We start from the raw sequence: 266,363 nt of genomic DNA on the forward strand, positions 1-266,363 counted from the left end.
AAAGTCTTCACGAAGGAGCCCCGCCGAGTCACCAGAGTGGAAGTAGGATTTGGAAAACGGACTACTGCCAACTTTGCCGAGTACAATACAAAGCGCCATGCTCACTGCTAGAGAAGATTAAAGTTCTCTAAAAACACTGCTAACGGGTATCTCAGGCTGAAGCATTCTGCAGCTCTACTCTTGGAGGCCAGCTCAGTCTCAGACTTGGCCATCGGGAAGCTCCCTGGAAGGGGGCAGGGGAGCACCTCTCCAATGTCGCTGCGGCGGGCGGGCGGTGAGGACACCGCTCCACAAGGGGAGGGGTGGCTGCCTCCCCTGGCGGGAGGTGGCCCGAGGTCCCTCCAGCCGGCGAGCCCTGAGAAGGAGGGTGGGGTGAGGGGAAAAGAACGTCTGCAGAGTGAACGGGAGCAAATAAAACGCGGTCCACTCCGGCTGGAAGGGCCAGAGCCGCGTCTAGGGGCGGAGGCCGCGAGGTGGTCCGCGGTGGCGTCTCTGCAAGGACGAGGCCTGGGGTGCCTGCAGAGGGGGTGACGTCCGCGGTGTGCTACCGGGAAGCCAGAAGAGGACGAGTGGCTGGGGGCAGAGAAGGGGCTTTCGGTTCGAGTCTCTCCCTGCTGAGCAGGGAGTCGGAGAGCCCGAGAAGGCAGGGAGGACAGTGGGCCTGGTCTTTTCCCGGCCGGCAGAGGGAGTCCCGAGATGAAAAGTCGAGCTCTCGTCTAACGAAAAGCGTTTGCTTGGCTGTTCGGCCGATTCTGTACCTCCCGGGGCTGAGGAAGAGCCGAGGTGACTAGAAGCGAGCGACAAGCGCTGGCCGCCTCGGGCGACAGGCGCCGGGCCCCGAGCCCGACCGGCCGAATTCTCGCGAGAGCGGCCGCCGCCATTTTTCCATTGATTGCAGCGGGCTGGGGGAGGGGCCGACGACGAAGGCGGCGGTGGCGGCGGCGGCGGAGTCGGCGGAGTCCCGGGTCCGTGTCTGCGCGCTGGTGTCTGAGGCTCAGGCTGAGGCCTCCACGGTTGCTGGAGCGCAGGCGGCGGACAGGATGACTGCCGCTTCGTTTCTTTCCTGAGCTAGCTAGCCGCTACCGCCCTCCACTCTCCCCCGGCAGGGCGGAGAGGAGGCGGCCGGAGCCTGAGCGATGGTGCCCGGCGAGGAGAACCAACTGGTCCCGAAAGAGGTGAGGGGCCCCGGAGGAGGTTAGGCCTGAGGCCTGCAGCCGCTCGAGGCAGCACAGGCCCGGGCCGGGGGGCCGCCTGAGGGCCCAGCCGGGGTGCGGGCTCGGCTCCGCGGGAAGGAGGAGGCGGGAAGCGGTGGGGGGTGGACGGTGGGTGCCGGGAGCAGTTGGGAGACCCGCTGGCTCTGGGGGCTGGAGAGCGGACCTCCCGCCTCGGGTCTGCGGGACTGGACGGCTAAGGGAGCGGACGGGAAGGAATCGGGTTCTGCTTTAGGGGAGAAGGTAGCCTTTTAAGTTCTTGTTTAACGTGTCGAGCCGAGAGAGAGAAATCGTTTCAAAGAAAACCTTCTGGAACAGTTGCCGATGGGCACGGCAGGGTGACGGTGCTGCTTCTGCGTTTGACAGTGGCAGCGTTTAGCTTTCAGCGCTTGTGAAATCTACACCCAAGTGAGATCTGTGGGAGGACAGACTTAACTGTTACGACTTTTTTTCAACTCCTGTTACTTGGTAGTACTATTGGCCTAAATGGGGCCTACCGAACGAAGATCGTGGAAAAGTAGTACTTGGGACATTCATGTAAAGGAAGGACATAGGCGAACATGACCATATGGAGAGCTGAACTCTTATTTTACTTTATTTATTTATTTATTTATTTTGAGATTGGGTTGTGTATGCCAATTTGAGTGACTTCTTAAATTCTTAAAAGCAAGTGATACGAGAAGCCTTGACTACTTGGCTTCTCCTGAATAGTAGTAGAAGAGTAAGGGTAGAATCCAGCACTGGCCAGCGAATTTCAACATATTAATAGTATCTCTTGGCTTTATAAATATCTTCGGCGTATTCAAACGTGTATTTTTAACTGGCTGATCATCAGGCTAAGGCTTTGGATTTTTATTTCTCATATACCTTAAATAGAGACAAGTGTTGGATTGAAATTGGCTATTTGGGATCTTGAAATTTATGAGTGATCATTAAAGAATCTTAAAATTTTTTTGTGTCTGTTTTACTTGTTTTGTAGCCATTCTTTGCTGCTTAAGCAAGCTCTGACACTATGCAACGGTGATACTATTGGAGTTATGTACCTGTATGATACAAGTATTTTCCCAGGTTTGTCAGATGGACAGTGATAGTTGTTTTGCAAGGACGATTTTGTAAAAGGCAGAGAGTTATATGTCAGTATTTGTTCATCAAGCGTCACCAACTCCGTGCAAAGCAGATAAACAGATGAATTAATGAGAATTCTTGCCTTGGGAACTTTATGAGCTACTAAGAAAGGGAACACTGGTGTTTGTTGTACTCCAGCTAGGGACTAGGTACTTTACCACATAAGTAACTCTTATACAAGGAAGGAAGTGATAGGTGCTATAAGAAAGGTATAAATATGTATTCCTTTTAGAGCTACATATTGCTGTTTTTTATAGAAAACAAAATTCTCAATTTTTTGACCATTAGAAAAATATATACGTAGAACTCTGCTTTAAGAAAACCCAGCATTAGATTTAGTTCCCTAATAACTTGATTTATAGAAGGCATGAGGTAGTAATAGATACAGAGCTTTGCAGAAATATCTGTTGTGTAAGAAGTGGTAACTGCAGTAGAAGTTTAAAGATTAAATATCTGTCCTATAAGATGAACTCCCTTCTTCGAGGCTTTAAATTCGTCACAACTGTTTTTTTTTCTTTCCACTTTTTATGGACCATATGCCTTTATTGTCTATTCCTTAGTCTCATCTTCAGTCGTCTTTTTCCCTGGTTCCTTTCATGATTCCTGGAAGCATGATTTGTGGTCCTTGCCTTTTGTAGCTAGCCAGCTAGCTTTTTCTTCTTTGATGGCCACACTCATTGTTTATTAAAGTGGTTGCCTCCACTTCTATATTTGCTTCTGGGTTACTGGAAACTGAAAGTCACCATTTATCTCTTAAATAACCAAATTCATTGGCTTTTTTCTTTTCTTGCCTCTTCTGCTTTGAATTCTCTGCAAGGTTTGATAATTTTTTAGAAAAACAATTTCTTGATTTAGTGATATACCACTTTTCTGGTCATTTTCCCACCTGTTTGTCCTATCTACCCACTCATTTAGTCAAGACCTTTCTCTTCTTTTTTTGTATTGTTAATTAGCACTTTTGTGTGATCCTTGAAGCTCCCAGACAGGTTCTTTTAAGTAGTAGCAGAATCATACAATGCTAGAGGTAAGAGAAAGCATAATCATCTAAGTTACCTCTCCACTTTATAGTTGAGGGAATTAGGCCCAGACGATTGAAAGTGATTCGTTCAGGTCAAATAATGAGTAAACAGCAGAGCTGGTGCTAGAACTAACATCCTCTGCTACTATTCCCTTGATTATACTCTATTTTACAGAGCTCTCAATGTAATTTAGAGGCTCTGTAAGAATAGTTTTTAACTCTCCAAGTACATATATCATGTGAAAATAAGTGGGAAAATTAAAAAAATCTTGCATTTATTTTAATGACTTGTTATCAGTAATCTAAAGTTTTTTTTTTTTTTTTTTTTTTTTTTTGAGGACCTTTATATAGGGAACTTCTGACCCCTACTAGATTTAGATCTTGGTAAGATGTGAGCATGTGTATGTGCATATGTTGGTGTGTGTAGTTGTTCAGTGAATCATGTATTATTCTGGTCCCTGAAATTCAAGGACAAATGTACCTCTAGAAGACTCTTGAAGAAGACAGCTAAGTGTAGTACAGGCATTAGCAAACCATGGCCTGTGGTCCCGATCAGTTCACAGCCTGTTTTTGTATGGCCCATGAGTTAAAAATGAGTTTTACATTTTCAAATTGTTGAAGAAAAAAATCAAAACAATGATAATAGTCTGTGACACATGAAAATAATATGCAATTCAAATTTTCGTCTCGGACCAGCTGTGCTATTTATTTAGTATTTTTTATGGCTACAGCAGCAGAGATGAATAGTTGTTGCAGAGGCTCTATGCAGGATAAATTTGAAATTACTTAGCTTGGTATTCAAGGCCCAGTACAATTGATTCTGGCCACAACCTGTTCTCCCAGCTTATCTCTTCTCCCATGAAACAGGTTTTTAATGTAGTCAAACAGGTTTCTCTCTAACTTGCATTTCACTTCTATTTGTGCTCTCCCCTTCTTCCTGTTCAAACATTCATACACATTTTTCCATAAGCACCTCATATCTCATTTATTCTAAATAGCCTTTTCTGACCATTTTAACATTAGAAATTACTCCCTCTTAGAAGACTTTTATGTATGAGTAGAACTTATTTGGCAATTAATAGATGGTGCTTGGTGACATCTATTATGATCTGAAACTGAAATCTACATTTTATATATTATTTGTGAATTCCTTGACAGCAGAGAGTTTGATTTTGTGTGTTTCTCTTTTTTTGCTTTTTGTTTTTGTAGGTTTTGTATTCTAGGTTTAGGACAGTGTCCTGGAACAGATATTCAGTAAAAATTCGTTTATATGGTCACAGGGTTGTAAGCAAACTTAGCATTCTAACTAATTATCTTGTCCTTGGAGACTTTCCACGGCATCATTGGCAAGCTAATTTCCAACTTTTGCTTTAATACATACTTTCATGGCTAATCTTTGATAACATCTTTGTCTTAGAAGAGATGTTATTTTGAAGTTTTTTAGTTGAGAGAAGTCTAGATCTCTAGTTACCATTTTTTGATAGCTGCCTCACAGAAATCTTAAAGCATTTCCGATAGAATAGCTTTTCTCATCACTGAAGATGAGAGAGGGAAGCAAGAGAACTAACCTTTTCTGTTCTGAGTCTGAGCATCCTCAGTTTTTTAACTGTTTCTTAGTTGCTCTCTTTTGGACATAATCAAGGGTTTTTAGTATTCCTCTTAAATTGTTGTACCCAGAAAGAGCAAAAAGAGTGGTATCTGTTCATTGTGGTGAAGAACAAAGCTTTTCACTTGTTTCATTCTGCTCTTTGTCTTTGAATTGTAGTATATTGATTTTGGTTTTGAGGTCTCTTTTAATATCCCAATTTTAATTATTGTTTGGTTGCTGTTTTGTTATTCTGTTTTCTTATAAGGATTTATGTCATTAACAGTCATTGAGCACTCACTTTTTATATTACTGTATTCTCTCAAGTATCTTACAGTATAATCAAGGATAAGGTATGTATTTACTGATGCGTTAGAAGTAGTATTTAAACTGCAGTACTTAAAGTAGTGCTCATGGACTCCAAATCCAGAGGAAATGGAAAAAATGAAAGAAAAAGAGTAGAAATGTAAATTCTTTGTCTCTGAGTTTTTTTTGGTTCTCTCTTTCATGCAATTATTGCTTCTTTCTGGAACCGCTTTTGGCATCTAATGATGATAATGATAGTAATAACCACTATTTTTTGAGCATCTACGTATATACCAGATACTGTTGGTTGTGCTTTGTATTAACTCATTTGAGCTCTACTACAACCTCATGGTACATATAGGACACACTGATAGCAAAAACAACTTGTTTTTTACTTCTGTTGTCTGACTTCTTATAAAATCCGTTCATCAGGATCTATTATAGAGCATATCAAATGCATGTTCTTTTAATTTTATTTCTCCTAATTAAATTACTTGAGGAAATGTGCTACCATTGTCATTCTTGATTTTAGTGATTCTTTTAAAATGAGCCTTTTTCTTAAATTTCAGATATTGACTCTCTCCTACCAGTAAGAGACAAGTTTGCCAACTTATACCATCAGTGTTTTAAACAAATTGGAGCGTCTAATAAAAGTATTTTAGATACTGGAAACACTCATTTAATGAAGTGAAAGCAAAGGTGAATGCAGAGTTGTATAGAATTCTAATTTTGTCAAGGAAAAAAATGAACAATTTAGGGTTATATGCATTGAAAGATGAGCAGAAATACATTAAAATATTAAGAGTTGTTTCTGAATGTCTGGATTATTGGGATATGTTTAGATTTCTTTCATATTTAAACAATGAGCATGTACATTATTTTTTTTTCTTGTTTTCATGATCAAATCAGTGGTATTGCAACATTATTATCAAAAACAGAAATTAAGATGATCTGATTGTAGTTTTGGAGGTATTTCCATAGTTTTGTTATTTTTTTGGGCTCACAGTTTTTATATTTCCCCTCTCTTCTTGCTCTGTATATTTGCCTTGAGTAATCTGTTCCACTGGTATAGGTTCAACCTTTAATTGTGATTTACACATTTATGGCTCCAACCCTGACCTCTTCTAGATTCATATTTCTACTTGCATGCTAGATATCTCTACTTGGTTGTAATATAGGACTCACAAATTAAAAATAGTAATATCAAGCTTATTTCTCCTTCCCTTCTTGCAACCCAGTTCTTGGTGTTCTCCTGTTTCAGTTAGTGTTATCACCATCTATTTATTTGCTTAAGTTAGAACAGTTTTTGACTCCTCTCTTTGAATTTTTCTCACATATAGTTCACCACTTAGAAAACGTCTCTGTATCCTTAGCTTTCTCTCCGTGGCTCTGCATTTGTCTAATTATTGTATTTTCTCCAGTGTGGACCTTCTAATTGGTCACTCAGCTTCCAAGGCCTTTCCTTACCTAACCATCCTTCCGACAACTGCCAGGGTTACTTTCCAAAACATAAGAGATTAAGATTTACTTGTTTTACAGTTTATAATTATTACCCCCGGATTGGAATTTGAATGATAGGTACTCTTTGTAAACAGTATGTGCCAGACATTATGCTAACCAGTTTACCTACATTATCTCATTTGACAGTTTGATAGTATTAGCTATTGTTCTTCATTATCCATTTTACACGTGAAGACACTAGACTTAAAGAAGTTAACTTGCTCAAAGTTACATATAGCTGTTTGATTCTAAATCAAGGTAGCTTTAACCAGTAGGAAAGTCCTTGATAATGGGGACTCAGTTGATTTTTTTTTTAATTTTTATCAAAGTTATATTTAATACATGCACATATTTATGAGTTAAATATTACGCTCTGCAGAACTACAGTCACATGTCACTTAAAGATGAGGATCTGTTCTGAGAAATGTATCATTAGACATCATTTGAACATGATACAGTGTACTTGCACAAACCTAGATGGTTTAAGCTTGCTACACACGTAGGCTATATTGCATAACCTGTTGCTCCTAGGCTAGAGACCTGTGTAGCATGTGTACTGAATACTGCAGGCAGTTGTAATACATCCTAAGTTTTTGTGTGTCCAAACATACAGAAAGTACAGTAAAAATATGGTATTATAATCTTATGGGACCACTGTCATATTTGTGTTTCGTTGTTGACCAAAATGTCTTTATGTGGCACATGACTGTATTTACAAAAATAGTAGGTCTCTGCAAATTTCCTCTCATTTCGGGCTGCCTAGAGACAAGTGCTTTCAACTCATTCTTTTGATACTTCTATAATTGAAACTAGCGTTTTTATAGTGTTCTTTCTTGATATTTCAGTTTAAGGTATTTTTCGTTTTACATAAAAATAAAGGTTTACCACTATCCCCAACCACACACAAACACACATTTTAACCCTGCCCGGTACTCCCAATATTTTCATACTGTAAGTTGTTTGGATACATCAGTATTTCAGAGTTTATAATGACTCCATGTATTTACTTTGATTATTTACCTTCCCTATACAACATCGTGTTTTCTCATAGTTAGTAATTTTTTGTTTTTTTGAGAGGCAGTTTGGCTCTTGTTGCCCAAGCTGGAGTGCAATGGCGTGATCTTGGCTCGTTGCAACCTTTGCCTTCCAGGTTCAAGTGATTTTCCTGCCTCAGCCTCTTGAGTAGCTGGGTTTACAGACACACGCCACCACGACCGGCTAATTTTTTGTATTTTTAATAAAAACATAGTTTCACCATGTTAGCTAGGCCAGAGTTAGTAATTTTTTTTTCTTTTGAGATGGACTCGCTTTGTTGTCCAGGCTGGAATGCAGTGGCGCCATTTTGGCTCACTGAAACCTCAGTCTTTCGGTTTCGATTCTCCTGCCTTAGCCTCCCGAGTGGCGGGCATTACACCCCGCTAGTAGACCTGCGCCACCACGCCCAGCTAATTTTTTGTATTTTTAGTAGAAACAGGGTTTCATTGTGTTAGCCGGGTCACAGTTAGTCATTTTTTTTTTTTTCTTTTCAGATGGAACCTTGCTCCGTCCGTCGCCCAGGCTGGCGTGCAGTGGCGCCACGTCAGCTCACTGCAACCTCCCTCTTCCGGGTGGATCAGCCTCCGGAGTAGTGGGGATTACAGACACGCGCTATCAGCGCCCAGCTAATTTTTTGTATTTTTAGTAGAAACGGGTTTCATCGTGTTAGCCAGGCCAGAGTTAGTAATTTGTTTTTTTCTTTTCAGACGGAGTCTCACTCTTTTGCCCAGGCTGGAGTGCAGGGTCGGGATCTCGGCTCACTGCAACCTCCGCCTCCCAGGTTCAAGCAGTTCTCCTGCCGCAGCCTCCGGATTAGCTAGGACTATAGGCGCCCACCGCCACGCTCGCCTAATTTTTTTTGTATTTTCGTAGAGACGGGATTTCACCATATTGCCCAGGCTGGTCACGAACTCCTGATCTCAGGAAATCTGCCCGCTGCAGCCATTCAAAGTATTCGAATTACAGGCAGAGTTAGTAATTTTTAACAATTTTGCTTTGCTTAGTTTTCTGTATACTTATTAAATTAGCCAAGTGGTTACTAGTTGGGGGCCATTTTCTCACCAGAGGACATTTTGCTATGTTGGGGGAGTGGAGGAGAGTGCGAGTGTGTGTTACTGACATCTAGTGGGTAGAAGCCAGGTGTGCTGCCAAATATTCTACACTGCCCAAGACCGCCTCCCAGAACAAAGAATTACAAAGCCCCAATGTCTATAGGGCTGTTGTTGAGAATCCCTGATTAAGTGTGTAAATGGCTTATCTTCAGACTTTGACTTCGTAAGAAGCTCTTTTTCAGGGCCCTCTGACCTGCTCCAGCTTAACCCTGTTAAACCTAGAACTTTTGTGCAGCTATTGTCTTGGACTTGCTGTACTGTCTGTCATCTTAATGATTCAGTTCTGTCTTATTTTGGAACCCCTCTTTTTGTGTGTGTCTGGTATCTTTGGCTGTCTTTGTTTACTTTCTCATTTCAAAGGGCCACTTTCAGTAGTTTTCTGGGTGGAATAGAACTTTTTCAGGACTATACATGACTGTAAATGTTTTTTCTCCCCTCTTTTTTTTATGGATAGTTTGGCTGGGCAGAGAACTATGAGTCAAATAATTTTTTCTTAGAATTTTGAAGGCATTGCTCTACTTATCTTCCATTTTTCTGTGTTGATGTTGAGATCAGATGCTTAGAAGATTCTTTTCAACTATTTTGAAAGTTTCTTTTTTTCTTTTTGCAAGCTAGAGGGAGAATCTTTGTCCCCAGGGTTCTGAAATTCTTGTATTATATAGTTAGATATGTCTTTTTTTTTTTTTTTTAATCGGTTCTGCTACTCCTGTTTAATCTGGAATTTATCTCATAAATTCTGGAAGTTTTCCTTAATTTCGTTGATTTCCTCTCTCTTTTTTTTTTCTCTCCTCAATGTTTTGAATTCGTATTGTTAGATGTTGGGCCCGCTGATGGATTTCTCTAATTCTCTTGTCCATTTTCATCTATTTTCCATTTCTTTCCGTTTTTTTTCTTTGCTTTCTGGGAGATTTTTCTCAACTTTGTCTTCCAGTTCTTCTCCTAATTCCTATTTCTGCTATAATATGTGCAGTTTCCACTCCTTTTTCTGAAAAATAATAGCCTGTATTTATTTTATGGATGCAGTCTTCTCTCAGGAAATATTGGTGGTTTTTAAAAATCTGCATATTCTTTCTTCCAAATTTCCTTTTTCTGTTTGTTTGCTTTGTTCTTTATCTTTCATATTTGTTGCTTTTCTTAGATGTCTCATGATCCTTGGAAGTCTGCGCTTGTTTAAGAGACAGGCCTTAAGCTGAATGGAAGCTCTCCTTTTTGGTGATTATGGTTTTCTGGGTAAATCTGGATAATTTCCTGCAGACTACCAGTCTTAGTCTGGGCTGCTATAACAAAATACCATAAACTGGGTGGCTTATAATCTACTTATTGTGAGAAATTTATTTCTCACAGTTACTGTGAGTGAGGCTGGGAAGTCCAGGGTAAAGGTGTTGGCAGGTTTGGCGTCTGGCGAAGGCCTGATTCCTGGTTCACAGTGCAGCACCATCTTACTGTGTTCTCACATGGTGGAAGGAGACAGACATGGCAGCTCTCTAGGGCCTCTTTTATAAGGGCGCTAATCTGAAATATTTATGAGGGCTCTGCCCTCTTGCTCCAGTCACCAGCCAAAGACCCTACTTCCTAATATCATCATATTGTAAGTAGGGTTGAACATGTGAATTTTGGGGTGGGGAAACATAGGCATTTAGACCAGGGCATCCAGTGACACATCTTTTTTCTTGTGCTGGATTGTTTTCCCAGAACAAATTTCTCATCTTTTGCCAGCAGAGAGCAAGCTTGAGAGCTGAGTAGGAAAAGGGGACATGGGTCTCATCTTTAAGCATACAGATTAACCTAATTCCCCAGTTTTCATTACGGCACCCTTCAAATTCCATTGAGCATGTTGCCCTCTAGTCTAGATACATGCTGTTATATGCTCTCCAGAGGTGGTTTACTCTTTTATCAGAAAGGGTTGAACGGTAGAAGAGGAAGTCTAGTTTGGGTTCCACTCTCACTCCCAGAGTGTCTGAGACTTCCAGTTCCTGAGCCCCTTAGTTTATTTTTTTGTTTATTTTAATGTATTTACACAAGAATTGCAGAAAGAGTATAAATTCCATATACCCTTCACCCAGCTTCTTTTTATCTTAACATCTTAGGTAACCGTAGAACAATGATCAAAAGAAATTAACCTTAGTACAGTATTATTAACTACACTACAGGATTTATTCAGATTTTACCAGTTTTCCCACTCAAGATTTTTATATCAAGATCCAAATTGAGGATACCACATTGCATTTAGTTGTATCTCCTTAGTTTCCTTTTATCTGTGATAATTTTTCAATCTTCTTTTTCATGATCTTGACACTTTTGAAGAGTACTGGTCAGTTATTTCATGGAATGGCTCTCCATTTAGGTTTGTGGATGCTCTCTCATGCATAGATTGAGGTTATGAATTAAAAAGAAGGATATCACTAGATGGGATGTGTTTCTCTCAGTGCATTATGTTGGGGGGGCCATGATGCTGATAATGTACTACTGGTGATAACCTTGATCACTTGGGTAAGGGGGTGTCTGCTAGGTTTCTCCACTGTGAATTTACTGTTTTTCCCTTTAATAATTGTTAAATACTTTGATTAAAAGTCACTCAACCAGGCAGGTAAAACTTTAAAGAAAATAACTTTTAAAAATCAAAGTCTTTTAGACCATGGAGGTATCCTGTTTCCCCTAAATTTCTGCCCACTAATTTTATCATCCATCTGTGGTCTTGTCTGCAGCAATTATTACTATGGCTTAATAGTAGTGATTTTCTATTTCTCTCATTATTTCTACATTTATTAATTGGAATTCTGTGAGAAGAATTTGTCTCTCCCTCCTGTTTATTTACTTATTTATATGAGTATGGATTTATGAACATTTATTCTTTGGATTATAATCCAATTCTATATTATTTATCCTGTTGATCATACTGTTCCAATTTTGGCCAGGGAGTGCTGGTTCTGGTTGGCTTCTGTGCTCATCCTTGCTTTTTGAGCACTCACTTCCTTACTTTCTGACACCACTAATGCTTCAGCCCATCTTATGTTTTCCTTGCCCCAACCCTGGAATCAACTACTTCTCCAGGGATTTTTGAGGTCTTTTGGTATACTAAATGTCAATGTAATATAAACTAGGTGTTTTTGGTTTTCCTCTTGGCTAACATGGAATTCAGCCTGCCCAGGTGTAATTGTCATTGCCACTTATTCTGTTTTCTAGCTTTTAAAATTGCGTTTCTGTTTCTTTGGGGTTAATAGTCTTTTAAAAATTTCTTTACTGGGAGACATTAGAGCTAAATCCTTATATTCAGTCTATCTTCTTTAACCAGAGATTCTTAATGTTTTTGTCTCATGCCTCAAGCCAGTTTTGTTCAAACCACATTCCACTACATTAGTTGCCATTCCCCAAGTGTGCTATTATATGTTCATGTGTCATTTCTGTGCCCTTGCCCTGAGTGAATACTATGAAGTATTTCTTTTTGTCCTACAGTTTTTAAGGAGTTTTAAATGGGTGGACTACGGTTTTACATGAAAATGACTGTTTGAGTAGTTAGGATTCCTGCAGCTCCTCTGTTTTCTCTTTTATGGATTAGCCATATAAATTTTTTGTCTTACTGCCCAGATACTGTAATTTTTTTTATTTTTTTCCCCAAATGGAAAAGAGGAGTTCCTGCATCTCCAGAATAGTAGGGTATGGTGGTAGCCCAAGTTAGAAAAGATTGTATCAAAAACAGGGGTTGTAAAAAACGTAGCCTTAAATATATATTTAAATATCTATTGTAAATTAAATTTCCAAAAGACATCCACTTTTAAAACAAATTCCTTGGTGCTAAGGACTTTCTTGAGTTTAGGCAGCATGTTTAGGTGGCATGATATGCAGAGGCATATTCTATTACGAGGGTTATGACACAGATTTTTAAGTGTTCTTTCCTGGTATTGCTGGCTTAAAATCACAGACAGACATCCTCCGTTGTAAAATGTCTTTGGCAAAATAATTGTGCTTGGCAGTGATGGCAGATGATTGACAAAAAATAATATGATCTTTCACATCAACATTCTTAAAGTATATGTTTTTTTTCCTGAACCTGGTTTTTCTGGTATAGTGTAAGAAGGAATGGATGTAGGTGTAGTGTGAGTAAATATGTGTGTCCTCTCTACCCTGCTGCATACTTCCATTTACTTTGTCCCTAGGTGTGGAAGTAATTGCCCTCTTTTTTCATTTAATGAAACTAAACTGAAACATGCATACATAAAGTATCCATGTATATGGATGTTTTAATTTATACAAAACTGTTATTAATATAACCTGCTGTTGAGAGATTGCAGTTTTTATAAAAATCGCTGACATAGATGTCTCAAGTTTTGATGTTCTTTAAAACATGCTCTTAAAATCCTATCCAACCAGCAAAATCCAGCCTGAAAAATCTCCTCTCTCAACCTGATTGTATATTCTTAACTGTAAAATCCTACAGCACCTTTGGCATTTGAAAAATTCTGCTTCTTTATTATAAGTTATTTGTTATTTCATTTAATACCTTCTATTAGATTGGAGGTTCCTCAGAGTCAGGACACCACAGCCGGAGTCCCTAGGTTCAAATACCAGCTGTCTGACATTGGGCAAATTCCTTAACCTGTCAGTACCTTAGTTAATTAAGGATAATTCTAACTACTTCCTAGCATTGTCGGGAAGATTAAATGAGTTAATATATGTAATGTGTCATGCATGTAATAAGCTATCAATAGATGTTAGCTATTACCACCTTCTGTTACTACCATGATTACTATTATTACCTTCATTTTTATATCCTCCCCAGGGTCTTATCACAACGTGCTGTGCATTTTTGTTGCTCAACAAATATTTGTGCATTAAATGAGAATGAAATTATATTTTAGTTATGCAAGTCATTTGAAGTTACAGTTCTGATTACAGCCTGTCAGCTACATACTTTAATGCATATAGTACTAATCCTAAATGGTTGTTGGATTTGATAGCTTCTCTTACATGATCAAGTAAGACCTATTGTTACAGCTTTGAAAATTGGAACACATAAGAAATTGAAAGTATTAAAGAAATTTTGAGTTAAGCTAATGAGGTCCTGAGAAAAATTAGTTTGGTTTATATAGGTGGTTTTCAAAATAATTCACTAGGTTAATACGTTTCTTGTTTATTAGGATTCAGTGTGAAATGTTATTTTAAAGCAGGATCCCTGTTAAGTCATGGTTTCCGAGAGATGTTGGTGTGTTTGATAATTCTGATTTTCTGTAGCTCTGGTGTAGAACTAGTTGATAATGGATGGAAGAGACTGTCACTGTTAGTGGTACTGTGATGATGCCTTAGATTTGACGCTGTGTAGTGAACTGCTTCTACACTAATAATTTTCAAATATTAGTGTAATATGCTTATATTAAATAAAGTGACTTTCTAATAGAGAAAAATTAAAGGCCAAGTGACATAATTCAGAAAAAATAAAGATGTTAATCTGATACCTTTGGCAAGATTATAGGTTTAACTTAAGGAAAATCATGAACCTCATTTACCACCTCAGTGAAATTTTTAGTTTAGTTTAGTTTAGTTTTGTTTTTAGTATAGATTTCCATGACTCCTGATTTTCTAGAATTCATTCAGTTAAACATTAAGTTAGTAGCTGTCAGGAACTACGAGGGATTCGAAGATGAATAAGGAATCTGGCCTAGTTCTAGATCCTAGTGTAGTTTCATGGAAGAGACAAACAGGTGACCAGAAAAATGTGTAATGTGGACATAAAGTGGGACCATAGAGTTGGAGCAGCCAGCTTTCTCTAGGGGATTTGGTGAGAATGTAATCACAAAGGCTGACTTGATTATGATGTAGAGAAGGAGGAGTGTTCAAAAGAAGAGTGTTTGCAGTGCATCTTAGAAAGTGGCAAAAAATTTAGTGTAGATGCATGGGGCGCCTGGTTCTGGCAGGTTGTGTCTAAAAATTTCAAAGACTTTGTGTGCCTAGAAAGAGTTTAGATTTTTACTGTGTAGACATTAGAGGGCAAGAAATATATATATATTTTTTTCTCAGAAAAAGTCAACAGATTTTTTTTTTTATAATTGTTATAAAGTTTAGTTGCTGAAAGTTGTTCATGGAAACATTTTTTTTACTTGCATGAATGTTTTTTGTCCCTAACGTCAATACTAAAAATTTACATGCAAATCAAAATGGGCAAAAAATTTGCTAATATCTTGTTGTCTCATCCATTTTTTTTCCCATTTGCAGTCATATAATTAGGTATTTTTTTGTTTTTTAAGAATAAAATGTTTCCTTTCATAATACATCTTAGTACGTTTTCTATTCATAGGGTCTTTTTGGCCGGATGTCCTTTGGCATAATTGTTACATGTTTGATACGAGTAACACAAAGGTTGGTAGTGTCTTCAAATAGGCTAGGCAGGTAGGCCTCACTTGTCTTTAGAAAAATGTCAGGGACTGCACTCTAGGAGTGTAGATTTGTTTTGAAGTTCTCTCAACTGATGCTGGAAGGGAAGTTGCCAAGTAAGAAGTTCAGTGTGCGTTTGATAACTTCTGATATTCACTGAGAGCCACAGTACAAGGCTTATAATGATGTGGTTTCTTAACTTTTCTAGTATACATCACATTCTTGTGAGTGGCTTTTGTAGCTAGTTGCTTCCTGCATGCTTTACCACTGGCTTTTCTGTGGGCATTTGGCTTGGTAGGAACTGCAGTGTGGAGAAGGTCCCTATTTACTTCCCATCTTGATTGAAGCTCTGCAAGCTAAAGGTGGCACTGTGGTAGGCAGTTATGACTGTGGGTGGCAGTCACAGTGCAATAACTGAGAACACCGTAAGGAATGTTTTTAATTTAAGAATTAATGGAATCTTCCTAAGGATATCCACAGTGCTCCAAATAATATTTATTTAATAAAAAAAATTTGATCAAGAGAAGATCTGGATTACAAACCTAGTTCCCGGTTGCATTAATAAGTAGAATTTTTGTATGACTCATCTCCTAAAAGATGCAACATGTTGCTTTAGTAAATATAAATAAGCTATGAATGAATTTATATACATTTTCTTCATTTTACAGTATCTGTCCTGTTATGTGATTAGGTATTTTACCGGTATTGCCTTTAAGTTTACACCAGTTTATGTATTCTATTATTTTATGTCTGTAGTACTTTGTGTTAACAAAAGAGAATTGGTGAAAAAATTACATATCTAACAACCACACCTTATTAGAAGATATCTGAAAAATATTGCTTTAATTTTGACATTTTAAATTCATATGACTTGAAATACTTATTTAACTTTATTTACATTAACACAAGCCAAATATAATTTTAAGAGTTCTAAGAAAAATAGACATGACACAAAAATGTTTCTACAATTGAGTAATATGATTTAAACACTGGAAGGGAGGTAGTAGTTATGAGGCAGGAGAATAGGGCCTGGAGTCAGGTAACCTAAGGCCATTTCACAAAGACTTCTTAGAACTAAACTGAAAGGAAAACCTTCACTTTCCATGCCTAAGTAGCTAAAGAGCCAGAGGCTACTACTTCCTTTGCAGACCCCTACCTTTTCTGCCTGGCAGATGGTAAGGTTAGTTGCGGAAAGCAACCAATCACACGTTTGCCTAGGAGTGTAACTTTGTAACTTCACTTCAGCCTCTGGTTGGCTGTGGGCAGACTGTGAGCCAAATCCTCCTCATAGAAGACAACTTTGTAACTTCACTTTAGCCTCTGATTGGTTGCCTTCCACAACCAATCAGATGTTTGCATAGTAGTGTGACCTTTGTAACTTCACTTCAGCCTCTGATTGGGCACCACTGCATTTACATGAGGTGAATACCAAGTGGCCAATGGGAAACCTTTAGGGGATGTTTGGACCCAAGAAGATTCTGTATCCAGGACCTTGAGCTGCTGCTGGTGTACCTCCCACCCTGTAGAGTGTACTTTTGTTTTCAAAAAATCTTTGCTCTTGTTGCTTCGTTCTTTCCTTGCTTTGTTTGTTCGTTTTGTCCAATTCTTTGTTCAAAACACCAAAAACCTGGACACCCTCCAGTGGTAACGGTTAAATACTAATGTTATAGCCCCTCCATTTTTTTAAGTGAGAAAAACTATTAAGGCCATAGAAACTCAGTAAATTACTTAGGGTTTCAGGTAATGAAAGGTCGTAAGTGAGACCTTTTTTTAAATTTTAAAATCAGTGTTACTGAGGTATTATTTACCTATAGAAAAATTCATCCTTTTAAGGTATACAGTTTTATAAGTTTTGACATACAGTTGTACAGCCACTACCGTAAGTTCTGATGTAGAATATATCTGTCATCTCAGAAAAGTTCTCAGTTGTCTCCTGTAATCAATTCCCTTCCCCTGACTCCAGGCTCTGGCAATCACTGATCTGTTTTCTGTCCTCATACTTTTCCTTTTTCCAGAATGTCATGTACATGGAATCATATAGTATGTTAGCTTTTTGGGTAGGAATTTTTTTCACCTAGCATAAAGCATTTGAGATTCATTTATGTTGTCGCTTCTATCAGTATTCTATTTCTTTTTGTTGCTGAATGCCGCAATTTGTTTATCCGTTTACCAGCTGATAGACATTTGGGTTATTTCCAGTTTTTGATGATTCTGAATAAAGCTACTATAAATATTTGTATACTAGTTTTTGGGTGGACATATGTCTTCATATGGTAAGTGTATGTTTAACTTTGTAAAAAACTGTCAAACTCTTTTCTGAAATGACTGTACCGTTGCGCATTCTAGACAACAATTCTGGTTGTTCTGCATCTTTGTTATTACTTAGCAATGTTAGGGGTTTTTGTTTTTTTTTTTAGTTTTGCTTTTTTAACCATTTTAATAAGTATGTACTGGTAGTATCTGTTTGTGCTTTTAATTTGCATTTTCCTAATGACTGATAATGTAGGGCATCTTTTCATGTGCTTAATACTGGATTTTATTAAGCTTAATTCAGTATCCTTTATGTATTATATATTTAAGGTTTTGCTAGGTATTAGTGGGAGGGAGATGAATAAAAAGAGTATTTATCCTCAAAGAATTTGTGATTTATATAGGGAAAACTGGTAATAACGTTAACATGATGCTAGTTATAATTTTGGTAGGCTCTTTGAGAAAGGGATTTGCATAGTAACTGGTCTGGTGGAAAGGATAGTAGTTTGGAAATCAGAAAACTCAGTTGTTTGACTTTACCGTAGTTGTTTAACCTTCCTGGTCTTTCTTTTTCTTCTTCTTTCTTTTGTTATATAAAGGAATAATACCACATAAAGTATCAGGTATGTCTCTAAATTGTGTATCTACGTTAACTTTTTCTTTCCATGCAGGTTTTTAAACCTTACGAGACACCTAGGCAGTCAGAAAACAAAAGATTTAGCAGATTTTCCTAATCTGATGAAATTCCTCTTACCTGTACCCCCAAAAGATAATCTTTTGAAAATTTAAATATTAAAATTTTTGTATATAAATTTCATTATATACAAGAATTGCATATTTCTTAAATAAATTTTAAGAATAGTAACTGATAGTTCTATGATAATACCTTACTTTTGTATCGTATGACTATATAGAGCATTTTCAAGAAGTTCTTCCCTGTGATAGAAAAACTACGTGGATGGCTGAGCATGGTGGCTCACGTCTGTAATACCAGCACTTTGGGAGGCCAAGGCAGGCAAATCATTTGAGGTCAGTAGTTCGACACCAGCCTGACCAACATGGCAAAATACCATCTCTACTAACAATACAAAAATTAGCTGGGAGTGGTGGCATGCGCCTGTAATTCCAGCTACTCGGGAGGCTGAGGCAGGAGAATTGCTCGAACACAGGAGGTGGAGGCTTCAGTGAGCCAAGATCATACCACTGCATTCCAGCCTGGGCAATAGAAAAACTGTGTGGAGGATATATTTTATATTTACTTTTAGGACCCAGAGAGTGAGAGATAAGTTAAGTGACTTGTGTAGGATTACACAGCTAGATGAAAAGCAGCCACTTTGACCTAAGGATTCTAGTCTAGATCTTTTGACTCTGCAGTCTGTTGTTCTTGCACTGTAGGCCACTCTAATAGGAAATAAACAATGTTTAAAAAATGTTAAGTAACCTTAACATTTTTTTCAGATGTATAATTTCATGTTCAGAGTATTAAAAGAATATATTCTTACTTAAGAATTATTATCCATGCTTTTAAATAAAATGCATGGTAACATAATATAAACAAGCTCCCTTGATTTATTAATAATGAGTAGAATATTCATAGCCTATAAACAAGTCAGTTGATTCATAAGCTGAGTCACTGCTTGTCAACAGCCTACTCACAAAGGAAATCTTAGCTGTAATCAAAAGTAAAGATAACAGAAATAATAAAGGACATACTATTTCGCCTCCTGAGTATAGTTTTGGTTTCTAAGTTTAGATACCTACAGTATATTATTAGTGGGTTACCCATTGCCAGTACTAGAACAGCTATTAAAAGAGCAAGGCAGAGTGGAAAGAGTATTAGGATAGAAGTGAGAGGAACAATAATACATTACAATTTTAATGCTACAAACATGTCAGCATTATACAGTCATCAGAAGGCCTCCGTTATTTAGAAGACCTGTGTTCAGATGTGACCTTGGGCAAGTCACTTAAGGTTTCTGAATTTCTTCATCTGTAAAATAAGCCTTACAAAGGTCCATCCAACTTTATTTTATTTATTTTATTATGTTTTTGAAATGGAGTCCCACTTTGTAGCCTAGGCTGGAGTGTAGTGACGGGATCTCAGCTCCCTACAGCCTCCACCTCCCAGATTCAAGCAATTCTCCTGCCTCAGCCTTCTGAGTAGCTGGGATCACAGGCATGCACCACCACACCCAGCTAATTTTTTTTTAATTTTTTTTTTTAGTAGAGATGAGGTTTCACCTTGGCCAGGCTGGTCTCGAACTCCTGACCTCACGTGATCTGCCTGTCTCCGCCTACCAAAGTGCTGGGATTACAGTCTTGAGCCACTGCACCTGGCCCCATCCAACTTTGAATGCAGTTCTGTGTTGAGTGCCATTACCCATCTGGTTGGTTGGTTATTTTAATTGTCAGAATAGATTGATTATTGTTAAATGGATTCTGAATTATTCTTTTAAAGTCCTGAAACGTTGCATTTTTAGTTTCCTGTTAATTGAATGAGTGCTTGATGTAATTTGTTGCAACAACAAAAATAAGTTATATAGGATCAAAAGAATTTAAATTTTCTAATTTTAATACTGTGGGGTTCTGGGAGCCTATTCCGTGACTGTTTTAGAATAAAATGCAATGTAGTTACCTGAGAGACACGCCCTAATACTAGAGCACACAGGTATGAAAATAAGTATTTTTATAAAATTTTAAAAGCATACTTTATGCAATTCAACCTAGTTATGTTTTATTACTTGAATGCTTTTATGGTATATAATTTAGAAACAAATGTCATATAGTGACATGTAATTTATAACATGTTCATTAATTTAAATTCAGAAAATTTCTACTATGATGATGTTGAACAGCATGTGCTAAAACAAATTATCACAGAATTTGTATTTAACTAGAGCGATAAAGTAAATCTACTTATAATTTATTTAATGCTTTAGGCTTTTAGAACAGGTACAAAGTTTTTTTTTAAAAAACACACACATAGGAAGGTTTGAATTTAGAAAACAAATGAAAACAGAATGTGATTATCGTCAAACTTCATTTAAACGCTAAAAGCCCTTATTGCACTAAAAAATTCACAATCTAAAATTAGATTACAAAATTTTCTGTTTCAAAATCAGTTTCTAGAAATTAAAAGTTTTTAAAGCATACTTTATGCTTCCAAAAGCATCAGCTGTAACACATTATGAAGTTATTTTTCTGAATGAATATATTTTGCTTAGAGAATTCTGTGTAGGACTTCTGTGGTTTGTTTTTAGTAGTAAAGATTGTAAAATAGCCATTTTCATTTCTTAGCTAAGCAGAATCATGCATAAGAATCTGCTTATCTTATATACATTGTGATTTTTATTTATATTCTTATATCTTGAAGTATTTGTGTATTTCTGACAAGTCTCCACATCCTTTGACGTGTTTATTTTCCTTGAGTATATAAGCAAGAGGAAATAAATTTGGATTTTTAGAAAAGCTGATATAAATCCTAGAAATTTGAGCCTACAACTGGCTTTCTGGATATAATTTGATGGTGGTACAAAAGCTAAGGGTAAGAAGACTTTTCTCTTTTTAATTTTTATAAACTGATGAGGTACAAATGTAATTTTTTTTGTTTTGTTTTTAAGAGATAGGGTCTCACGATATTGCCTAGGCTTGTCTCTAACTCCTGGGCTCAAGTGATCTGACTGCCTTGGCCTCCCAGATTACTCGGATTACAACTGTTAGCTGCCACACCCAGTTTACAAGTGTAATTTTCTTACATGCATAGATTATGTAGTAATGATACCAGGTCTTTCAGGGTATCCATTCCCCCATAACATATATTGAACCCTTGAAGTAATCTCTCCTCATCTGTCCTCTTCCTACCACCTTAGGGCTACAAATACTGAGCCATTTAGGGGACCTCGTAGAGGGATACTAGTGGGAATGGAGTTGAAGATAAAGTAGATACTAAGAAAGTCTTCAATTTTTATGTTAGTGTAGTTTACATTATTTTCTGATTATAATGATTTATAGAGAGGAAGGGAGGATCACTCGAGCTTAGGAGTTAGAAAGGCTTGACTATTTAGAAATGTTGTGATTTGATTTTTAAATTGACAAGTCATGGGAAATGTGGTATATTTTAATGATGTACTTTAACTTCAGTTTTCATTCACTTTAAGATGGAAGCATTCAAAACATGAAATCACAAAATAGAAAAGCAATTCGATGCACAAAAACTTAAAAAGTGAAAAATGGCTAAAAAATTATAATTTGATTAATGTCAAATTTGTTGATGTTTTTACTGTTAGTTTTATTTACATTTATTCCTAAATTGAAATACACTGAGTAAAAAGTTGTCTGATTTTTTAAAAGTATGATCAAACTTGTCATATTTAAGAACACAGGTTTCTGCCACTTCTATAACTAACATTTTAGATTTTAAGTAAACAAAGTGAATTTTAATACTGAAAATAAATTTTTTGAAGGGATCCTTGAGTATGAAGCCAATTATAACTGTTCTTTAATCTTTACTGTCCACTAACAGTATTTTAGTATTATTTAGGAAATAGGACATGTTTATTTAAATTTTCCTAGTACCTACAGATACATTCTTAGTTACTTATTTCCCATGGTATATAACTATCTTTTTAATGTTAACTTTTACATCGAATAAATCATTTATTTATTTTAATGTTTAAAAATTTCCAGATTTGGCCAGTGAGAGCCCTTTCACCTGATTTTTGATGTCCTGTTAACATATACACACCATTCTTTGAGCACTTATTTTCTGTCAATACAAGATGTCCCAAATTCTTCTAATTTCTCAGCCCTGATTCTAAGATTAGCCATTTCTACAAAGATCTCTAGGTCCTTTTTCCGGAGAATGATACTCAGAAGTTGAGATCTGGGCTCTAATTGTACTTACTGTTATAGTGATATCATTGCTTCTAGTCCTCTCTCTCTGGTAAGAGCTACAAAATATGCACACAAACACATATGTGAGTGACAGCTATATTTATTTCTATGTATGTATGTACATATATATCCACTCAAATTATATTAACTCCCTCAATAAACAGGCAGGTTTTAAAAAATGTTTTGGATTACAAGAAAAATGGAGGAATTTATTTTGTGCTTACATATTTATAATATGACTGTATAGTATGTTTTGTAATGTAGACATTTGTAATGTTAGAAACCTAGTGGCAGTTTTGCTTCTTTCACAAATTTATGGAGTTAAGCAATTTATTTTTATTTTTATTTTTTAATTGTAAAATATACATAATGTAAAATTTAGCATCGTAACCATCTTAAGTTTGTACAGTTTGGTGGTACTCAGTTGTACTACCATCACCATCATCCATCCACAGAACTCTTTTCATCTTACAAAACTGAAACCATGTATTTGTTAAACAACTGGCCATTCCTCCCTCCCCCTAATCTCTGGCAACCACCATTCTACTTTCTGTCTCTGAATTTGACTACTGTAGGTATCTCATATAGTATTTGTCCTTTTGTGACTAGCTTATTTCACTTAGCATAATGTCCTCAAGGTTTTTTTATGTTGTGGGATTGTATTAGGATTTCATTCCTTTTAAAAATTGAATAATTGAAGATGGCTGAATAGGAACAGCTCCAGAGTGCAGTTCCTAGCAAGAACAACACAGAGGGTGAGTGCTCACTGCATTTCCAAACAAGTTTTCACTACCCACAGACCAGGAGATTCCCAGGCCAAAAAGCACCATGAGTTTTCAGTGCAGCTGGTGCTGCAGGTTGGTGCACAGAAACACAAATCTGGGCGGCTGTTTCAACTGACACCTGGAATGCCTGAGAGACAGAGTTGCCCATTCAACTGAAAGGGAGGGGGCTGAGACAGGGAGCGAGGCAGTCTGGCTCGGTGGGTACCACCCCCACAAAACAAGCAATCTGAAACGCTTTGGATTGAGAGTTTTGCAGCAAGTGCAACAGGACCCGAGATGATCCAGCTCAGTGGGGGGAAGGGCGTCCGCAACTACCAAGGCAGCCTCCCAATTCACACAGCAGCTGGGCAGAGCCTGCAGCAGCTCAGCAACACCTCTGCTGGCAGACTGTGACTAGACTACTCTGTGCCGGGTAGGACATCTCTGAAAAAAGGCAGCAGTGCGTCAGGAACTTAAAAATAAAGCTGACTTTCCTAGGTCAGAGCACCTGGGAAAAGAGGCGGTTATGAGTTCCACTGCAGCAGACTTAAAGGTACCTGCCCAGCAGCTCTGTACAGAACAGTGGAGCCCCCAGAACAGCACTTGAGCTCCTGTAAGGGACAGACTGTCTCCTCAAGCAGTTCCCCAACCACCGTATACCCAAAGAGACACTTCATAAAGGAGAGCTCAAGCCAGCTTCTGGCGGGTACGCTTCTGGGACAAAGATAACAGAAGAAACTCAAAGCAACCCTTATTGTTCTGCAGCCCCACTGGTGATTTCCAGGCAAGCAGGTTCTGGAGCAGGCCTCCAACACTCCTGCATCACATGGGCCTGACTGTTAGAAGAAAAACTAAGAAACAGAAAGAAATAGCTTCATCATCGACAAAAAGGACATCCACTCAGAGACCCCATCTGAAAGTCACCAACTACAAAGATCACAGGTAGATAAAGCCACTAAGATGGGAAGAAGCTAGCGCAAAAAGGATGAAAACACCAAAAAGCAGAAGGCTTCGCCTCCAAGGGATCACACCTCCTCTCACCAGCTAAGGATCAAAGATTGATGGAGAATGAATCTGATAAATTGACAGAAACAGGCGTCAGAAGGTGGGTAATAACAAACTTCTCAGAGCTAAAAGAACATGTGCTAACCCAATGCAAAGAAACTAAGTACTTAGAAAAAAGGTTAGATGAGATGCTAACTAGAATAAACAGCTTAGAGAAGAATATAAATGACTCGATGGAGCTGAAAAACACAGCAGGAGAGCTTCATAAAGCATACATAAGTTTCAATAGCCGAATCGACCGAGCAGAAGAAAGGTATCAGAGATTGAAGATCAACTCGAGAAATAAAATGAGAAGGCAAGACTAGAGAAAAAAAGTGAAAAGAAATGAAAAAAACCCTTGAAGAAATAATGGGATTATGTGAAAAGACTTAATCTACGTTTGATAGGTGTGCCTGAATGTGACGGACAGAATGAATCCAAGCTGGAAAACACCCTTCAGGATATTATCCAGGAGAACTTCCCCAACCTAGGAAGGCAGGCAAATATTGAAGTCCAGGAAATACAGAGAACACCACAAAGATATTCCACAAGAAGAGCAACCTCAAGGCACGTAATCTTCAGATTCACCAGGGTTGAAATGAAGGACAAAATGCTAAGGGCAGCCAGAGAAGAAGGTCAGGTTACCCGCAAAGGGACGCCCATCCGACTCACAACCGATCTCTTGGCAGAAACCCTACAAGCCAGAAGAAAGTGGGGCCAATATTCGACATCTTTAAAGAAAAGAACTTTCAACCTAGAATTTCATATCCAGTCAAACTAAGCTTCATAAGCGAAGGGAAAACAAAATCATTAACGGATAAGCAATTGCTGAGAGATTTCATTACCACCAGGCCTGCCTTACAAGAGCTCCAGAAATAAGCGCTAACCAAGGAAAGGAACAACCAGTACCAGCCACTCCAAACACATACCAAATGGTAAAGAGCATCAACATAGTGAAAAAAATGCGTCAACTAACAGGCAAAACATCTAGCTAGCATCAAATGGCAGGATCAGATTCACACATAACAATATTAACCTTAAATGTAATTGGGCTAAATGCCCCAATCCAAAGACACAGACTGGCAAATGGGATAAAAAGTTAAGACCCATTGGTATGCTGTATTCAGGAAACCGATCTCACTTGCAAGGACACACATAGGCTAAAAATAAAGAGATGGAGGAAGATTTATCAAGCAAATGGAGAGCCAAAAAAAAGCAGGAGTTGCAATCCTCATCTCTGATAAAATGGACTTTAAACCAACAAAGATCAGAAGAGACAAGGGCATTACATAATGGTAAAAGTATCAATACATCAAGAAGAGTTAACAATTCTAAACATATATGCACCCAATATAGGAGCACCCAGATACATAAAGCAAGTTCGTAACAACGTGTAAAGAGGCTTAGACTCCCACACAATAATAGTGGGAGACTTTAACACTCCACTGTCAATATTAGACAGATGAACGAGACAGAAAATTAACAAGGATATCCAGGACTTGAACTCAGAACTGGACCTAGCGGACCTAATAGACATCTACAGAAATCTCCACCCCAAATTCACAGAATCTACATTCTTCTCAGCACTGCATTGCACCTGCTTTAAACTTGACCACATAATTGGAAGTAAATTACCCCTCAGGAAATACAAAAGAATGGAAATCATAACAGTCTCTCAGACCACAGGACAGTTAAATTAGAACTCAGAATTAAGAAACTATCTCAGAACTGCACAACTTCTTGGAAACTGAACAACTTGCTTCTGAAAGTTGACTGGATAAACACTGAAATGAATGCAGAAATAAAGATGTTCTTTGAAACAAATGAGAACGAAGACAAAATGTACCAGAATCTCTGGGACACATTTAAAGCAGTGTCTAGAGGAAAATTTAAAGCAATAAATGCCCACCAGAGAAGTGAGGAAAGATCTAAAATTGACACCCTATCATCAAAATTGAAAGAGCTAGAGGAGCAAGATCAAAAAAACTGAAAAGCTAGCAGAAGACAAGAAATAATTAAGATCAGAGCTGAACTGAAGGAGATACACAAAAAACCCTTCAAAAAAAAAATATCAATAAATCCAGGAGCTGTTTTTTTTTTTTTTTTTTTTTTTTTGGCAAAGATCAACAAAGTAGACATGTCGCTGGCCAGATTAATAAAAAAGAAAAGGGAGAAAAAACAAATAGATGCAATAAAAAACAATAAAGGAGATATCACCACCAATTCCACAGAATTACGACCATCAGAGATTACTACAAACAAGTCTATGCACATAAGCCAGTAAACCTGGAAGAAACGGATAAATTTCTGGACACTTGCACCTCCCAAGGCTAAACCAGGAAGAAGTTGAACCTTGAACAGACCAATAACAAGGGCTGAAGTTGAGGCAGCAATTAATAGCCTACCAACCAAAAAAAGCCCAGGTCCAGATGGATTCACAGCTGAATTTTACCAGACGTACAAAGAGGAGTTGGTACCATTCCTTCTGAAACTATTTGAAATAATCCAAAAAGAGGGACTCCTTACCAAATAATTTTATGAGACCAACATCATCCTGATACCAAAACCCGGCAGAGACTCAACAAAAAAAGAAAACTTCAGGCCAATATCCATGATGAACATCGATGCAAATATCTGCAATAAAATACTGGCAAACCGATTGCAACAGCACATCAAAAACCTTGTCCATCATGATCAAGTGGGCTTCATCCTGGGATGCAAGGCTCGTTCAACATTTGCAAGTTTATAAACGTAATGCACCACATAAACAGAACCAAAGACAAAAACCACATGACTATCTCAATAGATGCAGAGAAGGCCTTTGACAAAATTCAACAGCCCTTTATGATAAAAAAAAACTCTCAATAAACTGGGTATTGAAGGAACGTATCTCAAAATAATAAAAGCTATTTGCGATAAACCCACAGCCAATATCATACTGAATGGGCAAAAACTGGGAGCATTCTTTTTGAAATCTGGCACTAGACATGGTTGCCATCTCTCACCACTCCTATTGAATATAGTATTGGAAGTCCTAGCCAGAGCAATCAGGTAAGAAAAATAAATAAAGTGTATTTAATTAGGAAAATAGGAAGTCAAATTGTTTCTATTTGCAGACGACATGATTGTATATTTAGAAGACCCCATCGTCTCAGCCCCAAATCTCCTGAAACTGATAATCAACTTAGGCAAAGTCTCAGGATACAATGTCAGTATGCTAAAATCACATGTATTTCTATACACCAATAACAGACTTAAAAGAGAGCCAAACCAAGAATGAACTGTGATTCACCTTTACTGCAAAGAGAATAAAATACCTAGGAATACAACTAACAAAGGATGTAAAGGACCTCTTCAAGGAGAACTACAAACCACTTCTCAAGGAAATAAGAGAGGACACAAACAGATGGAGAAACATTTCATGCTCATGGTTAGGAAGAATCAGTATAAACTGGCCATACTGCCCAAAGTAATTTATAGATTCAACGCTATGCCCATCAAGCTACCAATGACCTTCATAGAACTGGAAAAAACCACCTTAAACTTCATATGGAACCATAAGAGAGCCCGCATAGCCAAGACAATCCTAAGCAAAAAAGAACAAGGCTAAAGGCATCATGCTACCTGATTTCAAATTATACTACAAGGCTACAGTAATCAAAATAGCGTCATGCTGGTACCAAAACAGAGATATAGGCTAATGGTACAGAACAGAGGCTTTGGAGGCAATGCCACACATCTAACTGTCTTATCTTTGACAACCCTGACAAAAACAAGCAATGGGGAAAGGATTCCCTGTTTAATAAATGGTGTTGGGAAAACTGGCTAGCAGTTTGCAGAAAGCAGAAACTGGACTCCTTCCTGAAACCTTACACTAAATTAACTCCAGGTGGATAAAAGATTTAAACATAAGACCTAACACCATAAATAACCTAGAAGAAAACTTAGGCAAAACCATTCAGGACATGGGCATAGGCAAGGACTTCATGACTAAAACACCAAAAGCATTTGGCAACAAAAGCCAAAATAGACAAATGGAACATAATTAAACTCCAGAGCTTCTGTACAGCCAAAGACACAACCATTATAGGGAATTGGCAACCAATAAAATGGGAAAAAAATTTTGCAATTTACCCATCTGACAAAGGGCTAATATCCAGTATCTACAAAGAACTAAAACAGCTTTACAAGAAAAAAATAAACCCATCCAAAAGTGGACCAAATTTACCCATCTGACAAAGGGCTAATATCCAGTATCTACAAAGAACTAAAACAGATTTACAAGAAAAAAATAAACCCATCCAAAAGTGGACCAAATTTACCCATCTGACAAAGGGCTAATATCCAGTATCTACAAAGAACTAAAACAGATTTACAAGAAAAAAATAAACCCATCCAAAAGTGGACCAAGGATATGAACACTTTTCAAAAGAAGATGTATACGAGGCCAAAAAACATATGAAAAAATGCTCATCATCACTGATTATTAGAGAAATGCAAATCAAACCATATTGAAATACCACCTCACGCCAGTTAGAGTGGCAATCATTAAAAAATCTGGAGACAACAGATGCTGGAGCGGATGTGGAGAAATAGGAACACTTTTACACTGTTGGTGGGAGTGTGAAGTAGTTCATCCATTGTGGAGGACACTGTGGCGCTTCCTCAAGGAAGTAGAAATAGAAATTCCATTTGACTCAGCAATCCCATTACTTGGTATATACTCAAAGGATTATAAATCGTTCTATTATAAAGATACCTGCACACGTATGTTCATAGTGGCACTGTTTATAATAGCAAAGACCTGGAACCAACCCAAATGCCCAGTGACGATAGACTGGACGAGGAAAATGTGGCACATATACACCATGGAATACAATGCAGCCATAAAAAATGATGAGTTTGTGTCCTTTGTAGGGACATGGATGAATCTGGAAACCATAATTCTCAGTAAACTGACACAAGAACAGAACATCAAACACCGCATGTTCTCACTCACAGGTGGGTGTTGAACAATGACAACACAGGGACACGGGGAGGGGAGCATCACACATGGGGGTCTGTTCTGGTATGGGGGGCACCAAGGGAGGGACAGTGGAGGTTGGGGAGGTCAGAGTGGGATAACATGGGGGAGAAATGCCAGATGTAGGGATGGAGGCAGCAAACCACATTGCCATGTGTATACCTATGCAACAGTCCTGCATGAGCTGCACATGTATCCCAGAACTTAAAGTACAATGAAAAAAAATTGAATAACATCCCATTCTGTGTGTGTATATCATATTTATACATTATCATAGAATATAATTTTATTTTTAATGTAAAGTAGATTTTTAGCATTCTTATTTCTATTTAGGAGAACTTACTTTAGCCATTTTCTTTTAGATTGGTCTGCTGGCATCAAATCTGTTTTTCTTTATCTGAGAACATCTTGATTACTCCATGATTCCTAAAGGATATTTTCACTGGATATGTAATTCTGGATTGACAGTTCTTCTTTCAACCCTTGGAAAGTGTTGTGCCACTTACTTCTGCCTCCGTGTGATGAAATCATAGAATTCTGCTGTCATTTGAATTGTTTTGCCCTTAAAGTTAAGATGGGTTTTCCCCTAAGTACTTGAAAAAATCCTTCTCTTTGTCTTTAGTTCTTAAGGGATTTGATTATCATGTGTCCTGAGATGGATTTCTTTAGGTTTACCTTATTTGCAGTTTGCTCAGCTTCTTGAGTATATAGGTTAATGTCTTTTGCCAAATTTGGGAAGTTTTCAGCTGTTACTTGAGTACTTTTTAAACTTGCTCTCTTTCTCCTTTTCTTCCAGGATTTGAATGACATGAATGTTAGATCTTTTGTTATAGTCCTGCAGATGCTTGCCACTGATCATTGTTTTAGGGTCTGTTTTTTCTTTATTATTTAGATTAGGTAATTTTCATTATTTTTATCTTCAGAATTACTGATTCTTTTGTCATTTTCATTCTGCTGTTGAGCCCTCCTAATTAGTTTTAATTTGAGTTTTGTCTGTTTTATATTTGCTGAGACTTTGTTTTTTCAGGCATTTTATGTAAGTAATTGCTTGTTGAACAATTTTTGTGATGACTGCTTTGAAATGTTTGTCACATAATTCAAAGATCATTTGTCATCTTTTTGTTGGGATCTGTTGGTTGTCTTTCTCATTCATGTTGAGATATTCCTGGTTCTTGGTATAAGTGAATTTTTTGTTACATCTTGGACATTTGCATATTATGAGACTGGATCTTATTTATGTCTTCTGTTTTTGACAGATCTCCTCTGATAACATGCCACCAGTGGAAAGGGGACACTCTCTCATTACTACAAGGTGGGGGTAGAAGTCCAGCTTCCTCATCTGGTTTTTTTTTTGTTTGTTTTTTTGTTTTTTGTAACCTGGAGTGGAAAGGGTGCCTTGTTACTGCTCAGTGTGGGTGAAGTTCAGGCTCCCCTTAAGCTTCTACAGACACCTGCTTTGCTGGGAGCCGTAGGGGCACTTTGTTGTTATTCTCCACATAGCTTTTATTCATGTAAAAGTGAAAGCTGTTATCACCTTTGGGCTGTGATGAAGTTTCCATCAGCTTACTCAGCCTTCTTCTATACCACCTTGATGGGGGCAGGGGGAAGGGAGTTTCTTGTATGGGAATCTTTCAGTTCCTTTGGGAATATACCCAAAAATGGAATTGCTGGATCTTATGGCAATTCTATGTTTAATTTTTTGAGTAACCACCAAACTTTTCCACAGTGGCTGTACCATTTTACATTCCTACCAGCAGTGCACAAGAGTTCCAGTTCTCTACATCCTTATCAACACTTGTTTGTTTTCCTTCCTTCTGTTTCTTTCATTTCAGTAGCTGTCCTTTAGTGGGCGTGAAGTGGTTACTTCTGGTTTTTGATTTGGATTTTTCCGATGATTGCTTATGTTGAGCATCTTTTTATGTACTTGTTGGCTATTTTTACATATTCTTTGGAGAAATGTTTAAGTTCTTTGTCCATTTTTTAATCAGCCTGTTTGGGTTTTCTTGTTTATATATTCAGGGTATTAATCTCTTACATATGATTTGCAAATATTTTCTCCCATTCTGTGGGTTGTCTTTTTACTGTGATAGTGCTCTTTGATGTACAAAAGTTTTTATTTTGATGAAATCCAAGTCACCTATTTTTATTTTGCTGCATGTATCTTGGTAACATGTCCAATAAATCATTGCCAAATTCAAACTTTTCCCCTTTGTTTTGTTCTAAGAGTTTTTATAGTTTACCTCATTACATATAGATCTATTTTGAGTTAATCTTTGTAGCTATCCATTTCTTTCCTATCTCCTTTGCTAAAAAGAAAACAAAAGCTTCGTGACCAAAGATCGAACACTGAGTAACAATTTTACTATTAAGGTGGAAACTAGATCCAATCCAAAGGGGTGCTTGTCAGGATAAGACTCAAGGCTCAGGAGAGGGAAAGTTGTAGGTTTTTTAGAGCTGAAACCCATGAACAATCTGTTTTATATCAGATAAAGTCTGTCTGTGCCTGATTAGATGGCGTATATAAGCTAACTGTTTAGGCATTGTGTTCCCCTGAATTGTTGGAGGTTTTTCTGGAAAGGTGTCTTGGTGGTGAACATGATTTGGTTAACAGGTGATGATGGCATTATGGTAGTTTTAATAAAAATGTTTTTAAACATACCTGTGATCGGGCTAGGTGGCTAGGTCAGGATTCGTTGCCTTCCTTTTGGGGTCACTTTCTTTTTTCCTATAGTACCTTTTTTTAAGGAGTTTCTTTAATGATAATCTGTTGCTGACAGAAATCTGTTTTTCCATCCTTATAGATATTTTTGCTGTTTATAGCGTTGTGGTGTTAACAGTTATTTTCTCTCACAACAATGAAAGTATCATACTCCAGTCTTCTGGCCTACAGTTTTTTCTATTGACAAATCAAGTATTAGTCTAGTTATTTCTTTTAAGGCAATCTGTTTCCCTCTGCTACATTTTTTTAATTTTTAATTTTATTTTTTGAGACAGAGTTTCAGTCTGTTGCTCAGGCTGGCATATAATGGCGCTGTCTTGGCTCACTGCAACCTCTGCCTCTTGGATTCAAGTGATTCTCCTGCCTCAGCCTCCCAAGTAGTTGGGATTACAGGTGTGCACCACCACACTCAGCTAATTTTGTGTTTTTGGTAGAGACGGGGTTTTGACATGTTGGTCATGCAGGTCTTGAACTCGTGACCCTAGGTGATCTGCCCACCTGGGCCTTTCAAAGTGCTGGGATTACAGGTGTGAGCCACTGTGCCTGGCTTGCTCTGACAACATTTAAATTCTTCTCTTTTTACTCTGCTTGAGTTTTTGGAGATTCTTGACTCCATAGATTAGTGTCTTTCATTGGGTCTTGAAGAGTTCTAAGCCATTATTTATTTAAATATTCCCTCTGCTTTCATTCTCCCTTCAGGATAGATATTAGGTCTTATTACTTATTTACTTTAGCCATTCTGAAAACTGTGTGGTAATATTTCATTATGGTATTAATTTGCATTTCTCTAATGGTTAGTATGTTGTACATCTTTTTATGTGCTTATTTGCATGTTTATGCTCTTCATTGAAATATCTTTTCATGATTTTTGTCTATGTTCTAATTGGATTGTTTGCTTTTTTATTATAGGTTTTCAGAGGTCTTTATATATTCTAAATACTAGTCCTTTACTGATTATGTGGTTTGATATATTTTCTCCCAACCTGTAACTTTTAATCCTTAACAGAATCTTTGCAGAGTAGACATTTTAAATTTTGATGAAGTCTAATTTATCAATTTTTCCTTTTATGGATCATGATTTTGGTGTCAAGGCTGAGGAATCTGCCTAGCCTGAGTTCTGAGAACATTTTCTTCTGTGTGTTTTCCTAAAGGTTCTATAGTTTTATGTTTTCCGTTTATGTTTATGATCAACATTTAAGTTAATTTTAATATAAGTTGGAGAGTTAGGTTGAGGTGGCGTTTTGTTTTGTTGTTGTTGTTTTTGCCTCTAGATGTCTAAAAGAAATGTTCCAGCATCATTTTTTGGAAAAACTATTTTTTCTTCCGTTGAGTTGTTTTTGTACCTAGTCAAAAATCAGTTGTGCATATTTGTATACGTTTCATTTGTGACACTGATCTATTTATCTGCCTACCAATACCATACAATCTTGATTACTGTTGCTATCTGTTAAATCTCAAAATCAACTAAACTGAGACCTCTCACTTTATTTTTTTCAAAATCCTTTTAGTTTTTCTAGTTCCTTTGCTTTTCCATATAAATTTCAGGATAATCCAAATTTTCAAAAATTCTTGCTGGGATTTTGATAGGATTTGCATCAAACTTTGCTCTCGTTTGATTGTCATCTTCAAAATTCATGTGGAAATTTAGTTTATACTATAGTAGTACTGAGAGATGTCAAAAACCTTTAAGAGGTATTTAGATCATAAGCGCTCTGCCCTCACGGATGGACTGTCATTATCACCGGAGTGGATTCATTATTATGGGAGTCAGTTCACCCACTTTCATCCTCTTTTTGCTCTTGTACCATGTGATGTCTTCCACCATGTTATGATGTAGCAGGAAAGCACTTGCTGGATGCCGGCATCTTGATATTGGATTTCCTAGTCTCCAGAACTGTGAGCCAAAAAAATTTCTGGTAATTTGTGTATTTAGATCATTTATATTTAATGTAATGATTAATGTGTTAGAGCTTAAGTGTGACATTTTATTTTATTTTTTGTTTTCTTTTTTTTTTCTCTGTTAACTTTTTTTGTTTTCTTGTGGGTTATGTGAACATTTGTCTAATTCTATTTTGATTAACTTATAGTATTTTTATTGTTCCCTTTGTATAGCTTTCTTGGTGGCTTGTGTAGGTATGACATAACATATACCAACTTACAACAGTCTAGTCTACTGGTGTTATTTTACAAGTTCAAGTGAAATATAGAAACCCTGTCTCTCTTGACGTATTTTTACCCTACTGTTTATAATTGTGTTAAATATTTTCTTGACTTGTAATCACATCAGACAGTGTTTTAATTTTTCTTCAACTGTCACGTCTTTAATTAAAACTCAAGAGGAGAAGGAAAATGTATTACATTTAGCCATATTTTTGCTTTCTGTATTCTTTTTTCCTGATGTTCTAAGGTTTCTTCTCTTTTGTTTAAAGAACTTTCTTTAGCTATTTCTTCCTGTAGGTACTTCCATTGGATGCAGATTCTTTGAGGTTTTCCTTCATTTGAGTATGTCTTGACTTCTCCTTGATTACTAAAGCAATTCCTGGGTCGTTCTTGAAGGGCATTTCTTCTGGTTATTGGATTCTGGTTTGATGGTTATTTTCTGTAAGCACCTGAAAAATACTGTGCCACTTCCTTCTGGCCTCCATGGTTTTTGGTAAGAGAATTATCTCACTTTTCTATTCTTTCTTTTTTAATTCTTTTTCCTCTCTTTGTTTTAATTTTAATAGCTTCTAGTGCTGTGTCTTAAGCATTCATTCGTTTATCTTGATCAGTGCTTAAATTTGTTAATCCCATCCATGTTATTTTTTATCTTAAATACTGATTTTTAAAAATCTTCATATGGGTTATAGTTTTCTGCTTCTTTGCATGTCTATTTATTTCCAGTGGGATGCCAAACATTGAGAATTTTGCCTTGATAGGTCCTGGATGTTTTTTCTTCCCGCAAATATTCTTGCGGGAATAAAAACAAACTGTTTATAAATAAATCATTTACATCTAAGAATATCTTTGTTCTTAGATGTAAATGGTTTAACCTAACATCTTTGTTCTTATATGTAAATGGTTTATTTAAATAAACAGTTTGATCCTTTTGAGTTTTGCTTTTAGGCTTTCTGAGGTTGGACCAGAGTAGTCTTTAGATTTAGGTCTAATTTGGTCCCATTAGTAACACAGTACCCTTCTGAGTATCCTTATCTGATGATGTGTATTATGAGATTTAAAAAATTGTGGTTGGTGGGCGGCTGGGTGCTGTGACGCACACCTGTACTCCCAGCACTTTGGGAGATTGAGGTCGGCAGATCACGAGGTCAGGAGATGGAGACCATCTCGCCAACATGGTGAAACCTCATTTCTACCAAAAATACAAAAATTAGGTGGACCTGGTTGTGCATGTCTGTAGTCCCAGCTACTCGGGAGGCTGAGGCAGGAGAATCACTTGAACTCAGGAGTCAGAGGTTGCAGTGAGCTGAGATCGCAACACTGCACTCCAGCCTGGCAACGGAGTAAAACCCTTGTCTCCAAAAAAAAGAAAGAAACTGGTTGGTGGGAACCTAAGTGAGCTCCAGGGATTCCTTCCCCAGGGTTCTCTCCCTTGCCTTAGGCACACTCTTTACATATATATGCTGATGAGAACTCCACGGAACACTCCAGGGGGTTGCATTGTAGGTCTTGGAGCTTGCTATTTGCACAGTGTGTAACTTTCTTCTGCCCTGTATCCTGCCCTGTGAACTGTAGCTCTTTTTACCCCTTGAACTCCTTCACCTTTTAACTGAGGGAGATTGCTGGACTCTACCTGGGTTCTCCCTCCTGTACTGCAGCCTAGAAGCTGGGTCACTGTTTTTGTTTCTGCTTTCACAGGAATAATTGTGCCTTGTGTTGCCAGTTGTTCAGTGTTTGAAAATAATTGTTTCATGCATTTCATATAGCTTTTTAGTTGTTTAACGTGGGGAGAGTAAATCCAATCCACTACTTTATTTGGCTCAGAGTTGAAGTTTTTTTAGAGACAGTCAATAAACAAGTAAAATATAAACAAATATTTCAGGTGGCTATAAGTACTATTAAGAAACGAAGAAGCGGCCAGGCGCGGTGGCTCAAGCCTGTAATCCCAGCACTTTGGGAAGCTGAGATGGGTGGATCACGAGGTCAAGAGATCGAGACCATTCTGGTCAACATGGTGAAACCTCGTCTCTACTAAAAATACAAAAAATTAGCTGGGCATGGTGGCGCGTGCCTGTAATCCCAGCTACTCAGGAGGCTGAGGCAGGAGAATTGCCTGAACCCAGGAGGCGGAGGTTGCGGTGAGCCGAGATCGCACCATTGCACTCCAGCCTGGGTAACAAGAGTGAAACTCAGTCTCAAAAAAAAAAAGAAACCTGAAGGAGCAAAGAAGGGAGATAGATAAGGAGTACCAACAGGATTGGAATGTTAGATAAGAGAGCTGGTGAGAGAAGGACTTGATTGAGAAATGAACTATTCTGATTATCTTTTACTATGTAATGATCTGCCCCCGATCTAGTGACTTTTCTCATAGATGTGCAGTTTGGGCAAGGTTAGGCTGAAACAGCTTGTTTCTGCTCTGCTAGGCATCAGCTGAGGGCAATAGAAAGGCTAGGGGCTGGAATCATCTGAAAGATTCCTCACTCAACATGTAGGTGGTTGATACTGATTGTCTACTGAGATCTCATTTGGGATGTGGCTGGAACCCATATATAGTCTTTCCATTGGCTGCTTGGCTTCCTTCCTCAGTACACGGAAGCTGGATTCTAAGAATAAGGATCTGAGAAAGGGCCAGGAGGAAGTTAATATGCCTTTTCTAACCCAGCCTTAAAAATCATGCTGTGCTTTACAGGGAGTCACTAAGGCTGGTCTGTATTAAAGGGGGCTGGAATTAGATTCTTCCTACTTTTGCCGGAGGCAAGTTAGACTGCTACTTTGTAGGGAGGCAAGTCAAAGAATTTGTGGACACGTTTTAAAGTTCAACGGCAGTGATATTTAAGCAAAAGAGGTGAGGACATCCAGGGAAAAGTGTTCCAGGTACATGGTGCAGATACATAAAGACCCTCAAAGATGCTGGATGCCTGATAGTTTAGATTTGCTTATAGTTTAGTTACCACTGCACAGCATCACCTCCTTGAAGGCAGGGAGAACAGTGTTGAAAGATAGTTGCAGTTAAGTAATTTTTTTGTAGAAGGCCCCATGTATTAAAAAATTTAAAAATGAGTGTATAAACTTTAATCTAGTAATTCTTTCTTTGGAAAATTATCTTAAGGAAAAAAATTAAGCAATGCTGTAGTGAATATTTGGAAGTGCTTAAATGCCCATTAATAGCACATTAATTAAATTATGCTTTGTATATTGGAACACTGCAGTTTTTAAACTAAATATTTGGCACAGAAAAATGAGTGAGTGTTGAGGGACAAGAAGTAGATTTCAAATACTGGTAAATAAAATTGTCCTATTTGGTTAAAAGCACTCTCTATATATAATAAATAAATATATGCATAGAATAGAGAAGGTTCTGGTGAGGTGGATATCAAATTATTAATAACTGCTATGATAGGCTGGGTGTGGTGGCTCATGCCTGTAATTCCAGCACTTTGGGAGGCTGAGGTGGGTGGATCACCTGAGGTCAGGAGTTCAAGATCATATTGGCAACATGGTGAAACCCCTTCTCTACTAAAAATACAAAAAAATTAGCCGGGCGTGGTGGTGGGCACCTGTAATCCCAGCTACCAGGGAGGCTGAGGCAGGAGAATCACTTGAACCCAGGAGGCTGAGGTTGCAGTGAGCTGAGATTGTGCCATTGCACTCCAGCCTGGGCCACAGAGTGAGACTTCATCTCCAAAGATGAGATGAGATAAGATAAGGTAAGATAAGATAAAGCAATGGTAGCTATTTTATAGTTGCTTTTCAGAAAACTGTTGCTGTTAGAACAAATATATTTCTATTGTAAAAGCAAAAGCACCCTTTAAAATAATACGTTGATACCTTTTTATTAACTAAAGAAGGGGGAGTAAGAGAAAATATATACACAAAAAGTGTAGAATGATGTAAAACCAAGATTTTTCAAGAGATTTTCTCTTGATTATACATTACTTTTATTTCCTTGTATATGTTTTTGTATTAATTGTAATTTAATTGTTAAAAAACTAATAAGCAGATACATATTAAAATAGTTGTAGGCGTTACTGTTAAGCAGTCTTGTTTTCTTGTTTTAAGAGTAGCTATCATGAACAATTCACTTGGAGACTAGCAAAATCAAGAGATCTCTTGGTTTTCATTAGTGTAAAAAACTGCAAAATTTCTTTACTGGATGCAAAATATGTGACTTAACGACTTTCGATTTATACACAATTCTTAAGCTATCATTCTTCATTAAAATGTGGCTGTTTTCCATATTTATCTTATTCTTTGTCACATCTTTATTTTCAGTAACCTTGCATATTTATGAATAAAATTCTAGTTGATGTACTAATACTTTAATTAATACATTTTATTGCAAAAATGTTTTTATGTTAATTGTTCTCATTTCACTGTCTTCTTCCTTTATTTTATATAAATAATTTGTAATTCATTTTGTTCTTATATACCATAGGATGTGTTTTGGAGATGCAGACAAAATATCTTTGATGAAATGAAGAAGAAATTTTTACAGGTAGACTGCTGATGTAATTGCTTTAGTGTGATAATCAGCAGAGCAAGTAACAGCATGTTAGTGTTTTTATTTAATATCAAGGCATGTCTTATGTTTTATGCTTGTTTGGCTATTTTATTTTACCCAATTTTAATAATAAAGTCACCTTAAATGAATTTATGTCTGACAGTACCTTGTTTTCAACTAGTGAGTGAGGGAGAAAAAATTGACAGAAAAACTAAAGAATTCTTTGCTATGATGTTGGTTATTGTAGTTGCCTATTTTTCCAGATATATTTATTTTCTGAAATATTAATAATGTAGGAAATTAAATCATTTAAAAATTTACAAAGTTGAAATCCAGAAATCCTATTAATGTTAACTTCCTGAGCGCCTCTGTGCACTACAGACTTAAACTTCCATGTGATGTAGCATTCCAGTCTAACCTTTACTTAATACTTGATTTTCCTTTAGTCCCTTTGCTCTGTTTTTTGTCCCCCAGAGTTCCTCCTTTAATCTCTTCTATCTTCCCAAGTGTGGCAAGAGACCACTTAGGAAAAGATCATGTAGATAGCATCAGAGTTGGCTGGGGTTTTGAGGTGGGGTAAAGAGAGGATCTTAAAAATAAAATCTGTTTTTTCGTGTAAGTTAGGACCTTCATTAATAGCCCTAGAATTGTTACTTGTTAAAATGAAAATGCAGAGTCTGAATAAAGCTGATACCTTTTTTTTTTTTTTTTTTTTTTTTGAGACAGAGTTTTGCTTGTTACCCAGGCTGGAGTGCAGTGGCACGATTTTGGCTAACTGCAACCTCCACCTCCTGGGTTCAAGCAATTCTCCTGCCTTGGCCTCCAGAGTAGCAGGATTACAGGCATGCACCACAACACCTGGCTAATTTTTTTTCTTTTTAGTAGCGATGAGGTTTTGCCATGTTGGCCAGGCTGGTCTTGAACTCCTGACCTCAGGTAATCCAACTGCCTTGGCCTCCCACAGTGCTAGGATTACAGGCATGAGCTACCTCACCCAGCGGCTGATACATTTTATAAATTTCAATCAGCAAAAATATTCATACCATCAATTCTCTTTTAAAATCTGTGGTTATACATTAATCTTGAACTGTGGATACCCTGATGGGTAATGCTGTAAGGCCTAATTACTTAGCTTATGGCAGCACCTGTACCAAAAGGGAGAGAAAATGGACATACTGTGTGTGTGTGTGTGTGTGTGTGTGTGTGTGTGTGTGTGTGTGTAAAAGCTTGTAACCATAATATTAGCCTTTGCAATAACATTGAGAGGAAGAAAGTCTTTAGAGAGCATGCATTGAATTTAGAGGTAAAGAAATACCTTCATAATTTTAAAATACTTAAATTTTTTTCTCTTAGAAATATTTAAATTTGATAATTTTGAATTTTGTTTTATATTAACTTATATTCTACTTGCTAATGCCATTCTGAACATATACTATCAATTTTAAACCTTAGTTTGTATTCTTTAATAAGAAACACATAGGAAGTATTTTTTTTTTTTGAAATAAAAATTATGAAGCCAGAAGAGAGTGGGGGCCAATATTCAACATCCTTAAAGAAAGGAACTTTCAATCCAGAATTCCATATCCAGCCAAACTAAGCTTCATAAGTGAAGGAAAAATACAATCTTTTGTGAAACAAGCAAATACTTAGAGATTTCATCACCACCAGGCCTGCTTTATAAGAGCTTCTGAAAGAACCACTACACATAGAAAGGAACAACCAGTATCAGCCATTCCAAAAATATACCAAAAGGTAAATAGCATCAACATAATGAAGAATCTACATCAACTAATGGGCAAAACAGCCAGCTAGCATTAAATGGCAGTATTAAACTCACATATATTAATAATAATCCTAAATTTAAATTGACTAAATGCTCCAATCAAAAGACACAGACAGGCAAATTGGGTAAAAAGCCAAAACCCATTGGTTTGCTGTATCCAGACCTATCTCACATGCAAGGATACACAAAGACTCAAAGGGATGGAGGAAGATTTACCAACCAAATGGAGAGCAAAAAAATAAATAAAAAGCAGGAGTTGCAGTTCTCACCTCTGATAAAATAGACTTTAAAGCAACAAAGATCAAAAGAGGCAAAGAAGGACATTACATAATGATAAAAGGATCAATGCAACAAAAAGAGCTAACGATCCTAAATATATACGCACCCAATACGGGAACACCCAGATACGCAAGACTTATGAAGAGACTTAGACTCCCACACAATAATAGTGGGAGGCTTTAACATCACTTTGTCAATAATAGACAGATCAATGAGACAGAAAATTAACAAGGATATCCAGGACTTGAACTCAGACCTGGAACAAGTAAACTTAATAAACATTTACAGAACTCTCCACCCCAAATCCACAAAACGTACATTCTTCTCAATACCACATCACACCTATTCTAAAAGTGACTACATACTTGGAAGTAAATCACTCCTCAGTAATTACATAGCATTTCACAGGTTTAAATGAAATATCGGTTGGCTACTTGTTTGTTATTTTCCTCCCTTATTTTTTTCCTGTCTCCATTGTTAAGCACAATTATTGACATTAAAGAGGTTTTTAATACCCATTTTTAGACTGCATTCTAGCCTGGGCAATAAAGCAAGACTCCCGTTCTCTCTCCCTCTTTCTCTTCCTCTTTCTTTCTCTCTTTCATTCTTCTCTCTCTCTTTTTATTTCTTTCTTTCTTAAAAAAAATTATGATATTGTTATCAGAGAACTCAGATTTGAACTTAAAACTATTGGAAATGTTAAGAAAAGGAGACAAGATGACTTAAGAGGCAAACATCTCTTCAATGAACTCTAAAATTTCTTGGAACTATACCAACCACTTCTAGATGTTTCTAGCAGCTAAGTCTATCTTTGAAAGAAGATTGTTTTTAGTGTTTTTTAATCTCATGTGTTTCACCTTTTGTAAACAAGAGTACGGTTTTATTCTTTTTACTCTTTTTTTTTTTTTTTGAGTCTTGCTGTCACCCAGGCTGGAGCGCAGTGGTGCGGTATCAGTTCAGTGGAGCCTCTACCTTCCGGGTTTCAAGTGATTCTCTTGCCTCAGCCTTCTGAGTAGCCGAGTTTACAGGCATGTGCCACCATGCCGGGCAAGTTTTGTATTATTAGTAGAGACAGGGTTTTGCTGGGTTGGCCATGTTGTTCTCAAACTCCTGACCTGAAGTGGTCCACCCACCTTGGCCTCCCAAAGTGCAGTGATTACAGACATGAGCCACCTTGCCCGGCCTTTTTTACTTTTTTTAAAAGGATTTTTTCCTTTAAACTTTGCTAGGAAATCTGGCTTTGTTTCTGCAGTGAATCTAGACACACAACACTCTTAGCATATACAGTAAATGAAACTGCTGTTGACTTTCTCTTAGTTTCACAAGTGTAGTATTGCTATGAGTTGTCTAAAATAAATAGTTTCAACTTTATGATTTGTACCTTTTTTTGTACTTGGCTAGATTTTCTGTGTAGAAAACTTTGTGCCCTTCCGATAGCACATCTATACTACATTAAATGTTTTTCTAAATGGAACCTGCTTTAGGCTTTTCTAAAACTTTGCACTTGTTTTCTGTTACCTCAGATTCATCAGAGAACCCTTTCGACTCAAAATTTTTGCCCCTTTCCCTAAATCATGACGTATCCTCAGATGCCTTTGCTTAATGTTGGGTGTAGTCTTAAATGAAAAGTAGTACCCTCCCATCCCTAACAACAACACCATCATCATATCTTTCTCTGCTTGAACTTGGATGTGCTTAAAGGTATTTAGGTATGTTTATTTTTTATCTATTACTATGTAACAGTGGACCCTAAAATGTAGGACTTAATAGGGTAATTAGTTTATTTGTTCTGAATTCTGTGGGATGGAATTGGGGCCAGGGCTCACCAACTATTCAGTTCTGCTCCACGTGGCATCATCTAGAATTACTTGGCTCCATCATCTAGAATTACTTGGCTTCATTAAGATGGTGGCAAGCATTGGGTGGAATGTCCAAAAAGCCTTTCTCATAGATCAGGCACCCTAGTGTCTCCACCAAGTGACCACTTCCTCTCTATGTGGATTGCTACTGCTTCCTCACAGCATGCTGATCCCAGGGTAACTGGATTTCTTACATGGTGGCTGCCTTAAAAGAGGGAAGGTTCCAAGAAATACAAAAGCAAAAACTGCTGGTTTCTTAAGGTCCTGCCTTAAGTTACATAGTATCACTTCTGTCACATTCTGTTGGTCTTAGATGGTCACATGGCCAGGTCAGATTCATTGGAAAAGGAAAAAGAAAAAAGAATGGCAAATAATTTTTTTACTATCTTTAATCCACCTCAAGATGTAATTGTTTTTACCTTTAGGCATAAGTAGGAACAGTCTGGGTTAGAGCCACAAAGAAATTAAGAAGATAGCTGCCGCAGTTTCCCGTTTCCAAGAAATACCTTTTTACATTTAAATATTTTGGAAATGTTTCCTCCATGTTTAGTTTATATTGTATAATTGTTTTTCCCTCTTGAAAAGCTGTTAAAAAAAAAAAAACAAAAACATTGCTAAATCTTATTGGTGGTGTCTTAAAATTGTAACAACAAAAGAATTGTTTTATTATCAGTTCCCAAATTGGAGAAGGGAAAGGAAGAGAGAAATTTTACTTTAGTGTGATTACTATTAGCAGTGGTGATTCTAAAATTCAGATGAAATCCACAATTAGACTAAAGTATAGGTGAAATAAGAATGGGCCCAGAAAGTTGAGTGTAAAATAGAATTTAACGAGTGGCTAGCTTAGAGCTTTAAAGAAGAACGGAACTTTTTATTTGTTTAAATCATCCTACAACAGAATTCAAGGTAAAATGTAATTTGCTGAGAAATTATATGTATAGGAATTTTAAGGAAACAAAATATATGAACTTTTATGTAGGTGTTCATCGCAGAATTATTTGTAAAAGTATAATAAAGTCTAGTCTAAGAGTCAGTAAAATAGAACTAAATTATTATTAATCCATGTACTAAAAATACTACTTTGCTATTAAAATGATGAGTTAGGAAAAGTTTTACAGGGAAAGATTGCATGATATAAGAAGGGAGTTCGAAAACAGCATGTATATCGTAATCCAGTGTTTGTGATATGAAGCATGTATGTATGCTTCTCTCTCTGTTTCTCTCTCTCTCTCTCTCTCTCTCTCTCTCGTGTGTGTGTGTGTGTGTTTGCAGATAAAATATTTGGGAGGATATATGTAAGAATGTAAATAATTACCTGTGGCTTGTAGAGTTACAGATTATTTCCATTTTTCCCTTTATATTCTTACAGTTTTTTAAAAAGCAAAATTATTTATATGTACAGAAAAGGAAAAGAAGGGCTGTTACTAAAAAGAATGTAAGCCACACATGAGATTGAATTTTGTTTTTTCTGTATAATACATGTAGTGTTCAGACAGGATTCCATTGAGGGATAATTTTCCCATATGGAAGGAGAAGCATTTGGAGTGCTTGTACCCTGCATTCACATATTTAGGGAAAGAACCAATAACTGCTAATGTCTGGCCATAGGATGTTGCCACATCTCCATTCTTACGTATGATTACTGTTACAGCACTTTTGATTTCTAAATGCTTAGAGTTGTCTTACTTTGACTATCAACTGCAGCCTGTTTGAAGCTTTAAAATCTGTCTACTACAGTATTTTATACCAGGAACACTGAATCATGCAGACCTGACCTATGCCTGAAGTAGACTATCGAATCCATGAAAGTGGACCTTTCGTAGTTGAGATATACTTTGAGTCATTTACTCTTTCGTCATAAAGCATTCTTAAAAAGATCTATTTTACGTTTTTTAGTTTAGGATTAAAGTATGTAAAATCTATTATATGTGTTAATATAACATCTTAAATGTGTAGCTGAAGGCTTTTTTCCTTTTTGAAACATATATTAATAATGTTCTTTGTTTTTTATTTTTATTTTTTAAATAAGTTATTGGTAATTAAATATTTTGATGTGTCTGAATTGTAGTACTATCCAATTTATTTCAAATATTATACTAATGGAAACTTTTTTCTAAACTAATTGGAATAACTTTAAATGATCACTTGGAAACTCAAAATTGTATGTCACAGAAACAAATGATAATTGTATTACTTCAAACAAGAAACTTTGTGGCTATCCCATCTTCAGTACTAGCCAATTATAATTATTCTTATTTAAAAATGGATAATATAGAAGCAACAAAAGGTTGCGATTGATAGTGTTATAAAAAAGAAGGAAGAATTCAATTTTTGTGCACACCCTCAGTTTGTAGAGATCATATTTCTGAATAGCCCATTATGGAGATAGTGAGACATCTAGATCCATTTTAATGCTGCACCTGACTTTCAGGGAAAGCAAGAGATTTACATCATTAGATTTGTATATCAGAAATACTATTCTGGGTTGAAGGAATATAAGATTGGAAGAAGTTAAACTTCTTAGGAAGCTGTTTCATAATTTTGTTGTAGGATATTCTTTTTGCTGCAGGCAGGAATAAAGTGAAGGAGGTAGTTCAAGAGATAATCAAAAGGTAGAATTGATAGGATTTGGAGACTATGTGAGGTAAAGAGGGAACCTGCTCGGCTCAGCTGTTTGATTTCAGCAGCAAGGCAGATGATGTGCCATTCATTGAGATGGCCATTATAGAAGGGGGGAAAGGAATTTCTTTCATTAAGTATCTTTGATGTAGTCTTTTACCCCTGTGGAAAGTGGAAAGGTGATGTCTTTTAACAGCTTGAGGGAGGACATAGCTTATTTGAGAAAGTTTCCTTTTAAAAACTCTTTTTTATCTTGGTAATTACTGGGTTATGTACTAGACGGAAAAGCAGGAAGAAGAATTGGTGACCCTAATTCCTTTCTGTATTGGTAATTGAAACTGTTTCCTTGTTTTTCCCTCTCCCTCCTCCTGGCTTATCTGTTTGGATAAGCTTGTCAGCTTCTGACACATTAATAAACGGAGCTTTTCGGACATCTGGGCTTATGGATACAGTAGCATAAAGGTCAAGAGGTCTGGTAGCCTGTATCTCTTAGTTACAGATTTTGTAATCTTTAGACAGTCCTTACTGCATTTTTGCACAATTCCCCCCCACACACACTTTTTTTTTTTAGGAGATCCAGAAATACTTGATTAGACTGTGCTAGCATGATGATACATTTTTAAGCATCAGATTTTATAATTTTTAACTTAAAATTGCTTAAATATTACTATCTTCATGGCTTATTGGCCATGGATTTATAATTTTAAAGGTGAATGTAAATATCACTGGAATGATTGTTGATTCTGAAGTATGCCCTGGTTTTCTCAAAACAAACATATATGGTACTTATATGTTTGACATATCCATTAGAATGTGTTTCAGATTACAGTAAAATGGAGGAAATAGCTCAGAGAAAATACTTAATATTTTGTGAGGTCTTTTACATTTAATCATAAAATTTTATGGCTAATTATACTTTTGTTTTGCTTTAAAGATAAATAATACATAAAGTCATATTTTTCTTAAAATTTCAGATAGAAAATGCTGCTGAAGAACCTAGAGTCTTATGTATAATACAAGATACTACTAACTCAAAGACAGTGAATGAACGGATCACTTTAAATTTACCAGCATCTACTCCAGTCAGAAAGCTCTTTGAAGATGTGGCCAACAAAGTAGGCTACATAAATGGAACCTTTGATTTGGTGTGGGGAAATGGAATCAATACTGCTGATATGGTAAAATCCTAGACTTAAGCTTCTAAAATGTTATTATAGCCATTGTTGTTGCTGTTACTAATGATAATGTTAAATCCTGGAACTCTTTTTAATAATCATAAACAGGAGTATAACAACTATAATAAGAGCCTATGTGCAGCTAAGTAATTGGATCCTTCTTCCTTTTGCCTCCATTCTGGATTTAACATTTGCTTGTCCTAAAGTTTACACAATGTCATTTCATCAGTTTTTTCATTTGTGAAAGGTGACTCTATAATATTGTATTTACTAAAGAAAAAATTCTGTAATTACTGAACAGAATGATGACCATCTTACATTTTTCAGTGAAAAAAGATTGTAAAATCATGGGTATTTTATTATCTGGTTTTTGGAAAAGAAGAAAAAATATTCATAGTAAGAGAAATGGAAGGATATACACCTCTTACATGTCAGTGTTAACCAAGATTATCTCTAGCTGACTTTTATTTCTTTTTATTTGTGTGTGTATATGTATTTCTGGGCAAGTTTTTAATATGTTTCTTTTTCTTTGTATGAACTTTGTATAGTTTCTATATATAGCTTTTGACTTAACTCTCAAGGTTAAAAACATTTTTAACTACTGTAACATTTTAACCTCAGATTTCTTTGAGGGTGTACTTTCTAATTTCAGTCTTGTATTAACTATTTCCTCAATTATTTATCCTTTATCTATTTAGTTTCTCTCTTTCATGGTGTAGCATTTCTTTAAATACTTAGTGATTCTTGTTTTCTGCTCATCTTTGTATTCCAGAACCTCTGTTCACTTCTCTGTGGATGCTAATTAAACTTACCCTACTCAGTTCTTAGTGGTGTGGGAAAAGAGTGGGACATGCGGCTAGGTGTCATGTGCTTATGATTTGCTCTGGGATTGGCTGGTTCCTGACTCTTTATGGTTAGGAGTTAATCAGTACCTAGATAGATAGTACGGCACTGCCTCTCTAGTCACGGTGCCCACTCTTTACCCTGACAGGAAGTAGACACTACTGTCTGCTGCTTAGTCCAAGTAGAAAAAGAGGAGATGCCAAACCCATCAGAATGCCTTTTCCCACTTGCTCACTTTTAACTGTTTCCTGGCTTCTATGTCTTGACCTTAGTCTGAAGTTCTTTACTACCTTTGTCTCTACGGTAGTCTTCTCTTATAGGATCTTTGGGCTATGGTTCCCCCTAGTTTTATTTTTCCATAGATCTGATCCTGCTGCTTTCTGTTTTTTAATTTCTCAGAATTTTTGGTTTGCCAAGCATGCTCTTTGTTTTCCTGCACTGTTGTAAGATTTTTCATTAAAAAACTATTTTTTGACATTTTATGGACTTTGAGGGAGGATTATTGGTAGACATGTACTTAGGTCATCATTTGACCTAATCCTGTATTAATGTTTACTACCAAAATAAACAATTGCAATTACGAAAAAATTTTCTAGAAATCCATGATAGATGTCTCTCCTTAGGCCATTTTTGTAAGAGCACTGATCCCATTCATGAGGGCTCCACCCTCAAAATGTAATCAACTCCTAAGGCCCCACCCCTTAATATCATTGCATTGGGGATTAGGTTTCAGCATATGCATTTTGGGGAAAAACGAACATTCAGAATGTAGCAGAGGCACTGATCACTTGCATGGGAGTGTGGTTAAGGAAGGAGACCGTTGAGTTGGATCTCATTTGCATTGTTAGAATAGTATATTCTAGAGAGTCTTTTTTGTTTCCATTCTCTCAGTCCAAATTCACCCTGCATAATAGAATTATTTTCAGTCATCTAAAATTGTAGCACTTACATGACCTTCTAGTTCAGTAACCTTCAATCACTGCTCATTGCCCACTGATGAAAAATCAGATTCCCTAAGATAGCATTTAAGATAAGCTACCATTGGTTCTTTAAGGCTTTATACTCTTAAATCCTAGATATTGGATTGATTTATTTTCTTAACATAAATTTCCATAGTTTTCTGTCTCCATGTTTTTGTTTATATTACCTCTTTTATCCTGTGCCTTACTGCTCTAATTTTTCCAGGAAAATACTTCTAACAGCCAGTGAAATGGAATGTGTAGCCCTATGATATTTGGAGTATATATTTTAAGTTGGTTCCACAGGAGAATCAAAGATGTTTGATATTGCCTGATTTGCCCTTAAAAATGACATTACGCTTTTTATTCCACAATATTTTTTAAATATATGGAACTAATGTTTTAAACTGAAATTAACCAGTAAAATTGGTAGTCAGACAAGACCTGAAAGATAAACAATATTTAATCTGAAACTTTGAATACTTTTTGGTATATCACCACATAATTTCTAGTGTTGTCTCTTTTTCAATTTAGAGAATAGTTCTGTACTGTCCTATGTGTTTTCCCAGGTTCTATTTATCTTTTACCCTTAAAAAGCCTTACTTGATGTTTCTTATGCTGCTTTAAAAGTAATGTTTTTCTCGTTGACTTCCCATGCCCTTTGGATGGGCCACTTATCGTAGTTCCTTTTTGTTATAAGTATTGCTAATCTGTGTCTTTCCATTTCTAGTGTAAGCATTTTTATGGCAAGAACCTCATGTAAATTTCATATCCTCCATAAACATTCCTTCTCAGCATTCAAAAAGCATTTGTTAAATTATCTTTCACAATAGCTTTAAATAGCTATATGTCAGAATTACCTGTTTCTCTCTCTCCAGCTATAACTGTAATCAAGAGCTCTATTTCTGTATTTTTATTTGCCTCCTGTACATTTCTACAAATATGATTACTTTCACCTGCTTAACTGCATAGTGCTGAATGGATAATCCTCAGAAAACCAAGCCCATTTAGCTGCCCATCACCTTGTATACAGACACTTACTGAGGTAAAACCCCTGTGTATTTCAGCTATATCACCTGATCATGTCCCATCAGTGATTTTTAAGGAACCCAGCAATCCCTTTTTTCCTTCCATGTGGCTTCTTTTAGCTTCAGGTTTTCTATGTCGTTTCTCTTATGGATTGATAGATGTGAGCCAAAGTTAAGAGGTAGATCATATATTTGCTTTTTTATTTACTTAACACATCTTTTGCACTTACTGTGTTCGTAGTGTACTAAGTTCTGTACAAATACAGTCTTATTTAATCCTTATATTAATAACTACTCTGTAAGGTAGGTGCTATTAGAGACTCATAGATGAGGAAACCAAGTCATGGGGAATTGAAATAACTTTCCAAAGTCACACAGATAGTAAGTAGCAAATCTCTTAGTTGTTTTTTTTTCCTCAGTACCTACACTTTTATACAGTGTTAATCAGTATTAATTTCTTAAGAAATAAAGGCATTTTCATAAAATGAGTCTTTAAGGAGACTCTGCCCATGTCTTTGAAACATTGAAAACGTTTCTTAATGCAACAAAAAAATTTTAAAGATGTTTATTTCTACTCCCTGATTTTTCTCAACAGTGGTCTAGAGTGAGTGATTAGGGCTTGGGGCATACAGAGTTTCCTCTCTTATCCACCAACTAGAGTATATTAGAATGACAGCTAGAGTTAAAAGTGCCGTACCGTATAATTTAGGTGAAGACTTGAATTTTAGATGTTTAATTTTCAAATGTCTGATCACAGTCACTTCCATACCCCCTGGGTCCTCTGAATCCTAGCAGTACATTTGAAATAGGTTATCATTTACCAGGACAGGTTTTTCCTTAAGGGGTCTTTCTGAAGGTTATATTATATACTACGTTAGTTATATTTTTGTTATATTGCATAATTACATTGCATAATTATTTTGGTTGGGTTTTTTAGTATGTTGCTTATCTGGTATTTTTCATCATATTTATATATAAAAACATTTTAGTTTTTAGTTATGTAAAATTACCTTTAGTCAATTTTCATGAAAATCCATTAAATATCATATTGCATATATTGTACAGAACATGGAAAGAGAAATGTTTATACATTCTTTATATGTGTATGCAGTGCTTAACATTACCTCTTAACTTTTACCTTTTCTCTTTTTGGTTTTTTAGATGTTGGGGAATGTGAGTCTCTGGTATACCTATCAGTGTGTGCACTGTTATTGGGCTTAGCTATCCCAGTTAGTGAATAAATGAGTTAATTCCAAGCCTACATGAACAGAATTTTACCGGATCATTACTTTAAAAATAGTCTTTAAATGTAGATATGTGTCTATTTACAGATTACTTATTTCATTTTATGTTTCTCATAATCTGAAATACTATGTTTTATGTCCTTAGCCTCCACTGGATCATACCAGTGACAAGTCTCTTCTCGATGCTAATTTTGAGCCAGGAAAGAAGAACTTTCTGCATTTGACAGATAAAGATGGAGAGCAACCTCAAATACTGCTGGTGAGCTACTTAGAAAGCCCTGTATTTATAATTTTTGTGCACTGTCACCTACCACTTGAGGATGCAATTTCCCAAAGAAAATAAGATATGTTTTGTAATTTATGTAATAAATTATTATTATTATTTTTTCATTCTATGTTGGCTTGTTATAAGAGTGTAGAATAACATAGTTAGAGTGGACATTTATAACACCATTATTTGTATATACAGTCTGTTGCCACCTTGGGTTTAACATGTACTGCTATCTTCAAGACCACTGCCACACCAGGGATGAGGGTGTGTCTAGGATAAGTTAAAGTGCCACAAGGATCTCCTGTGTTTCAGTAGTAACCCTTCCTTTGTTTAAGCATTTGCTTGGTTGCTGTAAATCTCTGGTGGTTTTTGTCAGGTTTTTCAGTAACTGCAAGAAGGTCATTTCCATTCTCATTGCTGCCCCCTTTTTTGGATTGACTGGTGTATACATTAAATGTTTCATTTATATTCTTTTAATGTTTACCTCAATTCACATTTCAGTAGACTTTTCTGTTCAGCCCAGTTGCCTTAGAGATTATCTAATACAGTAACTCCCAATTTGAAGACTATTCCACCAGAGATTTTTTTTTTCCTCTATTTAATACACTGTAGAGGGAGGACATGAGTTAGAGTAAGAGGGAGGGGCCAAGATGGCCGATTTGAAACAGCTGCGGTCTGCAGCACTCACAGAGAGGAATGAAGGTGGCGAGTGAATATAGCACATTCAACTAAAATATTCAGGTTCTCTCATTGAGACTGATTAGGTAAACAGCTCAACTCAAGCAGAAGGAAGAAAAGCAGGGTAAGGCAGTGGCCCACCCAGGAATGTCATAGAGCCAAGAGAAGCCCCACCCCCAGCCAGGGAAGCTGTGAGTTATTGTATGACTCTTCCCAGTAAACCACGCTATTCCTGTGGATCTTTGCAACCTGAAGATCAAGAGATCTCCTCAGGAGCCCACACCACCAGGGCATTGGGTCCAATACACAGAGCTATGTGGAATCTCGGTAGAGCAGCCACTCAGGCACACATAGAGACCCATGAGTTTTATATACTCCTACACCAGGATCCCCAGCAAGGTGGGAGGTCCATCCATCCATACGCCTAGGAAGGAGACTGAATCCAGGGAACCAAACAGCATTGTTCTGTGGGCCCCACTTCCACAGTACCTCACAAGGTTAGACCCGCTGGCATGGAACTCAAGCCAACCAATGGCAATAGGCTGGAGTCTGCCTGAGATGGGATAGAGTTCCCGGGGGGAAGGGGTAGCTGCCATCTCTGCAGTTTGATTGACTCAATCATTCCAGCTGCTGGCTTTGGAGAGTTCAAATGTTCCGGATAAGGAGAGATCCCCCAAGTGCAGCACAGCTGCTTTGCCAGATTGTGGCCAGACTGCTTCTTTAAGTGGGACCCCAATCCATTCCTCCTCACTTGTGGGGGCTTCAGCCACTCTAACCAGGGTTATACGGACAGAGCTCTGATCTCTCCCTGGGATGGAGCTCTGGGTAGGAGAGAGGGGAGGCCACTGTCTCTGTGGTTCAGTTGACTCAGCTGTTCCAGCCTGCCAGCTTTGGAGAGTTCAAACAGTTCAAATGAGGATGGATCCCCTGCAGTGTAGCACACCTACTTTATCAAAACACAGCCAGACTGCTTCTTTAAGCAATTCTCTGATCCTGTTTCTCCTGACTGGGTGAGACCTCCCAAAAGGGGTTTCCAGCAACTTCCTACAGGTGTGTTTGAGCCAGCAACAGGTCAGCACCCCCTGTGACAGAGTTTCCAGAAAAAGAGCAGGCTACCATTTTTGCTGTTTCACAGCCTTCACTGGTGATACCTCCAGATACAGGAAAAACTGAGGCAACTAGGGTCTGGAGAGGACCCCCAGGAAACTGCAGCAGCCCTACAGAAGAGTGGCCTGATGTTTAAAAAAAAAAAAAAAAAAAAAAAAAAAACAGGCAAAAAACAATAACAACAACAACATCAGCAGGAAAGACCCCACATAATCCCCATTTAAAGGTCAGCAACTTCAAAGATCAAAGGTAGGTAAGTCCAAAAAGACAAGAAAGAATCAACACAAAAATGTTGAAAACTCAGAAAGCCAGATTACCTCTTCTCTAAATGACTGCAGTGCCTCTCCACCAAGGGCACAGAACTGGGCTGAGGCTGAGATGGCTGCATTGACAGTAGGTTTTAGAAGATGGATAATAATGAACTTTGCTGAGCTAGAGGATTGTTGTAAACTAACGCAAAGAAACTAAGAATCATGATAATACAAAGCTGACAGCCAGAATAGCCAGTTTAGAGAGGAACATAACTGACCAGAAGGAGCTGAAAAATACACTACAAGAACTTCACAGTGCAATCACAAGTATCAATAGCAGAATAGACTAAGTGAAGGAAAGAATCTCAGAGCTTGAAGACTATCTTTCTGAAATAAGACAGGCAGGCAAGAATAGAGAAAAAAGAATGAAAAAGAATGAACAAAACCTCCCCAGAAATACGGGATTATGTAAAGAGACCAGATGTACAACTGATTGGGGTACCTGAAGGAGGTGGGAAGAATGGAACCCAGTTGGAAAATATACTTCAGGATATCATCCAGGAGAACTTCTCTAACCTAAAAAGACAAGTCAACATTCAAATTCAGGAAATGCAGAGAACCCCAGTAAGATACTTCACGAGATTAACACCAAGTTAATAATCATCAGACTCTCCAAGGTTGAAATGAAAGAAAATATGTTAAGGGAAACCAAAGAGAAAGGCCAGGTCACCTACAAACAAACAGTGAACCTCTCAGTGTGAATCCTGGAAGCCAGAAGAGATTAGGAATCAATATTCAACATTCTTAAAGAAAGGAATTGCCAACCTAGAATTTTATATCTGGCCAAACTAAGTTTCATGAGTGAAGGAGAAATAAGATCCTTTTCAGACAAGCAAATGCTTAGGGAATTCATCACTATCAGGCCTGCCTTGCAAGAGCTCCTGAGGGAAGCACTAAATATGGGAAGGAAAAACTGTTACCAGCCACTACAAGAACACACTCAAGTACACAGACCAGCGACACTGTCAAGCAACCACATAAACAAGTCTGAAAAATAACCAGTTAGCATCATGATGACAGGATCAAATTAGCACATAGCATTACTAACCTTAAATGTAAATGGGCTAAATGCCTTTAATTAAAAGGCACAGAATGGCAAGGTGAATAGAGTCAAGACCCATTGATACGCTATCTTCAAGAGACCTATCTCATGTGCAAAGACACACATAGTCTCAAAATAAAGGGATAGAAGAAAATTTACCAAGCAAACGGAAAACAGGAAAAAGCAGCAATTGCGATCTTAGTTTCTGACAAAACAGACTTTACACCAACAAAGCTGAAAAAAGACAAAGAAGGGCATCACATAATAGTAAAAGGTTCAATTCAACAAGAAGACCCAACAATCCTAAATATATATGCAGCCAATACAAGAGCACCCAGATTCATAAAGCGGGTTCTTAGAGACCAACAAAGAGACTTACACTCCCACACAATAACAGTGGGAGACTTTTAATACCCCACTGACAATATTAGACAGATGATTGAAACAGAACATGAACAAAGATATTCAGGACCTGACCTCATTTCTGGATCAGGTGGACCTAATAGATATCTACAGAACTCTCCACCCCAAAACAACAGAATATGCATTCTTCTCATCACCACATGGCACTTTAAAACTGATCACATAATCAGAAGTAAAACACTCCTTAGCAAATGCAAAAGAACTTAAATCACAACATACTATCTGTTAGACTACAGCACAGTCAAACTAGAACTCAGGATTAAGAAATTCACTCAAAAACCACACAACTACATGGAAATTGAGCAACCTGCTCCTGAATGACTCTTGAGTAAGTAATGAAATTAAGGCAGAAATCAAGAAGTTCTTTGAAACTAATGAGAACAAAGACACAACAGACCAGAACTTCTGGGATGCAGCTAAAGCAGTGTTAAGAAAGAAATTTATAGCACTAAATGCCCACATCAAAAAGCTAGGAAGATCTCAAGTTAACAACCTAAAATTACAACTAAAAGAACTAGAGAACCAAGAGCAAACAAAACCCCAAAGCTAGCAGAAGACAAGAAATAACCAAGATCAGTGCAGAAGTGAAGGAGACAGAGACACAAAAAATCTTTCAAAAATCAACAAGTCCACAAGTTGATTTTTGGAAAAAAATAATAAAATAGGTAAACTGCCAGCTAGAATAATAAAGAAGAAAAGAGAGAAGAAATAAACAAGCACGATCAGAAATGGTAAGGGGGATATCACCACTGACCCCACAGAAATACAGACAACCGTCAGAGAATAGTAGAAACATCTCTATGCACATAAACTAGAAAATGTGGATAAATTCCTGTACATATACACCTTCCAAGACTAGGAAGAAATTGAATCTCTTAAATAGACCAGTAACGAATTCGGAAATTGAGGCAGTAATAAATAGCATACCAACCAAAAAAAGCCCAGGACCAGACATATTTACAGCTGAATTCTACCAGACGTACAAAGAAGAGCTAGTACCATTTCTACTGAAATTTTCAAAAAATTGAAAAAGATGAACTCTTCCCTAACTCTTTGTATGAGGCCAGCATCATCCTAATACCCAAACCTGGCAGAGATGCACCAAAAAAGGAAACTTCAGGCCAGTATCCCTGATGAACATCAATGCAAAAGTCCTCAGTAAAGTACTGGCAAACCGAACCCAGCAGCACATCAAAAAGCTTATCCACATGATCAAGTTGGCTTCATTCCCAGGATGCAAGGTTGGTTTGACATATACAAATCAATAAATGTGATTCATCTCATAAGCAGAACTGAAAACAAAAACCATATGATTATTTTAATAGATGCAGAAAAGGCCTTCAATAAAATTCATCATCCCTTCATGTTAAAAACGCTCAATGAACTAGGAATAGAAGGAACATACCTCAAAATAACAAAAGTCATATATGACAAACTCACAGCCAGTATCACCCTGAATGGGCAAAAGCTGGAAGCATTCCCCTTGAAAACTGGCACAAAAGATGAGGATGCCCTCTTGTACTGCTTCTGTCTAACATCATATTGGAAGTTCTGACCTGGGCAATCAGGCAAGAAAATAAAGGATATTAACATAGGAAGAAAAGTAAAATTACCTTTGTTTGCAGATGACATAATTTTATATCTAGAAAACCCCATCATTGTAGCCCTAAAGCTTCCTAAGCTCATAAGCAACTTCAGTGAAGTCTCAGAATACAAATTCAGTGTGCAGAAATTGCTGGCATTCCTGTATACCAACAACAGGCAAGCAGAGAGCCAAATCACAAACGAACTCCATTCACAATTGCTGCAGAAAGAAAATACCTAGGAGTACAGCTAACGAGGAATGTGAAAGATACCTTCAAGGAGAACTTAAGCTTAAATAAATCAGAGAAGACACAAACAAATGGAAAAACATTCCATGTTTATGGATAGGAAAAATCAATATTGTGTTAATGCCATACTGCCCAAACTAATTTATTAGATTCAATGCTATTCCCATTAAACTTCCATTGACATTCTTCACAGAATTAGAAAAATCTATTTTAAAATTCATATGGAACCAAAAAAAGAGCTCAAATAGCCAAGACAATCCTGAATAAAAAGAACAGAGCTACCCAACTTTAAACTATACTGCAAGGCTACAGTAACCAAAACATCATACTACTGGTGTAAGAACAGACACATAGACTAGAGGAACAGAATAGGGCACTCAGAAATAAGATCATACACCTGCAACTATCTGAATTTCAACAAACCAGACAAAAGCAATGAGGAAACAATTCTATATTTAATAAATGGTGCTGGGAGAACTGACTAGCTATATGCAGAAAATTGAAACTGGACCCCTTCCTTACACCATAAACAAAAATTAACTTAAGACAGATTTAAGACTTAAATGTAAAACCCAAAACTATTTAAAAACCCTAGAAGAAAATCTAGGCAATATTATTTAGGAAACAGGTACGGGCACAGATTTCATGATGAAAACGCCAAAAGCAAATTGCAACAAAAGCAAAAATTGACAAATGGAATCTAATTAAAGCTAAAGGGCTTCTGCACAGCAAAAGCAACTATCTTCAGAATGACCAGACAACCTACAGAATGGGAGAAAATTTTTACAGTCTATCCATGTGACAAAGGTTTAATATTCAGAATCTGCAAGAAACTTAAATTTACAAGAAAAAAGCCAGCCTCATTAAAAAGTGGGCAAAGGACATGAACTGATACTTCTCAAAAGAAGACATACATGCAGCCAACAAACATGAAAAAAAGCTTAACATACTGATCATTAGAAAAATGCAAATCAAAACTACAGTGAGATACCATTTCACACCTGTCAGAATGGCAGTTATTAAAAAGTCAAAAAAGATGCTGGTGAGGTTGTGGAGAAAAGGAATGTTTTTACACCGTTGATGGGAGAGCAAATTAGTTCAGCCATTGTAGAAGACAGTGTGACCTCAAAGACTTAGAGGCAGAAATACCATTTGACCTAGCAATTCCATTACTGAGTATATAGGCAGACAAGTAGAAATCATTTCTGTTATAAAGATACATACATGCATATGTTCATTGCAGCATTCTTAACAGTAATAAAGACCTGGAATCAACCTAAATTCCCATCAGTGATAGACTGGATAAGTAAAATGTGGTACATATACACCATGAAATACTATGCAGCCATAACAAGTAATGAGATCATGTTATTTGCAGGGACATGGATGGAGCTAGAAGTCATTATGCTCAGGCCACTAACAGGATCAGAAAACCAAACACTACATATTTTCACTTATAAGTGGGAGCTGAATGATGTGAACACATGTACCCATGGGAGGGAACAGCACACACTGGGGCGTGCCGTGGGAGTTGGAGGGAGGGTATCAGAATATTTAAGGGATGCTGGCCTTAATACCTAGGTGATGGGATGAACTGTGCAGCAGACCACCATGGCACACATTGCCTGTGTAACAAACCTGTACATCCTGCACAGGTACACCTAAACTTTTTTTTTTTTGAGACGGAGTTTCGCTCTTGTTACCCAGGCTGGAGTGCAATGGCGCGATCTCGGCTCACCGCAACCTCCACCTCCTGGGTTCAGGCAATTCTCCTGCCTCAGCCTCCTGAGTAGCTGGGATTACAGGCACACGCCACCATGCCCAGCTAATTTTTTGTATTTTTAGTAGAGACGGGGTTTCACCATGTTGACCAGGATGGTCTCTATCTCTTGACCTCGTGATCCACCCGCCTCGGCCTCCCAAAGTGCTGGGATTACAGGCTTGAGCCACCGCGCCCGGCCAGGTACACCTAAACTTAAAAGTAGAAAAAATAGGCTGGACGCAGTGGCTCAAACCTGTATTTCCGGCACTTTGGGAGGCCTTGGTGGGCAGATCACTAGATCAGGAGATCGAGACCATCCTGGCCAACATGGTGAAACACTGTCTCTACATAAATACAAAGCATCAATCGGGCATGGTGGTATGTGCCTATAGAGCAAGACCCTGTCTCCAAAAAAAATAATAATTGAAATGCTTAAAAAAAAAGCTGAAGAAAACCTGGTCTGATTTACTTCATTCTTTTACAAGCTGAGAAATCTAAGGCTTTATGGACTTTTTCAGAATCTTTCTCTTTAATGACACTTTGCTCAGGAAAGATTGTTCTGTTTGATGCTTTTCATTTAAAAGTTTATTGTGAGTAACAATGCCTGTCTGGACAGTAGACAGAAATTTAACACAGTCCATCTGTACTCAGGTGGTAACAAAATATACTCTCTGATCTTCATTAATTGCGTTATTTATTTTTATGACAGCATGAGAAGATTTTGATTAGTCTGAGTGTCATTGAAATCTAAAATAACTATTAGTTTAGGGAACTCTTGATTTACAATTCAGGGATTCATGTTTTTAAATGTATAAGAACTTTGCAGTTCTGTCCTAATTGCTTGCGCTATTTTTATGTCCCTTAATTCTTTTCAGCATCTTTCTTATTAAAATGAAGTTTCTTGTTGGAGACAGTAGGAAGCTATCCATCTCATCCAACAATTATTGTGTGTCCCCAGTCTGCTAGGCCTACCTGGCAAGGATGATGTAAAAATGAATCATAGACTGTCATCAAGGAGTACAATGGTACTTTTGATTTAGTAGTACCAAAAAATGTTCTCTCATGTAATCAGAAAATTTGAAAGAAAATTTAGAAAGTAGCACCTTGGAAGGGGACATGAGCACCTTTCCAGAGTGTTTTGCATCAGCCATCATTCAAACTTTCCTACAGGAAATGGTGAGTGCTGTTGTTTCAGCAACATTTGTATTTATTAACTTTCTGAATATGTTGCTTTTTTAGGAGGATTCCAGTGCTGGGGAAGACAGTGTTCATGACAGGTTTATAGGTCCACTTCCAAGAGAAGGTTCTGTGGGTTCTACCAGTGATTATGTCAGCCAAAGCTACTCCTACTCATCTATTTTGAATAAATCAGAAACGGGTAAGATTTGTTGTATTTTTGTAAAATCATAGGGCATTAGATCCAAAGTAATCTTAGCTATTTCAAGCCTAATCCTTAATATTTTATGGATGAGAAAACTGAGACCTAGAGCAAAATTACTAGCTAGCAGCTGCAAAGTTAGAAAAAGTATATGGTTTACTTTTCCTTCAACCCATTGTTGTTTCTACTATATTGCTACTGCCACTATTTAATAATAAATAAAAATTATTGAATATTATGTTTTGAGAAGTCTTTTCTTTCTTTCTTTCTTTTTTTTTTTTTGGAGACAGAGTCTGGCTCTGTTGTCCAGGCTGGAACACAGAAGCGTGATAATGGCTCACTGCATTCTCGAACTCCTGGACTCAATCCTCCCACCTCAGTCTCCCAAGTAGCTGGATTACAGGTACACTGGGCATGGTGGCTAACACCTATAATCCCAGCACTTTGGGAGGCCAAGGCAGGAAGATTGCTTGAGCCTGGGAGTTGGAAACCTGCCTGGGCAACATAGCCAGATATCATCTCTACAAAAATTAAAAAAAAAAAAAAAATTAGCTGGGTGTGGTCACTGTTACTTTTAGTTCCAGCTACTCAGGAGGCTGAGGTGGAAGGATTGCTTGAGCCCGGGAGGTCTAGGTTGCAGTGAGCCATGATGGTACCATTGTACACAGCTTGGGTGAGGGTTTGACATCCTATCTCAAATTTAAAAAAAAAAAGAAAGAAAGAAAGAAAAGTTCAAGACTTTTCTTTTTAATAATTTTCTATTTTGACTATAGCGTTAAATTTTTAAAGTGGACTTTCTCTAGAAAGGAAAGTCTCTGTTGTCTGCTTTTATAGTACTTCCATTTTGAAGCACATGTGATGTGCCATGCTTATTTTATTGGGTCTATTGTGTTATCTTTTAGTTTAATCATGTGCTTGAAATGAATCATGTCATTTTGAAATTTCTCCATTTTTCTGAATAGATTAAGCCTACTTTTTAAATTTTTCACTTTACTGAGCAAGTAAAATGGCTTTTTTATGCAAAGGTTCATTTACATATAAGATTGTTTAATCACCTAAGGAATAAATCTAGATACATTTACATGTCATTTCACCTTAAAACAAATCTTTGCAATAGATAGTATGTTTTATATTGAAGGAAATTGAAACTAGCATTCAGAGAAGCCTTTGACTGTATGTCTCATTAATGGTGTTTCATGCTAAGTATGGCTTTAGAACCTTTACACTTAGAACTTTAAAATAGAGGTGATTGTAAATATTACATTACACATATCAGTGTAAAAAGAACACTATAGTGTTACATTGGAGACTTCTTATTTTTAATTTTATTATTATTTTATAGAGATAGATTTTTGCTTTGTCACCCAGGCTGGAGTGCAGTGTTAAGTTACCAGTTCACTGCAGCCTTGAACTCCTGGGCTCAAACGATCCTCTCACTCCAGCTTTCCAAGTAGCTGTGACTACTGGTGTGCATCACAATGCCTGGCTTTTAAATTCTTGTCGAGATGAGGTCTCTCTACGTTGCCCAGGCTAGTCTCGAAGTGATCTTCCTGCCTCTGTTTCCCAAGTAGCTGGGATTACAGGTAGAAGCCATGGTACCCAACTCCAGATTTTGTTTAATGTCACTTGTAATATTTCATTTGCTATATTTTGTAATTAGAATTTAGAATATTTTCCTCATAGCTAGTTTTGTGTAGTTTTAATGGTCTATTTGTTCTGGAAATAACAGTAAAAACTGATTGTGTTTGATATTTAGGATCATTTCTATCAGTAGAACTTTCTGTAGCAAAACAACATGATAAAAAAGAATACAAAATTATGTTCGATTTCAGATAATAGGATATAATAAAACTGTTTCCCATTACACTATCTAGAGTAGTGATTCTCAGATTTTAATTTCTTTAAAAGTAATCTGAGGGGGTACTTATTAAAAATGAAGGTTCCGACTCGGCATAGTGGCTCATCCCTGTAATCCCTAGCACTTTGGGAGGCTGAGGTGGGCAGATCACCTGAGGTCAGGGTTCAAGACCAGCCTGGTTAACATAGTGAAAACCTGTCTCTACTAAAAATACAAAGATTAGCCGGACATGGTAGCAGGTGCCCTAATCCTAGCTACTTGGGGGGCTGCAGTGGGAGAATTGTTTGAACCCACAAAGTGGAGGTTACAGTGAGCCGAAACTGTACCACTGCACTCCAGCCTGGGCGACTGAGTGAGACTCTGTCTCAAAAAAAAAAAAAAGGTAGGTTCCAAGGCATTACTTCCCAAAATGCTGATGTAGCTGCTCTTTAGTAGGCTGGAAGAAACTGCGTTTTGTTTTAAATAAGCACCCTAGATTGTTCTGCGATAGTTGAAACACTTTGAGAGAGTTCCAGATTTAACAAATCAAGATTCTTTATTTGCTTCATCTTCTGACAGTTGATTCAGTCTTTTTTACAACATTTATAGAACTCCTACTTTGTGCTGTGTATTAACTTCAACTTCGTGTGGCTCTCTGAGGCCTTTGAATTCTTTGAGACTAAGACATGCTTTTAAAAAATGTTCTTTGATTATACAACTATAATACATGTCATTGTCTTACTATAAAATAAAAAAATGTGAAAATAATTTACAATACTACTAGCAGAAACCACTTCTAGTAATTTTGCTTATTTTTGTCTTCGCTTTCCTCCATATGTGTACTTTTTGGAAAATCGGAAATCATGAGTAGATTTTGAATCAATAATTTCACTTAACACATATGAGAAGTGTTTTTTAATGTTATTAAATAGTATTTTCATATGGGTCTTTAAATGACTGAAAAAATTGTTTCATTCTCTAGGTTTCAATATTTAAAATGTAATTATCAGTATTACTGATGTTATTATGAAAATTCTTATACATACATTTTTGTTTTCATCTCTGATGATTTCCTAAAGGTAAAAATTCCCAGAAATTATATTAGTAAGTTGAAGTTTATTTTTAAAAATATTTTTAGAAATCTTTGCTGTAATTGCCATGTAATTATAATCCTTGTTCTCATTTACTGTTCCTCACATACCTCTACTTCACTCCCTTTGCCTACCTGTGCATTTTCCTTTAGGATTCTAGGGATCCTGCCTTTCTGAGTTACTCTATAAGTATCCAAAGGAGTTGTGTTCAGAAATTATTTTAATCAGTTACTATTGAGTTTGCATTTTCCTTAAGAGATGATTATAAATTTTGGCAGCATGTATAAAATGTTCTTATTAAAAAATAGTTTCCTGATTTTAACTTAGGGCTCTAGAAACACATTTCTCAGTAAAGCAGTGGGTTTGGGTTCTCAACATATTCTTTCCTGTCTTTCTTTCCTACCACTTCCCACTGGTGGCCAACCACTGTTGATAGGAGATGGTGGGTGGGGAGAAATAAGGAGTATATTAAAGGCTGATGTGGACTTACAAGTGATTAGAAACTAAATCCACGATACCTGTCTTTGGCCAGTTTCTTTAATAATCTTTTTATTTACTTCAGGAGTTGACCTGTTTGATTCCACTTAACTGGGGCTGTTTGATTTCTCCTTCCTTAGCATTTGGTTCTGTTTAGGATTTCTTTTGCATGTGCACTCTACAGGATGGTATATGTTCTCATATTCTTATCCCTTACTGACTTACACTAAAAATATTGATGCATAACTATTTCAGATATAGAATCCACTTGATAATAGCTGCCATTTGAAGTTTGTTGATTCAGACAATGCATAATGAGAAAAGTTTCTGTTAATTTATTAGCACTTTTAATAGTGCTAATTTATGTGGCACAATGTTCATTCTGTTTAAATATGGTGCTAAATCATATACAAAAGATAGTTATATGTGATTTTTGTAGCTAATGGTAAAAAGCTATGGCAAAAATTAATTGCCATTACTCTCTTCTTCTCTCAAGCCTACCCCCAGAACATTTTTTTAAGCCTAGTAAAGGGAAACAAGGTTACAAACAAGTGATACATGATTGATGTGTATGTATGCAAAGGATGATAGTAGCATTCATTTACCTTGTAAGGCTCCAAGTAGGTTGGTTCTCCCCCAGACTGTTGAGGAATTGGGAGGAGACGGAAAAGAAAGGAAATCCTAGGGCAGCCTCAGCTCAGAAGAAGATATGGAAGAACCTGGTTTTCGCTGTTTGTGGGGAATGATCTGTTTTAATGAAATAATGTTTCTTCTTATTACTAATCAGGTTAGATATTATACAAACTTGTGTTACATGTACCCCCTGTGCATTGCCCCTCATGTGCATCTGCTGCTGTGCTTAGTAATAGGAGCGATAGAAATCAGATTCAACCCCTGAGAAGCAAATAGGTCTAATACAGATTAAGTACAGGATCCTATGAGAACAACTCAAGTGGGGAATAGTCTACAGTAGAAGCAGTTTAAAATAATGTAATGATGTATAATATGATATAAACCACCCATGCATACATGGTTCTTAAAGGTGAAACAAATAAGAAATAAAAGCTTGAACCTTAGTACAAAGTGAAAAGCAGAGAGCTACTGTACTTGGTCTTTTCTTGGAATCGTACAAGTACAGATCGTGTGGATCCATATCACCCTTCGAATAGCATGCTGATCTATAGAATTTCATTGACAGGCTTGTCGAAACGGATTAAGTCATTCTGCAATACTTACAGTCTCAGCCTTTTTGAGTTTGCATGTAGTGAATTTATTTCATAATGTTACTCATTCTTACAGAAATTGGTTTATAGGGCTTCATGACAGGGATAACTGGTTCTATAGAAACTTTCTACATTGGATGTGTATGATGCTATTTAAAGTGAATAGTTTATACTTTTTAATTATAATCTAGTTTAATATGTTTAAAAGTTTACTATGTTTAAACTTTTAGATTTGGGGGAAAAGGATTATGTCTATGCCAGTAACACATACTTTACTAAACATATTAATCATAAAATGTTATTTAATGTCATGTAATCTCCATGTGTATCTCTGGACATATCTATAACAAGGTATCCTGACATTTTCTGCAAAACAAAGCTTACTTAGAGCACATATTAGAAAAGGGATCTTTTTTTAGGTGTTATTGAAAAAAATTGAAATAATTTTCAAATGAGTAGTAACTTCTGAATCTTTACTATGAATTAGTTATGTTTTTGTTATTTTTAATGCAAATACTGATTAATAATATATTTGTATTTTCTCTTTAAAGGATATGTGGGACTAGTAAACCAAGCAATGACTTGCTATTTGAATAGTCTTTTGCAAACACTTTTTATGACTCCTGAATTTAGGAATGCATTATATAAGTGAGTATTCAAAAAAATTTTATAAATAAAATTGATTTAATAATTAAAACATAGTTTTTAATAAAATTTACCTTCTTGAAGTTTATTTTAAAGTTTGGGGCATTTCTCACACCATAAGATATAACTTCTTTCCTTACATAATAATGAAGATCTTGTGAAAGACAGGCATATGAAAAATGTGTATGGAGAGAGTCAGAAGTCTATAGACAGCAAAAGGATAAAATTGATAAGATTTACATATAGGGCAAAAAGCTTCCCTCTCATATAGCCTTAACACTCTTTATGAAGAAATAAATATCTGCTTTTGAGATAATTTGAATATATAATCCATACTCTCCTTCTACATCTCAGTTTAAGAATCCAAAGGTTTTTTTTTAACATGCAAGCTTTGTTTCTAATTAAAGTGCAATACTTGGTTTGTTTCGTGTGTGTGTGTGTGTGTGCGCGTGCGTGCACACACGGGTTTCTAAAAGACTCCATACATATCAGATAGTTTAAAATGCTCTATGGCGGAAGTCTATATTTAAGTAAACCCTGAAGTCAGACATTTATTTTTATAAATATCCTATTATGACACATTTAGTACACGTTTGCTTTGTATGTTTTCTTTAAGATAAACTCAAAATCTTTTAATTTTTAAGGATACTTTTAAGTATGAGCAAACTGATTTTTTTCTTTTTTGGTACTTTTAGTACCATCTTTAAGTTACTGTAAATAAGTATTTACGTTATTTTTGGAACTTTTAATATTGCTGATTATATTACTCAAGCAATGTTATATCACCCACCATTAGATTCATCTATCACAGGCCTGGCGTGGTGGCTCACACCTATAATCCCAGCACTTTGGGAGACCGAAGTAGGTGGATCACGAGGTTAAGAGATCGAGACCATCCTGGTCAACATGGTGAAACCCTGTCTCTACTAAAAATACAAAAATTAGCTGGGCATAATGGCGCACACCTGTAGTCCGAGCTACTTGGGAGGCTGAGGCAGGAGAATTGCTTGAACCCAGGAGGTGGAGGTTGCATTGAGCCGAGATCGTGCCATTGCACTCCAGACTGGGTAATGAGTGAAACTCCATCTCAAAAAAAAAAAGATTCATCTATCACCTTGTCATCTGAACTTACTTGTAGAAATTGAGGTATTTGTCATTCTGTATGCATGTATCGCCCTGTACTGTTTACATGCTAGGCGCTTGGTGGATAGGGAGGGAATTAGAAATAAGATCTTTGTTCTTGAGTAATTTATAGATCTTTCTACCATAGCAACATGTATATGTTTGAAATAGTTTAAATAACATTTAAGGACAGCTAAATTCCTTTAGAGCTTAAAGAGAAGTGAGATTATTGAAACTTGGAGAAGAAAGTAAGCTTCAGGTAGGTCATGAAGCTAGGTGTGGTTTGGCCACGTGAGAAGAAAGAATACACTGCAGACAGGAGGCCTGTTAAAAGTGAAAGTGAGTAATGGTAAGAGCTACCTGGGTGTTAGTTATTGTTTGTATCAGGTAGTGTTCTCAGCGCTTTATATGTAGACTCACTTAATTCTCATAGTAACTGTAAGAATTTTATGCTATTATCCACATTTTCCAAAGAAGGTAACTGAAGGCACAGAGAATTAGCTTTGCCTGAAGGCACACTGCTAGAAGTTGCACCTAGGATATGTGAGGATTCACTACCCTATTCTGCCTGTACACTAGCTGACGCCAATAAGCACAGTGTGTTGTAGGGTGCTCCAGGAGATCAGCATAACTAGAGGTTTTTTGTTGTTGTTGTTGTTTTCTTCTTTTCTTTCTTTCTTTTTGTTTTTTTTGAGCAACACTTTACCTGGATTTTTTTTTTTTTTTTTTTTTTTTGAGCAACACTGAGTACTAGAGGATGAGGTTAATAGGGTTCAGAGCCTGCTCTCAAAACTAGCATGGACTGGATAGTTGGACGATGTGCCTATTTTGGGGAGTATGCATAAGAACAGGGATCCTGGGCACTTGTTTAACCATCTGTTTTAATACTCCAAAAATGGACTGTAAATTTATAGCACTGTGGAGGAAATTAAGAGCATAGCCAGGGCTATTCATCAGCAAACATATATTGGACATTTATTGTGTGCCAGGCATTCTTTCAGGTATAAGATTACAGTGATGAGTATGACAAAGTCCCTCATTTAGAGCTTCCTTAGGTAAAACTATATGTAAGCTCACTTCATAGAATCATGTATGCCAGGTAGAAAGTAAAGCAGGGTAATGTGGAAATAGTAATTTTCAGGAGAAGAGAAGGGGAAGATCACAGCTTCAGGTAGTAGACAGGAAGGGCCTCCATGAGGGCATTCCGTAGGAATAGACTTCACAGGAGCAAGCCTTCTAAAGATCTGTAGTAAGAGCTTACAAGGCATAAGAAGCCAGAAGAGTAAAGGGTTTCAAAAAACAAAAGAAACCTAGAAATTCATTATGACGATCCTAGTGAGTAAGGAAGTGGGAGTCAGACTTAGGGTCAAACAGAAAAGAAGGCCTGGAGATTGCAAGAATAGAGTGAAGTTGATAGCAGGCAGGGAAATAAAGCCTGAGGGTACTGATGATGTTTCCTAATGTAGAACTGAGAACCTCATTAACTATCCACAGAGTAGCGCTGCCGTGAAAGGATAAACTATCCACAGAGTGGCTAGCAAAGGATAAATGATCCACAGAGTAGCGCTAGCGTAAAAGGGTAAACTATCCAGAGAGTGGTAGCATAAAAGGGTAAACTATCCAGAGAGTGGTAGCATAAAAGGATAAACTACCCACAGAGTAGTGCTAGCTTAGCGCTAGCATAAAAGGATAAACTTTCCGGAGTAGCGCTAGCATAAAAAGATAGGGTTTTATTTTCTTCACTTTTTGTGTAGTAGCCAACAGAGAACCTGCCACTTTGATTTGGAGGCATGTACGTGGTGTGTTCAGTACATTATTTTAGTAAAGTTTATATAGTGCAGTGTACAGGATTGATTTGAAAGAGAACCATGGAAGAATCTGTTATTAAACCAGGCATGGATATATTCAAGCAGAATGATGATGGTGGCAGTAGTTATATTTCAGATTGAAAACTAACATGGCTTAGTGACAAATTTTACTTAAGAGTAAAGGAAAGGAAATAATCACATAGGCACCAAAGTTTCTAACTTAGGTGACTGAAGTAACAGCAAGTACCAGCAAGGTTTAAAACCTTTTCAGATATTTCTACCAGAACTAAAGGACATGTGGAAATTCAGTTTTATATTGCAGTAATTCCTCCCTTTTAGTGAATTTCCTGCATAAGAAATCTGAGCATTTTCTGTTTTAACCAATATTTTCTCACAGTTACTAAGAGAATTTTTGATCTCATAATGTCAGTTGTAAGTACCCACTAATGAAGATAACCAGAAAAAAAGGGAGCTGGGGATTGAGAATAGAACAGGAGAGGATTCAAGCAGAAGTCAGGTTTACATAGAGGTGTTTGCAGGGAAGCCTTGAGAAGGAAAAGGTGAAATGTATTTCACTGACATCTGTGAGACAGAAGGTGCATAAAAAAAAAAGAGGATGAGAACAGAGCTATGACTTCTCAGTCGTAACGTAAGAAAAATATTGAATACTCGGTAAGAGAAAGCCATACCCAAAAGAAAAAAAAAAAATGCCTTTTAGTATGTCTGTAAACTGCGAGAAAAATTAATGCTCAAACCTTTTGAAACTAAAAAGTGAGGAAATAGCAATCTTACTGCTAACTTAAGATATAGAATATCATTAACATTGTTACTTGATATTTTGTCTTAGGTGTATAATATATTATGAATATAGAATTATTTTAAGCACTTCTGTGGGCATATTACCAACTTTAGTACCCCAGTCTTCTTTCCTTCCATCAGATCTTAAGTTCTTCAGTTGGGAATTCACTTGTTATTGAGACAGTTCCTGTAGCTAAGGCTAGACTGCTGTTTGTCATAAGTTTGTGAGGGTAAAAATCTTACATGGATTATTATTTTGTTTACTTTCTTCTATTCCCCTTTAAAAGCTTTTTATTGTGGAAATTTTTAAACATTCAAAAAGAGGGAAGTAGGCTGAACACAGTGGCTCACGCTTATAATCCCAACACTTTGGGAGGCTACGGTGGGTGGATCTTATAAGGTCAGGAGTTCGAGACCAGCCTGGGCAACATGGAGAAAGCCCGTCTCTACTAAAAATACAAAAATTAGCCAGGCATTGTGGCACATGTGTATAATCCCAGCTACTCAGGAGGCTGAGGCAGGAGAATTGCTTGAACCCAGGAGGCAGAGATTGCAGTGACCCAGGATCGTGCCACTGCACTCCAGCCTGGGCGACAGAACAAGACTCCATCTCAAAAAACACAAAAGAGGAAAATAGTGGAATGAATCCCTCTACATCAGTCATTCAGCATTGAATATTGTCAGTATCAATCTTTTTTGTCTGTAACCTCCACCTTGATTATTTGGAAGCACACCTCCATCACATCAGGGCTACTATTTACCTGATTGCCTCATTTAACAGTTTGTTTAAATCAGGATCCATATGAGCTGTATGTTGTAATTGATTAATAAAATTCTTAATCTATTTAATTTGTTTATAATCCTCTTTCATATTTTTTCACCCTTGCAATTTATTTCCTGTAAAAAATAGAGAGAAAGAAAACTAATGTCATCTATCCTATAGTTTCCACAGTTTGGGTTTTGATGATTGAATGCCATAGTGTCTCATGTAATGGTATTCTTCTCTTTCCTTTATTTTTGTGAATTAATAATTAGGACCAAGGTTATGGTCAGATTCAGGTTCCACAGTTAAATGAGCTTTGCTTTTTTTTCATGACAACTTTTGCCTTGTTATGCCTTTTCTTGTTAAAGTCTAAAGTTCTTCCAAATTTATGAATTAAGGGAAGACTGATGTTTCATTAGATATTATTATTTTCAGTTAGCATCCAAACTCTGTATAGCTTCCAGTATTAAAATCTGTTATTATGATTTTGATATTAATTATGCTTTTAAAGGATAAAATTATAAATAATATCTAAATATTTCATTTTAATAGGTGGGAATTTGAAGAATCTGAAGAAGATCCAGTGACAAGTATTCCATACCAACTTCAAAGGCTTTTTGTTTTGTTACAAACCAGCAAAAAGAGAGCAATTGAAACCACAGATGTTACAAGGAGCTTTGGATGGGATAGTAGTGAGGGTACTAATTGTCTTATAATGATAAGTATTCTAATATTCAAAGGAATTCTAGGAGACAATAATATTACAAACACATTACACATAATTATCTTTATCTTAAACTTTTCATTGCAAGTTTTTGTCCTAGATTTTCTTACACATTTCATAACTCTACAATGGAAAATAGCAAACATGACAAATATTGTCACACCATAAAGCATATACTATTTAGAGAATGCCGCAGTCTTTATTTTTTGGTTTGTGATTGCCTTTTCATGATTGTCATGTATATTCTTGTGTTCTTTTTTAAATTTAGTGTTATTTAAAGTAGACTTTTTAATATTTCTGCCTGTTTGCTTTTAAACAACACGTTGTTTCATTACATTAAGTTTATTGCTATTTCTAATTGAATTTTATCTTAAAATAGCTTGGCAGCAACATGATGTACAAGAACTATGCAGAGTCATGTTTGATGCTTTGGAACAGAAATGGAAGCAAACCGAACAGGTAATTCGTATCTCTAAATCAAGGGGACTGTTTCCTAATAAATCACTTATTACCTTAAATAACTTTTATTCTGTTGGAATGTTTTAAAACTTGGGCATTAGTCTCACGGTTAAAGTACTCAATGGGGAATTGAAAGTACTGAGTTCTCATTTAGCAATTACCTGAGTTTATTTATAACTCATTAAACCACTGTAGACCTCAGTTTCTCATCTTTAAGGAAATTGGGCTGTATAAACAAGAAATTCTATTTTAGCTCTACAAATCATACATTTAAAAACTATATATATGTTTTTGGGGGATGACTTTTGAACAGCATTTTCAGATAATTACTAAGTAAATAAAATATATGTCTTATAATCTGTAATGCAAGTATAGTCATTAACCATTACCTTTATTTTGACCAATGAAGTATAGTCGTATGTATTTGATATTTAGAATCCTCATTAATCTGACCCTATTCTTATGTAATGTAATGAAGAGCAGGTTAGGAGTGGAAAGAGCCTTAGATATATCATGAAGATGAAGAGTATGACTAAATGGGATGAGGTTCAGTACATGGGAAGGTTTATACTGGGTGAGTATAGTAATGGAAGGTCAGGTATAAAAGAAGAAGAGTATATAAGGTAGCTAGGAGGGTCTGATTTCTGATGGGAACTACTGTGATGGTTTGGACCAGAGTTTTTCAAAATGTAGATTACAATCCATTCATAGTTATGAAATCAGTTTGTTGGGCCTACAACAGCACTTTCAAAAAATGGAATATATTAAAGCCTAAGAGCATCACAGAGCATCACATAAGAGTTATGCACTGGGTTGCAGTGTAAATTATTTTCTTATGGTGGTTGCTGTACAGTATTTGAAAAACACTGATTTGAACCACTTCAAAAGTCCCTTCTAGGTGAAGATGTAATTACATATGACTGACAGTGATGAATGAAAAAGGCTTCTTTAAGTGGTATTAGTTTAGACATTGATGGTAAATCCAGTTTGAAGGCTTCTAAATCCTGTTTGTTTGAAGAAATGTAAATTTATGAAAGAGACAAAATGTAGTACACTTACCCTCATGCCTTTTCTTACCTAAAAGATAATGAAAAATTTTTAAGTTCATTTAGAGATGTTTCTCTCCATAGTCATATGAGGCTGTATTTTATTAAATATGTAGATGGTATTGGGGGCTGTTTCTTCTTCGTAGGTCTGAAGTTATCCTTCTTCGTTGTTAACATCCCTTTCTGTGGGTCAGCACTTCCATTAAGATTAGGGGCATTTCTACTGAGTTCCCAAGTTTTGGTACAAGACTTTTAGAAGGTCCTTACTTAGGGAGTTGCTGCCTTGGAGCCAGAAAAGCCCTAGTTAACTAAGTTTGGGGACTAGGTGAAGGATCCATTCTTTCAGGTGAGGATATTTTGAGGGAGGAGGAATTTAAAATTTCTTTGGAATTTTCATACATTTCAAAAAATTATGGTATAATGTTTCCCCTTAAAATTGTTTTATGTATATTACTGAAAGCTAAAAAGTTTGATTTGCATCTTGAGCTAGAGGATATGATTTATACATCAGAATGTATTGTGAGAAGTGGTGATACACATATGTAAGTTATAAAAACTCAACCAGTCATTTAACTGTATAATTATTTCTTTTCTTTTTCTTTTTTTCAAGAAAGAGATATTAAAAAATAGCTGTATAATTATTAACATACTTAAAGTGAGATTAGGATTTACACTCATCTTAATATAAAGATAATTTGAGGCTTAATGGTATAAGAAATTGGTAACTAATTTCATCAAAACATATTAATAGTTTTCACTTGATTATTGAAATCATTAATTTTTGCACATTGACTCAAATTAGTGTTAATCTAACTTTACTGATTTTTTGGTGATTTGTGGTGTTTTGATTTTTTTAAATAAAATTTTAGATAAATCTTATATTAATGTTTTCTAATATTTTAGCTGTAAGTAGCAATATTCTTTTGTAAACCATTCTGTAAATTGCTGCATATTTTAAAAACTATTTTTAAGGAACACTTAAAAATGTAAATGTTCTTATTTTCAGGCTGATCTTATCAATGAACTATATCAAGGCAAGCTGAAGGACTACGTGAGATGTCTGGAATGTGGTTATGAGGGTTGGCGAATCGACACGTATCTTGATATTCCGTTGGTCATCCGACCTTATGGGTCCAGCCAAGCATTTGCTAGTGTGGTGTGTACCTTTCACCTGACTGCTTGTGTATCCTTACACAGAATACATAATAGCACAGTGGTATAATCTCTTGTAAGGTAAGTATCATCCTAGATACACCTTCTTGGGTTGTTAGTAATTCCTGCATTTAAACTAGCAAGATCTAGAAGATTTTTGACCCTTCAGTGAGTCCTAATAGTGCATGTATAAGAGAGAAAGTGAATGCAAATGTACTGCCTCATGGTTCAGTGTTTTATTCTTTTGGATAGGTGATTAGATGATTTCACTTTTACCTTTTTTTTTTTCACCTCTAAACAGTCTATTTTATAAATGCAGTTATTGTGACCTCTTTGGAAAGTACTTTTTTGTTTTGGGCGAATTGTTTTGATCCATACATTTTTTAAATTGGTGAAATTACCTCCTCTGGTTTTTATGACAGACAGACCATATTTTTAAAAGAAGCATCCCTATTCTAAATATTCAGTTTAAAAAAACATTCATCGTAGTAGCACAGATAATTCAAAGAATCAAAACTGTAATCACCTTAATTATTCATATCCTGAGTATCTAATTGGGGGATTTGCTAAGATTTTCTCATTCCTCCTCTTGTCATCCATTTCTTAATTGCTTTTTTTCTAACTTTTTAATTGTATTTTATCTATACATGTGTGTGTTTACTTATACAACAGGAAAATCATGGAAGGACTTAAGTTGATATTTAAAATGCTCAAAAACATTTATTTGAGCCTACCACGTTCCAGGGGAAGCTTTCAAAGCTAAATAAGATATCGTTGAAAAGCAGTTTCATTATGTTTTATGTTTTGGTCTTATTTATGCTGTTATTAAACTGATGGTAGATTATAGCTAAAAATCAGCTTTTTAAAGGCTTTTTCATACTTCTGAAATAGTGCCACAAGTATTGTTTAGTCCTCTGGCCCCTAGGTTGATTGATTGCTTTTGATTTTTTTCTCCAACCTTTATATGACTGTCAGGAAATAATCAGCAATAAACTATGGAATCAATTAGTGGGAATCCAAAGCGAGCATCTAAATAAAAGACCTTTTCTGGGTAGAGTAAGATCGTCTCCTTTCCACTACTGTTTTTCATAGTCAGCTTCCTGAGTCTTTTTGAAAAATTTTGTTAAATGTTTAGTACTCTCTTTTTAAATGGCCATAAAAATATGTTAAATGCGCTTTGGTTTGGGTGGCTAGTTTTGATTTTTATTTATTTTTTTAAACCTTATTTTGCTTTATTTTGGCAGTTCAAGGTAGAAATGACATACTGAAAAAATCATTGAAAATTAACAGTTGTCTTTCTATGACTGATTTCCTAACTAATTTTTAAATATGGGCATTTCTGTGACAAAATATATTAGGGAAATATTTGGTAGTCCCAATCGATATGGACTGTTTTTTCTACCTTATCTATTAAAGTATTTTTATGAAAAAATTGTATATATCCATTAGTTTAATTTTTAACATATTAATTGAATATTGAGGAACCTAATTTTTGCTTGTTAAATCTTATGATTGCATATTCAGCAAATATAATTGCTTAGCTAAATCTTTATGTCATTATTTATTTACCTGCTGATTTGCCACCACTCTCTTAAATACATTAATAGACACAGTAATGGAGTGATTTGGAGGATACTTCTGGAGATGTGAAAAATAGCACATTTCTAAACAGAATTCTCCAAAGGTAGTATCCTCCACTGATGATACATGGGTGGTAGTAGTGGTGGCGGTTCAATGGGAATTGGAAGTTACATCTGTGAAGCAGTATGTGAGCAGGTTTATAACACACATGCGCTAATAGGGCTTGCAGAAGAGAACTTAAAACTTTCTAGACTTGGCTGGAATCTCTTGAGGGAAATTACAGCAGGTGAAACTACCCAAGATAGGGGTTCTAAGGAGGATACTACCTTCGGAGAACTTTAGTTAGAGGTAAGTGATTTCTCATTATTTTCTGAGTTCAAATCTGTAAGCTACTTTTCTTAGTCCACAAATATCATCATACAGCATCTAAAATTGGTAATGTCACTGCTTGCCATTCTGTATTTGTTAATTCTATATGTTTTAAAAAGAATTTGATATGTTTTGCCGGGCGCGGTGGCTCAAGCCTGTAATCCCAGCACTTTGGGAGGCCAAGGCGGGTGGATCACGAGGTCGAGAGATCGAGACCATCCTGGTCAACGTGGTGAAACCCCGTCTCTACTAAAAATACAAAAAATTAGCTGGGCATGGTGGTGCGTGCCTGTAGTCACAGCTACTCAGGAGGCTGAGGCAGGAGAGTTGCTTGAACCCAGGAGGCGGAGGTTGCGGTGAGCCGAGATCACACCATTGCGCTCCAGCCTGGGTAACAAGAGCAACACTCTGTCTCAAAAAAAAAAAAAAAAAAAAAAAAAAAGAATTTGATGTGTTTTAAAAAGAATTTGAATTATGAATTGTAAAAATCAAGTTAAAAGAGGTATCATAAAATCACTCATTCAGATTATGGAAAATTGCCCTGAATTTTAACTGGACTCTCTTGAAATTATTATTCTACCTCTATTAGTGGGCTCTGGTGTTTTCATCTTATTTAATCTATTAGATATAGATGTAGGCTGGGTGTGGTGGCTCACATCTGTAATCCCAGCACTTTAGGAGGCTGAGGCAGGCTGCTCACTGGAGACCAGAAGTTTGAAACCAACCTGACCAACATGGTGAAACCCGTCTCTATTAAAAATACAAAAAATGGCTGGACGTGGTAGCACATGCCTGTATTCCCCGCTACTCGGGAGGCTGAGGCAGGAGAATTTGCTTGAACCCAGGAGGCAGAGGCTGCAGTGAGCCAAGATCGTACCACTGCACTTCAGCCTGGGTGGCTGAGGGAGACTCCATCTCAAAAAAAAAAAAAAGATATAAATGTAGACATATACACTAGCACACGCGCATACACATATGTACACATTAATGGTTATATATTCTGTTTATGGTATGTTTTGTTTAGTGCGCCACAATATTACGGGTTTAATTTCAGATAATTAAGGGTGAGGTCTTTTAAAAATTGAAGGGTTTTTTTCTCTCTCTCTTAAAAAATTTATTTAATGTATGTTTCTTTTTAGAGATGGGGGTCTCACTCTGTTGACCAGGCTGGTGTCAAACTCCTGGCCTCTAGCAGTCCTTCCTCCATCTTGACCTCTCAAAGTGCTGGGATTTCAAGCATGCCCTACCACACCCAGCCAGGATTTTTATTTTTTAAACCTTCATCTGAAATGTCCAAGTTAATTTATGATAATTAACTTGAAATTAATAGGGAAGATTAAAATAGGAATGAAATTAGCACTCATCTAATTTATTACAGTAACATCCATAATCAATTTTTATGGTTGTTTTTCAGCATGATAACAGATTATTTTTATAATGAGTGCTGGATGTCTTCTGCAGTTTAAGAAAAAAAAAAAAGCTCCCATAAAGTAGGGAGGCCAAAAAAAGCCTTTCATTATAATATTTTTCTTTATTCAATAGATTTTTAATTTTTATAACTGATATTTGTTAGATTTCTGATCTTCATTTCCTCATTCAAGTAGGGAATCAGTATTTAAAGGTTTTTCTGCCATTCTGTAAATCTCAGATTGGGTCCTGTTCAATGCTAGTCTGTAAAAGGATTCAACAGATATTCTAGGGAAGGTGTCCTTGATTAAATAGGTTTGGGAAACTGTAACAATAAGCATCTTTGGAAAGATCACAGGTGCATATTATATTTTAATTGGCCCAGTGATTGCTGTAGTAGAGAAATTTGTTTAAATGTGTTTAACATAGCATTTTCTTTGTCTGTGGGATATCTGTTAATATCTCAAGAGACATTAGGATTTTGAGGAACATAATATAGGAAGTTCTACATTAGATTAAGGTGATGTAAGAATGTCACTACTTTATTTATATTTATGTCCTTGGGATGTTAAGAGGGAGTGAGAATACTAAAATATGTGTTACAAATTCCTGTTCTTTTACATATTTTTTATTAATCCTGAAAAAATATCAGCTGAAGAATTACTTGTATTAATCCTTAAGTAATTTTGTTCTTAATGACTTAATAGATAATTAGAACCTTCTGTGTTCACTGACTCATTGACTAGATCAAAGTAACTTTGAATATGCTTATTGCCAAGCATATGCGTGAATGTATTAAATGAGATAGTTCTAAGTACATTCTAGTAATACATAGAAATTAGAAATATAACTTTTTGTTGGTTAATTATGAAAGCATAATGTATAAGTTAAAGAAAAACAATGTAGCCTCGTGTTTGACATTATCTAGGGAAGTGCTTTTTTATTTAACAGTAAAATTTTAGGCACTGTTTTTTCATTGGTATATTTTGTCATAAAACATTTATTTAGTGCCTTCTCTGTGGCAGACACTGTTCTAGGCCATTTTCTTTTAGGGTACTTTTATCCTATTATTGATTATGTACATTTAAATACCTGTTATTAAGACAAAAAGTGTGTTCAAAAGTTTGATCAAGGTTTAGCTGCCTAATTTCATATAGTGACTTTGGAGAGATAAGATCATATAAAGGACTTGTTCCATAAATAAACATAGTTTAATGATTGTTTTAACATTTTGAATGGAAAATTGTTAAATTAGTATTTATGAAATCAAAAGCATTTTGACTATTTAATTTACACAAGTTTATATTAGAAGTCCTACCCTGACATAGCAGGTGGTTTGGATATTCTTATATGGCTAAATCAGCTGCAGAACTGATTTGGATAAAAGAGTGGTCCAATTTGTCCAAATATGTAAGCATCAGATAAAGAAAAATTCTTCCACAGACTCTACCCTCATTTTTCCAGGAATTTGTATGGTTGGACATAGTGGGAACCAGTATAAAAAGTGGGGACTTCTGCTTTCAGGAAGATGGAGTAGATGTACATTGCCCTATTCCTCCCACTAAAACAACTGAAAACCTTGAGCATTATATAAAAAATAAACATAAGAAGACTGAAAGGTGGAGAGAAGGCATATACACTAGGGACCTCAGCACCCAAGGAATGACACGGTGGTGAGTTCCATGGGTTTTCTTTTTGCCTAATATATCCCAAACTTGGAACCGAAGAAGCTGGCAGCCTGGAAAAAGCAATAGGCACAGACTAAAAACGTCTGTTCTCTTTAACTAAAGGAAACAGCCTAGCAAGGCAGAAAACTTTTAGACTATAACTGCTGTGCTCTAACCAAACACCACCAAAAAAAAAAAAAAAAAGATCTTACCTCAACTTGTGCCTGCCAGTGCTGAGTGGGGAGCCTAGAATTTCCCCCTCATAATGTAACAAAGTTTCTTGGCCATCTCAGCTGCTGGGTGGTTTCACGGAAGGCTGAGTAGGGAGGCAGGAGGACTTTCATCTCTGCCAGGCAGTAACAAACCTCCCCACCACCATCCCCATTTCCCTCATTTATTGTTGTTACAGGCCACGTAGGAAGACTGGCCTTCTGCCCCTACCTGATAGTAAGGAGATGCTCTGTTCCTTCACCACCTCCCAGGGGAAGGAAGGGAGCCCCTCCTGCTTGTAGTGTCAGTGTAGGAGTGCAGTACTGAGATACTCCTGCCCCTCATAGCCAAGGTTTTATCAGCAGAGGCCTACTGAGCAGCCAGAATTCCTTTCCCTGCCCAGCACTAACAAGGAGCTTCTTCCATTCAGGTGTCATCATAGGCCAAATGGGAAACCTGGACTTCTAATGCCATCTGGCACTAATGTGGCAGAGCCCTTTCCCCAGATGGCACAATGTCAAAGGAAGCAATTTAAATTAGAAGGTTTAAACGTGGTCCAGAATCTCATAACACTCCAAATGTCCATGTTTCAATTTAAGAAATCACAAATCTCAATTTGAATTAAAAAAGAAACCAGCAGACATAAACACTGAAATGACAAAGCTGTTAAGATTATTTGCTAAATACTTTAAAGCAGTCATCATAGAAACACTTCAGTGAGCAGTCCAAAGCACACTGAAAACAATGGGAACATAGAAAATTTTAGGGAATAAATTAGAGATATAAAGAAATGGAAATTTGGAACTGAAAACTGCAATAAACAAAATTAAAAACTCAGTGGATAGGCTCAACAGCAGAATGAGAGACAATACATCATACGTGAACATGAAGATAGAATGATAAATATTACCTAATCTAAACAGCAGAGAGAAGATAGACTGAAAAAAAAAAAAACAATCCTCAAGGACCAGTAGGACTATAACAAAAGGTTTAACATTTGTGTCATTGGAATCCTGGAAGGAGAGCAAAAGGTATAACACTTGTGTCACTGAAGTCCTGGAAGGAGAGCCAAATGGAAAAAGAAAGCAGGTACAAAGAAATAATGGATGAAAATGTTCCAAATTTAGCAAAAGGCATAAACCTTCAAATCCAAGAAGCTGAGCAAACCCCAAACACAGTAAGCCGTAATAATTCTACGTCAAGTTCAATTATAGCCAGACTTCTGAGAACCAAAGATGAAGATAGCTTGAAAGCAGCAAGAGAGAAAAGACACTTTTCTTATAAGGGCAAAGCACTCTGATTTCTCACCAAAAATAATAGAGGCCAGGAGAAAATGGCACATTATTTCAGGTGTTGAAAGAAAAGAACTGTCAACTAAAGTCTTACACCTCGTGAACATAGTCTTTAGGAATGAAGGGAAAACCAAGATGTTTTCAGATGAGAGAACACTAAGAGAATCTGTCAGCAGCAGACTAATCCTAAAAAAAAAAAAAAAAAAAAAAAAGTGGCTAAAGCAAGTTCTCTAAACAGGAAATGATAAGAAAAAGGCATCTGGGAATGTCAGGAAGGAAGGAAGAATAAGGTAAATCAATATATGAGTAAATACATTAGGCTTTCCTTTTCTTCCTGAGTTTTTCTAAAGTATGTTTGATGGTCAAAACAAAATGTCAGCACTGTCCAATGTGATTCTAAATGCATGTAGAAGAGATATTTAAGATCATTATAAAGAGAGGAGATGCCAAGACAAAATGAGATAAGGTTTCTATAATGAACAGGGTAAAAGAATGGCACCAGTAAACTAAGTTTCTTATTATATATATAAAATACATCCCAAAGATCAGGAACAAGATAAAGATACCCATGTAGTAGAAGTCCTAGCCAGTGCAATAAGACCAGAAAATAATGTAATTAAAAAGGACTGATAACCAGAATATGTAAATAACTCCTGAATACCTAGGGTGACCACTGAAAAAGAGATATATTCAAAAACACCATAGATACAATAGAATTCAAAAAATTTTTCAAGTAGCCCATAGGAAGGCAGGAGAATGGAAAACGAAACTAAAAAAAATGACAATGGCAGACGTAGTTCAATGTAAATGGCCTAAATATACCAACTAAAAAGGAGATTGACGTAATAGGTTAAAAAGAAGTGACACAATAGTATACTGTCTACAAGATACTTCAGATACAGTCATACATCACTTAATGGTGGTCATATGTTCTGAGAAATTCGTTGTTAGATGATTTCATCATGTAAATGTCATAGAGTCACACAAATCTAGATGGAATAGCCTACTACACACTTAAACTGGATGGTGTGGCCTGTTGTTCCTAAGCTATATACCTGTACAGCATGTTGCTGTACTAAATAGACAGTTGTAACACAATGGTAAGTATGTATCCAAATATAGACAAACTAGAGTAGAAATACAGTATAAAAAATTAAAAAATGGTACACCCATATTGGGCACTTCTCATAAATGGAACTTGCAAGATTGGAAGTTGTTCTGGGTGAGTCAGTGAGTGAGTGGGTGCAAAGGCCTAGGACATTACTGTATATACTATACTGTACAGTATACTATACATACTGTACTGTAGATTTATAAACACTGCACACTTAGGTGACACTAAATTTATTATAACATTTTTGTTTCTTAAAAATAAATTAGCTTACTATAACTATACTTTTTGAGTATTTTTAGACTTTGATTCTTTTTTAATAGCTTAAAACATGTACATTTGTAGAAAAATACCTCCTTATTGTATAAACTTTTTCCTGTTTAAAATTTTATTTTTTACTTTTTGACCGTTTTTGTTAAATACTAAGGCACACACACATAGAGACACACTAGCCTAGGCTATACAGGGTCAGGATCATCCATTTCACTGTCTTCCACCTTCACATTTTGTCCCAGTGGAAGGTCTTCAAAGGCAATAACATACATGGAGACTGTGTATCTCCTGTGTTAACAGTGCCTTCTTTCTTCTGGAATACCTCCTGAAGAACCTATCTAAGGCTATTTTATAGTTAATTTTTCTAAAAAAATAGGTAGAAGGAGCACCTAAAATGACAAGGCTAAGGACACAGTGGCTCATGCCTCTAATCCTATTACTTTGGGAGGCCAAGACGGGTGGATTGCTTGAACCAAAGAGTTTGAGGCAATATGATGAAACTCATCTCTTTAAAAAAGAAATGCAAAAATTAGCTAGGCATGGTGGCACATGCCTGTAGTTCTAGCTACTTGGGAGGCTGAGGTGAGAGGATTGCTTTAGCCCCAGAGGCGGGGGTTGCATTGAGCCAAGATGGTGCCACTGTACTCCAGCCTGGGCTACAGAACAAGACCCTGTCTTATATAAATAAAATGACAAGTTAAAAAAGTACAGTTTAGAAATACATAAACCAGCATAATCACTTACTATCATCAAGTATTAGATGTTATACATAATTGTATGTGTTGTACTTTTGTGTGACCAGCAGCACAGTAGGTTTATTACACCAGAATCACCACAGACACATAATGATGCATTGCACTATGTTATAATGGCTCTGATGTCACTAGGCGATAGGAGTTTTTCAGCTCCATTATAATCTTACACTGTTCTATATACAGTTTATAGTTGACCAAAACATTGTTATGTCACACATGACAATATATTGATATAGGCAGGTTGAAAGTAAAAGGCTGAAAAATGATTTATCATGTGAACTTTAATCAGAACAAATCAGGAATGGCCATATTAGTATCAGATAAAGAAGACTTTAGAGCAAAGAAAATTACCAGAGACAGAGAGGGGCATAATAATAAATGTGTCAAACAACCAAGAAGATACCAATCCTAAATGTGTATGCAGAAAATAACACAGCTGTCAAAATATATGAAGCAAAAACTGTCAGAACTAAAAGGAAAATGACAAAGTACAATTACAGTTGCAGACTTCAGTCCCTCTCCCTCTGTTACTAACTGATAGGTAGGACAACTAGACAGAAATAGCAAAGATGCAGAACTCAGCAACACCATCAACCAACAGATCTAATGAACATTGCTAAAATGCTCTACCTAACAGCAGCAGAATACACATCCATTTCAAGTGTCCATGAAATATATACAAGGATAGACCATATACTCTGGATCATAAAACCTCAAAAACTTTAAAATCATGGAGTATGTGATTTTTTTCAACTATAGTGGAATCAGATTAGAAGGCAGGAAAATCACAAAACACTTGGAAAATAACACACTTCTAAATGATCCATGGGTCAAAGAGGAAGTCTCAAGGGAAATTTTAAAAATATTTTGAACTTAATGAAAATCAAAGCATAACATCAAACTTTTTGAGGCACAACTAAAGCAATATGGAAAGGGAAACTTACAGTATTAAATGCTTATACTGAAGGACAGGAAAAGTGCCAAATCAGTAATCTAAGCTCCCACCTAACCTGAGAAAAGAGCAAAAGAAACCCAAAGCAAGTAGAAGGAAGGACATATTAAAGAAAAGCGGAGAAATCAGTAACATTGAAAATGGGAAAACAGTAGAGGAAATCAATAAAACGAAGGGCTGACTCTTTGAAAAGACAATAAAATTGACAAATAGCCAGACTGACAGAGAAAAAGGGAACACAGAAGTGTCTAGTGTCAGGAATGAAAAGGATGTACCTATAAATCTTGCCTATGTAAAAGGGATCACAACAAACAATTCTGCACATATAAATTTGGCAACTGTGATAAAATGAACCAATCTTTGAAAAGAACTCAATAGGAATTAGATAATTTGAGTTGCCCTATACTGTTAAGGTAATTACATTTATAATTTAAAACCTCTTGAGCCGGGCACGGTGGCTCAAGCCTGTAATCCCAGCACTTTGGGAGGCCGAGGCGGGTGGATCACGAGGTCGAGAGATCGAGACCATCCTGGTCAACATGGTGAAACCCCGTCTCTACTAAAAATACAAAAAATTAGCTGGGCATGGTGGCACGTGCCTGTAATCCCGGCTACTCAGGAGGCTGAGGCGGGAGAATTGCCTGAACCCAGAAGGCGGAGGTTGCGGTGAGCCGAGATCGCGCCATTGCACTCCAGCCTGGGTAACAGGAGCAAAACTCGGTCAAAAAAAAAAAAAAAAAAAAAAAAAACCTCTTGAAAAGGAAATTTCCAAGTCTGGATTGTTTGGGTACTTGTATCAAATATTCAAAGAATGGTGAACACCAGTTCTATACAATTTTCTTTTCAAAAAAGGAGAAACCCATAGTCCTGTGACACTATTCTTACCTGATATTAAACCAAGACAGTTTTTAAAAAACCAATATCCCTCATGTATATAGTTAGGAAATTTCTTTCCAAAATACTAGCAAATTGAATAAAGTAATATATAAAAAGAATTATACATTGTGATTAAGTAGGATTGTTTCAGGGATTTGAAACTCTTCAATATTTTTAAGAAATAAATGAGTATAATCTTCCATATTAACAGGTTAAAAAAGGAAATTCATTTGATCATATCAATTTGGAAAAAGCAGTTATCAAAATTCACTTATGTTTTCACTTATCAAAATTCACTTATGCAATTAACATAAACTCCAGCAATTGTACTCTTGGTATTTATCCCAGCAAAAATTGAAATTTATGTTCACTTATGATAATAAAGCAGATTACAAGGAATAGAGTAAAATTTCCTCAACTTCATTTAAAGACATATCTAAAATATCTATAGCTAACATCATACAACATGGTGAGAGACTACTTTCTTCCTAGGGAATGTCAAGCTTGTCTAGGCAAGGATGTCTGCTCCTACCACTCCTTTTCAGCATAGTCCTAGAAGTTCTGGCCAACACAGTAAGGCAAGAAGAGGAGATGAAAAGCAATGCTAAAGAAATAAAATTGAATTTTTATTTGATATGATAATCTATGTAGAAAATCCCAAGACTTGTACAAAAAAAAAAACCCTGAAATATGTGAGTTTAGCAAGGTAGCAGGATAAAAATAAACATAATAAATCATATTTCAAGGCGCTAACAATGAACATGTAGAAAGTAAAGTTTAAAATACAATACCATCTATAGTTTTGCAAAAAGAAAGGTGGAAATCCAACAAAAAATGTGGTGGACCTATGTGCTCAAAACTATAAAACTTTGAAAGATTCTGTTGAATAAGCCAAGACCAGAAAGACAAATATCACATGTTCTCACTTACATGTGGGAACTTAAAAAAAAAAAATGCTGATCTCATGAAGATAGAGAGTAGAATGATAGTTACCAGAGGCTGGGAACAGTGTGTTTGAGAGAGCGGGGATGAAGAGAGGTTGGTTAATAGGTACAAACTTACAGTTAGATAAGCAGGAAGTTCTAGTGTTTGACATCAGAATAGGGTGACTAGTTAACAACAACATATTGTGTATTTCAGAATAGCTAGAATAGAAGATTTGAAATGTTCCCAATACAAAGAAATGGTAAATGTTCAAGGTGATGGATATCCCAAATACCTTGAGTTGATTCTATGCATGTATCAAGTATTACATGTACCTCATGAATATTTACAATATCGTGTCAAAAAACTTTGAAAAGAATATTAAGTAAATGGGGAGACATACTATACTTCTTAATTGGAAGATTCAACATAGTAAAGATAATTACATAGTCTTAATGCAGCTCCTATCAAAGTCCAGCAAGATTTTTTGAGGACATATACAAGCTTATTTCAAAATGTATATGGAAGGCAAAGGAACAAAACTAAAGTGCAAGTTATCAGTCTGTGTGATTTGGGATGGAATACTACTTAGCCAAAAAGACTTAATATATGGCTACAGTAATCAAGACTATGTGATATTGGCAGGGGGATAAACAAATAGGTCAGTGGAATAGAATAGAAAATCCAGAAATAGATCCACACAAGTAGGCCTAGCTGATTATTGACTGAGACACAAAAGCAAATCAGTGGAAGAAAAATGGTTTTTCCAACAAATGGTGAGGGAACAATTGGAAATCCATATCACAAAACGAACCTTGACTTAAATAACTATACAAAAATTAACTCAAAATGGGTCATAGACTTAAATGTAAAATGTAAGACTGTATAACTTTTAGAAAAAACGTAGGACAAAATTTTCCAGATCTGGGCTAAGCAAAGAGTTTTTAGATTTGGCATCAAAAGACAGTCTACAAAAGGAACAGTTAACAAACATTAAAATTAAAAATATTTACTATATGAAAGCTCATATGATAAAGATAAAGAGAAGCTACAAACATTTGCAAGCCGTTTGTCTGACAGAGGACTCATATCTAAATATATAAAGGACTCTCAAAACATCAGTTTAGAAAAATCCATCTGGACAATTGGTGAAAGACATAAACATTTTATCAAAGAGGATACACAAATGTCAAATACAGAAAAGATATTCAACATTTCTGGCTATTAGGGAAATGCAAATTCAAACCATAATGAATGTATTATTCTATACCTTTCGTATGGCTACAAATAATGATAGCATGGAAAGGTGGTGACTATATGGAGAAACTGTGTCACTCTGACACGGCTGGTGAGAATGTGAAATGTTAAAGGTAGTTTCTTATAAAATGACACATACAATTAACCACAAACGCCAGCAATTGCACTCTTGGTTATTTATCCCAGAAAAATAGAAATTTATGTTCACATGAAAACCTGTGCATAAATATTTATTCCATCTTGATTTTTAATATTCAGTAACTGGAATCAGCCTATATCTGCTTCATTAAGTGAATGGACTGACAAACTGTGGTTCGTACAAACCATTAAATAGTACCCAGCAATAAAAAGGAACAAACTATTAATAAACACAAAAACTTGAATGAGTATCCAGGGAATTATTCTGAGTGAAAAAAGCCAGTCCCAAAAGGTTATTATATATTTTATGATTCTATTTGTGTAATACTTTTGATATGACAACATTTTAGAACTGTGGGACAGATTAATCATTACCAGATCTTACGGATTTGGAGGGAGTAGAGAGGAGACAAGTAGGTGGTTGTGGCTATAAAAGGGTGGCATGAGTTATCCTCTCATAGAAACTGTTCAGTCTTTTGACAGATGTTGGATACATTAACCTATACAGGTAATAAAATTGTATAGAACTTAATAGACACATTCACAGACAAATGAGTTCACTAAAAATGGGAAAATCTGAATTAGGTATATGAATGTCGATATTATGGTTATGATATGCTATAGTTTTGTAAAACATTTCCAGTAGAGAAAACTGGAGAGTGTACAAGAGGTCTCTCTATATTACTTCTTACAATTGCACATGAATTTACAACTATCTTAAAAATTTCAATTAAAAAAAGTAGACGACTTAGGTAAAGGTATATAACCCTTTTCCTACTTAAAAAAGTAGTAATATTAAAGCATATATACTGGGAAAGATAGTTGAATATAATTTTAAGGAAAATATGTTGCCATATATCAGTAGCACCAGAATTGCTTAGTACATCAAAATCAGGAAATAGTTCTCAATGGTGGACCCACTTTCTTTTTATGTTTATAAAAAAATTGAAGTATTGTATTTTAACACTCATTTCTCTATTCAAAATTAAACAGATTTTAATTAATAGAGTAAGAATTCATATATACATATCAATGGTTAAAAAAAGGATTTATAGGCAATACCATACCTTACTATACCTTTCGGTTGCACTATGCCTGTTAGCCCAAAAATTGAGATAACCAATATTATTTTTGGTTGGAGAACTAAGGATATAATATTTCTTTATGTTCTATCCTGAATTCTGAAAATTATAATGTAAAAGGATGCCCAGGCTGGGCATGGTGGCTCACGTCTGTAATCCCAGTGCTTTGGGAGGCCAAGGTGGAAGGATTGCCTGAGCCCAGGAGTTTGAGACCAGCCTGAGCAACATGGTGAGATCCTGTCTCAAACAAACAAATAAATATATGTGCAGAATTACATTTTGCATAATATATGGGGACAGTAAAATCTAGAATATGAAACTGTTGTCACTCTGGAATTATCAACATGGTACTCTGACTAAATTAAATATTCTCAGATGAGCAAAATAAAACCTGGTGGCCAAAAACTCAAGTAGAGAAATAGGTTTAAAAAACAAAAACAACACTGGAAGAAATGAAATGGGAGTTCATCAAATTCAGGAAAGAAACAAAGAAAAAGACAAAGATAATCTTGGAAGTGAAAGATACATTACCAAATGCAAGAGAAAATAGAAAGAATGAAAATCTAGTGAAGGACATTAAATGGAAATGAGACTTTTTTGTAAAAATAAAAAGGATCTTAGGAAAAGAATATATAGAAAGAGAAGACCGGCAAAGGATGTCCAACATAACTGGAGTCTGTGAAGAAGAAAAATAGAACAGAGGAAAAGAATTAATAGATAAATTATAATTCAGATAAACTTTCTGGGAATAAGGGAAATGTTACCCTACATTTTGAAGGACCTGAAATGATAAACTCTGAGATGTATTTTAGTAAAATACTAAAGATGAATTGAGGCTCGGTACATTGGCTAACACCTGTAATCCCAGCACTTCCGAGGCTGAGGCAGGCCTCAGGCAGATCACGAGGTCAGGAGTTTGAGACCCGCCTGGCCAACAACCTGTCTCTACTAAAAATAAAAAAATTAGCCCGGCATGGTGGCATGCACCTGTAGTCCCAGTTGGGAGGCTGAGGCAGAAGAATCGCTTGAACCTAGGAGACGGAGGCTGCGGTGAGCCAAGACTGCACCATTGCACTCCAATCTGGGCAACGAAGCAAGACTCTGTCTCTAAAAATATAATAAATAAATAAATAAATAAAGATGAATTGAGGCTGGGCGCAGTGGTTTACGCCTATAATTTTAGCACTTAGAGGTTGAGGCAGGAGGATCCCTTGAACCCAGGACTTTGAGACCAGTTTGGGCAACATATTGAGACCTAAATTAAAGGTCTCAATATGTTGAGACCTAAATTAAAGGTCTCAATCTCTACAAAATTAAAAAAACAATTACCAGTTGTGGTGACATGTGCCTGTAGTCCTAGCTATTCAGGAGGCTGAGGTAAGAGAATGGCTTGAGCTAGGGAGGTCAAAGCTGCAGCGAGCCACCACAGCACTGCACTCCAGCCTAGGTGACAGAGCAAGACCTCATCTTAAAAAAAAAAAAAAAAAAAAAAAAAATATGAATTGGACTGGCAACACATTTCAGAAGAACAACATGCAAATCATGCCAACAGAGTAGTGATTTCCAGAAATTCAAGAAAGTACCAGCCAAGAATTTGATAGCCAGCCAAGTTTTTTTTAATTATGGCAGCTATAAAAAGTTTGAATATTGAAGAACTCATTGGATATTGTATCCATGAGCCCTTGAGGAGTTCATTAGAGGATGAGCTGAACCCAACCAAGAGATTATTGGGGCAGCTTCAGTAAAAGAACTGTGAGCATTTGCTATATTAAATTAAGGACTAAATACAAGGGTGGGAACATGGGTAGAAGAACAGTATGAAATGTTACCTGTTAGACAAAGTACAAATAATACCACTTTTCAAAAGGAGGAGAAAGGGGAGAGAAACAGAAAGCCGAGTAAGATCACAGGCTGTTCTGTGGGTGGGGAATAAAGGAGACCATTTAAAACTGACAGACCAGACACAAAAAGCTTAAGAAAAAATAAATGTGGGGGCAGGGGTTAGGTGGAAATTAAAGGGGTGTAAAAACACTGTAAATGCAAAAGTAACTAGAATAAAATTATAAACCTTGCTACATACCAAAAGAAAATGTAAAAAATAGCAAAGCATGTAGAGAAAGGAACACAGTAAATATTACCTAATACACACAGTAATTACACAGTAGTGACTGAGGTAGAACCAAGCATCTCAGTCATATCAAATATGAGAGGTTTAAATTGCCTATTAAAAAGATTTTCAAGTTGGTTCAGAAAGCAAATGTTAAAATTTGGTTTAGGCAGGAATCTGTGAGTGGATGCTAAAATCAAGGGTGGGAGATTTGGTAAGGCTCAGGATTTTTGCATGATCTCCTTACAGATTCTCCTTATGGTATCTCCTTACAGATTACTCATTAGCCATGAGGGTAAAAATAATAACTATATAGTAGAAAGGCTGGACAGTACCTTCACCAGATAATTAAAATTAATATCACCGAAGAGAAAGTTAGGTACATCATGGCCTGTGACTATGATACCCTTAGAAGAGCACATCTTACAGTAGCCTAGCAAGGATTGTGTAAAATCTAATGATGAAGAATAGCAGACAAACCCAAATTGCAGAACATTTTATAAAATAAGTGACCTCTGTTCTTCAAAAAATACCAGTGTTATAAAAGAAAGGCAAACTCTGGAACACCCCCAGATGAAAGGAATCTCAAAAGACCAAACAAAATCTGTGGCCTTGGGTTAGATTCTCTACTGGATGGAGAGAAATACATTATTAGGGTGATTGACAGAATTGGAATGTGGATGATTAAATTACTTTAGCAATATTAAATTTTCCAGAATTTGATTACTGTTTATGTAAGAATATCCTTATTCTTAAAAAGTCATATTGAAGTTATGAGGCAAAGCATGAGGTGTGAACCTACTCTCAAATGGCTAAAACAAAGAAACATAATGTTGGGTTGGGGGAGATAAAGCAAAGTTAGCAAAAATGCTTAAAAGTTGAATTTGAGTAAAGTATTTGCAAGATCTCTGTTCTTTAAACTTTTCTCCAAGTTTAAAAAAAATTTTTTTTAAAGATCTCTAGGTTTGAACTAAGCCAGAGACTAATACACATACACCAAAGTAAAATTTTAGTTACATAATTGTGTCACTCTCCCTCTCCCCTCCTCCTTTGAATACTGAGTGTTTTACCAGTTCAAATTACAACCCTTTGGAAGGCCTGCCATTGAATATCAGTCTGTATTAAGCTATAGATACTATTTCTCTTAAAGCTTGTTTTTCTGTTACGTTTTTATAGAACTTGCCTTTTTTTTTTTTTTTTTCCTTAAAATATACTTGATAGGAAAAAAACATTTTCTAAATGTATCCTTTGACCACCAATAAAATGCATGGTCCAGTGGGGAAAAAACCCAGCTGTTTGATTTCTTCCCCACTCATTTCCTTATGTTCTGAGAATAAAATGGGGATCAGATGGGTTTAGACACCTTTAAATATCAATGTCTTTCCTTATTTTTATCTTGCTCCAAAGTGAGCTCTATCAAACAATATGTAGACAGTAGTTTTCTAAGCCTTGCCAGCTGTTTTGCAACTACAACCATTAAGTTCTTTTATCTTTCAAGGAACAGCTTGTTCTATGTCAAAAGAAAAATATTTGAAGATACTTTGTCTTAATAATTTCATTTCTTTTAGTTTATATATAATATAAACTAATATAAGTAGTTCTGCCTAGCCCATGTGTGAAGACAAGAGAACATCAGTTGAAATTTGAGATGATGCATCCAATCTTAGGTGCTATATTAATGAATTTTTTAATTGGGAAAAACCAATTGTTAAAATAAAAATTAACTTTATACCCACTGATTCTTCAGCAGTATTTATACGAAGTTTCTTACTTCTGTTGTAATGCTCTATGGAGAAAAGAGAACCACATGGTTTTACTAATGTAACAATCCAGGAGCCTCATTATACATTTCCAAATGGAGGAGCAGTATCTCACACACACTGAGAAGGTTGCACAGTGTTTTTCGATCTTTATTACTAGTGCAGTGCTAGATTACTGACTGATCCTAACTATGATGATTAAGGATGCTTACATGATTTTTAAGTGTATGAAAAGTGTGAATTCTTTAGAGAGCATTGATGTTTACTGTACAGGTTTAAAATGCCTCCTTAAATAAGAAGATCGAAATCATACATGTAACTGTTTTTTTAGAAGTATTGAATTACTTATTATTTAAGGACTGAGGATTTTTTTTAAACATTATTTAGCCAAAAACTGCTATGTAAAGTCAGTGAAAATCATGTCAAAGTGCCTGTGATACTGCAATACTAAGAAAGGCAAATCTTGTATAGAATGAATTTTTTTTTTTTTTGCTTAATCTTTGTAGTGATAATATTATTTAACTGTTGATAATTTTCCTTGGTACATTTTGAGTTCCTAAATTTCTAACCATTCTACTTATAACTGTTTTGGTAATTGCAGTCTTTTTTTTATACAGGATTTTGTCATTAATATAATATTTTAAGTAATTTTTCTTTTCTAACTAGGAAGAAGCATTGCATGCATTTATTCAGCCAGAGATTCTGGATGGCCCAAATCAATACTTTTGTGAACGTTGTAAGAAGAAGTGTGATGCACGGAAGGTAAATGCCATGTAGAGATTAATACTTAGGACTTTGAGGTAATATTCCATATTCAATAGAGTCTCCTCCTTTTTCTTTTTGTTTTTTAGGGTCTTCGGTTTTTGCATTTCCCTTATCTGCTGACCTTACAGCTGAAAAGATTTGATTTTGATTATACGACCATGCATAGGATTAAACTGAATGATCGAATGACATTTCCTGAGGAACTAGATATGAGTACATTTATTGATGTTGAAGATGAGGTAAATATTTGTTAGTATAAAGTAGTTTTCATTAATCCACATTAGTCAGTCATGTTTTTGAAAGAGCTGTTTGGTAACAACACTGATGTTATTTAGACTGTTATCTTGATGGAACCTTCTTCTTATTTTCTAATACGGAGTTCAATAACATGACTTAACTTTATATAAGCTTTTCCTGACTGCATAAATTATATTTTAAATATTGTTGCTTGATCAGAGTAATTTCTGGTACTCTTTGAAAAGACAATAAGAAAAGTCAGCTTTGGAATTATTTCTTAAACTTGAGTGATAATCTTATGTTCTGTAATTGTGTTGTTACTGAAACTAGTCTGCAGGTAAGCCATACTCATGTTTCTGATCCATAACAAATGCAGACAAATGCCTATGATGGAATGAATGAACCAACTGAGTAGCATGGGCTTAAATTCTTGTATTTACTTATTATTTTACATTTATTTACTATTTTGTCTGTTTTTCTTTTTAAATTTTTTAAATTTGAAACTTTATTTAAATAATTTAAGCATGGGATGTTGAATGACATATGTAATGCTTATCAATTTCTTTCCACTCATTGGCCTCCCAGAATTCTCTGGTTCCTCTCTCCTTCTTCAATGAAAGATTTACAGTATTCCACTCTGTTATTACGGAAACTCTTCTGATTTTATTATGTGGAATATTTATAATCACTTAGGCTAATTACTTCAGAATGATAAATATTAGTCTCGGAATTAACTTGAAGCTTTTTTTTTTTGGGAATTGATTACTATAAAGATGCCTTTTCTCAGGAGTTCAAAAATAAACATTCATCAAGTTTTATTTAGTACTATTAAGTACTGTGAGGCAGTGTCATATAGAAGAGCACATGTTTTAGGCCTAGCTAGATGTGAGTTCAAATTCTTGTCCTACTTCTTGCTAGCCTCTTGACCTTGGATAAGTCATGAAACCTTTTGAGCCTCGTTTCCAGATGCCTTAGATGAAGTAGCTGCTCATTGAATGGTAACTATGATCAGAATACATTTTGAAAAGTTTAAAGTAATGTCTAAGACACTTGTGCTTAAGCTAGGAAGTCTACCCAAAGTATGCCAGACTTTCAAAGGAGACATAATCTTTGTAGGATTTCTACTCAGAGATCAGTATTAGATTGGTCTTCTGAATATGCCTAATATATTTCTTTTAAAGGGAAATCTTTGTTCCAAAGAAAGAAAACCTATATATGAAGCTTAGTAGAAACTTTTCTAGAGAGTTCTAGGTCTAGTTCTTGGGACAAGAAATGTTTTGGCTCAGCTAAAGGAGTTTCAGGAATTATAGTATCTCTTTGGACTTAGTTCTATAGCTGGATTTCACCTTCATTTTCCCTTGAACCTAACGTTCTTGAGAGATGAAAACTGTATACTAGATGTAGTACCTACTACAGAGTTCCTGGCGAAAACTTTGTGCTGATTGTATATTGCTTCGTTGCACTCAAGAACTTCTGTGCAAAGCCTTACACATTTCAAAAATAGAAAATTCTCAAATTATTTAAATAACATTTTTAGGGATGTATATAAAACATTAAAAAGAGGGGAAAAGATTGTTTGGAGTTTTTTAACAAAGAGAATTCTTCAAATTACATTTGTGTGGATGTGATTTAAAAACCATAAAGTGGAAAGTATAATTGCTATAACTATTTCTACTTCCTGTGAAAAGACCATAAAGTTCTTAAGGATAAATGCAATGTCTTATTTTTCTTTCTAATTATAATACCTGATAATTATATCACTGATAAACTGAGTTGAACTTTTTTTTATAGCTATGTGTCGCTAGTGTTGAACTTTTTGTTCAAAAGAGATGATATTCTTTTATAATTTGAGAACATCAAAAGCTGCTTTTGAAGCTCAGCTTCTCTGATTTTGTGGATTTTGCTAAAAGAAACAATAATTTCAATGTAGTTTCAACTGTTATGTTGTAACAGTACACATAAATGAAGTTTAATAGAATTTTGAATCACTAATTTGTTGTGTTTAAATTTTAAGGACATAATAGAAAAGCTTTTAAAATACATTTTGCCTGTTTAATTTTACTTAAGGTCTCACTTTTTAAGAGAAAATAAATTTAAAGTAAAATATTTTTACTAGCATGTTAAATTGTGTGAAAATGTTAGCACTATATAGGTACAAAGTTGTGTTGAACATATTTGCTCTGTATTTGGTTTATAACTAAAATAATTATGTCTTATTAAGAAATCTCCTCAGACTGAAAGTTGCACTGACAGTGGAGCAGAAAATGAAGGTAGTTGTCACAGTGATCAGATGAGTAATGATTTCTCCAATGATGATGGTGTTGATGAAGGAATCTGCCTTGAAACCAATAGTGGGACTGAAAAGATCTCAAAATCTGGACTTGAAAAGGTACCTTTTGTAGTCTGCATTTTTTAGTTGAAAGTGGGAATAATCTCTGACTTGCTGTATAATTCTGTAGCTGTTGTGACAAAGTTCTCTTTAAAAGAAACTTAACTTTTTAAAGTTAAGACTTCTCAAATACAGGGTTTTTTTTGGTGCATGTTTATATATGTGTGTGTGTGTGTGTGTTTGTGTGTGTGTGTTTATATACATATATATGATTATAATTAAACTTCAGGAGAAACTGCTCACTAGTTGTAACATTAATTTTTGGGAGACCATACTGTTAACTGTCTAAGCAAGCTGGATAGTAAAGGATGCCTAACAGTCAAGAAACCACGATTCTGTTACCACCTCTGTTTTAAGGTTGCAGCAAGCCTCTGAGAAAAGCAAAATGTTGGATTAGAATCATAGATTTTTAAAAGTTTGGCCATGTAACACTTTATGAGACAGTTAATAATGGATCTGATCTTTTTTTTTTTTTTTTTTTTTTTTTGAGACGGAGTTTTGCTCTTGTTACCCAGGCTGGAGTGCAATGGCGCGATCTCGGCTCACTGCAACCTCCGCCTCCTGGGTTCAGGCAATTCTCCTGCCTCAGCCTCCTGAGTAGCTGGGATTATAGGCACGCGCCACCATGCCCAGCTAATTTTTTGTATTTTTAGTAGAGACGGGGTTTCACCATGTTGACCAGGTTGGTCTCGATCTCTCGACCTTGTGATCCACCCGCCTCGGCCTCCCAAAGTGCTGGGATTACAGGCTTGAGCCACCGCGCCCGGCCTGGATCTGGTCTTTCTAAGTAGGAAATGCCAAAACCCCCAGTCTTTCTCCCCTGTCCTGTAATAGTCCTCAGGACACCTTCAAAAATGATACAGTTCCGTGAATTATTATTTGAAAACCACAGAACTGGATCATCTCTGGGGTAGGATCTTGCCCCTGAGTCAGTGATTTTAACGTTTTTTCAGACCATTTTTTTCCCCACATATATTCTGTTTTATTGAGGGAAGAACTGTAGATAAAATGTCTAGCATGGTGTGAATAATAAACTACTAATGTGAAGACTGATAAGTAACTCAAGTATTACAGAGTCATTAAATATAGGGATTTTTAAGGCAATATTTAAAAATAGAATTTTACTTTCATAAATCTGTTTTTAGACAGAGGCCATTCTTCTCATTATCACCACCACCTTTTACCTTTTAAAATTATCTGTTTCATTCAGGGCAGACAGTTGAGTAGGGATTGCTATGTAATGAATAATGTAATGAGTACATTGTAACTTAGTATAAAAACATGGCATTCTAGCAAGAGTTGGCAAACTGTGGCTCAAGAGCTAAACCTGGGCCCTTGCCTGTGTTTTTACATACACAGTCATTTCATCTGCAAATAAAGAAAACATTCTTCCTTTCCCATCTGCATGCCTTTTTCTTTTCTAGTCTCACTGCATTAGGTGGGAATTCCAATGAAATGTTGAGTAGACTGGTAAGGGAGAACATCCTTACCTTGTTCCCAGTCTTCAGAGAAAAGCTTTCAATTTCTTACCATTGAGTGTGATGTTGACTTTCAGTTTTTTGTGTTCTTTTCCTATTTTGTTGAAATCTTTTATCATGAATGGGTATTGCATTTTTTCAGATCTTTTTTCTGTATCAGTTGATATGATCATATATTTGTCTTCTTCAGCCTGAATTACATAGATTGATTTTCAAATGTTGAGCTGTCTTTGCATATGTGGAATAAATCCTGCCTTGTTATGGTGTATCTTTTTATACATTGTTGATTTGACTTGCTAATATTTTGCAGAGGATTTTGCATCTGTGTTCATGAGAGGCATTGTAGTTATCCTTTCTCATGGTGTCTTTATCTGTTTTTGGTGATATCGGGCTCATGTAATGAGTTAGGGAATGTTTCCTCTGCCTTTAATTTTGGAAAAGATTGTGGAAAATTGGTATTGTTTCTTTCTTAAATGTTTGGTAGAATTCACCAGGGAAATTATCTGGGCCTGGTGCTTTCTTTTGTAGAAAGTGATCTTTAAATATATATATATAATTGCATTTTAGGTTCTGGGGTACATGTGCAGAACATACAGGATTGTTGCATAGGTACATACATGGCAATGTGGTTTTGCTGCCTCCATCCTGTCACCTACATCTGGCATTTCTCCCCATGTTATGCCTTCCCAACTCCCTACCCCCTGCTGTCCCTCCCCCAGTCCCCCACAACAGACCCCAGTGTGTGATGCTCCACTCCCTGTGTCCGTGTATTCTCACTGTTCAACACCTGCCTATGAGTGAGAACACGCGGTGTTTGATTTTCTGTTCTTGTGTCAGCTTGCTGAAAACGGTGGTTTCCAGATTCATCCATGTCCCTACAAAGCACACAAACTCATCATTTTTTATGGCTGCATAGTATTCCATAGTGTATATGTGCCACATTTTCCTTGTCCAGTCTATCATAAATGGGCATTTGGGTTGGTTCCAGGTCTTTGCTATTGTAAACGGTGCTGCAGTGAACATACCTGTGCATGTATCTTTATCATAGAACGATTTATAATCCTTTGGATATATACCCAATAATGTAATTGCTGGGTCAAATGGAATTTCTGTTTCTAGGTCCTTGAGGAAGCGCCACTGTCTTCCACAATGATTGAACTAATTTACATTACCAACAACAGTGTAACAGTGTTCCCGTTTCTCCACATCCTCTCCAGCATGTATTGTCTCCAGATTTTTTAATGATTGCCATTCTAACTGGTGTGAGATGGTATCTCAATGTGGTTTTGATTTGCATTTCTCTAATGACCAGTGATGATGAGGATTTTTTATATGTTTGTTGGCCTCATATACATCTTCTTTTGAAAAGTGTCTATTCATATCCTTCACCCTCTTTTGAATGAGTTTGTTTATTTGTTTTCTTGTAAATCTGTTTAGTTCTTTGTAGATTCTGGATATTAACCCTTTGTCATATGGGTAGATTGCAAAAATTTTTTCCCATTCTGTTGGTTGCCGGTTCACTCTAATGATTGTTTCTTTTGCTGTGAAGAAGCTCTGGAGTTTAATTAGATCCCATTTGTCTATTTTGGCTTTTGTTGCCAATACTTTTGGCATTTTAGTCATGAAGTCCTTGCCTATGCCTATGTCCTGAATGGTTTTGCCTAGGTTTTCTTCTAGGGTTTTTATGGTGTTAGGTCTTATGTTTAAGTCTTTAATCCATCTAGAGTTAATTTTAGTGTAAGGTATCAGGAAGGGGTCCAGTTTCTGCTTTCTGCACATGGCTAGCCAGTTTTCCCAACACCATTTATTAAACAGGGAATTCTTTCCCCATTGCTTGTTTTTGTCAGGTTTGTAAAAGATCAGATGGTTATAGATGTGTGGCATTTCCTCCGAGGCCTCTCTTCTGTTCCGTTGGTCTATACCTCTGTTTTGGTACCAGTACCATGCTATTTTGATTACTGTAGCTTTGCAGTATAGTTTGCAGTCAGGTAGCATGATGCCTCCACCCTTGTTCTTTTTGCTTAGAATTGTCTTGGCTGTGTGGGCCCTCTTTTGGTTCCATATGAAGTTTAAGGTGTTTTTTTCCACTTCTGTTAAGAGGGTCACAGGTAGCTTGATTGGGGGTGGCATTGAATCTATAAATTACTTTGGGCAGTATGGCCATTTTCACAATATTGATTCTTCCTAACCATGAGCATGGAATGTTTTTCCATCTGTTTCTGTCCTCTCTTACTTCCTTGAGCAGTGGTTTGTAGTTCTCCTTGAAGAGGTCCTTCACATCCTTTGTTAGTTGTATTCCTAGGTATTTTATTCTCTTTGTAGCAGTTGTGAATCGCAGTTCATTCTTGGTTTGGCTTTCTTTAAGTCTGTTATTGATGTATAGGAATGCTTGTGATTTCTGCACATTGATTTTGTATCCTGAGACTTGGCTGAAGTTGCTTATCAGTTTCAGGAGATTTTGGGCTAAGATGATGGGGTCTTCTAGATATACAATCATGTCGTCTGCAAATAGAGACAATTTGACTTCCTGCTTTTCTAATTAAATACTCTTTATTTCTTTTTCTTGCCTGATTGCTCTGGCTAGAACTTCCAATACTATATTGAATAGGAGTGGTGAGAGAGGGCATCCTTGTCTAGTGCCAGATTTCAAAGGGAATGCTTTCAGTTTCTGCCCATTCGGTATGATATTGGCTGTGGGTTTGTTATAAATAGCTTTCATTATTTTGAGATGAGCGTTTTTATCATAAAGCACTGTTGAATTTTGTCAAAGGCCTTCTCTGCATCTATTGAAATAATCACATGGTTTTTGTCTTTGGTTCTGTTTATGTGGTGGATTACATTGACTCACGTATGTTGAACCAGCCTTGCATCCCCTACTTGATTGTGATGGATAAGGTTTTTGTTGTGCTGTTGCAATCAATTTGCAGGTATTTTATTGCAGATTTTTGCATCAATGTTCGTCATAGATATTGGCCTCAAGTTTTCTTTTTTTGTTGAGTCTCTGCTGGGTTTTGGTATCAGGATGATGTTGGTCTTATAAAATGATTTGGGAAGGATTCTCTGTTTTTGGATTGTTAGGAGTAGTTTCAGAAGGAATGGTACCAGCTCCTCTTTGTATGTCTGGTAGAATTCGGCTGTGAACCCATCTGGACATGGGCTTTTTTTAGTTATAGGCTATTAATTGCTGCCTGAACTTCAGCCCTTGTTATTGGTCTGTTCAAGCTTTCATCTTCTTCCTGGTTTAGGCTTGGGAGGGTGCAAGTGTCCAGGAATTTATCCATTTCTTCCAGGTTTACTGGTTTATGTGCATAGAGCTGTTTGTAGTAATCTCTGATGGTAGTTTGTATTTCTGTGGAATCTGTGGTGATATCCCCTTTATCGTTTTTTATTGCATCTATTTGATTCTTCTCCCTTTTCTTTTTTATTAATCTGGGCAGCAGTATGTCTATTTTGTTGATCTTTTCAAAAAACAAGCTCCTAGATTTACTGAATTTTTGAAGGGTTTTTTTTTGTGTCTCTATCTCCTTCAGTTCAGCTCTGATCTTAGTTATTTCTTGTCTTCTGCTAGCTTTTGAGTTTTTTTGATCTTGCTCCTCTAGCTCTTTCAATTTTGATGATAGGGTGTCGATTTTAGATCTTTCCTTGCTTCTCATGTGAGCATTTATTGCTATAAATTTTCCTCTAGACACTGCTTTAAATGTGTCCCAGAGATTCTGGTGTGTTGTGTCTTTGTTCTTGTTGGTTTTGAAGAACGTCTTTATTTCTGCCTTCATTTCATTGTTTATCCAGTCAACATTCAAGAGCGAGGTGTTCAGTTTCCATGAAGTTGTGCAGTTCTGAGTGAGTTTCTTAATCCTGAGTTCTAATTTGATTACACTGTGGTCTGAGAGACTGTTATGATTTCCGTTTTTTTGCATTTGCTGAGGAGTGATTTATTTTCAGTTATGTGGTCAATTTTAGAGTAAGTGCGATGCGGTGCTGAGAAGAATGTATATTCTGTGGATTTGGGGTGTGGAGTTCTGTAGATGTCTATTAAGTCTGCTTGGTCCAGATCTGCATTCAAGTCCTGGATATCCTTGTTACTTTTCTGTCTCGTTGATCTGTCTCATATTGACAGTGGAGTGTTAAAGTCTCCCACTATTATTTTGTGGGAGTCTAAGTCTCTTTGTAGGTCATTAAGAACTTGCTTTATAATTGTATATTTAGAAGACCCCATCATTTGTTATGATTTCTGTTCTTTTGCATTTGCTGAGGAGTGATTTACTTCCAATTATGTGGTCAATTTTAGTGTAGGTGTGTATATTCTGTGGATTTGGAGTGGAAAGTTCTGTAAATGTCTGTTAGGTTTGCTTGGTCTAGATCTGAGTTCAAGTCCTGGATATCCTTGTTAATTTTCTGTCTCATTGATTTGTCTAATATTGACAGTGGAGTGTTAAAGTCTCCCACTGTTATTGTGTAGCAGTCTAAGTCTCTTTGTAGGTTGTTAAGAACTTACTTCATGTATCTGGGTGCTCCTGTATTGGGTGTGTATATATTTAGGATCGTTAGCTCTTTTTGTTGCATTGATCCTTTTACCATTTTGTAATACCCTTCTTTGTCTCTTGATCTTTGTTGGTTTAAAGTCTATTTTATCAGAGACTAGGATTGCATCTCCTGCTTTTTTTTTTTTTTCTCTCCATTTGCTTGATAAATCATCCTCCATCCCTTCATTTTGAGCCTGTGTGTATCCTTGTAAGTGAGATGGGTTTCCTGGATACAGCACACTGATGGGTTTTGACTTTTTATCCAATTTGCCAGTCTGTGTCTTTTGATTGGGACATTTAGCCCATTTACATTTAAGGTTAATATTGTTATGTGTGCATTTGATCCTGCCATTTTGATGTTAGCTGGTTGTTTTGCTCATTAGTTGATGCAGTTTCTTCATTGTGTCAGTGGTCTTTGCCATTTGGTATGTTTTCGGAATGGCTGATACTGGTTCTTCCTTTCTATTGTTTAGTGCTTCTTTGTGGAGCTCTTGTAAGGCAGGCCTGCTGCTGATGGAATCTCTCAGCAATTACTTGTTTGTAAAGAATTTTCTTTCTCATTTGTTTTTGAAGCTTAGTTTGACTGGTTATCAAATTCTAGGTTGAAAGGTCTTTTCTTTAAGAATGTTGAATATTGGCCCCCACTTTCTTCTGGCTTGTAGGGTTTCTGCCAAGAGATCTGCTGTGAGTCTGATGGGCTTCCCTTTGTGGGTAACCTGACTTTTCTCCCTGGGTGCCCTTAGCCTTTTTTCCTTCATTTCAACCCTGGTGAGTCTGACGATTATGTGCTTTGGGGTTGCCCTTCTTGAGGAATATCTTTGTGGTGTTCTCTATATTTCCTGGACTTGAATATTGGCCTGCCTTCCTAGGTTGGGGAAGTTCTCCTGGATAATATCCTGAAGGGTGTTTTCCAGCTTGGATTCATTCTTTCTATCACATTCAAGTACACTTATCAAACGTAGATTAGGTCTTTTCACATCATCCCATATTTCTTGGAGGCTTTGTTCGTTTCTTTTTACTCTTTTTTATCTAATGTTTCCTTCTCATTTGTTTCATTGAGTCAGTCTTCAGTCTCTGATATCCTTTCTTCTGCTTGGTCGATTCAGGTATTAAAACTTTTGTATGCTTCATGAAGTTCTCATGTTGTGTTTTTCAGCTCATCAGGTTGTTTTTATTCTTCTCTAAGCTGTTTATTCTTGTTAGCCTTTCCTCAAACCTTTTTTCAAGGTTCTTAGTTTCTTTGCTTTGGGTTAGAACATGTTCTTTTAGCTCGGAGAAGTTTGTTATTTCCCACCTTCTGAAGCCTCTTTCTGTCAATTCATCAGACTCATTCTCCATCTCTCCTTGTTCCCTTGCTGGTGAGGAGTTGTGATCCTTTGGAGGAGGAGAGGTCTGGTTTTTGGTATTTTCCTCCTTTTGTGCTGGTTTCTCCCATCTTTGTGGATTTATCTACCTGCGGTCTTTGTATTTGGTGACTTGGAGGTGGGGTCTCTGAGTGGACATCCTTTTTGTTGATGATGAAGTTATTTCTTTCTGTTTTTTAGTTGTCCTTCTAAAAGTCAGGCCCTTCTGCTGTAGGATTGCAGGAGGTCCCCTCCAGACCCTGCTTGCCTAGGGATCACCTGCAGTGGCTGCAGAGCAGTAAGGGTTGCTGCGGGTTCCTTCTTCTTTTATCTTTGTCCTGTAAGGGTACCCACCAGTTGTCAGCCTGAGCTCTCCTTTATGATGTGTCTCTTTGAATATACGGGGTCGGGGAGCTGCTTAAGGAGGCAGTCTGTCCCTTATAGGAGCTCAGGTGCTGAGCTCTGAGCTCCGTTGTTCAGTTCAGAGCTGCTGGGCAGGTACCTTTAAGTCTACTGCAGCAGAACTCATAATCACCTTTTTTCCCTGGTGCTGTGTCCTGGGAAGGTGGGGCTTTATTTATAAGTTCCTGACCTGCTGCCTTTTTTCAAAGATGCCCTGTCCAGCAAGGAGGTAGCTAGTCACATTCTGCCAGCAGAGGCGTTGCTGAGCTCCCGTTGGCTCTCCCCAGCTGCTGTGTTAACTTTCTTGTGGTTTTGTTTTTAGAGGTATAGTTAAAACTGCCTCGGTAATGGCGGACTGCCTCGGTAATGGCAGACGCCCTTCCCCCTGCAGAGCTGGACCATCCCTTGTCCAGCTGTGCTTGCTGTGAAATTCTCAATCCAGAGCGTTTCAGATTACTGGTCTTTTTAGGTGTGAGTTTTTGTGCAGAGACCCACTGTGCCAGCTGAAACAGCCGTTCTGGAGACTCGTGGCACTTTTCTGCCTGGGAATCTCCTGGTCTGTGGGCAGTGAAAACTCGTTTGGAAATGCAGTGATCACTCACCCTCTGCATTCTCACTGGGAACTGCACTCCTGAGCTGTTCCTATTCAGCTATCTTGGATCGTCTCCTAGAAAGTGATTAATTATTTATTTAATTTCTATAATAGATATAGGGCTTTTCAGGTTACCTCTTTCTTCTTTTTGAGTTTTGGTGGTTTGTGATTTTTAAGAAGTTGGTCCATTTTATCTAAGTTATCAAATTTGTGGGCGTAGAATTGTTCAAAGTATTCCTTTATTGTCCTTTTAATGTAGGATGAACCTTCTTTTATTTCTGATAATGACAATTTGTGGGGTTTTTTTTTTCCTTAGCCTAGAGATTGATCAACTGTATGGCACTTTTTTCTTCCAAAGGACCAGCTTTTGGTTTTGTTCATTCACTTTTTCTGTTGTTTATCTATTTTCAATGTAAGTAAGGATTGCATTAAACCTATAGATCACTTTGTAGTGTGACATTCTAAACCATGTTAAGCCTTCTAGTTCATGAACACAGGATATCTTTCTATTTATTTGTGTCTTTAATTTCTTTCCTTGATGTTTCATGGTTTTTTTCAGTATATGAGTCTTCTGCCTCCTTGGTTAAATTTATTCCTAAGAATTTTATTCTTTTTGATGCTATTATAAATGGAATTGCTTTCTTAATTTTCTTTTTGGATTGGTTAGTGTTAGTGTAACAATAAATTATTAGTATTTAGAAATGCAACAGATTTGTGAGTGTATTGATTTTGCATCCTGCACTTTGCTGAATTTACTTGTTAGGGTTTTTTTTTTTAATGTGGAATCTTTATTTTCTACATACAGGATTGTCATTTGTGAACAGAAATAATTTTTCTTCTTTCTTTCATATTTGGATTCCTTTTAATTCTTACTTTTGCCTGATTGCTCTGGCTAGGACTTCCAGTACTATGTTGAATAAGAGTGATGTGAATGAGCATCTCTGCTTTGTTCCTGATCTTAGAAGGAAAGCTTTTAGTTTTTCACCATTTAATGTGATGGTAGCTGTGGGTTTTTCATATAAGGCTTTCATTGTGTTGCGATCATTTCCTTCTATTCCTAGTTGGTTGGGTGTTTTCATCATGAAAGGATGTTTAATATTGTCAGATGCTTTATCTTTATCAATTGAAATGATTCTGTGGGTTTTTTAATTCTGTTAAGGTGGTGTATTACATTGATCACTTAGGCATGATCTGTAGTCCTTTAATGTGTTATTGAAGTTGATTTGCTAGTATTTTGTTAAGAATTTATGCATGAATATTCATCAAAGAGATGTTCTGTAGTTTTTAGTATCTTTGTCTAATTTTGGTGTCGATGTTGTGCTGACCTCATTTGTATGAATTTGGAAGTTTTTCCGTTTTTATGTTTTCAGAAAGTTCAAGAAGTGTTGCTGTTAATTCTTTAAATGTTTGATAAAATTCTGTAGCAAAGCCACCTGGTCCTGGGCTTCTCTTTGTTGGGAGGTTTTTGATTACTGATTCAATCTCCTTACTAATTATAAATGTGTTCAGATTTTTTATGTCTTCTTGAGTCAGCCTTCATTAGTTATATGTTTGTAGAAATTTATCTGTTTCTTCTAGGGTATCTAATTTGTTGGCATACAGTTGTTCATAGTAGTCTCTTAGGAACCTTTTTATTTCTGTGGTATCAGTATAATGTCTGTCTTTCACTTCTGATTTTCGTTGAGTCTTGTCTCTTTCTTAGCCTAGCTAAGGGTTTGTTAACTTTGTTGATCTTTTCAAAAAGCTAACTCTTAGTTCCATTAATTTTTTTCTATTCTCTATTTAATTTCTGCTTTAATCTTTATTTCCTTTCTTCTGCTATTTAGTTTTCTTCTTCTTCTTTTTTTTACATCCCCTCTCCCCAAGTTAGTTTGTTCTTCTATTTCTAGTTCCTTGAGGTTTAAAGTTAGGTTGTTGATTTTAGATGTTGTCTTCTTCATCTTCTTTTTTTTTTTAATGTAGGCATTTACATCAATAAACTATCCTCTTCTGCTGCATCCCATAAGTTTTGCTGTGTTATGTTTTTGTTTTCATTTGTCTCACTATGTATTCTAATTTCCTTTGTGGTTTCTTCTTTGACCATTGGTTGTTTAAGAATGTGTTGTTTAAAACAACTTACAGATACTTGTGAATTTTCTAGTGTTCCTTTTACTATTGATTTCTAGTTTCTCTCCTTTACTTTTAAAGAATTATTTCTCTGGATACAGAATTCTAAGTTGGTGCTAATTTTTCTTTCAACACGAAATATTTCACTACACTCTCCTTGCTTACATGGTTTATAATGAAAAGTATGCTATAATTCTTATCCTTGTTCCTTTATAGGTAAGGTGTTTCCCCCCTGCCTCCCGTGAACATTTTTTTTGTCTTTGATTTTGTTAAATTTGAACATGATATGCCTAAACTTGGGAGTTTTTGTTTGTTTTTTGTTGTTGTTTTGGTTTTTGCTTTATTGGACAGGGTGGGTATTTATTCTGTTTGGTGTTGAGCTTCCAGGTCTGTTGTTTAGTGTTACCATTTTTTGTAAATAAAGATTTATTGGAACACAATCACTCTAGTTGTTTACATATGGTATATGTCTGGTTTAGTACTATAATGACAGAGTTGAGTAGTTGTGACAGAAACCGTATGGCCCAGATAGCCTAAAATACTCAATATTTGACCCTTGCATAAGTGGATCAAATAATTTACATTTTAGTTCTCACTTTGCCATTAATAAACTGCGTCACTTTGGGCAAATCATTTAATATGTGTGTCTTTCACTTGCTACGTTTTGGAGGAATTTGGACTAGATGCTTTCTGTTCTACTCAGATCTAGAAATTTATACTTCTGTTTGGTAGTACCATGTTTGAGGATGTATCCCCTTTTTATTAAGAGTAATGTATTGCTTTGTTAAATAGTATGATAAGAGAAGAAAATGTTAGGATATATTTTTATGTAATTTTATTTACAAATTATGCTAGATTTGGATGATAGCACTTTACTTTCCTTCCTACTTTTTAGCAGTGTATTTGTGATTTGAAACTAAAATTATCATGTTTGAGAACCCTTAACTCTGTCATGATTGTATTATTTTTGCTTTAAAATATGTTATATACAATTCTAATTTGGAAGATGATTCAGTCTTCTGAATATACTACAGTTATTCTCATCTAGAAGTTGCTACTATTAGAATTTTCCAGAAAAGTAATTATGTTGGCTTTGATCATTGTGATGAAACTTAAAAAATGTATAGATGTTGATTTGTAGGCTTTTTCTGTATTTTATTTTTAAATGGGGGACTGCTTATCATAAGATACTGTTCATATCATTCAGTCATATCAGAATGTTGTCTAGTATATTACCAGATTCAGAGCATTTTAATTTAATAACCTGGACTTACCACATTTCATAAGTTTTTAAATGCTTTAAACACACCTTTTGGATTGCAAATAAATTCTGAAACTTCCCCTCTGTCACCACTGTGATTAATTTTAGCTTTAGGAATAAAATTTGAACCACATAAACAAGTTTTCAGACATTTTCAAAATTTGTTCTAGAAATTTCACTATTAGCAATATATTGTGATCAGATTAAAGTTGTTTTAAGATAAATTGGAATGTCTTGAAAGTTCTGGAAGGCTCTAAAATGCTTTTTAGGCAAAGAAGAAAGAAGACAAACCCAGTACTTGTAGAAAAGTAAATAAAATAAAGCTTGTCTGTCGTAAACAGGGGAATCTTCTTATGTCAAACTGCCATTTTAACCTCCTTTCCTTCTCTTGTTTCTGTCTGCCTACCTGTTCTTTTTTTTGTGATAGAGTTACTGGTCTGCAAAGTCTTCAGTATCTCAAACTGTCTTAGGAGTTGTCCTAAAAACAAGTCATTATAAATGACCTCTTTAAACAAGTTGCCTCTTTTCTCCTGTTTTCTTCCACAAATACTTAAGTTTGCTTAAAATAATCTTTACTTCCAAACTTTAAAGAATTATTTGCAGAACAGGAAGCTAAAGAAATAATTTTAACTTATTGTAGATATAGTATAATTCAGGATTCATTCTTAATATAAGAGAGATAAATTAGTAGCTCACGACATCTCAGATAGTGTATGAATACATTAGAAGATGTTTCAAATAATTATATTCCTCGGCTCTTTTGTAAAGGAAATCGAATTTGAATAAGAAACAGTATGTTACTAGGAATTTCTTTTATCAACTGTGCATTTTAGAACAGCATTTTAGTTAGCATCTGTTTCTGAAATTTTAGACTATTATTTAATTTTTACATATGTAAGTTTATAGATTATATAATTTCAAAGGTTATAGCACAATTAAAATGTGAAAGAATACACTGATGAAACTTGTGTAACTTGTGGTATATACAGTTATTTGATAACTTGCCATTTTTGTTTTACCTTAGGGAAAGTTCACCTATGGTATACAAAACAACTAACTATATTACTTCTGTGTGTTAATAGAGAATAGGAAATACACAAGTAAGCGTTCTGTGTTTTTCTTCTCCTCTAAGTTACTTTTATTTTTTCCCCTTAGAACTCCTTGATCTATGAACTTTTCTCTGTTATGGTTCATTCCGGGAGTGCTGCTGGTGGTCATTATTATGCATGTATAAAGTCATTCAGTGATGAGCAGTGGTACAGCTTCAATGATCAACATGTCAGCAGGGTAAGGATATGTCCTTTAAGATTATTACTCTGAAAGATGGGAATAGGGATGTTTCTAAACAACAGTAAAGTTTATTAAGGATGAGTGAATCTGTCTGGTGATACATCTTAAGACTCATATCAAACCAGTCTTTAATTTTTGCTTTTATTAAAGTTCTTGCCTTTTTTATTATTTGTTTTGCTTGTCTGTTTGGGGCTTGCTGAATATCTCCAGAGATAGACTACCAATTTTCCTCTGGGCCTGAGCCTCAAAGGTGCTCCTTTTACTTCACATGTGATTAGGAACACTAGAACTGACTGGCTGGTAAGCAGCCACTGATTATGATTAAATTTTGTATCTGTGTGAGCAATCATGAAGGTCTTTGATAGCATTTAACTCTGAGGCTAAAGATTGAGTTACATATTGACATTAATGTGAAGTGTTACAGAATTTGCAAAAAGAAATCATGTAACACATTTTCAGATAACACAAGAGGACATTAAGAAAACACATGGTGGATCTTCAGGAAGCAGAGGATATTATTCCAGTGCTTTTGCAAGGTGAGCAGTTTTCTAATTTTCAGTGTTTAAAAGTTAGAATTAATTATAGCTTCTCAATGTTTTTTATCATCAGAGATTTAACCCAGGTATTGACAGACTACAACCCATAAGCCAAATCCAACCTGCCTCCATATTTTGGAAATCAGGTTTGAACACTGACATAGCCATTTGTTTCTACATTATGTGTTAATGCTTTTGCACTATAATAACATAGTTGAGTAGTTGCAGCACAGACCATATGGCCTGCAAAGCTTATGATACTACTATTTGGTCCTTGCCAGAAAAAACTTGCTGGCTCCTGACTTAACTGTTGTATGTAGACATTCCAGTACGCAGTTTTGTTGAAGGCTTTACTGTGTTATAAAGAGGAGATATGGAATCTTCTCTAAATGTGATAAGTGGAAACAGATTTTCCTCTTATCTGCAGTGTTTTAAATCTGAATGTGTCTGTGAACAGTGGCATGATTTTCTAATTGTTTTTTAAAAAATCACAATTTAAAATAAATATTTCATGCTTAGAAGTGGAATCTTTACAATCTACTTTTTGTCCCTGTTAATCTTTTTTATATTTCTACTAGTTCCACAAATGCATATATGCTGATCTATAGACTGAAGGATCCAGCCAGAAATGCAAGTATGTTTACTTATAGTTATATGATTTTAATCTGTGTTGTTAACTAATTTCTTTTGTAAGTTTCGCAAACCCAGATAACTACTTTTAAATGATAGGATAATTAAGTTGTTTTATGCCTGGAAGAATTATTTGCAAAGACTGTTATAAAATAATGCCAAATGCCAAACCGTAAGGATCTTGAAAAAATGTTGTTGAATTATTTTTTTAAGATATGAAGAGACAAAACTACATTAAATAAATTGAATGTTTGTTAGTAGTAAAATTGTATAAAATGCAGTTTGATGCAGGGATGATAAACCCAGCTTTGTCCTAACTCATCATCTGTGTGTCCTAGAGCAACCTTTTCTAAGCTTTTCTTTTCTTTTTTTGAAACGGATTGTCGCTCTGTCACCCAGGCTAGAGTGCAGCGGTGCAATCTTGGCTCACTGTAGCCTCTGCCTCTTGAATTCAAGTGATTGTCCTGTCTCAGCCTCGCGAGTATTGAGAATTACAGGCATGCACCACCCAGCTAATTTTTGTATTTTCAATAGAAACAGGGTTTCGCCATTTTGGTCAGGAAGGTCTCAAACTCCTGACCTCAGGTTATCCATCCGCCTTGGCCTCCCAAAGTGCTAGGATTACATAGTCGTGCGCCACTACACCCAGCCAACCTTGCTCAGCCTTTCTTTACACATCTGTAAAATGTGTATAATAGTATTTTATAGAGTTGTTATTACAAATTTTAGTGAGATAACATTTTCAACATTTAGCATCATATCTGATATATAGTAAAAAATTAAATTTAATGATTATTGCTTTCTTTCATTGTCAAGTTTTTGGAGTATTTTAATATTTAAATGCTTTGATTGGGGATCCTGGGTGACCTGAACTTTTGATTTACCACTCTGAAAACATTTTTGGAAGCTAGAGTTAAGTATTTATACTTATTTGATTTAAAAGCAAGTAAGGTTTTATGTATCTAGTACACGTTTTATGTGTTGTATTAAGAACCTCGGAAATAATCCAGTATGCGAAGCATGTTTGTTTGGCTTTTTAAATAATTATTGCTTTAAAAAAATTGCAGTTTTTGTTTTTCCTTGCTAATTCTGACTCTCTCAGGCTGCGTTGCAAATATGTAGGGGAGTGTGTACATACTGATACATATACAGATGATGTGTTTGCTCATGGTCTTTTCATAATTAAAATGTAATCACAATCTTTGATTTCAGTATATTTCCTTTGTTTAGAAACTACCATTGCTATTAGTCTGTTTCAAGCATTATGTTTTTATTCACATTTTTGTAAACCCTCATTAGATGGTGAATTCAGTTGATGCAAGATTAGGATTTACTCATCTTTTCACATAAAGTATATTCCAGGATCTGTCATATAATAACGTTCAATAATTTACTATGGAGTTATTGAAAAAATAAATGAAAATTATAATAAGTCATTTCAGAACAGAGACTTAAGAGCAAAAGTAATCATTTGTACTGTTTATCTATGCCAAAGTTGTCCCAAATCATAGCTATCTGGAAGCAGAGCCAGTATTGTCATTCATGTCCTTCATGTGGACCCAGCCTTCCAAAAGTGCAATAACTCAGCCTTCTTTTACTCCCCCAACTCTAGTTTTGTTATAAAGCACCAGAGGGCGCTGTAGGATACGGAATGTTTTTTATATTAGAGCACTTTCCTAGAAGCAACAGCTTTTGCATTTTACAGATGCATGCTATTTTTGATATAAATCATTTTCCCTTTTTAATGCCAAATAATCATTGGTTTTATTAAATGGTGTCATAATTTCATATTGTCACTTTGAATGCTTTAAAAGTACATATGAAATTGTGATTATTAAGAAAAACTTTAATTATATGTGAGTCTGTAGTAACTATTTTTTGCATATATTTTTTCCCTTTAACTAGTTGTTTAAAAGTAGCCTCAGAAATTATGTTAGGTTGTCCTTGCATTGCTGTAAAGCAATACTCCAAACTGGGTAATTTGTAAAGAAAAGAAGTTTAATTGGCTCACAGTTCAGGCTCTGCAGGAAGCATGATGCTCAGCTTCTGAGGAAGCCTCAGGGAGCTTTCAGTCATGGCAGAAGGCAATATGGAAACAGGCATTTCACATGGCAAAAGCAGGAGCAAGCAAGTTGCGGGGGGTCAAGGGGGTACCACACACTTTTAAATGACCAGAACTCATGAGAACTCACTGTCACAAGGACAGCACCAAGCCATGAGGGATCTATCCCCATGACCCAGACACCTCCCACCAGGCCCCACCTCCAGTACTGGCTATTACAGTTCAGCATGAGATTTGGACGAGGACAAATGTCCAAACTATATCACAAATAATCATCACTTTTTATATTCACATGAATCTTGACCATATAGAGAGGGAGAAATCCAAAAGATGAAGTCGTCAGTTTTGTGACTCTGTATTCTTTGGTTAGGAGGCAGCTAAAGACTGCTTTGAGAACACAGGAAAGATGGTAGTAAACAAATAGATAGCATTTAGTGGCAGCAACAGCAGCAGCATTTATTAAATTTTTTTATATCTCAGGTAGCTTTATGAGGTAGATGATATTAATAAGCTAAAGAAACCTACATTTGGAGAAGTAAACTTGCCCAGGGTCACACAGTTTGATGGGGTTGGCATGATTTGAAGTCAGAAATAATTTTATTTTCAAGTTTCAGAGGGCTTTTTCATTCCTAAAATATTAATTCACATACTGGAGTTGTTCTGGAGCCAAGAGCCATTTTGAATAAATACATGTTTTTTTAAGATATGAGACCTAACCATGTTTCCCTGTTAACTATCGCTTCACCCTTTTCTGTATGAAGTTTGTGTTCCAAGTTGAGAGAAGGATATAATTGAGATATGTCTCCATGAGTGCTGTAGTAGAAGTATATACTATGGGAGCATAGTGAAGCAGAATGAATAAAGGGAGCTCAGTTTCAGTGACACTGTTTATCCTGTTTTTATTACTAATAGAATTTCTAGAAGTGGATGAATATCCAGAACATATTAAAAACTTGGTGCAGAAAGAGAGAGAGTTGGAAGAACAAGAAAAGAGACAACGAGAAATTGAGCGCAATACATGCAAGGTTGAATTCCATAATTTTATTTTTAATTGAAAGTGCTATTTTTAAGCTTGCTTAACTGCAATTCTCATGACTAACTCATTGATTTTTTAGACAGTTATGCCATCATGATCATTGAACAATGTAACCAATCATACTATAAAGGTAAAATTTGATTTGATGTGTAAAAACCCAGTAATATATGTAGTGACAGTGCTCAGTGCTGGTGAAGCCACAGTTGAGGTAGACATTTTTTTATCCTATTAAAAGAAATTAAATCAGTAAAAACTGTATAGAAATTGAATAGTATTTATCAAGAGCCTTAAGCAAATTCATATTCTTTTACATAATTTCTCTTACAGAATTATTTCCTAATGAAGTAATCACAATTACTGTAAAAATCTTAATTACAGGGATATTCATTATAGTATTTTACAAATTAGGGAAAAATTGGAAACAACCCAAATGTTTATTGGTAGGGGAGTGATTACGTAAATTATACATGTGTATGAGAAAACATAGTTATTAAAATTAATGGTTTTTAGTTTTTTATGGCATGAATCAGTATCAATTAGTAAGAATAGATACACGAACGAATGATCTCAATTATGTTTTTTTTTTTAATTGTAGTATTTTGACAATTAGAATGCTATCTACAGAAGAATTGAATTTTGACTCTTGAATTTCGGAGTTGATGATGATATTTTACATTTTCTAGATAAAATTATTCTGTTTGCATCCTGCAAAACAAGTAATGATGGAAAATAAATTGGAGGTTCATAAGGATAAGACATTAAAGGAAGCAGTAGAAATGGCTTATAAGGTATGTGTAATTGCATCATTGACATTTACTAATATAACAATATTAACGTAATTTCCCAAGTTTTTATTATGGATAATGGTTATATAAGCACTTGCAGTAACCTTGGTAACCAGTTAATTTATCTCTTACTGAGTATATTTATATCTCTCCTTTGGAGCATATTCAGTTGATTTTGAAAATTTTCTCCCTTTGGAAGCCATTTAAACTTTCTAGGTCCCAGAATTAGAAACAAAATTTTATTTGCTCTTTCTATTCATTTAACATACATTTCTTGAGTGTTTACTGTATGAAACAGAGATACCAGAGTAAGACAACGTGAGGTGTTAGAGATACCAAAGGGAACAAGACACGGTCACTGCCCTTATGGAGGTTACAATCTATTGTAAAGAACAAACATATGTAAACATCACAATTTGCAATTATTTTGTTATTTAGATGCTATAAATACAATAGTAGTAAATTGAGAAAATTTATTTTGAGACTGTAATCGTGAGACAAGGAGATAGCTATGCAAAAAGCTGAGGAAGAATATACTGGTCTATAGTCAGATGCATTATCCATTCTGTCACTGGCCCATGCCCAAGGAAGAATATTCTAAGTAGAGTGAACAGTATGTTCAAAAATGCTGAGCTGGCCGGGCACGGTGGCTCAAGCCTGTAATCCCAGCACTTTGGGAGGCCGAGGCGAGTGGATCACGAGGTCAAGAGATCGAGACCATCCCGGTCAACATGGTGAAACCCCGTCTCTACTAAAAATACTAAAAATTAGCTGGGCATGGTGGTGTGTGCCTGTAATCCCAGCTACTCAGGAGGCTGAGGCAGGAGAATTTCCTGAACCCAGGAGGCGGAGGTTGCGGTGAGCCGAGATCGTGCCATTGCACTCCAGCCTGGGCAACAAGAGCGAAACTCCGTCTCAGAAAAAAAAATTGCTGAGCTGAGGAGATGCTTGGCACATTTAAGAAACCGAAGAAAGGAGTCATATGTTGAGATTGTTTTGAATGAGCACAGAGTACCATAAAAGGAAATTAGAGATTTTTGTGAAATGGAAGTTTGCATTTTGTTCTCTAAGAGTAGTGGGAAGTTACTAATGAGGTTTGAAAGGCAAATAGGGACATGTTCTTTCACCAGATCATTCTGTCATTTATGATACTTAAGTATCATAAATGATACTAAGTTTATCATTGAAGTTTTTCCCTTTCCATATAAGCATGAACAGAATTTGACTGAAATTAGTCATTACCTAGAGGAAAAATTGCATACTGTATCATTTTGTGTATAATTATACATGGAACTGATAAAAGAACTCAACACATAAGATAACTGACATTGTTTCTCAAAGTGTGATGTAGCACAATTTGCACCAAAGTCACAATCTTATTAAAAATGCTAATTGCTGCTTATGAATCAGAGTTTCTCTGTTGGAGCCCGGGAATAGGCTTTGTAACACATATGTCAGGTGATTCTCAGGCATAATCAAGTTTGAGAATCATTTGTATTATACATCTGGTCCTACATAGCACTTACCATTATTGAAATTTTACATTTAATGTTTGGCTATTTTAATATCACTGTCCCTCACTAGACTATAAACACAAATACAGAAACCATTTTGGTTTTGCTCACAATTTTATTTTCAATACTCTTACCTAGTATATAGAAAAGTCAAAATTGGTTAGCTATGTGAATGGATAAATGAATGAACAAACATTAAAATGGATAGATGGCTCTGGATTTGCCTCATTTTGGTAAAAATTCTTTAAATATAACGGTGGACTGCAAGCATTAGTCTTAGGAAGTAAAAGTTTGCAAATAAAAAGAACCAAACAGAAGAGAGAAATAAGTCAATCTTTTATACCAAAAATAGAGCTTCATTGCTGGGGATGGGAGTTGGGAAGGAGTAGAGATCAGTGGGGATACACTGAGGCTTACAAGTCTTTAAATTTTAATCACAACCTTAAATGAACATTGAATACTTCTAAGCAATCCTACTATATTCCTCCAGGAGGCTTATTTCCTATCAAGAGAGTTGTTGCAACCAGGGTATGTCATCTGTTAGTGACATAAGCTAGAAGGAAATTTTAAGATAGAAATTCCTATACCATGAGCTGTTAAGTATTCTGGAGGCTAATATTGAAAGGGGATATCTAGAGAGGAATGAGGTGACACCTGAGAGACATAGAAGCCATACCCTTCGTGATGGCTTTATGAGACATGCTGTCCTCCTGTACTTAGAATGTTACTAGATACATGAATTACCAAATCTACTCCCCATTGGATTAAGAAAACAAAAAATGCATATTCTAGTTGGCTGTTTGGTTGTTTTCCACTATGTTTCCAGCTTAGTTGATTACAAGCAGTAGGTTATAATACATTGATTTTGTTTCTACATCTCAAATTTATGGTGTTAGCTTTTTAAAAAATAAAAATATCTTTAAATTAGTACATGCTTTATATGATCTGAGGGATAATGAAACATAATTATGTAAAATAACATTTACATTGTACCTGTAACTTTGATGTCTTTGATGCAATCATAAATGTGTGGATTTTATTTGTTAGGGCCTATTGGTAGTGTTAATTATATACAGACTAAAACACTATATATGTATTTATATATGTATTTTTTTTTTCCTTCTGGGGGATTGCTTTCTTTTAGATGATGGATTTAGAAGAGGTAATACCCCTGGATTGCTGTCGCCTTGTTAAATATGATGAGTTTCATGATTATCTGGAACGATCATATGAAGGAGAAGAAGACACACCAATGGGACTTCTACTAGGTGGTGTCAAGTCAACATACATGTTTGATCTGCTGTTGGAGACAAGAAAGCCTGATCAGGTTTTCCAGTCTTACAAACCTGGAGGTATCTGAAAACTCCAATTTTATACTATTTTGAGATGTACTGTATTTAAAATTTTCATGAGAGGTTTTTTTATTATAGAAATGAACATAATTTAAATTTTTTATATGGTATTAAAATGTAGAATAATTTTTACAGGTTGAGAAGTACTCAGCAACAGCTTGGAATTAAGTTCTAGATTACTTGCAAATAATTTTATACGTAATTTTAAAAACAACAATGAAAAGCAACAAAACTTCTAGCTTACAGTCTTCAGTGTGATTTTTCTCCAGTATGCAGTACTGAATCATTTTGGATGCAAAAAAGTTATCAGCTGCTCTCTTAGGAAGATCCGTGTTTCTCTTTCTTTCTTTCTCTTTATGGAGCTCTTGGTCCAAAAAAGTGTATTTTCGTAAAGTCTCAAGAGGTAGAAGCTGTTTAGAATTTCTTTGAAAGGGTGGATTTATTATCACTGTCAGCATTTAAAGTTTTTCTTTATCCTCTCTACTTTTACAGGTCTCAGGGACTTCAGCTTTTCTTTCTTCATTAAATATATCACATTCACTCAGCACGTTGAGTTTTTTGTTGTTTTTTTTTTTTCTTTGAGACTGCTTAGGAAAACCAAAACATCATGCCCCTAGTTTTTCCAGAGACAGTTTTGTAGGGGCTCAGTCAGGGTGGTGGGAAAAATTGCAAAATAGACACAAACCTTCTAGGAAGGCGGGAAGGTTTCTTCAAAAGCCTCGGGAAGGAATGAGCTGAAGGCAGCAGTTCTTACCCATGGGCAGTTAGGCAGAAGTAGGTCCAAAGGAATGTGGGGTTTATCTAAGGAGCTTGTTTACGCATGTGATCCTAAGATCTACCGTTCAACACCCTCAGGCGCATGACTGGTCTCTACTCTAGGGGTCAACAATGTTATTACCCACAAATGGTGTTTGCTTTAGGCCTTGGAACCTGGCCTTCAATCATTATCCACAAGTGTGTTGACTCAAAGCCTCTGTCATTAAATCTATACTGTATAAATGCCTGGAGTGCCAGCTAGTCAGGGCTGCAGCTGCTGACTCTTCATAGCACCTTCCTCAACCTCTGTAAGCTGTCTGGACCCTCAACCCAATCTTTCACTAGATACCTGTATCTTAGTGCATTTGTTCATCTGTCACTGGGTCAGGGTCTGCTGCTCAGACCCAGCACAGTTTTCTTAAAGACAGTTACATGGTCTGTTTTGTGTCCAGAGTTTTCTGTAATTACCATATGCAAATTATAACAAATAGGAGGAAAGCAAGAAAATGTTTAAATAATTTTACAAAATTCTTACTGTTGTGCTTGACCCTAACTCCTTTGCATCACTGGTTAGAATTCAGACTTAAGTCCTCTGTGTTGTTTTTCTAAATGTTGAACTTACAAAACCTTATTCTGCCCTTTTACAATGATATTCCTTTATGGATCCTGTATATCTCCTTTTTAAATGAAGGCATCTCTTTACAGACTAGTTAAGATGAAATATTCTTTCAAGGAGCCTACATCTCTTAAGTGGGAAAATTTCATTTCTGAAAACCTTATGGTGCCTGCTTCAGTTAAGACTCTACCTTACCTATAAAAAGTCCCTTAAGGACATTTTCTTGCTTTTTTTTTTTTTTTTTTTTTTGAGCTAGACAGGAAATAGAATGATTAGGGTGTAACATGAGTCAGCAGTAATACCACTTATTTGAAAGAGAACTCTAAATGGGAGTGCAGATTGTAAGACTTGTAAAGTAGTCTTTATTCATTAATAATCTAGATCTTAGCAGAGTATTTTGTTAGATTTAGATAACAACATGGGAAAAAAAAATAAGGATTGACATAAAACATGAATTTAAAACAGATACATAGTAACTACATGTTAAATATAGTGTTTGAAGATTAAGAATTTAGTTATCTAAGCATAACCTGAAAACAGAAGAGAAGAAAATGGGATTCAGTTTTAATAAAAGGATTTAAGTGAGGAAACAGATACATAATCACAACAGTTTTTGTGTGGAATTTTCCTTGGGATATAGAAAATATTATTTTGAGAATAGGAAGTTTTTGATGATGAACAAGGTTTTGAGTGGCTTAATGAGGCATTTACTCAAAAGCAAGTGTGAGAGTTGTGTGGCCTTTAATACTTGTTTTGCAGTATTTGGTGATTTATATTTATTCAATGTTGTTTTGGTCTGTACTTGGAAGTTTGGATTTGTCATCTATTTGAAACACATTAATAATGCATCACTTATGTGAAATACATTAAAAAATAACCTTCAATTATGTGTTTATATCTGCAAATGTGACAGAAGTGATGGTGAAAGTTCACGTTGTTGATCTAAAAGCAGAATCTGTAGCTGCTCCAATAACTGTTCGTGCTTACTTAAATCAGACGGTTACAGAGTTCAAACAACTGATTTCAAAGGTAAGTTTTAAAAGGGGTTAGTAAATATATTTTTGAGTGCCTGTTACATACAAGACACTGTGTAATAGTTGTGAATAAGATACAGGCTCTACCTCCAGGAGCTAATATTTGTAGTTAGGAGACATCTGTGGTTAAAAGAAACATTGAACAGGAAGTAAGAAAATGTGGGGCAAGTACATATAACAACTTGTATGTGTTGGCTGGATTATCGTAAAATACAGAATTGGAAATATTAGTACAGTTTATTTAGTGAAGAGCTTTAAACAGTAAACATGAAAGTTTGGGCTCCTTTTTGGTGTAGGCAATAAGAAGTCGTTTTTTTGTTGGTGGTGGTGTTTTTAAGTGCAGCAATGCAGCACTTAGTGTCTGGTGACACTAGACTAGTGTTCCACATGCCTTGAGAGAGAGTCAGGAATGGAGAGGAGGAAGCTGTTGAAATAATTCAAGTGCAGGTATATGACGGGAAATGAGAGAACACAAGATTCCAAGAGGGATAGAATCTGCAGGACTTGTAATTATTAAATGTTGGGGTAAAGCAGATGCACCCGTGACCTAAGCCAGAGGTTTCAAACTTGGGTAACCAGAAAAGTAGGATTGCATTAATAGAAAAAAGGAGGAAGGTGAGCATGTAGATGACAGGGAACGTGATGAATTAAATACTGGCGCCATTATATGAGCTAATGATAAAGAACATAGGCTCATTCAGATTCCTTGAGCTGGAAAAATACAACAATGAAAACATTCAAGTTTGGGCTGGGGGGTCAAAAGGATTAGTCCATACCAGACAAACGATTATCATCCTTTCAAGGGTCGTGTACGCCTCAGAACCTTGAACATACAAACAGGCAAAATTTTTCAGGGTTCTCAAACCACAGGTTAAGATCCCCTCGTGTAGTGGAAATTGTTCCATAATTGCAAATCGAGTTCAGGTTTCAGTCATTCATCCTATGGTAGTTTTGTCTTTCATCTCATTAGCTGGGGTTTTAAATACCTGTTTAACAGGGTTGTAGTGAGCATTAATGAAAAATAAATAAATGCTCTGTGGAAAAAAATTGTAAGATGTTACGTAAGAGTTGGTGGTTATTATTATGCTGTTTAAAAAAGTCTGTATTTTGACTTATATTTACATGACTTCTAACAATTTTGCTAAATTAATAACCAGGAAACAAATCATTTTTGTGAAATTATATTTTATGATTAAATTGCTTATAAATGCATACTATGTTGGTATGATACACTGTGTATTACATTTTTGAAATTTGAATGCTAAATGTAGAAAAAGTCAGTTTAGTGAGCACTGAGGCATAATACAAAAGAAAGAGACACAATAGTTTCTTCCCCAAGAAGTTAATAATCTTGAGAAAAACATGTCTAAGGCCGAGCATGGTGGCTCATGCCTGTAATACCAGCAGGTTGGAAGGCCGAGGTGGGCGGGTCATTTGAGGTCAGGAGTTCGAGAGCAGCCTGGCCAACACAGTGAAACCCCATCTCTACTAAAAATACAAAAATTAGCCGGGCGTGGTGGCCCATGCCTGTAGTCCCAGCTCCTGGAGGCTGAAGCAGGATAACTGCTTGAACCCAGGAAGTGGAGGTTGCAGTGAGCCGAGGCTGTGCTACCACAGTCTTGCCTGGGCAATAGAGCAAGACTGAATCTCAAAAAAAAAAAAAAAAAAAGCAAAGAAAGACAGCGGAGGTTGCAGTGAGCCGAGAAAATTATGTCTATAGAGAATAAAGGCAGTCACAAAACATCATGTAAACAAATACAGTGTTTTAAAGTATAATCAGACTGCTTAAGAATTAGGTATTTATAACTAATAACCTAAGTCGTATTGAAAATAAATTATGTTCTTTAAAATGGAGGTAATTTTTACCTGCTTTCATGTGAGATTTATGAAATGACTCCAAAAATTAAAGATGTGGACTTAGAGAGTAACTTAAAATTTTACCTACTAATCTTCTCATTTCACGCAAAGGAAAATTGCTTATTGCTTTAATAAAAGTATAACAGCCATTCACAGAGTATAGAAGGGCCTGTCAAAAGCCAAGAAGTTTAACATTTAAATATCACTGTCAAAAAGTCAAGTTATTCAGTTTCTTTGGAATCAGATCACTCATTTACTTGGCAAATTTGAGAGGAATAGAGTTTCTAGGACAAAATCCTTACCTTTAAAATAGTTTCAGAGCATACATTTATAAGTGGTATTTTGTTCTCCTGATTTGCAGCATGATTTCTGGCTATAACTAATTTTTCCCTTTCATTATTCAAAAATTTTAAAACCTCTACTAAAATTATTTTTCTCTCTGCTGCTTTTAAGAAGAATTCAGCAGTGTCTTGCTTTCTAAGTCAAGCAGAATTATTTTTGAAAGAGTACTTTTTATTAAATTGCTTTTATTATAGGCCATCCATTTACCTGCTGAAACAATGAGAATTGTGCTGGAACGCTGCTATAATGATTTGCGTCTTCTCGGTGTCCCCAGTAAAACCCTGAAAGCTGAAGGATTTTTTAGAAGTAACAAGGTATGTCACTTATTTTTTTATCACTATTTTCTATGCTGGTAATAGTAAATAAAATTAGTTCAGTATTATAAGCCTGGCCTCCACAGCTTTTCAACATCTGTCTGAAACTTAACTTAAAATTTCAGGTTTTCCTAATAATTACCTTCCTTTGTAGTCATGTCAGATCAGGCTCCTTTGTGTCCTGTCAATCAGTCTTACCAGTTCTCTTCTTTGCCTTTGTTCATGTACACTCCCACCTAGAGTGTTCCTCCTCTCCCTGCATTTTTTTTTTTTCAATCTCTAGATTAGTCCTACCTCTTTGGTGAAACCTTCATAACCATTTCTACCCACAGTGATTATGTCCCCTTTTTTTGTTGTTGTTCACTTCATGTTGAGGGTCAGAGGCATACCTGGTATAGGAAAAATTACCATCTTGAGTTTACTCACCATTATTCCCTTTGCCTACTCATTTTTCTCTATTGGAAAGGAGAAAGTTCGTGTTAATCCTCTTCTTTTATCTTGATATTATTATGTGTTTCATCATTTATCATTTTTCATGTGTCTATCACTTTTTCTAGTCTCATTTATCTTAGTACAGTCTAGTCTTTTATCTCATTTAACTTTTTTAGTATTATTATATTAAGCCCAATATGTAATTTTTATTCACCTATGCTTCTAAAACTTTTGTGTTGTGGGAGAGGGGGTGTATGTGTATATGTAAAACATCAAAATCTCTAATCCCCTCCAATACTACTTTAGGGTAATAAGTACAGGAAGGATCTAACTTTTTTTTGCCTTAAGTGGTTAGCCTACTGGTTTCAGTTTGTAACATTTACTGAATAGGATAATGATAGTGTTATCCTTTTATGCAAAAGCCAACATGCTATTTATTATCCCCAAATTTGTGCCAAAAATGAATTTCATATTTTAAAAAAGATGTATTATGGAAAATTTCAAACATAAAAGTAGAGAGAATAGGGAAAATAGAGTGACCCCCCCCCCCACCACCACATTCCCATCACTCAGCTTCTACAGTTACTGTCTCTTGTTTTATCTATATTTTAACCACCTGCTTCCCCCAGATTATTTGATAAACTTCTCAGGATCATATCATTTCATCTATAGATAATAGGAATATATATCTCTAAAAGAAGAGAACTCTTTAAAAAAATGAAATTTACATTATGTACCTAAAAAATACCTTAATAGCAGTTAGTATCTTAGTCAGTGTTCAGATTTCTCTGATTATCTTAGAAAATTTTTTTCTGTAAATTTTCCTGTGTCTTTTTCATTTGCTTTCTTGCAGTTTATTTGTTACAAAACCAGGTTATTTGCCCATTAAATTTTTCCGTAATCTGGATTTTGGTGTTACATTAACAAAGTGTCTTTACACATGTTCCTATGTCATAATTCAGGCTAAAAACTTGGTTTTTCTAAAGGTGAAAGATTTATACAATCTAAAGAAAAACCAGATTATTAATTTCCTAAAGAGAAGGATGATACAACAACTTTCTGAAATTGGACATCCCAGTAAACACGGTGTTTGTGTATATGTGTATGTCCATGTCCTCTATCTTTGTGTAGCTTTATGGCTAGTTACAAAGACATTTGAGCCTAATACTTATTTTATTCAGTCTCCAAAACAGTACAGTGTCCTTCAAAAACTTTATCATCACATTTTATAACATAACTGTGTATTGTCTTGTATTGATGCAATATGATGATGATGATGAATGAGAATGTCACTGAAATTAATATATAATAAAACTCTGACTTACTATGTAGGTGTTTGTTGAAAGTTCCGAGACTTTGGATTACCAGATGGCCTTTGCAGACTCTCACTTATGGAAACTCCTGGATCGGCATGCAAATACAATCAGATTATTTGTTTTGCTGCCTGAACAATCCCCAGGATCTTATTCCAAAAGGACAGCATACCAGAAAGCTGGAGGTGATTCTGGTAATGTGGATGATGATTGTGAAAGAGTCAAAGGACCTGTAGGAAGCCTAAAGTCTGTGGAAGCTATTCTAGAAGAAAGCACTGAAAAACTCAAAAGCTTGTCACTGCAGCAACAGCAGGATGGAGATAATGGGGACAGCAGTAAAAGTACTGAGACAAGTGACTTTGAAAACATTGAATCACCTCTCAATGAGAGGGACTCTTCAGCATCAGTGGATAACAGAGAACTTGAACAGCATATTCAGACTTCTGATCCAGAAAATTTTCAGTCTGAGGAACGATCAGACTCAGATGTGAATAATGACAGGAGTACAAGTTCAGTGGACAGTGATATTCTTAGCTCCAGTCATAGCAGTGATACTTTGTGCAATGCAGACAATGCTCAGATCCCTTTGGCTAATGGACTTGACTCTCACAGTATCACAAGTAGTAGAAGAACTAAAGCAAATGAAGGGAAAAAAGAGACATGGGATACGGCAGAAGAAGACTCTGGAACTGATAGTGAATATGATGAGAGTGGCAAGAGTAGGGGAGAAATGCAGTACATGTATTTCAAAGCAGAACCCTATGCTGCAGATGAAGGTTCTGGGGAAGGACATAAATGTATGTACTTCAAAAGAAAAAAGGTCCTTTAAACAGCGTCAGTTTTTCTGTCAGTTTATTTAAATTTTCAGTTAAGTGTTAGGTACTTATTTCTAAGATCATCTGTAACTTTCTGGATTATAAGATTATTCTCTATTGACTTTCGTTTTTGATGCAGTTATAATGAACACTGTTCTTAGACCTGTGCAATAAATTAGATGTTAATTATGTCAGAACTCTGACATAAGAAGTAAAAAAATAATATTCAATATTAGGAAAGAATTACACAGTTACTAAGTAAAAAATTCAGGAATATATTAAAAAGTAAGTAATATGTTTTTAAAAAGCTCAGACTCTTAGAAAATTTGATATTCAATGCCCAGAAACTTTTTATTTCTACATGCTCTTGTCTCCATTTTCCAATGCAAACAATTCCCTTGCTGCACCCCCTTAAAAGTTCATAATTAACTGGGAAAGTCAGAGTAAGAAAAAGCGCTCTTAAAATTTTTTTCTGTTACTTTGAAGTAACTCCAAAGCAAGGAGTTACTAGAAATTCCAATCCATAATCTCAGAAAAATGGAAGAGATCTGAGAGTTCGGGCATTTGGCATAAGTAGTAACACCAAAAACATTCCAGCATTATATGAGACTTAAAAGAACCTTTATAGACCCTTAGACGGCCAGCCAAATAATTAGCAAGACAACCAGATTTAAGATACAAAATCTTTCTTCAATTATAAAAGAGAAGTAGCTGAAAAAGTAAATACTTTGCATTAGTTCTAACAAAGCAAATATTAATACTACTCTTTATATTTTTATATTTTAGTTTTCAGAATGCTTATGTGTTCCTAAAGCTTCTCCAAACTTCATAAAGCAAACATTAGTATCCTTATTTGACAGATAAGAAAACCAAAGCTCATAGAGGATGAATGACTTGCCCAAAAGTGGATGTGTAGCTAGTAAGTGGGGCCATTACTAGAACTGAAGGCATCTAATTGTTCCTTTTACCTTTGGAAAAGAGCCCCACTCTTTGTTCATCCATTCATCCATCCATCCAAGTAATATTTTCTAAATCCCTCAGGCCCTGTGTAGCTGTTAGAAGTAGAGACGACTGAGATGCAGCCTTTTGTTTCATCTCAGGAGGAGGAGGTGCACAGTCACCCACTCTAAAAGTTAAGTGCTGTGATGCTTATAGTCTCAAAATTCTATCTGCTAAAAGGAAGTCATAGAAATTATGAAATAATACAAGTATTTAAATTTGTGTTTTTAACTAGTTGGGTTAAATAACACTGAAATCATATGACATTCATACATATATCTTGCAGAAACTCAAGTGTGAAAATGAGGATTGGCTGGACAAAATGGAGAAAGGAAAATCGTATTACAATAATGCTTTAAATTTCTATGGAGCATTTACCTCATAAGACTCATTAGCTTACATTGGATCAGTATGCAAATACAATCTTAATTCTCTTAACAGCTGTGTGAAACTGATACTATTAGACTGTTTTCATTGATGAAGAAACTAGTCGAACAGATTAGGTAATTTGCCTGTGGTCACACAGCTCACGCTGCTAGGATGAGACTCAGATATTAGGAGCCACCACCCCATAGCTGCCGCCACTGTTTTTTCCTTGCATGTTAGTAAAGGAAAAGTAGTAGTAACTAGTCTGCTTTTTTACCATACTCAACCCGTCGAGGGCATTAGAAAAATTAAAAGTAGTTCCACCTTAGTAAAAAGTTGGAAATTTCTTTTAGGTGGTCTGTTTTAGGATGATGTGCTAGAAATTTGACTGGATGATAGTCTGAACCTTAGGAAGAATTCAGTGGGAATACTTAGAATTGTAGTTTGAAAAGTCTCAATTCCATCTTAGAACAGTTAATAAAATCTTTAAAAAGGAGATTGTTGGCCATTTTAATATATTTGAAAATTTGTACTAGGCTTATTTACTTCATTGAAGGAGTAAATGAAATACTATTTTCATTGAAATAGTAAACATGGTGAAGAAGAGAAACCATTCACTCTAACTTATGTATTTGGGCCTTTAGAAGCCCCAGAAAAAAGCCAGTTTGAAAAGAAAATGTGACTCTGGAAAATGCCTTCTCATTTGTAAAAAACTGCTTTGGAGATAGGGAAGTACGGATAGCAGCCAGCAGCCAGGTTTTTCTTGAGTGTACTAAGACTGATTCATTGCAGCTCCTCAGTCATCTGAAAGTACATCCCTGGGAAAACGTGGATGATGAGTAATAATATACTTTCTTCAGAGTGATAAAATGGCTTGAAAGAAAGAACAGGTAGACAATGAATTTGATATTTGAAGAATGATGCATTATGCACAGTATAGGCACTTCACTCAGGCAGTAATCAAACTGTCCTTAAAATGATGGTCCTTGAGATAGCAGTTATTATCCAAGAGTTGTTTCAGAGAATAATTACAGATCATTCTCTGAGAACCCTGTCCTTTTAGGACCTCGTTATAGTTATTGGCTTGGCACTTGGGTATAAACAGGAAAGCCAAGGTTAAATAAAGATGGTAGCGCATTTGCACTGAAATTTCTCCGTACAATTTTGGTTACCATCTCACTTAAGAAATACCTAAGGGCCAGTTACAGTGGCTCACACCTGTAATTCCTGCACTTTGGGAGGCCAAGGTGGGAGGACTGCTTGAGCCCAGGAGTTAAGAGACCAGCCTGAGCAACATAGTAAGGCCCCATTTCTACAAAAAAATTTTGTTTAATTAGCCCGTAGTCACATGCCCGTAGTTCCAGGTACTTAGGAGGCTGAGGTGGAAGGATCACTTGAGCCTAGAGGGGAGAGGCTGCAGTGAGCTATGATCATTTGCCTGCACTCCAGCCTGGCCGAGAGTGAGGCCCTGTCTCATTAAAAAAAAAAAAAAAAAAAGAAGAAAGGAAAAAGAATAAAAGAAGAAATACATAAGAGAAAGGACAGAAAAAGGAAAATCATAAATATATTTTAAGATTGTTCTGTGAAGACATGACTCTTCAGTCTGAAGAGATAGGAAAAATGATACAATGGTAATCTCTATAAAGTAATTACAGCCAATAAATTAACACTCTTTACTAAAGCTATCCTAAACATTTTACATGTATTGACCTCAGAAAACAACTTTGAGGTTTATAAATACTGTTATCTCCATTTTATAGCAAAGGTAATTGAAGTACAGAGAAGTTAAGAAGTCAGAGTCACACATCTGATTATATGAAGAGGAGCCAGGAATTCATTCAGTACAGGCCATCAAATTCTAGAATCAGTCGATTGTAATCACCACATTAAACTATATCAATAACAAACAAACGTTTTTGTCTTCCTGTGAAATGACAACTACTAGAGGTTAGGAAAGAAACCAAAATATCCATAAAAGCTTGCATTTGAGTAATGCTTTAGAAAAGACTTTTACTACATTTGTCACAACAGTGTTACATGTTATGATCATATGGCAAAACTGAGGCTGAGGGAGATTGGATAACCTGCCTGCAGCCATTTATCAGAGTAAAGTGACAAAACTGAAACCTAGCCATAGGCTTTCAAATTCTAATCAAGTAATTTTTGGATGACACTGTTCTGTTAAGAAATTTAGTACCTTTATCGGATAGCATAGACAGAAGCTTGTTTGCCATAAGCTGGATTATTGACATAGAAGGGCACTCCTTATAGATTAAAAAGTGACATTTTAAACAAATTAATAGAAATACTGCCTCAAAACTCAAAAGGTAGATAATAAAGTTCATCATCCTCTTCATATTTTCTTCTAATTTGTACTTGTCACATTTTCTATTGATGAACCTATATTTTATAGCCAGGAAAGCAGTGAACATTATTTTATTTGAAAAAATCCTCTGAGAAAAATTCAACCTAAGCGTTGATATGACATGGAAATGTAAACCAGGAGTGTTTTAGGGTCTCATCCTTTACCTTCCAAGTAGCTTTCACAGAAAAACAAGCCCTAACATGGAGGGAGCCCTAGAGCCAGGGAGGTCCAGCAGCCTGAGGCAGCATGGCAGCACTGCCTTATTAGTAGAGTGTCTGGTTTCTGCTTTTTACTGCAATATGAAGACCACAGTAGAAGCATTCCAGATGTGTCCTCATGAGTGGCTTATAAAATTAGGGACAAAAGATTAAATTAATAAGCATTAGAGAAAAATGAAGCTCATCAGAGATAATCCTATTACAGAACAAGAGAGCTTAAATTTAAGCCTGAAAGAGGTGAGAGTTTCTGATCCATTTAAATACAGTTCTTGTTACAGCCCAACCATATGATAAATCAGACATCTTAGTATGCTAATCGTGACATTTTTTCTAGTGAAAATCTGAAAATTAGATAATATTACTAACAATTTTTGAGGCAGTTACTTTGTATTGGCACTGCGCCAAAAGCATGATAAATGAATTACCTCACTGAATTCACATTGCATCACTCAGGTGGGCACTATTATCATCTCCATTTTTCTGGTAAAGAAAATGGAGGTACAAAGGCTGGTGACTGGTGCCGTGTCCCATATAGTAAGTAAGCAGAGGAGGTGGGATTGGAACCACTAGAGTTTACACTATTACTGTGTAGAGCTAGAAATGTATATATTTTAAAAGAATTCCTAGAAGCTTGTTTTTGAGTTTGACAACCTAAACAAGCACTTAAATAGCTCAGAACAATTTAAGCTGTCAGATAATACTTATCAGAGACTCTGTGTCCATGTGTTTTCTCCGTTCAGTGTGATATATTAGCTAAAGTAACTGAAAAAGGGCACTTTTTCCTGCAACACTGTAATAAAAAGTATATGATCTGTTTTATTTATACGCAGAGGTTTCTTTTACATTTTTGTTCCTGCTTTGTTTTTTTCCTTTGTGCCTGTGTGCTTAGGGTTGATGGTGCATGTTGATAAAAGAATTACTCTGGCAGCTTTCAAACAACACCTAGAACCCTTTGTTGGAGTTTTATCCTCTCACTTCAAGGTCTTTCGAGTGTATGCCAGCAATCAAGAGTTTGAGAGCGTCCGGCTGAATGAGACACTTTCATCATTTTCTGATGACAATAAGGTTGATTAAAATAATCTTCAAGTAGTTAGAGTCTATTTTGAATGATAGATTTGAGAACAGCTTTTACTACTTCCAAGTAAGGTGAAGTAGATACACTAGAAGAAGCTTTTTTTTAATGTTTAATGGTAATTTGGGGGGTTTTTTGTTGTTTTTCTTCACTCATCTAACAAACATTTGTAAAATGTTAACTGTGTGTCAGTTACTGTTCTAGGTGCTGGGGATTCAGAGGTAAAAGTTACACCTGTTCTCAGAGAGCCTATAATCTAGAGAATTTTGGAAGGTTTAAAAATGGGATGAGAATGGGTTGTTTATTCTGCTGAGACAGCATATCTAAAAAAATGTTTTTAACTTATAGATTACAATTCGACTGGGGAGAGCACTTAAAAAAGGAGAATACAGAGTTAAAGTGTACCAGCTTTTGGTCAATGAACAAGAGGTAAGTAATACGCTTAAGAACAATATAAGGTTACTTTTTACAGTTACTGAAAACATACATTGTAGAGATTTTATTCCTAGTCATTTTCTTTTTCTGAAGCGGAGGTCAGCACATTTTTTCTGAGCCTTGTTGTAGTTTAGCAGGCCATACTGCCTCTGTTGCAGTTACTCACTCCTGCTGTTGTAGCACAAGGAGCCATAGACAATAATTAACCAATGAGAATAGCTGTGTCTCAACATTTTATTAACAAAAGCAGGCAGCAGTGAACTTGGCCCTCAGACCACTGTTTGTCATCCCTCTGCTCTAAAGTGTTGCTACAAATGCTGAAATGAGACAGCATTTTCCTGCTTTTAAAAAGAATTTTGTGTGTGTTTGTGTGTGCTTGCTTTCTGGAAATTATCATGTAATCCTACAGGTAAGTAACAGTTGAAAGTCATTTTATTACGTAACAAGCATTTATATAGTATCTACTGTGTGCTTTAAGTGCTTGCAAATATTAACTCATTTAATCCTCATCAAATAACTATGATACAAGCATTATTTCTTATTCCCATTCTATAGATAAAGAAACTGAGGCACAAAGAAGTTAAGTATCTTGGTCAAAGTCACAATGCTTGTAAATGGTGTGAGTTAATGATATAAACAGGCTGTGTTTTTAAAGGAATCATCAGTGAACCATTTTAGTCCCTGTGGTATACTAGCCTTACCACAAACACCAGAAAGAAAAAGGCAAAGATTATATTTTTCAGAATGTTAAAGCATCCTTCTGTTATAACATTGTTAGAGAACTAGACAAATATGAAAACCATAAATTTACCATAAATTTTATCTCACACGTGTTACTTCTCTTAATGTGACCCATTGCAGTCATTTTAACTTACATATTTCATCTGAGTTTGTGGAAACTATGTATCTTTTAAGATAATTGTTTAATATATTTGGAGAATTAGTATGCATTTCCCTCATTTTAGTCCATAAAAGTAGTTCTTTTTGCTTTGAAAATTGTAACTATTAGAAGAAGGGAATGTGTTATCTTATTTGATCTTTACAATGACTCAGTGAAGAAAATGATGTTCCCAGTTTACAGAACTGAGACACAGAGATTTTAAGTAAACTTGGATCAAGATAGCTGAGCCCATAAATAGTGGACCTAAGGTTTCAAAACAGTAAGATTGGCCAGGCATGGTGGCTCACACCTGTAATCCCAACACTTTGGGAAGCCAAGGTGAGTGGATCACCTGAGGTCAATATGACGAAACCCCATCTCTACTAAAAATACAAAAAAATTGGCCGAGTGTGCTGGTGGGCACCTGTAATCCCAGCTACTTGGGAGGCTGAGGCTGGAGAATTGCTTGAACCCAGGAGGCAGAGGTTGCAGTGAGCAGTGAGCTGAGTTCCTGCCATTGCATTCCAGCCTGGGTGACAGAGTGAGACAAAAGAAAATGAAAAACAGGAAGATAGACTCTGAAACTCAGGCCTTTAGTTGCAAATAAAATGTTTTTATAATTTTTATTTTAATGTATTTAATTAACATGTAATTCAAGCTCTGATAGTTTATGTTTACATTTCTAGCCATGCAAGTTTCTGCTAGATGCTGTGTTTGCTAAAGGAATGACTGTCCGGCAATCAAAAGAGGAATTAATTCCTCAGCTCAGGGAGCAGTGTGGTTTAGAGCTCAGTATTGACAGGTAAAGTAAAATTCATGTCATCAGCAATTTAAAGAAAGACTGTGTGGTCAGTTAAAATGGACTGGTATGATTTTCTAAAACGAGGAGAATTAAAATTTCCTGTACTATTCAGAATTTTAGTACAACAGATTAGTTTAATAGGACTAAGCAAGAGTATTACAATTTTGTTTGGATTTCCTACAGAGGATTCTAAGTTTGAATTACTGGGAGCATTTTTTTATTTCCCCAAATTTTAACAACTCATTATTTGACTTTTGTATTTGAACATAGTTCATTTTTCTTTGGTGTTAGATTAGTGTCAGTCTTTAAATTGAGAGTTTCAAATTATAGTTGTTTTAAATGTCTTATCACATTTGTAGGTTTCGTCTAAGGAAAAAAACATGGAAGAATCCTGGCACTGTCTTTTTGGATTATCATATTTATGAAGAAGATATTAATATTTCCAGCAACTGGGAGGTTTTCCTTGAAGTTCTTGATGGTATTTTTAATATTTTGGAGGGGGTGGGGGGAAGCATCAGTTAGAAATACTTGAGAACTCATAGAAGCTTAAAGTTTTTAATCAAAATAATGAGTTACAAGGAATCTAATATACAATACAGTGTTTTGTATTGTTAAGCATAAAGATATCCTTAGTGTGGATTGATGTGATTCCTACTTACGTCTTATCCCTGGGAGTTTTATTTTCTTCCCTTGTCTTCATGTAAATGCTTAAGTTATTTTTGAGAGAATAATCGGTGTCTTTCAGCTTTCTCCTGTCTTTCTCTGGCTCCCATTTGCCTTTTAAATGTTCTTTTTTTGAATGTTGAGAATATTAATTTCCCCTTAGAAGGAAATTACAAAGTTAGGTCTGTAATACATTTTAAGAAAACTCTGCTAATATTTTCTTAGCCATGTTTGTTATTTAGTTTCTTTATTATTATTATTATTGTGGTGGCTTATTTTGTATTGAGGACATGGTACTGATAATTTATCAGAGACTTTGTTTCCTAAGGCAGGTGGCTTGAACAATAGATTTGTATTGTCTCACAATCTGAGAGCAAGGTATCAACAGAGTTGGTTCCTTCTGAGTGCTGTTGGGGAGAATCTGTTCCATACTCTCTCCTACCTTCTGTGGTTTTGGGCCATCATTGGCAACCTTGGCTTGTAGATGCATCACCCCAGTCTCTGCCTTCATCTTCATATGATGTTCTTTCTGTGGGCTTGTCTGTTTGTATTATTTTTCCTTTTTTCATAAACTACTAGTTCTATTGGATTAGGGCCCACCCTAAAGACCTTATTTTACCTTGAGTACCACTGTAAAGATGCTTTTTCCAAATAAAGTCACATTCTGAGGTACTAGGGATTAGGATTTCAACATGTCTTTTTTGTGGGGGGGGCACAATTCAACCCCTAACAGTGACCTTGAGGAGGTCTAAGTAGCAGACCTATTTGTCACGCCTCCCAGTTTTCCTTGTCAACATGGGTACCTTTAAAGTATTATTTTTTTGGAGGGAGGCTGTGGGGGAAAAGTTGGCTTTTAGAAGATCACATCAAGGTAAATAACTAGTTATATATATATATATATGTATTTTGCTGTTGCTTAGAAAAATTTAAATTTTCCTTTTCGTCTATAAAAAGTAAAATATTGGCTGGACGCGGTGGCTCAAGCCTGTAATCCCAGCACTTTGGGAGGCCGAGGTGGGTGGATCACAAGGTCAAGAGATCGAGACCATCCTGGTCAACATGGTGAAACCCCGTCTCTACTAAATATAGAAAAAATTAGCTGGGCATGGTGGCGTGTGCCTGTAATCCCAGCTACTCAGGAGGCTGAGGCAGGAGAATTGCCTCAACCCAGGAGGCGGAGGTTGCGGTGAGCCGAGATCCCACCATTGCACTCCAGCCTGGGTAACAAGAGCAAAACTCTGTCTCAAAAAAAAAAAAAAGAAAAAGTGAAATATTGTGGATATTTTGTTACAAGATTATACTAGTTTTTAGAGGGCTCAATAATACTAACACCTCGCCATTTCTGATTAATTGACAAGTTAACTTGGGAGGTAAGAAACAACTAGGACGTACATTATCTGCTATGGTGCATAGGCAAGTGCTCCAGATTGTGATTTCTTTGAGTGTCTGGGGTCTTAGGGAATAATCACTGTGTCTGAGTAAGTCAGGAAGAGACCATTAATGACAAGTCACCCTTGCAAGGATTAAGTAGTTATTAGCAGGGATGGATTCGTCTAAAAATAGTACTGGATGATGGGTGCCTGCATCAGTATTATTTCAGTATGTTTTAGCATCAAAGTAGTTGAGTAAGAAATGTCATATGATTAAATCCAAGAGATATTTATTGACTTGTAATTTGCTAGACACTGCTAACCCCTTGTGCTACAAAAATGAGTAAGAACAACTGGTTGCCCTCCAGGTGCTCACAGTCTGTGGAAGAAACAGAGCTCCAAACCTGTCATTCTAAAATAATAGGTACTAAGGGACGGAATCATTAGAAGTTGTTCATGTGTACACCAGAGAGAAAAGTGACACAATGGAAAAGTGAAAATTTTGACGAATCACTAAATTGGGGAATAAATGGAAAGAGAAGGGTTAATAATAGCTTGAGTGAAAAAAGAGGATAAAGTGAAGTTGATTTGATGATGATTTTAGATAAGGATAGTAGCCAATAGAGAAGCAAAGATTGGAAATCCAGAGAAGAGAGTAATTGTTAATGCAGTGTCCAACAGGAGTCAGGAGAGAGTGGAGTTATGAGTACTGGTTAAACGGTAGTTTGCAGAAGAGAGGAATTAACTTCTGAGACTGAAGAGAAGAGAGTAAATACTTCATTCTCAAAAACTCCTTAGGATAATTGTGTTTTTTCTTGTGCCCACTTTTGAAGAATAGCACTTGAAGTAAATCTTTTTGTTTAGTCAGGCACTAAGGGAAAAGTCAAATTATGAACCTTCAGAGAAATAGAATGATGACCTAATCTTGCATATTCTTAGGGGTAGAGAAGATGAAGTCCATGTCACAGCTTGCAGTTTTGTCAAGACGGTGGAAACCTTCAGAGATGAAGTTGGATCCCTTCCAGGAGGTTGTATTGGAAAGCAGTAGTGTTGATGAATTGCGAGAGAAGGTAAGTTCATTGTAAACAAAACATGTATCTCATGTTGTATTAGTATATCACAGTATTTATAAAATATATAACATATGAACAATATATTTTTCCTGTGTTGCATAAGAGAAAACTTAGGAAGCAGTACCAAACACTGGTGCAGCAACCTTTCTTTTTGGTTTCTGTCACACCTTGTGGCATACTCTGGTTGTTTTTTCAGGTTCCTGATTCTTTAAAAATTACTTTGGCTCCAGGCCATTCAGAAGTGGATTCTCACCCAATTTTGTCCTAAGTAGTTAGAAGTAGTTAGAAGTTAATAGAGTAAATTGCTATATGTCTTTAAAAAAAAAAATGGAGTAGAATTGTATAGAGAATCCAGATAAAGGTCTGTTTTGTATTTTAAGATGGGATATCTAAGGATCTCTGGGGAAAGGGTGAACTGGTCAATCCGTGGTACTAGCACAGTGGGCATTTTGAAAAAGATTCATTTCCATACATCACACTAAACACAAAAATAAATTTTAAATGTATTAAGTTTGTATAAAAAATAAAACAGTAAATGTACTAGGTGAAAATATGTAAAATATTAAACCCTAAAAGTATTTTCATATTCCTAGAGAAAAATATTTGTAAGCGTAATACCAAAAGCAAAAAAAAAGAAACTGTAGACCACATAAAAACCTATTCTCTGCACAGCCAAAGAAAAAGGTATTTAAAAACGAACTCATAAACAAAGCTAAAAGACAATAAACTAGGAGGAAATTATTTAAAACATTTATTAAACATGCTGTTCATAATTTATAAAGAGCTACTATCTTAAGAAAAAGATGAACAAATCTAATTTTAAGAAAGACAACATGAATAGGCTGAAACAATAACATTATTGTTCACTTCTTAAATTGCTGAAGATTTAGAAAATCAAAAAATGCCTTGAGTTGTCAAGGTTTAGGGGATACAGACAATACATACCTTTGATGAGTGTATAAATTGATATGATTTTTTTCAGATTCAGTTTATCAATATTTCAGATGTGCAATTAAACATCTAGGAATTCGATCTATAGACGTATTTGCAGGCCAGGTGCCGTGGCTTACTTCTGTAATCTCAGCACTTTGGGAGGTCGAGGTGGGCAGATCACTTGAGGTCAGGAGTTTGAGACCAGCCTGGCCAACATGGTGAAACCCCATCTCTACTAAAAATACAAAAATTAGCCAGGTGTCATGGTGCATGCCTGTAATTTTAGCTACTCGAAAAGCTGAGGCTGGAGAATTACATGAGTCCAGGAGGTGGAGGTTGCAGTGAACCAAGATTGCACCACCACACTCCATTCTGGGTGACAGAGTGAGACTTTGTCTCAAGAAAAAAGAATTTTTTTTTCTTTTGAGACAGAATTTCACTCTTGTTGCCCAGACTGGAATGCAATGGCACGATCTTGGCTCGCTGCAGCCTCCGCCTCTAGGGTTCAAATTCTCCTGCGTTAGCCTCCAGAGTAGCTGGGATTACAGGCGCATGCTACCACACCCAGCTAATTTTTTGTATTTTTAGTAGAGATGGGGTTTCACCATGTGCAAGGATATCATGGAAGTATACAGTAGAGCACTGTAACTGGGAAAACCGGAAAACGGTCTCAGTGTCCATCAACAGGAGATAAAATGGTATACTGTTCAGTTATTGAAGAGAATGTGGTCACTTTGTATCCTATTCCTCTATATGGGAACAGAATTATTATATAGAGATATTAATGTATGTACATGTTTTAGAAATGTGTGGATATAGTTTGTGTATGCATAGGAAAAGATCTGGAAGGAATATATGTATTTGATATTTCTGAGACATGGGATTTGCAGGGTGACCACTTCCTTTTTCTTCTGATTTTTTTATATCAAACATTTTTTAAACCAAGCTATTTCTGTTTGTGGGGTAAAAGAAAACAACTTTTCTAAGCAGATGTCTTTTTTAAATGAACTCAAGTAAAACATTTTATTTTACAGCTTAGTGAAATCAGTGGGATTCCTTTGGAAGATATTGAATTCGCTAAGGTAAAGCCCTGAGGATGTTTGCATCTGTATATTTGTGCATGATAAACACAACCAGTGGCATGATTCATTCATTCACATCTGTGTATTTGTGCAGGATAAACACGGCTAGTGGTGTGATTCATTTGCATTTGTGTATTTGTGCAAGATAAACATGGCTAGTGGCATGATTCATTCATTCATTCTTTTTCTTTTTAGGGTAGAGGAACATTTCCCTGTGATATTTCTGTCCTTGATATTCATCAAGATTTAGACTGGAATCCCAAAGTTTCTACCCTGAATGTCTGGCCTCTTTATATCTGTGACGATGGTGCAGTCATATTTTATAGGTAACATTCACAATGTTTTTGTTGCTTTTAGTAATACATTTTTGGTGTGCATAAATAGCTTACTTTCCATAAATATCTTTACTGTTTTTATGGTATGGAGCTGCACTAACCGACAGAAATACAGTGACAGCTATACATGATTATAGTTTGAAGTTTTCTAATAGCCACATTAAAAACAATAAAAAGAAACAGGTGAAATTAATTTTTAAAGTATTTTTAATCCAATCCAATATATCCAAAATATTATTATAACATGTCAACAATATAAAAAAAAATTTATAAGATATTTTGCGTTTGTTACTTGTACTGAGTCTTAGAAATATTGTATGTCTGTTATATTTCTGGCATATCTCAATATGGACCAGGCATATTTCACAAGCTTGATAGCCACATGTGGCCAATAGCACAGATGTAGAGGAAAAAGAAGAGTCATTGGAGCCTCACAGATCTGGGTTTTCAAAACTAGCTTTCTGATTTACCTAGCTCCTCATCTATAAAATTGCAACAGTGATGTCTACCTTGCAGGATTTTATGAGAATTAGAGCTGTTGCATGTAAAATAACTGGCACGGTGCCTGTTTTAAATAGATGTTCAATAGTGATAGCTGTTACTACTGCTAATAACATGGAGATTATTCTCAGCCATTTTTAGAAGTGAGCAATGTGTTCTTGTGATAAGCACCTTAGAAATCGGGGACATCCTAGAATATAAAATAATACTTCACCAGTAACAATCAGATTTCAATATCTTGCTGAGGAGCAACATAGCATTGAAGCATACATTAATAGAGGCGGAGGGCTCTACTGGCCTAATATGTGATTAATATTTTATATATAGGGATAAAACTGAAGAATTAATGGAATTGACAGATGAGCAAAGAAATGAACTGATGAAAAAAGAAAGCAGTCGACTCCAGAAGACTGGACATCGTGTAACATACTCACCTCGTAAAGAGAAAGCACTAAAAATATATCTGGATGGAGCACCAAATAAAGATCTGACTCAAGACTGAATCTGATAGTGTAGCATTTTCCCTGGGGGAGTTTGGTTTTAATTAGATGGTTCACTACCACTGAGTAGTGCCATTTTGGCTGGACATGGTTGGGGTAACCCGGTGACACCAGCACTGATTGGACTTCCCTACACCAATCAGAAGCTCAGTGCCCAGTGGGCCACTGTTTTGACTTGGAATCATGTTGTGCACTATAGTCAAATGTACTGTAAAGTGAAAAGGGATGTGCAAAAAAATAAAAAAATTTAAAAAAAAGCAAACCTTCTAGGAAATGGGACAGGGGAATGAGTAAGCGTCTTTTATTGCGGATAAATGTGCACATAGCCGCTAGTAAAACTAGCCTCAAACAGGATGCTCTTAGCTTAATAATAAAAGCCGTGCAAAGGCCATGGATGAATGAATTTTCTGTTTATTTCACTGATACACACATTACCTCATTGACAGTTCAGAAGTAAATGCAACGTGTGTTGACTCTTGGAAAGCAGCAAAAAACAGGAGCTAAAGAAAAGAAATTCGTAGAACCAGCCGTAACCCAGTAAGGAATTGTGAAGTTGTGTTTTTATTTTGTTTCATTTATTGCAGAGTATTAATACATTATTCTGGAATATCAAAACGTTTCCCTTAGACCGCTCCCAGCAGGTGGCAGCTCAGATTGCTGCAGTGTTGTAATTATAACTGATTGTACTTAAGTTATGGATGTAGAGAATATGTTTCATTCATTTATTCAGCATGTAAATAAAATTGATCCTGTTGAGTTATCATAATTGCAGTTCAACTATCTCCCATGGTTATTCTTTTCATGTATCATTCATTATGTACATTTGTGTACATTGAGAAGTATAGCAATCTATATAAATGTAATCCTCAGTGAGGTTCCTCAGTGCTAGGTCCCATAGGATTGTCCTTGCCCTTGTTAATGAGGTTTTTCTGTTAAGTGGCTTCAAATTTTTTCTCTTTGTACATCTAGTTTTGAAGATTTACTTCAAGTTTGAATCTTCTAGAATGCTTGTAAGTCCAGTTTTAATTTTTAGAGTCAGTTTGTAGTTACATGTAGTTTAACTTTGGGGAAACATCTTAACATTGTTTTGAATAAACTTGCTAGTGAGGTCAGGTCATGGTACAGACTGATGTAGTCAACATGATTTCATTGCAAAGTTTATTAGAATCAGCAAGTTTTTGCTTTGCTAAATAAACGTACTCAATGAACACAATTCTACATAAATTTTGAAATACCATCTAATTTATAAAAATCAATAAAAAGGTTTTGGTAAAACTTTTTCATGCCAGATGCTGTTTACAACAATGAACATGCCAATAAAACATTTGTTCATTCTGTTGTGTTATTTTAGTCATTAAACTTCTGTGGATGAAGAATCTGGGTTAAGAATAGATTCATCATCTTTAAATAGAATATTTTGTAATGTGTATTGAATATCTCATTTCTATGATAAAGGTATATTTACAGTAAAGTTCTCAAAGAAATGAAAAGATGTGTTAATATCTAACTTTGGGGAATCCTGTCAGTATTTCACATCAGATTTTTACCCTTTTTTTCTTATAAGAAGATAAAATTTTTTCTTATAAGAAAGATAAAATTAGAAAATAGTGTTAGCAGACATGGCTCTGCCATTTGAATATAATTGGTGAGAATTCCATAATGTCTTAAAAGTCTCCTGGAATCCACAATTAAAAAAACAAATCTTTTCTAAGGTATTTTTCTGGCTAATTTTTATTTCAAGAAACTGTAGTATTGAGCTAAATTTGACTGAAGTAATGTTTTGAGTTTGTGTTAGTGGGATTGGTGATGTTCTCAGAAAACTGGAAGCACTTGTGATGAATTGTATTTCAGATCACTTAGATTTTCTGATGTAAGAGGACAGCTATTTGGTTCTGATACAGGCCTGCTTACTTGGGATATAGGGTTAATAAATGGGGTTTCTGCTTTAAAGGACTGACTTGCTATCGCACTGAGGAGGCAGACTTGTAAACAAAATGGGCTTTGGAGTTTGGTCTGATTGGCTTTGGTTTAGTATTCCTATGAGAGTAAATGGTAAAATTCTTCTGATACCCGCTCCTTAGACTGTGCCTTCTGCTCTGTTCTGTTCTGTGTTTAACTGCTGCTTCTAATTGCAGGTGTATTACAGATACAAATAAGAATAAAGAAAATATATTTCATTATAGAAAAGAAAAGTTAAAAGCTTCTTGCTTTTCAGTGCCTGATAGAGTGAAAAGACAATGTTGCACTTTAATGATTTTAATAAAAGCTAATCTCTGTCAGCCTCCCTCTGCTTCAGAGAATCAGGTGAGCACCCATAACCTAACAGGCAGAGCCCCAGCAGTGTAGATCGAGTTCCTTGAGCCCAGGAGCAGTGGAACCTCATGATCTCTTACCTTCTGAGGCTGAGGCAGGCCACATGCAACAAATTGTGACCCTGCTCCCCACAAGTTGTGCAAAGGTTTTGAAGAGCTTTTACCGTGGGGCAGATGAACTTATGTCAATCATGCACACCCTGTGAGAACCAAGTACCTGCGTTTCTAAGGCAGACACTCAAGGTGAGCGGCGCATTCTGGCCAAAGAAACAAAAGCTGTGGTTTCAGGACCATGCCGTGTGTAGCTGGTCGGTACAGGAAGTGTGTGTAAGAAAGAGCAGTGAAAACAGTGTGTGAAGCAGCCTTCACACTAGAGTGTTTGGCCATTGCTTCTAATGTAAGGGAAGATACTTTAAAATTCTGGGAAGCTGTGATGAACCCATGCCCCAGTCAGAAAATAATCAAAGGAAATAGGCATTGGTTGCCAGGCCACAGTTAGGAATTGTATTGTGATACATCTAGAGGCCAAGCGAGCAGGAGAGAGCTACCAACTTACACTGTGGTTTTAAGCTAAACAACCGCTCAGCATCATAGCATTGCAGTGTTGTTACTAAATCTGAAAGTGACCTGTGAATGTATGGAATACAATAAAATCTTTTATTCTGGCTCATTTGCTAGTATTTCCTTTTTGATTGGATACTGTAGTTCTTCCTCTGGATTTTGTTTTGCTCAGCGTCAAGGCCCTAATTTTGCAAATGTAGTCTAAACCACAGTACACGGACTAGAAGATATTCTGAAATAGCAAGTTTTTGTTTGCTAAATAAAACTATTCCGTCAACAATTCTGTGTAATTTTTGAAAAACACCAATATTTTGGTCACTAGTAGTCAAAACCTTATGAGGCCATATGTCCTGAAAGGCAAAACCATGTGTATGTGTGACTTTCCAGGGAGCTGGCAGAACAGTTTTTATGAGGGTTTCAAAGGAGTTCATGGCCCAAATGAAGCTTGTGGCCACCTAGGTTTAGTGTTCATGAAATCGGAAGATGCTCCTTGATTTTAGTTCCTGTGGGGAAGAGGGAGGCTATGATCATTTGGTTAGATACAGATTAATTGTCACAACTTGGCTTTCAGAAACCAGAATACTGCACAAACTCAAGCATGCATTGCATGTGTTACTATTTACAAAAGGGGCAGCCATCAGTAGGTCGAGCTAGGAGGGCAAGAGAGTTGAGAGGAGTGCTCTGCTCCTTCCCCATGACCACACTGCCTCTTTCCACCTCCTTAGCAGCTCGCCAGTACAAGAGGAGAAGTTGATCTCTACTGTGTCAGCTCACCAGGTCAAAAGTTGTCACTGGACCCTATAACCCTCCCTCACAGGTGGGCACCAAGCTTCCCTTCCTTCTGCTTTCCATGTTTCCAACTGGCCCCCTCCTCGACTGTTTTCGCCCTCTTTAAAATGCTTAAGTAACTTACTTGAAGAGTATTATTTATGGAGATGGAAATACTGATGCTTCCATTTTTTTCCATAATTGTGCCAACTGTTTTGTCACATGCTGTTTCGTACTGGGCAGTGAGCTTATCAAGTGCTCAGTGCAATCCTACAACTTTTAAGGTATTTTGCATTATTAAGACCATCTTAAAGTTTCAGTGGTTTCATTCAGAACTCCCCTGAATCTCCATATAGTGCCTCCTAGATAGGCTGTCCCTGCCAGCTCCTGCACCAGCTTTACTGGGGTTGGAAGAGGCCAGGAAAAGCAGGGAAAAGACGTGCTTACCGGCTCTTGGCAGTGGAGGTTGTGAGGTTACTGTCCCCTTCTGCCTGGTCACTAGTAACTTTTTTATAGATGTGACGGTAGATGCCCTGTGGATCCTATCAGCAAAGGACCCAACTCCTAACAGCTTTGGTTGTCCCTTACGAAATTAAACTGTGTCTTTTGCCCACCTCTTAACTGCCTACCACTATCCCATGCTGCACTGGTCCCTACCAAGTCTTCAACCCTCAATTCGATCTTCCATCAGTGTCTCAAAGTTCCCCTCAGAGGTTTCAGCTAAGGGAATAAAATCGAATCACTCCTCCCTCAAGGGAAGTGGCAGGGAGGGGAAGAATCAGTTTTCCAAACACCACAATCTTGTATAAGGGGATTTCATCCTCCCTCTGTCATCTTTATACAGGGCAATTGTGCTGCTGCTGCGGTGGCCACTTTAAGCAAACCCTGTGTGCCGGAGCCCAGCTCCATGGCTGTTTGCCCTGAATTCAGAAACCAACCATTGCTATCAAAAAGACATCTCCTAAGAGTTCAGTTGCATCTCTTGAGTATCTGGAGGGGATGCACAGGCCGCGGGAATACCTAATGCATTTTTCTCATCCTGCCCTCGTCCCTCACGCTACAGCAGGCCCCTCCCTTTCCTCTTCAACCTCATCCTCCTTCCCCACAGGCCCAGAGAACTGGACTGGTGGGTCTTTGTGTCCTGCAGGATATAGTTCATCATCCAGATAGCTCCTGTGTTGGAAATGCTTTTGACTTCAAATAACAGAAAAACTAAATAATATCGGTAGTTTATTTAAGGTGTTCAGAGATGGTGGAGACCAGGATTGGTTTCCTCCTCAACACCAAGAACTCACACTCTTATCTTTCTGTGGTAGGGCCATGTCCTAATCCCTGTATCCTGTGAATATTTACCTGACAGGGCAAAAGAGATTTTGCATATGCAATTAAAGTTAAGGACGTGACACAGGGAAATTATTCTGGATTATCGAAGTGGGTGCAATTTGATCACACGAGTCCTCAGAAGTGAAGAACCTTACCCAGCTGCAGAAAGCCAAAGAGCTGGCACTTAAGGAGGACAGAACTGTCACTGCAGGATTTGAAGATGAAGGGGGCCATGAGCCAAGAAATGCCAGTGACCTATAGAGGCTAAAAAACAGCAAGGAAATGGACTCTTCCCCATTCCTATTCCAGAGGAATGCAGCCCTGTAGGTCACATGATCACCACATGGCTGCCTCAGAGCCAAATACTGCCTCCTGAGCACCATACTGAAAGAGGGAGAGTGGATGGAGGGCAGGGGCTCCCTTCTTGTTTCCCACTCTCCTTTGGTCAATTGGGAAAAAAATTCCAGAGACTCTGATAGTCCTTGCCTTACATTTCCTGGGTTATGGGGCCAGCCCTAGCTGCTGGGAGGTGGCGGGGGGAGGGGGAGGGGTACTGGGAAGAGCTGTTGAGTTTACCTGACAGCAAATGAGTTTATCTGCTATGGCTTTTGCAGGAGCCCTGGCTCTGGGAGACAGCAGCAAGGTATTGAAGCACCACCTCCACCCAGCCCTTCCCGCAGTTCACTCAGGACTGAGTAAAGGATACACTCCAGCTACTCAGATGCAGGCTTCAGCTAAGTGTTTTGCAAAGCCTCTCATGTCTTACAAGTTTGTGGCTATCATGACAAGATGGAGCAGTCTACTATACCGGCATGTGCAACTGTGGAGGAACCCAGTTTTATCTCATTCACCACAATGTTTTCAATCATTTTTTTGGATGATGTAATTTTTAGCCTCCTCCAAACACTTCCTTGAGCTTTTTTTGCATTCCAGCCATTGCAAATGACCTGGCATTTCCCCTACATGGCACCTGACCCGGTGCCTCCCTCCCTCTGCCCACAGCCCAGAAAGCCCTTTCTTGTGCCCTGTGGCTTCCTGATAAACTCCCATCGTCTTTGAAAGCCACTTGCCATGACAGCTCTCCCGAGCCAAGCACTCCACTGAGGCTTCCACGACACTGTTCCCACATCAGGTTGACTGCCTTTGTTTTGTCATTGCTTGCTCTGGCTGTGTCTCCCTCATGAGACTGGGATGCCTTCAGGGTAGGGACCCTATCTGGGTCAGCTTGGCACCCCAGAGGGTATCACAGCCCCTGGTTCTGAGCAGGCTCTCAGTAGATAATCAGTTGAATAATAAGGATGTAGGGTGTTCCTGAGGGTTTTTGACATTGAATAGAGAACAGCTCCCTGTTAGTGATCTTAAAAATCACTATAACCTGGGCATACTGTACTAGATGCTATTTTCATCTGACTTCTACTCTGTCAATCTCTTTGTACCTCCATTTGTTCATCTGTGAAATGAAGGAAATACTCATGGAGTTCAGTGAAGATTAAATGAATGAATATAGGTAGACTGCCTGATCTGGCACTTGCCACGCAGCTGACTTCAACACAGTAGCTCTAATGTTATGGTCCCTGAGGATCTTTCTGTGTTACGGCCCAGAACTGCATTTGATTGAAGAAGTCTCCCCTAAAAATAGCAGTCATATTCCATTTGTCCCTTCAGAAAGCAATGAAGCATTTACACTGTTTAAGACAAATTCCCATCCAAAGATAGTTAAGATTCCTAAAATATTTTGATGCTCAAAGAGGTGCTTCGGTTGTGTGGAAAATTTGCTTCTATGGAAGAATTTTTAATACAGGTCATTTCTAGTTTACTTTTTCTGGCTAAAAGGATTTTACATTTATTCAAAGTCAGAAGGGAAAAGAAATCTGAGAACTACAGAAGAGCAGTTGGCATGATTTATGCCTGATTTCTAAATGCAACATGTGTTTATACATAATTTAAAACCGAAAGAAAGCATGCTTATACAATCATGTGCAACTTTAAACTTTAATAACTCTGGATGAATACATGATGGCAACAGTCCATGACACCTGAAAACATCATTTGTGGAGTGGTGTAGAGTTCAGCGTTTGCAGTCTGCATATTACAACCATATTTCACACAGCCCTGCTTGGTTTCATTTTCTCCATGTAGTTAATGGTCTTCAGTTGCTAAGTGATTCTGCAAATTTCATTTATAATCCTCACCCTACAATTACCTAAGTCCTGTTTCTGCAAGTTAACTTATATGCTACGCTCAGTCATGTACCTTCAAAGTTACTAATGCAACTGCCAGAGGAGGACAGTGTCAACACCACTGTCCCCATTAGGATGGCTGCCCTGTGCTGTGAGAGCACTGCTGTTCCTAACAGAAGTTTAATCTTAGAGGGATTTGAGAATTGGTTTGACCCTAATTCCAGATGTGCATGCCTCAAAAGAAAAATCCCATTCTCCTTCATTTTGGGGAGTGCTTTTGGTGGCACCAAGCCTGGTGTGGGGTAGTGGAGAGAGCACTGAGCTTGGAGTCACAACCAGGTGAAACTGCTCTGGTCTTCACTAGCTGTGTGACTTGGGCAAGCAGCTTGCAGTCTCTGAGCCTCTGAGATCCCTGATGGATGAGGAGAACAATGGCCCCTTCCCCAGGCTGTGCTGAGAGAAGGAATTGATTGTGGATATAAAAACACTGCCCTGGCACAGAGGTCGGAGCTGAGCAAAACTGCTGGATGAATTAACACATGTAACGCAGGGTGAACAGAACATTGCACTGGCAACAGCCAAAGGCGCAGCTTTCCTATGCCCATGGAAAGAACTGTGTGGAAAATTCATTTGTTGCATTTTTGCCAGGTTGATGTTTGCAAAGCAGGGCACTCTTCACATTTCCCAAAACCATCATGGGGAGACTCCACATTCTTTCCATCTCCTCCTCTCAAACAATTATCAAAGCCATGTAGAACAAATTGCCGTCTGCCAACCGGTAGAGGCAAAGCAGCCAATGATCTGGACAGGGGAGGCAGCCTGGTCCTGTCCTTTCCCTGCCCGACTTTCCCAAGCACCAGACCGTGACACCTGGAGAACAGCCCGGGGGAGCTGAACAGCACAGCATCTCATGCTGTCAAGCCAGAGGGGAAAATTGACTGGGAAGAAGATGTAGGAAGAAGCCTGGTCAGCCCACGCCTAAAGCACACACCTGGGGAAATAAATTAGCTATTTCTATTGCACACCTATCCACAGCCTGGTCCGGATCTAAATCTCTTCCCCTCCCAGCAGTGCAGCGGCGACAGCCGCAGGCTCCCCCAGCGCCATCTCCTCCGTCAGGCTTCGCTCCAGGTCCTCCAGCTCCTGGCGCACCTCCTCCATGAAGCTGCCAACTTCATACTCATCAGGGGCTTCTCTGGGCAGCAGGATCTCCCCATCTTGGTCACGGCTCCCCACAAAGGCCGGCTTGCACACGTACACCAGGCTGTGGCTGGGGAGACATGGGGCAAAGCCAGGCTCGAAATGTGGGAGCCTACCCGGGAGAGAGGCCCAGGCCCAAAGCTAATGCACCCTGACCCTGTGGGGCTCCCAGCCTCCCCTTCACACCCCCTCCTCGCCTGTCTTCTTCAACACACCTCACTTCTCATCAACATCTATCTTAAAATGATGGCTGAAGGAGGCTCACTTTGGGAGAATGTGCCAGCAGGGGGACAGCTTCCCCTCCTCCAGCCAGGCTCAGTCACAGGCCTGACCCCCTGTGACTCTCAGGCCCCGCAGCCAGGGGCAGGACCCGAGGGCTGTACAGCAGCACCACCGCTCCTCCAAGACCCTGGTCCATTCAGGCCTCCAGGCAGGAGTCAGCCAGACCCTGGGGTGTAGTCTAGCCACATGCGGGGAGCCATGGACCCATGTGGGAGTGGAAAGAACTCCTTTTTTAAAAAGTATTAATTTGTTTATTTGGTAGAGACGGGATCTCCCGATGTTGCCCAGGCTGGTCTTGAACCCCTGGCCACAAGCAATCCTCCTGCGTTGGCCTCCCAAAGCTCTGGGATTACAGGCCTGCGCCATTGCACACAGCCATGGGGAATGGGAGTTCTGCCTGTCTGCCCAGCAGCCCTGGATTCTGTTGGGAGAGAAGGTTAAGTAGAGACTGTGGGGAGGACAGGAAGATGTGCCCTGAGAAGCTGGCCAGGCCCGAGCCTGATGCCCCATGGAGTCTCAGCAGCCTTGGCCACTCCTGGCCTCCCTGTGGCCTCTCTGCCAGCTCCTTTTTCCCTGCTTATCCGTCACTGTGATGGGTCTAGGGAGGGAGTCCAGGCTCTTCTCCACCCATGCCCTCTCCCTGGGCCATCCACTCATGAAACTTTAGCCACCAGCTGGATGAGCCCCAGATCTGTGTCTCCTGGGCAGCCTGGACCCCAGACCCCTGGAACCGACTGCTGATTGGACCCTTCCATCTGCATGACCCAACGACCTCTCAAAGCAATCCTAAAGGGAATCTACATCTTCCCCAGGGAAAACCTGCTCCTGCTCCTGTGCCCCTACTGGATGGCACCTCCTTGGCCCTTGGCTCCTGAGAGGGAGGGTAGGGGGGCCTCACCTGTGAGGCTGGCAGAGGAGGCCACTGGCACAAGGGCATCGGTCCAAAGCTCCATCAGGCTCTAGCTCCCAGGTGATGAGATCCAGAAGCCGGCTGGCAGGGTCATGGCAAAGCTCGCCCTCCACGGGCAGGGGTGTGCACACAGGGAACAGCAGGCCTGGAACCAGCCCAGAGTCACCCCTGTGTGCCCCATGTAGGGCAGAAGGGCTCCACGGGGAGGGGACAAAGAAATGGAGCACAACCTCCCACCTCCCACCCTCAACCCCAAAGTGCAGGTTAGGTTTGAAGACGTGGAGTGACAGGAAATAAGAATGGCAGCCGAAGCTCAGGAGGGAATGATCAGTAGGGCTGAAGCAGGGAGGACTGCCTGGAAGAGGTGGGCTTTGCTGGATTTTGAGAACCAGAAAGTCTGGAGAAATTAAGAGTGGGGAAAAGGCATTCAGGCCCAGGCATGGCACCAGCAAAGGCCTGGGGTTGAGCTCAGTGGAAAATGTCAGGGCCGGTGAAATTCCCAAATAGGCCAAGGAGTAGTGGGGAGAAGAGGAGGACGGTGAGTGGAGCTGGGTGAGGCCTCGCAGGACAGCCTAAGGGGGCTGAACAACGTGGGAGGCAGCAGGAGCTGCTGCAGGTCCCAGGGGAGCAACGCCCAAAAAGCGGCCCTGTAGGAAGATCCCCGAGGCAGCAGGCAGGGAGGACTCGTGGGCTGGGGACGCGGAGCTGCGGAGGCGGCGAATGAGAGTTCCTCAAAACGCTAGTGGGGGTGAAGAGAGCCTGAGCAGACCTCACCGGGGAGAGGCCGTGGGACGGGAAGATGGGAGTGGAAGCGGCTGATTCACAGGGAAAAGAACCTGGGAAATAGGGAGTGGAGGTGAGGAAGGGGCTGCTCCAGTCCCACCCATCTGGGGGTGTTCTTTCCAGACTGGGCTCTTGCATTCTGAAGTAAGTTAGATTTTCTGAGCATCAACAGGGGTTAGAAAAGGAGGTGGTCTTCCCACTCCAGGCAGAGCCTGTGGGAGGGCGGTACACACTGATGAGCGTGTGGGACCCGAACCCGTGTGGTTGGCATGGATGTGGCCCCAGGAGGCCCAGTCTGGTGGAGCTTGGGACAGGGTTCTTCCTGCATCTGAGAAGAAGCCACTCACCTCTCTGGAAGGCACAGCACAGCCCAGGCTGGCAGTCCCTCTGGTTGTCGCAGATGGTCCCATTGCTGCCCCTGGTGGCCATTTTGGTGCAGTGGCCCCAGACACACAGCTGGTCTCCACAGCACTCACTGTCCCGGGTGCAGAGCTGTGGAGGGTGGGAAGAGCCTAGAGCCAGCGGCTCAGGGACTGGGGACCTGCTGAGAGCCCAGCCTGAAGATGCCACAGGTGTGCTAACCAATGTAGCGACAGGTAGACCAGGCTGAGATGTTAGTGAAAGTCAGCAGGGTAGAGGAAGGAGCTTGATTGGCGAGATACGGGGATCAGAATGGTGGGAAAATGGCACTGGGAGGAGTCATGCATCTGAGTCTTTCTTTCTTTGTTTTTTTTTTTTTTTTGAGATGGAGTCTCACTCTGCGCCTGGGCTGGAGTGCAGTTGCATGATCTCAGCTCACTACAATCTCTGCCTCCCGGGTTGGTTCAAGCAATTTCCTTGCCTCAGCCTCCGGAGTAGCTGGGACTACAGGTGCGCGCCACCACGCCCGGCTAATTTTTTATATATTTTAGTAGAGATGTGGTTTCACCACATTGGCCAGGATGGTCGGATCTGAGTCTTTCTACGCAGCTTAAGATTTTGCAAAGAACAGCAGAGGGTCTCTGTGGGTCCCCACAGACTTGTGCCCTTCCCTCTTCTCCTTAGGTCCCTAGGTCCAGGCCCAAAGAGGCAAAGCCCAACGATGAGCCGATTAAACTAAGGCCCAGGCCGGCCCAAGATGGGGAAGCCTGTGGGTGCCAGGTCCTGAAGCCACACAGGACATGGCAATTAGAGAGCAAAGTGAGGTCCCCACAGCTGTGCCCAGTGATGGCACCAAGTGGGGCTGGCTGGGAGTGCAACGGCAGTGGCCTCACCACAGACAGCCAGGAAAGGTCGTAAGAACCACTTTACTTTCCAAACTTATTAGCATGCTGTGTTACTGACTGACTCAGGAAAAACGATGAGGAAACATCTGTGGGTCCATATGGCTTCACCCAAAACGCCTGTTGGGTGGAGGAAGAGTCTCCTTTGCCCTGGCTTCACATTTCCCAGTGTCAACTCCACTGGGGACGTGCCCTGGCCTCTTCCTTCCCCGTCCCTCTGCCCTCTCTTATTAGCAGATTGGGAGAAAGATCTGGCAGGTGGGGTGCAGGCCCAGAAGGAGAGCAGCTGCCCCCTCCCTGCCTGGGGGCTGCCAGGATGTCTCTGTCTACAAGGATGGGTTATCCCCAGGGGAAGGAACAGCTGTAGGGATACCCCCTCTTCCTTCCCTCCACTTCTTGAACTCCCAGCCTCAAGCAATCCTTCTGCCATGGTCTCCCCAAAGTGCTGGATTTACAGGTGTAGCCATGGTCCCTGGCCGTCCTTCCTTTTCTCTGCCCTCAATGACACAACATGACCAGAGGACATGGGGCAGGATGGGAGTGGCCCTGGGTCTGCAGATGGCTTCCTGTCATCCCAGACTAGAATGACTTCCTGGTCACTCTAGGAGTCAGCCCCTTTGGGGATCCCTCTTGGGTCCACCCCATCATTGTGAGGCTCTTCTGGGAAGCCCAGCTGAGAACCCTGGAGCCCCTGGCCTTCTCCCCCAGAGGCCTAAGACCCTGATGCCACTGCCCCAGAGGCCCTGGCATACTCACCGTCCGCTGGTCCCGGCAAGGCTGGCAGGTGTACTGGAAGCTGGCAAACTGGCAGTACTTGCCCGGCCCACAGTCCTCGTCAATGATGCACTCCTGGAGGAGGGCACAGGAGCAACTGCGTCAGTGGAGAGCAGAGCGGCAGGCCCACCGTGCCCAGGAAGGGTCGGGCCCGCTTCCACCCTCCAGGCTTGACCCCACAGGCTCAGGAGGGTCAGGCAAGCCCTCCGGACTCCAGTCACTTCTACGTCTGCCTGGCTGTGCTGCCCTTCAGCATCTCCATGCCTGGCAGGCCTGGCAAGTCAGAGCCTGGAGGATCCCACACCGAATTCACACAATCGCCATCTGTGCGCAGTCCTCCCTGACCCACACCCAGGGCGGGAGCACAGGGACTCAGGGCTGGTCTTCCACTTAGAACAGATGGATTTAATAAAAAGTGCTAATGAGGTCCAGGCCTGCCTGACTGCACAGGAAGGGCTGGAGCCCAGGCCCCAAGGGCCCCGCTGACTATGAAGACGTGGAGGCAGCAGAGCGGGCATCACCAGGGACCCTGCCACATGGCCACAGCCCTGGGTCCTGGGTCTAGGGTTCCTGCAAGAAGCAAAGGCAGCTGCCAACTTGGAAATGAATTAGAGGAGGGTGCTGGAGTCTAGCCCTCCCAGCCCAGGTGCCATCTCCTCACGACTGCCAGCTCCACCTGGCTGGAGAAATAGGGAGAGAGGGAGTGGGCGGAGTCTGTCCACTCCAAGGCCTGAGTTGCAGAGCAGGGAGGCATGGCCGAGGGCACTGTGGCCCACCGTGGTCACCGGTCACTGGTCACTGGCAGGAGCATGGCTGCTTCAGCTCCTGGACCTGCTGTCAGGCTCAGCCCTGGAACCAGCAGCTTTAACGCAGGGGAAGGAGGGCCGGGGAGAAGGAAACCGTGATGACAGGAACAGCCATTGATCACTCTTTTGAGGCATCAGGCTTGTCAGCCCTGATCTGGCTCAGTGACTCCTCCCAGCCGGCAGCAGGGAGGGACCGCCTTCCCTATGTTGCCAGCTGGGAAATGGAGGCAGAGGGGTCCCCCCAAGATAATGTGACCAGTTCAGGGTAGAGGGTCTCTTTCCACCACCAGTCCTTGAGTCGAGGGGGTTCAGGGCTCCACATGCAGCATCCAGAGGTGAGAAGGACCCTCCCGAGGGCTGGTATTCTGGGGGCTAGTAGACCTTCCAAAAGGATCTTGAGAAAGGAAGGGACCAGCGCCCCACTCTAACCCAGAGCATCCTCCCATCCTGAAGGCCGGTGTGGAGACCCACTTGGAAGAGCCTGGACCTCCAACAGCTGCCTCCCATCCCCTTCCAGGGGCTCTGCTGCTCTCAACAACACTGCAAGTGCTGGCAGCCCAGCAACCAGGAGGCTCCCTTGCAAAGCACTGAAACTTTTGTTTCAATTACTTTCCTAGTCCCTTCAAATGTCAGGCGACACCATCAACACCATCACTGTTTTTATAGATGAGAAAACTGAGGCTCTGAATATGGTGAACCGCCGCCAAGTGAAGGGGCTGAGTCTCAGCCAGAGCCCCAATAGCCAGAGAAGTCCCAGGGCTGGGAGCAAATCACAGATGGGCTTTATCTCAGCCCAACACACGCTCCTGTGCACAGACACAACTCCGGCTGCTCAGCCGGAAGCCTTCTGACATTCCTTCCAAAGCAGAATGGCAAGAAAATAGAGTGGGAGGGATGACATTAGGGAGAAACGAAGGGCCAACAGGCATGGAGTCCCTTCTGTGAACCAGCCATGTTTTGAGGGGCTGGGGACACACAGGTGAACGTGAGGAGGCCTCTGCCCTTAAGAAATGCATGATTCAATTGGAAAGAGAGAGAAAGGAGAGACAGAGCAACCCAGTGGCAAAGGAGACAACGGGTATGAACAGACCACTCAGAATCACAGAAATTCGCCTCTTCAAATAGAAAGGCATTCGACCTCACCAATGAAATCAACCAAGAAATGCAACTTAAAAAAGCAGAATACCATTTTTTCACTTAGAATGGAAAAAATTAGAAAAGCTGAAGGTCTCCATGGTGGGCAGAATAATGGCACCCTCAAAGATGTTCATGTCCTACTCCCCAGAACCTGCGGGTATGTTGTGTTACACAGGAAGGGGAAATTCGAGGCAGAGGGAATTCAGGCTGCCAATCAGCTGACCTGAAGACGGGGAGTGCACCTGGGATTATCCAGGAGCACCCGAAATCACAAGGGACTTTGAAAAGGGAGTAGAGAAGAGTCAGTGTCAGAGTGAAATCATGCAACGAGATGTCACAAACACTCCACTGGCCATCACTGGCTTTGAAGACGGAAGGCGGGTGAGAGGACAAGGAACGGAATCTCTTAGAGCCTCTGGAGAGGAACGCAGCCCTGCCCGCACTTCGGTTTTAGCCTAGTGGGACTTGTGTTGGACTTCTGACCTCCAGAACTGGAAAATAAAAAAATCTGTGTTGTTTTAATCCACTAAATGTGTGGTAATCTGTTAAGGCATCAATAGGAAACGAACATAATATTCAATGTTGGCTTCAGGAAATAGGCATTGCCAAATGCTTTGGAGTAATTAAAATGGAAGATTGTTTTTAACAGGCAATCTATCAGCATCCATCAAACAGTTAAATGCATATGTCCTTTGACCCAACAATTTCCCGTCCTGGTGACTACCCTCAGAAACACTTGGCCATATACGTAAATATCTGAGAACAAGAACGTTTAAGGCTATATTCTTTTATTATTTATAATCCAGAAATGGTCAACAAGAAGGAGCTGATTATTATACAGCCATTTCATGGGAAAACCCCTCCATGCAGACATTAAAAAGAATGAAGTCGTTCTTTGCATAATGATTTCTAAAACAAGCAAGTGTGAGAACCATTAAACAAAAGCAAGCACATGTTGAAACCATCCGCTTTTGTAAAGCACTTCTGTAAAGCGGAATAATACCACGCTCGTGCCCATGCCCAGTACTGTGCCTGGGCATGCAATAAATACACGTTGAGTGGGTGGTACCTCTTGCATCTTACCGTGGCAAACAGGCTAACAAAATGCTGGTCATTAGCAATGACTTGAGAACTAGTGCAAAAAGCATACGTTTCATTAATTTGGCTTCTCATTCCCCCCAAAAAGCCTTTGTAGACTTGGACCTTTCACTATATAGTTCCTCTTCCAGATCTTTAATTAAAAATATGAGCTAAGACTGTGCCAGCATCCATTCCTCGAAGATCCTGCTGTTTACAATTATCCCTCAAGACAAGTACATTTTTCTCCTTAGGAATATCTTCCTTTCCCTACACAAGCTCCTATGCATGACGAAGCATCCCCTTCAAACTTAATTGTTTTTCTAGGTACGGAAAAGGATTTTTTGGGCATGGAACTTTGCCAAAGACTTTTGAAAAATCTAAATATACCGAAGCTATCGATTTCCTTTGGGGCATCAGAAACATGTCAGCAAAGAGCGCTGGTAGGTTCTTTCCAGATGACTCCCCTCAAGAAAGCCGGAGGCTTTTGTTATAATAAAGCCCGTCCACTTGCCTGGTTGGATGTGCAACTGCCATTCCCAGCAGGAACACACTTTTAAGAATCGTGGTCATATGGGGTGGGGGGACTGGGGAGGGCTAGCATTAGGACAAATATCTAATGTAGGCGACGGAGTGATGGATGCAGCAAACCACCATGGCACGTGTGTACTTATATAACGAAGCTGCGTGTTGTGCACATGTACCCTAGAACTTAAAGTATTAAAAAAACAAAAAGAATTGTGGTCATACTAGAAATTTCGGGATTCCAAGGTGCACAAACTGAATCCTAGTTTTGCCACTTACCAGCGGTGAAACCCTGGGCTGCTGATTCTACTGCTATTGAAAACAAAGATGAAGGCAGGAGCTGTTCCGCAGGGCTGTTGTACTGAGTTCATGCTCGCTGAACGGTGGCCATAGCAACAGAGAGCTATGCATCTGCTCCCCCGCCCTCCAGTGCCTGCTCCCGCGACCGCCACCGCCACCGTGCACCCCCGCCAGGGGACCAGCTTGTGAGCAGAAAGGCAGGTCTAAAACAACAGGGCCCTAAGGCATCCCCCAGAATGTGACATCTGTCCTCATCAGCACTTGGGGATCAAACACCTAGTCCTGGCTTACCTACATCCTGAGGGTGTCAAACAGGTGGACAGCGGCCTGTAAGCCCACCCCAGGGAAGTCCCGGGGCAGAGCGACCTTTCACTGTACAAAGCCCAGGCTCTCCATCCAGTGAAGCTGTTTGTATTGAGTCTCTCCTGAGGTCCCCTAGCAGTGGGGGCAGGCCTCCCCTTTCCCGGTGTTTGTTAGGGACCTGAGGAAGAGCTCAGACCCTGCAGCCTTAGCAGAGCTGAGTGGTGGGTGGAGAGCACGTGCCAGTGCTCCCAAGCACAGCCAGGCCCCGAGCTGAGAGATCCAGGTTTTGTTCTTTTCAATGATTCCAGTTGCTGTTAGGTGTGCTCAAGGGTTCTGTCCCCATTTGGGCCAAGGTGTTAAAGGGGCCTCAGCATCCAACTGGGCGCAGGATGGCTGAGAAGCTAAGATCAGAAATAAGACACCTGGGAGGGAAGGTGGGGGCTCTGGGCTTGGGGTCTTGTTTTGGAAGGAATGAGACCTTGCAGGGCCTCTACCTCTTAGCCCTGGGACCGGAAGAGGGACTCCATTCCACGCCAGGCTAACGTGAAAGGCACACCAAAAGCACTTCAGAGGCTGCCCCGCAATCCACCCTGTGCGGGCACGGAGCCCTGGCCCAGTGGGACCATTGGGGCCCGCCACCTGGCACAGTTTCTCTAATCCCCTTGACATAGTCCTTAAACCCACTTCACAGATGTGGAAACTGAGACTGAAGGAAGGAATCTGCCGAGAGGTCACTCAGTTTGATAGGAGTGGAACTGACAGACTCTCTCCATTTCCTGCTGGGAGATTACCATTTCTCTCTCTTCTTCAGTCCCAGCTTAGCAGTGTCTGCTCAGACAGGGCCCTGGGTCCACACATCCCCAGAGACAGAAGGCAGGAACTCATGGTCAAGGCCCCAGCCCCTGGGCGTCTGGCCCAAATGTCACATGGCTGGAAGACAAAACCCTGCGGCAGGGCCTTCAGCAGCTCCTCTCCAGGCCTGGGTCCTACTGTTTGTCCCTGCCCTCCCTCCCATCCTGCCGGGGAAACCTGACAAACAGCCCAGAAGCTGGCCAGGGGGAATGCAGCCATTCAGGCGATGGCTTCTTTGTTGTCTCGAAGAGGGAACTATATTTAGAAAGCTTAGAAGCTGGCGGGAGCGAGGGCTGACTGGGAACACGGCATAGATTTGGCAGGGATGTCGGGCTGGAAGCAGCCCCAGGGCTTCCACCCGATCATGAAATAGTGGAAAATGGCAAAGGAGCCATTCTGAGTCTTCCATTTTCCAGTTGGGAGTTGATCAGAGGAGAGAGGCTCTAAGAGAGCAGAAGTCACACCTTGGAGGAGGGAGCAGACAGCACGCGAGTCCCTGGGGGCTTTCCCTGGGTCTGCAAGGGGCACACGGAGGCACCGCGCCTTCTGTGGCTGCACCTCGCTCCTTGTACTGGCTATGGATTTCCCATACTTCTCAGGAATCTCAGGCACTCTTGTTCACTGGAGGCCCCAATTAGGAGGCTGCTGGGGATGGATGCCTCCAAGGCCGGGGCCCTCCCCAAGCTCCTCTCAAGCTCATGGCTCTGGAGAGAACCTCATCAGGGCAGGAAGTGAGGGCCAACGGCAGGTGGATTGGAGGCCCAGGACGTCCACCAACAGGTGCACTTGTCCTCAGCGCTCCCACACTGTGCAGGAAGAGAGGACAAGACTGGAGACTTAGAGAGCCTGCACGTGCTTCAGGCGTGAGGGACGGTGTGCCTCTCGGATCTCCACAGCCGCCCTGTGAGGTCAGTTACCATCTTAGTCCATTTTTGCTGCTCTCACAGGATACCTGAGACTGGGTAGTTTATAATGAACAGAAATGTATTGGCTCATGGTTCTGCAGCTGGGAAGTTCAAGACTGAGGGGCCAGCATCTAGCAAGGGCCTTCTTGCTACATCATCCCCTGGTAGAAGGTGAAAGGGCCACAAGAAAAGGCAAGAGAAAAGCGAGCCAAACTTGCCCTTTTATAAGAAACCAATCGCCCCCCCCCACAACAATAACGGCATTAATCCATTTATGAGGGTGGAGCCCGCAGGATCTAAACACCCGTTAAAGGTCCCACCTCTTAATACCATTAAAACAGGCAATTGAATTCCAACGTAAGTTCTGGAGCAGTCTCTGACTGCTGATTCTCCCAGCATGTGCTTGACTCACAGCTGCCATTCACTAAAAGAACAATTGAAAGTTAGCTGGGCATGATGACATGCACCTGTAGTTCCAGCCCCTTGAGAGGCTGAGGTGGGAGGATCGCTTGAGCCTGGGAGGTGGAGGTGGCAGTGAGCCAAGATCACACCACTGCCCTCTAACCTGGGCGAGAGAGAGTAAGACCCCATCTTGGAAAAAAAAGAATAAAAGAAAGAATAAACTGCTGAGTGGATGAAGCACTGGTCACAGAGCCTCAGAGCCCAACAGTGCTGATGGAGGAAAGTTCCGATTTACACACAAGTCCATAAGAGTACCCAGTCTTTCCAATGCCCCCCGTTGCCTCCCCATGCCTTGTTATGGATCTGTGACCTCAAATTTCATAGGTTGAAGTCCCACCCCCTAGTACCTCAGGATGTGAGCTTATTTGAAGATGGGGCAGCTGCAGATGCAAACAGTTAGGGTGAGGTCGTCAGGGTGCAGCAGGCGTCACTATGACTGCTGCCTTCGTAAAGGGGGATCTTTGGACACAGGCATGCATAGGGAAGACGGTGTGAAGACACCATCTACAAGCCGAGGAAAAAGGCCTGGAGCGCATCCTTCCCTCACAGCTCTCAGAAGGTAACAATCCTGTTGACATCTTGATTTCACACTTCCAGCCTCCAGAACCGTGGCGGAATAGATTTCTGTTAAGTCATCCTGTTTGGGGTACTTTGTCATGGCAGCCCTAGCAAACTAATACATGCACCTTCTCCCCAAACAAGCCAGCAGCCCCAGGGTCCTCTGTTTCGGATCTTCCATGCACAGTCAGCTCTGTTCCTAAGCCCTCAGTACCTTATTGCTAGAAGGTAACAGAGGGGTGGCTGGCGGGGAGACACTGGTGCATTCCAGAGGATGTTGAGCCACAGGGACCAGAACAGGGTCTCCTGGCTGAGCCAGGCTCTGGCAGCCCAGCCCCGCACACATTCTGGTCACTGAAGGTTTGGGTGGGGCATTTTATCTGTGGATGGCCGTTTCCTGACACCCTGGGTGTGGGGTGGTCATGCCAGGCCCTTCGTGCTCCCAGGATGAACAGATGGTCTCATCTGTGAGATGAACAAATATCCTCTTCAACATGTGAGGCGGCTCCCAGAACCTATGGGTGAGGAGGCAGCTTGGCCCAGGCACCCTCCTGAGCAGAGGTGGTCCTCTGGTCAAGAGCCAGCAGTGCGGGTGAAGTGGCCAAGGTCTCGGTTCAACCAGGGCCAGGGGCATCCTGAGATGCAGGACTGGCAGTGCCAACATTGGGAGAGTCCGGGCACAGTTCCCCACTCCCCACTCGGCCCCCACACTTCCCTCTACAGGCTCTGTGGCTGCACTTGCCATACTGCCGGGTCACAAGTCAAGACCATATGACACAAGTGTGTGGAGCCATGGAGGGCTGAGACAGGCTTTGGCACACATCCCTGGGTTCTAATACTCTCGTTCGCTTACAAGCTGGCTGATCTTGGCCTAATTACTGAGTCTCTCTGGGTCTTATCTGTAAAGTGCGGAACCTCACCAGGTTACTGGACAGATTCAAGGAGATAACAGGTGCACAGTGCTTAGTGGCCTCCACCCGCTCTACCCCTAGAGCAAATCTCTATCTGCAGTGCTTAACTCACAGCAGCAGCTCAAAGGATGGCCTCTCCTGAGCTTAAGTGTGGGCCAATGGGTCTCATTTGTTAATGAATACCTTTCTACTGAAAAGGCCCAAAACATCTGGCTTGAGCCAGTGCCCTTCCCATCACCACAGCACCACAGCACAACCTCCTGATTCATCCCAGAGCCCTGTGCTCTGCGGGGGAAGACAAGAGGAAGGAGGACAGCTACATGGAACTACCAGAGGGCCCAGATGGGCCAACTACCAACAAGGACAAGAAGACAGCAAAGCACGAGAAAAAATAGACACAATTCAATCACGCCTGAGGGCTAGGCCCCTGTGCCTCCATGGCTTCAGCTCATCCTCACACCATCCTGTCTTCCAAAGTACGCAAGAGTAGTCCCACTTGATAGATGAGGAAACTGAGGCAGTGCAATGAAGCCACCTGCCAAAATCAGAAGTAAGAAGTGGCAGAGCTGCACTCAAGCTAGGTTCCACTCAGCTGCAACCCAGTGCTTTACGGCGCTGTCCATGGGAGCGGGTAGGCTGGGCTGCAGCCCCAGCCAGGGGGCAGGAGGTAGCAGTGTGAGGCCGGAGGGACCTCTGGTACTCTCAGGGAGGCGGAGTGCTGCCAGCTGTGCCTGCTGCAGGAGGGCAGGGTCCACAAGGCTGGCCCTGGCATGAGGTGACCGGAGAATTGGGAACAGCGTCCAGGGGAAGGCAGGCAGCCTCCCTTTTCTCCTCTAGGATTCCCAAGTCAGGTTTCCCCATACCTCAGAGTCCATTTTTGACCTTAACACCAGGCCAGTGGCAGGAGCCTGGAAGACGCACATTTGTCTGGAACACAGCAGGGCTGGATGCTACACTGGAAACTCTCAGCCGGCTCCGGAGGTGGGGGCCCCAAACCTCACTAAGGGGCTCTCGTCTGACCCGCCGCAGAGACTGCCCCATGGAAAAATCCAGGCAGGGGCCAGGAGCCCATCAGTGCCAGCTATTATTATTCTGAAGTGCCAATGTCTGCAAAAGCCTGGCTTGCCTGGGGCTGCTCCCACTAATTTTCTTCCCCAAGTCACACAGCCCAGGAAAGAGGAAAATGCACCCCCCAGCAGCACAGCTTGGCACCCCTGGGTATGGAGAACGCTGCTCCTCACCCTTTAGTGCCCATCATGCCTTGCTCATTAAGGAAACAGTCCTGGAGCTCTCTCTCCTCCTATCCTCCCTCTTCCCCTATCCTCCCTCTTCCCCTTCCAATATACACAGCTCCCACCTCCCGGGCTCCTCTGGGAGCCTCCTCTCTTTGTCAGTCCCTGGAAAAGCTTGTTCCCTCCCCCAGGAATCCTGTCCTGCTGCCAGGCCACAGAGAGCCAGCCCTCCACGCACAGAGCCTTCCAACATTCTTGCAGCCTGAGTGGCGTTTCCTCTCGAGAAGTGAGACCCATATTTAACTCCAAAGGAAGCGGCTTGTCTCTACTCATCTGAGTGCCTGTCATCCCGCCTCATCTGACAGCCACGGGGAGAGCCCTCCCTACCTACTCCCTCCAGCACTTCTCCGGGGACTTAGGGTCTGCACAGCCCCCACCACCTATCCAAAGGCACGCTGTGTGGCTGGAGCCGCTGAGCCTGGCCTGCGTCTGTTCTTCCCCAGACAAACCGAGCCCACAGTCAGCGCTCCATATGCAGAAGATCAGGAGGCTGACGGGCACTTCAGGCCCAAATGCGCTGACACGTGCAGCAGCACCTCTGGGCCTCCCAGCCCGGCCGCCTCCTCAATGGCTCCTTGTTCCGCTTGCATGGGACCTCTTAGTTTAGGGGTCTCAAAGTAGGGAACCTCATGAGGTTACTGGACAGATGAAAGGAGATTTAGCAAATAAAGTGTATTTAGCTAAATTTTATTTGTCAGATTTAGCAAATAAAGTTACAGGATGCCCAGTCATAGTTGAATCTCAGATAATGAATAATATTTTCATATAGTGTGCCCCAATTATTGCATGGGACAGACTCAGAGCAAAAATTCTTTTAGTATTATACAGGGTTTCGTGTATTTTTATCTGCCGATCTAATGAACGGGAGATTCAACAGGTATGTGGCCTTGAGCAGGAGAAGGTTGAGGAGGAGGAGTTGGTGGCCACAGAAAGAGAGGTGGCCTCAAAGACATCCATGAAGACGAGCCAACAATGACATCGGGGCACCTGCTCCTGACCCCAGGCAGGAGTGGACGACACAGCACTCCACGGGGGAGGCCGGGAAGCACTGCCCTTCCCCCCACCCCACCCACTTGCCGCTTTAGATTCTGGCCTGTGCCTCAGGGGCTCTGTGAGCACATGCAGCTTTTCTTTTCGTTCTTTAAAAAAAAAAAATGTTTTGTTTTTAATTTTTTTTGATAGAGATGGAGTCTCTCTCTGTTGCCCAGGTTGGCCTTAACTCCTGGCTTCAAGTGATCCTCCCACCTTGGCCTCCCAAAGTGATGGGATTACAGGTGTGAGCAACCATGCTCAGGGGCAGCTTCTGTACTTAGAGAAAAACCCTCTGGATTCCGTGTGATGATAGGGGTTGTCATGAAACAATCACAGCCATAATAGCCAACGTTTATATTGCTTCCTATATATTGTTCCCAGAACTGTCCTGGATCCTAAGCATTAACTCATGTGCTCTCCAAAACAATCCACTAAGAGAGGACTGTTATTATTCCTATTTTACAGATGAGGAAACTGAGGCACTGACAGGCTGAGTAACTTGCCCAAGTCACACAGCTAGTGAGTGCTGGAGCTGGGATGTGAAGCAGGAGGCTGGCTTTGCTGCTAGGTCAGGCAGCAGATGGGGGCTGGGATCCAAAAAGATGGCCAGGCTGAGTGTCCCACAGTAACAAGAGCAGCCACAGAGGTGGGGGACAGGTTCCTCGACACAAGGAAAGGCACAAATCATGGCAGTGATTGCCTCAGACTCTCCCCAGGCTGACTTTTCCCATCCGCTCAGGGGCCTTGGCCTCTGTTCCCCAACCCGCAGGCAGCCCCAACTGTCTTACCCTTGTGTCAGGAAATGGAGGCTGGGCGGGGGAGCCCTGGCAGGAGCAGCCCCTCGCAGCTGCTGCTGTATCTGCTCAGGGCTCGCAGGCCTTTCAGCTGCTGCAAACTCCAGGCTGCAAACCTCCCCCAGCCTGCAGTATCCAGATGGAGCACAGGGGAGCCGGCCCAGGTCAGTGTGAAGTCTCCCATGTGACTCCGGAAGAAATGCTTCCGGTCACAGGCAGAGAGCCAAGTTCTCACCAGGCTCCCAGGAACTGAATCCAGATGTGGATCCCAGGAGATGAGTGCCAGAGAGACACGAAGCTGGCTGCACTCCTAACTCTACCCTCCTAAGAAGTCTCTATTTCTGCCCAGCTCCTGCTAAGGCCAGGAAATTGGTGGGGAGGGGCTCTGGTGGTTTGGGGGTCACGGTCATGGGGTGTCCTCCCAGGCAGGGAAAAGCCTTTCCTACCCTCACAGATGCTCCCACCAAGTCATATCTCATTCTCAGCACAATGGGGCAGCACGGAGGCCGGCGTCCAGCCAGTAGCCTGCCACCCTCTCCACCAGACTCCTTTCTGCTGCCCCAGTTATCTGCCTAAAACGCAAACCTGATTATGGACGTCCTTGATCATAATTGTTCAGAAAGCTGCTCCAGCCAAGGGGGCCCTGGAGAAAGCTCAGGGTTGCACAGATTCAATCAACGCATAATGGGAGGAGACAGCCCTCTTTCCAAGCCCTGGGAACAGTCGGCCCGCATTTGCGATTCTGGCATCATAAAAGAATGTGACAAGGAGGGAGGCAGTGAACAAAGGTGTGTCCCCAGTGACCCGGGGCGGGGGAGGCCTGGAGCTCCTTGGCAGCTCTCTGCTCTGACTGCACCAGGCACCCGAGTACCCATGACATCCCTCCAACCATCTCGAGCTGTCTTGGCTCTAATCCTCACTCACCCAGCAACCTATGGACAACCAAACTTGACCCCTAGGACCCTGACACCACATAGGGGGCATCCTGGATGGGGGGGGCCACATTCCCGCCACTGAAAAGAGATGTTCCTTACCCCTGCCAATTAATAACTTCTGCTTTTGGTTTACACACTAGGGAGGTCAGAATTTAGTTGGCAAAAGAGCTGAGAAGGTCCAGTCTCTGAACCTGCAGGGATTATGGGTTCTGGACTCTAGCAAATTGACCAAGGTCATGAGTTCCCATAAGACCGTCACCCTGAGCATAGTCTGTCTTGCAACTGACTATCTCTCCACCTTCTCCAGCAACCATAACCCAGAGTCCAAACTGCATGGTATACAGAGCTCTTCATGGTCAGCTCCCAACCTGTTTTCCAGACTGATTTTTCTGACCTCCTTAGGACCCAGATTTTTGGCTCATGCTTTCAGAATGCCCTTACCTTCCTTATCTGTCCATTAATCTTTAAGAAGCAGCACAAGAATATCTCCTACCCAAGGAAGCCTTCCCTGACTCTCCCACTGGGCAGCTAGTGCCTCTCTGCTGAGTGCTCCCCACCCCAGTTGGGCACCCAGTTTGGTACTGAGGGCAGGGCGATGAAGACAATAATAATATTTCAGGACTCAAAGGACCAATAGGTGGTTATAAGACTTGCCAAGACTCATGCTGGGAAAGCCAAGATTTATATGGGAGGGCCGCAAGTGTCCACAGTTGGCTTTTCTGTCTGAGGGATGGCCCTGTCCAGCTGACCCATGGCTGGTTGGTCACTGATGTCTCCAGGCAACCCAAGGAGGGGAATGCCTTAGTCCCTAAAGCCCCCAAGACCTACACTGAAATCACTGGCCTCTTCTCCACCCAGAGTACTCATAGCTTCTTTGACCAAGGGATTGCTTCTAGAAACAAAACAGTAGGGGCTGGAAGGGCAGCATACCCACCCCTCAATCATACTGTCCTCATCCTAGCATAGCACTTGGCTCTAATGACTCACTTCTAATAAACTAACTGTGGAGGAAGAAATGCTGTATAACTTCAAGGCTGGGTTCTAAGAGTCAATGCAGCTTCCATTTGGCTCTTTCCCTTGTCAGGTGCTTGCCCTTTAAACCAAGCCACCATGTTGTGAGGAAGTCCAGGCTACATGAGGAGGCCAACATCACCAGCTAGGGTCCTAGGCAACAGCCAGGAGCTTGGGTAAAAATCACCTCTAGATGGCTCCCGCCCTGATCATTGAGTCACCCTGGCTTCAAGTCAGAGGTCTCAGACATTATGGAGCAGAGACAAACCATCCCCATGGTACCTGTCCAAGTTCCTAGCCCACAGAATCCAGGAACATAATAAATGGTTGTTTCATATCGCTAAGTTTGGGGTAACAGATGCCCAAACTCGCCCTCTGCCCTGCCAGCCTTCTTGCTGGGCACTTTTAAGGTGATGGTCTCAGGGCTCGGCAGGTATCACCAATGCCCATGGGACTAGGGAGCCTGCTCCCCTGCAGTGAGGCTAACCAGAAGCATAACCATGGTGGAGTTTGTGCCCTCAGCAATCACACAGTCATCTAGAGAAAAAAGGCCTGCCTCATATCCCTCTGCCTTATCCTTCTCTCCATCCCTCCACTTTACAGCTCTGTAGCTGATGTCACCAACTTTTCCATCTCACTTTGATCCTGCCTGGCCTTAGCTAGAACCCCTGGGCCTTCTTGGTTGCTCTCCAGGCCAAACAGTTCGGTATTATCTTCCATGGCTAGGCAGCTCTCCCCACCGTGCAGGGTCCAGAGGAGCTAGAGTTCCTATGAACCCGACTTTTCATAGGGTATCTGTCCTTGTGGATGTCCTGGTCTCTGGGTCAGCTGCTGCAGGTGCTCCCCATGATCCTGGTCGGTCTCTGAGGAAAGGACCACCCCCAGTCCCAGCCTTGCCCCCTGTGATGCTGGAAGTCCACGAGGAGGGCCTCTCTTTTAAAATACATGTTCTGGGCAATGAAGAGCAGACATCTGGAGATGCCCCTGGGGAGTGCTGTGGACGCTCCAGGGTTATCGAAGGAGTCACGGGGCTCCCTGCCCATGATGTGTCAGGGGCATAGTGACAAGCCTCCCAGAATAAATGCTGGAGGAGAGCGATCTGGGGAATCGTGACAAGCTCTCGTAGGGGAGATGACAGGCCCGTTGGGTAAAGGGTCTGGGTAACACACCATGTTTCCTAGGAGTTGGCAAGCTGGCAGAAACATGTCCCATGAGATTCCACGTGGCACTGTCTGAAGGGGGCGCCTGCTCTACCCCAGCCTCTCCTCCACATACTCGGCCACCTCCACAAATCTCCATCACCTTCTCTTCCTCCTTTTCTGGCTTTGGGATGCAAACAGGGCTCTGGCTCACAGCTTCATCCACATCCTGCGTCTCCGTGTCTCTAGTCCTCAGCCACATTTTGCAACACACCAGAATTGGTGGAACCCTCAGAGTTGACATCTGCCCCAGGCTAACAGTGTTCAGTGGTGGAGGGCACCAGCGCCCCACCACAGCCACAGAGTTCTGGGCTTTCCGGCTTCCACAGGCCAGGGAGACCACAGCCAGTCCTCGGACTATGGAAAGTTCCAGCTGTTTTCCCTGTGGCTGTATTTTCCACATCAAATGAAGATGATGTTCCCACACAACCGTGGTGTGAGGGTCCAGGCAGGGCCTCCTGGGGTTGCCACGGCTCGTGTCTCCTCCAGAAAACGCCTCTGCAGGCCCTAATGAAATCCCTTCTCTTAAACACGGCAATTAATAGGATTAAGTTTCATGTGGGTTGGATGATTTACCTGCACCCAGCTAAGCCTAGGACTGTCCACAGCATGGGTTGTGCTATTCCTTCATTCATGCAAGGGAAAGATCGATGCAGGGGATGAGGATAGGACCAGGGCAGGGTTCAGGGACACGGTCTGAGCACCTGCTTCTGCTCTTCAGTAATGACAGAAAGCCAAGCAGGCTCTGAGAGTGTCCTCCCTGCCCAGCCTCAAGTTCATCACATTCAGGACCCTCCTCCCAGCCTTGGGGACGGACAGAGTTTCTCCAGATGGACTCGGTTGGTTTCTTGTTTGCTCCTTTTACATGAGCCAGTGAGCTGACTTGGCCTAGCTCAGTCTCTTAAATTTGGTTTTCCCTTACCTTGGGAAGAAAGTAGTAAACGTGTGAAGCCCCTCTACACTCTCAGCACTTGAAGACAGTACCTATGCAGGAGCTGGTTCCTCAGGAGACAGTGCTTCTAGGCAGGTGGACTTGAGAGAACCGGGAGGTCCTGAAAATTGGATCCTCTTGTGTTTTTCTCTGTCCATTCCAAAGGCCTAGGCTGGAGCCTTCGGTGGGGCAGGTGAAATCTCTCAGGAAGAATAAGGTTCTAGGGGCTGTGGCCTGTGGTCCCTCCTGACATATCACACGTCTCCACTGGATGTGCCTGCATCCTCCAGCTACATCACGGGTAAGACAGGCCGCAGAGGGAAAAGGGAGTCGGAGGATGCCTCACGCAGCAGTTCGCTGCCGAGCTGCGACCACAGGCCAGGGGACTTCTCCACCAAAGATCAGCCTTGCCTGCAGCTGTGAGCAGCAGGAGTCAGTGAGGGCCCCGATCTGGGCTACACGTGTCAAATGGTCCATGTGGGAGACTCCCCAGGATGAGCTGGGCACTCCTTCATCTGAGACAGAGCCCAGGCCCAGAGTTTTCAAGACCCTACCCCCAACAATGCTGATAATCAGAATCTTCTCAATCTTCGGTTTCCCAAAAATGGTTCGTCGTAGTCTTCGGGATTCAAATAATCTGAATGGAGAGGCTAGTGCGACTCCAGGAACTTCAGGGTTAAGTCCTATCTACAATGGTGGGGATGTCACTCCAACAGAGGCAGCAGACCCTTCTACAGCCTCCCCGCTGCTCACTAGGCCACGTTGATATCTGTGACTAGGAGTGACTAGGAGGCCCCAGTGTGGACACTGATCTTTTTAAAATAAGGGGTCTTGGTGAGGCGTGGTGGCTTACACCTGTAATCCCAGCACGCTGGGAGGCCGAGGTGGGTGAATCACCTGAGGTCAGGAGTTTGAGACCAGCCTGACCAACATGTTGAAACCCCATCTCTACTAAAAACACAAAATTAGCCAGGCATGGTGGCGCATGCCTGTAATCCCAGCTACTTTTGAGACTGAGGCAGGAGAATCACTTGAACCCAGGAAGTAGAGGTTGCGGTGAGCCAAGATCGCACCATTGCACTCCAGCCTGGGCAACAATAGTGAAACTCTGTCTAAAAAAATAATAATAGTAAAATAAAATAAGGGGTCTTAACATATTTTGTACTAGGGACCCGTTTAATACCTAGATAAAGCCTGTTCTCAGAATAACAGGGTTAGATAAATAAAGGCAAACATACAGAGTTACAAAGAAAAAGTGGTTGCACTGAAATCAAGTTATCAAACAGTTTGAGAGACGGCATTTTGTGGGCTTCTAATGAACACACTGGATAGCAAGACCTATGGGCAACTCTGACAATGAGCTTCCTCCCTAAGTGCTAAGCATAAATGCTATGTTAAGATACGTATAAAACTTAGAGAAAATAAAAATATTTGTGATTGCTATTGATACAAAGGTACTGCTGATAATAACTGGGTTTGCTGTCTAGATTTCAGACTACAGGAAGTGCTCAATTTAATTTAAAAGTAAATGAAAACAAAAATGCATTACTTTTCCCATGAGTTGTATCCAGATTAAGAAAATAATTCTGATGTATGCCCAAAGTGAAGAACCCTGCTTCAGTGCCTCGAATCGCTTGCCCTCTTTATAAACACAACTCAAAGAAGTTGCTCAGTTTCCTTAAACAAAGGCAGGGGCGGGGGTGGGGGTCGAGGATGAAGAAAATCTAAAGCAGAACAAAACAAAAACCAGTTTGTTTTCCCCTGGGCAGGAAAAAAGCCACTTCCCCAGCCCCCTGGCAGGGCTGCTGGGTGGGGGACCGCCTGGCATTCCCCACCCCAGCACCCAATCTCCTGCCTTCCAGCCTCTTCCCTGCCCTGAGGAACTATTCTTTCTTTCCCTCAACACTACCCACAACGTTCTTCCACAGTGAGGATGGAAAGGGGTCTCCCAGAATTTTTTTGACGTTTCAAGTTGAACCATTTATGCTAATGAGCCTGGGAAAAACTTTAATGTTTCAATGCGGGAAAAACATATGCTTTGACCTCATTTTGCTCACAAGTGGCCATGTCGAAGTTTGCTTCACTTTTGTGGGATGGCAAGAAACATGGAAAGCTTCAGTTCCAAGGAGGAGGCCACGTGCAGATGGTCTAGGGAGGGTGGTCTGGGCACACCCAAGTTTCCTGCTCCAGACATCACGGAGCCGCCCATCCTCACAACAACCTTGGTGCTTCTGGCTGGGGTTAGGGGATTCCTTTGTGCCCCACCGCCAAGGAGCCCAGCCATACCCCCGGCCTGCCCCCACTCTCCAAGCCAAGACTCAGGCAAAAAGCTCTAAAACGACCCACTCCCCGCACAGTGAGCTCCCCAAGCCTGCTGTCTCCCTCAGTTCTTGCTGGGCAAGCCTGGGTAAGTCATTTCACTTCGTTGCATTGCATTTCCTCATCTATAAAATGGGCATGATAAAACCTAACCAGTTAAGTTGTCAGAAAGATTAAGAGTGATAAATATGACCACATTTCATGGTGTGTGCCAGACATTCCCTTACTGTTAGTGACCTTCCCACCATCTGATCACTGTGCAAGGTAGTGTTCTGTGCACGGGAAGGAGTCGAGGTTTTGGAGTAAGACAGACTTACTTCGAAATAATTGTAAATCCCAACTCCACCACTGACTAGCTGGGTGACCTTAGCAAGTCACTCTGAGTAACTTCTCACTCCTTATCTTTAACTCAGGGCTAGTACACTGTGTTGTAGGCAGGTTTGGTAATATGAAGGGAAACAGCTCCTACGAAATGGTCGCACAGCACCTGTGTACATGCTTACTGACTGTTCTCTTTCCTGCCTCTCTCCTTCCAAATCCCAGCAAAAACCCAGGGCTGCAGGGAGAGGAGAGCGGCTCAGCACAAGGCAGGCACTGAGTATGACTTCAGGCCTTTGATTGGAACTTTCTGCTATAGGATGTGTGTTCTCTCTGGGGAAGAAGGTCCCCATAGATTTAATCAAAAAAGAAGGATCCCAGAAACAATGGGAAAAGCAAAGGCCACTAGGAATCTCGTGGGGCTGAGCCCATGTTCTGCTGCTTGCTAGGCATGAGAAGGATGGAATCTGCTGGCCTCTGCCCACCCCAGCCACCTAGGGACCCCCGCCCTGGTGAGCAGGCCCTCTGCCATCTTCAAGCCAGGGTGTTTTTCCATCCTAGCCACTACTCTTTTGTTCCTGCCTCCTTTCTGGGAGGCCCTGAATTGTGAGACTATGGAAAATTCAGGCTGTTTTCCCTGTGGCTGTATTTTCCACATCGCATCACTGAAATGTGTCAATGGCCAACTTCTTCAGACAAGGGAGCATGCCACCCACTTAAAATGCCCCTCTGGTGGTTTAGAATGTTCCTTTTCAGCAGCAGCAGCAGGTCTGACACCCCATCAGTGGTGAGAACAAAGAAAGTGGGTGAGAGATTTCACAGTTTCCTAACAATCCTCCTCTAATAACTTCTCCCCTGAGCCCAAGGGGCTCTGCCATCCCTGGGAGGGGAAAACCATACAGTTGTCCTTTTGTGATGTTGGTTTTCCATTTGAGGACTTTGGGGGGGGGAGGGGCTCAATGACTCTTGATATAAATGACACAAGCTGTAACCGGGGAATGGAAGGCTTGTGATCAAAACAACCCAACATAATGGCTGCAAACCACCATGACATTACTAGAAATATATCTTTTTATTGAAATGGCCAAAATTGCCAGGCACGGTGGCTCATGCCTGTAATCCCAGCACTTTGGGAGGCCGAGGTGGGTGGGTCACCTGAGGTCAGGAGTTCAAGACCAGCCTGGCCAACATGGTGAAACTTCATCTTAAAAATAAATAAATAATAATTTTTTTAAATGGCCAAAATTTACACCTGGGTTCATATTCCAGTTCTACCATTTTACCACCTGCCATGACTTTTGCAATTTAACTTCCCTAAATACCAGTGTCCTCATCTATAAAATTATATTATGTTTACTTCATAGTGTTTTGAGAATTAGAAAATAAAACATGTAAAACACTGGGTATACAACCCAACAAACAGTAGGTGTCCAATAATGTAGATGAATGAACACAGGCAAGAAAAACGGAGGTTCGGCCGGGCATTGTGGCTCACACCTGTAATCCTAGCAGTTTGGGAGGCTGAGGTGGGTGGATCACCTGAGGTCAGGAGTTCAAGACCAGCCTGCCCATCACGGTGAAAACCCATCTTTATTAATAAAAAAGAAAAAAGAAAAAAAAAAAAAACAGAGAAAAACAGGTTCATTTTTCAAACAAATCAAACTTATTTACTTATTGCAGCTCTTTACAGAATCTTATCTTCAAGGACTTTTACTTCTGTTTTTATTCCCCAACTTGCATCTAGGTCACACAGCTTTCATCTACTAAGTATGTATTCAGCTATTCAACACCTATCCATCTCAAGCACAGATACGGGGATGCAGAGGTGACACAGGACAGGTGAAGTCCCTGCCTTCCCAGAGCTCAGTCTTTAGACAATTCTTTATGAACTTCTAAATTTTTTCCCTGGGCCTGAGAACACTCTTTCCTTATTGGTCTTCACCACCTTTCTCAGTATTAGGTGGCCCATCCTCTCAATTGTTAAATATTTTGGGACATGACAAAAAAAGGGCACCCAGACCCTGCTTCCTGAAACGGGAAATTCCGGGTCCACCATGCTATCAAAACTGAACTGAACTGGAAATGAGGTTCCAGATGTGATGGCTGCACGATCTGGAGAAAAATTATATCCCCCCGATCTCTGTCTTCTCATCTGTAAAATGGGAGGTTTGGTCTAAAGCAGGAATGGAAAATAGGTTTCAAGGATAGTCCTTTTCCAACTGTCAGTGGTTGCCTGAAGTGCTGTGCTCCCTCAAGTACTGAGACTATCTGGGCTCATAAGGAAACAACTCCGTGATAGATTAGCAATGTCTGCATGTGCCTGGAGGTGGGGGACGGCAGTGGATGGGCCACATGTGCTCCTTCCTGATCTACAGGAGTTCAAGGGACCCTGTGAATTCTACCATTTATAATTCTGTGACTCAGTGAAATACTGTTTTACTTTATCTTTGGCATGAGGCCTGCCTTTACACAAATAGCGTTTTCATCTGTTTGGTCTGGCACCTTAGCCACCATCACCTTTCAGAAGCCGTCTCAGTTACTGTTTCAAAGCAACAGCAGCCTTACAACAAAATAAACATATTTACTGATTTATCACACTCATATTCAGTAAACTACTGCTTCCTGCCACAAGGGGTCCAGGAAATTAGGTCAGAAAGGAGAACTGACACTTATTCAGCATCTATTAAACACCATTTTCCAGACATTGCATCCTACTTGTAAAACACCCTACTGGAGTGGTCATTAAATCTTCCTTTCACAGAGCAAGAACCACCGCTCACAGCCATGAGGAAAGTTGCCCCAGAAGCAGGGATTTCAACTTGCAGCAGTTTGGATTCTGAATTCTACCACACTATGATCAAAACATACCCAAATATCTTGTTTATTCCTTTTCTTCCAGGAGGTGGAGCTGAAAATTGAAACTGACAGGAGGTCTAGACAGAGCAATGAGATCTGAGCAAACATTTAGATGACTCAGTCTCCATCCATCATTTTTCCCACAGTCTGCTGGAGATGTGACCAAGAGTAGAGGCTTCCTGCCTGATTGGAGAGGCCAGCTCATTTATTAGATTTGGGGGCATGACTGTGAATTTCCTGGGAGCATTAAACATGTCCTTCTGCATTCCCCATTTCCCATCCAGATCCAGTTCCCTTCCATGTTCCTGGTTCTGACCCTGGAAGAGGAGACGGCATGATCGGGGCCTCTGTGGGCCTTGTCCCCTGGTCTACCTCCCGGAACCCCTCGCTACCACTGGCAGGAATTAAAAAACAACCATCACCACCACAAAACCTCCTTGGGGGCCTGAGTCTCCATAGGACCCTCTTAGGAGTCTGGAGCCCCTTTACAGGGAAGTGGGAGGCCCTTTATGTCTCTGGGAATTCTTTGAGGACACCATGGTGGGGAGGCTTATAAAGGAGGGTGTAGAATGGGTGTTAATTCCTGAATGGTCAAAAAAATCACATCTTTTGATCCCCCCAATCTCCAAGATGCAGCCTGAGCTGCATACACCAGACCTCAGGGAAGTTTTCAGCATGCTGGCTACAGGCCAGGGTGAGGGCTGAGAAACTCAAGTCAGTGGTATCTGTTATGCTCTAAAGACACCCCCTGAGACTATGGCTGCCACACTGCAGAGGCAACTGCTGGAACCAGAGTTGGAGAAGGCCCTGGCCTATGCAAGGGCAGCAGGCGCCAGGAATTTTGAGACAGTCCTTCAGCTCGCATTGAGCGCTTATGTCCACTAGTGTCTACAGTCATGAAGACCGAAAGGTTGAAAAAAAAAACTTCTACCTTGTGCCCTGCTGGTGGGAATGCAAAATGGTACAGCCACTATGGAAAACAGTATGGTGGATCCTCAAAGCATTAAAAATAGAATGACCATACGATTTAGCAATTCTACTTCTGGGCATACAGCCAAAAGAATGGAAAGCATTTGATATGAAAGAATATCAAAGAGATATTTGCATACCTGTGTTTATAGCAGCATTATTCACAATAGCCCAAAGGTGGAAGCAACCCAAGGTGCACTGACAAATGAATGGAGAAACAAAATACGTGTGTATATACACAGATATACATATATTCATGTCCATGTATATACACACTCAATGTATTATTCAGCCTTACAAAGGAATGAGATTCTGATACCTGCTACATCATGGATGAACCCTGAAGACATTATACTAAGTGAAATTCACCAGTCACAAAAATACAAATACAGTATGATTCCACTCATATGAGGAACCTTGAGTAGTCAAAATCATAGAGACAGAAAGTAGAATGGTGCTTGCCAGGGGACTGGAGGAGGGGGGCATTGTTTAATGGACAGAGCATCTCCGATTCGCAAAACAAAGAGAATCATGGAGAATGGGTGCACAGCAATGTGAATGCAGTTAACACTGTTGAATTATATGCTTAAGCATTGTTAAGATGGTAATTTTATATTATAGACATTTTACCACAATTTTTGTATGTTCCGTCAAGAACATGAGTGTTGGCTGGGCCTGTAATCCCAGCACTCTGGGAGGCTGAGGTGGGTAGTCATGAGGTCAGGAGATCTAGATCATACTGGCCAACATGGTGAAAGCCCATCTCGACTAAAAATAAAAAAAATTAGCTGGGCTTGGTGGCGGATTTCTGTAATCCCAGCTACTTGGGAGACTGAGGCAGGAGAATCACTTGAACCCAGGAGGCGGAGGTTACAGTGAGCCGAGATCATGCCACTACACTCCAGCCTGGCGACAGAGCAAGATTCTGTCTCAAAAGAAAACAAAACAAAACAAAACAAAACAAAACAAAAAAAATGAGTCTTGGAAGTTTTGGAATCAATAAGACCTAACCGTTTCATTTTATTTCTCTTTTTTAGTACTGGGTCACCCACCTACAAGTTTTGTTTTATAATTTTCTCTGAGTCTCAGTTACTTCATCTGTAAAATGCGTTCAACTGTACCTGCCCTGTAGCACTGTCATGTGGATTATGTGAAGGAATGCAAGTCAGATCCTTGGCACAGTGCCTGACTAAATAAGGGACTATTGAGAGCCCTTATTTATTGTTGTAGCCCTTGATGTTATTTTAAAAACAAAACAGTTTTTTGGAATAATGCCAACAGGTAAAGAAGGACAGGGCCACGTATTTGGCAGCCAGGCTACAAAGACCTATAGTGAAAGTTATCCAGGCTGGTCTGGAAGGATCCCCAGGTCATGAGAGCAGTGGACAGCCACACACCTGCGTGGAGGAGCTGTTTGGCCCCTGACATGCCCAAGCTACTCAGAGACCACAGAAATCAGCTTGTTCTGCAGCTGACACCATCAGCCTAATGAGATTTCAAGTTCATTTACTGTCACTTTTCTGGCCTGTCTACTGGCACCAAAAGCAGAGTGCTCCATTTCTAAGTAACGGTTTCCAGATTTCAAGGTCAGAAGCCAGGCTTTTCGCAGGGCACAGGCTTTGCAGCCCAAAGGGGACTCAGGCCTCCAGCTTCAGCAGGATTAAGCAAAGCCCCGTGTCCACTAATGTCTTTGTCTTCCAAACCATGTCTTTCTGACTCTTTCCTCTGGGGATTCCATGAAGTCTCATTACACAGTATAAGGCATGGTAAAGCACTGCAGATGCAGGTTATGCTCCTTACTCAGCATGCAGTCCTAACTCCTTGGCATTGCTCTCCAAGGCCTGCCTGATCTTACCCCTGCCTCTCCCCAGCTTCATCTGCTGCCCCCCAAGCACATTTCCCGCTCTAGCATTCTAAACCGTTTAGTGTTCCTCCAACATATTATTTCCACATTCCTCCTTGACTTTGAAAAAGAAATACTTCTTCAAGGAATACCCTTCTTCCCCACAACTGAGAATTCCTAGACATCATTCAAAATACAGCTCAACGGCCACCTCTTCCAGGGAGCCTGTCAAGAAGTGTGAAGGATCTAAGATTCTATTCTACTTGCAAGATGATACATGTGCCTGTCACAGTTTTACGGCTACTAGCAGAAGACATGAGACTCCTGGATCAGAGACTTTATTTCAGCAATACAGAAACAGCATAAGCCCTCTTGTCCGTGTCAGTTCTCCTAGCCTGCAGGTTCCACACTGCCACATGGAGGGGTCCAGGTGGATGCTGCACATGCATTGGGTTTACATCACACCTAAGGAATCTCAAATTCAGAGAACCCAAATCCGTGATAATGGACTGCAAGCAAACCTGCCCTCTGCCACGGAGGGACAGCTCTCTCGCATTTTCAAGGCTACCTCTGTTTTTCAAGGCCACTGCCTATAAAACATCCTTGAAAAGACAGTCTGGAACAAGAGGTCAGTTAGTGTCAGATACAGTTTGGATATTTGTCCTCTTTAAATCTCATGTTGAAATTTGATCCCTACTGTTGGAGGTGGGACCTAGTAGAAAGTAGCTGGGTCATGGGGACAGATCCCTGATGAGTGGCTTGGTGCTGCTCTCATTCATTAGTTCCCATGTGTTCTGATTGTTAAGAAGAGGCTGGGCGTGGTGGCTCATGCCTATAGTCCTAGCACTTTGGGAGGCTGAGGTGGGAGAATCTCCTGGGGCCAGGAGTTCAAGACCAGCTTGGGCAATATAGTGAGACATTGTCGCTACAAAAACAAAAAAAAGCCTGGCATCTCCTTTCTCTCTCTCTCTCTCTCTCTCTCTGTCTTTCTCTCTCTCTCTCCCTCCCTCTCTCTCTCTCTCCCTCCCTCCCTCTCTCTCTTTCTCTCTCTCTCTCTCTCTCTCTCCTCCCTGTTCCTCTCACAACGTAATAACTGCTTACCTTCATCTTCTGCCATGAGTGGAGGCTTCCTGAAGCCCTCCCCAGGTGCAGATACTGGTGCCCTGCTTGCACAGCATACAGCAGAACTGTAAGCCAAATGAACCTCTTTTCTTTGTAAATTATCCAGCCTTGGGTACTCCTTTATAGCAATGCAAATGGACTAAGAGGTGCCTTTGCTTATACAATGAGAGAAACAAGAAACCTGTAAAGAACTGTCTCGCAATAAAGTACTCCCTGGCTTCCTGGTTTGGCCCCTGTAACCATGCCGCCACAAAGCTCTGTGCAACCTTTGCCTTTCAAAATTATGCACCTGCATTGTAACGACTTGTTTATTTTTTTGTCCACTACTGGCCTCGGTGCTCTCTGATTGTTAGAGACTGTCTTTTACACTTCCCTGCCAGAAACATTGCAGGTACTCAAACAATGTGCAAATAAATGAATTGAATAATTAATACTGATAATTTTGAGAGCCATGGATTCGGCTATCAAAATAATCAAATCATAACAAATAGCTGCCAGGTAGTGACTTGTTCTTTATGTTCCAGATATTGTCTATGATTTTGACCTGGGTTATTTTTTTATCTGCATGACAATACTATATGGAAGGTACTTTTATTAAGCCCATTTAACATACGGGAAAACTACCGGCTTAGAGCACTTAGACACTCCATTAAGGAACTTAAACAAAGACACACAGCTAATAAGCAATAGAATTGCAATTTGAACTGGATCTGTCTGTGCCTGAGCTGTTAAGAGCTGTTAATCACCCCCGCTGATGTGCTGCTTCTATCAGCCGTCATCTAAACCTTGTTTGTATTTACCGGGGTGGAGGCAGTAGCCTGCATGTCTCCACCACCCACACCCTGTGACTCAGCCCATCAGCCGCCTCACAAAGACACTGAGCACTCAGATGTTCCCGCTAGGACTTCCCACCTCCCTAATCACCTCATACTGGAATGGATGGTATTTGGCTTAAGCATGACCTGGAATGCAAAACTGACCTTTCTCCCTGGCAAAGAGAAGAAGGGATAAGATACATTTGCAGACTCTACATCTGATACAACTAACAATTCTCCAACAGCCATCCTCCTTGCCTAGATTTCCTTGACCCAATAATCAAAGAAATAGAAACAGAAAGAAGATATCTTTTTTCTTTGCCTATCATATGATTACCCACTGTTAACACCCACTGTAGGTGAGGGCTGGTGAAACACAGCCTCAGAAATTGATGCTAAAAATAAAAATGAGTAAAACCTTCCTAGAGGAAAATCTGCCAGTATCTCTCAAAATTTTAGATATGCATAACCTTTGACTTACAATTTAATTTCTAGCATTTATACTGAAAGCATTTGCAAAACCGTTCAAAAATATAGAGATATGTTTACACCAAAATTGTAAATAATTCACAAACTCTTTTTAAAATAAAGAAATCTGTAAAGGAAAGGTCTCTGCAAACTTAAAATCCTCTGGAAAGATCTATTAATGATTTAATATATATTTTGCCAGACTTTTTTATGGATAGTTTTTTCTAAAAATAAGGTATTTCATACACTGTATATGTATATTTGATATACTTTAAATATTATATATACTGTTTTATAATTTTTTTTCACTTAACGTTTGACTGAAGACAACCTTTTATACCATCTTCACAGTATTAACTTCACAATATTTTGGTTTTTGATGTGGAATCACTTCCATTTAATAAATTCCTTCTTGGAAGATATTTAGGTTGAAGACAGTACAACTTAATACACCAGGTAACAGCACAAAAAGAAATGCCTACCCCATAAAAATTGCTCACCCACATCAACTATATTTATTTAGGAATTATTTACCCATTTCTCAGAATGATAGGGAGTCCATCAATTATATCTCTTTTCCTACTGAATAAGGCATGAGGGCGCCTTATACTTAGTCATAAATCACAGTCAACTCAAAATATAAATCTAAAAACACAAATGTACCCAAAGTCTTTGTGTGCCTAGAATATGGAACGGAACATTTACACAAGCCTATGCTGTCAACCTTAGGACGATAAGTCTGTTTCTTTCTGCAGAAACCGCTATCACCCCTTGCCAACTTTGGGCCCCACCTTGGAACTTGCCAGTACCCAGTCATCGCCTAGTCCCCTGGTCGTTCATATGACCTATACTTCCCTTTGCCTGTATCCCCAGTGCCCAACCTAGACATATCTGAGAGGCACAGTTAGGAACAATAGCGGGATGAGTCAGCCTCGTGGCCGGGAGCACGGAGCTTCTGGCAGAGCACGTGGCTCAGAGAGCGAGGCAGGCTGCCGCAGAACGGAAACAGCCTGAGGCCACAAACGTCAGCGGAAAGACGCCTGTGCCTGCGGAGGCCTTAGGAACTTCCCCCCAGTCTCACGCCCCTCTTTTTTCAGTAAAGTTGCTGGGAACCAGCCAATTAGAACCCAGTTTTAATTACTCTTCAGTAATAATGAACCTCACACAAAGAGCTTCTAGAAACTTGCCACACTAGATTCTCACGCAGTCTTGTGAAAGGGGGATGATTAGCCCCATGTGATAGTAGAAGAAACGGAGTCACAAAGGGCAGAGCTTGTAAGGTCGATACAGGGCTCCCACCGAGGTCTGCATCTCACGTTGTTCCGACCTCCGTGCCTCAAAAGGGAAGGGCTGCATTTCCTGGGACTCAGCCACCACCCCAGCCTCCCTGGACCTTGCAGGTCTCCCCAAGAGGCAGATCCTCGGGGAACTAATTGAATCCCTCTAGAGGTGCCGCACCCTCCCCAGGTGCACTTCTTTTAAACTAAGAAGCCCCCCGGGATTCCTCATCACGGTACCTCTGGACACTCCATTAAATGGATAGAGGTCAGCATCAAAAACCAGGGTGCAGGGAGAAAACAAAGCGAGCATCCTACTGTCCACTCTAGAATGAATGAACACGTTAGAGTCAGGGAATGATACATAGGCCTGAGGAATGAACTTGATGAGGCCTGAGGGAGAAAGGGCTTGCTCAACACACTTTCCTCCCCACTCTCTCGCTTGGTCTCTCTGGGCTTGGAGGTGATGGAGGCTCACTGCTCCACGGGAAAAGATGGCCACGGTTTAACAGCCCACTCTGTTAACACGGTTTAACAGCCCACTCTGTGAAATGTGTCCAGGGCTCCAACACATTTCACAGGCAAAGTATCCTCACAACAAGTGGCCTCACACTTGTAGAGGACTCCAGGGTCACTGTCCTCAGACTGCTGACCCAGTCAAGAAGGCACCACCAGCACTGGAACAAGGAAATCGCTGGGTCACTCAAATCTCTACAAGCTGTGTGTTTTTAGCAGGGAAATGCATCCACCTGTGGCCTCAGAAGTCTGTTGTTTGTTTGTTTCTAGAGACAGGGTATCACAGTCACCCAGGCTGCAATGCAATGATGCAATCATAGCTCACTGCAGCCTCGACCTCCTGTGCTCAAACAATCCTCCTGCCTCCGTCTCCTGAGTGGCTGGGACCACAGTCACATGCCACCATGCCCAGCTAATTTTTTAAATTTTTTGTAGAGGGGTCTCAATTTGTTACCCGGGCTGTTCTCAAACTCCTGGCTGCAAATGATCCTCCTGCTCAGCCTTCCAAAGTGCTGGGAATACAGGTGTGTGCCACTGTACCCAGCGTCTCAGAAGTCTTGGCCAGTATCTCGGAGTTGCTTGTACATGATTGAACCTATAGCTTCAAAGTAGGTGTGTTCACATAGATATAAACCAGCTCACTTTTTAACATCGTACTCTAACGTGAAACCGGAAAGACCACACATGCAGGACGTGCTAACCCTTGTAGCTGTGAGTTGGATTTTAAAGAGGATGTGTCCCATCAAAAGGGTGCCTTGGCTAATTGGGCCAGACTCTGCCTACGTGCGGACACAGTTCCATAAATAAAAACGTCCTATGAATGCACAATGGCTTGCCCATGCTCTAGCTTCTCATGCTGCTTTCCTCCTCACCCCCAGCACAAAAGCGGCACAGTATCAGTGTGCCTGTCCCTGGCCTGTGAAGTGGGGCAGGCAGAAAGTCTGGCACAAAAGCCTCGCAACAAAGACGTCAGACCACATCCCCATCGGCCGACGCGCTCAGGTGAAATAACAAGCCGCAGCGTCCTCTTCCCCTTTCACATTTGAGTGTAAAAACAGACCAGGGCCTTGCACATACTGCGTGCAATTTCTAGACAGGCATATAGTGTTACTGTCTGTAACTTTCTGTGAGCCTCCTCGGGTTCCCATGCATATTAATACACATTCCAGCATTTGAAGAAAGGAAAGTGTAAGGTGTTGGGTGATTATTTTTAATTGAATTCATCTGGAAACTTTAAATCCTGAAAATTTAGCTCCTGTTTATGGTATTTTAAGGTTTGCACAGCATATGATTTGTCCTTTGCAATGGCAAATCCCTTTTAGAGAAAGTTTCTGCAGTGTGTAACACGTCTCAGAGCAAACTGTAAAAATCATTAAACTGCAAAGTGATAGAGTGGGATAGCGGTGACGATGCACAGCCCTTGCCTTCCTTTGATAGTAAACTAGTCTTTACAGCTTTCTGCTCAGAAAACGGAGCTCCATGTCTCTGTAAAGACAACGCTGAAGCCCTAGATCAATTGTGCTAGGACGATGGTGAGCACAGGAATAGGAAGGCGGTTGAATGAAACAATTCTGTGGACATGTGAAACTGGATCTCACTTCCTGACTCTCGGCAAGCCACTCTGACAATGAATGTGGCTCTGAAGTGAGGCACACATGCCACCTTTTCTGCCATATGACATCCCTCTCACAGGTGGCTTGAAAAGTCTCCAATCCATTCTCCAAAGCCCAGTGGGATCTTCCAGACACTAGTTAGCCAAGCATCAGATGACCAAGGTCTCCCTTCTAGTCAAACAGGAATTTATTCTCATACAGAAACCTGATACGCTCCTATTTTGAGAGTCTGAGCAGGCATCAAGACAACCTTGGTGAGCGTCTGGCATGTGGGGTTCTTAGATCTACTGCTCCCCTCAACCTCCTGTATTCTCAGGACTGTCATATATGGGGGTTCAGGTTCTGCCCTGCACAAGGGGACCAAGGTGTGTCCTCCGTCACACAAGGGCCACAGGAGACTGCAGGGGCAGGGGTAGAGACTCTGAACCTCCTAGATGAGTCCTGAAGCAGAGGACACAGGGGCACATGAGGCCACGCGCACTCGGAAAAACTGACACACGGCACAGAAGTGCAGGCAGCTGGTTTCTGCCCTAAGCATGCCCTTGGCGTGTTCAAGATCTTGTCTCTTCCCCACCCAACTCTCAGAGTCTCAGTTCCCCCAACTAAAAGGCACAAGCTTGACCAGCTGCTTTGCTGAGAGGGTGGAGGGGGCAGCACGGGCTGCAGGTGCGGCAGCCTCAAGCAGGCCTGGCCCTCCAGCAGGTGCAGGGGTGCTCACAGGCACGGCTGCCCCCTCCCCAGAGCACAGCTGTACCACTGTGCGATGATACATTAAGTTTTTTTGACTTGAGAACAAAGGCTTTTCTCCCAATTCACAGCCCTGTGAGTTCTGCTTCCCCGGCCCTTTCCATTCCACAGCTCTGCTCCAGCCTCAATCTTTCAAGCCCCAAACACAGCCTGAGATCTGGAACACCCTAAAACACTTCCCTCTAGAACCATGATCACATCCTATGGCTGGCTGGTTTTTCTTTTGCTTTCTTCTCCCTCTGCCCACCTTTGGAAGCTGGCCTCTCTTCCATCCCTGTCTTAGTTAATCTAGACTTTGTTTCAGAGGCTTCTGTGCTGCCAGGGCGGCGAGAGATGATGGACATTGTTACTTCACTTGAAGATGCGGAAGCTGAGGTGCCCTAGCTGGTAGGCGACAAAGTGAGGCCTCTAGACTCCACAGCCGGTGCCCTTTCCATTTCACTGCAGTTCCTCCCCACCACCCCCAACCTCCCTTGAATGGTGGGGTCACTACCATTGCACATGGCCAACTGGACCCCCAGCCTGCCGTAAATGTCGGCCAGCTCCCGACACTTGAGCACTGTGCCAAAAGTAAGAAAAAACATCCATCACCTACCAACCAAGACAGCCCCACCTTCCTAACTGTCATCAGTACACTGATTCTCTTCCAGCCATAAAACCAAAAAGAGGTGGGGAAAATCCTCAATGCCCTGGGAAGGCCAAGGATGCATAAGTTATCTGGGTACAGAGGGGCTGGCTTCTTGTAGTCTCCATAAAGAAGGCACACTCCCTGCCGTCTACTCCTCAGCAGGCATGTGCCTCTGAAGCCAGACATCTCTTTGAGAAGATGAAGTGCAGCTGGGAGACCAGTGACTCCAACCGGGTCATACCCTGACCTGTGCCCAGGTTTTTTTTCGGTGAAATCACATCCCTTCCAAATTTAGGACTCTATAATTCTGTGAAATCCATCCTGCCTCTGGACTAAGCAACAGGCAACTAACAGAAGCAATCACAGGGACCAGAGCCTCACCCTGGAATGGACAGACAGCCTTCTTCCCTTTAGGCCACTGGGCTCCACATAAGGTGTTCTTGTTCTCAAACCGCCTGCCCACAGGTGGGATTACAAAAGGTGGGGGCGTCCCCGAGGCTTTGGGGATTTCACCATCTGATCACCAGGACTGTCACCACGGTTCCAGTCAACATGTCTAATACTTGCTTGTCCCCCTTTCGAAGCTGAGATGGACCATGCAAACGACCACTGAATTTCATTTCTCTGTTGTTTCTGATGCCAAGTGCATGGAGGCGTAACCTATTACTGGACTGCATCGGTCTGGTCAGAAGTGTAGGGATTGGGGGATCAGGAGAGGCACATGAGAGTCAGCCCCCTCCCGCCCATGGTCTGCATCTGAGTCGCCGTGGGCAAACTGAAAGTGAGTTTGCCAGGGTGCAAGCGCAGGGGAAATGACAACTCACATGGCTCCTTCTGCCTTCTTCATCTCCCACAGATGTGATCACTGTCTCTGAAAAGACCATTTGTCCAGTCTGGTTGTTGGTTATCTATAGTAAAACAGGTACAGTGAAAGTAAAATAGAAGGAATTCTGGACAAATTCCACAAGTTGTTTCTGTGTTTTGTTTTCCATTTTCTGAAGCAGGGGTAGCCAGTAAGGAGTCGAAATGCCCACCCCCCTTTCTTCCTGAGTTCCCACAGCAGCTGTGAGATGGACAGCTTCCCCTGGAGGCAGTGATAAGAGATAACAGAGTCAGCCTCATAGGGCTGCTATGAGAAGGAAATAAATCACTGCTATGAGAAGTGATCCAGAGAACTCACTTCACACAGTGCCTGACACCCAGCAAAATGCTCAAGGGTATCAGCTATTTCTATCATTCTTGGGGCTCATCACTTGAAACTCAATGTCAGCTTTGTTTTTGACAAATTACAAGTCTGGGTGTCCGGTTGAACATCTTTCATGAAAAGCAAGCAGGTTTTAACTCTAGCAGCCCTATCTGGTTCTGGTGAATGGTTCCATTTCATCAAAAAAGTGCTTAAGTACAATGAGAGACTTGTTTCAATATTCCTCTATCTGCTGTCTGCCTCCGATTCTCTAACCAGATGCAGGCATCGCAAAGCTAAGTCTAACACAGAACCCAGGCTGTTCCTGCCCCATGAGAGGCCATGTCCAAAGTTTGGCTTGGTGATGAAGGATAGAAAAGATGATGCTGGCTCAGGAGCTAGGAGATGTGTGTTCTTTGAGCTCTGGCTCAGTCGCCAATAACCAGCTAGTAAGTCACCTGCAACAAATTGTATCTCTTCTCTGATTCAAAATTTTCTCACTTCTACATCATCTTTAGGGTCTCTGCGAGCTCTAATATCACAGGACCTGCAGCCAGAACAAAGTGGAAACTCTTGTACTAATCTGCAATAAGGAATCAAGTCCTAGTTCTGAGCAGGTAAGGACCACGTCTTAATCACCGTGCTTTTAAATTTTTACCTCTCCCCAAAAGAAATGATCCCTTCCTCTATGCTAGCTTTTTATAGAATCAACCAATATAATTCTACAAGCCTGTATGTATGGCTTGCATGACTTATTAGAACCTTTATTATAACAATATGTATTTTTCCTAAATCTCCAGAATAATATATAAGAAGTTTTCCAAATATGTTTTGCCACTACTGAGCCTTTCTTTTATGAAGCATTGCATAAGACTCGTGTTTTTTTGTTTGGTTGTTTTTTTGTTTTTTTATTTTTATTTTTATTTTTGAGTCCGAGTTGCTCTGTTGCCCAGGCTGGATGATAGTGATGCAATGATCTTGGTTCACTGGAACCTCCGCCTCCTGGGTTCAAGCGATTCTCCTGCCTCAGCCTCCCAGAGTAGCTGGGACTATAGGCGCGTGCCACCAAGCCCAGCTAATTTTTGTATTTTTAGTAGAGACAGGGTTTCACCATGTTGGCCAGGCTGGTCTCAAACTCCTGACCTCAGGTGATCCACACATTTCAGCCTCCCAGAGTGCTGGGATTACAGGTGTGTGCCACCGTGCCCAGCCTTTTTTTTTGAGACAGTCTTGCTCTGTCACCCAGGCTGGAACACAGTAGCATGATCTTGGCTTACTGCAACCTCTGCCTCCCAGGTTCAAGCGATTCTCCTGCCTTAGTTTCCCGAGTAGCTGGGATTACAGGTGTGTGCCACCTGAGAAATCACTCCATACAGTGCCTGACACCTAGTAAAATGCTCAAAGATTTTTTTGTGCATATTTTTATTAGAAATGGGGTTTCAGCATGTTGGCCAGCCTTGTCTCAAACTCCTGACCTCAAGCGATCCTCCTGCCTCAGCTTCCCAAAGTACTGGGATTATACACATGAGCCACTATGCCCAGCAGAAGATTAGTATTCTATAAAACCCAGGTGAGAATTACTGCACTGTGTTGATAACATAACTTTATTATAACAACAGTAATAAGAACACTGATTTTTGCATTGTACTTTACAATGAGCTTTCATATACTTTAGGTCATTTGGCCTGCACAATACTGTCATATGATGTTGGTATTCTTATTTTATAAATGCAATTAGTGAGAATCAGAACATTTAAATCATTTTTCAGAAATCACACTAGTGACAGGTAGGACTCACACTCAGGTATTTTGATATTTACAAGAAGCAACTTTAAGGAGCAACCAAACCTTTTGGTTAATTATTGTCAGAAAGGATGACTTGATATTGGTTTTGACAAGAAAACATAATCACTTTTGAAAACATTCCTGTCGCAGATGAGCAATGCCAAAGGATTGTGTTCCGCAGGTAAACTCATTCATTTACCTGGGGGATACACTCTGTAGCTGATCCATCTAACTGAGCTCATTACTATGCAGTGGGAGAAACACCACACAAAAGCTACTTTATAGTCAAGGCAACGGCACATAAAAATTGATCCCCTATGCACTGTGGCACAGAAACAGTATTGCTTCTACCAAGTCATTACCTGGGCCCTTGAACAAAACTGAGGTTCTTTCGTGAAAGCCACTGTGGCCTTGCATGCTGGAGCTGATATGAGCTGACAGGGCAAGCTCCTTGATATTCACAACAGGATGCTAACAACAACCCTGAGTATCTGCACAGCACACAGTCTGCTGCAGTTTGCTCTCAGAGTCCTGCCAGATCACATCAGAGACACTGCACACCAGGGGCAGGCTAGTGCTGTGTTCCTCGAGATTTGCAAAGCTTTCTTCATCAGGTCAGAATGAGAATGAACCTGGTTGCTCTTAATGCAGATGTTAGACCAAGAGGCACTCAGACAGGTGGTAGTTTGGGGGGACATCTGCTATAGAATTGTGAACACACAGCCAGCAAACAAATGAATGTTGAATTTTGTGGCAGTACGGGGTTTCACTTCCGGAAATGGGGTATATCATATTTACATTCCTCCTAATAGTGAAGGTCAATTCACTGTAACATGTTCTCTGGTTCAATCCCTACTGAGACATACATAAAGCTTACGAGATCAATCAATTCCACAAATTCAATGCTAGGAAAGGGTCTTTTTAGACATTTGTTTGCTTTCTTTTTTCAAATAATAATCCCTGAACATTCCTTTGCAACTGGACTGGCAGGAAGCCTAGGGTTAAATATATTGCATAAATGCAAAAGCAATTTAGGATCCTGATACATTCTCTCTCCACTTTAAACAGAATCCTTCTGGTTTTCCATCTATATTTTACAATTCTCACTTGTATTTTGAGCTTGTATATCACATATGAAAAAAAAAAAAAAAAAAGCAAAAAACTTTAGTTCTCTGATGGGAACTCCTATAGAAAGGAGGAAGTGCTGGCCATGACTTACCTTGTGAATTTCTCGGTGCACATGGATGGTATTATTTCCAACCTTAGTGTCTGTGTTGGTCTCATTGTGATAGCTGGGAGGTAAGTTTGCCAGGTTCACTTCTGACGATGCTTTAGCAGCAGCTTCTTCTGCCTCCATCTATTAAGTCAATGAATTTAATGAGCAAAATTATTTTCTCTTGTTACAAATGAGAGTCTATTAGAAAAAAAATCTCTTTTCCTCTTCTGCAACTACAAAGAATGATGATGATAATAGGTGCTATTAATTGAGTACTCACTATGACAAGACATTAGACTAAGTGTTTTGCATATATTACAGCACTGAAATTTCACAACCCCTCTGGGAGGTGGGTGTTAATGTCCCCATATTACAAATAGGGAAACTGAGGCTCAGGAAGACTAGATAAATTCCCCAGGTTCCAGAAAAGGGTGGAGCTGGGATTTGAACATGTTTCCATTAGCCAGTCTTGCCCCCTGTGTAGATGCTGTTGATGCCCTGCCCATCTCCTGGTAGTCTAATCTGGAGGTCACCTGCAGCCAATTCCCATACCTGCCAACAACCAACTCTGTCTCTCTCTGAGAGCATTCTCTGGTCCCCAAAGTATGCTCAGTCTGCACAGGCCCCAAGTGCTAGGGAGTTACTATTCTAGAAATGAGAGACAGGCAGGCTATGGAGGTAAACACTCCAGATTCTCCCTTCAGTATACAATTCCAAAGCATGTAGAATCTACGTAGTTTCCTCTGAGGCCCCCATGAGATGGAGCCCTAGATGCCTGCAGCAGTAACCTGCCTGTGGGCGTACCATTGATTGTCTTTCTTTTCTTTCATCTCACTTTCCCACTTCCTGCTAGTGTTTTCTGGGGACACATTCCACATACACTATTTGCTCTTAAATCCTTTGGTCTGTTGGTGGTGGTGATAGGTGCAGGGGATGGAGAGAGCCCACACCAAGACAGTCCCTTATTCCCTGCAGGTAGGGCCACAGCTGTGTCTCCTTCCCCACCCCATCTCTTGGGTACACTTGTAGGAAATCCTTGCAGAGGGATCTTTGCAGAGGGTCAATAACCAGTCCATGGGGTCCACGCCCTTTCTGGTCTTCTTGAACCTATGTTCTTCTCTGTTTGTCAGGTTTCTGTGGCCACTGTCCTCCAATCCTCCAGTCTCATGATCCTCCGTAACATCTGTATCAGATACGTCAGTGACCTGACGTCTGCACCCACTTCCCCTTCCAGACTTACCCCCTGTTCTATTCCTGATGAGCGGGCAGTTGACAATGTGACCTATTCACAGCGGATGGGACCCAAAGGGAGGCCACATCATGGACTAATTGAGCCAATCAGATACTCTCTCTAGGAATTTAAAATGAGAGACACAAAGAGAAGTTCTACTTGATAGTTGGCAATTTTCCAACACTGCTGTTTTTATCTCTGGGCTATTTTTATTTTTTAAAACGAATGCTCAAAAAGTATTTTCCTTTCTTAAAAAAATCACTGTCCTCTATCCCTTCCAGCACTAGATGAGCCCCCACCTTAACCACCAGGTTTGCTGAGCTGAGGAGGATAAGAGGAAAGAATACTCAGGTCTCAATGCAACATGAAAACACAACTCAAAGTGTGAAGAAAACCTGGTAGGCAAAAAGGCTCAGCAAGGACTTAGTCAGTGGCTGCTGTGCACACAGGGCTGTGCTGAACTTTGAGACGGCTGCTGGGATGTTTGAAACTTGATCGCTGGCTTTATAACGATAGTAATTCTGAGCACAGCACCCATCTTTAGGGCATTGACTATGTCTGAGCCATTGCACAAGATGCCCTGAATATTCACAGCAACCTTATGGGGAAGCTGTGATTACAGTCATGTCCAAAAGTCTGAAAAATAGACATAGCTGGATCCCTTCATAGACCCACTGAATTAAGATTTCTAGAAGTGAGCCCCCCGATATCACTGAGCTTCTCAGATGATTCTGAAGATTTCCCTCCCCTCCCTCTGCCCCCGGTTAAGAACCTCTCTGTTCCAGGCAATAGGGAGTTACAGCAAGTTCCAGAAGGCTAGCGGGAAAATAATATAAAGACTAGACAAGAAAGAGAGCGGAGTCAGGGAACTGGCCAGAATTAGGTCTAGGAGATAGAGGCTCCATCTGGGTAGTGGCCTTCTAGGTGGGAAAGACTCTAAGTAAGTCCAGAAGGATCAAGTCACTGAGAGATGGCCACTGGATGAGTGAAGTTGTTGCCTGCAGCATCCTCAGAGAGGAACACAATAGAAAATACCAGGATTCTGGAGTCAGACAAGGTGGGTTCAAGTCCTGGCTCTGCCACCAAGTAGCTGTATGACTTTGGGCAAGATACCAAATCCCACTAAACCTCAGGTTGCTCATTTGTAAAATAGGGATGCCCTACTTTATTGAGTAGCTATAAGAATTAAGAACCATGAAGTAGAGACAAGAATTCAGGCATGAAATACACTATCTGCCACACAGCAAAAACGAAATACACAGCAGTTTTCATTACATTGCCCTTTAAGAAGGCACTTTCAAAAGAAGCCAGTTTGTTGTGCCAGAGATCTGAAGCGAATGGGTAGCTAGAAGCAGGAAGAGCGGGCAGTTGATATCATGTGTTTGAAGAGCTTGCCAACAAAGGGGGGAAGAAATGAGGCTAAGACAGAAGACAGAACAAGCAAGAAAATGACTTTTTTTTTTTTAAAGCAAGAGACCTTGCCCCCAGTTACCACTCTGGTCAATGACAGAAAAGATACAGCTGGGAAGAGAAGACTGAAGGTGCTGGAGAGGATCAACCCAGAAGAAGAGAATGTTTTAGTGTTTTTTAAATTACCGTTGGGATCAGTTTGGCTTTCAAATAATCGCCAAGTTGCCAAACCTAGAGTTTGCTCTGGGTTGAGCAGACAGTCTTTTTCTAAAACCTTTCCCCCCTCAGCTCAGCCACTGGTTATTTCAATAGAATGAGCTAATGGTTCTTAAATGGCACCATGAACTAAAAGTATAGTTTACAATGGAAATTTCAACCACAACTATTATTGCCACTAGCAAGAGAAACTTAAGTCTGAAGCAAAAGGAGCTGTTTCATAGAGAAGGAATGCGAATGCCATTAAAAATGGCATTTATGGGGCCAGGCGCGGTGGCTCAAGCCTATGATCCCAGCACTTTGGGAGGCCGAGGCGGGTGGATCACGAGGTCGAGAGATCGAGACCATCCTGGTCAACATGGTGAAACCCCGGCTCTACTAAAAATACAAAAAATTAGCTGGGCATGGTGGCACGTGCCTGTAATCCCAGCTACTCAGGAGGCTGAGGCAGGAGAATTGCCTGAACCCAGGAGGTGGAGGTTGCGGTGAGCCGAGATCGCGCCATTGCACTCCAGCCTGGGTAACAAGAGCGAAACTCCGTCTCAAAAAAAAAAAAAAAAAAAAAAAAGGCATTTATGGTTGGTTAAATCTGTGTGTCTGCAAAAGAGGTATAGCAGGAAAAACTGAAGAGATGAATCCAGGCTTGGTATTGGAGTTCTTGCTAGGAATAGGTAAGGCAGTAAGAACATTCTAAAACTAGCGAGCTACCGAGCTGGCAACGAGGGGAGGAGAAATAGAGTGGCTATATCCTCAGAATACATTAATTGGTAGCATACAGAATGGTAACACAGGAAAGTAGGAATATCCCAGACTGGAGCCATTTGAAGATTTGCTTCTCCCAATAATGACTCTACAAGCAGAGCTGCTTTGCCCTTCCCCTTAAGAAACTTCAGCAGCTTGAGTCAGCTGGAACATTGAAAATGCCAGGAAGTTGCCGGGCACGGTGGCTCACGCCTGTAATCCCAGCACTTTGGGAGGCCGAGGCGGGTGGATCACAAGGTCAAGAGATCGAGGCCATCCTGGTCAACATGGTGAAACCCCGTCTCTACTAAAAATACAAAAAATTAGCTGGGCATGGTCGCATGTGCCTGTAATCCCAGCTACTCAGGAGGCTGAGGCAGGAGAATTGCCTGAACCCAGAAGGCGGAGGTTGCGGTGAGTCGAGATCGCGCCATTGCACTCCAGCCTGGGTAACAAGAGCGAAACTCCATCCCCCCAAAAAAAAAAGAAAATGCCAGAAAGTTACTTGAAAGCAGATTCATGACGCAACTACGTAAGCAAATAATACATCTGGCCCAGGTGCTTTTGATTCTTCCCCTGAACAGTGAGTAAATGGCAATTATCCCCTGTCTATGAGATTTAAGGGGCTTTCTGGCAGTCTATTTTTATACATATACATATATATTTTATTGTACTTTAGGTTCTGGGGTACATGTGCAGACATGCAGGATTGTTGCACAGGTACACACATGGCAATGTGGTTTGCTGCCTCCATCCCCCCATCACCTATATCTGGCATTTCTCCCCATGTTATCCCTCCCTGACCTCCCTAACCCCCACTGTCCCTCCCCTAGTCCCCCCCAACAGACCTCAGTGTGTGATGCTCCCCTCCCTGTGTCCATGTGTTCTCATTGTTCAACACCTGCCTATGAGTGAGAACATGTGGTGTTTGATTTTCTGTTCTTGTGTCAGTTTGCTGAGAATGATGGTTTCCAGATTCATCCATGTCCCTACAAAGGACACGGGATAATTGCCATTTAAATGTGGCACATATATACCATGGAATACTATGCAGCCATAAAAAATGACGAGTTTTTTATGGCTGCATAATATTCCATGGTGTATATGTGCCACATTTTCCTTGTCCTGTCTATCATCAGTGGACATTTGGGTTGGTTCCAGGTCTTTGCTATTGTAAAGAGTGCTGCAGTGAACATACGTGTATATGTGTCTTTATAATAGAAAGATTTATAATCTTTTGGACATATACACAGCATATACCCAAAAGCTGAGTCAAATGGAATTTCTATTTCTAGATCCTTGAGGAATCGCCACACTGTCTTCCACAATGGTTGAACTATTTACACTCCCACCAACAGCATAAAAGTGTTCCTGTTTCTCCACATCCTCTCCAGCATCTGTTGTCCCCAGATTTTTTAATGATTATCTCGCAGTCTCTTTACAAAAAATCAATACTAATAACCACAGTCTATTAACAATATATTGTATTCTATTTTGGAAAACATCTAAAAGATATTTCAAATACTTTAAGATTAATTTTTAATGGTTTAAGATATTTTAAAAGACAGATTCTATTGAGAATCTATCAGACCCTAGTGGTGTTTTGTTACCATTCATACTGCTACTATTAATATGACGATAATGACAGCTATTATTTACAACCAACGATCATGTAATCCTCACAGCCACCTCACAATGAAGCTACCTATATTATACCTGTTTTACTTAACCCCATTTTAGGCCGTCAGCAGATAGCCTGCCCTAGAACCAGAGGCATCACGAGCTCAATTTAATTTGAAGCTACACAGTTAAGAGACAATGGGGCCTATCTGACTCCCTCAACCTTTCATTGTTCCAGTGATTATTCTGCAATCATAGGAAACAGAAACCGGGGCTCTTGGGCTCTGGACCTGACTGGCAGATATTCAAGGACAGCTGCCCAACTCACTGATTTGCTTGACTTGCATCTTCTCAATTAATTCTCCCCTTACCCCAAGAGGTGGACATTTTTCCACTTCAGACTCAGGATGCCACTGCCAGTAAGTGGCAGAGCAGGGACTGGATGAGGGAAGGTCCGTCCCCACTGCCTGTTCTCCTGCCATGCTGTCCTGTACCCACTGTCAGTGAGGACACTCTTTGGGAAAGAGTGGGGTAGAAGTGACAGCCCGTGTCTCCCCTGGTGCAAACTTCAACCCGCCAACCTACACAGAGCCACATCTAGAGGGAGGAAAGCTGGGGTCTTGGCAAAACCCGTTGTGGATAACACCCATGGAGAGGACCGCGTCACTAGGTCCCGCAGGGCCCCACACTGCTCTGCTCAAGAAGAGACTGAAGAGCCCATGTCGCTCCCTCTCCTCCCTCAGCAGGAGCTGACGTCGGAGGACCACGCTGCAAACTTTCTGAACAGTGGCAGGCACAAAAGCATAGAGGTGACTTAGTCAGTCTTACTGGGAATCTGTGTGCAGGAGGGAAAGTTCTAGAATAAGATAAGGAAAGCAGATGGCCTGCCCTAGAACCAGAGGCATCGCAAACTCAATTTAATTTGAAGCTTCAGAGTTAAGAGACCCTGGGGCCTATCTGACTCCCTTCACCTTTTAATTGTTCCATGTCATGATTGTTTTGCAATCACAGGAACATGAATCACAGAAAGATCCTGGGTCTTGGGATCTGGGCCTGTCCAGTGGATATCCAAGGACAGCTGCCCAATTCACTGCCTCCCAAGCCAGTGAGTGTCCCCTTCGCTGCAAACTCCACAGGCTGACTGTTGGGGAGTGGGAGGAGAAATAGCCCTAAACTACAAAGGGCTGTGAGGAGAAAGCAACTTCTCCCTGGAGACAAGCGCCAGCACTTAAGGCTTTGCGCAAGGGGGCTACCAAGCCAGGGGTGAACCAGCCTGGACACTGGTTTCCTTCTGGCTCCTGCACTGGGATGGCTGGCTTCTCTCCAGACACAGGCTACAGCCAGAGCCGGACCCAACAGTGCCCACGCCTACCCAACCCAGACACCAGGGACAGCTCCTCACACCTGTATGGAGAGGGCTGGGACAGGGACATCTCCTGCCCAGGCAGCCCTGGGCATGCATGGGTGCCCGCCATAGAGGATAGAACAAGATGCCACCCACAGTGTTTAGACCTGGAGGTGATGGAGGGCAAAAGATAGGCAAAGTTTTGCCAAGGTACATGGTATCTGATAATAATAGCTGCCAAATACTGTGCACCTATTATTTGCCAGGTACCCACACTTAATGACATTTAGTTGTCATAGGAAACTGAAGTGCAGGATGTTAAATGATTTGCCCCATGTCACCCTGCTACTGAGTGGCAGAGGAGGACCTGAAGCCAGGAATAACAGCGAAGCACTGTTGGGTGGAGGTAGGGTTGCTTCTCACATCGTCATCTGTCACTCATACAGCGCTGAGATTTAGGATTTCCATCTTCCCTCTCTGCCCCCACATGGCATGACAAGCAAGACAGCCCAGACAGACTGTCAGCAAAGCTCAGGACTCTGCCTCTTTGTCCTTACGTGGCATCCCAACAAGCTCAAAGCATAACAGACAAGCTAGAACTTGGCGATGTCTGGAGCTTGTCCCGGGTCTGTGTGAAACCGCAGTGCTGGAATATCAGGGGCCCTGCAAACCTCCGCTTACAATAGGGAAGGCCAACTGCGTGCCTGACGCCAACTGCAGGCGGGTGGTGGACCCAGCTACCTAGGGAGAGTCCAGCCTCATAGACTCTCGGTGGACAGGCTCAGATTCAGACTTTTTGGCAGGAAGGCAAAACCGAGGCTAGAGACGGGATCAAACTGCGCTGCCTCCTGGCCCCTCCGCATCTGCTGTCGGCCCTTCCCAGCCCCTGGGGGATCCCAGGTCCCTGGCCAGCGCTCCTCCATGCCTTCCCAGCCCCCGCTGCCCCCCAGCCTGGCGCTTCCCAGAGCCCCGCGCAGCCAGAGCGCACGCACCTCCTCCACCGCGCTGCGCAATTTGTGCTGCGTGTCTTCCATCAGTTCCTCAACCTCGCGGAACATCTCGTTGAGCGTGGCCTCCTCCTGTGGGTAGCTGAGAGCTGGGCCGGGCTCTACGGGAGCCGAGGTCGCTGTCGGAGTGGGTGCGGGGGCCGTGGGGGCCGCCACCGCCAGCAGAAGGCACAGCAGGGTGCCCCCGAACCGCTGCATCTCGGCTCTGCGCCTGCAGCCGCCGCCTGTGAGTCCCGGAACGCGATCAGAGGGCGCGGACCACCCCTCTCGCCCAGCCCGCCGCCCCGCCCCGCCGCCAGCCCCTGGCGCCCCTCTTTCCCGCACTTGCCCCGAGACGGGAGGAAACCAAGGCCTCCTAAAACGCAACTCTCCTACATCCAAAGAGACGTGACCCCACCCGCTCCAGCCCGAGCCCGGATCGCACCGCGACCCCGCGCCCCCATCCTCGAGCACAAGCTGAGCTCTGCTCATCACCTGCGATGCTGGAGCTCTCTCGCCAGAACAACCGAACCCGGATCCTCTACGCTAGTAGCTCCCAAGCCCCAGCTCACCTCGAATCTGCCGCCGGTTCGAACCCTTGGCCCTCCTCGACCAGGTCAGAATGTCCGACTCCGGCTTCCACCCCAAACCTCTCTCAGCTCCTACCTGGGGTGGGCAGAGTACAGATCAGCCCCCTCCCCTCGGCGTCGGGTCCGACTTGAGCGCCCCGCCCCACACCCACCCAAGGGAGGCCGAGCTAAGCCGTCTTCCCCACCCCGCCGCCGCCCCTCACCCACCCCGACTGGACCGAGCTGCTCTGCGAGCTGCACTGGATCTGCTCGCTCCCCCAGGGCGGCCGCCGGGCTGCGGGTACAGTTGCGGGCGTGGGAGCGACGCGGTGGGCGGGACGCTGGTGCGGGAGCGCGGCGGGGTGCGGCAGCGCGGCGGGGTGCGGCAGCGCTGGTACCGGAGATCCCGCGCCCCGCCCACCCGGCCGCCAGGCCCCCGCCCCGCTGAGGGGCCGCCGCCCGGCCATTGGCCAGCCGGGGCGCAGGCGACCTCACGCCCTACGCCCTCCTTTCTGCCCCCTCGACTAGCTCTACTGAAGGCAGCCATCTCCTTCCCTGCATCCCCCTGCCCCCGCGGCATCCCAGGCCCCTGCCTCTCTGGCCTCCAGGCTGGGAGTGTAGGGGGGAGTGTTCCTCGGTCCCCACCGTGGTCTTTCCGAACCAACCTCCGCTCCAGCGTGCAATCCTCAGGAAAAATCCCGGTCCCCCTGCCTGGCTTTCAAGCCATCACCGCTGGCCTTAGTCTGCCATGGTTGACACCGTGCTCCAGCCGGGACAACGCACCTGCAGCTCCTGGAATGGGAGGACGTCATGAGAAAGTCAGCAAGCTCCTCAAGGGTGGCCTAGCGGAGTGGTCAGGACCAGACACCTGCAGCCAGCTCAGCTCCATCCTACCTTCCCGCTCTGCCAAGTTACCACATTTGTCTGCGTCCCAATTAGCCCTAATGTAAAAATACTGATAAGTCTCAAAAACGTAACATGGAGTGACTAGTGCAGAATCAGAGAAGTTAGACAGTGAGGCCAAGCAGCAGATGGAGGCAGGGCTGGCCAGAGGCCCTGAGTGTAGCTGACTCTGCAGCTGGTGCCCTCCAGCTCGAGGCCTCAAGACTGCCTTTCTCTGCAGCACTCCCCACGTTACTGTTTACCGCCAAGACACAGCTTCCAGCCGCTTTCCCTTCTACTTCTGGGCCTCCAGGGCAGGGCCCTCCTAAACTGCAAGGAAAGCCCCCTTTCTCGCATTTCCTGCTCTGCCCCTTGGGCATCTGGCAGCCCTGGCTGAGCATTCATTAGTTTTCTGGGAGTGGCTGACCCCGGTCGAGGAACCTGGAGCGGAGTCTCCACCTGCCCCAGCTTGTCACTTTGGACAGGTGGACATTAGGAAGAAACGAAGGCTGAACTGGAGGATGCTGTGAGGCATATTGTGGGCCGAGCTGGGAACTGCAGTGGTGCGAGTTTGCAGAGCACATGACACTCTTCCAGTCCTTCATGTTGCTGACTTAAACCACCAGGAATTTCCCCAGATAAGATTGTCCTCTGCCTTACATCTTTTGCCACGCAGTTTCCAGGTCTCGACTTTCAGGCTGAACTTAAAAATCTCTATATATTGAACTGCTCCAAGTGTCAGGCAAAGGGACACTTGTTTTCTTGTATGGAGTCTACATTTTGTATTCCCAAATGTAATAATTTATCAACAGTTTCATTATTAGGTGAAACTACAAAAGAAAGAAAAAAATGGAAAGAAAGAGAAAGATGAAAGAAAGAGAAAGAAAATGAGAGAGATGAAACGGTAAGAAAATCTACAGGTCTCGAATGTAAGTGGCCTTCCTGCCCAGCTCGATGCCAGTCCTATCACCAGCCTTAGACATTCATGGGCTCGAGAAAAAAGCCCTGGGGCTAGCCGCAGAGATGAGCCCGAACCAGATCTGGACAGGGAATGTCAGCTTCAAAGAGCTTACACAGGGGTAGCCCAGTGGGGTTGGGGACTGGTTGGAGAAAAGGTCAGTCTGGATGGTCATTGTGAGGTGAGGGGCACAGAGCAAGGAGAGAGTGCAGAGCCACCCAGGACAATCATATGTAGAGTAGAGAACATTCTACATTTCTGCAATTCCCATTGTGTCACTGGCTAAGCTCTGTATCCACTAGGAACAGTTGATTTTTTCTTTTAAGGCATTGGAAACACTTTCTGGAATTATAACTTAAAATTTTAGATTCTCACATTTTCTCTATGAGGGAGCTACTGGATCATAAACTGGGTTGAGGAAATGGCAGCAGAGCGGCTGTAACCTGCAGAAATTTGCCTAGAAAGTGGCCACACAGCAGTTTCACATCTAGCTGTCCATCCTCCAGAAACTCATGACCACGTGCAAAAGAAGACATGTATAAACATGTTTACTGGGGCAATATTTACAATGGTAAAAAATGTGGAAATTACTTGCCAGTGTTTTTCAGCAGGAGACTAGATAGACCAGGGCTTTTACAATAATAGAATAAAGTACAGCAGGTAGAACAAGGAATAATAGTTACAGGCAGCAGCACCACTAACTCTCAAATATATAATATGAGGTGGAAAAGGCAAAATGACACATATGAGATACTATTTGTACATACCTTAGAATTACAAAGCAGTAGCATGTATTGTTTATGGATGCTCACATATAATAAAACTATAGAAATGTGCAGGCTGCCCCTGAGGTGGGAGGCAAGGAAGGGATGGAGAATGTCTTCAGTTGTATTTATAACATTTTATTTCTTCAAGAAAGGGAGTGTACCAGCATGGAGGAATTCTGAAACAAAAGTCTCCAAATATTTACATCTGTTTAATCAACCATGATGATTACTTACATCAGGGTATATGTGTGTGGCTGGTTCTTTTTATTATTTTTGGTATATTTTAAGTATTTTGTGAATAAATTGGTAAATAAAAGCAGAAGGCATCATCCTCCAAACGAAACAAAACAAGAATAACTCAAAAAAACTACTTGAAGTCAAGTAGACTTTTTTCTTAGCTCTGTTCTTGACAAAAGGCTGACCTTCCCAAGGCCCAGCAGTGGCCTCCTTTACTGTGAGGTGAGGAGGAGGGGTCTACACCAGGCTGGAGTAGAGGTATCACATTATCTGACTTCAAATGATACCACAAGGCTATGGTAACCAAAACAGCCTGGTACTGACACAAAATCAACATGTAGATCCATGGAATGAATAAAGAACCCAGAAATTAAGCCCCATACCTACAGCCAACTGATCTTTAACAAAGTCAACAAAAATTAACAATAGGGAAAGGATGCTGGGAAAACTGACTAGCCATATGCAGAAGAGTAACAATAGACCCTACGTCTCACCATAGATAAAAATTAATTCAAGAGGGATTCAGACTTAAATGTAAGCCTTGAAACTGTATAAAAATATTGGAAGAAAACCTAAGAGAAACTCTTCTGGACATGGGCCTAGGCAAAGAATTTCTAAGACCTCAAAAGCAAATGCAGCAATAACAAAAATAGACAAATGGGACTTAATTAAACTAGAAAGCTTCTGCACAGCAAAAGAAACAATCAACAGGGTATATAGACAACCTACAGAATGAGAGAAATTGCAAACTCTGCATCTGACAAATGACTAATCTCCAGAACCTGTAAGGAACTTAAACAAATCAACAACAACAAAAAATCTCCAAATAACCCCATTAAAGAGTGGGCAAAGAACATAAACAGACACTTTTCAAAAGAAGACATACAAGCGGCCAACGAATATGTGAAAAAGATGCCTGATATCACTAAATTCATCAGAGAAATCCACAATGAAATACCATCCCACACCAGTCAGAAAGGCTATTATTAAAAAGTCAAAAAATAACGTATTGGCAAAACTGTGGAGAAAAGGGAACACTTAATACACTTTTGGTGGGAATGCACATTAGTTAGATATGGTTTGGCTGTGTCCCCACCCAAATCCCATCTTGAATTGTAGCTCCCATAATCGCTGTGTGCCATGGGAGGGACCCAGTGGGAGGTAATTGAATCATGGGGGCAGGTCTTTCCCATGTTGTTCTCATGGTAGTGAGTAAGTCTCAGGAGATCTGATGGTTTTATAGGTGGCTTTTCCCTTCCGTCACTCTGCACTTCTGCTTGGTGCTGCCATGTGAAGAAGGACGTTATTTCCCTTTCTGCTGTGATTGTAAGTTTCCTTGGACCTCTCCTGCCATGCTGAACTGTGACTCAATTAAGCCTTACACACCCACACACACACATACACACACACACACACACACACACACACACACACTACCCAGTCTCAGGTATATCTTTATTAGCAGCATGAGACTGGACTAATACAGCAAATTTTTCTGGGTAGTGCTTTAAAGATACCTGAAAAAGTGGAAGTGACTTTGGAACTGCGTAATAGGCAGAAGTTGGAAGTGTTTGGAGGGCTCAGAAGAAGATAGGAAAATGTAAGAAAGTTTGGACTTCCTAGAGACTTGGAGGGCTTAGAAGACAGGAAGATATCGGAAATTTTAGAACTTTTTAGACTCGTTGAACGGCTTTGACCAAAATGCTGATAGTGATATCGACAATAAAGTCTAGACTGAGGTGGTCTCAGATGGAGAGGAGGAACTTGGTGGAAACTAAAGTAAAGGTCACTCTTGCTGTGCAAATAAACTGGCAGTATTTTGCCCCTGCCCTAGAGATCTGTGGAACTTTGAACTTGAGAGAGATAATTTAGGGTATCTGATAGAAGAAATTTCTAAGTGGCAAAGCATTCGAGAGGAAGCAAAGTGTAAAACTTTGAAAAATGTGCAGCCTGACAATGCAGTAGAAAAGGAGAATTCATGTTCTGGGGAGAAATTCAAGTCAGCAGCAGAAATTTGCATAAGTAATGAAGAGCAGAAGGTTAATCACCAAGAAAATGTGGAAAATGTCTTCAGGGTATGTCAGAAACCTTCACAGCAGCTCCTCCCATCACAGGCCTGGAGACCTAGGAGGAAAACATGGTTTCATGGGCCGGGCCCAGGACAACCCTGCTGTGTGCAGCTTGGGACTTGGTGCCCTGAATCCCAGCCACCTCAGCCATGGCTAAAAGGGGCCAACATATAGCTTGGGCTATGGCTTTAGTGGGTGGAAGCCCAAAGCCTTGGCAGCTTCCATGTGGTATTGGTTGGTCCTGCAGGTGCACACAAGAATTGAGGTTTGAGAACTTCTGCCTAGATTTCAGAGGATGTATGGGAACACCTGGATGTCCAGGCAGAGGTCTGCTACAGGGAGAGTGCCCTCATGCAGAACCTCTGCTAGGGCAGTGTGGAAGGGAAATGTGGGGTTGGAGCCTTCACAGAGACCCCCCACTGGGGCACTGCCTAGTGGAGCTGTGAGAAGAGGGGCACTGTCCTCCAGAACCCAGAATGCAGATCCACTAACAGCTTGCACTGTGCACCTGGAAAAGCCACAGAGACACTCAGTGTCAGCCTGTGAAAGCAGCCAGGAGGGGGGGCTATGCCCTGTAAAGCCGCAGGAACAGAGCTGCCCAAGGCCATGGGAGCCTACCTCTTGCATCAGCATGACCTGGATGTAAGACATGGAGTCAAGGAGATCATTTTGGAACTTTAAGGTTTAACGATTGTCCTATTCGATTTTGGACTTGCATGGGACCTGTAGCCTCTTTGCTTTGGCCAATTTCTCCCACCTAGAATGGGGGTGTATTTACCCAATGCCTGTACCCCCATTGTATCTTAGAAGGAACTAATGTGTGTTTGATTTTACCAGCTCTCAGGTGGGAGGAACTTGTCTCAGATGAGACTTTGGACTTGGACTTTTGAGTTAATGCTAGAATGAGTTAAGACTTTGGAGGACTATTAGGAAAACATGACTGGTTTTGAAATGTGAGGACATGAGATTTGGGAGGGGCCAGGGTAGAATGATATGATTTGGCTGTGTCCCCCACCCAAATCTCATCTTGAATTTTAGCTCCTATAATTTCTACGTGTCATGGGAGGGATCCAGTGGGAGGCAATTCAATCACGGGGGTGGGTCTTTCTCTGCTGTTCTTGTGATATTGAATAAGTTTCATGAGGTCTGATGGTTCTATAAAGGAGAGCTCCCCTGCACATGCCTCCTGCCTGCCATCATGTAAGACACGACTTTGCTCCTCCTTCGCTCTCTGCCATGATTGAGAGGCCTCCTCAGTCAGGTGGAACTATGAGTCAATTAAATCTCTTTCCTTTATAAATTACCAAGCCCTGGGTATGTCTTTATTACCAGTGTGAGAATAGACTCATATATAGTTCAATTCCCATGGAAAACAGTGTGAAGATTTCTGAGATAGCTAGAAACAGAGCTACTAATCAGCTCAGCAATCTCACTACTGGGTATCCACCCAAAGGAAAAGAAATCATTTTATCAAAAAGACACCTGCACTCATATGTTTATCACAGCAGTTTTACAATATCAAAGTCATGGAATCAATCTAAGTGCTCATCAACAGATAATTGAATTTTAAAAAGTGATACATATGGCCGGGCACGGTGGCTCACGCCTATAATCCCAGCACTTTGGGAGGCCGAGATGGGTGGATCACGAGGTCAAGAGATCGAGACCATCCTGGTCAACATGGTGAAACCCCGTCTCTACTAAAAATACAAAAGTTAGCTAGGCATGGTGGCACATGCCTGTAGTCCCAGCTACTTGGGAGGCTGAGGCAGTAGAATTGCTTGAACCCAGGAGGTGGAGGTTGCAGTGAGCCAAGATCGCGCCATTGCACTCCAGCCTGGATAACAAGAGCGAAACTCCGTCTCAAAAAAAAAAAAAAAAGTTATATATATATATATATATATATATATATATATATATATATAACCATAGAATACTACACAGCCATAAGAAAGAATGAAATCATATCATTTGCCCATGTTACTTCCTTCTATGATACAATTGGGGTACAGGCATTGGGCAAATACACCTGTGATGTGTGCATGGATGCAGCTGGAGGCAGTAATCCTAAGTAAAATAACTCAGAAATAGGAAATCAATAGCACATGCTCTCACTTATAAGTGGAGCTAAATAATGGGTACACATGGACCTAAAGATGGAAACACTAGGCACTGGGGACTCCAAAAGTGGGAAGGAAAAGAGTGGGCAAGGGTTGAAAAACCACCTATTGGGTACTGTGCTCACTACCTGGATGACAGTTTCACTAGGAGACCAAAGCCCAGCATAATGCACGTTTACCCCCTGAATCTGCAATTAAAAAAATAATAATAATAAAAGGCCTTTTGTCTGTCTGAATGGTTAGGTATTTCCTGCTGTGAGCGGGGAGATGTAAGGATGAGGGAATAGATGGGACTTACCTGTCTATTCCCCTCAGCTCCCCAGAATGGAACACTCCTCAAACAAAGAAACCTCAGCTATCTGGAACATAAGGGCACTGAGTCTGGGCAGGTGACTGTTATTCCCTGATTTGCAAAACCTTAACCATTCTGAATAGTTAATTAGACAAGGGGAGAGTTTATCATATATTTCCTTCTCTTTTTTTCTCTCTTCCTTCTTGGACAGACTACACTGAACATAACTTGAGAAACAAATGTGAAGACTTGTGATGAGAGATAATGTGCCTGCGTGACTATTTAGCATCTGTTGTCCCTGCTAGAACGCAAGCCATGTGAGACTGGAATGACGCTGGTCCCTGCAGCCATCTCCAGGTCAGTACAGGGCCTGCAGAGAATAGCACTCAATATGGATAGCTGAATAAAGGCAGGCCTGCTAGGGGCTGAGATCCCAGCCCTCAGAGAATCTGCAGTGCAGCAAAGAAACAGGGTAGATAGGCGATGAAGAGACAGTAAGATGGAAGGATGGGCAAGGAGACACCAGCAAATAAAGGAAGGTAGAGTGAAGAAAATAACAAAAGTGGGCTCTTTGCTGAATACCCATGAAGGGTGCCCATCCCTGGTCCCACTAAGATGGGAGCGGGAGGTCATGTGGTACCAGTATGGATGACCACCCCACTTGATCGGACCGTGGGTGGAAATCTGACTAAAGCCTGACCCATCAGATTCTTCTTTGGGCTTTGAAGCTGAAGAAACCATTGTACTGAGTAAGAGAAAAATTTGGCTGTCTTTGAACCTGGGCATGATGGGGGTTAGAAAGAGTGAGAGGAAGAGAGCAGCTGTTTCATTCCACAATGTCACTCTTGTTCTTGGTTCCAGCCTTGCATGAGCCTTTCCGACAACCAGCTGCACCATCAGCCCTGAAGGATGGTCAGATGTTTTCGGTGTTCTTCTTACATACTTTCCTTTTGGTTTGAGCTATGTTTGGTGGCTTTCTGTTACTATCTATCAAACTGTCTTAATTGAGACACTGATCATTCGTACAAATGTTTGCGTTGGGGCTGCTTATAGTTTAATAAGGCATTCCTCTTTGAGGAAGGTCTGCTTTAGAGGAAGTTGCCACCTGCCTTGAGACCCATGAGTAAGAATCAGAGGGCCACCAGGTCCTGCTAAACAGGGAAAAGAATCACCTCCTCCTAGTTAGCCTCCCGCCAGGATCACCTCCCCCTGGTTAGCCTCCCACCAGGATCACCTCTCCCTGGTTAGCCTGTAGTGCCAGCCAGCAATTTCATGGAGGCTTCCCAGTTCCTGCCTATAACTTGCTATTGTTTTGAAGAAATTGGTGCCAAGATTTTTCTGAGTGGAAATTCCATCTGGCTTTGGAAAGAGTGTTCACATGGATTCAGGGTTTCCATGAGTAACAGCCACTGAATGTCCAAAACATACATTTAATTTGCCAACTTTCTGTGGGTGGGTGAGCAAAAGAGACCCAGAGGACCATGTTCTGGCCATCATCCTTGAACGGTAACACAAGAGGGACAAGCCTCAAGCCTGGCTGTCTTGCCTTTTTATTCAGCAGGTGGATACACATGCTCCATATTTTCTTGCATGTGTGTTTAAAGTAGAGGATGACTAAGGAGCAAGAGAATTTTGGCGGAACCAGTGCCATAAAAGGGAAATAATAATTGATGTTATTAGACAACTTCAGAGGAAGAATATCTAGAAATGTGTTTCTACCCAATTCTCTCCACCGCTTGGAACAGAATGATGTTTATTTCTTCTCTGGAGCAGTTTTTAATGCTGGCTGCAAAATAGCATCACCCTTTTAGAAGTTTGACAAGCAGATACAGATACCTGGGTGCTGCATGTAGAGATGCTGAGTCAGTAAGTATGAGATGGGGCCCCTTAGTACTGTGACCCATTCCTAGTTCTGCAGACCGTAAGGGAGACTCCTTGCTAAGGAGTCTCTTATCAGGCCTCACTACAAAGCCCTCCTCCCGCCCCATCAACCTCTCTTCTAACCTCTGGCATAGCCTGGTCAGGCCCAGCAGTGCTTGCTTTTCTGTGGAGGTGGCTGGAAGCTGCTGGAGTCAGGGAAAGAGCTGAACTCGTACTACACACGCCAGGGTTTGGGTTCTGGCTCTGACCCTCCCTACCAGACTTGACTATCCCAGGGCTCTCTAGTTCAAACCACAGGGCTCCTAGCCCCTACTAGCTGTCCCGCAGGTCATCTAAGATAGCTCCAAAGGATGTGTTTGTGCCTTTAAGATTTCCGGTCACCTTCATTCCCACCATCTCCAAAACAGTTGAGCCATTTTGAAGACAGTAGCCAAGACTCACAGGTGCTGCGCTCAGACAGGGTGTTTCCAGTTAGGTGGGGCAGCTCCTGTTGATCTTTTGCTACGTTAAGATCCTTGCAGGTGGGCAGGGAAAAGCAATGAACCGCTAATTTACACAACACTGTAAATGCATCTTGAACGTATTATGCTAAGTGAAAGGAGCTAGATTGAAAAGGCTACATGCTGATCCCTTTTATATGATGTTATAGAAAAGGCAGAACTATAGGACTGTACATAGATCACTGGTTGCCAGAGGCTAGGTCGGAGAACAGGTGCACTATAAAGGAGCCTGGAAACATTTGGAGGATCCTATACCTTGATTGCGGTGGTGGATACATGACATTGGTATACATTTGTCACAACTTATAGAACTGTACACTAAAAATACTAAATTTAATACATATAAAAATTATCAAATTAAAATAAAATGGAAGAAAAGTAAGTTACTTGCCTAAGATAAGAGCCAGGGATTCGGATAGGTGTGTTGAACTCCCAGCTCCTGACCCCTGACCCCTCAAAACCCTCGGTCAGCTCTACAGGGGAGAAGGGCCACTTCTTAGGAAAGGGTGTGCTGTCTGTGGTCAGGTTTGTCAGAAAAAGAAGCAAGCAGTGGGGCATCATAGTGTGGGGAAAGGAAGTGTGTTCTAGTCACAGTTTTGGTACCTTACGGATTTGTAATACTGGATAAACTAATATATATCTCTAAACCTTAATTTTTCTCATCTTTTATGTAGTTTCTCCTTTGGGAATAATAAAAGACTACCTTTAAAAAGATCCATGTTGAGAGGCCATGCAATTTAATTGTAAAATCAGGGCCTTGGGAGCAAGCCCAGCTCTGCATTCCTCCTTGCCCAGGTGACTTGAACAGATTTCTCCATTTCTCTGAGTTTCATTTTTCTCGTCTATAAAAGGAGGTCTCCATCTCCTGGGACTGTTATGAGTCTTACAAGAAATGGTTCCTTAAAACACTTATTAAATTGCCTGGCAAGGAGCAAGCATCCGTGCATGTTAGCAATTATTATATTATCAGTATCCACTTCATTACGAGGCCCAGCCCACAAAGCTTTAGAAAGTGAGTAAGGAACAGAGCTCCCTTTGTGTGTACCCAGTGGGGCTCATGGGAAGGCAGGGAGAGGGAAGCGTCCACAACAATTTTGCTTAGACCACAAAGTGTTATGAAGGGTCTTGGAGCAGACAGCTCTTTCTGTTTGCGCAGGCAAACCTTTTATCGGCCTTGGCGCCCAGTGCTGCCAGGATGGCTGGGTCAGAAGAAGTTCACATAATAAACATGCTCTGTACCCAGAACGCGCTCTCATCCACACCTAGGTCCTGTGGCTGAGGCTCTCACATTTTAGACTCCTTTTTTTTTCTCTCAAAATCTCAGGATCTCCACATTTCTCCCTGAAATACAATTTCCACCTGGCCCTCTGACGAAATATGAACAAGATTCAAATTAAGGGACTTGTCTAAAGTCCCACTGGTAACAAGTGAAAGACTTTGCAGGGTTGGAACAATTTGGATAGATACTGCTAAAATTGTATCTTCTCATTTTGATTCCTCTGTCGTCATGCTCCATTTATCCCTTCCCAGGAGTGGGTCTGTTTGCTTTATATCTCTGCAAGATGATAGCCTCTTGGCTGTTTGGCTGTGCTACTTTGGAAATTCACCCACTGGTCACTACTGCCAGGAACACATACCAACATCTATCTTCTTCAAATTTTAGCAAGTTTCAGAATTGCCTGGGGACAGAGGGAGTGCATGTGAAACACAAGCTTCTGGAATGGGCCCTAGACTTTGCAGTTCTAGCAAGTTCCCAGATGATTCTAATACTATTGGTCCAGGAACCAAATCTTTAGTACTTCTATTCTTGATTGTTAGGGAAATAAGCTTCACCTGGTGGTAAGCAGCACAGGCATTTCTGGTAGCACTGTAGCCCAAGTAAAAGATATTTTGACTGTAGATAAAATGAAAATAAAAGTTGAAGTGTTTTCCATGCTTTACATTCCACTTTCTGCCAGAAGTTTAGTCCTTGTGAACAAGATGCCTACTTCCCCTTTGCCTTCCGCCATGACTGTAAGTTTCCTCAGGTATCCCACATGAATTCTTCCTCCCTGTGGAACTGTGAGTCGATTAAATTTGTTTCCTTTATAAATTACCTAGTCTTGGGTATTTCTTTATAACAGCATGAAAACACACTAATACAAATAGGCAGGTGTTGAAGAGAAGTCTGCCTTTACCAGCTGATGGCTGCATACATCTCAAAGAGGGGAGCTGACAGTTTAAGGGATCAAATAGGACTTAATATCTCTTAAAAGTTAAACACTAGATGAGCAGAGAAATTGTGTTTTAAGGATCACATTTTATAAAACTGCAATAATATACTCTCTTCACCTACCAAAAGAATTAGGCAGCTCTATCTATTCTCATTTGTTCATTCTACAATTGTATATTGGGAGCTTAAAAGTCATTGGCTCTGTTCTAGGTGCAGGAATAGAGACAAGCAAAATAGCAAAGCCCTGTTTTAATGCCACCACCACCACACACACACAGAAATAAATAATACTTTAGGTGGTAATCAATGCTATGAAAAATATAAAGCAGAAAAGGGTCTAAGAAGAAGAGTTGTCTTTTAAAACGTGTACTACTTTGGAGAGACTTTTCTGTTAAGGTGACATTTGAGCAAAGGTGCAAAGAAAGTGAGGGAATGGTGTCTGTTAATGGTCTAGTGTCCAGAATAAAGAACTCTTATAACTCAACTACAAAAAGCCAAAAAAAAAAAAAAAAAAAAAAAAAAAGTGGGCAAAGGATTCGACTTGGTATTTCTCTAAAGAAGATATACAAATGGCCAAAAAGTACATGAAAAGATGCTCAACATCATTAGTCATTAGAGAAATGCAAATCAAAACTACCATGAGATGCCACTTCACACCCATTAGGGCTGCTATACTAAAAAGGAAACGGAAAACAGCAAGCGTTGGTAAGGATGTGGAGAAATTGGAACCCTCATACATTGCTGGTGGGTGATATGGCTTGGCTGTGTTCCCACCCAAATCTCATCTTGGATTGTAGTTCCCATAATCCCCACATGCTGTGGGAGGAACCCTATGAGAAATGACTGGATCATGGGAGCAGTTTCCCCCATTCTGTTCTCATGATAGTGAGTGAGTTTTCACAAAATCTGATGGTTTTATAAGTGTCTGGCATTTCCCCTGCTGGCACTTCTCTCTCCTGCCACCATATGAAGAAGGATATGTTTGCTTCCCCTTCTGCTGTGATTGTAAGTTTTCTGAGGCCTCCTGGGCCATGCTGAAGTGTGAGTCAAACCTCTTTCCTTTATAAATTACCCAGTCTTGGGTACTTGATAGCAGTGTGAGAACAGATCAATATAGTAAATTGGTATCAGGAGTAAGGCACTGCTCTAAGGATACCCCAAAATGTGGAAGTGACTTTGGAACTGAGTAACAGGCAGAAGTTGGAAAACTTTGAAGGGCTTAGTAGAAGACAGGAAAATGTGGGAAAATTTGAAACTCTTTTCTTTTCAGACGGAGTCTTGCTCTTGTCGCCCAGGCTGGAGTGCAATGGTGCAATCTTAGCTCACTGCAACCTCTGCCTTTTGGGTTCAAGTGATTCTCCTCAGCTTCCCGAGTAGCTGGGATTACAGACACCCGCAACCACACCCAGCTAATTTTTGTATTTTTAGTAGAGACAGGGTTTCACCATGTTGGCCAAACTAGTCTTGAACTCCTGACCTCAGGTGATCTGCCCGCCTCAGCCTTCCAAAGTGCTGGGATTACAGGCATGAGCCACAGCACCCAGCCTGAAAGTTTGGAACTTTCTAGAGATTTGGAGGGCTCAGAAGACAGGAAGATGTGGGAATGTTTGGAACTTCCTTGAGACTTGTTGAATGGCTTTGACCAAAATGTTGGTAGTGATATGGAGAGTGAAGTTCGGGCAAGGTGGTCTCAAATGGAGGTGAGGAATGTGCTGGGAACTGGAGTACAAATCATTCTTGCTATGCTTTAGCAAAGAGGCTAGTGGCATTTTGCCCCCGCCCTAGAGATCTGTGGGACTTTGAACTTGAGAGAAATGATTTAGGGTATCTGTTGGAAACAATTTCAAAGTAGCAAAGCATTCAAGAGGAAGAAGAGCATAAAAGTTTGGAAAATGTGCAGCCTGACAGTGCGATAGAAAAGAAAATCTCATTTTCCAGGAAGAAATTCAAGCCAGCTGCAGAAGTTTTCTTAAGTAATGAGGAGCTGAATGTTAATCACCAAAACAATGGGGAAAATGTCTCCAGGGCACGTCAGAGACCTTCACAGCATCCCCTCCCATCACAGGCCTGGCCTAGGAGGGAAACGGTTTTGTGGGCTGGGCTCAGTGCCTCCTTGCTCTATGCAGCCTCAGAACATGATGCCCTACGTCCCAGCTATTTCAGCTCCAGCCGTGGCTAAAAGGGGCTAACAGACAGCTTGGGCCATTGCTTCAGAGGGTGCAAGCCCCAAGCCTTGGCAAGTTCCATGTGATGTTGAACCTGCAGGTGAACAAAAAACAAGAAGTGAGCTTTGGAAACCTCCACCTAGATTTCAAAGGATGTATGGAAATTCCTGGATGTCTAGGCAGAATTTTGCTGCAGGGACAGAGCCTTCGTGGAGAGCCTCTGCCGGGACAATGTGGAAGGGAAATGTGGAGTTGGAGCCCTCACACAGAGTCCCCACTGGGGCACTGCTTAGTGGGGCTGTAAGAAGATGGCCACTGTCCTCCATGCCCCAGAATGATATGTCTCCTGACAGCTTGCACTGCGTGCCTGAAAAAGTCACAGACTCTCAACTTCAGCCCATGAAAGCAGCCAGGAGTGGGGCTATGTCCTGCAAAATCACAGGCAGAGACCTGCCCAAGGCTGTGGGAGCCCACCTCCTGCATCAGCACTACCTGGATGAGAGACATAGAGTCAAAGGAGATCATTTTGGAAATTTAAGGTTTAATTACTGCTCTATTGGATTTTGGACTTGCATGGGGCCTGTAGCCCCTTTGTTTTGGCCAATTTCTCCCAGTTGGAATGGGTGTATCTATCCAATGCCTGTACCCCCATTGTATCTTAGAAGTAACTAGTTTGTGTTTGATTATACCAGCTCATAGGCAGGAGGAACTTGCTTTGTTTCAGATGAGACTTTGGACTTGGACTTTTGAGTTAAGGCTGAAATGAGTTAAGACTTTAGGGGACTGTTAGGAAGGCATCATTGTGTTTTAAGATGTAAGGACATGAGATTTGGGAGGGGCCAGGGTGGAATGATAAGGTTTGGCTGTGTCCCCACCCAAATCTTATCTTGAATTGTAGTTCCCATAATCCTCACGTATCATGGGAGGGAACCAGTGGGAAATGATAATGGGAGTGGTTTCCCCATGCTGTTCTTATAATAGTGTGTGAGTTCTCTTGAGGTCTGATGGTTTCATAAATGTCTGGTATTTCCCCTGTTGGCACTTCTCTTTCCAGCTGCCATGTGAAGAAGGACATGTTTGCTGCCTCTTCTGTCATGACTGTAAGTTCCCTGAGGCCTCCCCAGTCATGCAGAACTGTGAGACAATTAAACTCCTTTCCTTTGTAAATTACCCAGTCTTGGGTAATTCTTCATAGCTGTGTGAGAATGGACTAATACAGTGGGGATGTAAAATGGTTCAGTCACTATGGAAAATAGTTTGAAAGTTCCTCAAAAAGTTGAACATAGAATTACCATATGGCTAGAAGTTCTACTACTAGATTTGAAAACAGGGAGTCAAACAAGAACATATATACACATGTTTATAGTATTACTAGTCATAATAGCCAAAGTTCAAACACGAACATATACACACATGTTTATAGTACTACTATTCATAATAGCCAAAAGGCAGAAACAGCCCAAATTTCAACAGATGAGTGGATAAACAAATTGTGGTATATCCACACAATGGAATATTATTTGATCATAAAAAGAATGAAATGCTGATATAAGCTACAATGTGGGTGAACCTCCAGAACGTTATGCTAAGTGAAAGAAGCCAGCCATAGGAGGACAAATATTGTGACTTCATTTATATGAAATATCCACAATAGATACATTCATCATGATTGCTCTGTGCTAGGGAAGGGGTGAGAGAAAAGAGGAGAAACTGTTTACTTAATGAGTACGAGGTTTTACTCTGAAGTGATGAAAATTATTTTGGAACTATATAGAGGTAGTTAGGTATACAGCACTGTGAATATACTAAGTGTCATTGAATTGTTCACTTTAAAACAATTGATTTATGTTATGTGAATTCCACCTCAATAAATTACTAGAAAAAGAAGTGAGGCATGGAATGATGCCAAGACAAATTGCTAAGGCAGAAAAGAAGTGCAAAACGCTGTGTGCAGTACATTACTGTGCAAATATCAGCATGGAATTTCCCCTATTTTTGATTTACCTTTCTGTACCTGATGAAATTTAGTGCATCTATTACCTTTGCAAAACAAAAAACAAAACTATTTTTAAAAACCAGTGATGACTTCAGAGTCAGACCTGGGCTGAAATTCCAGATCGTCCGCTCCCCAGCTGATGAGCTTGTGTCGCTTGAGTTCTCTCAGTCCCAGGTTCCACATCTGTAATGTGGAGTGATAATTCTTCCTATTTTCCCACCTGTCAAGTATGTTAATGAGATTGTGCATGTGAAGGTCACAGTTCTTGGGATTCAGTGAATGCTGAGTAAGTGGCTGTGGATAGCTTTTGTTCACATTTCTGACACTGAATGTTTAGGTTTTCTCCACAGCAACAAGTGCTCCAACTCTTTGGCTACCAACCGGGTGTTCTAGAATTCAGTACAGCTCATACAGCTCGGACACTAAGTATCTACAGGTAGTGCAGACCCTACAGGTTAAGGGCTCAGTCTCCCAAGACTGCCCCCACTTCAGAGGCCAATAGCAAGTTCCAGCTTGTCACCTGTGCTTCTGACTAACAGGCTAGAAATGGAGGGTTCCCATGGACCCCTCCTCAGTTTGATAATTGGCTGAAATTGCTCACAGACAAGCACTCATTGTTGCTCATTTGTTTACTTTACTTATTAATACCTGAAAAGTGCTTTGCTTACTGCTACCAGTTTATTATTGATGATACGACTCAAGAACAACCAAAGAGCAGAAATGCATAGAGCAAGTCATGGGGGGCAGGGAGGGGCCGTCCAGGTTCACCACTCTCTGCACCTCAAGGTGTTTACAAACCCAGAAGCTCTCCAGGCTTCACTGTTTAGGGGTTTTATGGAGATTCTAACACAGGGATATAATGAATTAAATCCTTGGCCATGGGTAATTAACTTTATCTCCAGCCCCTCTTGCCTCTCCCAAAGTCAGGGCTGGGGCTGAGAGTTCTAATCATACCTTGGCCTTTCTGGTGGCCAGACCTGAAGCTGTGTAGTGCCCCCCCAGCCACCCGTCATCTTATTAGCATACAAAAGACACTCTTATTACTCCAGATATTCCAAGGTTTTAGGACATGTGTGCCAGGAACCAGGGTCAAGGACCAAATATATACTTCCCATTGTGCCTCAGGTTGTTATTAACCAGGTCCTTAAAGGAAGAAAGAAAAGAGAAAGCAAGAAAAACACAATTTAAACTGCTTCCTAAATCTATGCATGATTTTTTATTTTCAGTGGTGTAAGAGGCCTTGAGGTTTTGCAAACCAAAGGTAAAAGCAAAGCCATGTGTTACTGAAACACCAAGGGTTCAATCTAGGTCCTGCTGCTCACTGCATAGAAAGCCAATCACTGAAGAAGGCTTTAATCGGGTGCTGCAGCTAAGGATATGGGAGATCAGTCTCAAATTCGTTTTGCTGACCAATTAAAATCAGAAGTTTATATGGTAGAGAAGAAATGCTAACTACATGCAGGAAAACAGAAGTTGGGGAAATTCAAGGAAGAGGAGGTGGTCAACAGGAAGCACGGAGTCACTAGGCAATCATGGTAGGTGAGGGTCTGGCATCTCGTTGTCCAGATGTGATGATCTGGTAAGTTTCAGTTCCTTGATACATCTGGGAGGCCTGATGGCTTCCTGAGAAAAGAACTCACATAAGAGAAATGTAACTTTCTTAAGTTTTAACATTGGGGGGATCAATTTCTGTGTTTATTTAAAAGAAACTATAGAAACTGCAGTTCTGTGGGATGATTGGGCCAGTTTCACATGCATCAGACACCCCAGTGAAACACTCCAAGTCTGAGAGAGGTGGACCACAGCCCATGTTCTGGGCTGCCCGTGCACACTGAAGTCAAGTGTGTTCTTTTTGGGCTTCAGGATAGAGCTTGACCACACTCATGGACACAGAGAAAGCCAGTCAGCAGAAGGAGGCAAGAACAAATCCCTCACCTGGGGAGAAGCAGAGACCAAGCCCAGAGATGGCACTCCTGTCCCTGGTTCCTGCCACTTTCAGAGGCAGCCTGTCTCGCCACATCTTTGAGATCCATGAGGCACCTCTGCCAACTTAGAATGAATTCTTCGTTTTGCTTTAATTAGCTCAAATTGGTTATGTTATAGCTAGGACTAAAGAGTCCTAGCTAACACAGAGAGAAAATCTCTGGAGACCTCTTTTGTTACCAGCCAAGTCCAGGTCTGTTCTGCCCATGCACAGTAAATCAATAACTGTAAGATGGGTTTTGCAAAAGAGAAAAAATGTATTCGGAAAGGCACCAAGCCAGGAGGTAGAAGAACAGCTCTCAAATCTGCCTTCCCAAAGATAAGGCTTAGGGATATTTACAGGTGAGGGAAGGGGAGTGGCTAAGGCATGGGGAAAGGTAATTGGCAGTGGATAAAATGAAGTAACAGGTTAGTTCTGCAGAAGCATAGCTGGAGTTCATGGCATTTTATAGGACATATGTACAGAAAATGACAACGTTCGCATGATCTGAAGGTGAGGTTTTTGTGCCTCCAACATAAAAAGCCACCTCTCAGGCATGCGCGCAGGCCAAGTTGAAGGATCAGAGGTCTCAACCAGTTTGAACTGGACAGAAACTGGTCCAAGTTTATTTCACATTTATTGGGCAGTACTGTGCACCAGGCCTTCTGCTAAATGCCAGTGCTGAGATTAATTACACAGCGTCCTGGACAGCCAAAGGCTCTCAGAGCCAAGCTTCTGAAAAACATCAGAATCAACTATTACCATGGTGACCTGTGAATGTTATCTATAAAGCAGCCCATGAAGGTTAAGTTTCTGCATTCGGCAGCTCAGCCTTCAGCTATGTTGACCTTCAGCTTAATGGGTAAAGGGAATAAAATAATGAAAAGCAAACAGTATGGGCAGACCTGATCAAATTAACCCTTTGGTTTCACTTTTTATTCACATTTCTGGCTTTGCTTAACCAACAAAAACAAATTCTGTGCAAGCCAGGATGGGCAGGGGTGAGGTAGGCAGAAGGATGATTCCAAGGCCTTCCAAATGTTAACTCTGAGAGGCAGAGTTGGGTGAGAATAACGGCGGCCCCCAGTTGCAAATCAAATACAAATGGGATCAGCCTGTTTAAAAATAAGAACTGCGAAGGACACAAAAATTCTGATTCTTTCCATGATAGCTCTCCAAAACTCTCACAAAGCATTTTGTTCCTTTTTTTCTGGTGCCTCCCTGGACCTTCTTCTCCCTCCCTGATCCCCCCAGCCTGGGTTGGAAGCCCCTCCAATGTGCTGCTGTGTCACCAGGGACTTACACATGTCCTCTTCACCTTACCATTCTATAATTGTATCTTTGTCTGAGAGCCTTTGGCTGTCCAGGACACTGTGTAATTGATCTCAGCACTGGCATTTAGCAAAAGGCCTGGTGCACTGTACCACCCGTAAATGTGAAATAAATAGGTGACTTGGTTCTGTGCTCCATCACTCCATGTCAGATCTCAGACAAAACAAATTGATTCGGCAGCTTGGCTCTGTCATGCACCCACACATTCCCCCAGCCCAGTTTCTTCCTCTTCAGTCATAAAGTACGACATTCCCAGATGTGGCAAGGCCAAGAGGTGGCTTAGGTGGAGGACTGATGAGTCAGAGGCAGCTTGGAGATGTGTGCTTCAGACCTACCCTAAATACTCCTTTGTACCCCTGGCCAAGATTCTCTCCTTGACCAAACTCTGAATTCTGTTTTTAAATAGGCTCTGACTTTCGGGTTTCTGTGTTTGTTTCTGCATTATCCAATTTTAGTAAGGATCCTTCTAAGTCATTGTAACCTGAACCTCTTGCCCTCAATATCTGATCAGGTTCCTCTGCTATCCCATAGGTGATCTCCAATCACCTTGGCCCATCTTCAGCAAGAAAGTGATTGGGTCTGTTTAGCCAGAACTCCCTCATACCCCAGTGTTTCCTCTTGGTATTTTTCCATCCAATGACATCTATGTGGATTCCTAATTAGGGAAAAATAGTCAGGCTGGTGGGACCAGGGGAAAGCCAAAGAAAAAGCAGATAAGCTACAAGTCTCCTTTTCTTCATGGTCCAGGACATATAGCCCTCCTGCACAAATAACTCACAATGTTTCTGCACCCAGCTATCACCAGACCCTCAGCTGATACAAAAAAAATTCCAAGTTCATTCATTGCAACCTTGGCATTATCAGTACTGCACATAACACCCTGTAGCCCAAGAACTATTCTATAAAATCTCCAGCAAGCTTTTGTTTCTCTGCAGTGAGCTTCTCTCTTGCTGGCTGCCTGTTGCTCCTTGGCAATGTATTTTTATACCCTCTGTAATAAATCTGCCTTTCTTTACCTCCAGCTGTGTTGGTAAGTTCTTTTACCCCTGCACCACTGGTCCAGAGAGCTGCTGCTCACTCCTGACATCCTATCCTCCTCCTTAGCTTTAAATTCCCACTTTTCCTTGTTGTATTCAGAGTTGAGCCCAATCTCTCTGCCCCACTGCCAAACCCCACTGCAGAAGCCCCTATATCGATGCAATAGTTCCCCTGAATTAGGTCTGGCTGTTCTTTGACAAGTATCATGAATAATTTTTTCTTTAACACCCCCTGCTCCCAAGTCTTTGCTAAATCAAAGTAATGCTCTAACACACAGGCAATTAACCTTCTCACCGTCTCATTCAAATCATGAATAAAGAATCTTTCAGAAGTCTTTCTAATGCTATTGTATTGATCACTCTATTTACTCATGGAAGCCTGAAGCCTGACACTGAGATGGCAGCTGACATGCTTCACTGCTTCCAATGCCACTCCTGGGCGCTGGGGATGTAACTGAGACTGGGAATACCTGCCTTTACATGGCCGTGGGCTGGGGATGCTGGTCATGCTGCCATTTGTAGATAACGGAAAGTATACCTTTAAGTCTGCCTTTCTTTGGTTCTCAAGATATTTAATATCTGACCAGCTACCCTAACTTTGGTGCTGCTCTATTTGATCTTTCACGCTCAGTTGTGAGTCATCCGTGACCTCTTTGACTCTGCTGGAATTCTGAATTCCTTCCTTATTTCTGCTGTTGGAGGTCCCAGCGCTAATGAATAATAGCAAGTGGTCGGAACCTCCTGCGGCTCATGGCTTGCCCAGCTCCCCTGTGTCACACTAAGGCCTTGTCAATCAAAACCACCCCTTTCCCCATGGAAGGGCAAAAGGCAGATCCAGTAAAGTGTAATTAGAGTGCATTTCAACGATTTCGTGGAACACGAGTCATACCTTAATGCATGTATTCAATGACTACTTGGAAAAACAGCAAGTAACGAAATAACATGCTGCCACCTTTTCATGAATTTCTTTTTTTTTTTTTTGAGACGGAGTTTCGCTCTTGTTACCCAGGCTGGAGTGCAATGGCATGATCTCGGCTCACCGCAACCTCCGCCTCCTGGGTTCAGGCAATTCTCCTGCCTCAGCCTCCTGAGTAGCTGGGATTACAGGCACGCACCACCATGCCCAGCTAATTTTTTGTATTTTTAGTAGAGACGGGGTTTCATCTTGTTGACCAAGATGGTCTCGATCTCTTGACCTTGTGATCCACCCGCCTTGGCCTCCCAAAGTGCTGGGATTACAGGCTTGAGCCACCGCGCCCAGCCCCATGAATTTCTATTGTCACTATGTACAAACGCACCAATATCATATTCTTAATTATCTTCCAGGCCAAAATTATGCATCAGAAGTGAAGATTAAACATGATTATTCTAAGAGGGAAAGAGCATAGTATTTATTTTTGTAGAAAGAGAAATAAAAGGTCATTTGGTTTTGCCAACTGATGTGGTTTGGGTCTGTGTTCTCCCCCCACCACATGTTGAATTGTAATCCCCAGTGCTGGAGGTGGGACTCGGTGGGAGGTGACTGGCTCATGGGGGTGGCTTAGCACCATCCCCGTAGTACTGTCTCCTGACAGAGTCCTCACTGGATCCGGCCGTTGAAAAATGTGCGACCCCTCCTCCCTCTCTCTTTTCCCCCTGCTGTGGCCCTGTAAGATGTGCCTGCTTGCCAGTCACCTTCCACCATGGTTGTAAATTTCCTGAGGCCTCCCTAGAAGCCGTCATGCTTCCTGTACAGCCAGTAGAACTGTGAGTCAATTAAACCTCTTTTCCTTATAAATTACCCAGTCTCAGTCTCAGGTATTTATCTCTAGCAGTGCAAGAATACACGAATACACCAACCTTCACTATACATTAACAGATGCAGCAGAAATGGTGACCTTTTTTCCATATGAAATTCATTTGCATGTATGTGTGAAACCCAAAAGAGGAGAAGGAGTTCTTACTCAAAAGTTACTCAAAATTAATGTATAGTGGCCTTAGTCATTGATATTAATTTTGGCCAGTTTCTTAACACTAGATGCATATAGAATTTTCTGGGAAGCTTTTAAACCATCAATGCCTGATCTGCACATCCAGAAATTCTGCGACAATAGATTTTAGTGCCTACAGTCTAGGCTTTTGTTACTTTTTATTTCCTTCATACAAAAAATTTCCCAATAATTGTCTCTTTTATTTTGACAAACAAGCTTAAATTTGCAATACATTGTATCCTCATACAGAAGCCAGACAATGGAAGCTTAAACATTCATTGAGAACAACAAGGAGGTCTAAGAATAGGAATGAGAACAAGAATGAGATAAGCCAAATTTCATTTTTTACCTCTATCAAAAGAGAAAAACAACAAGAACCACCTTATCCCTATTATGAGAAGAGCCTGTCCCTCCATAGAAATTACAGTGGCTTTTTAATCAGTGAGTCTAAGCAGTGGGGAAAATATCTAAATCTGACTCTACTCTTTTTTTGACAAGTCCTGTCACTTTCAAATGAGCCTTCCTTAGATCCCTTAGAGACACTCGTCCTGCCACTTTGGGGCCAAGGTGGCCATTCTCTATTTTCAGGTCTTCCTCAGGCTGCTTCCGGGCCCTGTCTCTAGAAGAGAGCAGGCAGCCCTACATCTTTGAGGGTTGAGAGGCATGGGCCAGGGGTCCAGCCCAAGGAAATGGCAACAGGGAACAGAATATTCCTGAGAGCAGAGCAGGTATTTTCTCTGCCTCTCTGATGGTTCCGAGGAGCCCACCTTTCTTGACTGCATCTTCTCTTTATTCTGGCAGGAAAATGTGAGACAGATTGTAGGAGGACATAGCCCAGCGGTGGCTTCTCCAACTGGGCAAGTCCCCCACTCTGTGTCCTTCAGGGGACATAGAGCCCTGGTCTCCAGGCTACAAACAGGGCCTGGCCCTCCCAAGGAATAGGCTCCAGGTTGCTGCTCTAAAGCAACTCAGAGCCAGAAACCAGAGCAGAAGCCTGTGACATGGAGAAAAACCATTTCTGAAGTGGTTAAAAAATGAGAACAACTAGATGCCAAATTCCTGGTAGCTGGGGGTTGGTGGGACTTTGATGTACATTGCTTTGGGTTAGAACTAGACTTAGAAACTGGAAAACTGGCCAAGCCTTGCAGATGGAGACAGTTCTGCTTCAAGGAAAAGGGCCTGTGCAGAAATTAAATTGGGGAAGGGGAGTTGTTGCAGGGACAGGGAACCAGGAGTCTGACAACCATGACCTTCCCGGGCGCCAAAACCTCATTACCTTGCTGGGGCAGCCCCTCAGCTCCAGCCTACTCACAAGGCCTCTGCTCCAAGCCTGTCCTCATCGTGTGCCATCTGAATTATTCCAAAGGGGTTTCCAGCCTCTCATCCAATAGTGCTGTCTAATGCTCAGGAGGCTGTGGCAGGAGAATAGCTTGAACCTGGAAAGCAGAGGTTGCGGTGAGCTGGTGAGCTAGATGGCATCATTACCTTCCAGCCTGAGCAACAAGAGTGAAACTCCATCTCAAAAAGAAAAAAGGTAATTCAAAATATTCTAGTAATTGCATTAAATAAAAAGTAACAGGTATAATACATTTTAATACTATATTCTATTTAATCTAATGGACACAGAATACTATTATTTCAACATGTAAGCAATAGAAAACTTATTGACGAGACTGAGATATTTTATATTCCCTTTTTCATATTAAGCCTTCAGAATCCCATGTGTGTTTTACACATAGAACATATCTCAACTCTCACTGGCTCAGTAGCCACATGCAGCTAGGGGTTGCCCTGCTGAACAGCACAGGGCTGATTGGTCGCAAAAATGATCTTTCAACACTGCTGAACAGACATTTTCATTTCCCTCTTAAAGTGTTAAAAATATTTGTATAGTTTTTTGGCACACTAATCCCAATTTTAAGGATCTATTCTTGAAAAATATTTACATAAATGTAAAAAGAAATCTGAACAAATATATTCATTATAGTTCTTATTGGAAGAGTCTGGGCTCTGAAGTCAAATTGCCCACATTTGAATCATGGCCCTGCCACTTAAATGGCTGCATGCTTGAGTAAATGACTAACTGTTAGCTTCCATTTCTTCATCCATTAGATCTTCTCCAGTAGACTATTTACAAAGATTAATGAAATAATCCACCTAAAATGCTTGTATGTGCTTAACAAATCTTATCTATAATTATTGTTACCAACAGAGAAAAAGTGTTACAACTGAAATGTCCAGTAATTTAGAAACTGAATTATGGCACATTCATATGGTTTAAGCTACCTTCAAGCAGGGACTACGTTTTATTCCCTATCACATGACACATAGCATGTGTCGGATACATGGTGGGCACTCAGGAAGTATGGGAAGGATGAATGGCATGGGAAGCCTTTAGAGTAAATGCAGCTAGTGAATGTATGCATGGAGGCTGGCAGCCCCACACCTGCCAGCACCCTGCCCCTTCCACCACGGACTCACTGGTGTGAGTGTGAGTGTGGACACCAACAATCTCACCCCACCAGCACCCTGCTCCCATCATGCTGCCACCGCCATTGCAATGAGCATGTGCAGGAATGCGGCAGCCCTACTCCCACTAGTGTGAACCCCAGCTGACATGTACACCAGGCTGCACTGCCACAGCTGATGGCACATGTGACCGAGCATGGATCCCACTGCCATCACCCTGATGAAGTTCTCTGGCTGGCTCCAACTATTGGAATGTTGTGGCCAGTGGACTGGGAACACCTTGACCCCTCCAGTGTAGCAGGTTTCTAACCTCAAAGGGCCAGAAAACAAAGCTGGGGGCCCAATGCCAACCCCCTCCCCAGAGTTAGAGCACACAGGCCAGGAGTGCTGAGCCTTGGCCCCCTAAAATCTCACATAATCATTAGATTGAACCATAGCATAACCAGTAGACTGAACCTGCTACATGGCAGAATCAAACCCCCAACAGCATCAAAAAAGATAAAAGCAAACATTCCCACCCAAAGGATAGCAGCTTCAAAGATTGAAGGGACATTAGCCCACGTAAGTGAGAAAGAACCAGTGAAAGAACTCTGGCAACTCAAAAAGCCAGAGTGTCTTCTTAACTCCACAACAACCACACTAGTTCCTCAGCAGTGGTTCTTACCCAGGTTGAAATGGCTGAAATGACAGAGATAGAATTCAGAATATGGATAGGAATGCAGATTATCAAGATTCAGGAGAAAGTGAAAACCCAGTCCAAGAAATCTAAGGAATACAATAAAATGACACAGGAGACAAAAGATGAAATGGCCATTTTAAGAAATAACCAAACTGTTCTGATAGAGCTGAAACAATCACTTTAAGAATTTCATAATACAATCAATCACAAGTATCAACAGCAGAATTGACCAAGCTAAGGAAAGAATCTCAGAGCTCAAAGACCAGTTCTTCAAAGTAACTCAGACAAAAATAAAGAAGAATGAACAAAACTTCTGAGAAATCAAGGATAATGTAAAGAGGCCAAATTTTTGACTCATTGGCATCCCTGAAAGAGAGAGAAAGCAAGTAACTTTGAAAATACATTTGTGAATATTGTTCATAAAAAGTTACCCAATCTTGCTAGAGAGGCCAACATTCAAATGCAGAGAACCCATGCAAGATAATATACAAGACCACCATCCCAAAACACATAGTCATCAGATTTGCCAAGGCCAAAATGAAAGAAAAAAAATGTTAAAGGCAACTAGAGAGAAGGGGTGGGTCACCTACAAAGAGAACTCCATGATGCTAAGAGTGGACCTTTCAGCAGAAACTCTACAAGCCAGAAGAGATTGGGGGCCTATATTCAGCATTTTTAAAGAAAAGAAACTCCAAACAGGAATTTGATATCAACCCAAATAAGCTTTCATAAGTGAAGGAGAAATAAGATCCTTCTCAGAGAAGCAAATGTTGAGGGAGTTTGTTAGCACCACACCTGCTTTACAAGAGACCTTAAAATAAGCACTAAATTTAGAAAGACTGCTACCAGCTAATACAAAAACACACTTAAACACACAGACCAGTGTCATATAAAAGAACCACATAAACAAGCCAACAGAATAACCAGCTAACAACACAGTGACAGGATCAAATCCACACATATCAATCTTAACTTTGAATGTAAACAGGATAAATGCCCTCACTTAAAAGGTACAGAGTGACAAGCTGGATAAAAAAGCAAGACCCAATAGTATGTTGCCTTCAAGAGACCTATCTCACATATAATGACACCCATAGGCTCAAAATAAAGGAATGGAGGAAAAATCTACCAAGCAAATGGAAAACAGAAAAAAGCAAGTGTTGCAATTCTAATTTCAGACAAAGCAGATTTCAAACCAACAAAGATTAAAAAAAAAAAAAAAGACAAAGAAGGGCATTACATAATGGTGAAGGATTCAATTCAACAAGAAGACCTAACTATCCTAAATATATGTCTACCCAACATAGGAACACCCAAATTCATAAAAGAAGTTCTTAGAGACCTACAAAGAGATATAGACCCCCACACAACAATAGTGGGAGACTTCGACACTCCACTGACAGTATGAGACAGATTATCAAGGCAGAAAATTTGCAAAGATATTCAGGACCTGAACTCAACATTGGACCAAAAGGATCTGATGGATCTCTACAGAACTCTCCACCCCAAAACAACACAAAACAACAGAATATATATTCTTCTCATCACCACATGGCACATACTCTAAAACTGACTGCACAATTGGCCATAGAACAATTCTCAGCAAATTCAAAAAAGCAAAATTTTATCAATCACACTCTTGGACCACAGTGCGGTAAAAATAGAAATCAATACTAAGACTATCACTCAAGACCATACAATTACATGGAAATTAAACGATCTTCTGAATGACTTTTGGGTAGACAATAAATTAAGGCACAAATCAAGAAATGCTTCGAAACTAATTAGGATAAAGTACAACATACCAGAATCTCTGGGACACAGCTACAGCAAGAGGGAAGTTGATAGCACTAAATACCCACATCAAAAAGTTAGAAAGATCTCAAATTAACAACCTAACATCACACCTAGAGGAAATAGACAAGAGCAAACCAACCCTCAAGCTAGAAGAAGACAAGAAATAACCAAAATCAGAGCTGAACTGAAGGAAATGGAGACGTGAAAACTCATACAAAAGAGCAATGAATCCAAGAGTTTGTATTTCGAAAGAATAAGTAAGATCAGTAGCCACTAACTAGACTAATAAAGAAAAAAGAGAATAGAATCAAATAAACACAATCAGAAATGACAAAGAAGACATTACCACTGACCCTACAAAAAATACGAAAACCTTCACAGACTGCTATGAACGCTTCTATTCACACAAACTGGAAAACCTAGAAGAAATGGATAAATTCCTAGAAACATGCAACCTCCCAAGATTGAACCAGGAAGAAATTGAATCCCTGAATAGATCAATAACAAGTTACAAAATTGAATCCATAATAAAAAGCCTACCAACCAGAAGAAGCCCAGGACCAGAAGGATTCACATACAAATTCTACCAGATATATAAAGAAGAGCTGGTACTATTCCTATTGAAAGTATCCTTTAAAAAAATAGAGGAGAGGGCAATCTTCCATAATTTATCCTATAAGGCCAGTATCATTCTGATGCCATAACCTGGTAGAAACACAACAAATAAAGAAAACTTCAGGCTAATATCCCTGATGAACATAGGGGCAAAACAACTCAGCAAAATATGAACAAGCCAAATGCAGCAGCACATCAAAAAGAAAATCCAGCATACCCAAGTAGGGATGCAAGGTTGGTTCAACACATATAAAAATCAATACATGTGATTTATTACATAAACAGAACTAAAAACAAAAACCACATGATTATCTCAAAAGATGTGGGAAAAGCATTTGATAAAATTCAACTCCCTTCATGTTATAAACCTTCAAGAAACTAGGTATCAGAGGAACATACCTCAAAATAATAAGAGCCATCTATGATGAACCCACAGCCAGCATCATACTGAATGGGCAAAAAATGGAAGCATTCCTCTTGAGAACTGGAACAACACAAGAATTCTTACCCTCACCACTCCTATTCAACATAGTACTGGAAGTCCTAGCCAGAGCCATCAGGCAAAAGAAGGAAATAAGATTAATACATAATAAAAAAAGAAAATCCAAATAAACATATTCAGAAATGACGAAGGGGACATTACCACCTACCCCCCAGAAACATAGAAACCCCTCTAAGACTACTGTAAACACTTCTATTCATACAAATGAGAAAGCCTAGAAGAAATGGATAATTTCCCAGAACCATGCAACCTCTCAAGATCGAACTAGAAAGAAACAGAATCTCCAAATAGACCAATAACCTGGAGTTCTGAAATTGAATCAGTACTAAAAAGCCAACCAATCGGAAGCAGCCCAGGACCAGATGGATTCACAGAGAAGGTCAAACTATCTTTGTTTGCAGATGATGTAATTCTGTACCTAGACAACCCCATAGTCTTTGCTCAAAAGCTCCTAGATCTAATAAACAACTTAAGCAAAGTGTCAGGATACAAAATCAATGTACATAAATTGGTTGCACTTCTAAACACCAATAACATCCAAGCTGACAGCCAAATCAAGAGTACAATTCCATTCACAGTAGCCACAAAAAGAAGAAAAAATCTAGGAATACAGTTAACCAGGAAGGTGAAATACCTCTACGATGAAAATTACAAAGCACTGCTCAAGTAAATTAGAGATAACACAAACAAATAGAAAAATATTCCATGCTCATGGATAGGAAGAATCAATATTGTTAAAATGGCCATACTACCCAAAGCACTTTACAGATTCAGTGCTATTTACATCAAACTACCAATGAAATTTTTCACAGAATTAGAAAGAAAGTATTTTAAAATTCATGTGGAACCAAACAAGAGCCTGAATAGACAACACAATCCTAAGCAAAAAGAACAAAGCTGGAGGCGTCATATAACCTGACTTCAAAATACACTACAAAGCTGCAGTAGCCAAAACAGCATAATACTGGTACAAACACACACACAAAGACCAATGGAACAAAATAAAGAGCCCAGAAATAATGCCACCTAGCTGCAACCAACTGATCATCGACAAAATATATGAAAATAAGCAATGGAGACAGAACTCCCTATTCAATAAATGGTGCTGGGATAACTGGCTAGTCATGTGCAGGAGATAAAAGCTTTTCCTCTTATGCCATACACAAAAATCAACTCAAGGTAGATTAAAGACTTAAATGTAAAACAAAACTGTAAGAACTCTGGAAGTTAACCTAGGAAATACCATTCTGGAGATAGGCCATGGCAAAAATTTCATGATGAAGACACAAAAATTGATTGCAACAAAAATGAAAACTGACAAATGGGACCCAATTAAACTAAAGAGGTTCTATAGAGCAAAAGACACTAACAACAGAGTAAACAGCCCACCAGATGGAAGAAAATATTTGTAAAGTAAGGTCCAACCAAGGTCTAATATTCAGAATCCATTAGAAACTTAAACAAATCAACAAGCAAAAAACAGACAACCCCATTAAAAAGTAGGCAAAAGACATGAACGTACACTTTTCAAATACAGACATATACGCAACCAACAAGCATACACAAAAATGTTCAAATCATGAATTATTATAGAAATGCAAATCAAAACCACAGTGAGATACCATTTCACACCAGCCAGAATCACTACTATTTAAAAGTCAAAAAAATAACATGCTGGTGAAGTTGCAGAGAAAAGGGAACGTTTATATACTGTTAGTGGGAATGTAAATTAGTTCAGCCACTGTGGAAAGCACTTTCGTGATTTCTCGAAGAACTTGAGACAGAATTAGCCTTTGACTCAGCAATCCCATTACTGGATATGTACTCAATGGAATATAAATTGTTCTACCATAAAGACTCATGCATGCATATGTTCATCGCAGCACTATTTACAATAGCAAAGCCATGGAATCAGTTTAAATGGCCATCATTGGTAGACTGCATAAAGAAAATGTAGTACACATACACCATGGAATACTAAACATCCATAAAAAAGAACAAGATCATGTCCTTTGCATGGATGGAGCTGTAAGTCTTTATCCCAAGTGAACTAATGCAGAAACAGAAAATCAAGGATGCTGTATGTTCTCACTGACAAGTGGGAGCTAAACGTTGAGTACACATGGGCACAAAGAAGGGAACAACAGACACTACCTGAGGCCTACCTGAGGGTAGCGAGTCGGTGAAGGGGAGGAGGAGGGTGAGGGTCAAAAAATTACCTATCAGGTACTATGTTTATTACCTGGGTGATGAAATAATCTGTAAACCAAACCCCTATGATGCACAGTTTACCTATATAACAAACCTGCATGCATAAACTGAATCTAAAATAAAAGTTAAAAATTAGGAAGATGTTCAACATCACTAAATTACTTGGGAGATGTAATCTGAAACTACGGAGTTACTACCTCACACCCTCTAGGATGGCTACTATCAGAAAAACCCAGAAAATGAAGTGTTGTCAAGGATGTTGTGTTAATCTATTTTCACACTGCTGATAAAAAAACATACACCTGAGACTGGGCAATTTACAAAAGAAAGAGGTTTAACAGACTGACCGTTCCACATGGCTGGGGAGGCCTCAGAATCATGGTGGAAGGTGAAAGGTACGTATAACATGGTGGAAGACAAGAGAAGAGAGAATGAGAGCCATAACATGTGGGAATTATGGGAGCTAAAATTCAAGATGAGATTTGGATGGGGACATAGCCAAACCACCTCATTCTGCCCCTGGCCCCTCCCGTATATCATGTCATCACATTTCAAAACCAATCATGCCTTCCCAGCAGTCCTCCAAAGTCATAACTAATTTCAGCCTTAACTCAAAAATCCACAGTCCAGTGTTTCATCTGAGACAAGGCAAATCCCTTCCACCTATGAGCCTGTAAAATCAAAAGCAAGTTAGTTACTTCCTAGACACAATGGGGGAACAGGCATTTGGTAAATATACCTGTTCCAAATGGGAGAAATTGGCCAAAACAAAGAGGCTACAGGCCCTGTGCAAATCTGAATTCCAGCAGGGCAGTCAAATCTTAAAGTCCAAAATACTCTCTCTCTCTCTTTTTTTTTTTTTTTTTTTTTTTGAGACGGAGTTTCGCTCTTGTTACCCAGGCTGGAGTGCAATGGCGCGATCTCGGCTCACCGCAACCTCCACCTCCTGGGTTCAGGCAATTCTCCTGCCTCAGCCTCCTGAGTAGCTGGGATTACAGGCACGTACCACCATGCCCAGCTAATTTTTTGTATTTTTAGTAGAGACGGGGTTTCACCATGTTGACCAGGATGGTCTCGATCTCTTGACCTCGTGATCCACCTGCCTCAGCCTCCCAAAGTGCTGGGATTACAGGCTTGAGCCACTGTGCCCAGCCCAAAATGCTCTCTTTTAACTGCATGTCTCACATCCAGTTCACACTGCAAGAGTTGGGTTCCCATGGTCTTGGGCAGCTCAGCCCCTGTGGATTTCAGGGTCACCTCTCTCCTAGCTGCTTTCACAGGCTGGTGTTGAGTGTCTGCAGCTTTTCCAGGTGCATGGTGCAAGCTGTCAGTGGACCTACCATTCTGGGAACTGCAGGATGATGGCCCTCTTCTCACAGCTCCACTAGGCAGTGCCCTGGTGGGGACTCTGTGTGGAGGTGCCCACCCCATATTTCCCTTCCATACTGTCCTAGCAAAGGTTCTCCATGAGCACCCATCCCTGCTGCAAACTTCTGCCTGGATATCCAGGTATTTTCACACATTCTCTGAAATCTAGGTGGAGGTTCTCAAACCTCAGTTTTTGAATTCTGCGCACCAGCAGGCTCAACACCACATGAAACCTGCCAAGGCTTGGGGCTTGCACCCTCCAAGCAATGGCCCAAGCTCTATCTTGCCCCCTTTCAACCACAGCTGAAGCAACTGGGATGCAGGACACCAAGTCCCTAGGCTACACACAGCATGGGGACCCTGGGCCTGGCCAACAAAACCATTTTTTCCTCCTAGGGCCTGTGATGAAAGGGGCTGCCATGAAGACCTCTGACATATCCTGGAGACATTTTCTTCCCCATTGTCTTGGGGATTAACATTCAACTCCTCATTACTTATAGAAATTTCTGGGCTGGGCACATTGGCTCATGTCTGTAATCCCAGCACTTTGGGAGGGTAAGATGGGCAGATCACAAGGTCAGGAGTTTGAGGCCAGACTGGCCAATATGGTGAAACCCCATCTCTACTAAAAATACAAAAAATAGCCAGCCATGTTGGTATGCACCTGTAGTCCCAGCTACTCAGGAGGCTGTGGCAGGAGAATAGCTTGAACCTGGGAGGCAGAGGTTGCAGTGAGTCAAGATTGCACCACTGCACTCTGGCCTGGACATCAGAGTGAGACTCTGTCTCAAAAAAAAAAAAAAAAAAAAAAAAAAAATTCTGCAGCCTACTTTAATTTCTCCTCAGAAAATGGATTTTTCTTTTCTCCTACATTATCAGGCTGCAAATTTTCTGAACTTTTATGTTCTGCTTCCCTTATAAAACTAAATGCCTTTAGCAGCACCCAAGTCACCTCTTGAATGCCTTGCTGCATAGAAATTTCTTCCACCAGATATCCTAAACCATCTCTCTCAAGTTGAAAGTTCTGCAAGTCTCTAGGGCAGGGGCAAAATGTCAAGAGTCTCTTTACTAAAACATAACAAGGGTCACCTTTGCTCCAGTTCCCAAACAAGTTCCTCATCTCTATCTGAGACTACCTCAGCCTGGATTTCATTGTTCCATCATTATCAACATTTTTGTCAAAGCTATTCAACAAGTCTCTAGAAAGTTCCAAACTGTTCCACATTCTCCTGTCTTCTGAGCCCTCCAAACGCTTCCAACCTCTGCCTGTTACCTAGTTCCAAAGTTGCTTCCACATTTTTGGGTATTTTTGTAGTAGTGCCCACTCCCAGTACCTATTTACTGTTTTAGTCTGTTTTCATGTTGCTGATAAAGACATACCCGATTCAGGGCAATTTACAAAAGAAAGAGATTTAATGGACTCACAGTTTCACGTGGCTGAGGAGGCCTCACAATCATGGTGAAAGGTGAAAGGCACATTTCACATGGCGGCAGACAAGAGGAGAGAGAACGAGAGCCAAAGTGACAGTGGAAACCTCTTATAAAACCATCAGATTTTGTGAGACTTATTCACTATCATAAGACAGTATGATATTCTCTCTCACTGACTTCCTCCCTAACACACGGGAATTATGGGAGCTACAATTCAAGATGAGATTTGGGTAGGGACACAGCCAAACCATATGAGACATAGAGTAACTAGAATCCTTGTGCACTGTTGGTGGGGATGTAAAAATTACAGCTACTGTGGAAAGAGTATGGAAGTTCCTAAAAAAATAGAATAAAATAAGCGAAGCTGCCCACAACATGTCACTATGACAGAGAGATTGTAGAAAGATATACATAACCTGGTTGCATTTTCATCACTGGAAAAACGACACCCTGGGTGTATAAAGAGAATGTGTTCAATTAGGTAACCATGAGTGAAAAACAGGAAGCACAACAAACCGTTAATGGTTCTGAATGGGGAGGCTTGCAACATTCCTTTGTGGTTATTTATATGGCAGTCTTGTCCCATCTACCTGTCAAGCTCATCTTACTCATCCTGTTTCCCCACTTACACAGCACTTACTCTTGGAGATGTGAGGGTTTAGTCAATTTTTGCAGAATTGAATTGCTAATCATTGCTTCCCCACTTGCTCACCTATACTACAAACCAGAACTTCTTCAACATCATACAGCTACCTTTAAATATGCTTGTTGTAAGTCTAAGTTCTGAAATATTCTATTAGTAAATATGCTGAATTCCCTATAGTATTCCCTCAAGACTTAATGCACAGAAATTCTTAGTAGGTGGGAAGAAACGAAAGATTTGAACAATAAAAATGCTGTGGGAGCCCAACACAGGGCTGCCTTTCTCCAGAAGGTTACTGTTCAGAAAGACAGGAGAGAGACCAACACATCTCACCGCGCCTTGGGAGCCGTTCGCCTCCAAGACATCTATCAAAAGTTTCTATCTGTGTGGGTTATGGAAATGGTGTTAATTAGTGCAGAATTTTAATGACTTGTCTAGGGGCCAAATGTGTGTGTGTGTGTGTGTGTGTGTGTGTGGGTGTGTATATATATATATATATATATATATATATATATACACATATATATATGTCACGATTATTTATTCATTCAATAAATCTTCAGAGGCCTACAATACACCAGCTATTAAGCCTCATTATAAAGATGTAAAACTGAAGAAAGCAGGGTTCTATTTCCAACAAGGGAGTCTCTGTTCTCACTTTTCTTTTTCATCACTTGAGCACCAGTACCGAACAGCCTCCCCTGTTTTTTTCGTTTGTTCGTTTCTCCCCAAACACAGCATAAACTTAACTCTAGACCATTGTGTAGGGCTGTCGCTGGAGCCCTGGATGCTTTGTTTTCTAGTGACACTCACTCACTTTGTGTCCTAAAGAAAGCCCTGTTTCCTCTCTGTGCCTTGGTCTCACCTCAGACAAATGGGGTATGCATTTGCCCTGCCATACTCTCAGGGGTATTGTGAGGGCCAGACAGGGCAAGAGATGCTGAACGCACTTGAAATGAACAGAGCTGTGTACAAGTGTCAGGCAGTACCGTTCCTGTGCCCTGGCCACTGTAATTTGGAGAGCATCTGGACACATATCAGAGAAAAGAAAAACTTTTTGTTTCTCGGTGAAGATACTTGCCTTTGGGACTTTCATTTAAAATGAAAACATTAAAAAGTCGTATGTGATCTTGAACAAGTCATTTTCCTCTCTGACTCTCAGTTTATTCTCCACAAAATAAGCCAGTGAGACTAGATGAATACATTTCAAATTCTGCTCCAGAAAATTATTTACTGGGAAGAGATCCTTATATCCCCACACCTGCAACCAGAACTGCCGTGTATTTTTCAGATCTTATCCTCATTTTATTTATTTGGCTTCTATGTGAGGTCTTTTTGGTTTTCTTTTTCTTTTTAAAGCGAAAGTAAGTTTATTAAGAAAGTAAGGAAATAAAAGAGTGCAGTGTTTTTCCCCCCCCCCCAAATAAAAAAATTCTGAGGCTAAAACAAAAAAGAAAAGGAGACACGGCTGGATCACGTGTCTGGATGCCCGCCTTTGTGTCTGCACACGGAGGACCCGCGTGCTCCCTGCTTAACGTGCGTGCATTCCTCTCGTGTGTGTGAGGCGTGCACGGGGCTTCTCAGAACAGAATTCCAGTGAGTCATAACCTGCTTGACTTTTAAGTGTGCACTCAGAGATAACAAGTTTTCATAGCGGAATTCCCGAGTCTAAACAAACAATCTTTGGCAGCGGAAGACTGAGAGACATTTCACAACCAGTCCAGGGAAAACCTCTTCTTCCAAATATTGGAATATTTTTGTTGGATGCAGGTGTGACCCATGGTCTTGCCGCGGGGGAAGGGAGTGCCTGTGGAAACAGTGCCACCTTGTGGCCATTTTCATGAGCAGACACCAGATGCTCCCTGAACGGAGGTTCCTGGATGGTTACGCTCTGAAGTGGAACTTTGATTTTGGCGTTGGAAAGGGACCCAGAGACACACTGAGACCAGAGCCAGTCCCCACCTGGCAGCAAGCTCAGCTGCCTGAGTCAGGAGCCCTTCTCCAAAGCTACCACACTCCTGAGGTCCAGGAAGGCTACCAGGCTGGGCATGTGGTTATTGCCGGTTGGGGTTGGGGGTCTTGTGGCTGTCACTAGCAGGACTGTGTCTGGATGTGGAAGTAGGAGGCAGAGTCTCCCAGACGAGACAGAATAAATTTCACAATGGCCATGGCTGAGCCCCAGTTGGGAAGACGGTGACCCAGTAAGTATGCAAAGTCGGGGCAGGAGGGTGGTATCGTCCTGTCCAGAAACCCAGGAGGCCTACAGAGCAGAGAAGACTCCACCCATTCTGCCTGACTTTGGCCTGAGGTTTGAATGAACCCTCCTGCTCTCCACCTCCTTGCCATGCCGCCATCCCCAGCACAGGGCTGCTGGGAGGATAAAACAAGATGGACGAGGCTTGACCCAGTGCCTGGTGCATGGGAAGCACTCAGACATCCCAGTGCCTGTCCCCTCCCTCTCCTACTCTGTGAACTCTACATTGGGGTGACAACAATGAAGCCAGCACAGCCGATGTCAGAACTCAGAGCCTGGCCGGGTCTGGCCGGGTGTGGTGGTGCAAAAGAATAAGGTGTGGTGGCTCATGCCTGTAATCCCAGCACTTTGGGAGGCCGAAGTGGGAAGACTACTTGAAGTCAGGAGTCTGAGACTAGCCTGGACAACATAACAAGACCCACCCTGTCTCCACAAAAAAATTAAAAATTAGGCCAGGCGCGGTGCCTCACTCCTGTAATCCCAGCACTTTGGGAGGCCGAGGCGGGTGGATCACGAGGTCAAGAGATGGAGACCATCCAGGTCAACATGGTGAAACCCCGTCTCTACTAAAAATACAAAAAAAACTAGCTGGGCATGGTGGCGCGTGCCTGTAATCCCAGCTACTCAGGAGGCTGAGGCAGGAGAATTGCTTGAACCCAGGAGGTGGAGGTTGTGGTGAGCTGAGATTGCGCCATTGCACTCCAGCCTGGGTAACAAGAGCGAAACTCCTTCTCAAAAAAAAAAAAAAAAAAATTAAAAATTAGCCAGGCATGGTTTAACTGCACCCTGCAGTTCCAGCTACTCGGGAGGCTGAGGTGGGAGAATTGCTGGAGTCCAGGAGTTCGAGACTGCAGTGAGCCATGATCATGCCACTGCACACCAGCCTATGGGACAGGGTGAGACCCTGTCTCAAAAAAGAAAGGTAAAAAGAAACATATCAAAATAAAATTAATAATATATTTAACCCAATATATCCAATATCTTATCATTTTAACATGTAATTAAAATAAAATTCAGTAATTAAAATTCACCAACTTCCCTAAGAGCTGGAAAATTAATGAAATATTTGATATTCTTTTCTCTATGCTGCTTAAAATGCTGTGTATATTTTATACCCATAGCACATCTCAATTAGGACTCGCCACATTTCGAAGGCTAAATGGCCACATGTGGCTAGTGGCTACTGCACTGGACAGCACAGGACCGGTGTAAGGAAGGGAGCTCACACATACACAACACACACACACAATGCACACACACACAACACACACACATATACAAACACACACACATATACTCACATACACATACGTACACTGACACACATATACACACACATACACACTAACACACATACACATATATACACACACATGCACACACATACATACTAACACACACATACACAAATACACACACACAGGTCAGTAAGTTACTAGTCAGTAACTTGGTAAGGGGCACAAAATCGGTAGGTGAGATGGTTTGGCTCTGCGCCCCCACCCAACTCTCACCTAGAATTGTAATCCCCACATGTCGAAGAAGGGACCTACCTGGTAGGGGTGACTGGACCATGGGGACCGCTTTCCCCCTTGCCATTCTTGCGCTAGTGCGCTCTCGTGAGATCTAGTGGTTGAAAAGTGTGACCCTTGCTCTCTCTCCTGCCACCATGTGAAGAAGGTCCTTGCTTCCTCTTTGGCTTCTACCACGATTGTAAGTTTCCCGAGGCCCCCCACTCATGCTTCCTGTTAAGCCTGTGGAACTGAGTCAGTTACACCGCTTTTCTTTATAAATGACCTCATCTCAGGTAGTTTCTTTTTTTTTTTTTTTAGACAGAGTCTCACTCTGTCACCAGGCTGGAGTGCAGTGGCGTCATCTTTGCTCACTGCAACCTCCGCCTCCCAGGTTCAAACGATTCTCTTGCCTCAGCCTCTCGAGTAGCTGGGATTACAGGCACGCGCCACCACATCCAGCCAATTTTTGTATTTTTAGTAGAGACAAGGTTTCACCATGTGGGCCAGGATGGTCTCGATCTCTTGACCTTGTTTTCTGCCTGCCTCAGCCTCCTAAAGTGCTGGGATTACAGGCTTGAGCCACCGCGCCCGGTGTCAGGTAGTTCTTCACAGCAGTGTGGAAATAGAGTAATACAGTGGGAGAGGCTAACTTGGACTGGCAAAGTCAAAAAGTCCTCTTGGAGGAGGTGGTGCTTGAACTCGGCGTTTTGGGCACATGAGATTTGAAAGTGAAGTGTTGTGGAAAGGCTGGAGGGTGGGAGAGGGCTTGGCCTGTCCACGCAGCAGCCAGGCACCTTCTGATAGAATGAGAGTACATGACAGCTCTCAAGCCAAACTCTGCCTGCCACCGGTATCTGTACGCTCCGAGAGCTAACAATGGTTTCCACATTCGTTGTTCTTGGCAGAGTCTTGTTCCAGTGCCCAGGCAGGAGTGAGTGGCATGATCTCGGTTCCCTGCAGCGTTGACCTCTGAGGCTCATACGATCCTCCTACCTCAGCCTCCTCACCTCAGCAGCCTCACTACCCCCTCCTCTCCACACACCCCGTCCACTGTGGCCACCCTGACGGCTTAAACGCCCTGGTGATCACCCTCCCCTTCTCCTCCAGGGCTTTCCCTGGCTGCCTCTTCCACTACAAAGACCTCTCATATCTTTCTCCCTGTGGCCAACTCCTGCACCTCGCGGACCAGCTCTGACCTCACACCCTCGCCTGCTTCCCGGTTGCCTCTGGAAGGGCCTCCGCCAAGCCATCCTCTCTGGTTTCTCCCTGCAAATCCAAGGCTGGCCCAGTGAGGGGAGTGCACAGGGGGCCTGGAGGCCTGGGCTCTGGAATGCTCCGGTTTCCAAACTCACAGCTACCTCGCCTGCCCCTTCACCAGTGCTTCCGGGAAAGTGCCTTCTCCCTGCTCCTGCCCCAGAAGCTGCCCCAGCTGGGCCTGGACAAGGGGCAGGCATTTCCTCACTTGGCTGGCCAAGGGGACTGGAAGTCTTTGACAGCCCTGCCCATCAGTCATTCCCCGGGGCCAAGTCTTCGCCCCTTCTGGTAAATTTGTGTGCACATGAACTCTGCAGAATGCCCAGGAGGGGGCGCCAAAGTGCTGCCAAAAAGAACAATTTGGCGCGCAGGAATCAGATGGCCTGGTGGGACAGCTCAGTGATGGCTGGCTTTGCGTTCTCCTCCTTACCCCAGCCCCTGCGGGGCCAGGCGCTGTGTGGGGAATGGATGAAGCAAGAGTGCAAGAACTGACAAGGTCCTGCACATTCCTATGTGGGGATTTCTCATGATCACAAGGCCTTTGATGTTTCAGGCTCAGGCTGGGCGCTCGCAGGAAGCTTGACCACTGTGAAGAGCTTGTGTGCCTAAAGTGGGCTACAGGTTAGTTGAGAGAGGCTAGGTGGGGTCAGGAAGCCAGGAACCCTTGAGCCAGTTGCCACCGGCAGCAAGCAGCCTCGTTATTGCACAGTTAGTATTTTCTTTTCCTCCCTCCCCTTCTCTCTCTCTCTCTCTCTTTTTCTCTTTCTTTCTTGGAGGAGTCTTGCTCAGCTGCCCAGTCTGGAGTGCAGTGGTACATTCTCGGCTCACTGAAACCTCTGCCTCTAAGGTTCAAGAGATTCCCCAGCCTCAGCTTCCTGAGTAGCTGGGATTACAGGTGTGCGCCAGCACGTCTGGCTAATTTTTGAATTTTTTAAAGTAGAGATGGGGTTTTACCATGTTGGCCAGGCTGGCAAACTCCTGACCTCAGGTGATGTGCCCACCTTGGCCTCCCAAAGTGCTGGGATTACAGGTGTGATCCACTGTGCCCAGCCACAATTAGGATTTATGTTGACCTGACCTGGACATGGTTGGGAAGCACTGTCCATCATGGAAGCCATTAGCTCTATGTGACCACAGTGCTCAATTTTTAATTAAGATGAAATAAGCAGGCTGATGGAGGTGGCTCATACCTGTAATCTCAGTACTTTGGAAGGTTGAGGTGGGCAGATCTCTTGACCCAGGAGTTTGAGACCGGGCTGGGCAGCTTGGTGAAAACAGTCTCTACAAGAAAACTTAACAAGGCATGCCGTGTGCACCTATAGTTCTAGCTTCTCGGGAGGCTGAGGTGGGAGAATCACCTGAGCCCGGGAAGTTTAGGCTGCGATGAGCTAACATTGCACCACTGCCCTCCAGCCTGGGTGACAGAGCAGGACCCTGTCTCCAAACACACACATTAAGATGAAATAAAATTTAAAATCCAGTTCTTTACTTCATTAGCCACATTTCAAGTACTCGACGGCCACACGTGGCCAGTGGCTCTCGTGTCAGTAGAGAAGTAAACATTTCAGTCACCGAAGCTTCTGTTGGACAGTGCCACGTTAGAACTTACGCTTGTCTCTTGTGGACAGGTGTGCTTTAGAATTCCAGAGACTCTACTCTTAGTACACTGCCTTCATGGACATGGCTGCTACAAGGTTATGAGAAAAGCAGTCAGACACACCTAGGATTAACCCCTGCTTCTGCTGTTTACAAGCAAAGTATCCTGTATTTAAGGGCTCTGCCAGGTTGACTGTGGGTCTTGAGCATCCACAGACTTTGGCATCCAAGGGCTTCAGGCAACCAAAACCCCACAGTTAGCAAGAGACAACTGGACTGCTTTTGTGGCTTCAGAGAGGTCACTTAATCTCTTTCAACCTGTTTTCTTATCTCTCAACTGGGGATAATATCACCCTGCTGCCACAGTTATTAGATGAGCTAAGCTAGGGCAGATACATCACAAAATGCAGTGCCTAGGACAGTTTTGTGGCCTTACCGCCCTCAGCCCCTGGCTATACTGTGTCCACACCTGTGCTGGGTTCCACAGCTCGTCCGGGTTCCACAGGCAGCACCGGGCTCGACTGCTGCCTAGAAGGAGATTGCAATCGAGGTGAGAAGGCGAGTTAAGGCCCATGAAGCAAAACCTGAAACAATTCTTAGGCGACACACAGAGCAGCATGTCATCCCGGGACCCAGGGTCTGACGGGAAAGGCGCGTGGGCGGGGGGCTCCTCTAAGGCCTCAGAGAAGACGTGGGTGAGATTAGAACTGGTCTTGAAGCAGCATAGAGTTTGGGCTGGCAGAGCCAATGAGAGAAGTGGCAGCAGGGAATGGTGTTAGGGCAGAGGAACAGCGTGAGCAAAGACGCGCTCAGAGGTTGGGAAGGGAGAGCCCAGAGCTAACACAGTGTGACACAGCTTGGCTGAGGTGCTCATGGAGGGGACAAACCCAGAGGAGAATTTGCTAAGAAGATCACTCAGATCTTGGAAGCTAGGCTGAGTTGCTTGAGTTTAATGAGACAGGCAGTCACCAGGTAGGCAGGGGCTCAAGCATGGAAATTGGCAAGGCCTGGAGAGATCTGCACTGACAGCAGGAGTAGCAGGTCTGTGAGGGAGATCCTGCAGTCAGGGTGACATCAGCTAGAAGTGACACCAGAGGCATTCCGGGGCAGCGCAGGGTACCATTTACAGAGGGCTGTTAGCACAGCCTCGGCTCAAATTGCTGGGTCCTAACACAGTAACCAGAAATTGGACTCTTGGTCTGAACAAGTAGTCAGCATCAAATTGGGAGAGGGCAGTGGGTGGGCACCAAGAAGAAACAGAGCACAGGAAACGCCTGTCACAGTGAACCAAGATCTGAGCCCCAGCCCCTCCATCACATAAGAAAAAGAACAGGAGGCAGGCTGAGAATGGAGGGTCCAGGGAGGAGAGGGAGTGTCTACAGAGAGGACCGGGTGTCTGAGAAACAGGACCGGGTGTCACGTCACACACTACACGTACACACACTCACATTCACTTGCCTGTACACATCAACACATACAAGGGCACATATGTAAGCTCCCCGCTTACTATTCAGGCTAATCACACCCAGAGACCCCTAAAGATACGTGCCAACACACTCTTGTGCAAATGTACACCCACACACATGTACAGACACACATCAACACGTATGTGTAGGTACACGTGTTCTTCCTCAGCCCAGCCTCTCCTTTCAGGCCTGGAGCTGGGACTGACGTTGGGTTGACATCAATCAAAACCACCAGGAAATGTCTCTCCTGCCTGGGCCCAGAGTCTATTTCTGATGGAGGCTTCTCCAGGCTTTACTTGTAAACACTATTTATTTTGGAAAGCAACTTCTCTGTTTTCAAATAAAACGTTGGGACATGCAGTATTGGATTTCCCTGATCTGACATTGACCTAGAAAAATGTGCTGGCAGGAACAGAAAACGCAATGCCCCACTGTGCTGGCAGGCACTAGCGTTTCCCTCTTCTTGGCTTTGACTGCAAAGGTTAAGACGCAAGTGAGAGCGCGCGGTTCCCCCTCCCTGCCTGAGCAGCACTCTCCCTGCAGAGCTGGGGAAAGCTGGGGGCCATGTTTAGGAGCTTCCTTCAGGTTTTGGTGCTTTTGCTCTTAGGGACATGCTTCTGGGGGGCGGGGGCGCAGCTTATCACAGAGGGGCAGCTTGTCACAGAGCCGGTGGCCGAGGCCAGCATCCAGAGAGCAAACAGCTCCAGGATGTGCAAAACGTGAATAGGGCCCAGCTCTGAGGGTCCCCATGGTTGTCATCAGGGAAACAGGCAAAACATCTTGAGCCTGGGTGAGGTCTGAAGCCAGTTCCTGTCCCTTGGAGAAGAGGCTTCCGGGAGGCGGACCTGCCAGGTCCAGCTTCAGGTGAAGGTCATGGCCTGCTGTCGTCTGCAGGAGCCTGGGCACTCTTTGCAAGGGTTAGGGGCAGAAGCTGGGAGCAAGGGCTGAGGCAGGAGCCCTGCATCGTGGTGGGAACCCACATACCTGTGGTCTGCTAGCGGGGATGGGGTCCTGGTCTAATTAGCAAAGGAGACTCAAAAAGCAATACACAATTCATTGTCCCAGCTGAGCCTCAGATTCTCTCAGAATTCCTCAGCTGCTCCAGTGACTTAATTCTGTCCCTGTTAATTCTGTTCCTATTCCACCCACATCCCTTATGGCCTCTCTGAGGATGAAATGAGATCAGAAATGTAACATGCTCAGCCAGCCAGGGCCGGACACACAATAGGTAGGCTCAGTAATCATGAGAGCAAATCCCAGCTTCACTACTCACTAGCGATGGCACCTTGGGCGGGCTCCTCTTCCGTGCCTTAGTTTCCTCATCTGTAGAATGCAAATACTAACAAAGTGTATATCACAGAACTGTTGGGGATTACATGAGTAAATATTTGTGAAGCACTTTGAACAGTGCCTGGCACTTAGTAAGCATGATAGCTGTTTGCTATAATGTTAAATTTATTCTTTGTGTGTGTGTGACAGGGTGTCACCCTGTCACCCAGGCTGGAGTGCAACGGCATGATCATAGCTCACTGCAGCCTGGACCTCCCAGGCTCAAGCGATCCTTCTACCTCATCCTCCCAAATAGCTGGGACTGGGGGGGGGGCACCCCACCACTCCTGGCTCATTTGTTATTTTTTCTGTAGAGACTGAGAGTCTCATTATGTTGCCTAGGCTGGCCTCGAACTCCTGGGCTCAAACAATCCTCCCACTGTGGTTTACCAAAGCTCTGAGATTAGAAGAGTAAGGCACTGTACCTAGCCTTAAATATTCCTAATGATTATTCATGTATTTATTCATGAATTCATTCAACATGTCTTTCTTGAGGGTCTGTAGTGAACCAGGCCCTGTTCTAGTCACTGGGGCTACAGCAGAGAACAAGAGACACTAGCCCTGTCGTGTGGTGATCCTCCCTGCCCCCAATGATGTCCACACCCAATCCCTGCAATCCTGAATGTTATCTTCCATGGCAGGTGGAGTTAAGGTCCTCATTGGCTGACTGGGAGAGAGGGAGAGGGCCTTGAGTTATCCAGCTGGACCCAATAGTATCCCAAGGTGTTCTTATAAGTGGAAGAGGGAGGCAGGAGAGTCAGAGGGGAGGTGTGAGGATGGATACGGGGGTTCCGTGATGTGACTCCTGGCTTATTCGAAGATGCAGGAAGAGGCCTGTAGAAGCTGGAGAAGGCAAGGAACAGGAGTCCTCTCTGGAGGTTCCAGAAAGGAACGCAACCCTGCCCTTGATTTGAGCCCAGTCAGACTTCTGACCTGCAAAACCGTAAGATGATGAATGTGTGTGTTTTAAGTCACTAAGTGTGTGGGGACTTGCTACAGTAGCAATGGAAAATGAATACAAACCCTTCCTTGTGGAGGTCATGTTTTTATTGGGGGAGCTCAACAATAAAGAAATCAACAAAATGCAGTGTGTGCAGCAGGCAGCAGGGGTCCGACTGGCCCTTGCAAGTTGGCCGTCCCGCTAGCCATGGCCACCCCCGCTCCTTGTGCCCCTCTGTTTACCCATGGCTGAAGGACTGTCCCGAGGCTTCTAGGCTGGGCACACTGCTAGAGCTCGCTGGCTCCTGGGCTAGGGAGGGGCACCTGTGCGGTGTCTAGCCCACGAGTGGGTGGGGCCTGCTACCAAAAGCTAGGGCAATTAGCATATTCCTAGATTCCTGTGGGCGAGGAGATGAGAAATCGTGATTTGTCAAGGCCAGTTGGGAGTGAAAGCCAAAGCCAGGAGACCGCCTCTGAGTCTCCCGGGTTTCTGTAATTATAAGCGCTTGATTGCGCATAATAAGGTGCATCAGAATCTTCCCATTAGGAGTCCGTAAAACAGCACTCGGGCTTGGCTTTCATCTTGCCCTCTGCTTACTAAAGCCTCCCTCTTTTATCTTCAGTGCCTTTAATTGGCAGGTCTGAGCCCAGGGAGCTACTTCAGGAGATGCTGCGGCCTGGGGTGGATCCTGCCTTCTCAGCCCCTCCCTGTTCAAGTCACCAAAGCCTCTGCTCCATCCCTGGGCTTCTGCTGAGCAGGGCTGGAAGGTCTTGCTTGAGGAGCTGAAGCCCACAGGCAAGTGGAGAACTGAGTTGGGAAAATACTCTGATCCTAGGCCTAGGAAGGGGGTGGGAGAATAAGCAGTTTGGCAATAGAAATGCACATCCTTCCACACAGTAATTTCCCTCTAGGGAACCTGTGCTTAAGAGATCAAGGATGTGTGCACAGATTTTGCTGAAAGGATGTTTTGCTGCAGCATTGTTGTGTTGGTAACCGCTGAAAATAAACCAAGTGTCCATCAAGGGAAGGCGTGACTGAGTCACAAGCAGCCCTTTGCATTCCTAGAAATCTGCCCAGAAGTCAGAGGTTTGAAACTTAGGTCATTTACTTTTAAAAACTGACAGTGGCCAGGAGCGGTGGCTCACGCCTATAATCCCAGCACTTTGGGAGGCCGAGGCAGGTGGATCACAAGGTCAAGAGATCGAGACCATCCTGGTCAACATGGTGAAACCCCGTCTCTACCAAAAATACAAAAATTAGCCTGGCATGGTGGCTCGTGCCTGTAATCCCAGCTACTCCGGAGGCTGAGGCAGGAGACTTGCTTGAACCCAGGAGGCGGAGGTTGCGGTGAGCTGAGATCGTGCGACTGCACTCCAGCATGGGTAACAAGAGCGAAACTCCGTCTCAAAAAAAAACAAAAAAACAAAAAAAACCTGACAGTGACATTTAAAGTTATGAGAGATATTTACATCCTACCCCCAAATTAAAAATGTTATTAAATCACTATTTTTCCCCAGCTTTATTGAGGTGTAATTGACAAATGAAAATGGGGTATATTTAAGGGGTATGGCATAATGCTTTGATCGTACATAAAGATTTTGATATACTGTGAAATGATCACCACAATCAAGCTGCTTAACATATCCATGACCTCACGTAGTTACCATTTTCTGTGTGGGATGAGATCATTTAAGATCTACCCTCTTAGCTAATTTCAAGTATACAATACAGTATTATTATTTTTTTTAATTTTTATTTTGATAGAGACAGGGTTTCACCATGTTAGCCAGAATGGTCGGGATCTCCTGGCCTCATGTGATCCACCGACTTTGGCCTCCCAAAGTACTGGGGTTACAGGTGTGAGCCACCGTGTCCAGCCTACAATACAGTATCATTAACTGTAGTCACTATGCTGTACATTAGATTTCCAGGGTTTATTTGTCCTGTATAATTGAAATTTTGTACCATTTCACAAACATCTCCCCATATCCCCCTCTCCCCCTGCCGCCCAGCCCCTGGCAGCCACCAGTCTATTTTCTGCTTCTGAGTTTGACTTTTTCAGCTGTCACATATAAATGGGATACAGTCATCCCTCAGTATGCTTGGAGGGTTGGTTCTGGAACCCCCTATCCTTGCAGATACCAAATTTTGCAGACGCTCAAGTCCGTTATATAAAATGCATAGTATTTGCCTATAACCTGTGCACATCCTCCCACATCTTTACACCACCTTTATTTTGTTTCGTTTTGTTTTTTTTGAGACAGGGCCTGGCTCTGTTGCCCAGGCTGGGGTGCAGTGGCGCGATCTTGGCTTACTGCAACCTCTGCCTCCTGGGCTCAAGTGATTCTCTTGCCTCAGCCTCCCAAGTAGCTGGGATTACAGGTACCCACCACCACAGTCCGCTAATTTTTGTATTTTTAGTAGAGACGGGGTTTCACCATGTTGGCCAGGCTGGTCTTGAATTCCTGGTCTCGTATGATCTACCCACTTTGGCCTCCCAAAGTACTAGGGTTACAGGCGTGAGCCACCATGCCTGGCCAACTTTATATCATCTTCAGATTACTCATAATACCTAGTACAATGTATATAGTGGTTACACTGTATTGTTTAGGGAACAATGACAAGAAAAGTCACAATCATCATAGGCCTGACTGCATTTTCTTTTCTTTTTTTTGCGTGGAGTGTTGTGCTGTTCTCTCCCAGGCTGGAGTACAATGGCGTGTTCTTGGCTCACTGCAGCCTCTGCCTCCCAGGTTCAAGCGATTCTCCTGCCTCAGCCCCCCAAGTAGCTGAGTTTACAGGCATTGCCGACACACCTGGCTAATTTTTGTATTTTTATTAGAGGTGGGGTTTCACCACGTTGATCAGGATGGTCTCACGCTCTTGACCTTGTGATCCACCTGCCCCAGCCTCCCAAAGGGCTGGGTTTACAGGCGTGAGCCACCGCGCCCGGCCCTGGCTGCACTTTCAATCCACCATTGGCTGCATCCAAGGATGTACAGAGGGCCAATTCAACTTTATTTCTGCACCTGACTTTTTTCACTTAGTGTAATGTCCTCCAGGTTTATCCATGTTGCAAATGACAGGATCAAATCACTAAATTGTGCCTAACCTTTTAGATACAACCTTTAATATGTGTCTTAGTTTGTTTTCCCAAAAGTAACATCGGAGACAAAAATCTGATTGCAAGTAATTTATTTTGGGAGCGATTCCAAGAAATGCTGACAGGGTAGTGGAGAGAGAAAAATAAGAAAAGGAAATAAAGCTATAATAAGCTGAGTGCAGAGGCTCCCGCCTGTAATTCCAGCACTTTGGGAGGCTGAGGGAGGACTACGTGAGCCCGAGTCTGGGGCTACTGTGAGCCATGATCATGTCACTGTACCCCATCTGGGCAACAGAGTGAAACCCGGCTCCCACCCCCGCCCCCCGCCCCCTAAAGAAAGGGAACTAATAAAAGATGATTTACCAAGCAAATTACCACGTGGCAGTGCGGTCCTGCAGAGCACACACAGCGGGCTCCAGGGCCCTGGGGGAGCCTGAGGTGAGTCCAGGGGCCAGCAGATGAGGCCAGGCTTGAGTGCACGGAAATAGTGAATGCGGAGGTGACAGGGCGGGGCACTTACAGTGTCTGTTGCAGTGTTTCTCTCTAGATTTTGTATGCTTTTCTTTAATCTTGTTTTTTTTCCCCCCTTAACAATTGAACCTACAGGTGGCAGACCAATCCAGAGCGCATTCATTTGCGGATGAAGGTTTCCTGCCTCTGGTATGTGTGGTTTCCTATCTTCGTCACAATTTGATTTTCACAGGCAGCAGCATTTCTGCATTTCTATTTTCCACTGGTTTTTATAAACTAGTAGGAAGCCGGGCAGGTGATACGCCTGTAGTCTCAGATATTTGGGAAGCTGACGTGGGTGGATTGCTTGAGCCCGGGAGTTCAAGACCAGTTAGGCAACATAGCAAGACCCAGTCTCTGAAAGAATAAATAAATAGATAATAAGAAATGTAATCTTCAAGTAAATGCTCAGAGAAAAAACAATGGCTAAGACTTATGAACACATACCATTTGCTTCATGCTAATGGCAATACTCTGGGGGAAATATTACTGTTATTGCCATTTTAAAATTAAAGAAATGGAGGCCCCGGGAGGTTAAGTAATTAGGTCAAGGGCACACAGCCATTAGATGACCGAGCCTGGCAGTCTAGCCCGAGTCCATGCTCTTCACCAGCCTGCCCTGCAATGGCCATGCGACTATTTGATACGATCCCTCAGCTGACTTTGGAAGCCTGAACATGGCACATGAAAGAGAATTTAGGGGTGTCAGTAATAATGCTTAAAAATATCGATTTTTGGGGTCCAATTTGAATATAACTACAGTGTGGTATAAAATGGTTTGTGGCTATAGTGGTTAGAAACTTTAGGAACTCATTTGAGCTAGAAACATACATTTCATATTTTCTATGACCTGAGCGGAGTTTTTATTCTGAGACGCACTTCACTGAGTGAAGGAAGTTCATCTCAATCCATGTGAGGTGCCTTGGCTTTTTCCCCAGGGACAAGGAGGGTGTTTAGGACCAAACATGGCGGAGCGGTGAGAGAGAGGTGGTGCCCACACTGAGAGGGTGATATGGTTTGGGTCTGTGTCCCCACCCAAATTTCATGTCAAATTGGGATCCCCAGTGTTGAAGGTAGGGCCTGGTGGGAGGTGACTGGCTCAGGGGCGTGGTTTCTAATGATTTAGCACCATCCCCTGTAGTTGTCTTGTGATAGAGGTCTCCTGAGATTTGCATGTTTAAAAATGGGTAACACCTCCCCTTTCCTCTCTCTCCTGCCAGCCATGTGAATGTGTGCCTGCTTCCCCTTCCTCTTCCGCCATGTTGGTAAGTTTGCTGCGTCCTCCCCAGAAGCAGAAGCCTGTACAGCCCACGGAACCATGAGCTGATTAAGCCTCTTTTCTTTATAAGTTACCCAGTTTCAGGAATGTCTTTGCAGCACTGTGAGAACAGACTAACACAGAGGGCCTCCTTGCCTTTCATTACTGGGTCATGGTCCAGGCCGCCATCCTTACCCTGGCCCCGAGTCCTCTTCGGGCACACTGGCTCTGCAGCAGAATTCCCATGCCCTCTTGGAATGCAGAGACCTCACCCTCAGGCCACTGGCTGTGCTGAACGGCCCGGGTGCCCTCTGCTTTCTGAAGCCGTTCCCTACCTCTCTGCTCTGCCGTGTGTCCCACGTTACAGGAAGAGACTCAATCTGGGAAAGGGAAGCCAGGGGAGGAGGCACCAAGGCTTTTATTTCTATATTTGCTTCCAAGGGTGTAAAAATGGCTCTGCCTAGAGACTGTAGACCTCCACATTTGGTGTATCAGCGATCCCAGCTTCCTTTCTGTCCTCACTATCCTACTTGTCTATTGTTGCGTGACAAACTACCTGAAACTTAGTGATAAAAAAAACGTACATATTATTTTGGTCTAGGCTTGCCAGATAAAATACTGCAGATCTTTTATGTGTAAGTACCGTAAATGTTTTATCTTCAAGTTTAAAAAATGAACTTCTATCTCTAAATACGACCCAGATAAAAATGTAACCTGAGTTAAATCTGAGTTTCAGATAACGTATTTTTTTAGTATAAATATGTCTCATGCAGTCCCATGCAATCCCATGCAATATTTGAGAGATACATAGATGAAGAAGTTACTCCGTATTGATCTAAAATTCAAATGTAACTGAACATCCTGGAGGTGTATTTGCTAACGCTACAACCCTATTGTGGTGGCAGCAGTGTGGGTCAGGAGTTTGGGAAGGGTCTGGAGGAGCCGAGGGACCCACTTGAAGGGGACTATGCACGTGTCTGCGGTGTCAGGGTGCTCCCTGGCCTCACGCCGTTTCTTCACGTGAAGTCTCATCTCCGGTGCCTCTCCACGCAGCTCAGGGATCTTACGCCGTGGCTGCTGCAGGGAAGTCAGAGCACCTACATGGAGGCTCAGGGGCCTGGCTCTGGAAGCAGGAGGTGGAAGCCTCTGATCTTGGGCCTGGCAATTGGCACAGCCTTACTTCTGCCCTGTTCTGTTGTCCAAGCAATCACAGAACCCACCTGGCTTTAGCAGGAGGGGGCATGGTGCCCACATCTTAATGGGAGCAGTGGCAAAGAATTTACAGTCATCTTTAATCGGTCATACCCGCTGAGAAGAAATAGATTTTCTGCCACCAGAAAGGTTGAAAGTCACATGTGTTTTTCTCTTACATCATCGTTCCCCTGAAGTGATGGCAACAGCTCAGCCCAGATGCCATCTGATTGGACGAAGGGTCCTAGAAGAAGGACATATAGGAGGGGAAGAATCTTGGCTGTTTTAAAATGTCATTGCATACATTTATGCAACCAAGGAGTCCACAGAGTCAAATAATATGTAACAATTCAGAAAGATCTTTTTACAATTTTTCCTTTTCTAAAAAATATATTTTTTCTTTTGAGACAGTCTTGGTCTGTTGCCCAGCCTAGCTATTTTTGCATATAGCTATCAATACTTATGTATTCATGTTTTAAAAAGTAATATACTGTAAACACATTTCGTAACCAGGTTTGTATGCTTACGATTTTATCTTCAAAGATGTTGATTCACTGCAACTTCTGCCTCCTGGGTTCAAGTGATTCTCTGTCTCAGCCTCCCAAGTAGCTGGGATTAAATGTGTGTACCATCATGCCTGGCTAATTTTTTGTATTTTTAATGGAGACCAGGTTTCACTATGTTGGCCAGGCTGGTCTCAAACTCCTGGCCTCAAGTGATCCTCCTGTCTCAGCCTCCCGAAGTGCTGGGATTACAGCCACTGCACCCAGCCCATAAAGATCTTTTGGAGATAAAATGGTAAGCAAAAGACCTGGCTACAAAAATGTGTTTACAGTATGATACTACTTTTAAAATCATGAATATGTAAATATCAATCACCAAATGCAAAAATATTAGCAGTAGTGTATCTGTGGAAGAAATCCGGCACATTTTAATGTGATTCTGGCACATTTTAGTGTTTTCTGTTTGGGTATGTTTTTGACGTTTTAAAATGTGGATACCTGTCTTTTTTATTTCCTGAGAAAAGAGGTTATCATAAAACAAAAGGAAAGTACTGTTGCAGGCAGGTGCGGTGGCTCACGGCTATAATCCCAGCACTTTGGGAGGCCGAGGCAGGTGGATCATGAGGTCAGGAGTTCCAGACCAGCCTGGCCAACACGGTGAAACCCCATCTCTACTAAAAATACAAAAAATTAGCTGGGTGTGGTGGGACATGCCTGTAGTCCCAGCAACTCAGGTGCCTGAGGCAAGAGAATTGCTTAAACCCAGGAGGTGGAGGTTGCAGTGAGCTGAGATCTAAAAAAAAAAAAAAAGGAAAGTACTGTTGAATGTTTGTGTTCCTATAAAATGTGTATGTTCCTATAAAATGTGTATGTTGAAACTCTAATCCCAAGGTGATGATATTAGGAGGTAGGGATTTGGGGAAGTAAATAGGTCATAATGGTGGAGCCCTCATAAATAGGATTAGTAGTCTTATACAAGGGACCCCAGCCTGGGCTTGGTGGCTCATGCCTGTAATCCCAGCACTTGGGAGGCTGAGGTGAGCAGGTTGCTTGAGTCCAAAAGTTTGGAATCAGCCTGGGTAACATGGCGAAACCTCATCTCTACTAAAAATACAAACATTAGCTGGATGTGGTGGTACATGCCTGTAGTCCCAGCTACTCAGGAGGCTGAGGAGGGAGGATCATTTGAGCCTCGGAGGCAGAGGCTGCAGTGAGCTGTGATTGCACCATTGCACTCTGGCCTGGGTGACAAAGTGAGACCCTGTCTCAAAAAAAAAAAAAAAAAGACCCCAGAGAGCTCTTGTGCCTTCTTTCCCATAAGAAGTTGGCAGTCTGCAAGCCATAGAGGAGCCCCACCAGAACCATGCCGGCACCCTGATCTTGGACTTCCAGCTTCTCAAACTGAGAAATAGGGTGTGGTGGCTCATGCCTGTAATCCCAGCACTTTGGGAGACTGAGACAGGAGGATCACTTGAGACCACAAGTTTGAGACCAGCCTTGCCAACATGGTGAAACTCCACTTTTACTAAAAATACACAAGTTAGCCAGGCGTGGTGGCATATGCCTGTAATCCCAGCTACTTGGGAGGTTGAGGCAGGAGAATCTCTTGAACCAGCAGGTGAGGTTGCAGTGAGCTGAAATTGCACCACTGCACTCCAGCCTGGGTGACAGAGCCAGATTCCATCGCCAAAAAATATATAAATAAATGCCTGTTGTTTTTAGGTCACCCAGTTATGGTATTTTGCTATAACAGCCCCAACAGGCTAAGTCAACTGTCCTGTGAATTATTAACTAGTTAGCTCTTTATACAAACTCTTTTGAGCATCTAGCATCTACCAATTACCAGTCTACTCACTGCCATGAGCAAGTCAGACAGGGTCCTTCTCCTGGAGCTCATGGTCTGGAGAAGCGCCTGCACCGGTCTTTGGTAGTGGCATCTGAATCCAGAGCTTCCTGAGTTCTGCTCCCAGAGGACCTTGCACAGAGCCGCCTGCTGCAGGGAGCAGCCCGGTGGCTTCCGAGTGCGTTTGCCAATACCTACCTCCAAGCCGTCTGCTGCTTCCATCAGGTCCTTGCTTTGGGAACCCAGAGGCTTCATTTCCTGCCCTACTTTTCCTTCCAAGAGCTCAGTGGAGAGTTCTCTTCCTAAAAAAAGAGAAGCTTACTTCTCCAGCAGTGTTATCTCTGGGTCTCAACCACGGGGCTGGAATTTCTCCACTCAGCCTTGGATCTTCCTGAAGCCAAAGCATGCAACATATGGTGGAAGCCACTGGAAGAGACGGGTAGCAGTCAAGGGCATGGCCCCAAGTCTGGACTTGTGGCTACTGGGGAGAAAGGGAAATTGATGAAGCTCCTATAGTGTGACTGCTACTGTGTGCTACATTAACAGAATCCCCAACTGCCCTATAATGCAGACTAGGCTCCCCCAGGCTGGGTCCTGAGAAATGGTAGTTTCTTCAGATATTACTAGATTCTGTGTGCAATTTTGGGAAATGCTATAGTTCTTTGTTCAGTGCCTTTAATAGCCTCATGTGCATTGTGAAACTTACAGTGGGAGGTTATGATAGGCAGTTCCCCCAAATGTATTTCACCCAAATGCCTCTATACCAGATCGAATAGTGCCCCCCTCCAACATTCAAGTCTACCCAGAACCTCAGAATATGGTCTTATTTGGAGATAGTCTTTGCAGGCATAATTAATCAAGGTGATGCCATACTGGAGCAGAGGGATCCCTAACCCAGTGACTGGTGTCCTTAGAAGATGAGAAAACAGAGACACATGGGGAAGAAGGCCATGTGTGATGAGAGGCAGAGCCTGGAGAGATTCATCTACAAGCCAAAGAGCATCAAGAGGTGCCGGCAACCCCCAAAGCGAGGAAGAAGCTAAAAAGGAGCTTTCCCTGCAGGTTTCAGAGGAAACACGGCCTGGTTGACACCTAGGTTTTGGACATCTAGCTCCAGAACTGTGAGAGAATAAATTTCTGTTGTTTTAAGTCACCCAGGTTGTGGTCATTGGTTACGGCACCCACGAGGAACTACCATGACGCCTTTATACCTTCAATCCTGTTAACCAGTGATACAGGTCACCACTTTAAAAATAGGCAGTGTCGTCGTCCCCACTTTACAGATGGGGAAACTGAGATTCTTTGAGGATCAATAGTGTGCCTCAGGCCCCACAGAGCGTGGCTTCCACAGCAGCGTCAGAGCTCACACCCGGGTCTCCGTGTCACAGTGTTTCAGCCCTCTCTCTGCTGCCACTGTTGCATCCTGTAGACCCGAGCTTTCAGTGGTTTCTATTGAGTCTCAGGTGTCTGTTTGCAAAGTCCTTGCTTCTCTTCCTACCTGGCACTGTGCAGTGAGTGCAGCCAGGGTGGAGTTACCCTGGAGGCCTGCCTGGAGGCCTCTCCATGCAGGAGCCTCTCTTCCTCTTGGCCATTGAGGAGGGAAGTGTCCTGGCATCAGGCTGCCTTGCTCCAGAATCTCTAATGGACTGAGGAGTCCAAGCTGGGATGAATGGGACTCAGGCCACTGTTTCCAGGTGGGCTCACTGCCATTGATGTCTGCAGCTGCTGAAAGCCCCTCTGCATCATTTCACTGAGCCCGGGGCGTACCCTTTGTGGAAGAAACCACACCCTCTCATCTGACCAGGCGAGGGGAGATCTGCCATCTCTTTCCTTTCTTTAAACAAGTATATACATTTAAAAAATTTAAAAAACGAATACATGCTGTTTGGGAAAAAGAAAAAATCAGGCTGAACACAATGGCTCATGCCTGTAATTCCAGGACTTTGGGAGGCTGAGGTAGGAAGGTCACTTGAGGCCTGGAGTTCAAGATCAGCCTGGCCAACAGAGCAAGACCCTGTCTGTGCAAAAACACATTTTTTAATTACCAAAGGATCTCTTGAGCCCAGGAAGTTGAGGCTGCAGTGAGTTATGTTCATGCCATTGCACTCCAGCCTTGGCAGAAAGAGTCATACCCTATCTTTAAAAATTAAAATATTAGGCTGGGCTTGGTGGCTCATGCTTGTAATCTGAGCACTTTGGGAAGCCAAGGTGGGTGGATCACAAGGTCAGGAGTTCGAGACCAGCCTGGCCAATGTGGGGAAATCCCGTCTCTACTAAAAATACAAAAATTAGCTGGGTGTGGTGGTGCACACCTGTAACCCCAGCTACTCAGGAGGCTGAGGCAGGCGTATTGCTTGAACCTGAGAGGCAGAGGTTGCAGTGAGCTGAGATCACACCATTGCACTCCAGCCTGGGCAACAGAGTGAGACTCTGTCTCAGAAAATAAATAAATAATAAAAATTTAAAAATTATTATTGAATGTTTGTGTCCCTATAAAATTTGTATGTTGAGCCGGGCGCAGTGGCTCAAGCCTGTAATCCCAGCACTTTGGGAGGCCGAGGCGGGTGGATCACGAGGTCGAGAGATCGAGACCATCCTGGTCAACATGGTGAAACCCCGTCTCTACTAAAAAAGTGCAAAAAATTAGCTGGGCATGGTGGCACATGCCTGTAATCCCAGCTACTCAGGAGGCTGAGGCAGGAGAATTGCCTGAGCCCAGGAGGCGGAGGTTGCGGTGAGCCAAGATCGCGCCATTGCACTCCAGCCTGGGTAACAAGGGCGAAACTCCGTCTCAAAAAAAAAAAAACAAAAAAAAAACCAAAAAAAAAAACTAAACTATCAAAAAAAAAAAAAATTTGTATGTTGAAACTCTAATCCCAAGGTGATAATATTTGGTAAAAAATTAAAAATTATTTTATAATTAAAATTATATATTATTTAAAAAATAACAAATGACTATATTTATTTACGGGGGTCTCACTCTGGTTGCCCAGGCTGGGGTGCAGTGGCTTAATCACAGCTCACTGCAGCTCAAATTCCTGCTCAGGTGATTCTCCCACCTCAGACTCTGAGTAGCTGGGGCAAAAGGCACAAGCCACCAATCGTGGTTAATTGGTCTCAAACTCCTGGGCTCAAGTGATTCACTCGCCTCGGCCTCTCAAAGTGCTGGGATTACTGTACCAGGCCAAAATTTTTTTAAAACTCAGAAAATATAATGAAGAGCAAAGAAGAAAACACATATTACTCATATAGTCACCAGCAGTTTGCTATGTATAAATGTCCAGAAGGAAAAAAAGCTATATTCATATATGCATCTGGTTATATTATATATAGAGAGTCATGCATTCACAGCTCAAATTCAACTATGTTTAAAAATAAACATTTATATGTAAGCTCTTTTTACTCTTGGAGAAATCTGGCCATAATAACAGTTTTATACTCTATCCTAAGCATTAACCCAGGTCCTTAAAATTTTTTTGTGTGTACCATTTAATATGGCTGCATTCTATTCTATCAAGTGGATCACCACTTATTAGTCATTTATTATTTTATTGCCAGGCATTCAAGTTGTTTCCAGTTTTTCATTAACTAAAAAAAAAAAAAAAAAAAAAAAAAAAAAAACACTTCTATGAGCATGATTGACGTAAGCCTTTATATACATTTCTCATGGTGCCCTTAGCATGACTTACTGGGTTAAAGGTCATGAACATAACTTTTATTTTTCTTTTGAGACAGGGTCTCACTCTATCACCCATGCTGGAATGCAGTGGCACAATCACAGCTCACTGTAGCCTTGACCTCCTCGACTCAGGTGATCCTCCCACCTCAACCTCCCAAGTAGCTGGGACTACAGGCATGTACCACCAGACACAGCTCATTTTTGTCTTTTTAGTAAACACAGTGTTTCGTCATGTTGCCCAGGTTAGTCTTGAACTCCTGGACTCAAGCAATCCACCTGCCTCAGCCTCCCAAAGTGCTAGCATTACAGGTGTGAACCATTGCGCCCAGCCAGAACTTAACTTTTTTTACAGCTTTATTGAGGTATAATTTACATAACATAAAATTCACCTATTGTAAAGATACAATTCAATGACTCGTAATAAATGTATATACTTTTACAATCCTGTCCACAATCAGTTATAGAATATTTTTATCACCCTAAAATATCTCCTTATGCTATGCTCATTTGCAGTCAAGTATAGTCCTACTTTAACCCAGCCAACCACAAATCTACTCTCTTCCTCTTCTGATTCACCTTTTCTGGACATTTCACATAAACAGAGTTATACAATATGTATTCTATTCTGTGTGGCTTCTTTCCCTTAGCATACTGTTTTTATGGTTCATTCACGTTGTGGCACGAATCAGTACTGTTTTTCTTTTTGTTGCTAAGTACTGTTTCGATGGATGCATATATTGCATTTTGCTTATTCATTCACCTGTCAATGGAAATTCGAATTGTTTCCAGCTTTTGCCTGTTAAGAACAATGCTGTTGTGAATATTTGCATACAAGTCTTTGTGCAGACATATGTTTTCATTTCTCTGGGTTAGATTCCTAGGAGTAGGTCATATGACAAGTTGATATTTAACTTTTTAAGAAACTGCCAAACTGTTTTCCAAAGTGGTTGCTCCATTTTATATTCCCACCAGCAATGGATAAGAGTTCCACTTTCATCACATCCTGTGGTGCCTCTTCATGGCTGAATTTACATTTTCCCAATAACTAATTGAATGTCCCTTCTTCTTATTTATTTATTTGAGATGGAGTTTCACTCTTGTTGTCCAGGCTGGAGTGCGATGTTGTGATCTCGGCTCACTGCAACCTCTCCCTGGCCTCCCGAGTTCAAGCAATTCTCCTGCCTCAACCTCTCAAGTAGCTGGGATTACAGGCACTTGCCACCATGCCTGACTAATTTTTATGTTTTTAATAGAGATGGGGTTTCACCATGTTGGCCAGGCTGGTCTTGAACTGCTGGCCTCAGGTGATTCACCTGCCTCGGCCTCCCAAAGTGCTGGGATTACAGGCATGAGCCACCACACACAGCTTGTTGAATGTCCTTTCATGTGCTTATTAGCCATTTGTGTATCTTTTTTAGAGAAATGTCTATTCAAATATTTTTCTCATTTTTAATTTGGTTGATTGTCTTAGTATTGTAAGAGTTCTTCATATGTTCTGGAAATAAGTCTCTCTCTCTATATATATATGATTTGCATTACTTTTCTCCTAGTCTGTAGCTTGTCTTTTCAGGTTTTGTTGTTGTTGCTGTTTGATTGTTTTTGAGACGATATCCCTGTCACCAAGGCTGGAGTGCACAGTGGCACGATCTTGGCTCACTGCAACCTCTGCCTTCCAGGTTCAAACGATTCTTGGGTCTCAGCCTCCCAAGTGGCTGGGATTACAGGCATGCACCACCATGCACAGCTAATTTTTGTATTTTTAGTAGTCATGGGGTTTCCCTATGTTGGCCAGACTGGTCTCAAACTCCTGGCCTCAAGCAATCCAGCCACTTGACGTCCCAGAGTGATGGAATTACAGGCATGAGCCACCATGCCTGGCCTTGTCTTTTCATATTTTTAATAGTGTTCCTAGAGGAGCAAAAGATTTTCATTTTGATAAAGTCCAGTTTGTCTTGTTTTTTCTTTTTAGGTTGCCCATTTTTGTTACTTGCCTAAGAAAGTTTTGACTAATAAGGTCACAAACATTTTCTCCTTTTTTTTCCTCTACAAGTTTTTAAAATATACTATAAAAAAAATTACTTTTTCTTTTTAAAAATTTTTTAAATTTTTATCTTTTTTTAAAAAAGAAAGAAAAAGAATAATAATAATAACAAAGAATGAAGAAGAGGAAGAGGAAGAGGGAGAGAGAATGGGGGTGTCGCTTTATTGCCTGGGCTAGAATGCAGTCTAAAAATGGGTATTCCTGTAACTGTGCTTAATAATGAAGACACGAAAAAAAAAGTGAGGGAGGAAAATAACAAACAAGCAGCCAACCAGTATTTCATTTAAACCTGTGAGTAAGTGTGATGTGGTACTGATAAGAGTGTGTGTTTTGTGTATTTAAAGTGGAGAGTTCTATAAATGTTAATTAAGTTTACTTGTTCCGGGTCTGAGTTCAAGTCCTGGATGTCGTTGTTAATTTTCTGTCTCATTGATCTGTCTAATATTGATGTTGAAGTCTTCCACTATTATTAGGAAACTTAATAATAATATATGTGAGTTTAATACTGCCATTTAATGTTAGCTGGCTGTTTTGACCATTAGTTGATGTAAATTCTTCATTATGTTGATGCTCTTTACTTTTTGGTATTTTTGGTATTTTTTAGAAAGGCTGATACTGGTTGTTGGTTTCTATGTGTAGTGGTTCTTTCAGAAGCTCTTGTAAAGCAGGTCTGGTGGTGATGAAATCTCTGAGTACTTGCTTGTTCACAAAAAATTTTATTTTTCCTTTGCTTATGAAGCTTAGTTTGGCTGAATGTGAATTCTGGGTTGCAAATTCTTTTCTTTAAGGATGTTGAATATTGGCCCCCACTCTCTTCTGGCTTGTAGGGTTTCTGCTGAGAGATCTGCTGTGAGTCTGATAGGCTTCCCTTTGTGGGTAACCTGACCTTTCTCTCTGGCTGCCCTTAATATTTTCTCCTTCATTTCAACCCTGGTGAATCTGATGATTATGTGCCTTGAGGTTGGTCTTCTTGAGGAATATCTTTGTGGTGTTCTCTGTCTTACCTGGAGTTGAATATTGTCCTGCCTGGCTAGGTTGGTAAAGTTTTCCTGGATAATATCCTGAAGGGTATTTTCCAGCTTGGATTCATTCTCTTTGTCACATTCAGGTACACCTATCAAACGTAGATTAGGTCTTTTCACATAGTCCCATATTTCTTGGAGACTTTGCTCGTTCCTTTTTATCCTTTTTTTTTCTAATCTTGTCTTCTTGTTTTATTTCATTAAATTGGTCTTCGACCTCTGATATCCTTTCTTCTGCTTGATCAGTTTGGCTGTTAAAACTTGTGCATACTTCATGAAGTTCTCGTGTTGTGTTTTTCAGCTCCATTAATTTACTTATATTCCTCTCTAAATTGTGTATTCTTGTTAACATTTCGTCAAACCTTTTTTCAAAGTTCTTAGTTTCTTTGCATTGGGTTAGAACAAGTTCTTTTAACTCACATACGTTTCTTATTAGCCACCCTTTGAAGCCTACTTCTGTTCATGGAACACACTTGTTCTCCATCAGGCCTTGTTCCGTTGTTGATGAGGAACTGTGATCCCCTGTAGAGGGAGAGGCGTTCTTATTTTGGGTATTCTCAGCGTTTTTAGGCCGTTTTGTTCCCTTCGTTGTAGATTTATCCATCTGTGGTCTTTATAATTACCATCTTTATAATTGGGTTTCTGAGTGGACGTCCAAATTGTTGATTCCCAGCGCCGGAATCTGAGCAACCCACTGCACTGGCTAAAACAGCGGCGTTAAGATTGATGGTGCTTTTCTGACTCTGCACCAAGAACCGCTGCACCGAGGCAAAACTGCATTGCTGGCCACAAGAGATGCGCTGGCGACCTGTGGGGCTCCTTCGCTGGGAATCTCCTGGTGCATGAGCAAAAATAATTCATCTGAAAGTGTGGCGTCCCCTTGTTCTCTGCGCTTTCACTGGGAGCTACAATCCCGAGCTGCTAGTGATCAGCCATCTTTAAAAAATAATAAGCCGGGCGCGGTGGCTCAAGCCTGTAATCCCAGCACTTTGGGAGGCTGAGGCGGGCGGATCACGAGGTCAAGAGATCGAGACCATCCTGGTCAACATGGTGAAACCCCGTCTCTACTAAAATTACAAAAAAAAAATTAGCTGGGCATCGTGGCGCATGCCTGTAATCCCAGCTACTCAGGAGGCTGAGGCAGGAGAATTGCCTGAACCCGGGAGGCGGAGGTTGCGGTGAGCCGAGATCGCGCCATTGCACTCCAGCCTGGGTAACAAGAGCGAAACTCTGTCTCAAAAAAAAAAAAAAAAAAAAAATAATAATAATAATAATAATTTTTTCATTTTGAACATAATCCATAGTAACATTAAAAACAAATAGAAAATATAGACAGGCACAGTGGCTCACACCTGGAATCCCAGCGCTTTGGAAGGCAGAGGCAGGTAGATCACTTGAGACCAGGAGTTCAAGACCAACCTGGGCAACATGGTGAATCCCTGTCTCTACAAAAAATACAAAAATTATCCAGGCAAGGTAGTGGGCACCTGTAATCCCAGCTATGCGCAAGGCTGAGGCTTACTTATAAGCCAGAGTAAAGAGAGCACACAGGGAAGCCACTGGAAGTGCATATGTAGGTGACTTATATTTTAAAATACTCTCACTGCTGTATAAAGAATATATGGCAAAAAAGCAAGAGTGGAAACAGACAGGGCAGTGGTGCAGCTCTTGGAATGGTCAGGAGAAAGATCATGGTAGGTTGCCCCAGGGTAGCAGGTGCGAAGAGAACTTGAACCCGGGAGGCAGAACCCGGGAGGCAGAGGTTGCAGTGAGTGGAGATTATGCCACTGCACTCCAGCCTGGGCAACAGAGCAAGACTCCTTCTCTGTCTTAAAAAAAAAAAAAAAAAAAATGAGCCACGTATCATGGCGCATGCCTGTAGTCCCAAGTACTTGGGAGGTTGAGGTGGGAGGGTTGCTTGAGCCTGGGAGGTCAAGGCTACAGTGAGCTGTAAGCATACTACTGCACTCTCGCCTCAGGCTCTGCTGGGAGAGGGTACGTGTCCAAGCTTGCCCAGGTGGCTGGAGGCAGGCCTCAAGTCTTCGCTGGCTATTGGCTGAAGGCATCAGTTTCTTACTATTTGTGTCTCCCTGCAGCCTGGCAGCTGGCTTTCCTGAGAGCAAGCAAACATGAGAAGGCAAGAAGGTACCCAAACAAGCCACCATCTTTTTGTAACCTATTCATAGAAGTGACATCCCTTCATTTTGTGCCCTGATGTATGCATAGAGGTGAGTCACCAGGTCCAGCTCACTCTCCAGGGAAGGGGATTGCACACATCCTGAATACCAGGAGGTCGGGGCCACTGGGGACTGTTTTAGAAGGCTGCCATGATGTCTTCCTGTTGTTCCTCTTTTGTGGTTCTTATGAATTGGGTGGTAAATGTTTACCTGTGGAACTTTTTCCACAGATGCAGGGGCGCCTTTCTAGATTCTAGATTCTAGATTCTACTGAGTCAGAATCTCCAGAGAACTCCAGCTCCCTGGGTGCTTATCTCTTAAAGGCTCTGCTGGTCGTTCTAATGGGAGCCAGGGTTAAGAGTCACTTAAAAGTGGATTACAACCATGTATATGCTAAGAAGCATATTTCTTCCCTCCGCCCCCAAATAGTGTTGAACATAAATGTGTTCCAGGTCGTTGATTCTCAGTGTGGGGCCATCATTTCCATTTCTCCTCAGGGAGCTGTGTTTGAGGGTCCCTTTGCAGGCAGAGCTTCAGCAAGCAGGCCTGGCAATCATGCATCCAATTCCAGGGGCTGCAGAGGAGCTCTTCCTTCTGGGTGAGCCACGAGGCTGCCTGCCTCTGTGTTTGGCTCCCGGCAGCTCTGACATCAATCTGTCAGTCCAGAGGACAGTTTTAGATGTAAATCTGCTGGTGTGGGGACTTTATGAGAACAGGAATCCCTGGCTGTGAAATTGCTGGCATTTCATGATGTGAGAGGAGATTTACAAGCTCCAAGCTGAGCTGGGCTCTTAATGCAAGCTCAGGCAGTTACACAACCCAGCCTGCCAGGTAGGCAGAGCGCACGGGGCAGCAGGTGGGAGGAAGAGGAAGCAACCACCTCACCGCGCTCAGGACCCTGGCCCCATCCAAGCACCCACTGGGGGCTTAGTGCAAGGTTGCCTCAGCTGTATTCGCTGCAGCACGGGTCACTCTGCAGGTCTTAGTAAGCAAATGGGCAGTGGTATTTTTTGAGATTGTGGATTCAGAATGGAAGAAATTTCAAAGGTCACTTTCTCCTGTCCTTTCCTGATGCTCCCCTCCCACCTTCCTAGCTAAAAGCTAACTCCTACTCCCCAAATCCAAAGGAAACACAAGCATGCCCTCTCCCATAACCCTGTTTAATTTTTTTTGGCGTAACCTTATCTCGACTGTGTATGTATACTTTAGTTTTTTCATGTATTTTCTTTTTGTGGTTTCTCTCTCCTATTTGAACATGAGCTTTCTAAAAGCAAGAATCTTGCCTGTCTTGTCAGCTTTACCTCTGGCATTCAAATCATTGCTGGAGCTCAGTACATCCAGGCATAGGATGGGCTGGCCTGTAAGGTCCTGAGCACTCTGCTTCCAGTATCCACATGTTCATTCATTCATTGAATGAAGTTTCATCACTGGACCTGCTCAGGTCTCCTAAGCTTACTGGTGGTTGCATCACCCTGTTTTCCCCTTGATAGGTTGATTCAATGAATGAATTAGTGAATGCCGGGGTTCTGCCAGGGGCAGAGAGCTCGGGACCTTATGCATCAGCCCCGCCTGGGTCTGATGGCTGGGACTCTCCGCCCCTTCTCGGTTTGTCCTGCTGTCTCCCTGTGTACCATCCCCTTCATTATCACTTTTAGGGCCACTCTGAACTAGCCTGCTCCTCTTGGAGTCCCCCAGAGATTCAAAAACAGCGGCTGCATGCTTTCCAAGATGAATGTCCCTGTTTCTTTCAGCTGTCTCTGTTGTGTCACCGTCATTCTCCTCACTGTCCTCGGAGGGCTTCTAGTCAACCATTGTCCCTCAGTAAGTTCGGTGCAGTCTTTGGGATTCTTACTAAGTCTTGGCAGTTCGCAGGTTTTGAGACACTTCCCACTCAACACTTAGTTCACTTCTTCATGCTCAGATTTTTCATGTAGAAAAAGTCAGTGGGTTTAATTGAGGATCGGTGCTTTTAACCAATTCTCTCTCTGCTTCTTTGCCCAAATTTTCTTTCTTTCTTTTTTTAAAATATATTTAGTTGTACTTTAGGTTCTGGGGTACCTGTGCAGAACATGCAGGATTGTTGCATAGTTACATGCATGGCAATGTGGTTTGCTGCCTCCATCTCGTCACCTATATCTGGCATTTCTCCCCATGTTATCCCTCCCCAACTCCCCACCCCCCACTGTCCCTCCCCTAGTCCCCCCAACAGACCCCAATGTGTGATGCTCCCCTCCCTGTGTCCATGTGTTTTTATTGTTCAACACTCGCCTATGAGTGAGAACATGCGGTGTTTGATTTTGTGTTCTTGGGTCAGTTTTTTTCTAGTGGACAAGAGCCAAAAGTAGGGGCACCCAGATCTTGGGGATTAAATGGCCCTATTGTTTCCCCCATACCAAAAGTATTTTATGGTGCCGACCAGCTCCCTATCTCTCACTAAAGGGTAGTCTCACTTGAGAGAAGTGGGGAATGCCAATCCCTGCTCTGCCTCCTTGGAGGGGTGCTCCGAGGATCCCAGGAGGAAACCACATGGAAGGGCTTGATAAACGAGCAGGGTAGGTGCCGGCAGGGTAGGTGCAGACTCAGGGCATCTGATACCCATCAGCCACTGCTCTATAGTGGGTCCCAGGTAGTCTCCAGTCCCTGAAGACGGCCCTGAGCCCTGAACAGGCAGGTGTTTGGGTGAAGCACATGAGGTTTCTAGATGATCTTGCAGGTGACAAGGAGGAGCAATGATCACATATGTCCCCTGCTTGACAATCGTTCCATTTATTCACCTGCTCATTCCCTTGCCCCGCCGACCCGTGCTCTGGGCCCATGCCGCCAGACCCTGTGCTGCGTCCCTCTCTCTCCTCCTTCCCTCTTTTTGCTGCTCCACCTCCCTTCACAAAGGAACGTATGGAGACTTTCAAATAAAACATTCAACCATGAAAACCCAAAGGCCCAATAACACTCAATCATATAAAAATGCTGTTTAATTTCCATGCGAATTTTAAATAAGAAAGGCCTCGAATTAGAGTTTTGTAGAAACATCCACATTTCTATCAATTTCTGGCCAAATAAAATGCCCTTGAGTCATTTCTCATTGCAAGTCTACATACTTCAGTATCATTTGGAAAACTAATTATGGCTTACATATTTCCTAGTGGAGAGTGGAGGACACAGGAGACAGGGATTTGGGTGACAACTTTGTCAAGGAAAAGAACAAAGAGGGCTTCGTTATCCATGGAATCCTGGTGGGGCTGCTGGGATTCATATAACTGTCAGTGCCACTTAGAAGGGTGACTTAGGATCATATATTGTCACAAAACAAATAACAAAACTTAGAAAGCTGATTGTTTGGAGGCCTTATGGAGACTCGTATCTGTTGTCTTAAGGGAGAAGCCCCATCCTGTGCATGTGGCTGGGCAATTATGTGGGGTGCCCATTCCGATGACCGCTTCTACCACCATCCAGAACTCTGAGCACCACCATTCGCTACTGCCCATCTGGTTCACAAATGGCAGGCCTGCAACACAGAGGTAAAGTCGAAATTTTCTTTGGAGACGTTTACAGCTGCTACTAATTGGAGCCCACAATCAGAGCATCAGATGTGTAATGGACATGCTTGGGGACTGTAGCCCACCCACTTATCAGCCCTCGCCAGTTTTTGAATCCCAGTTTAGGTGCGTACCTCTTGGTGCCTCAGTCTCCCCACTTCTAACATGGTGGTTGCACAAGGATTAACCCTGGGAAGCTCGTAGCAGCTACTGTTATGTAAACTATGAGCGGTTCAGAGTGTTCTGAGGAGCCTCCTGCTGTTCCAGAAGGTCTGTGTCATTAGGTCTATGAAATTTGAGGACCAAAGGGCCGCCAAAGATGGGGGACACATTGTCCCCTGCCACGCTGGTGTGCACGCCGTGTACCCTGGCTCTGCAGCTTCCTCAGCCGTCTCACTCACTCCCAGCCAAGGCTGGCTGTTCTGAACCCCCTGCCTTCTGAACATTTATATCTTTAATTGTGACCTGAGGGCCACAGTGCCTCCCTACTCTGGTCTATTTCTGTCAGAGCGAAGTTAAGAGGGGGTGACCTGACCGTCATGGCGCGTGCAGCCTGAAGGTTGCAGCTGGAGCCTCCTGGCAGCTGTCTGAGCACATGGGCATTGGCTCAGGGCAGTGTGGGCTCAAATCCCAGCTGTGCCATGAATGGCCACGTGCTCTTGGGGCTGACTTCTCTAATCTTGCTGAGGCTTAATTCCCCTATCTCTAAATCAGGGGTTAAAAGTACCTCCCACACACACAGTGTTGCTGTTCAAACTGAAACATGTGCAACGGGCATAGTGCGCTGCTTGGCACAAAATAGGTGCTTGGTTAATGGGAGTGGCCTTCCTCCCCACCAGCTTCCTTCCTGGTGCAGCAGAGACTCGGCAGGTGTGTGAGCTGCCCAGGCCAGTCTGGGAGAAATAGCTTTTCCTGAAGTCCTGAGCTCCACAGTGGGGCCAGTTCTCAGACTTGCCTTGCTTGGCCATTGGCAGGGCTTCCAGAACTTTCTACGGCTTCTGGCAGCAGAGGAAACAGGTTCTTCAGGACTCGCCTTCCACCTAATCTCTGTACCAATGCTGATCCCAGCTTTGAAGTGACTGCGCTGGGGTCCCAGTCTCTCCCCAGCCTCTTTTCACGTCGGTATATACCAGCACTGCGGGGGCCAGACTCTGACGAACAACTGTAGGAACCCTCAGCTCTTACTCTAGCCAGACACATGATTATCTAGTCGTGGCGCCCTTTGGTCATTTGCTTATGAGGATGACTTTGGACAATATAGGCCTTTCCAAGAACGGGGGAATGTTTTTGCCCACCCCTCCCAAGCATCCCCCACCCTACCTCTTTCTCTCCCCCTCTCTCTCTTGCATCCTGGCCCACATAATCCCTAACTCCAGGTGCTCGACCACTGGGCTCATATCTTGTTGTTCTTGCTTGCCTGGTTTGGTTTCATTTTTCCTGCAGGTTTTTGGGTAAATCATCTTTGATCCTTTTGAAAGCAAACAATAAGTAAATAAATCTGTGCAGGAGCTCTCTCAAACATTAACTCCTGTTGTGCAGTTAACTAGTTCCTGTGTCGACCTCAGAATCAAGCTTTTCTAAAAATTTGTGTTTATTGAAGAGTTTCTGGAGCTTACAACAAGTTAAAAAATACTTGTTACCATGTACAGTTACTAACTGATGTTCATCAGAACTCTGTCAATATTGTGTAAGCAGTCAGTGCAAAACACAGAGATAAATCGGATGCAGAGGGCGGACTGCCGCTGAGTAGCAGAATCCCTGATTTTGTTTTGTTACTGTTGGTCGAGGAAACTTCTTGTTCACATAGAGTTTATGTCATAGACCAGCTTAGGAAAATAAGCAGATGCTGTATTTATTGACAACATTTAGTACCGTGTAACATTTATGAAGTGTGTTTATGCAAATTCTTTTCAAGGACACTTTTATAGCTGTATATTCCCAGTGTAGACTAAAGTCTGTAACAACCAACCTTCAAATGTCAGTGTCTCCATTTGTTACTCATTCATATCAAAATACAAAGTGGGTCAGCAGGGAGACTGTTCCAGTGTCACGAGGGACCCTGACTTCTTCCATCCTGTGGTTCTACCTCCCTCTGGGTGCTCTTCACTCAGCTCATGGATAGGCAAAGGAAGCGTCCATCTGAGGGGGTTGCGTGGCCTGGCCTGCAAGCACTGCCCATCTCTTCCACCCACACCCCACTGGCCAGAACTCTGTTCTCTGATAAACAGGGGCATCGTTGTCATGCTTGACAGCAAGGAAAGGAAGTGCGTGTCCAGAAAAGAGAGAAGATGCATGTAGTTGAGGAATGGCAGTTTCGGCTGTAAATATACAACCTCACCCAAGGGGGTGCTTCATCAGAGAACCTGGGGTAGGCAGAATGGTGGTCTCCCCAGTGATGTCTGTGTCCCGATTCCAGAACCTGTGACTATGTCACCTTACTTGCAGATGGGATGAAACTCAGACTCCTGAGGCGGGGATGTTTTCCTGGATAATCTGGGTGGGCCCAATGTCATCACAAAGGTCCTTAGAAGTGGAAAGAGGGAGGCAGGAGAGTCAGAGATTTGAAGATGTCGTGCTGATGGCTTTGAAGGCAGAGGAAAGGGCAAGGAATGCAGGCAGCCTCTGGAAGCTGGAAAAGGTGAGGGAATGAAATCCAGGAGGACACAACCCTGCCAACACCTTAATTTTAGCACAGTGAGGCCCATTTTGGACCTCTGATCTTTCAGACTGTGAGATAATAAACCCGCATTGTTGGAAGCCTCCAAGTTTGGGGCAAATTGTTACAGCAGCCATAGGAAACAGATAGGAAGCTCACGCAATGTTATATCCCTACCACGTGATTGATACATTGGAAGTTCACATAGGAGGCACATTTTTTCCACGTGGCTTCGATGCGGGAGCAGAGGACACCTGTGAAGCAGGAACTGAAATGTTGAAGGAAGCGGGGACCACGTCCTAAAGGTTAGGAGAGTGTTTTCACAGAGCCAAGGTAAGAGAGGGTGACTGAACTTATAAAAAGGAGGTGCCGTGGAGGGCGGAGATATGGAAACCGCAGAGGAAGAAGTGCATCTGTTCCTTTCCTCCTGCCTCTTTGAGCCAGTGTTTGGGGAAAGGAGCGGTTTCTAGTGATGACGTGGTGGCATCGGGGAGCCACGCTTCTCTTCTGGTAAGGGAGGAGTGTGGGGGCAAAAGATCACAGAGGAGACGGGGAGAGAACGCAGGAGTGATTAGGAGCTCAGATTCAGGAGTTAAACTGCTAGGGTTCAGAGTCTGTCTTCACTCCCCTTCCTGTTACCTAGCAATGTAAACATAGGTATTCTATCTTCTGGTTGTGTAACAAACCACCCTAAAAACCAATGGAGTCGAACATCCGTTTTGTTATGGTCATTCATTCTGTGGGTTGGACAGGGCACAGTGGGGATAGGATTTCTCTGTGATATCTGGGTCTCAAGGGGGAAGGTTCAACATCTGGGGATGACTCAACAGCTGGGGACTAGAATCACCTGGATTTCCACCTAGACTGGAACACCTGCATGTGAGCTCTCTGTGTGTGCTAGGATTTCTCATAGCATGGTGACCTTTCATAGCCAGACTTCTTTCTTGTAAGTTCGGGCTTCAAAGGTAAGTGCCAGGCTGGGCATGGTGGCTCATGCCTGTAATCCCAGTAATCTGTGAGACTGGGGAGACAGGATTGCTTGAGGTCAGGAGTTTGAGACCAGCCTGGGCAACATAGCAAGACCCCGTCTCCATAAAAAGGAAAAAAACAAAAAAGGCAAGTGCCCCAGCTCACAAGATGGAACTTGTAGCATCTTTTATGACTAAGCCTCAGATGTCATGGTAGGTCACTTCTGCTTCATTCTATTGGTTTACAATCAAACCACCACCGCCCCCCACCCCCCGCCAGATTGAAGAAGGGCATTAGATTCTGACTCTTAATAGGGCCGTGGCAAGGTCCAAGCAGAGCATATTAGATGGCAGATACTGTTGCAGCCACCTCTGGATAACACAATCTGTCACTTTGGGCAATTTCTTTACTTCCTCTGAGATTTGGTTTCTTCATCGGGAAGATGGTGGTGGTACTGTAACATTCTCATCTGGATTAATGCCCAGAAAGCCTTTGGCATAGTGCCTGGTATGTGATAATGTCAAAAGTGTCCTAAGACAGCAGAGACCACGTGGGTTCTTTCTCATGGCTGCACCCACAGTGCCTCCTACAGTGACTGGTATGTGAATGAACTTGAGAGGGCTGTGTCAGATTGTCAGTGTAACCAGTAGTTATTGCTGTATCCTAAACCACCCCAAAACTTTGTGGCTTAAGACAGCAGCCATTTTATTTGCTATGGGTCTTGTGATTGCAGCTGGGCTCTGCTCACCTGGGATGATTCATATGGTCGCAGTTCCTGGCAGTATGACTAAGGCTAGATCTTCCGAGGTGGCTTTACTCACACATCTAGCAGTTAGTGCTGGCTGTCAGCTGGAGCACCTTGGCTGGCCTCCACATGGCCTGTCCAGCAGGATAGCTCAGGCCTATCCCAATCCCAGGGCTCCCATTGTAGCCAGAAGAGCAAGTCCTGATAAGTGAGTGCTTCTTAAGCATCTACCTGTGTCTCGTTTGCTCGTTTCCACAGCAAGTCACATGGATTCAAGCCTGGATTCAAGGGATGAAGGAATAAACGCCACTGCTCGGTAGGAGAAATAGTAAAGTCATATCATAAAGTGCACAGAGAGAGGAGAATACTTACAGTCAACTTTGCAAAGTTTCCCACAATCAATAATGGAAATACCTCAAGTGCAAGATAGAGGTGGGGAAGGGGCGCAGGCTCAGGTAGCATGAGAGGGAGGTGGCAGGGAGAACTGCTGAGCACACACAGTTGATCCACAGACACGTGTCAGTTGGGGGGCTTCACTCCAACTTCTGGCTTACCCCACCGGGAAATGGATTGTTTCACAGGGAGTGCAGAGGCAGGGCAAGAAGGTCAGCTGAAATGGCCACTCAACAAGGTCCTCTGCCACCAGGTTCTTTCCAGCCACTCTCTGCGCTTTTTGATGAGGGCTTTGTTCCTTAGGCTCCCATAAGATGGCCACAGCAACTACCAGAGTCACATCTAGGCACAGGTGGGGGAAAGGGCAGAAACCTTTCTCCGAATCCAGCCCAGCAGTCTTCCTCTATGGTTCCTTGGTAAGGACTGGGTTAACAGGATGGGCTGCCATAGTTGGCCACATGGTTTCCCAGGGCTGTGTAACTAAGCACCATGCACCAGGTGGCTTGAAGAAACGGAAATGTATTTTTTCACGCAGCTGGAGGCTGGAAGTCCAAAGCTGAGGTATCAGGAGGACCATGCTTTCTCTGAAGCCTGCAGGGGAATCCTCCCTTGTCTCTTCCTAGCTTCTGGTGGTTTGCTGGCAAGTCTTGGCCTTTGTGGCTCTTAGATGTATGATTCCGACCCACTGTCTTCACATGGCCTTCTCTCTGTGTCTTCACATCAGCTTCCCTGTCTGTTTGTGTGTCTAAATTTCTCCTTTTCTTAAGAATACCAGTCAGATTAAGTCCCACCCAAATAACCTCATTTCAACTTGATTTTCTCTGTAAATACCCTATTTCCAAATAAGGTTACATTCTGAAGTGCTGGAGGTTAGGATGCTGACATTATCTTTTTTAAGGAAGACAATTCAACCCATTACCCTGGCTAAGAAGATTAATCATCCGAGGTGGAATAGGTGTTGGGAGGGAGCTGCAGTGACCCCTGCAGTCCCCGAATGAATCAATGAACGAGTGAACAAGTGAGCATGGCACGCAGGGCTTGACACGGAACAAGTGATAGCTTTGTGGCGAGCCTTGGAGTATAATTTTAGCCCTGGAACTCACTGATGATATTTGGGCACTTGTGCCTTCTGCTTACGACAGATTGTTGATCACAGTTATGATTTATCTCCGGCTGCGTCTTTGGGCAGGAATGCAACCCCTCGAGGAGAACAAATCCTGCTCCTCTGGGAAATTTTGACGAACCACATTATGACATGGTTTCAAGGAATGTATCGTGGTGGAAAAGTCCAGCCTGCTTATACAGGCACTCAGCAAGTAACCGCCAAGCACCCCCTTGTACACACAAACCATCATCACCGGGGCAACCGCAGGACAGCAGCCGGCTACCTAGCAACACGGCCTCCCTCTCCAGCACCTTGCATTACCCTTCCGCTGCTGGGGCCTTATCTCCCACTAAGGCAGCTCCGTGGGTGGAACAATGCAATTTCACTGGGTGAGGGAGAGGGCACCCATGGAGACCCTGCTGTCAAAAGTGACTGAAGTTGCCTTGTTGTTTTAGAATCTGCCTAGGTCTACCCTGTCTCCAAATGTACTACAGACTTATTAGAAGTGAAACTTAAAAATTTGCACCCATCATTGGCAGTCCTGAGTAAATATATAATGCCAGATGAGAGATTGCCACATTTTTGAGTAGGCACTGTGTTCTTTTGAAGAGGAGGGAACTGGGTGGGACTGGAACTTCAGAGTGTCCCTGGGAATGTCCAGAGTTAAAAGTAAAAATTTCCTTCTTAGTCTCTTAGAGATTCATCACAGCAGATCCTTTAAAAATTTGTGGTTCTATGCATAGAGAGCTAGCAGTCACTCACTTTTTATTGGGATTAGTTTTTTTTTGTTAGGACAGGTGGTTTGACTGGTAGACAGGGGAGAGAGGTGGGGCAGAGAAATCCTTTTGCAGCCTGGGGACTTGGAGGAGGGTGGCTGCTCAGGAGCTGCTGAGTGGTAAAGAACAAGGCACAGAGGTGGAAGGAGAAGGACATCAGAAACCACTGTGATTCTGCCCAGCACAGGGACACAGGAAGCCATCTGTCCCACTTGTAGCAACCTTCGCTGGCTGGAAAAGAGCAATTTCTTTGTCCAGTAGCTGTGCCTTCCCTTAGAGGCTCCCGCTGCTGGTTAATGGTGCCACCGTCCAGCCTCCATCCTCCTTGGTTCCTGTGCTACCTCAAATCCTTCTCTTCCTCCCCATTTCCATGACGACGCTTGGTTCAGATCCTGTACTCTCTTCCTGTCCTTCCTCGCTCTGCCTCTTAGATTCTCCACTCTGCCCAGATGGTCTTGCTGAACAGCTCATCCGATCACACTGCTCATGCAGGACGTCTTTCACCTGCCCCTCCGACCCCCTCTCCACCGTTCCCTATACTGCTTTTTCCTCTGGGAGGCTGACCCACATGGGCCATGACAATGGCTTCCCTTGGCCTCTGGCTTCTGTTCAGTTTGCCCAATGTGGGGAACCTACAGGAGGTCAGATGGTGGGGAGAGTGAGGTTGGAGTATTTATGCCCTAGCCGCCTCACTCCAACCAAAGGCCACAGCGTCTTCCAAGGTGACCTCCACATGGCTTCAGCAACTGCTCCTTCTGAATCCCTTCCTGCTCAGAGCCCTGATGTCACTTGCTCTGCATAGAGCATTACACCTAGGAATGTTACTGCATGCTGGCCAAACCTTAGTAAAGAGTCCCTTCATAAAACTCCTCAAATTACTCTCCTCTGTGGCATCTCTTTCTGCTGTATCCCTGAGTAATTCATCTATCCTAATCAAAACCCTCAGTGGTTCCCACGGACCTTTAGAATAAAGTCCTAGGCCAAGTGCAGTGGCTCATACCTGTAATTCCAGCACTCTGGGAGGCCGAGGCACATGGATCACCAGAGGCCAGGAGTTCAAGACCAGCCTGGCCAACATCTCTACTAAAAATAGAGGTGGTGAAATCCCATCTCTACTAAAAATACAAAAAATTAGCCAGGTGTGGTGGTGGGTACCTGTAATCCCAGCCACTCGGAAGACTAAAGCAGGAGAACTGCTTGAACCTGGGAGGAGGAAGCTGCAGCAGGCTGAGATCATGCCATCACACTCCAGCCTAGGCAACAAGATCAAATCTGTCTCAGAAAATACATGCATGCATACATACATACATACATACATAAAATATAGTCCCCGGTGATGAATTTGAGATTCAAAGTCCTGCATCATCCAGCCCCAGGTTACCTTTCCAGCTTGATGCTTGCCACTGGCCCTTTTTTACTCCAGAATCGAATCATAGTGAGTCATTTGCATTTCCTCTCAGACTTTTGCACCTCTGCACACACTGTGCCTTACTTCTGAGTTGCTTTTCTCCTTTTCTTGGCCTCAAGAAAAAGCAGCTATCTTTTTTTTTGTAATGATTTTTTTTTAAATTATACTTTAGGTTCTGGGGTACATGTGAAGAACATGCAGGACTGTTGCATAGGTACATACATGGCAGTGTGATTTGCTGCCTCCATCCCCATCACCTTTATCTGTCATTTCTCCCCATGCTATCTCTCCCCAACCTCCCCACCCCCCACTATCCCTCCCCTAGTCTCCCCCAACAGACCCCAGTGTGATGCTTCCCTCCCTGTGTCCATGTGTTCTCATTGTTCAATACCCTCCTGTGAGTGAGAACATGTGGTGTTTGATTTTCTGTTCTTGTGTCAGTTTGCTAAGAATGATGGTATCCAGGTTCATCCATGTCCCTACAAAGGACATGAACTCGTCGTTTTTTATGGCTACATAGTATTCCATGGTGTATATGTGCCACATTTTCCCTGTCCAGTATATCATCGATGGGCATTTGGGTTGGTTCCAGGTTGTTTTTTTAATTTTAATTTTAAGTTCCAGGGAACATGTACCAGACATGTAGGTTTGTTACATAGGTAACTGTGTGTCATGGCAGTTTGCTGCACCTATCAACCCGTCACCTGGGTATTAAGCACATCATGCGTTAGCTATTTTTCCTAATGTTCTCCCTCCCCGACCCCTCCCCAACAGGCCCTTGTATGTTTGTTCCCCTCCCTGTTTTCATGTGTTCTGATTGTTCAACTCCCACTTATGAATGAGAACATGCAATGTTTAGTTTTCATTCCTGTGGTTAGTTTGCTGAGAATAATGGCTTCCAGCTGCATCCACATCCCTGCAAAGGACATGATCTCATTCCTTTTTATGGCTGCAGAGTATTCCAAGGTGTATGTGTACTACATTTTCTTTATGCAGTCTATCATTGATGGGCATTTGGGTTGACTCCATGTCTTTGCTACTGTGAATAGTGCTTCAGTGAACTTATGTGTGCATGTGTCTTTGCAACAGAATGACTTATATTCCTTTGGGTATATATCCAGTAATGGGATTGCTGGGTCAAATGGTATTTCTGGTCTAGATTAGTTCAACCACAATGGTTGAAATAATTTACATTCCCACCAACAGTGTAAAAGCCTTCCTAGTTCTCACAGCCTTGCCAGCATCTGTTGTTTCTTGACTTTTTAATAATCACTATTCTGCCTGGCCTGGGATGGTATTTCATTGAGATTTTAGTTTGCATTTCTCTAATGATTAGTGGTGTTGAGCTTTTTTAAATATATGTTTGTTGGCTGCGTGAATGTCTTCTTTTGAGAGTATCTGTTCATGTCAGTTCCACTCAGGACATAGGCACGGGCAAAAATTTCATGACAAAATCGTTAAAAGCAATTGCAAAAGAAACTACCATTGGAATGAGCAGGCAACCTACAGAATGGGAGCAAAGTTTTGCAATCTATCCATCTGAAAAAGGTCTAATATCCAGACTCTACTAGTAACCTAAACAAATTTACAAGAATAAAACAAATAACCCCATTAAAAAGTAGGCAAAGGACATGAATGCGTCTGTCTTTTAAGGCCTCACATAAAAGTGCTAAAGGTCTAGTGCAGTTCCTGGTAACCGGCAAATTCTCAGTCCCTACATACGTGATGAACGAATAAATAAAAATTGTTGAGTGCCTTGTCCTTTTCTTCAGGTCCCATGTCACATAGGTCCCGTGTCATGCAAAGGCATGTTTATGGATACAGGAATTGATGCTTAATGAAAATGATTTTGTACTAATATAAACCCCAGGCACTATACAATCTTCTGCCCCTAGTTTTAGGGATGAGTGGCAAAGGGGAAGTGAGGCTTCTAAGCACAAACTAGCACAAGGTTATACAACCTTGATCAAAGCTTGGGAGGGAACAATGGCATCGTCCCCATCAGGCTGTCTCTGATGATTCCTGGATGAATCACTGTTGGAAAAAGTAAGAGTAGATGTTCTCAAGCAGCAGACATGTAATCAGTGGGAAAGTTCTTCCCTTTAGGGCTTTCTCATTCAGTAAATATTCCTCTGCTGTGAGCTTCGCCAAGAGGTGGTGCCCTGGTGAGTTGCCGGGGGCAGTGGGAGGTAGCCCAGGCCCATTGGCAAGATTGCACTTGGAGCCAGGGCAGGGAGGCATGCTTGGGAGGGGGCCAGAGGGCCTGAAATGCTTTGGGTCTGTCCCCATTCAGGTGGGATCTCTAACAGAGCCATTCTCTAGTCTTCCTTTGCTCTGGATCT

The 266,363-nt window shown here is 41.3% G+C and overlaps 3 protein-coding genes across 7 annotated transcripts; 2 read left to right on the forward strand and 1 right to left on the reverse strand.

Moving 5' to 3' along the window:
- Window positions 1-898: 898 nt before the first annotated feature.
- USP47 (ubiquitin specific peptidase 47) lies at window positions 899-138,464 on the forward strand. Of its 4 annotated transcripts, none has more exons than XM_010344174.3 (29): window positions 899-1,175; window positions 38,544-38,603; window positions 46,124-46,327; window positions 50,544-50,657; window positions 59,064-59,202; window positions 64,382-64,478; window positions 69,519-69,664; window positions 70,070-70,149; window positions 72,202-72,351; window positions 90,775-90,870; window positions 90,960-91,112; window positions 93,332-93,499; window positions 106,360-106,491; window positions 106,954-107,030; window positions 107,609-107,664; window positions 110,635-110,747; window positions 111,442-111,546; window positions 114,202-114,409; window positions 116,695-116,810; window positions 119,209-119,328; window positions 121,093-121,870; window positions 126,726-126,901; window positions 127,257-127,337; window positions 128,910-129,025; window positions 129,385-129,503; window positions 131,998-132,128; window positions 134,099-134,146; window positions 134,342-134,472; window positions 135,310-138,464. In XM_010344174.3, exons 1-29 carry the CDS (start codon window positions 1,137-1,139, stop codon window positions 135,482-135,484), a joined length of 4,128 nt encoding a protein of 1,375 aa, XP_010342476.1. In that variant the 5' UTR covers window positions 899-1,136; the 3' UTR covers window positions 135,485-138,464. The 4 variants fall into 4 exon arrangements, with proteins under 4 accessions (XP_010342476.1, XP_010342517.1, XP_010342556.1 ...); XM_010344215.3 differs by having other exon boundaries at window positions 116,698-116,810; XM_010344254.3 differs by lacking the exon at window positions 38,544-38,603 and having other exon boundaries at window positions 900-1,175.
- A 3,955-nt stretch (window positions 138,465-142,419) lies between these two features.
- Window positions 142,420-191,068, reverse strand: DKK3 (dickkopf WNT signaling pathway inhibitor 3). Of its 2 annotated transcripts, XM_039471128.2 has the most exons (9): window positions 190,889-191,066; window positions 190,664-190,757; window positions 190,098-190,336; window positions 182,546-182,683; window positions 179,183-179,266; window positions 147,820-147,912; window positions 146,149-146,293; window positions 145,007-145,163; window positions 142,420-143,896 (listed from the first exon to the last, which is right to left on the reverse strand). In XM_039471128.2, the coding sequence occupies exons 3-9, from the start codon at window positions 190,308-190,310 to the stop codon at window positions 143,674-143,676; spliced, it is 1,053 nt and encodes a 350-aa protein (XP_039327062.1). In that variant the 5' UTR covers window positions 190,311-190,336; window positions 190,664-190,757; window positions 190,889-191,066; the 3' UTR covers window positions 142,420-143,673. The 2 variants fall into 2 exon arrangements, with proteins under 2 accessions (XP_039327062.1, XP_074257196.1); XM_074401095.1 differs by lacking the exon at window positions 179,183-179,266 and having other exon boundaries at window positions 190,889-191,068.
- LOC141584954 (uncharacterized) lies at window positions 190,714-202,485 on the forward strand. The gene is made up of 2 exons (XM_074401928.1): window positions 190,714-192,446; window positions 198,197-202,485. Exon 1 carries the CDS (start codon window positions 190,714-190,716, stop codon window positions 191,608-191,610), a length of 897 nt encoding a protein of 298 aa, XP_074258029.1. The 3' UTR covers window positions 191,611-192,446; window positions 198,197-202,485.
- Window positions 202,486-266,363: the final 63,878 nt, after the last annotated feature.

This window comes from Saimiri boliviensis, chromosome 6 (genome assembly GCF_048565385.1).
Source record: "Saimiri boliviensis isolate mSaiBol1 chromosome 6, mSaiBol1.pri, whole genome shotgun sequence".
Classification (NCBI taxonomy): domain Eukaryota; kingdom Metazoa; phylum Chordata; class Mammalia; order Primates; family Cebidae; genus Saimiri; species Saimiri boliviensis.

What these genes read in the sequence shown, in the direction of transcription:
- USP47 (XM_010344174.3), top strand. Translation starts at nt 1,137, where the DNA reads ATGGTGCCCGGCGAGGAGAACCAACTGGTCCCGAAAGAG. An exon ending in AGCAACCTCAAATACTGCTG is followed by an intron (nt 50,658 to 59,063) that starts GTGAGCTACTTA and finishes TTGCTTTTTTAG; the next exon opens with GAGGATTCCAGTGCTGGGGA. An exon ending in GATTTTTTAGAAGTAACAAG is followed by an intron (nt 119,329 to 121,092) that starts GTATGTCACTTA and finishes CTTACTATGTAG; the next exon opens with GTGTTTGTTGAAAGTTCCGA.
- DKK3 (XM_039471128.2), bottom strand. Translation starts at nt 190,310, where the DNA reads ATGCAGCGGTTCGGGGGCACCCTGCTGTGCCTTCTGCTGGCGGTGGCG. An exon ending in TGCGCAGCGCGGTGGAGGAG is followed by an intron (nt 182,684 to 190,097) that starts GTGCGTGCGCTC and finishes TTGACTTAATAG; the next exon opens with ATGGAGGCAGAAGAAGCTGC. An exon ending in GTGCTGTGCCTTCCAGAGAG is followed by an intron (nt 145,164 to 146,148) that starts GTGAGTGGCTTC and finishes GGCTGGTTCCAG; the next exon opens with GCCTGCTGTTCCCTGTGTGC.
- LOC141584954 (XM_074401928.1), top strand. Translation starts at nt 190,714, where the DNA reads ATGTCCGACTCCGGCTTCCACCCCAAACCTCTCTCAGCTCCTACCTGG.